General features: G+C 43.8%; 1 protein-coding gene across 1 annotated transcript; it reads left to right on the top strand.

Moving 5' to 3' along the window:
- The first annotated feature begins 29,755 nt into the window (after nucleotides 1-29,755).
- LOC122541477 (uncharacterized) lies at nucleotides 29,756-237,816 on the top strand. Its single transcript, XM_087979105.1, has 7 exons — nucleotides 29,756-29,817; nucleotides 52,689-52,991; nucleotides 95,071-95,169; nucleotides 116,495-116,758; nucleotides 130,277-130,358; nucleotides 206,850-206,955; nucleotides 237,409-237,816. Exons 2-7 carry the CDS (start codon nucleotides 52,700-52,702, stop codon nucleotides 237,475-237,477), a joined length of 912 nt encoding a protein of 303 aa, XP_087835231.1. The 5' UTR covers nucleotides 29,756-29,817; nucleotides 52,689-52,699; the 3' UTR covers nucleotides 237,478-237,816.
- Nucleotides 237,817-248,776: the final 10,960 nt, after the last annotated feature.

Here is a 248,776-nt window from a genome sequence, read left to right as displayed (position 1 = left end):
CTCTAGCAGAAGTGAGTTGACATACTAGCCTCGGAGATAGATCAGTACAGATGTAATTGTAGATATTTAAGGGGATATTTCAGAGTAATAAAAATATTTATATTCCAATTTATAAAAAAAAACCTAAGGGGTGGACTGTAAAAATAGATAGAAACTGTTCTATTAGTATCTAAACAGAAAAACTAAGTAAAATGAGTTTTGGTCCTCTGGAAAGTGAGAATGGGGAGTTTATTGTAGAAAATAAGGAAATAGCAGGTGAAAGGAGAATCTTTAGATCTGAATCTTACTATCTTTGGTTAAGTCCAACTTGCATTGACGTTTTTGGAGGGATTTCTCCTGAGAGTCTGAGCGAGTTTTCTGACTGTATTTTATCAAACTACATTAACTACCTATCCCGTCCCTTTGTGTTACTCATATTTGATTCTGGTCCATGCACTGTTCAAAGGACAACTCATACTCAGTGGATATTCACCAAAAGACTGGTATCTGTTGCACTGATAGCTCCTTCAAAAGGTTGCTGTGTACCCAAATGAGCACTGGCAATCCAAGGGTGCCCTGCTCTCTCAAGGACAGATTGTGAACATTTTGAAGGAGGGGAAAATAGTACTTCATTTCTCTCGCAGGGCTCTGGAGATCTGGCTGAGGGGAATTACAAAGGAGAGGAGTCCTCTTTTTGGAGAGCCAGCAGAGTTCTGAGTCTGAATTTGTGGGAGATGCAAAAAAACTCAATTATCTTTTTCACAGTGACACACTAAGTATCATCCTCTTCTCTCTGCCACCTCACACTTAGGATTTGGAGATGCTGTTATTGGATTGGGGTGTACAGAGTTAAAAATCACACAACACCGGGTTATACCCCAATAGATTTAATTGAAATGCTAGCTTTCGGAGCGCTGCTCCTTCATCAACCACCTGATGAAGGAACCGCGCTTTGAAAGTTAGTGTTTCCAATTAAATCTATTGGAGTATAACCTGGTGTTTTGTGACTTTTAACCTCACATTTACTCTATCTACTAGTGTACACACTTCCCACCAAGAGTTATGTCCTTCCATTCTCACTAACACAGGAAGGATTTCTCAATGACCATAGAGTCCAGAAGCAGAGGTCACACACTAAAGGTGTGGGGTAGGCCATTTGCAACTAATTGAAGAGGAATGTCTTCACCCAGAATATAGCGAGCCTATGGAAATCTCTGCCACAGAAAGCACTCGAGGCCAGAACATTGAATTTCAAGAAGGTATTGGATACAGTATTTAGAATTAAACAAAGCAAAGTTATGGGTGAAAAGTGGGTTTGGGAACTGAGTTGGATGATCAACCATAATCCCTTTGAATGTTGGAGCAGTCTTGAACAGCTAAGCAGCCTACACCTGCTCCTGCTTTTTATATTTCTATGACTCTTTTTCTGCAAAATCTTACCTCACTCAAGGCAGAGGGTAGTGGTGGAAGGGTGTTTTTCTGGTGAGGTCTGTGACTAGTGGTGTTCTGCATGGATCCATAGTGTGATTTCTGCTATTTGCGATATATATAAATGACATGGATAAAATATAGAATGGTGGATTAGTAAGTTTTCAGACAACACAAACATAATTGGAGTTGTGGATAGTGTAGAAAACTGTCAAAAGATACAGTGAGGTATAAATCAGTTGCAGATATGTGCAGAGAAATGGCAAATGGAGTTTAGAACATAGAACAGTACAACATACTACAGGCCCTTCGACCCTCGATGTTGTGCCGACCTTTTATCCTACTCTAAGCTCAAACTAACCTACGTACCCTACATTTTACTATCATCCATGTGCCTAACCAAGAGTCACTTAAATGTCCCTAATGCATCTGACTCTACTATCATTCCAGGCAATGTGTTCCATGCTCTCACTACTCTTTGTGTAAAGAACAAACCTTTGACATCTTCCCTAAACCTTCCTCCAATCACCTTAAAATTATGCCCTCTTTTGATAGCCATTTCTACCTCTAGCTATCAATTCTTGTATGCCTCTCATCATCTTGGACACGTCTTATCAAGTCACCTCTCATTCATCTGCCCTCCAACCAGGGCTTTATAGAGCTGCAGCATAACTTTATGGTTCTTAAATTCAATCCCTCTTCTAATGAAAGCCACCGTATGCCTTCTTAACAACCCTATCAACTTGGGTGGCAACTTTGAGGGATCAATGGACATGGACCCCAAGATTCCTCTGATCCTCTTCACTGGCTTTAACCCTGCAATTGCTTTTGCATGTTGAACTCCATCTGCCACTTTGCAGCCCAGCTCTGCATTTGGGTAATCTGGGTAAGTGTGAGGCGCTGCACTTCTGGAGACCAAATTTTAAGGAAAAGTATACAGTTAATAACAGAAACCTGAACAGCACTGATGTATAGAGGGATCTTGGGGTTCAAATCTACAGCTTCCTGAAAGTGGCCAACAAGTAGATAGAGTGGGAAAGAAGGCAAATGGCATGGAACACATTGCCTGGAATGATAATAGAGTCAGATGCATTAGGGACATTTAAGTGACTCTTATTGGTCAGGGAGTTGAGTACAAGAGTCAGGATGTCTTGTTGCAGCTTTATAAGACTTTGGTTAGGTCACACTTACAGATTTTGCATTCAATTCTGATTACCACATTACTGTGGAGGCTTTGGAGGGGGTATAGAAGAGGTTTACCAGGATGCTGTCTGGATTAGAGGATATGAACTATAAGGAAAGGCTAGAAAAGCCTACTCTATTTTCTCTGGAGCGTCAGAGACTGAGGCGGAAACATGACAGAAGTGTATACAATTATGAGATGCACAGATAGGATTTCTAGCCAGAAACCCTTTCTCCCAGAGTTGAAATGTCTAAAAGAAGGGGACATGCATTTAAGCTGAGTGGGGAAAATTCAAAGGAGATGTGAGGAGCATGTTTTTTGCACAGAGAGTAGTAGGAATCTGGAACCTGCTGCCAGGGGTGGTGATGGAAACAGATGTGATAGGGGTGTTTAAGGGACTCATAGATAAGCACATGAATATGCAAGGACTGAAGGGATATGGACCAAGGGCAGGCAGAAGGGACTATTTTAACTTGGCATCATGTTCATAGAATCACTGCAGTGTGGAAACAGGCCATTTGGCCCAATAAGTCCACATCAAGAGTATCCCACCCAGATCCTTTCCCAAAGAACAAAGAAAATTTACAGCCCAGGAACAGGCCCTTCGGCCCTCCAAGCCTGAGCATATCCAAATGTATTGTCTAAACCTGTTGGTCTTACCCTACCCTATTGCTCTACATTTCCCCTGATACATCTCTGAACACTATGGGCAATTTAGCATGGCCAATTCACCTAATCTGCACAGCTTTGAAGAAACAGGAGCTCCCGCAGGAAACCCACGCAGACACAGGGGAATGAGCAAACTCCACACAGACATTTTGAGGCTGGAATGAAACCCAGGTCCTTGACTCTGTGAAGCACCGTGCTGCCTTTGGCACAACATGGGTTGAAGGGTCCATTCATGTGCTGTTTAATTCTGTGTTCTATGTTCATTCTCACCCCTCCCCAAACTCCGACATCACTAACCTTACATAGCCTTGGAACCTCCCACTTATAATCTCGGAACACCTTACTACCTTTCAACCACTAAGATTAACAGGCATGCTACCCACTCTCATTTCACTTCATATCTTTATTTTCTCATTTCAGGAGAAGAAAGCCTATAGGAGGTGAGAGTGAGCTCATTCAGCTGGAGAGGTGCCAGACAGTAGATCTCTCATCTAAACATGGAGAGAATCCTTTCCTGTTCTGTAGGTGCAGCCAACATGCCTACCACCACCCCATAGAAATGTCCAGCTTTTCCCAGAAGTCACCTTCTGATCTCTGAGGATAACAGTACCAAAGTCTCAGTGTTGGCATTGGCAAGTTTCTCTATTGCAACCACTACCATCCTGGATACTGAAACCTCATTGGAAATAGTTCCTCCGTCTCTGTCACCTATGTTCCAATAAAGCCAACTTTGACAAGGGAGCCTCCAAAGCGCTCACCTTCTTCCTTGACTGAGGATTCCCGGCACTGTTGTTGACAGGGCCCTCAACCAGTCTGACCCATGTCCCATACTTCGGCCCTCACCCCCTCACTTCCCTCCCGTAATAGTTTCTTCTTGTCCTTACCACCATACCACAAGCATCCTCATCCAGAAAATCATCAGCCGCCATTTCAACCACCTCCCAGCAAGATGCCACCACTAGACACATATTCCCCTCCCTTATCCGCCTTCCGAAAGGACATTTCCCTCTGGCATATCCTGGTCAACTCTTTCTTCACTCCCATGTCCCGTTCTCTCCACTCCTCCCCGCCACAGTTCCATATCACCTTTGCCTGCAATTGGCAAAGATGTAACACTTGCCTATTTACCTCCTCCCTCCTCTGTTGCCAAGGGCCTAAACAAAACTTTCAGGTGAAGCAACATTTTACCTGCACTTCACACAATCTAGTCTTCTGCATTCGCTGCTCACAATGTGGTCATCTCTACATTGAGGAAACAAAGCATAGACTGGGTGACTGCTTCGCAGAACACTTAGATGCTGCCTGTAAAAGTGACTCCGAGCTTCCAGTTACTTGCCACTCCAACACACTACCCTGTTCCCTGCCCAATTTCTCTGTCTCAGGCTTGCTGCAGTGCTCCAGTGAAGCTCAGTGTAAATTGGAAGAACAACATCTCATTTCTGTTTGGGGACCTTGCAGCCTCTGTACTCAATACAGTATCAAATTCACTAACTTTGGGGCTTGAACTCTCCTGTGTCGTAGTCCCCACACCAAGACACCAGGTCTTGTGACCACATAGTCTGTTATTGTACACAACTCATTGTTAGCCACAAGCCAGATTGTTATCCACTCCTTTGTCTGTCCTACTATTCTTCTCTCTGTTGGGGCTGGATTTTCACATATTGTTTACTCCTTAGCCCCACCACCACCCTATTTTCTGCATTAAAACTGACATTTTCCTAGCTACCATCAGTTCTGAGGAAAGGTCACTGGAACCGAAACGCTAACCCTGGTTTAGATTACATTACAGTGTGGAAACAGGCCCTTCGGCCCAACAAGTCCACACCGACCCGCCGAAGCGAAACCCACCCATACCCCTACATTTACCCCTTACCTAACACTACGGGCAATTTAGTATGGCCAATTCACCTGACCCTGCACATCTTTGGACTGTGGGAGGAAACCGGAGCACCCGGAGGAAACCCATGCAGACACGGGGAGAACGTGCAAACTCCACACAGTCAGTCAGTCGCCTGAGGCGGGAATTGAACCCGGGTCTCTGGCGCTGTTAGGCAGCAGTGCTAACCACTGTGCCACCGTGCCGCCCAAGTGCTGCCATACCTGCTGAGCTTGTCCAGCAATTTCTGTTTTTGTTTCTGATTTACAACATCTGCTGTACTTCTGTATTTTTAGCTCTTCAGGAGTGTCAGGCTTAGAAAGTGTGGAAGCATAATATCGTGAGCACTCATTGCAACATCTCTAGAGATGGCCAGGGAAGAAATTTCCCAAGCTCCTAACACTTGGAGGATGGCTGGAACTCAGGTAGCAAAGGACCTTGGCAATGTTAATGTTGGCAATCAGGACTTCATCCACATGCACAGTGAGAAATAGGAGCAGACTGACACAGGGATACGATAGCCTTCATTGTCCAGAAGCTTCAAAGTGTAGTGAGTCACATCACTATCTGTCTGTACCCATGGATAGGTGGTAGCTATCAAGAAAAACCATGCCCAGAACTCTCACGAACTGCTGGAGAGGCACATAAGCCTCCATTCCATCAGCCCAGGCACTGGTCCCTCGACTAAAGTCAAGGAAAATAGGGAACATGGTGTGTATCCCAGGTGGAGGAGAAACTGCATACAGTCCCCTTAGAAGTCTTCACTCAGGACACTCCAAAGTGGCTAGGGCCTCTCTCCAACCCTGCCTGCCCCCTGTGGCCACAGAAAGTTGAAGCTGAGAAGGGTCAACTTGCCTCTGGCAAGAAAACTCTCGGCATGTCTGGTCCGTCCAGACATAAGTGTCCCTGTGACCATCCGTTTGCTCCCAAACCTTGCAGCAGGTACCTTCCACCACAGAACTAGGAAATGCACCGATGGGAAGTAGGAGCAAAAAAGGAGAAAATCTTCCGATTGTGGTGCATAGATGTTAAGCTGCAGAAAATTAGCTCAGTTTGAAATTGAAGAAATTCAGTTTCTCTTGCAGCAGTTACTGAGAGCTGTGACGTTTTCTAAATGAATCTGTCACTCTTACAACCATTGGAAGCTCCCAGAGAAAGACAATTGGACAGAGGACTTGGTTAGTTGAAGAAGGATCATCTCAACATCAAAATTGGGAAGCAAAAGCTCCTGAACTGACTTTCAAGTTTTTTCTACCTCTGCCAGAATCTATTTGTTTGTCTGTTTGCATGGAAGAGTTTATAAATGGATTAGAGTTTTAGGTAGTGGTGTTATGTGCCAGTGGTTTACGTCAGTTTACTTGGGAAACTGGTGGATGTGGTGTATTTGGATTTCCAGAAGACATTTGACAAGGTGTTGCATAAAAAATATGTTGCTGCATAAGATAAAGATACACAGCATTATAAGTAATGTATTAGCATGGATAGAGAATTGGTTAACTAACAGAAAGTAGAGAGTGGAAACGAATGGGCATTTTTCTGTTTGGAGATCAATGGTTAGTGGTGTGCGTCAGGAATCAGTGTTAGGATCATAATTGTTTACAATTTACAGAGATGATTTGGAATTGGGGAAGAAGTGTAGTGTGTTAAAGTTTGCAGATGATACTATGATGAGTGGTAGAGTAAAGTGTGCAGGGGACACTGAAAGTCTGCAGAGGGATATAGATAGGTTAAGCGAGTAGGTAAGGGTCTTGCAGATAGAGTACAATGTTGGTAAATGTGGGGTCATCCATTTTTGATGCGAGTAACAGCCAAATGGACAATTAATTAAACGGTGAAAAAAGCTGCTGTGCAGAGGGACCCAGGTGTCCTTGTGCATGATTCACAAAAAAAATGGTTTGCAGCAGGTAATTGAGAAACCAAATGGAATAATATCCTTCATTGCTAAAGGGATAGAGTTTAAAAACAGGTTATGCTGCAGCGGTATGAGGTGCTGGTGAGGCCAAGGGGGATGCAGAGGAAGTTCACTAGGTTGATTCTGGAATTGAGAGAGTTGATTTATGAGGAAATATTTAATAGACTGGGACTGTACTCATTGGAATTTAGAAGAATGGGCGGGAGGATCTTATAAAAACAAATAAAATTATGAATGGAAGGGATAAGATAGAAGCGGAGAGGTTGTTTCTATTTGTGGGTGAAATTAGAACTCGTTGGGGGGGTGGTGCATGGCCTCAAACTAAGAAGGAACAGATTTAGGACTGAGTTCACGAGGAACTTCTCCACTCAAAGACTTGTGAATCTGTGGAATTCCGTGCCCAATGCAATAAATGAGGCTTGCTCATTGAATATTTTTAAGGCAAAGATAGATTGATTTTTGAATAGTAAAGGAATTAAAAGTTACAGTGAGCGGACGACTAAGTGAGAAGCTGAGTCCATGAAAAGATCAGCCATTTTCTTATTGAATGGCAGAGCAAGCTTGAGGGGCTGGTAGCCCACTCCTGCTCCTATTTCTTATGTACCATCAAGATAGATCAGAAAGTCTATTGTGGAAAAGTTATAAGGACATTGCTGACAGATATAGATGAGTTGGGTGAGTTGCTAAAATTCTGCTGATGGGGTAATGTAGAAAATGGCAGAAAGAATGAAACAGCAGAGTATTACTTAAATGGAGAATGACTGCGGAACTCCAAGATACAAAGGAATTTGGGTTTTCTCATGCAACAGCCTCAGAGTGAAGGGATGACCTTTTAGAACTGAGATGAGGAAGAATTTCTTCAGCCAGAGGGTGGTTAATCTGTGAAACTAATTTTCACAGAGAGCTGTGGAAGCCAAGTCATTGAACGCATGAAGGACAGAGATAGATGGGTTCTTGATTGATATGGGGATCAGAGGTTATGGGGAGAAAGCAAAAGAATGGGGTTGAGAAACAAATCAGCCATGATCGAATGGCGGAGCAGACTCAATGGATCCAGTGGCCTGTTTTTGCTGCAATGTCTTATAGTCAATCACAAGAAGTTGTTACACATGTAGTCAACAAGGCCAAGAGAGGAATTGAACATAAAATCAAAGATATCATTCTTCAGTTATACAGGGGATTGGTGAGACCACATCTTAAATACTGTGTACAGTTTTAGTCTCCTTATGTAAGGAAAGATGTAGATGCATTGGAGGCAGTTCAGAGGATATTTACTCGACTGATACCTGGAATGAGTGAGTTGTCTTATGAGAATGGTTGGGCAGCTGAGCTTGTACCTGCTGGAGTTTAAAAGAGAGAAGGTTGACTTAATTGAATGGAATAAAATCCTGAAATAAGAAGTGAAAACGCTGGAGAAACTCAGCAAGTTGGGCAGCAATAGAATGTAAAAGTCTGGAAATGTTGCTGCAACTATGCAACGTATGAATGATACCACACCTGGAGTATTGCAAACAACTTTGGTCCTCTTACTTGAGGAGGGATGTAAATGCATTAGAAGCAGTTTAGGGGAGCTTTAAAGATGAGGAGTTTGTCTTTGAAATAACTGCACAAAGGCCAGTAACCCATCACCAATCTGAAGCCTGTCATACCAATCTGAAGCCTATCTAACCTACACTATTCCATGTACGTCCATATGCTTGTCCAATGACGACTTAAAAGTACTTAAAGTTGGCGAATCTACTAAGAGCAAATATCAAACAAGTCTTGAGGAGTGGCACTATACATCTATATTCTCCTTTGGACATACTGATCAAATTAGGCCAGTTTCACTTTTTGGAGCAAATTGGGCCGGTTTCTCTTTGTGGACAAAATTGGGCCAGTTTCTCTTTGCGGTCAGCGGCTTGGTTCACTAACATTACTCTGTTTCCCAGGACTGCCCTTGGTTGAGGATGGTCCAGGCTGCTCATCCCCATGATGTTGGCTATGAAGCTGGAGACTGATATTAGATCCTTCATCTTCAGAGTAAGGGGGAAGGTTTAGAATCAGGGAGTGTGCTTGCACTATCAAAAGATGTTTGGGGCTCAGTGGGTTTCCTCGGATAAAATCGTCACTCCTCATCCCTATCAGTGTCATCCTCACCCTCAAATAGTGTCGGTATGCCAGACATAAGCTCAGGATCCTGAGTCGAACTTAGATTCTTTTTTCACAGCACTGTTGCTTCAACCCTTTTTTTGCTTCCTCAGCCTTAGTGTCCTTACAATGTTTCTCCTGTTTCCTTTTTTTTGCCTCCCATATACCCATTCACACACAGCTATTAAAATCTCCCAACTTCTGGGAGTTCCATCTGCTGTACATACCTCTAGCTCCTATCACATGCACTATTCCTCCAACTGGCCAGTAAGGTATCTTTCCATTTACTATGTACTTTATCCTTCCATTCTTTAATTAATAATATGCACTTTTTCTCACAATTTTTCTTTCAAATTAGATTTACTGCCTGTTCACTAGAGGCCACATCCTGGCTTCCTAGTTTCCTCACTTGTACAGAAAATATAGAATCAAGACTTACATATAGAGTATAATAAAGTATTTAAATAATACATTTACAGTCATTAGTAACATTTCTAGCACTTCCATTTCAAATTTTCTAAATTTTAAAAAATGTTGATTAACTATTGTTCTGTCCCAAAATTTCAATGTACCCACTGCAACTGCTATTTTGGTTGCTGATCTGTTTCTTCATGCCCAATGTTGCAATTTCCCCAAGAGTGACCAATCTTTTGCAATTTTTGCTTTTAACTCTTTGAAATTTCCTTTTTTGCCCTGTCATTAATACATTAAGTTTAAACATCCAAGAGAATTCATGCGTCCATGATATAGTTGTGTAATTAAGAATTTAATTGAAATCGCCAGCAATTAGATTTTCATACTCTTAAGCAAGCTTATCATATAACATCAGAATAACTATAGCACAGAAGGTTATTCATCCTGTTGTTTCAGTGCCAGTCCTTCGCATGAGGAACTCAGCAAGTCTCACCCGAATATTGTTCACCATCAGCCCCACATCTTCATCGGTTTACTCAGATTTTAGAACATTTGACCAAAATTTAGTTCAAACAGGACTGCATTTCCAAAATTCCAATTTTCACGAAGTATATTTACAATGAGAAAATTGTTTCATCTAGAATTAAAGATTAGTTTACCTGTTAGAACAGTATTTGGAAGTTCATTCTTGCCAGAAAATGAAATTCCAAATGTGATAAATTCCAATTCTAAGAGATAATTTTTCCCAATCTTTACGACCCAAATTTTTAAATCAACATTTCCTGGCAGATTTTGTTTTGCATTAGTACTAATAGTCCCTCAAAAGGTCATTACATTAACCATGCATGACCCAGACTGATAAAAGGCACAGGGGGGGGGACTACATTTTCAAATCAACATGGATTTCCAGAACGTAGACTTAAATCAAAACTTTCCTGAATCAAAATAAGAGATACGAAACAAGAAGCACATGCAACCAATGAACAAAAATACATTCAAAACAAACCACAAAGAGTTAACACTTAGTTCAATGAGTGTGATTATAGAAAGCTGGACACTCTCTCGCACTTATGAACATTTTCTAACTTTCTTCCTATCTCAGTTTTAGCTTTTGGTTTATTCCTTGCTCATAAAGGTAACGAGACATTCACTTTCCATGACAATCAAATTAGGGAGTTTAGCTCCATAAATCTTGGCTGTGACACATAGCCGCTAACCAAAGACTTTCTCTCTAAGTGCGAATCAAAATACCTTTTAGCCGTTGCAGTTGTTCCCAGGTTTTCATTCACCCATTTTTCTTAGCTTTGGGCGGCTGACGGCGATTTTTGTTTTTAGAGGGATAATAGCCTTTCGCAACTTCTTTAAATTTATCTAAACACTGGAGCATGTAATTAGTATCCTAAGACGGGTCGCTGTGCCTTCCCTCAATGTTTGTCCTCGAGTTATCAATCTTCTTCAATTTAAATGAGCCTTCATAAGGCTAGTTGCCTTGGGACCCCTCTAGATCGGAGGTAAAGGAAATAACATATCCACTATCACCCGTCTCTTTCCAAATAATATTAGCCAATTACCCTGATGGAACCGGGGATCTCCTACATTAATTGGTGCCTTTCATATGTTTACGATGGGGCTTCTGCATCCTCTTTATGGGGACAAATAGATATAGGCTGTCCATTTCAGTGGGACATGATTTACTGGTCCCCGGGAAGGCCCTTCTTTCTTAATTTTCGAAGTCCTCATACCCCATTGTGACTTCTTCAGTTTTGTAGGATGGATCTACAAACTGTGGAAAAATGAACAACAAACAAACAAAGACAAACATTGGTGCCATTGTCACTTGCTCAAGTTCTGCTTAAATTTTTACTTTCGTACAGCAGCGGCTTTTTCTGTCCCGTCTTGCCTCAGCATCTTTCCCTAACTTGCGGTCAGCCTGTTTGCTTAGGTCAGGATCACGCAGAAAGCTGTACGATCCCAGAATCCTTCTTGTCTCAATGTCTCTCCGTAACTTGGGATCAGCCTGTTGAAGCAGGTCAGGATAATGTAAGGTTTGCTCAAGATCCCATAAACAAGGAATCCTGCTGGATCACACCATATTGTTGGAGAAAATTCTTATATGCAAGCCTTGAGTATTCACAAAGTTTATTTTATGATATTATCATGGAAAGATAGACAGTGACCATTCATCAAGAATAGACCGGGCTTTCTTTAAGGAGTTACAAATCGACTCGGCTAACAGTTAATTATACAAGACCACGACAAGACAAACAACACCCTATCTACAGAAATTAGAAGCAGATAAGCATGTGCCTCGGTTTAACAATGCTCTCGTACAGAAAGCAGGACGAATCTATGGACAAGCACAGGTGCAAGGTCATTTTACTAACAGCAGTTAGTAAACAAATCAGCAAAAACTCTGAGAAATAGCTTCATCAAAGGGCAGTCACAGACAAAATGGCTTCCAGAGTCACTATGCCATGTGACTTACTCAACTGCAGAGATCTGTTATTAGAGTTTAAAAATAAATACTGTTAAACCTTTTTTTAATTTTATAAAACAGTACAAAATACAAACAGTTAATAAAAAAGTAGCAGTTCACAAAAAACTATTTACAGGGGAAGGGGCAGCAAGGCCAAACCCCAAGCCTCACCGTGCAATCAGTTAACAGGGAAATGAGGGCAAACCTCAAATCCCATCTTCAGCCATCAAAAAGGAAACAGTAAAAAACACAGACAAGACAGTCCAATCAAATGAGAAACAGTGCACAAAACACAGTAAGCTACGCGCCCCTCCAACCTTCCAGTTACTCAAAGGCAGCCCAACCCTATGCCCCTTCCAGCTCTCGGTCCACCGTACACCCCTTCCAGCTCTTGGTCCACCCCAATGCACCATCTGGCTCTCGCCCACCCCGGCCTGTGGACTGCTTGACACACCTTCCAGCCACCTCTAGGACAACCTATCCAACTCTCTGCGTCGACAGTGCACTGGGCAACTTCGTGTTTATATTTTTTTATTTTATTAGCCAGTACAAATTACAAACAAGTAGTTAACATGAACAGCCATGTACAAGAAACAGCAACTTACACAGGAAAGGCAATGCCAAACCCCACCGTTCAACCAGTTTTCAAGGAAATTAGGACACAGAACATAGAAAAATACAGCGCAGTACAGGCCCTTTGGCCCTCGATGTTGCGCCGATCCAAGACCAACCTAACCTACACTAGCCCACTATCCTCCATATGCCCCTCCATATGCCTATCCAATGCCCGTTTAAATGCCCATAAAGAGGGAGAGTCCACCACTGCTCCTGGCAGGGCATTCCATGAACTCACGACTCGCTGAGTAAAGAATCTACCCCTAACATCTGTCCTATACCTACCACCCCTTAATTTAAAGCTATGCCCCCTCGTAATAGCTGACTCCATACGTGGAAAAAGGTACCCATGCTCAACCCTATCTAAACCCCTAATCATCTTGTACACCTCAATCAAGTCACCCCTAAACCTTCTTTTCTCCAGTGAAAACAGCTCCAAGTGCCTCAGCCTTTCCTCATACGATCTTCCTACCATACCAGGCAACATCCTGGTAAACCTCCTCTGCACCTGTTCCAGTGCCTCCACATCCTTCCAATAGTATGGCGACCAAAACTGCACACAATACTCCAGATGCGGCCGCACCAGAGTCTTATACAACTGCAACATGACATCAGGGCTCCGGAACTCAATTCCTCTACCAATAAAAGCCAGTACGCCATATGCCTTCTTCACCGCACTATTTACCTGGATGGCAACTTTCAGAGATGTGTGTACATGGTCACCGAGATCCCTCTGCTCATCCACACTACCAAGTATCCGACCATTAGCCCAGTACCCCGTCTTTTTGTTACTCTTACCAAAGTGAATCACCTCACACTTACCTACATTGAACTCCATTTGCCACTTTTCTGCCCAGCTCTGCAACTTATCTATATCCCGCTGTAACCTGACACATCCTTCCTCAATGTCAATTACTCCACCGATTTTCGTATCATCCGCAAACTTGCTCACCCAACCTTCTAGCCCCTCCTCCAGGTCATTTATAAAAATGACAAACAGCAATGGTCCCAAAACAGATCCTTGCGGAACACCGCTCGTAACTGCACTCCAAGATGAACCTTTACCATCAACTACTACCCTCTGTCTTCTTCCATCCAGCCAATTCCTAATCCAAACCTCCAACTCACCCTCAATGCCATACCTCTGTATTTTTTGCAGTAGCCTACCATGGGGAACCTTATCAAACGCCTTACTAAAATCCATATACACCACATCTACCGCTTTCCCCTCGTCGACCTCCTTAGTCACCTTCTCAAAGAATTCAATAAGGTTTGTGAGGCACGACCTGCCCTTCACAAAACCATGCTGACTATCTTTAATCACATTATTCCTATCCAGATGTTCATAAATCCTATCCCTTACAATTCTCTCTAAGACTTTGCCCACAACAGAAGTGAGACTCACCGGCCTATAGTTACTAGAGTTATCCCTACTCCCCTTTTTGAACAAGGGAACCACATTTGCTATCCTTCAGTCTACTGGCACTATTCCTGTAGACAACGAGGATATAAAAATCAAGGCCAATGGCTCTGCAATCTCCTCCCTTGCTTCCCAGAGAATCCTAGGATAAATGCCATCAGGCCCAGGGGACTTATCTATTTTCACTCTTTCCAGAATTTCCAACACCTCTTCCCTACATACCTCAAAGCCGTCCATTCTAATTAATTGTGACTCAATATTCACATCGGCAACAATGTCCTGTTCCTGAGTGAATACTGACGAAAAGTATTCATTCAGTGTCTCCCCAATCTCTTCCGCCTCCACACGCAACTTCCCACTACTATCCTTGACTGGACCTATTCCTACCCTAGTCATTCTTTTATTCCTAACATACCTATAGAAAGCTTTAGGGTTTTCCCTAATCCTACCAACTAAGGACTTTTCATGTCCCCTCCTTGCTGCTCTTAGCTCTCTCTTCAGATCCTTCCTGGCTACCTTATAACTCTCAATCGCTCCAATTGAACCTTCACACCTCATCTTTACATAGGCTGCCCTCTTCCATTTAACAAGGGATTCCAATTCCTTATTAAACCATGGCTCCCTCACATGACCCTTTCCTCCCTGCCTGACAGGTACATACTTATCAATGACACTCAATAGTTGCTTCTTGAACAAGCTCCACATATCAATTGTGCCCATGCCTTGAAGCCTACTTTTCCAAGCCACGCATTCTAGGTCGTGCCTCACCGCATCATAATTTCCCTGCCCCCAGCTATAACTCTTGCCCTGCACTGCACACTTATCCCTCTCCATCACTAGAGTAAAAGTCACCGAATTGTGGTCACTGTCCCCAAATCCCAAACCTCAAATCTCACTTTCATTCATCATAAAATTAACAGTAACAATTACATACAAGACAATCCAATCAAATAAGGTACAGTGCATAGAATACAAATCCCCCACCCAGCAAGCCACCCATCCCTCCCACCTTCCGTACACTCTAAGGCAACTTGTCCCTAAGCTCCTTCCGGCTGTCACTCCGCCCCGTACCCCTTCCAGCTCGGTCCTGATACACCTTCCAGCCACATCTAGGACAACCCGGAGAGTTTTCTCCCGCCCAGGGATGACAGCGATCAGGACGACCGACCCACCTTCCAGCTTCCCTAACCATCCTTTCGCGCCTTCCGGCCACCTCTCGGACAGCCCACCCCAGTACCTGCCCAGGATGACAGAACTGAGGATGGCCTACCAGCCTTCCAGCTCTCAGTCTGCCCCTACATACCATCTGGCTCCTAACCACCCTGACTCACCATCTGGCCTGTGGACTGCCCTGACACATCTTCCGGCCATCTCTGGGACACCCTGTCCGCTTCCCTGGGACGATGATGCACAGGGCAACCTAGTGTTTTTTTTAAATTTTATTGAACAGTACAAATTACAAACAAAGTTAACTCATGAACAGCCGTACACAAGTAACATCAATTTACTTGGGAAAGGGGCGGCAAAGCTAGATCCCAAGCCTCACCGTTATACCTGTTCACAGGGAAACAAAGACAAACCTTGAATCCCACCTTATAATATCAAAAAGGAAACAGTACAACCTTGTGTTTTTTCTTCACATCTCTATTTTATCTCGATTTTTGTTTTTTTCTTCAGTTTTACTTTTTTTCTTTTTCTCTTCTTTTTGCTTTTATTTGTTTTTTCTACCCCACACTACCACCTAACTGCAGTAGTGCTTATTTTTCCCCAGCACCCATGTCGTGCGCGTGTAGGTGTCAGACAGAGAGAAGAACAACAAGTATGCAAATCTTTATTGACATTCCACCACCAGGAAGAAAAGGAACACCCAAGTGGCCAGTGACAAGCAGTGCCCTTCTCGAGAGAGAGAGCAATGCTGCGTGATCAAACAGTGAAGGGGAGGGCAGGGATTAAATCAAAATAGAGTTGGAGGGGGAAATAAAACACTCCACTCCCTGGCAGCGGTAGTGAAGGGAAAAATAAAGAAGAAAAAAAGCAGGGGCCCAGACATCCCGTTCACTCTGAGAGCTAGAAAAAGAAAAAAAATGAATTAATATCTGACAGCGGTAGTGCTTATTTTTTCCCCAGCATCCATGTCATGTGTGTGCAGGTGTCGGACACAGTGAAAAACAAGTGTGTAAATCTTTATTTATATTCCACCACCAGGAAGAAAGGAAACACCCGAGGGGCCAGTGACAAGCAGTGCCCTTCTCGAGAGAGAGCAACGCTGTGTGATCAGACAGTGAAGGGGAGGGCAGGGAATAAATCAAAATAGAGTTGGAGGAGAAAATAACACACTCCACTCCCTGCGGTGCTCACCTCTCCCTGAAAACTTTGAGAGAACCTCATGTTTTATTGGTCAGCCAGGGCTAACCTGGCCCAGGTTAACAACCCAAATCAAGGGTCTCGTAGTCAATAAGTTCCACCTAGTTCCAATAACTACATCCCTTCCCTCCTAAATCCAGGGATTTAGACCTTGTCTTTCTCTTGTAGTTTTTCTGCAAAGTTTTGACCCCAGGTTCATTTCCTCTGACTTGGACTCTTACACATAGAACCTTGCAGTGCAGCACAGGCCCTTCGGCTCTCAATGTTGTGAAACCAATCTAAAGCCCATCTAATCTGCACTATTCCATTATCATCCATTTGTTTATCCAATGACCATTTAAATGCACTTAATGTTGACGAGTCCACTACTGTTGCTAGCAGAATATTCCACACCCTTACAATTCTCTTGAGTAAAAAGCCTACTTCTGACATCTGGTCTATATCTAACACCCCTCAGTTTAATGCTATGTCGCCTCACGCTAGCCATCGCCATCGAGGGAAAAGGCTCTCACTGTCCACTCTATCTAAACCTCTGATCATCTTGTATGTCTCTATTAAGACACCTCTTAACCTTCTTCTCTCTGACGAAAAGAGCCTCAAGACCCTCAACCTTTCCTCATAAGTCCTTCCCTGCATACCAGGCAAGATCCTGGTAAATCTCCTCTGCAGTGCTTCTTTCCAGTGCTTCCACATCCTTCCTATAATGCAGCAATCAGAGCTGTACCCAATACTCCAAGTGCATGTGCACCAGAATTTTATACAGCCGCAATATGATCTCATGGTTCTGAAACTCAATCCCTCTACCCATAAAAGCTAATACATCATATGCCTTCTTAACAGCCCTATTAACCTGGTAGGCAACTTGCAGAGATCTATGCACATGGACACTGAAATCTCTCTGCTCATCCACACTACCATTAGCCAGTACTCTATTCCTGTTACTCCTTTCAAAGTGATTCACCTCACACTTTTCTACTTTTAAGTCCATTTGACAATTCTCAGCCCAGTTCTGCAGCTTATCTCTGTCCCTCCGCAAATTTACTAATCCATCCTTCTGTGCCCTCATCCAGGTCATTTATAAAAAAATGACAAACAACAGTGGCCCCAAAACAGGTATATGCAGTACACCACTAGTATCTGAACTCCAGGATGAACATTTCCCATCAACCACCACCCTCTTTCTTCTTAGAGCTAGCCAATTTCTGATGCAAACTGCTAAATCACCCTCAGTTGGTTACTGGGCTGTAGCCTGTCTAATGGGTCCTGAGGTCTTAGGAGAGTTTCCTTCTCTCCTTCCGGCAATAATGATTTCGATCCATCTCGGACTCTGAGGTTTCCTCAAACTACATGGAGGGGGAGAACATACTGTTTCTGACTGTCTTCTGTCTGGTTTGAGGGGCCAGGTATGCTTTGCTCCTGCCCAGTTTGCAAAGTAACAGCTTTCAGGTATTTGTTCAGGACTATACCATCTGCCCAAACTTTGTAAGTCTCAGGACCTGATCTTGCATCAACCTTACATAGAACATTACAGCGCAGTACAGGCCTTTCGGCCCTCGATGTTGTGCCGCCCTGTCATACTAATCATACTAATCTTACCTTGTACATATACAGGACTATTCTCATGGTTCCTGCACCAAATCTCATCCCTGAACTAAATTGTCTCTCTTGCTTAGAGGAGGCATATGACCAGCCTTGCCTTTCCTGCTGTTGTTTAACCCTTCCCCAAGTTTGTAAATATCATATTTAACCTGGTGTGGGGTGTTCTCCCCATCAGCAACTCTGTTGGAGCTATCCCTGTTGTGTGTAGGGTGGTCCTATAATTGAACAGGAACGGCGATAGTTTGGTTTCAAATGACGCTGTAGACTGTTTCCTTAAGCCTGCCTTCAACACTTGAACCAGTCTTTCCGCTCAACCATTGGACAATGAATGGTATGGAGCTGTCCTGATGTACTGAATGCCATTTGGACTTCAGGAAATATTCAAATTCATGACCAATACTTGGGGGTCCATATATTGCAAGTGATGGTCGCAGTTGCTCAATTGTCATCCCTTAGTTTGCTGAACAATCTTTATGCGCATCCAACCATTTTGAATGGGTGTCCACAATGACTAGGAACATTGATCCCATGAAAGGACTGTCATAGTCGACATGCAACCGAATCCAGGGTTTACCCGGCCATTCCCACAGATGTGAAGACTTTGCTGATAGCAATTTGACTCTTTGTTGGCACTCTGGACATTGCCCCACCGTTGCAATTATGTTGGCATTGAACACTAGCCACTAAACATAGATTTTTGGTAGCATCTTCATTTTGGAAACCCTTGGACGACCCTAGTGGAGTTCAGCCATATTTGACGGTGACCTTTACTCGGGACAGCCACCCTTGCTGTGGACAATTATATCCTGTTCTTGGCGGTGATCTGGTTTCATTGGCTCCAAAAGAGTTTCAATCCTGGTTGCAATGGTCCTTCTGTTTCTCCATTACCACCAGCTGTTTTAGTTTCACTAGGACAAGATCTTTTTATATCCACAGTCAGATATTGTCAGCAGTGACTAGAAGGATGTCCAGGAAGTTTAAAACCAAAATGGACTGTTCCAGGGGAGGCACAACGGTGAAGTATCTGCCAATGGTATAGCGGCTCAAGGCATCCACGTTAGTGACTTAGCTTCCTGGATGGTGTTTTTTTTAGATTACTTACAGTGTGGAAACAGGCCCTTCGGCTCAACATGTCCACACCGACCCGCCGAAGCGCAACCCACCCATACCCCTACATTTACCCCTTCTTACCTAACACTACAGGCAATTTAGCATGGCCAATTCACCTGACCTGCACATCTTTTGGACTGTGGGAGGAAACCGGAGCACCCGGAGGAAACCCACGCAGACACGGGAAGAATGTACAAACTCCACACAGTCCGTCGCCTGAGTCGGGAATTGAACCCGAGTCTCTGGCGCTGTGAGGCAGCAGTGCTAACCACCGTGCCGCCCACCGTGTTCTAACTTTGAATTGTATGTGCTGAGAATTCTCCATGCTAAAGTCTACTGTAAGCCATTGTCACCGCCTTCCTTCAGTAGCACCAGCGTGGATTTGTGAACTGTTACTATGACAAATTCCCATCTGTAAAGGCATTGGTGGAACATCCTTATACCAAAGATGACAACCAAACCTTTCTTCTCTATCTGGGCACATTTACATTTGGCATCAGCCAAAGACCTGGAAGCTATCTGATGTTCCTCTCTGTTGAGCCACCAATGAGCCAACATGACACAATACGGTACGGAGCGGCATTGCATGTCAGTTTTACCTCTCGCTTCAGATCGTCGTGGACCAACACCTTCGATGACGATTGCTGCTTTTTCAATTCCCTAAAGGCTACTTCTTGGCCACATGACCATTCACGAGACTGGCCCGTTTCAATAGCAGCTGGATGAGTGCCGAGATGGAGGCCCTGTTATGTATGAATCTTCCGTAATAATTCATGAACCCGAGTAAAGACTGAAGATCCGGTATAGGTGTGGGAGCTGGGGTTCCTTTGATTACCCTCACTTTTATCTTTTAACAGGTATAACATGATCTTGTCTGCTCAGTAGCCCAAGTAGATCACATGGAGCAACTGAATCACATGTTCTGAATCTCAGGCATGTGCCCACCTGGGAGAAACATTTAAGCACTATGTCCAAATTCTCCGTGTGTACTTTATTAGTCTTCCCTGTTATTAGTATGTCATCCGTATAAATGGCAAACTGGGGTAGCCCTTGTAAAATGTTCTCCATGGTCCGTTTGTAAAGAGCACAGGTTGATGATATCCCAAATGGCAGTCTTGTATATTGGTATAAACCTTATGGGTCTTAATTATAGCGTACCTCTGGGAGTCCTCATCCAACTGCAATTGCAAGTAGGTGTGGTTCATGTCCAGCTTTGTAAAGGACAGTCCCCCCATACAAGTTTGCATACAAGTCCTCTGTGCAAGGAAATGGGTATTTATCAAGCTGTCAGAAGCCATCTACCATTTGCTTAAAATCCCCACAAAGGCAAACTGAGGTGTCAGACTACACAATTAGTATCGGGAGTGTGGTGATGGAAAAGCACAGAGCATCCAAAGAGTAGGAGAATTGACGTTTCGGGCAAAAGCCCTTCATCATTTTCCTGCTCCTCGGATACTGCCTGACCTGCTGTGCTTTTCCAGCATCACACTCTCGACTCTGATCTCCAACATCTGCAGTCCTCACTTTCTCCTTCGCAATTGGTATGACAGGTGATGCCCATTTTGCAACCTGCACTGGTTTGATTATTCTTTTGCACTGTGACCTCCTGAGTTCTACCTCTACTTTTGCCCGCAAGGCAAATGGCACTGAGTGGGCCTTGCAAAATCTCGGAATTGCTTTCTGGTCGACTTATAAGGTGGCTTTGGTCCCTTTGATAGTCCCAGGCCCTTCCTGAAAAATGTCTGGGTATTTAATTTGGACTTCACTGAGATAGTCATTTTTTAATCGAAAGACGTTGAGCCAAACTAGGTTAATCTATCTTAACCAATTCTGTCCCAATAGGCTTGGACCTGAACCTTTTACTACCGTCAGTGGTAACTGCACCAACTGCTTCTCATAGGAGACTAGAATGGAAGTCATACCCTTAATCTGCAATATTTCCCCAGTTCTCAGTCTGGTTAAGGACTTGTGCAAATTTAAGGGTTGGTGTCCCAAGCAAATCTTGTTAAAGATATATTCTGCAACCACAGATACAGCTGTGCCAGTATCAACATCCATGGGAATTGGGTGACCATTTAACCAAGCATTTATTTAATTAGTTCTGACTTGAATGTCACTAAGCAATTTAGTTGTTCCAACCCACATGTAGTGGTACATTTCATGATATGCACTCTCCTGGGTACCAGCCTATGAGTTCTCTTACTCAAGGCAGGCCTTGCAGGACTTCTTTGCTGTCTTGAGTCTGCATACTGGCAGCAACTACAATGGCTTGCTGGTTTGGATCCTGAAGAACCTTTTAACCACTCGGCCGAGAATCAGCTTTGTTGTAGGGCTCTGTTGTGGGCTGATCTAGGATCCCTTTGCTCAACAGGCTCTGTAATTGTCTGCACTCGAGTGGTGTTCCCTAAGTTCAGTCAGGCAGCTCATAGAGTCCTGGAGACATACAGCACAGAAACAGACACTTTGGTCCAATTCATCCATGCCTACCAGGTATCCTATATTAATCTAGTCCTAATTGCCCATTTGACCCATAACTCTCTAAACCCTTACAGTTCATATATCCATTCAGATGCCTTTTAAATGTTGTAATTGTACCAGCCTCCACTCCTTCCTCTGGCAGATCATTCTATACATGTGAAAAATATTGCCCTTTTGGTCCCTTTTATTTCTTTCTCTTCTCACAGTAAATCTATGCCCTCCAGTTTTGAACTCCCCCACACCGGGGAAAATACCTTGCCGATTTGCCTTATCCATAAACCTCAATAAGGTCACTCCTCAGCTTCCAATACTCCAGGGAAAATTGCACCAGCCTATTCAGCTTCTCCCTATAGCTCAAACTCTCCAACCCTTGTAAGTGTTTTCTGAAGCCTTTCAAGTTTTGCAACATCCTTCCTATAGGAGGGAGACCAAAATTGCATCAATATTCCAAAAGTGACCAAACAATGTCCTGTACAGCCACAGCATGGCCACTTCCATTGGGATGCCCTATATTCCCGTACTCCACTTAATACATTTCTAATGACAAAACCGGTTGTAGTGCCTGTTTGAAGTCCAGTTGGGCTTCAGCTAGTAGCTGGTTCTGCATGGTTACCTTATTTTTCTTATATATCAAAGAGTCTCTCAGCATCTCATTCAGAGTTAATTGAAAATCTCATGCTTCTGCCAGTCATCTCAACCTCTTATAAAAAAACCTGATATGGACTCCCCTGAATCTCTAACAACCAAATAAAACCTAAGCAGCTCAGAATTTGAGGAGGTTTGGGGTTGTAACATTCCTCAATGAACTCCAGCAAGTCTTGGAAAGTTTTAGTGTCTGTTGCCTCTGGAAAAGTTAAGCCCCTTATAATTGAAAATGCTGCGGGTCCGCAAGCTGTCCCCATTGCTTTTCATCTGCCCCAGTGTCATTTTCCCAGAAAATATATTGCATTCTTTCCACATACTGGGCCCAGTGATCAACAGCAGGATCAAATGAGTCAAGCCTTCCAAATAAAGGCATGATGCCAAGATTGCTGATGAAGCACTTCTGCCCGATTTTCGGGCTCCTTGAATGCTGCCTGACCTGCTGTGCGTTTCCAGCACTCTTGACTCTAATCTTCAGCATCTGCAGTCCTCACTTTCGCTATGATGCCAAGATGACTGTTGCAAGTATCTCATCACTAAGTTACTCTTTATTTGCTTGTGCACAGTACACTGGTTGTGGCCGGCCAGCCAGTTTGGAATCAGTCCATAAGACCATAAGACATAGACGTGGAAGTAAGGCCATTCGGCCCATCGAGTCCACTCCGCCATTAAATCATGGCTGATGGGCATTTCAACTCCACTTACCTGCATTCTCCCCGTAGCCCTTAATTCCTTGTGACATCAAGAATTTATCAATTTCTGGCTTGAAGACATTTAGCGTCCCAGCCTCCACTGCACTCCGCGGCAATGAATTCCACAGACCCACCACTCTCTGGCTGAAGAAATGTCTCTGCATTTCTGTTCTGAATTTACCCCCTTTAATTCTAAGGCTGTGCCCACGGGTCCTAGTCTCCTCGCCGAATGGAAACAATTTAGACAATAGGTGCAGGAGTAGGCCATTCAGCCCTTCGAGCCTGCACCGCCATTCAATATAATCATGGCTGATCGTTCCTAATCAGTATCCTGTTCCTGCCTTATCTCCATAACCCTTGATTCCACTATCTTTGAGAGCTCTATCCAACTCTTTCTTAAATGAATCCAGAGAGTGGGCCTCCACTGCCCTCTGGGGCAGAGCATTCCACACTGCCACCACTCTCTGGGTGAAGATGTTTCTCCTCATCTCTGTCCTAAATGGTCTACCCTGTATTTTTAAGCTGTGTCCTCTGGTTCAGCACTCACCCATCAGTGGAAACATGTTTCCTGCTGCCAGAGTGTCCAATCCTTTCATAATCTTATACGTCTCAATCAGATCCCCTCTCAGTCTTCGAAACTCAAGGGTATACAAGCCCAGTCGCTTCAGTCTTTCAGTGTAAGGTAATCCTGCCATTCCAGGAATTGACCTCGTGAATCTACGCTGCACTCCCTCAATAGCCAGAATGTCTTTTCTCAAATTTGGAGACCAGAACTGCACACAGTACTCCAGGTGTGGTCTCACCAGGACCCTGTACAGTTGCAGAAGCACCTCTTTGCTTCTATACTCAATTCCTCTTGTTATGAAGGCCAGCATGCTATTAGCCTTCTTCACTAGCTGCTGTACCTGCATGCTTGCCTTCATTGACTGGTGTACAAGAACACCCAGATCTCTCTGTACTGCCCCTTTACCTAAATTGATTCCATTGAGGTAGTAGTCTGCCTTCCTGTTCTTGCCACCAAAGTGGATAACCATAAATTTATCCACATTAAACTGCATCTGCCATGCATCTGCCCACTCATCTAACTTGTCCAGGTCACCCTGTAATCTCCTAACATCCTCATTACATTTCACCCTGCCACCCAGCTTTGTATCATCAGCAAATTTGCTAATGTTATTGCTGATACCATCTTCTATATCATTAACATATATTGTAAAAAGCTGCGGTCCCAGCACGGATCCCTGCGGTACCCCACTGGTCACTGCCTGCCATTCCGAAATGGAGCCGTTTATCACTACCCTTTGTTTCCTATTAGCCAACCAATTTTCAATCCAATCTAGTACTTTGCCCCCAATACCATGCGCCCTAATTTTACTCACCAACCTCCTGTGTGGGACTTTATCAAAAGCTTTCTGAAAGTCCAGGTACACTACATCAACTGGATTTCCCTCATCCAACTTCAGAGTTACATCCTCAAAAAATTGAAGAAGATTAGTCAAGCATGATTTCCCCTTCATAAATCCATACTGACTCTGTCCTATCCTGTTACTACTATCCAGATGTGCAGTAATTTCATCCTTTATAACAGAATCCAGCATCTTTCCCACCACTGAGGTCAGACTAACTGGTCTATAATTTCCTGCTTTCTCTCGCCCACCTTTCTTAAAAAGTGGTATAACATTAGCCACCCTCCAATCCTCAGGAACCGACCCCGAATCTATCGAACTCTGTAAAATAATCACCAACGCATCCACGATATCCCGAGCCACCTCCTTCAGTACCCTGGGATGCAGACCATCAGGCCCCGGAGACTTATCAACCTTCAGACCGAACAGTCTCTCCAACACCAAATCCTGGCAAATATAAATTCCATTAAGTTCAGGTCCTTCAGCCACTGTTACCTCAGGGAGATTGCTTGTGTCTTCCCCAGTGAACACTGATCTGAAGTAACCATTTAATTCCTCTGCCATTTCTTTGTTCCTAGTAATATATTCCCCTGTTTCTGTCTTCAAGGGCCCAATTTTTGTCCTAACCATTTTTTTGCCTTGCACATACCTAAAAAAGCTTTTACTATCCTCCTTAATATTCTTGGCCAGTTTACCTTCGTACCTCATTTTTCCTCTGCGTATTTCCTTCTTAGTAATCCTCTGTTGCTCTTTAAAAGCTTCCCAGTCCTCAGTTTTCCCACTTATCTTAGCAATGTTATACTTTTTCTCTTTTAACTTTATATGTTTCTTTACTTCCCTCGTCAGCCACGGCTGCCCATGCCTCCTCCTGGGAACTTTCTTCCTTTTAGGAATGAACTGATCCTGCAACTTCTGCATTATACACAGAAATATCCGCCATTGTTCCTCCACGGTCATCCCTGCTAAGGTATTGCACCATTGAACTTTGGCCAGCTCCTCCCTCATAGTTCCATAGTTCCCTTTATTCAACAGAAATACTGTCACTTCCGACTGTACCCTCTCCCTCTCAAATTGCAGATTGAAGCTTATTGTATTATGGTCACTACTTCCCAATTGCTCCTTCACTTCGAGGTCTCTGACCAATTCTTGTTCGTTACACAATACCATATCCAGAATTGCCTTCTCCCTGGTCGGCTCCAGCACCAGCTGCTCTAAGAATCCATCTCTGAGGCACTCCACAAAGTCTCTTTCTTTAGGCCCAATACCATCCTGATTCTCCCAGTCTACCTGCATGTTAAAATCCCCCATAACAACTGTAGTGACATCTTTGCGACAGGCCAATTTCAGCTCCTGATTTAACTTACATCCGACATCCAGACTACTGTTTGGGGGCCGCAGATGACTCCCAAGAGGGTCTTTTTACCCTTAGTATTTTGAAGCTCTACCCACACTGACTCTACATCCCCTGACTCTAGGTCCCCCGCGCAAGGGACTGAATATCGTCCCTTACCAATAAGGCCACCCCATCCCCTCTGCCCGTCAGTCTGTCCTTACGATAGCATGTGTATCCTTGAATATTCATTTCCCAGGCCCTGTCCACTTGAAGCCATGTCTCAGTCATCCCCACAATATCGTATCTGCCAATTTCCTAAAGAGCCTCAAGCTCATCCATCTTATGTCTAATGCTTCGTGCATTCATGTATAGTATTTTTAATTTGTTACTGCTCTCACCCTTCCCATCAACCCTTATTTCACTCAACCTTACAGCATGATGCCTTTCCGAGTTTTCTGCCTCATTGATACAGTTGTCTTTCTTGACTTCTCTTGTTCTAACTTTCCCTTCAATTTCCTTTTTAAACATCCAGCTTGTCCCCTCCCCCGCGCTACTTAGTTTAAACGTAGCAGTGTTGCAGTAGAAACCCTGCCTGCCAGAATGCTGGTCCCTAACCTATTAAGGTGCAAGCCGTCTCTCTTGTAGAATTTATGCTTACCACAAAATATACCCCCCAGTGATCCAAGAACTTAAATCCTTGCTTCCTGCACTAGTTCCCCAACCACACTTTCAAGTCCATTATCTCCCTGTTTCTGGCCACACTAGCCCGAGGAACTGGAAGCAAACTGGAGATAACTGGTGAGGCCATACTGGATTTGGTTCTGGGTAACGAACCAGGCCAGGTGTTAGAATTAGAGGTAGGTGAGCACTTCGGGGATAGTGACCATAATTCGGTGATTTTTACTCTCGTGATGGAGAGGGATAAGTGTGTACTACAGGGCAAGAGTTATAGCTGGGGTCAGGGAAATTATGATGCGGTGAGGCATGACTTAGGATGTGTGGCCTGGAAAAGTAGACTCCAAGGCAAGAGTGTAAATGATATGTGGAGCTTGTTCAAGGAGCAACTATTGAGTGTCCTTGATAATTATGTACCTGTCAGGCAGGGAGGAAAGGGTCGTGCGAGGGAGCCGTGGTTTAATAAGGAATTGGAATCCCTTGTTAAATGGAAGAGGGCGGCCTATCTCAAGATGAGACGTGAAGGTTCAATTGGGGCGATTGAGAGTTATAGGGTAGCCAGGAAGGACCTGAAGAGAGAGTTAAGAGCAGCAAGGAGGGGACATGAAAGGTCCTTAGTCGGTAGGATTAGGGAAAACCCTAAGGCTTTCTATAGGTATGTTAGGAATAAAAGAATGACTAGGGTAGGAATAGGTCCAGTCAAGGATAGTAGTGGGAAGTTGCGTGTGGAGGCGGAAGAGATTGGGGAGACACTGAATGAATACTTTTCTTCAGTATTTACTCAGGAACAGGGCATTGTCGTCGATGTGAATACTGAGTCACAAATAAGTAGAATGGATGGCTTTGAGGTATGTAGAGAAGAGGTGTTGGAAATCCTGGAAAAGGTGAAAATAGATAAGTCCCCTGGGCCTGATGGCATTTATCCTAGGATTCTCTGGGAAGCAAGGGAGGAGATTGCAGAGCCATTGGCCTTGATTTTTATGTCCTCTTTGTCTACAGGAGTAGTGCCAGAAGACTGGAGGATAGCAAATGTGGTTCCCTTGTTCAAAAAGGGGAGTAGGGATAACCCTAGTAACTATAGGCCGGTGAGTCTCACTTCTGTTGTGGGCAAAGTCTTAGAGAGAATTGTAAGGGATAGGATTTATGCACATCTGGATAGGAATAATGTGATCAAGGATAGTCAGCATGGTTTTGTGAAGGGCAGGTCGTGCCTCACAAACCTTATTGAATTCTTTGAAAAGGTGACGAAGGAGGTTGATGAGGGGAAAGCGGTAGATGTGGTATATATGGATTTTAGTAAGGCGTTTGATAAGGTTCCCCATGGTAGGCTACTGCAGAAAATACGGAGATATGGCATTGAGGGTGAGTTGGAGGTTTGGATTAGGAATTGGCTGGATGGAAGAAGACAGAGGGTAGTAGTTGATGGCAAAGTTTCTTCATGGAGTGCCGTCACTAGCGGTGTTCCGCAAGGATCTGTTTTGAGACCATTGCTGTTTGTCATTTTTATAAATGACCTGGAAGAGGGGTTAGAAGGTTGGGTGAGCAAGTTTGCGGATGATACGAAAGTCGGAGGAGTTGTTGACAGTGAGGAAGGATGTGGCAGGTTACAGCAGGATATAGAGAAGCTGCAGAGCTGGGCAGAAAGGTGGCAAATGGAATTCAATGTAGCTAAATGTGAGGTGATTCACTTTGGGAAGAATAACAAAAAGATGGGGTACTGGGCTAATGGTCGGATACTTGGTAGTGTGGATGAGCAGAGGGATCTTGGTGTCCATGTACACAGATCTCTGAAAGTTGCCACCCAGGTAAATAGTGCGGTGAGGAAGGCATATGGTGTACTGGCTTTTATTGGTAGAGGAATTGAGTTCCGGAGTCCTGAGGTCATGATGCAGTTGTATAAAACTCTGGTGCGGCCGCATCTGGAATATTGTGTGCAGTTTTGGTCGCCATACTATAGGAAGGATGTGGAGGCACTGGAACGGGTGCAGAGGAGGTTTACCAGGATGTTGCCTGGTATGGAAGGAAGATCGTATGAGGATAGACTGAGACACTTGGGGCTGTTTTCATTAGAGAAAAGAAGGTTTAGGGGTGACTTGATTGAGGTGTACAAGATGATTAGGGGGTTAGATAGGGTTGACAGTGTGAACCTTTTCCCGCGTATGGAGTCGGGTATTACAAGGGGGCATAGCTTTAAATTAAGGGGGGGTAGATATAGGACTGAAGTTAGGGGTAGGTTCTTCACTCAGCGAGTCGTAAGTTCATGGAATGCCCTGCCAGCAGCAGTGGTGGACTCTCCCTCTTTATGGGCATTTAAGCGGGCATTGGATAGGTATATGGAGGATAGTGGGTTAGTATAGGTTAGGTGGGCTTGGATCGGCGCAACATCGAGGGCCAAAGGGCCTGTACTGCGCTGTATTCTTCTATGTTCTATGTTCTAACCACCTTGGACGTCCTGCTTTTCAGCCTTCTTCCTAGTTCTCCAAAGTCTCGCTGTAGTATGTTCCTCCTATTCTTCCCGACATCATTTGTGCCGACATGTACCACCACGTCTGGCTCTTCACCCTCATCCTTGAGGATTTCCTGCACTCTGTCTTTCACTCTAGCACCAGGAAGGCAACACACCATCCTTAAATCCCGTCTGCTGCCACAAAAACCCCGGTCAGTTCCTGTCACGATGGAGTCCCCTATTACCACGGCTCTGTGCAATGTCCGACTCTTCCGCTCTGCCTCTGCGGCAACTTTTGATTGACAAACTTGGCTGCCTTGCGAACTGGCAGTGTCATCAGTCTCTGTTTCCAAAAGCTTCAACTTGTTCCTGACAGGTACTTCTCCCGGGGTCTCTTGTACCTGTCTCCTCTCCGCCTTCCTCATCGTCTGCTCTCTTCTACTCTCTTCTGTCATGATTGGTGTAATAACATCGCTGAAGGTCTTGTCCAGAAAGTTCTCGTTCTCTCGGATGAGCCTAAGGTCTTCGAGTTCTTTCGTCAGCGCTGCAATATGCTCGGTCAATTGCTGAATGTGCACACATTTTCCACACATATACGAGCCAGACACACCAGAGTCGTTGACCTCCCACATCAAGCACGTAGCGCACTGAACCAGCTGGGCAGTCATGTCTTCACCCTCTTCAACTGTGGTGTAATCACTTCACTCAACCTCCTTGTCAAAGATTCCTGAGCTGAAGCCTCACTCTTCGATCTAAACTTCCTTCGACCCTCTTTTTGTGGCACGTCTGTGGACTCTTAATTAAGGTTAGAGGAGGAGGGAGGGAGGGAGACCCTACTTTGTAGGACCAGGGGTTTAGAACACACCCACTCTAATAGCAATCACTTACCTTCCCAACCGGCTTTGCGCTCCGTCTGAACTTCCGCCCAGCTCCCGCCGCTCTCTGCTGCAAAAAGACCGTTGGCGTCGAGGTAAGTTCTTTATATAGTAATCACTTACCTTCCCGACCGGCTTTGCGCTCCGTCTGAACTTCCGCTCAGCTCCCGCCGCTCTCTGCTGCGAAATTTCTTAGCGTTCACCCTTTCCAAGCCATGTATTATCTTGTAAGTTTCTATTAGATCTCCCCTTAACCTTCTAAACTCCAATGAGTACAATCCCAGGATCCTCAGCCATTCCTCGTATGTTAGACCTACCATTCCAGGGATCACCTGTGTGAATCTCCGCTGGACACGCTCCAGTGCCAGTATGTCCCTCCTGAGGTGTGGGGCCCAAAACTGAACACAGTACTCCAAATGGGGCCTAACCAGAGCTTTGTAAAGTCTCAGTAGCACATTGCTGCTTTTATATTCCAACTCTCTTGAGATAAATGACAACATTGCATTTGCTTTCTTAATCACAGATTCAACCTGCATGTTTACCTTTAGAGAATCCTCAACTAGCACTCCCAGATCCCTTTGTACTTTGGCTTTATGAATTTTCTCACCGTTTAGAAAGTAGTCCATGCTTGTATTCTTTTTTCCAAAGTGCAAAACCTCACATTTGCTCACATTGAACTTCATCAGCCATTTTCTGGACCACTCTCCCAAACTGTCTAGATCGTTCTGCAGCCTTCCCACTTCCTCAGTACTACCTGCCTGTCCACCTAACTTCGTATCATCAGCAAACGTCGCTAGAACCCCCCCAGTCCCAGATCGTTAATATATAACGTGAACAGCTGCAGCCCCAACACTGAACCCTGCACCGGCTGCCATTCCGAAAAAGAACCTCTTATCCCAACTCTCTGCCTTCTGTCAGGCAGCCAATCCTCAATCCATGCCAGTCCCCTAAACTGAGGAGATTATAAATTTCCTGTTTATATTGATCAGTGTCAGAAGTCACATGACATCAGGTTATAGTCCAACAGGTTTATTTGAAATCACAAGCTTTTGGAGTGTTACTTCTTCATCAGGTGCAGTCGCTTCAGTTGGCGAAGAAGGAGTGCTCTAAAAGCTTGTGATTTCACATGAACCTGTTAATGTTATATGACTTCTGACCTTGTCCAGCCCAGTCCAACCTCAGCCCTCCACATATATTTCTTTATTTTTATTCTTTTTTTTGTTCTTTAATACATTTTTCTTTACCTCCACACTACTGACTAACTGCAGTAGTACTTATATTTTCCCCAGCACCCATGTTGTGTGTGTAGGTGTGAGACACAGTGAAAGACAACACTTATACAAATCTTTATTCAATTTCCAACACAAGGAGGAAAGGAAATGACAGAGTGGCCAGTGACAAGCAATGCTCTTCTCATCAAAGGGCAATGCTGCATGATCAAAAAAGTGAAGGAAAGGGTAGGGATTAAATTAAAATAGATTTGGAGGGGGAAATAAAGTACTCCATTCCCTGCGGTGCCCACCTCTCCCTGAACAGCTCGAGAGAGTTGTAGATACCATGTACTCCTTCTCCAGGGACACCTGGGCTCGGATGTAGCCATGGAAGAGGGACAGGCAATTGGCCACAATGACCCCCTCCATGGCCCGCTGTCTGAGCCTGTTTATGGCTAGTTTGGCCAGGCTCAGGAGCAGATCTACGAGGAGATCCTCTGACCTACCCTCCCCACTCCGCACGGGGTGCCTAAAGATCAGGAATGTGAGACTGAAGTGCAACCAGAAACAGAGAAGAAGGTTTTTAAGAAAATCAGAAAGGGCGTGCAAATGCCCACACTCAACATATACATGGTCCACAGAACAAGCAGTTGGGCTGGGAGTCAGTGAACCACCGCAATCTGCAGTTGCAGGAAACTGCTGCGTATAGCACTCATTACCCCAGATCCGTGAGCAAAAGGAGGAGGGGTCCTGAGTAGAGAGCCATCCATTGGAGATCCCCACCGCCCGGTGGCAAATGGGCATGCCAAGGCGGGCAGTGGATGAGGGAAAAAGAGGTTGATGGTGTGCAGCAGCAGCTTACCATGATACATCCCTGAAGGGGATTAAACTAAAGTACCGGAGGCGGCTCAGGTTGTGGAGCACAGTCTCCAGCGGGAAGTACGGGACCTTGGGGATAATGTGAAATTCTGTCTGGGCAGGGGTGAACATAGACAGGATTCCACTGCACATCTGAGTGTCCTCCAACTGGTGCACTATGTTGGGTCCGAGCATCGCTGCTTTAAGGTGTCACATAGCATTGGCCATGAACCGGGCATCTTATGCTGCCCTGCTCGTTATATCCTGCAGTAGCATCCAGCCCAGACCCCCGCCACCCAGCACGTCCCCGACTCTGGTCACCCTCGCCACCACGGCCCTCCCCTCTGACAGCCACTTGAACCCACGAGTATGGAGGTGCGGATTCCTGAGCAACGGCTCCCTGACGACAGCCGCTATTCCTTCCGGACAGTAGGCATGACGTGATTCAACTGTGCTTCAGACAGTGCTCAGGTCCTGGTAAAAGACAAGGCAGCATCCTGACAGCGACTTCCTAACCATTACGGTCGATGGACAGGAGCTGCGTGTCGTAGTTGAGGTTACGCACCTGGTGGAAAAAATTACATCACCAGCACCACCTAGGAGGAGGCTCGACGTAAAGGTATCGCTGCAAGGTCTGAAGGCAGAAAGTCATCACCTGGGTGTGGACACCAGCGCTTGACCACCCTTCTTAATAGGGAGACTCAGGATCTGCACAGTGACCCAATGTGTCTTTTTATCTCAGAAGAAATGAACCAATGTTCTCTGGATATCAGTGACAAAACCAGGAGGAGGGACAAAAGGTACCAGCCGGTACCACAACATGGTGGCCACCAGCTGATTTATGACCAGCAAACAACTCCTGTAAGACAGCACTCGGAGCAGTCCTGTCCCATGGCTGAGGTGAGCCGAGACCTTGGCCTCTGGCTCCTGCCAGTTTGCTGGCCAGGAATCCTCAGTGGGATAGAGGTAGACCTCCAGATAGAGCAGATGGTGGTACTCCAGATAAACCCCCATGACATCCCGTAACAAGTGGAGAATACAAAACGTTATTGTACTTCAAAGCCCAGTGTGGAAAGTATACACCAAGAATCAATTGTCAGTAAGTAAAGGTATTTATGTCTGGATTTTATGTAATTTATATTAATACTGCACTACATTCAAACAAACGTTCTATGGTGAAGAAAGGGAAGATTTACATTTGTACGGTTTTATTCACAACCTCAGGTCCTCCTAAATTGCTTTGCCTGCATCAGGTACTGTTGAAGAGTGGTTTCTGTTGTAATGTAGGCAATGTGTCGTTAATTTGGTCTTGGCTAATACCATAAGCAGCAATAAAACTAAGATGACTTAGTGCTGTTAGTTAAGGGATACATCTTAGACAGCATACCCGGAGGCTTACTCAATTCTTTTACAAATAGCACCATGAGATTCTTAATATTCACCCAAGAGAATAAATGAAAACTTTATTTTGCGGCCTCATTTGAAAACAACATCTCTAACAGTGAATCTCCCTCATTGTTGCATGCAAGTGCAAACCCTGGAGTGTACTTTGTGCCCAGAATCTTTTGACTCATAAGCAGTGTCAACTGAGCCATGGCTGACGCAAAACATCATGATACAGTTAGTCTTAGCCTTAGCTACGGGTTGAGAGACCTTGGCCCTGTTGATCCTGGCGGTTGGTGCTGCTGAGGACACCACCTGGCACCTGCGCATTCTCTCCAGATCAGTTGGCTCCGAGAAATTGAGGAGCACGTCATCGGCATAAGCCGAGATGACCATCCCTTTGACCACGCTGTGCAGAACCAGCCCCAACAACTTCCTCCACAAGTGGCACAGGAAAGGCTGCATGCACAGAGAATACAGTTGGCCAGACAGGGGGCAGCCTTGATATACTCCTCTCCCAAAGCGAAGACACTCTGTGGAGGTGTACAAAAGTCGGATCCGGGTGATGAACTGTGTCCCGAACCTGAATGCCCGCAGAGTCCCAAGCAGATACTCTTGATCAATCCTGTCAAAGAACAAAGAAAACTTACAGCCCAGGAACAGGCCCTCCGGCCCTCCAAGCCTGAGCTGATCCAAATGTACTGTCTAAACCTGTCGGTCAATTCCTAAGCATTTGTATCCCTTTGCTCCCCACCTACACATGCATCTGTCCAAACGCATCTTAAATGAATCTACTGTGCCTGCCTCTACCACCTCTGCTGGCAACGTATTCCAAATGCCCATCACCCTCTGTGTGAAGTACTTGCCGCGTGTATCCTCCTTAAACTTTTTACCTTTCACCTTGAAAGCATGACCTCTCACTATTGAATTCTTCACCCTGGGAAAAAGCTTGTGTCTATTTGTCGAATGCCTTCTCCGGTCGGGGGGACAGGAAGGTGCTCGACAGACCAGCCCATCAACAGAAATGGATCAGGTCCTGGACCAGATGGACGTTGTTGTGTATCCTCCGGCCTGGGACCGTGGTCTGGGTGAATCATGTAGGTCAGCATGGAAGCCAGACGAGAAGCCATCACCCTGGTGAAAATGTTGTAATCCATGCCAAGGAGGGAGACTGGATGCCAGTTCTTTAAAGAGCGAAGGTCCCCTTCTTTGGCAGCAGGACGATGACCGCCAGTCAGCTCCTCTAAAGTGATGGGATCGTCGCACTTTCTGGCTCTACAGATTTTCTTTTGTCGGACACAGTGAGAAACTTTTCATGCTGTACATTTCTGTGACTCAACATGTGTGTAAATCTTTATTTATATTCCACTTTTTTTGTGTGTGCAGGTGTCGGACACAGTGAAAAACAACAAGTGTGTAAATCTTTATTTATGTACCACCACCAGGAAAAAAGGAAACACCTGAGTGGCCAGTGACAAGCAGTGCCCTTCTCAAAGGGCAATGCTGCATTATCAAACGGTGAAGGGGAGGGAAGTGGTTAAATCAAAATAGAGTTGGAGTGGGAAATAACACACTCCACCTCCCTGTGGTGCCCTCCTTTCTCTGAAAATTCCGCTCTGCATAGCTTTTTTTCTTTTTTTCAAAAATGCAGAAACCAACAGCAGCAGAAACACTGACTGTGGCCCAGCCAATACAGAGTCAGTCCCCTAAACTGAGGAGATTCTAAATCTCCTGTTCATTATATTTTTTTCTTTTTTCTTTCCCCTCTATACTATCACCTGACAGTGGTAGTGCTTATTTTTCCCCAGTGGTAGTGCTCTTCCTCCAGCCGTCGTGTTGCTATGGTCTGGTGATGGAGGAGTCCAAGGACCTGCTTGTCCTTGGTGGAGTGGGAGGGGGAGTTGAAGTGTTGAGCCACGGGGTGGTTGGGTTGGTTGGTCTGGGTGTCCTAGAGGTGTTCTCTGAAACGTTCAGCAAGTAGGCGGCCTGTCTCTCCAATATAGAGGAGGCCACATCGGGTGCAGCGGATGCAGTAAATGATGTGTGTGGAGGTGCAGGTGAATTTGTGACGGTTATGGAAGGATCCCTTGGGGCCTTGGAGGGAAGTAAGGGGCTGGAGGAGGAGCGCCTCATCTTCTGCCTAGGAACCCTCCAACCACAAGGGATGAGCTCAGATTTCTCCACTTTCCTCATTTCCGCTCCCCCACCTTGTCTCAGTCCCAACCCTCAAACTCAGCACCACCTTCCTAGCCTACAATCTTCTCCACCCCCATCCCCACTCCGACCTATCTCCCTCACCTTAACCTCCTTCCACCTATCGCATTTCCAATGCCCCTCCCCCAAGTCCGTTCTCCCTACCTTTTATCATGGCCTGCTTGGCACACTCTCCTCATTCCTGAAGAAGGGCTCATGCCCGAAACGTCGATTCTCCTGCTCCTTAGATACTGCCTGACCAGATCAAGTTCCGAAACCATGAGGTTATGCTGCAGCTGTGCAAAACTCTGGTGCAGCTACACTTGGAGTATTGTGTACAGTTCTGGTCACTGCTTTATAAGAAATGCTGAGGGACTTGAGGCTGTTTTTGTTAGAGTGAAGAAGGTTGAGAGGTGACTTAATAGAGACGTATAAGATAATCAGAGGGTTAGATAGGGTGGACAGGGAGAGCCTTTTTCCAAGTATGGTGACGGTGAGTACGAGGGGGCATGACATTAAATTGAGGGGTGATAGATATAGGACAGATGTCAGAGGTAGTTTCTTTACTCAGAGAGCAATAAGGGTAGTAAGGAATGCTTTGCCTGCAATGGTAGTGGATTTGCCAACTTTAAGTACATTTAAGTCGTCATTGGACAAGCATATGGACATACATGGAATAGTGTAGGTTAGATGGACTTCAGATTGGTATGACAGGTCAGCGCAACATCGAGGGCCAAAGGGCCTGTACTGCGCTGTAATGTTCTATGTTCTATGTTCTAACTAGCTCAGAGCCAGTTCCCAGAGTGAGGAGACTCTCTGAATCCCCTGTTTATTTTTTCTTTTTTTTATTTCACTGTTTATATTTTTTCAAAGGGCAATATATATTTTTTTTAATTTTATTAAACAAATTACAAAACAGTTTACAAAAAACATTAACAGCTGTACACAAGAGACAGCAATTTTCAAAGGGCAATATATATATTTTTTAATTTTATTAAACAAATTACAAAACAGTTTACAAAAAACATTAACAGCTGTACACAAGAGACAGCAATTTTCAAAGGGCAATATATATTGGTCAGTAAGGGCTTTTCTGATTGGCCCAGGTTAACAACTCCAATTGAGGATCTCGTAGTCAACAAAATCCACCTGGTTCCAGTCACTGCACTCTTTTAAAGAGAGATTGAGCAGTTTCCCTCTGTATTCTCTGAAGTTTAGGAGAATGCAAAGAGATCGAATTGAGGTCGAAAAATGCTGAAGGGAGTTGACACAGTAGGAGTGAAGAAGGTGTTTCTTCTTAAAGAACAAAGAAAATTTACAGCTCAGGAACAGGCACTTTGGTCCTCCAAGCCTGAGCCAATCCAAATGTACTGTCTAAACCTGTCGGTCAATTCCTAAGCATTTGCTCCCCACCTACTCATGCATCTGTCCAGATGCATCTGAAATGAATCTACCGTGCCTGCCTCTACCATCTCTACTGGCAACAAGTTCCAAATACCCACCGCCTTCTGTGTGAAGTACTTGCCGTGTATATCCCCCTTAAACCTTCCACCTCTCACCTTGAAAGCATAACCTCTCGTTATTGAATCCTTCACCCTGGGAAAAAGCTTGTCTCTATCCATCCTGTCTATACCCTTCATGATTTTATAAACCTCAATCATTTCCCCCCTCAATCTCCTTTTTTCTAGTGAAAATAAATCTAACCTACTCAACCTCTCTTTATAGCTAGCATCTTCCATACCAGGCAACATCCTTGTAAATCTTATCTGCATCCTCTCCAAAGTGTCCACATCCTTTTGGTAATGTGGCAATCAGAACTGTACACAGTATTCTAAATGTGGCCGAACCAATGTCTTGTACAATTTTAACAGGACTTGCTAGGTCTTATAGGAGAAAGTGAGGACTGCAGATGCCAGAGATCAGAGCAGAAAATGTGTTGCTGGAAAAGCGCAGCAGGTCAGGCAGCATCAAAGGAGCAGCTCCTTTGATGCTGCCTGACCTGCTGCGCTTTCCTTGCTAGGTCTTATACTCAATACCTCGTCCAATGAAGGCAAGCATACTATATACCTTCTTGACCACTGTATCCACCTGTGCAGCAGCCTTCAGGGTACAATGGATCTGCATTCGCAGATCTCTCTGTCCATCAACCTTTCCTAAGGCTCTTCCATTCATTGTATAATTCTCTCGAGAATTAGACTTGCCTAAATGCATCACCTCACATTTATCTGGATTGAAAGCCATCTGCCACTTTTCTGCTCAACTCTCCAGTCTATCTTCTTGTCGGACAATTTAGAAGAAGAGATCATAGTTTTAGGATAAAGGGTATGATGTAAAACAGAGATGAAGAGAAATTACTTCTCTCAAAGCTTAATGAATTAGTGGAATTCACACTGAGTAAATTTAACAAAGAGATGGACAGATTTTCAATGAGTCACGGGTTGAAGAGTTACGGGAAGGGGGCAGGAAAGTGAAGTTGAGGCTGAGCTGAGAGTAGCCAAGATGGTATGGAATGACAGAGCAGGCTTGAGAGACTGAATTGCCTACTTCTGCTTCTGATTCTTATGTTGTTCTAAATACAGAACTAGTTGAACCAATCTCACCTCATATGAGCAGGTTCAATATTATAGTCATAAAGCCGTAGAGGCCAACAGCACAGAAAAGGCCCTTTGGTCCATCGAGTCTATGCTCCTCAAAGACTACTACCTAGCTATTCTCATCCCATTTTTCAGCACTTGGCCCATAGACCCATATTCCTTGGCATCGCAAGTGCTTCTTAAATTTGCTGAAGGTATCTGCCTCTGCTGTCCTTACAGGCAGTCAGTTCCAGATTCACATCACTTGCTATGATCGAGATAGGAAGAGTGAGCTATCTCTGTAGCCCCACTACTCCATGTTACTGGTGCATTTGGCCCATCATGTCTGTAATAGACCTCCAATGAGCACAATGACTTAGTGCCATTCTCCTGCCTTTTCCCTATACCTTTGCAGACTTTTCATTCAAATCGTCACCCCATACCATCTTGGTGATTCTGCCTTTATCAGACTTACAGGCAGTGTATTCTCAACCCGAGTCACTAATTGGGTGAAAACTTAATTCCCCACACCATAGTTTACTATGTTTGCACATGACTTTTATCACTATCTTTCGGAACATGCACTAATACTTGAGTCCCACGACCCTTAGATCGTCACAAATGTTCTCAATTTAATTGAAGTATTCAGAGCTCCTAATTTGTCTCAGATAAAAACAAAATGCCATGGATGCTAGAATCTGAAATAAAGACAGAAAGTGTGGTGAACTCTATTTCTCTGTCCACGAATGCTGCCAGACCTGTTGAATTTGTTCAGTACTTGTTTTTATGTTGAGAGTATGGTGCTGGAAAAGCACAGCAGGTCGGCAGCATCTGAGGAGCAGGAGAATTGACTTTTCAGGCATAAGCCCTTCATCAGGACCTATGCTTTTCAGCATCACACTCTCGACTCTGATCTCCAGCATCTGCAGTCCTTACTTTCTCCTTGTTGTTTTTATCCCAAATTTAACTTTCTGATGGACTCAGGCTAACAGAGAACACTGACTGGTTTCTGTACTTCACACATTACAAATCAATCATTCTAACCATAGCAAAACAGAAATAAAAATGATTAACATATAATATGTCTCGTTGAAACTCTAGTCCCTTTTGTAAATTTGCTACACATTCGTAGAAGACAAGATCGGACAGAGTCACAATGGAATTACGAAAGGGAAATTATGCTCGAGAAAAACTGCACAAATCTCTCAAGGATGTCATGAGTAGAATTGATAAGGGGACCCATTGCGTGTGGTTTACTTGGACTTCCCAAACGCATTATAAGAGATTAGCAGGTAAAATTAAAGTATGTAGGAGTAGAATATTGAGATGGATAGACAGGATAGATGGTTGGCAGACAGAAAACAAAATGTAAGAATAATGTGTTTTTCTGAATGGTGATGGATTAGGAAAGGGTGCAACCATACCTGGGTCTCCTCATACATCAGTCGCTGAAGGTGAGCATACAGGTGTAGCAGGCATTGAAGAGGACAGTGAAGAAGGTAAATGATATGTTGGCCTCCAAAGCAAAAGGATTTAAGAACAAGAGCATGGATACCCTGCTGCAAGTTTACAGGACCATGATGAGAACAGACCTGGAGTATTGTGTGCAGTTTTTGTCTCCTTATCTGAGGAAGAATGTTCTGGTTATGGAAGGATAGAACTTGACAGGGTAAATTCAGGCAGAATATTTCCAGTGACTGGGAAGTCCAGAACCAGGGTTCAAAGTTTAAGGATAGGCAGTAGGCCACTTAGGACTGAGATGAGGAGAAATGTCCTCATCCAGAGAGTGATGAGCCTGTAGAATTCTCTGCCACAGAAAATGATTGAAGGCAAAGCATTGAATGCTTTCAAAAAGGAGTTAGATATGGGCCTTAGAACTAAAGAGATTAAAGGGTATGGGGAGAAAGCAGGAACAAAATACAAATTTGGATGATCAGCCATAGCTATAATTGGCAGAGCTGACCTGAAGGCCCAAATTCTGTTCCTATTTTCTATGTTTCTGTGTTTCTGGACAGATAGGGGCATAGAGTACAAGACCAAGGAGATGATGTTGAAATTGTATAAGACACTTGTTAGCCCTCAGCTAGATTACTGTTTACAGGTCTGTGCATCATATTATAGGAAAGATAAAAATGCATTGGAGGAAGTGCAGAAGTGATTTACAAGAATGGTTCAAGGGATGAGAAACCTCAGTGATGAGGATAGATTGAAGAAGTTAGAACTGTTCTCCTTGGCAAGAAAAATGTGGAGAAGGATTTTCATGATGGGAAAAGCAGAAGATTAACATGAGGTAATGATAATCATTCCGTGCAGGCTTGATGAGTTGATTGGCCTCCTTATGTGCTGTAACATTCCTCTGATTGCTTGTCACAATTCATTGGGGTAACATGCTGAAAATCAAGCTCTGCTATTCCGAGTTAATGATTTTTAGAAGTACACCAAGGTTAACAGATTTGTCTTCTCAATCAAATTTGACAGAAATCATGGACTAACTTTCTCTGCTGAACTTAAACTATTGTTTATTAGAAGAAATTATACTTTACATATGAGTAAACATTATAACTGTAATTAAAACTTTAATCCCATTATAAACTCCCCCCTTGCACACACAGATACAGACAGAGGAAAAAAATCAGGGTTTATAAATGCAAGTAAAATTAGAAAACATTTCAGTAGTCCTGAGATGACTATTCTGATTCGTGCAAGTCATAATGTTGCTTCTCAGTGATAGAACATAGAACAATACAGCGCAGAACAGGCCCTTTGGCCCTCGATGTTGCGCCGATCCAAGCCCACCTAACCTATACTAACCCACTATCCTCCATATACCTATCCAATGCCCGCTTAAATGCCCATAAAGAGGGAGAGTCCACCACTGCTACTGGCAGGGCATTCCATGAACTTACAACTCGCTGAGTGAAGAACCTACCCCTAACTTCAGTCCTATATCTACCCCCCCTTAATTTAAAGCTATGCCCCCTTGTAATACCCGACTCCATACGCGGGAAAAGGTTCACACTGTCAACCCTATCTAACCTCCTAATCATCTTGTACACCTCAATCAAGTCACCCCTAAACCTTCTTTTCTCTAATGAAAACAGCCCTAAGTGTCTCAGTCTTTCCTCATACGATCTTCCTTCCATACCAGGCAACATCCTGATAAACCTCCTCTGCACCCGTTCCGGTGCCTCCACATCCTTCCTATAGTATGGCGACCAAAACTGCACACAATATTCCAGATGCGGCCGCACCAGAGTCTTATACAACTGCATCATGACCTCAGGACTCCGGAACTCAATTCCTCTACCAATAAAAGCCAGTACGCCATATGCCTTCCTCACCGCACTATTTACCTGGGTGGCAACTTTCAGAGATCTGTGTACATGGACACCAAGATCCCTCTGCTCATCTACACTACCAAGTATCCGACCATTAGCCCAGTACCCCATCTTTTTGTTATTCTTCCCAAAGTGAATCACCTCACACTTAGCTACATTGAATTCCATTTGCCACCTTTCTGCCCAGCTCTGCAGCTTCTCTATATCCTGCTGTAACCTGCCACATCCTTCCTCACTGTCAACAACTCCTCCGACTTTCGTATCATCCGCAAACTTGCTCACCCAACCTTCTAACCCCTCTTCCAGGTCATTTATAAAAATGACAAACAGCAATGGTCCCAAAACAGATCCTTGCGGAACACCGCTAGTGACGGCACTCCATGAAGAAACTTTGCCATCAACTACTACCCTCTGTCTTCTTCCTTCCAGCCAATTCCTAATCCAAACCTCCAACTCACCCTCAATGCCATATCTCCGTATTTTCTGCAGTAGCCTACCATGGGGAACCTTATCAAACGCCTTACTAAAATCCATATATACCACATCTACCGCTTTCCCCTCATCAACCTCCTTCGTCACCTTTTCAAAGAATTCAATAAGGTTTGTGAGGCACGACCTGCCCTTCACAAAACCTTGCTGACTATCCTTGATCACATTATTCCTATCCAGATGTGCATAAATCCTATCCCTTACAATTCTCTCTAAGACTTTGCCCACAACAGAAGTGAGACTCACCGGCCTATAGTTACTAGGGTTATCCCTACTCCCGTTTTTGAACAAGGGAACCACATTTGCTATCCTCCAGTCTTCTGGCACTACTCCTGTAGACAAAGAGGACATAAAAATCAAGGCCAATGGCTCTGCAATCTCCTCCCTTGCTTCCCAGAGAATCCTAGGATAAATGCCATCAGGCCCAGGGGACTTATCTATTTTCACCTTTTCCAGGATTTCCAACACCTCTTCTCTACATACCTCAAAGCCATCCATTCTACTTATTTGTGACTCAGTATTCGCATCGACGACAATGCCCTGTTCCTGAGTAAATACTGAAGAAAAGTATTCATTCAGTGTCTCCCCAATCTCTTCCGCCTCCACACGCAACTTCCCACTACGATCCTTGACTGGACCTATTCCTACCCTAGTCATTCTTTTATTCCTAACATACCTATAGAAAGCCTTAGGGTTTTCCCTAATCCTACCGACTAAGGACCTTTCATGTCCCCTCCTTGCTGCTCTTAGCTCTCTCTTCAGGTCCTTCCTGGCTACCCTATACCTCTCAATCGCCACAATTGAACCTTCACGTCTCATCTTGAGATAGGCCGCCCTCTTCCATTTAACAAGGGATTCCAATTCCTTATTAAACCACGGCTCCCTCGCACGACCCTTTCCTCCCTGCCTGACAGGTACATAATTATCAAGGACACTCAATAGTTGCTCCTTGAACAAGCTCCACATATCATTTACACTCTTGCCTTGGAGTCTACTTTTCCAAGCCACACATCCTAAGTCATGCCTCACCGCATCATAATTTCCCTGACCCCAGCTATAACTCTTGCCCTGTAGTACACACTTATCCCTCTCCATCACGAGAGTAAAAATCACCGAATTATGGTCACTATCCCCAAAGTGCTCACCTACCTCTAATTCTAACACCTGGCCTGGTTCGTTACCCAGAACCAAATCCAGTATGGCCTCACCTCTTGTTGGCCTGTCTACATATTGTGTCAGGAAACTCTCCTGCACACATTGAACAAACACTGACCCATCTAACGAACTTGAGCTATAGCTTTCCCAATCAATATCAGGAAAGTTAAAGTCCCCCGTAACAACCACCCTATTACTGTCACTCATCTCCTGAATCACCTTCCCTATCCTTTCTTCAATGATTCTAGGACTATTAGGAGGCCTGTAAAAGACTCCTAACAGGGTGACCTCACCTTTCCTATTCCTAACCTCAGCCCAAACTACCTCAGATGGCAAGTCCTCATCCATCGTCCTTTCCACCACTGTAATACTATCTTTGACAAGCAATGCCACACCTCCCCCTCTTTTACCCCCACCTCTGACCCTACTAAAACATTTAAATCCTGGAACCTGCAACAGCCAATCTTGTCCCTGTTCTAGCCATGTCTCCGTAATAGCCACAACATCGAAGTCCCAGGTACCAACCCACGCTGCAAGTTCACCTACCTTATTTCGTATACTTCTTGCATTTGGTGATCTTTCACCAAATGTTTCCACTGGTTCATAAAGAGCACAGAGTGACTGGTTCACCTGTAAAAATGATGTGGAGGTGCCGGTGTTGGACAAAATTAAAAATCACACTACACTAGATGGTAGTCCAACAAATTTATTTGGAAGTACAAGCTTTCAGAGCACTGTAGCTTCATCAGGTAGCTACAGATAGCGAGAACACCTAAGCTAGTGATAGTCCAAAGGCTTCTCTGTCCCTTGCTCATAGCCCCAAATTGTTCAGCCACCTGTTATGACATAGGGAAAGCAAGCCAAACCAAAACAGCTTCACTATCACTAGATTCCCAAAATATTCAAGCATTCAATGACCTTCCAAACTGCCCAATTGTTTCTCACCAAACATGTTGGACACCAAGTTTATAAGTTAAACAAAATGTCGCAGTTGTTATTAATAAAGTATCTTTAACAGAACTCAGAGACAGTAAGTTTCAAAAAGAGAAATTACTGGAAAAACTGAGCAGGCCTGGCAGTACCTGGGGAGAGAAAGCAAAATTAATGTTTTGGGTCCAGTGATCCTTCTTCAGAACTGATAGCTTGGAAAAAGTTGGCACATATGGGGTTCGGTAGAGGGGAGGCAAGGGAGTAAATGATAGATGGAGATGGAGTCCAGAGAGAGAGAAAAACAGTTGGTAAAAGGGGTGGGTAAAGGTCAGCTTGAGAGAATGTATAGTTGCTATTGGGTACTGAAAGTGGCTGATAATGTGCTGTTTCTGGCAGTAGCCTCTACCCATCTAAGAACCAATCAAATTGTTGGCAGGCAGAAGGCCTTTGTCATCAGTAATTGGTCAGTCATCCACAAAGTAATCCATTACTTGTTATATAGATATTTTTATTAGAAATTTAACATTTTTACAAGTTTACAAAAATAAACAAAACTCTCAGATATAAACATTGATATACAATTAGCTCAAATATACAATAACCAAAATTTGACTAAAAAAAACAAAACAACAAAAAAAAACGAAAAGAACAAAAAACACAAACAAACAAAACTCAACTATCTACTAATCTAACCTACAACTAACCAGAGTGTATATTTCAGTCTCTTACATGCTCGGGATGTGTTAACATCAGATATGATAAAACCCGTATTCGTGCGGGATTCCTCCCCCGAGGGGCCGCGGACCAGCCAGGTTTGTAATCTCAATTAAATAAAAGCCCTTGTTAGGATAGCCGAAATATCTGTATTTATGTAATTCAAAAAGGGCTGCCATATTTTATAAAATAATTCGGTCTTTCGGTGCACCATATTTGTAAGGAAGTCAAGGGGAATACATTCCATAATTAGTCTGTGCCAATTTGAAAGTCCAGGGGGGCCCTCCGCCACCCAGTTCATCAAAATATTTTTCCTTGCACAGAAAGAAAGAATAGAAAATAGTCTCTTCCCGTACGTGTCCAGGGAGGGAAAGTTCGAAAAGCCCAAGAGGAGAGATACGGGGTCCACTTTTATTTCCATTCCTAAAATTTCTGTCAGGGTGCTTGCTACTTTAGTCCAATATCTACCGATCTTATGACAGGTCCATAAGCAATGTACAAGAGTGCCCACCTCTATTTTGCATTTAGGACACATTGGAGATGCTCCTGCCTTAAATTTTGCCAATCGAACCGGTGCTATATGGGCCCTATGAAGTATCTTCAGCTGGATAGCCTGGGTTCTGTTACAAATAGTAATTCTTCTAGCATTTTCCCAGATATCATTCCACGTTTCTGTGGAGATTTCTAGTCCCAGATCCTGATCCCATGTTTTAAGCAGATTATCCATATCTCCCGATACTTCATCATGTAGCAAATGATAAATATTACTGACGGAAGATACCCCCACTGGTCGTAGGACACTACATTCTCTATCGGATTTATAAAGACTATCTAATAACGTAGTCTTCTTCTGTATAAAATCTCGAATTTGGAAGTATCGAAAGAGGTCTCCATTGGGTAATCTGAATTTCTGACGCAGCTGTCCAAAAGACATCAGGACCCCATCTTTAAATAAATCCCCGAGACATGAGATACCCCTGGATCTCCAGAGTTTAAAAGTGGCATCTGTTAACCCCGGTTGGAATCCCCATGCTCCCACTATCGGTGCATAGGGGGATGTTTTATGTGAATTACCCTCATTTTGCCGCATTATATTCCAAGCCTTGATTGTATTCAGTATTATAGGGTTTTTACAGTGATCTGTAATGATTTTCCTCTTGTCTGAGAATAAAAGGTTAATAAGTGGGTATTTTACTTGAGAAGCCTCGATGTCCAACCAGATTGATTGTGGATCAGACAAGACCCAATCAGCTATATAACTTAATAGGGAACTTAATTGATATTTCCTAAAATCTGGGAAGTCCAATCCACCCCTTGCCTGTGGAAGCTGTAGCTTCTTCAGCTTAATGAGGGGCCGCCTATGGTTCCAGATAAAGGAACTCAGCCAGCCGTATAATTTACATAAAGCTGTCCTCGGCAGCATCACCGGAAGCATTCTCATAGGATATAGGAGACGGGGCAGGATATTTATTTTGATTAATGCTATTCTACCCAACCAGGAAATTGGCAGGTCTCCCCATCGCTGGAGGTCCTGCCTTATCCTTTCCAATAAATACACAAAATTAGCCTTATACAACTGACCAAATACTGGGGTAATAAAAATGCCTAAATATAAGAAACCCTCCAGGGACCAGCGAAAGGGAAAAAGGGAACCGTCCGCTAAGCGGGGTATCACAGCAAGGCCACCCATTGGCATAGCCTCCGATTTTGAAAAGTTAATTTTATAGCCTGAGAATGCACTAAATGTATTAATAACTTGGATTAAGCGAGGTATGGACATCAAAGGGTTACTGAGGAATAGAAGAACATCATCTGCATAAAGGGTAATTTTATGTTTACCTGTACCAATCCTTGGGGCCACTATATTAGGATCAGCTCGTATAGCTTCTGCTAGTGGTTCAATTATTAGCGTGAATAACAATGGCGAGAGGGGACATCCCTGACGGCAGCCCCTACCCACACTGAAGCTATCCGAGCCTAATCCATTGGTAACCACAACTGCTTTGGGATCACTATACAATGTTGAGATCCATTTGGTAAACACCTGTCCAACACCAAACCTCTCCAATGTGTAAAACAAATATGACCATTCGACCCTATCAAATGCCTTTTCCGCGTCTAATGAAACCACTACTCCTGGTATCTTTCCCTGATGACAAGCTTGAATCATATTCAGAGCCCTTCTAACATTATTGGATGATCTACGGCCCTTAATAAACCCCGTCTGATCCTCCTTTATAATATGTGGCAGTATCCTTTCTAATCTCAGTGCTAACGTTTTAGAGAGGATTTTAAAATCTACATTTAGCAAGGATATTGGTCTGTATGATGTACAATCTTCTGGGTCCTTTCCTTTTTTAAGGATAAGAGAGATATTTGCCTCTTTCAGCGAAGGCGGGAGACAGCCCTGACTATATGCATAGTTATACATATCCATAAGTGGACCAACCAGTATTTCTGTAAATTCTTTATAGAATTCAGCTTGAAAGCCATCTGGGCCCGGCGTCTTACCATTTTGAAGGTGCCTAATTGCATCAACTATTTCTTGGGGTGTAAGAGGAGCATTTAGGACCGATACTTGTTCCGGAGTTAGGTCTGGAAAAGTCAAATTTTTAAAAAATGACTGCATCCTCTTCGTCCTATCTTCACAATCCTGTGATTTATATAACTCAGAATAGAATTTTCTAAAGGTCGCATTAATCTTTTTATGATCATGAGTCAAAATACCCGTACTTTCCTTGATAGACATTATAGTCTGAGGGGCCTTTTTTTTCTTTGCTAGAAATGCTAAGTATCTACCCGGTTTGTCGCCATATTCATATAACCTTTGCTTTGCAAATAATATTTCCCTCTTAGCCTTTTGAGTAAGTGTAGTATTTAGAGCTGTCCTAAGAGCTGTAATCCTTTGCAATTTAATAATAGAGGGTCTATCAGTGTATGCTGTTTCAGCCGCTTTTAAGCGGGCTTCAAGCAGACGCTGTTGTTCTCCCTTTAATTTCTTCTGGGTCGCTGAGTAGGAGATGATCAAGCCTCGCGTGTAAGCTTTGATGGTCTCCCACATCATTGACGGGTTGCTAGCTGTACCTGAATTAATTTCCAAAAAAGTTTTAAATTCTTGAGAGAAGTACTTTACAAATTTACTATCTTTCATTAAGAAGGGGTCCATACGCCAATACCGAGGGGATGTCCCACTGTTCCTCGCCTTAGTTTCCATATATACAGCAGCGTGGTCAGAAATTGCTATATTACCTATTTTACAGAATGATATGGAATTTAAAAAAATTGAGGGGGCAAAAAACATATCAATTCTGGTGTGACATTTATGTGGATTAGAGTAGAAAGAAAAATCTCTACCCTGTGGATGAAGACATCTCCATACATCTACTAATCCTAATTCTTTGTTCAGATCCATCAATTGTCTAGATCTGGGAGATACTCCTGCAGTACTCTTGGGAATCCTGTCTATTTCCGGATCCATAATACAATTAAAGTCTCCCCCTATAATTATATGACGGGCATCAAAAGCCATCAATTTTGAAAAGGCTTCCGTTATAAATTTAAAGGGGTGTGCCGGGGGGCAGTACAAATTTAAAATCCCATATTCCTCTCCATTTATGAGAGCTTTAATCAAGATATATCGTCCAGATTCGTCTTTTATCTGCTTTAGGATTTTGAAAGGGAAATTCTTCCGAACAAGAATAACAACTCCCCTGCTTTTTGAGCTAAAAGAAGAAAAAAAGGCCTGATCAAATCCGCCCTGTCGTAATTTCAAGTGTTCTTTATCTGACAGGTGTGTCTCCTGTAGGAGAGCTATATCAACTCTTTCCTTCTTAAGATTTGATAATATTTTCTTCCTTTTAAGTGGTGAAATACTCCCCTTGACATTCCAGGTGCACCACTTAACCGATTGATCAACCATAATCCTCTGGGCCAATCCGAGACCCCTCGGGAGGGGGAACCCTATCCAGAACATCCCGAGCATGGAACATGTAAAATTTACAAAAATAAACCCTCTTTAATACACCCACAACAATACAGTAAAAAACTATTTCTAAATAAAAAAGATATAAAACGTATCTAAGTGGAGACTTTCCCCCTTGTTCCCAGGGGGCATCACTTCCTCTCCAAAAATCCCTCATATCCTCTCCCAACCAATGCCCCACCCTTGACCCAGGCACTCCTCAATAAAATGAGGAAAATTCAAATATAATACAAAGCTAGAGTTAACAGTGAGCACCCCACCCCCACCCCTACCAACACCTGGGTATATTTGGTAATGTTAATACCATATATAAACATATAACTATAAAATTACCAGTTCAACAAATAATAATTAAATATGATAATACAAAATAACGAAGGGAAAAACAACCCCGCTCCTAAAGACAGAGGTAAAATCGAATAAGGTAACCACCTCCCCCCACCAACATTAACCAAATCCCCCAGCTTATATATACATATATATACATACACATACATATATATATATATATACATACATACACACACATATACATACACCCCTCATATATACATAAAATAATAACAGAAAACAACTCCAAGGGGGGGGGGGGGGGGAGAAAATCAAATCCCTCTCCCCACCCCCCATAATAATATTAAGCAATAAGGTAAGAAAAAAAAAGGGAGGGGATATAAACCAAAACGGGGGGGGGGGGAAGGCAGACCAACATCCATTATGTCCTACAGTTTATCTAAGAGAGTCCAGAAATTCCTTAGCCTTTTCTGGTGATCCAAAGTTATATACAGATCCTTCATGGTTAAAGCGTAACATCGCTGGGTAGCGTAAGGAGTACTGTACATTTAAGTCCCTTAAACGCTTCTTCGCCTCGTCGAATGCCTTCCTCTTTCGAAACAGAGCCGGGGAAAAGTCCTGAAATAGCATGATCTTGGATCCTTTGTAGATCATAGCTTGGGGGTCTTTTCCGAGATTTCTAGAGGCTTCAAGAGTATCTGCCTCTCCCTGTAGCTCTGCAGCCGGAACAGGACCGGGCGTGGGCGCTGGTTCGAGCCGGGCCCGCGTATTGCTACCCGGTAGGCCCATTCCACCCTTACCTGGCCTGATCCAGCTTGCAGATTTAAAAGTTGTGGCAGCCACTGCTCCAGGAATGCTGTAAGCTGGCCTTCCTCTTCCTGTTCGGGAAGGCCCAGCAAACGAATATTTTGTCGACGGCCTCGATTATCGAGGTCGTCAATATGATTTTCCAAGGTCCGGACTCGCTGCTCGAGAGTCCGGACCTGATCCACGGCCGATTGAGCGGTTGTCTCCGAGGTCGCGGCCTTTAGCTCCGCCCCTCCGACTCGGCGTTGAATTTCTTCAATTTCACGGTCGTGCTTCTGCAGCGCGGCCGAGAGCGATTCCCAACGATTCCTGGATTCGACGATAAAGGCATCAATCTTCGAGTCAAGCTTGGAAAGCATTTCTGCAAGGCTTGCTACTGTAGGTAAGTCCCCCGGGGCGGCTGTGGACGCCTCTGCTGCAGCTGGAGAGTGTGGGGGAGAGGTTCCTGCTTGCTGAGAGCTGCGGGCTCCCTTCCCTTTAGTCATTTTAACTTAGGATAAAGTTGCTTAAATGTAATGTTACACAACTAATTGAGTTACTAAACTATTAAAAATGATTTATAAATGATTTGGTGAGCTTGGTAGGGGGTAGGTGACCCACTGTGCCCAAGTCTTGGGAGGAGCACTATAGACTCAGTCTTACTGGGTCGCCGCCATCTTGGATCCCCATCCATTACTTGTTGCCAATCAAATCTCCATTTGTGCACAACCTTTTCTTCCAAACACTTCTGTAACACACAGCTGTACAAATAATGTTCACAATGTGTATCAAGTTACTTACTTTCCATCTGTGCAGCAACCTTTGGAGTCCTGGCTTTTTATCATTTCTTTTCTCATTACAGACCACAATTTTAAATAAGCAAGAGTAAAAAGACAGTCTTTATTCTACCCATGTGTGTTAATTTCTTCTCACCAGCTTCCTATGGGGGGACTTTGTCAATAACTTCTGAAAAATTAAGTATGCTAAGTCCATCAGTTAAAAATCACACAACATCAGGTTATAGTCCAACAAGTTTAATTGGAAGCACTAGCTTTCGGAGTGCTACTCCTTCATCAGCAACCACCTGATGAAGGAACAGTGCTTCGAAAGCTAGTGCTTCCAATTAAACCTGTTGGACTATAACCTGGTGTTGTGTGATTTTTAACTTTGTACACCCCAGTCCAACACCGACATCTCCAAATCATAAGTCCATCAGGTTCTCTGTCAATTTTGTTGGTAGCATCCAGAAAAGTTCATCAAACTCAATTTTCCATGCTGACTATGCCTAAAGAGATCATTATCATCCTACCATTTCCTTGTCACATTCTTTCGAATAAAATCTAGTATTTTCCCTACTGTCAACAGGTCTGTAATTCATGTTTTTCTGTCTTGTTCCCTTATTAAATACTAGGTGATATTTGATACCTTCCAATTCACAGGCATCATTCCAGAATCTGGAGAATTTTGGAAGATAATCACTAATGCATCAACTATCTCTATAGCAAACCCCTTCAACTCTCTTGAATGTAGACAATCAAATCCTAGAGAGTTATCAACTTTCAACCCCATTAATTTCTCCAGGACAATCTTCTCACCAATGCTAATTTCCTTTAACCCTTTACTGTCCCAAGTCACTTGGACCTCTGGTTCTAGGAAATTTCCAGGATCATCCTCAGTGAAATATACACAAAGAAATAATTTAGCTTGTCTGTTATTTCTTTATTCCCTAAGATAAATTCTGCTGGATCTTTCTATAATAAACCCTCATTTGTTTTAGCCTAGTATTTCCTTTTTACATGTGTAAGCTTTTACATTCCAATTTTATGTTTTTGTGAGATCATATTTATAGCACTTTCTCCCTTTCATTATCTGTTTTTTTGGTTTTCTTTTATTGTAGTCTATAAACGTCCTAATCCTTAGAAGTACTCATTTTTTTGGCAACTTTATTGAAGGTTTCTTTTAATGTTATAACTTCCAGAATTACCTTTGTTAGCCATGGTTGACTGATCTGTTTTGAGTTGTCGAACCTTGAAGGGATGCATAGTTGTTTAATTATTATAATCTCTCTTTTATATTGTGTCTCCATATTCTGATGACCAAAGTTAATCAGCTCACACTTCTGCACATTGAACCTTATTATTCAACTATCTGCTACCCCACCTACTTGTCCATCTCCTTTTGGAGTTCTACACTGTTCTACTCACTGTGTACAATGCTTCTCAGTTTTGTATCATTCAAAAAGTTTGAAATTGTCTCTTACACCCAAATGTCTAGAAAAGATCAGAAAAAACAAGGGTCTCACAATCAATTGGGGTGGCACAGTGGCTTAGTGGTTAGCACTGCTGCCTTGCAGCGCCAGGGATCTGGGTTTGATTCTAGTCTAAGGTGACTGTCTGTGTGGAGTTTGCACGTTCTTCCTGCGTCTGCGTGGGTTTCCTCTGGGTGCTCCGGTTTCCTCCCACAGTCCAAAGATGTGCAATTCAGGTGAATTGGCCTTGCTAAATTGCCCATAGTGATCGGTGCATTGGTAGGGGAATGGGTCTGGGTGGGTTACTCTTTGGACTTGTTGGGCTGAAGGACCTGTTTCCGCACTGTAGGGAATCTAATAATCTAATTCCTGAGACACTCCGTTACAATCCACAGGTTGTCAGTAGCCCTTTTTTTCCATGAACTGGAATTTTTTTCACAGATCTGTTGTGTGTTTCTGTGTTGATTGCTTTTTGAAAGTCCATGGACATCAGATCAATAGCAGTTTTTATAATTAACCCCTTCAAAACCATCCTGAATTAGTCAACATCACATTTACCCATTAAAAACTCCATGTTGGTTCTTCTAGAACAATCCTCATTTTCCATGTTACCAATCCATATTTGATTCTGTCACAAGTGTTTGTCTCATTTCAATGATGGTGGGGACAGAGTCAGGGTCAGGGTCCATGCTGTCCCAACAGCAGCTCTTGAGACCAGTTCAGTCTTTGCTGGTGTTTAGTATTGACTCTGGATTCAATCATATCATCTGCTGTTGTTTCTTCAATGATTCTATTTAATATGCTTTCTATTTCAGATCCAGCTGAGATGGTTGTTGTTGCAGGGGACTCTGTTCTATTTCCAACACCGGAAAATGGACGACCAAACTCACAGACAGCCTGGATTTTTGTTACCCGCAATCATATGGAGATAATAAGATATGAAGCAACACATATTACAATTTCTAAACCTGCACCTACATATGAAAAACGAATCTTGTACTATTCAGACATGCGGACCTTTGTGCTAACACAGGTACGGGAAGATGACAGTGGAATCTATGAATACATTGACCTTTCTACGAAAACCCGCATATTCACAGTGCATCTCCATGTGTACGGTAAGCACACTAAAAAGGTTTATTTGCTGAATAGAATGCGGAGGTTTTGTTCCTTTCATTTCTCCCATCAGAGTGTTATAGCATCACAGATGTCTACAGCTCAGAAGAAAAAGGTCCTTTAGCCTGTTGAGTCTGCACTGGTCAAAATCTGTGCCTCTCCAAATTACTTCCAATTATATCTCCACTACAGAATGACCACCTATAATTTACTGGTTTATCCCTTGCTCAGTCCTTGAATAATGAACACACATTAACTGTCTTCCACTCCTCTGACATCTCTCCTGCGGCCAGAGAGGAATTGAAAACTATTGCCAGTGCCCTTGCTATTTCCTCCCTTGCCTCACTCGACAACCCAGGATACATTTCATTTGGTCCTGGAGACTTATCTACTTTTAACCATTCCAGATGGTTGTTATGGGGGACTTTAACTTCCCCAATATTGACTGGGAATACTATAGTTTAAGTAGTTTAGATGGGTCAGTTTTTGTTCAATGCGTGCAGGAAGGTTTTCTGACACAGTATGTAGACAGACCAACAAGGTGTGATGCCATATTGGGTTTGGTATTTGGGAATGAAACCGGCCAGTTGTTAGATTTGGAGGTAGGTGAGCACTTTTTGATAGAGACCATAATTTGGTTATGTTTAAATAGCAATGTGCAGGGATAGAAATATACCGCAGGGTTAGAGGTATAATGGGGGGCGGGGGGAGAGAGGCAATTATGATACAATTAGGCAAGATTTAGGATGCATAGGATGGCGAAGGAAACTGCAGGGGATGGACATTCTTGAAATGTGGAGCTTATTCAAGGAACAGCTACTGTGGGTCCTAGATAAGTATATGCCTATCAGGCAGGGAGTAATGGTCGAGAGAGGGAGTCATGGTTTACTAAAGAAATTGAAGCTCTTGTTAGAAGGAAGAGGAAGGTTTATGTGAGGATGAGGCGTGAAGGCTCAGTTAGGGGTTTTGAGAGTTATAAATTAGCTGGAAAAGATCTAAAGAGAGGGCTAAGAAGAGGTAGGAGGGGTCATGAGAAGTTGTTGGTGGATAAGATTAAGGAAAACCCTAAGGCCTTCTATAAATATATCAGGAATAAACGAATGACTTGAGTAAGATTAGGGCTAATCAAGGATAGTAGTGGAAAGTTGTGTGTGGAATCTGAGGATATAGGAGAAGCACTTAATGAATACTTTTCATCAGTTACATCAGGACAATTAAACAACTCACTGGAGAAGGAGACTCTACAAATATCCCCATCCTCAATGATGAAAGAACCCAACACTTGAGTGCAAAAGATAGGGAAGACAGCAACTTCACAGCAACCGTCAGTCAGAAGTGCCAAGTGGATGATCCATCTTGACCTCCTCCAGTTTCCAGCCAATTTGATTCACTCCATGTGAAATCAAGAAATGCTTGGAGATGCTGGATATGCAAAGACTATGGGCCCTGGCAATTATACTGAAGATTTATGTTCCAGAACTTTCCACTCCCCAAGCCAAGCTCTTGCAGTCCAGCTATAACACTGGCATCTACTCAATAATGGGGAAGATGTTGGATGATATTGGAAGATCTGAAAATCGATAAGACGCCAGGGCCGGATGGGATTTATCCTTGGATTCTGTGAGAAGCCAGGGAGGAGATTGCAGAGCCTTTGGCTTTGATCTTTATGTCATCATTGTCGACAGGAGAATTGCCAGAAGACTGGAGGATCATAAATGTTGTTTCCTTATTTAAAAAGAGGAGTCGGGACAGTCCTGGTTGGCCTTACTTCAGTTGTGGGTAAGGTGTTGCAAACCGTTATAAGTGATAGGCTTTATAATGATTTGGAAAGGAATAATTTGATTAGGGATAGTCAACACGGTTTTGTGAAGGATAGGTTGTGCCTTACTAACCTTATTGAGTGCTTCAAAAAGGTGACGAAACAGGTGGATGAAGGTAATCCAGTTGAATTGGTGTGTATGGACTTCAGTAAGGCTACTCCACACAGTAGGCTATTACACAAAATAAGGAGTTTCGGGATTGAAGGTGATTTCGTGGTTTGGATCAGAAATTGGCTAGCTGAAAGAAGACAGAGGTTGGTGGTTGATGGGAAATGTTCATCCTGGTCAGTTAACCAGTGGTGTGTCACAAGGATCTGTTTTGGAGCCACTACTGTTTGTCATTTTTATAAATGATTTGGAAGTGGGCGTAGAAGGATGGTGTGGGAAATAATTTCAGTCCGAGACAATCTCTGAAGCAGCAGTTTAATTTATTCACACTCTTGCAAGGCGGGTGTCTACAGGGTAGGCACACCGATATGTATGTAACATTGCAAGTTATATAGTTCAGCTGAGTGTCTCGGTACTCCCTTTTTACCTTATTGGCTTAGCATGCAAAGTGTCGAATCCTATCACAAGCTCTAGCTTCACTCCTCCTGTTTACTTCTCCCACTACTCTAAGCCTAAGGTCCCTTACTCTTGTTTGTTTCTTGCCTTATTTGGCCTTGTACGTGACAAAGTGCAGGTGTTATCTTGGCTGTTTTACCACAAAGTTTGACCGTTTCACCACATCCCTCTGTGGTCTATTATTAGTGTGCATCCCCCTTCACTGCAAGCTGTGTACATGCTTGCTAAATCAACACTTCTTCCCCACACTGAGCCTTATGACCTCTGATTGTGGTTTTCTGCAGAAGCAAGAAACAGCTACTCGTAGCTGTTTGTGCAAGCATATCTAGCTTAACCTACACCCCCCTGATGATTCAGCCTTGTGATATTTGCAGAAACAACAACATTTGCAAGCGTCTCTCACAATCCCCCCTCGTTTTTTTAAATTGTTGTCTTCTGCATTTCCCTCATATGTCACCCCCAAATTTTGCAAGCATCATCCCTGAGACTTCGTCCATCTTGGTCTCACTCATCCCCTCATTGTTCAAAAGGTAGAGTTCCTCTGCCTGATTACCTTTTAGGGGCATCTGTTTTGCCAAGGCTGTCTCAATCAGCCGTTGGATTAGTCCCCGTACAAGGTATGATACAACAGCCAATTGCTACCAGCACCCCTGCTACCACTATTAGGGAGGTAAGGATGGAGACTACTACTCCCTTCCATTTCCCAAACCATGATTCCAGCCATCCCGTGAGTGATGCGTCTACTCCTGAATTCTCAGCCAGCTCTTCCGCTAAGGTGGTCAATCCTCGCAAGGCACGAGTGATTGACCGGTCAGGTGCTGTATTATTTGGAATAAAAGTACAGCAGTTCCCTCCTAACATCACGCATACACCCCCTTTTTCAGCTAAGATCATATCTAAGGCCATTCTGTTTTCCCAAGCCATTCTACTGGTTGCATCAAGCTGTTCTGCTATGCCTTTGACTGCATCCCTAGTGTAATTGATGAATCTTTGCTGATTATAGAAAATATAGTTTATCCAATCCACATTCTTGTTAACCGTTACCCACCAGAAGAGAACGGACTCAAAGCCTGCTGCAATCTGGTGGCGAGCCTTGGACTCATGCGGTATACCCCTCTAGGAACTCCTGTAGAGTCTAGATAAATCCTATCATCAAAGGAGGTGATGATAATGATCTTTTACTCCTTCCTCTTTTTGTTGCTCTCTTCTCCTTTTCAAATGCCAAGGTGAATGGGATTGCTAATTGTGGGATTGCTAATTGTACAATTGCACATATCCCTCTCCAATCTAGAGGTAGGGTGGGTCTCAATATTTTGCCTCCACAGTACCACCACAGATCTGCTGGACATTCTCAATTTCTGTACATAATTTCAGCTCCCCCAAGTCTCTGGACCGATTTGTACCTAGTAAGTAATCTAATCTAATCTAGTCTTCGTACACACGACGTGTGATTTCCGACTGCGGCTGAAAACATAGGGGGAGCTTTTAAGTCTTTCTTCTCCAAGGGAGGAAACATTAGGGATAGGGAGGGACAGTTCCTATCATTCCATGCAGTCTTATCCTGATACAGGGCTATCATACATTTCATGCCCTTCCTGTCGCGCTTCCATCCGAGCGGAAAGGGGATGACCTGGGCCACTGGTCTACCAGAGGCACATGCATAGCAATTGCTCTTATTCAGACTTTTTACAGTATACTTTACCCATTCAACCCAGGTATTTGCGTCCCCGTATCCAGTTTCTATTTTGATAGTCTGTTTCAAGTCCTTCACCTCTATAATTTTTACCACCTTAGGGTCATTGGGAGGGGTGAAAGGTTGTATCTTATTATCCAGTAGTTCTAACCGTTTTCCCTTTCCTACGCTAATTCGGACACAACAGCCCGAGAAATCCTTTCCGTTTGCTTTCATTTCTATCCCAAGTGTTTCATTTAATTGTATCTGATAGGTGCCCTGCCCCCAGAAACGCTTCGTACCATGTGGTTTTCTTTATCGTTAAGTATATTGGGTTACACATTTTATCGGACAATCAAGGGCTGGTAGGAAGGGGATCCGGTGTACTGTGACAAGTTCATTAATCCAAATACCATCCCCAAGGCCATCCCTGCAGGTTATAGGATGTATCTCTGAGCTGCTGTACTGTCTCTGATTATCTACATCCCCACAATTTACTAAGCTGCATGCATCGGCGTCTATTACTTGCGGATTATAAGACTCAGGGACCATTAATAACACATATGAAGACGATGTTTGACAAAATCCCAATACTAAGAGAGCTAGTATCATAACCCTAAGCATCCCCGACATTCTAAAAATCGTGCTAAAGCACCAAGAGACTTAATATACAATCTTACAGAAATAATCCCGCGCTCGCGTCGCTACTGTATAATCAGTTACTCAAAGTCTCTTTAGCCTGAGTTTCAGTGGTTGTTGCATTGATTCGGCTGTCCAGACTTCTTTCTCAACCACGGATTCCACTGGTCCCTTAATCCTGGTGTAGTGAGTCCAACCTTTCTCTGCCGTCCTTATCGCCGTTTTGGTAGTCAAAAGAGCCTGCTATGGCCCTTTCCAGTCCGATTGCAATTTAGTCTCTGTCCATGATTTAACTAGGACCCAATCTCCCAGTCTGATCGGATGAACAGCGAATTCAAGGGGCGGAGTCTGTGTCAATAAACTCTCTTTCCTGAGGAAAGACAAAGAGGAGGACAAGCCCAGTATATACTTTAACAACAAATCTTTAGTTTCTGGGACTGGCAGTGGCTCCACCCATTCGGATATATGATCAACTATTACCAACATACAGTCTTCCCACTCGGGGTAATTCGGTATAATCTACCTGGATGCTCTGGAATGGTCTTAGCCCAGGTTGTCTCCCTCCTGGGACTTGTTTTCTTAACACTTTCTTGTTTACTTTTGTACATATTATGCATCCCTCACATATCTGTTTGGCTATCGTATATAACCCTTTGCATCCGTATTTCCTTAAGGCTAAATCACACATTGCTTGCACTCCCCAATGACTCCCCTGATGTAAGACAGCCATAATTTCTTGCATCATCATTTTATTCAACATTTCCCTCCCATCGGGTAACATCCAGCACCCATTCACTGTCTTTGCAGCTCCTAAATCTTTTAGTTCCTTTTCCTCCTTTGCAGTAAACAACGGGGTACCCTGAAGATCTGGAATTGTAGGTACTAGGGAGTATATCACTGCCCCCTGTGGATTCAGGGCCGCTTCTTTAGCTACCTCATCGGCCAGTCTATTTCCCCTTACTTCCGGTTCATTCCCCTTCTGATGTCCGTTTATATGAACTACCGCTATTTCTCTCGGGAGTAACATGGATTCCAGCACTTGTTTCATCAATTCCTCATGTGCTAGACCTTTTCCTCTGCTCTTTATCAGTCCTCTTTCTTGCCAAATCTTTCCGAAGGTATGTACCACTCCAAACGCATATTTGGAGACTGTGTACACCGTTCCTTGTCTTCTAAGGCTCTGAGAGCTCTTTCTAGGCATACAGTTCACAAGTTTGGAATGACCAGCCGTTAGGCAGTCTTTCAGCCTCAATAACGCTTCCCTCTATCCCGTCTACTACAGCATTTCCATTGTGTCTTTTTACCTCAATCACCCGGGAGGACCCATCAATAAACAACTGAGCTCCCACATGCAACGGTACATCCCTTAAGTCCATCGCACTTTAGTCTGATATTCAATAATATCAAGGCAGTTGTGTTCTGAATCGCCAAGGACCAACCCCTCTCCCCGCCACAGAAATGCAGCTGGATTCAAGCAATTGTCTGTGACTAACACAAGGTCATTCTGCTCTATTAAGATCGTCTCATATTTCAAGATCCTAGAGTCTGTGAGCCATCATCCTGCTTTCTGATTTAGTATGGTCCGTACCTGATGTGGGGGGCTGACTATTAAGGCTCCCCCAAAAGTAAGTTTCCGACTCTCCTCGACCAATAAGGCTGTTGCTGCCACTGCCTGCACACACTCTGGCCAGTAATGTAGCTTTCCATTCTTTAATTAACAATGAATCAATGCAGTCATGTTTTAAATTAACCATGAATCAATATGACAGGTCACTGAGAATGTGTGAAGGAATCCTGCTAATTAATATTGATTCAGGCTAACACAATTGATTTATTATAAATATTAATTATTAATTATATATATTACATAATTCAAGGTGGAAACGCAACAGGTGACTAAAACATTTTAAAAACTGTAATTACACAGTTCTGTTTGTTTACCAGTCACTTGTGCCTTCTCATTCTGTTTCTGTAATTGTTTTGCTCGAGCACATTCATTTTTAAGAATCACAACGGATTTCATAGCACTATTTGCAGATAATTCAATCCCCAATTTGGTGGCAGTACTTGTCATGAGCGCAAAACTGATTCTTCATGCCTCTCATCACAAAATTGTCACCATAATCCAATTAACACTTTTGTTCCCGCTGCCTTGGGCTTAAAATTTAAGGATGACCTTGCTGCCCCCGTATCGACGAGAGCCATTCCCCCCCGATTGTTCTTTAGAGGCATTTGTGTGGCCAAAGCTGTTTCAATCAACCTTTGGATTAACCCTGGTGCGCAAGGTAGGATACGGCATCCTACTGCGATTAGTACTCCCACCACTACGATCAAGGAAGTAAGGACTGAAACCACCACACCCTTCCACTTTCCAAACCACAATTCTAGCCAATGATGTACTGACTCCTGAATTTTCAGCTAGTTCTTCAGCTAGTGTTGTTAGACCTTGCAGGGCTCGAGTAATAGACCCATCTGGGGCTGTGTTATTTGGAATAAAGGTACAACAGCTCCCTCCTAACATTACACACACTCCCCCTTTTTCTGCTAGGATCATATCTAGGGCCATTCTATTCTCCCAGGCCATTCTGCTGGTTGCATCAAGTTGTTCAGCTCTAGTGTAATTAATGAACCTTTGCTGATTATAGAAAATATAGTTTATCCAATCCACATTTTTGTTGACTGTTACCCACCAGAAGAGGGCTGATTCAAAGCCTGCCGTGATCTGGTTATGAGCCTTGAACTCATCAGGTACCCCTTTTGGGACTCTGAAGAGTTTAGATATACCTGATCATCAAACAAAGTACCCAATAGTGATCTCTTACGTTGTCCCCCTTCCTTTACTATCTCTTTCTTTTCAAATGCCAGGGTGAATGGAATTGCCAATTGTACAATTGCACACGTGCCCCTCCAATCTGGAGGTCGGATGGGTCTCAATATTTTCCCTCCGCAGTACCACCACAGATCCACTTGGGGAATCCTTAATGCTGAGTAGTTCCCTCCCTTTTCTGTCACATACTCAATCTCGGTACATGATTTCAGCTCCCCCAAATATCTGGACCGATCTGTTCCTCACCTGTTTACACACGATGTGTGATTTCCAACCACAGCAGAAACATGGGGTGCGTCTTTAAGCCTTCCTTCTTTAAAGGAGGGAACTTTAATAGAAGTGGCATACAATCTTTATTACTCCGTACATCATCCTGATACAGGGCTATCATGCATGTCATGCCCTCTCCTATCTCGCTTCCACCCGAGCAGAAAGGGCACTACTTGGGCCATTGGTCTCCCAGAGGCACATGCAGAACAATTGCTTTTATTCAAACTTTTCACAGTGTACTTTACCCATTCAACCCAGGCATTTGTATCCCCATATCCTGTTTCTACTTCAATGATCTGCTTTAAGTCCTTTACCTCGATAATTTTTATCACCTTAAGGTCAGAGTAAGGGACTCTACTATTCCTTTCTCCTACTCGGGTTCTGTCTTTCACCTGTATTTTAAACAACATCCCAGGAAATTCTTCCCGTCTGCTTTCATCTCTGTCCCAAATATTTGGTCTAACTGGACCTGATAGGTTTCTCCCCCTAAAACTGCTTCATACCATGAGGTTTTCTTTATTGTTAAATATATTGGGTTACACTTTTTATCGGGACGGCCAAGAGCTGGCCAGAAAGGGCCTTGGTGTACTGTAACGAGTGGATTAATCAAGAGATCACCTCTGAGGTCTTCCTGCCTCCGCCTTTCTTTATCCCAAAGATATCCCTTACACTTCTCTCTCCGGGACACTGTCATCCCGTTAGTCTTATTCCATGCCCCCCCTTTTGGGGGCTTTTTCATAGAACCTAAGACGTATCTCTGAGTTACTGTATTGCCTTTGATTTCTTACGTCTCCACAATCCACCAGGCTGTAGGTATCTGTATCTATGACTTTTGGATTTGTACTTTCTGGAACCGTTATCACTAAGTAAGACAACCACACCATGGTCTGACAGAATCCTAAGACTAGAAACGCTAATATAGTGTACCTAAACATTCTTCCCATTCTACAGTGGTATTGAACATAGAACATAGAACATCACAGTGCAGTACAGGCCTCTGGCCCTCGATGTTGCGCCGCCCTGTCATACTAATCTGAAGCCCATCCCACCTACACTATTCCATGTAAGTCCATTTGCCTGTCCAATAATGACTTAAATGCACTTAAACTTGGCAAAGCATTCCATACCCTGACTACTCTCTGAGTAAAGAAACTATCTCTGACATCCGTCTTATACCTGTCTCCCTTCACTTTAAAGTTGTGTCCCCTCATGTTTGCCGTTGGAAAAAGACTCTCCCTGTCCACCCTATCTTACCCTCTGATTATCTTATATGTCTCTATTAAGTCACCTCTCAACCTTCTTCTCTCTAACGAGAACAGCCTCAAGGCCCTCAGCCTTTCCTCGTAAGACATTCCTTCCATACTAGGCAACATCCTAGTAAATCTCCTCTGCACCTTTCCAAAGCTTCCACATCCTTCTTATAATGCAGTGACCAGAACTGTACACATTACTCCAAGTGTGGTCGTACCAGAGCTTTGTATAGCTGCAGCATAACCTCCTGGTTCCAGAACTCAATCCCTCTATTAATAAAGGCCAAAACACTGTATGCCTTCTTAACAACCCTGTGAATCTGGGTGGCATCTTTCAGGGATCTGTGTACAGGGACACCGAGATCTCTCTGCTCATCTGCACTCCCAAGAACCTTACCATTAGCCCAGTACTTTGCATTCCGATTACTCCGGCCAAAGTGTATCACCTCACACTTGTCCACATTAAACTCCATTTGCCACCTCTCAGCCCAGCTCTGCATCCTATCTGTGGCTCTCTGCAACCTACTACATCCTTTGTCACTATCCACAACTCCACCGACCTTAGTGTCATCCGCAAATTTACTAACCCATCCTTCTAAGCCCTCATCCAGGTCATTTATAAAAATGACGAACAGCAGTGGACCCAACACCAACCCTTGTGGTACACCGCTAGTAACTGGACACCAAGATGAACATGTTCCATCAACTACAACCCTCTGTTTTCTTTCAGCAAGCCAATTACTGATCCAAACTGCTGTGTCTCCTATAATCCCATTCATCCGCATTTTGTATAATTGCCTACTGTGGGGAACCTTATCGAACGCCTTGCTGAAATTCATATACACCACATCAACCGGTTTACTCTCATCTACCTGTTTGGTCACTTTGTCAAAAAAGTCAATAAGATTCGTTAGGCACGACCTACTCTTCATAAAGCCGTGCTGACTGTCCCTGATCAGATTATTCTTTTCTAGATGGTTATAAATCCTATCTCTTTTAACCTTTTCCAACACTTCACCAACAACTGAAGTGAGACTCACTGGTCTGTAATTATCAAGGTTGTCTCTACTACCCTTTTTGAACAAGGGAACCACATTTGCTATCCTCCAGTCCTCAGGCACTATTCCTTTAGACGATGATTTGAAGATCAATGCCAAAGGTTCGGCAGTCTCTTCCCTTGCTTCCCACAGGATCCTAGGATAGATCCCATCCGGCCCAGGGGACTTGTCTATTTTCACACTCTGCAGTATTTCTAATACCTCTTCCTTGTGAACCTCAATCTCTTCTAGTCTAGATGCAAGTATCTCTGTATCTTCCTCGCCAACATTTTCATTTTCTATAGTGAACACTGTCGGAAACTATTTATTTAGTGTTTCCCCTATCTCCTCTGACTCCACACACAACTTCCCACTATTATCCTTAATTGGCCCTAATTTAACTCTCGACATTCTTTTATTCCTGACATACCTATGGAAAGCCTTCGGGTTAACCCTGATCCTATCCGCCAACAACTTCGCATGTCTCCTCCTGGCTCTTCTGAGATCTCTTTTTAGGTCTTTCCTGACTTCCTTGTAGCCCTCAAGCGCCCTAACTGAGCTTTCACATTTTGTCCTAACATAAGCCTTCTTCTTCTTGTTGACCAGGGATTCCACTTCCTTAGTAAACCACGGCTCACGTGTTCTATATCTTCCTCCCTGCCTGACAGGTACATACTTATCTAGGACACACAGGAGCTTTTCCTTGAATAAGCTCCACATTTTTAATGTGCTCATCCCCTGCAGTTTCCTTCCCCATTCTACGCTTCCTAAATCTTTCCTAATTGCATCATAATTTCCCTTCCCCCAGCTGTAACTCTTGCTCAGTAGAGTACACCTATCCCTTTCCATCACTAAAGTAAACCTGACAGAATTGTGATCGCTGTCTCCAAAGTGCTCACCTACTTCCAAATCTAACACCTAGCCAGACTCGTTACCCAGTACCAAATCTAAAGTGGCTTCGCCCCTTGTAGGCCTGTCTACATACTGTGTCAAGAAGCCCTCCTGCACACACTGGACAAAAACCGACCCAGCTATAGTACTCGTACTGTAGTGATCCCAGTCAATATTTGGATAGTTGAAGTCCCCCATGACAACTACCCTGCCTCTCTCACTCCTATTGAGAATCATCTTTGCTATCTTTTCCTCTACATCTCTGGGACTGTTCGGAGGCCTATAGAAAATTCCCAGCATGGTGACTTCTCCTTTCCTGTTTCTAACCTCAGCCCATACTACCTCAGTTAACGAGTCCCCAAACATCCTTTCTACAACTGTAATATTGTCCCTGATCAACAATGCCACACTTCCCTCTCTTTTACCATCTTCTCTGTTTTTACTGAAACATCTAAATCCCAGGACCTGCAACAACCATTCCTGTCCCTGCTCTATCCATGTCTCCGTAATGGCCACAACATCGAAGACCCAGGTACCAACCCATGCTGCCAGTTCACCCACTTTATTTCAGATGCTCCTCTCATTGAAGTACACACACTTCAAACCAGGTTCTCGCTTGCCAGTGTCAGATACTTGATTTGGGAACTCCCTACTCTCATCCTCTTCTGTACCTGTCCTACAATTTTGGTTCCCATCCCCCTGCTGCATTAGTTTAAATCCACCTTAATAGCTTTAGTGAATTTCCCACCCAGGATATTGGTACCCCTCTGCTTTAAATGAAGACCATCCTGCTTGTAGAGGGACCACCTACCCCAGAAAGAGCTCCAATTATCCAAAAACCCGAAACCCTCCCTCCTGCACCATCCCTGTAGCCACGTGTTCAACTCCTTTCTCTCCCTATTCCTCACCTCACTAGCACTTGGCATGGGCAGCAAACCAGAGAAAACAACTGCTTGTCCTAGCTCTAAGCTTCCATCCTAGCTCCCTGAATTCCTGCCTCAAGTCCCCATCTCTCTTCTGACCAATGTTGTTGGTGCCAATGTAGACCACGACTTGGGGCTGCTCTCCGTGCCCCTGAAGGATCCCAAAAACACGATCAGAGACATTATGGACCCTGGCACCTGGGAGGCAACACACCAACCGTGAGTCTCTTCCGTCCCCACAGAACCTCCTATTTGTCCCCCTAACTATCGAGTCCCCAATGACTACTGCTCTGCTCCTCTTCCCCCTTCTCTTCTGAGCAGCAGGTGCTCCACTGCTTTCCCCTGGTAAGTCATCCCCCCCAACAGTATCCAAAACAGTATACTTATTGTTGAGGGGAATGGCCACAGGGGATCCCTGCACTGCCTGCCGGTTCCCTTTCTGTCCCCTAACTGTCACCCATCTGTCTTTTTTTTTATCTGGGGAGTGACTACCTCTCTGTCAGTCCGGTCAATATCCCCCTCTGCCTTCTGAATGATCCGAAGTTCATCCAACTCCAGCTCCAGTTCCCGAACGCGGTTTTTGAGGAGCTGGTGTTGGGTGCACTTCCCACAGATGTAGTCAGCAGGTGCACTTCCCACAGATGTAGTCAGCACCGAGAGGCTTAGCATACAATACTACAAAATCTATCCCGTGCTCGCGCCGCTACTGTATAATTAGTTATTTAAAGTCTTTTCAACTTTTTAAGTGGCTCTTTTGTCAATTCAGTTGTCCAGACTTCTGTCTCAACTGGAGATTCCACTGGCCCTTTGATCCAAGTGTAGTGACTCCAGCCGTTCTTATACTGTTTCAGTGGTTAGGAGTGCTTGGTACGGCCCCTCCCAGTCTGGATGCAATTTGGTCTCAGTCCATGATTGACTAGGACCCAATTCCCCTGGTTGAATTGGATGGACGGTGAATTCAAGGGGTAGAGTCTGTGCCAATAAACCCTGTTTCCTGAGGAAAGACAAAGTGGAGGACAAGCCCAGTATACATTTCTTTAAGAACAAATCTTTAGTCTCCAGGGTTGGCAGTTCCCCTTTCATTCCAAAATAGGGCAGGCCAAACAATATCTCATAAAGGAACAGCCCTATATCTTTCCTTGGGGCCGTTCGCACTCACAAAAGAGCTATAGGTAAACACTTAGTCCAAGGGAGTCTGGTTTCTACTACCAATTTAGATAACTGCTTCTTGAGTGTCTGGTTCATTCTCTCAACCTTTCCTGATGAAGGTGGGTGCCAAGGGGTGTGGAACACCCAGGAGATTCCTAACCCCTTCATTACTCCCTGGAGTACCCTGGAAGTAAAATGAGTTCCCTGATCTGAATCTATGCATTCCACCATCCTGTATCTGGAGATTATGTGTTTGAGTATTATCTTGGACACCCCACGTGCGGTGGCAGTGGCTAAAGGGTACGCCTCCACCCATCCAGATAGGTGATCAACCATTACCAGCATACACCTCAGTCTTCCCACTTGGGGTAATTTGGTATAATCCACCTGAATGCTCTGAAATGGTCTTAGCCCAGGGTCTCTCCCTCCTGGGACTGGTTTCCTTAACACCTTCTTGTTTTTTTTTTACATGTTATGCATCCCTTACATATCTGTTTGGCTCTTGTATATGTCTCTTTGCATCCATATTTCCTTAAGACTAAATCACACATTGCTTGCACTCCCCAAGCCATAATCTCTCATATCATCATTTTATTCAACATTTCCCTCCCATCGGGTAACATCCAGCACCCATTCACTGTCTTTGCAGCTCCTAAATCTTTTCGTTCCTTTTCCTCCTTTGCAGTAAACAACGGGGTACCCTGAAGATCTGGAATTGTAGGTACTAGGGAGTATATCACTGCCCCCTGTGGATTCAGGGCCGCTTCTTTAGCTACCTCACCGGCCAGTCTATTTCCCCTTACTTCCGGTTCATTCCCCTTCTGATGTCCGTTTATATGAACTACCGCTATTTCTCTCGGGAGTAACATGGATTCCAGCACTTGTTTTATCAATTCCTCACATGCTATTTTTTTCCTCTGCTTTTAGCACTCCTCTTTCTTGCCAAATTTTTCCAAAGGTATGTACCACTCCAAACACATAATTGGAGTCTGTATATATTGTTCCTTCTTTGTTTTTGAAGGTTATGAGAGCTCTTTCTAGGGCATAGAGTTCACAGGTTTGGGCTGACCAGCCGTTAGGCAGTCTTTCAGCCTTGATAACGCTTCACTCCATCCCATCTACTACAGCATATCCATTGTGCCTTTTTCCCTCAATCACCCCGGAGGACTCGTTGATAAACAACCGAGCTCCCACATGCAACGGTACATCCCTTAAGTCCATCTTTAGTCTGATATTCAATAATATCAAGGCAGTCATGTTCTGGATTGTCAAGGGCCACCCCCCCTCCCTGCCACAGAAATGCAGCTGGATTCAAGCAACTGTCTGTGACTAACACAAGGTCATCTATTAAGATTGTCTCATATTTCAAGATCCTAGAGTCTATGAGCCATCGTCCTGCTTTCTGATTTAGTATGGTCCTGATGTGGGGGGCTGACTATTAAGGCTCCCCCAAAAGTAGGATTCCGACTCTCCTCGACCAATAAGGCTGTTGCTGCCACTGCCTGCACATACTCCGGCCAGTAATGTAGCTTTCCATTCTTTAATTAACAATGAATTAATGCAGCTGAAAATGTGTTGCTGGAAAAGCGCAGCAGGTCCGGCAGCATCCAAGGAACAGGAGAATCGACGTTTCGGGCATAAGCCCTTCCTCAGGAAGAAGGGCTTATGCCCGAAACGTCGATTCTCCTGTTCCTTGGATGCTGCCGGACCTGCTGCGCTTTTTCAGCAACACATTTTCAGCTCTGATCTCCAGCATCTGCAGTCCTCACTTCTCCCCAATGAATTAATGCAGTCAAGTTTTAAATTAACCATGAATCAATATGACAGGTTACTGAGAATGCGTGAAGGAATCCTGCTAATTAATATTAATTCAGGCTAACACAATCGATTTATTATAAATATTAATTTTTAATTATATATATTATATAAACAAAATAATCATTATCTGTAATTCAGGGTTGAAACGCAACAAGTGACTAAAACATTTTTAAAACTGTAATTGCGCAGTTCTGTTTGTTCACCAGTCACTTGTGCCTTCTCATTCTGTTTCTGTAATTGTTTTGCTCGAGTACATTCATTTTTAAGAACCTCAACAGATTTCATAGCACCATTTGCAGTTAATTCAATCCCCAATTTCGTGACAGCATCTTGTCATGAGCGCAAAACTGATTCTTCATGCCTCTCATCACAAAACTGTCACCATAATCCAATTAACTCTTTTGTTCCCTTGGGCTTAAAATGTAAGGATGACTTTGCTGCCTCCGTATCGACTAGGAAAACTACGTCCTCTTTGTAAGGTCCCACCTTTAAATTTATCAAGGGTTCCTGGTGGGTCCCCGGGGCCAGGAACCCCTGACACCCCTATTCTTCATCAAGGTTCATAAACGGTACTGCCTTTGCTTCCTTTTTCAGATCTGGTCACTGTCTCTTAAAGTGACCTGTCTTTCCACAGTCATAGAGTCATAGAGATGTACAGCATGGAAACAGACACATCCCGCTTGTGGGGATTTCCACTTCAATCCTTGTTCCTGTCCACCAGACCCCTTAACATCTCCTTCCCGATCTCTTCTCCTCCCTTTATTTTCAACATGCTGCCCGCCACCGTTCCGGTTTCCTTCTCCTTTTAGTTTTGTCCTTTTCTTTATTACCTCATCAACCGTGGCTATCATTATTTTTGCCTTTTGTTTCTGCTTCTCATGTTACTTTGCCAGATCAATTACTGAGCTGATTTAACCAATTGAACAACTTTCGGGCCAGCTAATGGCCATTCTTCATTACCCAATGTTTTGTTTAGACCTTGAATTTTTTAAAAGAAATATTGCAATATTTCTTGCTCCCTATAACTTCAAATACCAATTCATCGATTTTTGCTTGCCTAACTTTAAAGCCTGTTCCTAACTATACATTTTGGAACCTTACTTGTAAATATATATTTATGTTTTGTAAATTCATTTATTCAGTATTTAATATTTGAAATGTAAAATGCATACAGTTCCCAACTTTGAAATCCACTATAATTACCCAGTTTTAGTCCCTTAATTTAAATCCAAAATTAGTTTTCTTAAGTAGTCCTGACCAGTCATTGCTCACGTACAATGCTATAGGTCATGAAATAACCGGATTTGTCTATTCAAGTTAAAAAAAAACTTCTAATGTATGAATAATGACCAAATCCAAGGTTACAGATATTAACCATAGGATTTTTTCTTTTGATTTATTACAATCTAATGTTGAATTGAAACTTCAACTGTCCTCCATAAATCGCTTTTATGTAAAGATAAAAGAGATTACTTAGAAACTGATAGTAAGGCAGTCATGACCTATAAAAAGAACAGGATTTAACATTTTATTTCATAATCACTGTAAAATTCTTAACCTTAGAAGAAATCATGTTAAGCTTACATAATAGAAATCAGATCCAAAACAGTCCCGGATCTCAAGCTCCAGGGAACAAAGCACAAACATTCAATCACCAACAAACAAATGTGCATTCAAACTGAATCACAAAGGGTTAAACTTTCTATTAGCTGTACAGCTCTTTTCTCTCTCTCTGTCTCTCCCACACACACACACACACACCGTATCTCACAGACACTTTCTGAGCTTCCCGCAACAACTCCTCTAGAGGCTTCTTGCTTCACCCCTCTATCTTTTGAATATTTTTCTGGATGTCTGGCCATGATTTAGTTACAAAGTATACCCTCAGTAGCCCTTCAGCTACTAGCCCTTCCGACACGAAGCATAATCTGATTCCTCCTGAATGTAAGGCTGTTTTCCGTTGACATATAAATTCAAATATTTACGAACACAGTCTTCGTCCAACCTGTACTTTGGCCAGAAGATGGCAGGACAAAGAATGGATTCCTTAGTCCATACAAAGCAACAATACTTAATCATCTTTTTCCTATCTTTTCCCCTTGTACAAGTATTAGTTTTCCAATTCCACAACATCCTGCTCAATGGACTTTCTGGAGGTATGTTGTCAGGGACCATGCCTCCATTTCCATTTCCTTTTCTTTCCCAGAGGCTTTTTCCTTACCCTCGGCACAGCGCATATTGAGTTTCTTCATTAGTCCCTTATTAACTGCTAGAACTCAATCCCAGCCACCAAGGCAGTAAGTACTTAAAAGTCAATTTTCCTACCTTGGTCCATGCATAGAATTGCCTGGCCCTTCTCCGCGTTCAGAGCCGGCTTTGCTCTCCCCACTGCACTGTTCAGATGTCTCCTTTCAAGGATTCCTACCAGTCGCCCAAGGGAGCGGACACGAAACCATTCCTCAACTGGGAACGGGACACGTCTTCTCAGTGTCAAGGGCCAGCCACTCCCTCCCAGCGATAGAAGATCTTCCAGACTAGCTCCCAATTGTGGGAATTAGAACCCACTTGCTTAAATAATTTCAGTCCAAGACAATCTCTGAAACAGCAGTTTAATTTATTAACGCTCTTGCAAGGCGGGTGTCTACAGGATAGACACACCGATCTGTATGTTACATTGCAAGTTATACAGTTCAGCTGAGTCTCTTGGTACTCTCCCCGCCCCCCCCCTGCCAAGTTCCGTCACCACGCCTAACCCCGCCCCCACAAATATCTCCGTCACCACGCCTAACCCCGCCCCTTCGCCGATCTCCGACTGCATGCCTAACCCCGCCCCCACGCCTATATCCGTCACCACGTCTAACCCCACCCCTTCGCCGATCGCCATCACCACGCCCAACCCCATCCCCACGCCGATCTCCGTCCCCGCCCCCAGGCCTAACCCCGCCCCCACACCCAGCTCCAGCCCCACACCAGGTCCTAGCTCCCAGCCCTGCCGTGTTTTCACCATCCCTCCAGACCTACCCCTCTCTGAGGATGAAAGATCAGTCCTCAGCAGAGGCCTCACCTTCATTCACCTACGCTCTCGGATTAATGAGTTCAACACACGGCGTGACATCGAACAATTCTTCCGCCGTCTTCGCCTCCGCGCCTACTTCTTCAACCAAGACTCTCGCCCACCCTCTGACGACCCCTTCTTACGCCTCCACCACACCCTATCCACCTGGACACCCCGTGCTGGCCTCCTACCTGCCCTCGACCTCTTCATAGCCAACTGCCGCCGCGATATTAACCGCCACCTGAACTCCCCCACCCCTCTCACCCACTCCAACCTCTCACCCTCGGAATGCGCAGCTCTCCACTCCCTCCGTTGCAACCCCAACCTCACTATCAAACCAGCAGACAAGGGAGGCGCGGTAGTAGTTTGGCGCACCGACCTTTACACCGCTGAGGCCAAACGCCAGCTCGCAGATACCTCCTCCTACTGCCCCCTTGACCATGACCCCACCCCCCACCACCAAACCATCATCTCCCAGACCGTCCATAATCTCATCACCTCGGGGGATCTCCCATCCACTGCCTCCAACCTCATAGTCCTACAACCCCGCACCGCCCGCTTCTACCTCCTGCCCAAAATCCACAAACCTGACTGCCCCAGCCGACCTATTGTCTCCGCCTGCTCCAGCCCAACCGAACTCATCTCGGCATACCTCGACACGGTCCTGTCCCCCTTAGTCCAAGAACTCCCCACCTACGTTCGGGACACCACCTATGCCCTCCACCTCCTCCATGATTTTTGCTTCCCCGGTCCCCAACGCCTTATCTTCACCCATGGACATCCAGTCCCTGTACACCTCCATCCCCCATCATGAAGGACTCAAAGCCCTCCGCTTCTTCCTTTCCCGCCGTACCAACCAGTACCCTTCCACTGACACCCTCCTTCGACTGACTGAACTGGTCCTCATCCTGAACAATTTCTCTTTCCAATCCTCCCACTTCCTCCAAACGAAAGGAGTAGCCATGGGCACCCGCATGGGCCCCAGCTATGCCTGCCTCTTCGTAGGATATGTGGAACAGACCATCTTCCGCAACTACACTGGCCCCAACCCCCACCTTTTCCTCCGCTACATCGATGACTGTATCGGCGCTGCCTCGTGCTCCCACGAGGAGGTTGAACAGTTCATACACTTCACCAACACCTTCCACCCCGACCTCAAATTCACCTGGGCAGTCTCAGATTCCTCCCTCCCCTTCCTCGACCTTTCTATTTCTATCTCAGGCGACCGAATCAACACGGACATCTACTACAAACCGACCGACTCCCACAGCTACCTAGACTACACCTCCTCCCACCCTGCCCCCTGTAAAAACGCCAACCCATTCTCCCAATTCCTTCGTCTCCGCCGCATCTGCTCCCAGGAGGACCAGTTCCAAAAACGTACAACCCAGATGGCCTCCTTCTTCAAGGACCGCAATTTCCCCCCTGACGTGGTCGACGATGCCCTCCACCGCATCTCTTCCACTTCCCGCTTCTCCACCCTTGAGCCCCGCCCCTCCAACCGCCACCAGGACAGAACCCCACCGGTCCTCGAAGAGCACAGCAATTCAGGCAGCATCCGAGGACAGGCAAAATCGACGTTTCGGGCAAAAGCCCTTCATCAGGAATAAAGGCAGAGAGCCTGAAGTGTGGAGAGATAAGCTAGAGGAGGGTGGGGGTGGGGAGAGAGTGGCATAGAGTACAATAGGTCAGTGGGGAAGGAGATGAAGGTGATAGGTCAGGGAGGAGAGGGTGGAGTGAATAGGTGGAAAAGGAGCTGGGCAGGTCGGACAAGTCCGGACAGGTCAGGGGATCGAGTTGCTGTCCTAACATCCAGCAACTCGATCCCCTGACCGATCCCCTGACCTGTCTGGACTTGTCCGACCTGCCCAGCTCCTTTTCCACCTATCCACTCCACCCTCTCCTCCCTGACCTATCACCTTCATCTCCTTCCCCACTGACCTATTGTACTCTATGCCACTCTCTCCCCACCCCCACCTTCCTCTAGCTTATCTCTCCACGCTTCAGGCTCTCTGCCTTTATTCCTGATGAAGGGCTTTTGCCCGAAACGTCGATTTTGCCTGTCCTCAGATGCTGCCTGAATTGCTGTGCTCTTCCAGCACCACTGATCCAGAAGAAGGTTTCCAGCATCTGCAGTCATTGTTTTTACCCCACTGGTCCTCACCTACCACCCCACCAATCTCCATGTACAGCGCATCATCCGCCATCATTTCCGCCACCTCCAAACGGACCCCACCACCAAGGATATATTTCCCTCCCCTCCCCTATCAGCATTCCGTAAAGACCACTCCCTCCGTGACTCCCTCGTCAGATCCACACCCCCCACCAACCCGACCTCCACTCCCGGCACCTTCCCCTGCAACCGCAGGAGGTGCAAGACTTGCGCCCACACCCCCCCCCCCGCTCACCTCACTCCAAGGCCCCAAAGGAAACTTCCATATCCGCCACAGATTCACCTATACCTCCACCCACATCATCTGTTGCATCCTCTGAACCCGATGTGGCCTCCTCTATATTGGGGAGACAGGCCGCCTACTTGCGGGGTTGAGGATGGGCTGGGGGCGGTGTTGGACGGGGCGGGTGCGGTGTTGAACAGCGTTGGGGGATGGGTGGGGGGCGGTGTTGGAGGATGGGTGGGGGGACGGTGTTGGATGGTGTTGGGGGTGGGCGGGGGCGGTGTTGGATGGAGTTGGGGTACGGGGGGGTGGTGTTGGACAGGGTTGAGTACAGGCAGGGTGCAGTGCTGGACGGGTTTGGGGGGTGGGGGGTGCGGGCGGAGGGCAGTGTTGGACGGGGTTGGGGTGTGGGCAGGGGCGCGGTGTTGGACTGGGTTGGGGCGAGAAGGGGGCGGTGTTGGATGGGCTGGGGTGCGGACGGGGGGGCGATGTTGGACAGTATTGGGGTGAGGGCAGTGTTGGACTGGGTTGGGGGGAGAATGGGGCGATGTTGGACGGGGTTGGAGTGCGAGCAGGGGGCAATGTTGGACGGGGTTGCGGTGCGGGTGGGGAGGTGCTGTTGGACAGGGTTGGGGTGCGGGCGGGAGCGCGATGTTGGATAGTGTTGCCATTTCTATCCCTCATTTTCACAGGAACATATCTCTGCTGAACTCTGATCAACCTCTTTCAAAGCCTCCCACATATCGAATGTGGATTTCCCTTCAAACAGCTGCTTCCAATCTACATTCCCCAGCTCCTGCCGAATTTTAGTATAGTTGGCCTTCTCCCAATTTAACACTCTTCCCTTAGGACCAATCTTGTCTTTCGAACATAGAACAATACAGTGCAGAACAGGCCCTTCGGCCCTCGATGTTGCGCCGACCTGTGAACTATTCTCAGCTTGTTCCCCAACATTATCCCAAAATCATCCATGTGTTTATCTAACAATTGTTTAAATCTCCCTAATGTGGATGAGTTGACTACGTTAGCAGGTAGGACATTCCATGCCCTTACCACTCTATGCGTAAAGAACCTGCCTCTGGTATCTGCCTTAAATCTATCACCCCTCAATTTGTAGTTATGCCCTCTCGTAGAAGCTGACGTCATCATCCTAGGAAAATATCTTTCACTGTTTACCCTATCTAATCCTCTGATCATCTTGTATGTCTCTATCAAATCCCCCCTTAGCATTCTTCTTTCCAATGAGAACAGACCCAAGTCTCTCGGCCTTTCCTCATAAGACCTTCACTCCAGACCAGCATTCTATGCATCCTAATTCTTGCCTAATCGCATTATAATTGCCCTTGCCCCATTGATAACTCTTGATGTGTGGCATGTACCTATCCATCGCTAAACTAAACGTAACTGAATTATGGTCACTCTCTCCAAAGTGCTCACCTACAACTAAATCAAACACCTGGCCTGGTTCATTACCAAGCACCAGATCCAGTCTGGCCTCCCCTCTTGTTGGCCCTTCGACATACTGTGTTAGGAAACCCTCTTGTACACATTGGACAAAAACTGATCCATCTGACGTACTAGAGCTATTACATTTCCAGTCAATGTTGGGGAAGTTAAAGTCCCCCATAATGACACCCTGTTCCTTTCATTCCTACTTAGAATAATTTTGCTAATCCTCTCTTCCACCTTCCTGGAACTCTGCGGAGGCCTATAAAAAACTCCAAGCCGTGTGACCTCTCCTCTCCTGTTTCTAACCTCAGCCCATACTACCTCAGTAGACGAGCCCTCATCAAAAATTCTCTCAGGCACAATCACTGATTCACCGCTCCCGGCAGGCCCCTGGTGCAAGCTCCCGCCCTTCGAGTTGCTACTGCCATTGAAAAACAGAGAAAAAACGTTATCCATGAGTATCCTAAAACTTATGGAATTGTGATCACTATTCCCAAAGTAATCTCCCATTGAAACTTCAATCACCGGGCCGGGCTCATTTCCTAGTGTTTTGTGCAGTCCTTGCATGGGATTTTGTACACTACATTAGTTTTGCTCATGCTGGGTATCGGGTCCTTCGTTCTGGTGAGTTGTTGTCTGAGGGTGGCTGTTGGTTTGTGTGCTGTTATAAGTCCTAGTGGTCGCAGTAGTCTGGCTGTCAGTTCTGAAATGCTCCTGATGTATGGTAGTGTGGCTGGTCCTTTGGGTTGCGGCATGTCCTCGTTCCATTGTCTTTCTCTTAGGCATCTGTTGGACAAACAGGAAGACAGCTAACGATCCGCATCCATGAACATCAACTAGCCACGAAAGCCCACGACCAGCTATCCTTAGTAGCCACACACGCAGACGACAAGCAAGATGAATTCGACTGGGACAACACTACCATTATAGGACAAGCCAAACAAAGAACAGCCAGGGAATTCCTAGAAGCATGGCACTCATCCACAAACTCCATCAACAAACACATCGACCTGGACCCAATATACCGGCCACTACAGCGGACAGCTGAAACTGACAACCGGAAGCGGCAGGGACAGGCCACTATAAATGCCGGAGGAAACACCAGAGAAGCGCTTCACAGGAGGCTCCCAAGCACTGAGGATGTCACCTAGACAGGCGACGAAATGTTTGCAACAAAAAATTTCCAGCTCGGCGAACAGAACCACAACAACGAGCACCCGAGCTACAAATCTTCACCCAAACTTTGAATAGTGTCAATGGCTGTTGCAGGCTGCAACAAGAAATTGACAGGATGCAGAGCTGGGCTGAGAAGTGACAGATGGAGTTCAACCTGGATAAATGCGAAGTGATTCATTTTGGAAGGTTGAATTTGAATGCTGAATACAAGGATAAAGACAGGATTCTTCGCAGTGTGGAGGAACAGCGGGATCTTGTGGTCCATGAACATAGATTCCTCAAAGTTGCCACCTAACTTGATAGTTGAAAAATGTGGTGCTGGAAAAACACAGCAGGCCAGGCAGCATCTGAGGAGCAGGAGAATCGACGTTTCAGGCATAAGCCCTTCTTTAGGAATTCCATTCCTGAAGAAGGGCTTATGCCTGAAACGTCGATTCTACTGCTCCTCGGATGCTGCCTGGCCTGCTGTGTTTTTCCAGCACCACATTTTTCAACTCTGGTCTCCAGCATCTGCAGTCCTCACTATCTCCTTTTTACCCAAGTTGATAGGATTGTTAAGAAGGCATATGGTGTGTTGGCTTTCATTTATAGGGGGATTGGGTTTTAAGAGCCACAAGGTTTTACTACAGCTCTCTAAAACCCTGGTTCGACCATCAGTTCGGGTCACCACATTATAGGAAGGATGTAGATGTTTTACAGAGGGTGCAGAGGAGATTTACCACGATCCTGCCTGATTGGAGGGCTTCTGGATTAGTGGTGCTGGAAGAGCACAGCAGTTCAGGCATCGTCCGAGGAGCAGTAAAATCGACGTTTCGGGCAAAAGCCCTTCATTGGGCTTTTGCCCGAAATGTCGCTTTTACTGCTTCTTGGATGCTGCCTGAACTGCTGTGCTCTTCCAGCACCACTAATCCAGAATCTGGTTTCCAGCATCTGCAGTCATTGTTTTTACCTGATTGGAGGGCTTGTCTTATGAAGAGAGGTTGAATGAGCTTGGGCTTTTCATGCTGGAGAGAAGAAGGAAGGGAGTGACTTGATAGATGTGTACAAGGTAATGAGAGGCATAGATAGTGTAGATAGCCAGATACCTTTCCTAAGGGCAGAAATGGCTGTCATGAGGTGTCATACTTTTAAGGTGATTGGAGGAGGCTTTGGAGAGATGTCATAGGTCAGTTCTTTACGCAAAGAAAGGTGGGTTCATAGAATGCAATGACAATAGTCATTTTCGAGTCAGAGACATTGTAGAGATTTATGTGTCTGCTGGACAAGCACATGGATAGCAGTAAATTGAGGGGTGTGCAGGTTAGATTGAGTTTAGATTAAGATAAATGCTCAGTGCAACATTGTGAGCTGAAGGGCCTGTGCTGTGCTGTTCTATCTTCTATCTATATTATAAGAAGGGGAGATGAGATGGGATGCAGATAGAGTGAAGTAGGGTGGAGAGGGGAGAGAAGGAGGGGGTGATAGAAGTGAAAGAGGGGCAGAACAGTTTGAAGCAGGGGAGATAGGGGTTAAGGAAGAGAAAATGAGGGAGAAGAAAGAGTAAGGTGGGTTAGTGGTATTAGCAGTGGACTATTAATCCAGAAACTCAGCTAAAGTTCTGGGATCCAGAGTTCTAATCCCACCATGGCAGATGGTGGAATTTGAATTAGGAACCTACTGTATAATTATGAAATTATTAACGATTGTCAGAAAAACCCATCTGGTTCACTAATGTCCTTGAGGGAAGGAAGTCTGCCACCCTCACCTGGTCTGGCCTAGATGTGACTCAAGACGCACTCTCAATTGTCCTCTGCAATGGTCTAGCAAGCCATTCAGTTTTGCTAATCACTATGAAGTCTCAAAGAAATGAAACTGGATAGATCACCTGGCATCAACCTGGGCACTGGAATAGACAATGGAAACAGCCCTGTTAACCCTGCAACATCCTTTTTACTAACATCTGGAGGTGGGTGAGGTCTAATGCCAGGTCTAGGACTAGTCAAGCAACAGCCTGACATAGTCATACTCACGGAATCATACCTTACTGACAGTGTCTCAGATATCACGATCACTATCCCTGGATACATCCTGTCCCACTGGCAGGACATATCCAGAAGAGGTGGCAGCATAGTGGTATACAGTCGAGAGGGAGTTGGTTTGGGAGTCCTTGACATTAACTCTGGATTACATGAAGTGGCTTCAGATTAAACATGGGCAAGGAAACCTCCTGCTGATTACCATGTACTGTCCTCCCTCAGCTGATGAATCAGTGCTCCTCCATTTGAACAACATTTAGAGGAAGCACTAAGGGTGGAAAGAGCACAAATTGTACTCTGGGTGGGGATTTCAATATCCACGACCAAGAGTGGCTCAACAACAATATTACTGATGGAGCTGGTTGGTTTGTAAAGGACGTAACTGCTAGACTAGGTCTGTGGCAGATGGTGAGGGAACCACCAAGAGGGAAGAACGTACTTGACCTCATCCTTACCAATCTGCCAGCTACAATACATCTGTCCATGACAGTATTGGTAAGAGAGACCACCGCATAGTCCTTGTGGAGATGAAGACCTACCTTCACATTGAGAATAACTTCCATCATGTTGTGTGGCACTATCACTGTGCTAAATGGGACAGACTTTGTACAGATCTCGCACCTCAAGAGTGGGCACCCTTGAGACACCAATCCCTGTGGCACCCCACTAGTTACTGCTTACCAGTTTGAAAAGATAGGTAAAAACAATGACTGCAGGTGCTGGAAACCAGAGTTTAGATTAGGGTGGTGCTGGAAAAGCACAGCAGGTCAGGCAGCATCTGAGGAGCAGTAAAATCGACGTTTCGGGAAAAAGCCCTTCATCAGGAATACCAATTTGAAAATAACCCATTAATTCCTACTCTTTGTTTTCTCTGTACCAACCAGTTTTCTATCCATCTCAATACACTTCCCCCATCCCATGTACTTTAATTTTGCACAATCATCTCTTTTCTGGAACTTTGTCAAACACTTTCTACAAGTCCAAATATACACACATTGACTGGCTCCCCCTTTTCAACTCTAGTAATTACATCTTTATAGATTTCCAACAGATTTATCAAGCATGATTTCCCATACATAAATCCATGCTGACTTTGTCTGATCCTACCACTGCTTTCTAAATGCTCCGCTATCAAGAACTTGATAATATATTTGAGAATTCTCCCCACTACTGATATTAGGCTTACTGGTGTATAATTCCTTAATTTCTCTCTACCTCTCTTTTTAACAACTAGAGTAACATTAACTACCCTCCAATCTGCAGGGATTCTTCCAGAGTTTGTAGAATCCTGGATGTTGACCACCAATGCATCCACTATTTCTGGAGTCACTTTGTTAAGTAATCTGGGATGTAGATTATCAGGCCCTGGGGATCTATCTGCCTTCAGTCCCTTAAATTTTCCCAGCACCATTTCTCCACTAATATCAATCTCCCTCAGTTCTTCTCACTAAATCTCACATTTCCCAACATTCCTGGTATCTGATTTGTGTCCTGTTTTGTGAAAACAGAGCCAAATTATATATTCAGTTGCTCAGTCATTTCTTTGTCCCCTATTATACTTTCTCCCATTTGTGTCTGTAGGCGACCTACAATTTGTCTTTACTAATCTCTTTCTCTTCACATACCTATAGAAACTCTTAGTGTCAGTCTTTATATTCCCTGCAAGCTTACTCTCGTACTGATTTTCTCCTCCTTAATCAATCCCTTAGTCATTCTTTGCTGAATTTTAAACTGCTCCCTATCCTCAGTCTTGTTGTTTATCTTACAAAATCTGTATGCATCATCCTTGGAGCAGGTACTATCTCTGATTTCCTTTTGTAATCCATGGATTGGCTATCTTAGCCAATTGGGTCACTTATCCCAAATGGGTCTTGCACAACTAGATTGACAATGTTTCCCTTCTCATTACACAGTACTCAGTCTAAGATGGCCTGTCCTCTAGTTTGTTCCTCCATAAATTGGTCAAGAACACCATCCCATATATACCTCAAGAATTCTTTCTCTATAGCATTGTGGGTAATTTGGTTGTGCACATTAAAATCACCCAAAATCACCGATATTCCCTTATCACACACATTTCTAATTTCCTGTTCAATGCCATTGCCAACATCACCACTGCAGTTTGGGGGTCTATATATGACACCCACTATTTTTTTTTATGCCTTGGTGTTTTTCAACTTAACCCATACAGACTCCACATTGTCAGAGCTAATATCCGTTCTCCATATTGTGAGAAAGCTTTTGAAGCGCTGCTCCTTCGTCAGATGAAGTGAAGGCAAACACACAGGCACAGAATTTATAGGGGGAGAGATCATTGCAAGATAATTCTGGATAACTAAAAGTGTCAAAAGATAGTGCAAATTGTGTGAGCAGTGTGCCAGCAGGGAGAATAACAAATCTTTGCAGGTGATCAGAAGTTACAAATGGTGTGAGTAATGTGTCAATAGCTGAAAAGCAAGTGAATGAATGACGTATGATCCAATTAATTAAGGCAGTGAGATAATTATTAAAAATAGGATGAGACAAAGCAAATGGCCGGAATAACATGATAGTTAGAAGAATTCTATGACAAGCGTTTAACCAAAGTAACAAGTAATCCAAAATTGTACAAACTAATAAAAGTAGAGAGATCATAACAAGTTCTGAGTTTGAGTCTGCAGGGAGTAGTTGGAGGGCATAGCCGCAGCACAGAGTGAATATAAAACTCACTAAGCTCGGGAGTCACAGCTCAGCCTTCAGGGTGCAGTCAGAGAATGGAGCAGCAGCACAGCGTGAGTATAAAACTCACTGAGCTTGGGAGTCACAGCCTAGCCTTCAGGGAGCGGTCAGAGGGCTGAGCAGCAACACAAAGAACAAAGAAAATTTACAGCCTAGGAACAGGCCCTTCAGCCCTCCAAGCCTGAGCCGATCCAAATGCACTGTCTAAACGTATAGCCCAATTCCTAAGCATCTGTATCCCTCTGCTCCCCACCTACTAATGCATCTGACCAGATGCACCTTAACTGAATCTACCATGTCTGCTACCTCTGCTGGCAACGCGTTCCAGGCACCTACCACCCTCTATGTGAAGTACTTGCTGTGCATATCCACCTTAAACATTTCACCTCTCACCTTGAACGCGTGACCTCTCATTATTAAATCCCTCACTCTAGGAAAAGCTTATCTCTTTCCCTGCTGTCTATACCCTTCATGATTTTGTAGACCTCAAACAGTTCCCCCTCAATCTCTTTTTTTCTAATGAAAACAATCCTAACCTATTCAACCTCTCTTCATAGCTAACACCTTCCATACCAGGCAACATCCTCGTAAACCTTCCCTGCACCTTCTCCAAGGTATTCAAATCCTTTTGGTAATGTGGCAACCAGAACTGTACATAGTATCCTAAATGCGGCCGAACTAATGTCTTGTACTATTTTAATATGACCTGCCAGCTCTTATACTCAGTACCCTATCCGATGAAGGCAAGCATACCATATGCCTTCTTGACCACTCTATCCACTGTGCAGCCATCTTCAGGATGCAATGAACCTGAACTCCCAGATCTCTCTACTCATCAACTTTTCCCAAGGCTTTTCTGTTCACAGTATAGTTCGTTCTAGAATCAGACTTCCCAAAATGCATCACCTCACATTTACCTGGATTGAACTCCATCTGCCACTTCTCTGCCCAACTGTCCAGTCTGTCTATATTCTCCTGTATTCTTTGACAGTCTCCTATGCTTTCTGCTACTCCACCAATCTTTGTGTCATTTGCAAACTTACTGATCAGACCAACAGTGCCCACTTCCAGATCATTTATGTATATCACATACAACACTGGCCCCAGTACTGATCCGTAGAACACCGCTGGTCACCTTTCTCCATTTCGAGAAACTCCCTTCAACTACTACTCTCTGTCTCCTGTTGCTCAACCAGTTCTTTATCCATCTAGCTAGAACACCCTGCACACCATGTGACTTCACTTTCTCCATTAGCTTACCATGGGAAACCTTATCAAACGCCTTACTAAAGTCCATGTATATGACATGTATAGGCCTTCCTTCATCTATCAACTTGAACTCTGTTAAGGTGGTAAGGCACGATCTCCCCCGCACAAAAAACATGTTGCCTATCACTGATAAGTCCATTCTTTTCTAAATATAAATAGATCCTATCCCTCAGTACCCTCTCCAGCAACTTTCCCACCACTTGACGTCAGGCTCACTGGTCTATCGTTACCTGGAATATCCCTACTACTCTTATTGTACAGGGGGACAACAGGGTGAATATAAATTAACTGAACTGTGGAATCGCAGCCTAGCCTTCAGGGAGCAGTCAGAGGGTGGAGCAGCAGCTGTTTGTGAATTATTCAGCACAAGGTACAAAATTAAGGAACAGGTCCTGGAGGATTATAATTTCTGGATTACTACCTGAACCATGTGAAAATTGGCTTAGAGATAAGAAAATAACGGAAGTAAACACATGGCTAAAGGAGTGTGTGGGAAAGAGGGGTTCCATTTCATGGGACATTGGCATCAGTTTAGGAACAGGAGGAATCTGTACCGTTGGTACGGTCTCCACTTGAACCGATCTGGAACGAGTGTTCTAGCAAAATGGATAAGTAGGGTGCTCGTTAGGACTTTAAACTAGTGAATTGGAGGGAAGGGTAGGAAAAGGGAAAACGGCAGGAAGTATAAAGGTAAATAGAAAAGAAAGCAACAGTTTAACGTGTGCAGGAGGGTTTAACTATGTCAAAGACTGTGAAAGAAGCTAAAAGGAGGAAAACTCAGGATGTTATTAATGGAGATATTAGAATTCAAAAAGAAGCATAAAGGCACTCCATCTGAATGCTTGTAACATTCAAAACAAGGAAGATAAGTTTACGGCACAAATAATTGCGAATAAGTATGATTTAGTAACCATTATGGAGACATGGTTGCAGAATGGTCACAACTGGGAATTAAATATCCAGGGTATTAGGCTATTTGGAAGGACAGACAGGAAGGTAAAGGAGGTGGTGTAGATATGATATTTAAGAATGACATCAGGTTGGTGGTGAGAAATGATATAAATTGTAGGAAAATAAGGTTGAATTCATTTGGGTGGAAATTAGAAACTCTAAGAACTAAACATCACTGATAAGCATAGTCTATAAGCCACCAAATAATAACTTCACATTGGGGTGGCCAATAAACAAAGAATTAACTAATGCCTGTGAAAATGGTACACCAATTATCATGGGAGATTTTGATCTACATGTCGATTGGTCAAACCAGGTCAGTCAAGGCAGCCTTTATGAGGTGCTCATTGAATGTATCCATGATCATTTTCTTGAACAGTGTGTGATGGAATTGATGAGGAAACAAGCTATCGTAGATCTAGTCCAGTGTAATGAGACAGGATAATTAATGATGTCATAGTTAGGGATCCTCTTGGAAGAAGGAATCATAGTATGGTGGAATTTAGAATACAGAAGAAAAGTGGGAAGATAAAATCCAATATCCAGTATCAACAGCTTTGACAAAGGGTCAGTTAGAGTCGAAACGTTAGCTTTTTTCTCTCCTTACAGATGCTGTCAGACCTGCTGAGATTTTCCAGCATTTTCTCTTTTGGTTTCAGATTCCAGCATCTGCAGTAATTTGCTTTTATCCAATATCATTGTCTTGTGCTTAAATGAAGGAAGCTCCAATAGGATGAGGGAGGAGTTGGTTAAAGTAGGCTGGAAGCAAAGACTTTATGGTGGGACAGTTGAGGAACAGCAGACGACTTTCAATACTTTTGTTCAAAGTGCTCAGCAAAAGTATATACCAGTGGAAAGGAAGGACTGTAGGAAAAGAGGTATTCAGCCATGGGTGTCTAAGGAAATAAGGGAGGCAATCATATTGAAAGATGAATCATACAAAGTGGCAATGACCAGTGGAAAACTAGAAGATTGGGAACACTTTATAAATCAACAAAAAGCCACAAAAAAAAAATTACCATTATGGAGACATGATTGTAGGATCATCAAAACTGGGAATTAAATATTCTGGGGTATCAGACTATTCAGAACGACAGAAAGGAAGGTAATGGAAGTGGTGTAGACCTGATATTTAAGGATGACATCAGGGCGGTGGTGACAGATGATTATAGGTTCTAGAGAAAATAAGTTTGAATCTGTTTGGGTGGAAATTAGAAATTCTAAGAACAAAAGGTCAAAAGAAAAGTAAGATAGATTATGAGAGTCAACTAGCTCAGAATATAAAGACAGAAAGCAAAAATTTCTTCAAATATATAAAACGAAAAATAGTGGCTGAGGTAAACATTGGTCCTTTAGAGGATGAGAAGGTGAATTTAATAATGTGAAATGAGGAAATAGCTGAGGCATTGAACAGGTATTTTGTGACAGTCTTCACAGCGGAGGACGTGACTAATATGCCAATAATTGTCAAGGAGACTAAAGTAGGCAAGGACCGAGAAATGATCATTATCGCGAAAGTAGTTTTGGGCAAACTAATGGAGCTAAAGGTAGATAAGTCTCTTGACCCTGATGGAATCCATCCCAGGGTACTAAAAGAGATGGTGGGAGAAGTAGTAAATGTGCTTGTGGTAATTTTCCAAAATTCGCTGGACTCTGGGGCAGTTCCAGCAGATTGGAAAACTGCAATGTGAGGCCACAGTAGACAGGTAGACAAAAGATAGGGAATTGTAGGCTGGTTAGTTTTAACTACTGTAGTGGGGAAAGTGCTTGAATCAATCATCAAGGCATAAATAGCAAGACACCTGGATAGAAATTGTCAGACGCAGCATAGGTTCATGAAGGGCAGGTCATATTTAACTAACTTACGAGAATTCTATGAAGACATTATGAGCGCGATGGACAATGGGGACCCAGTAGATGTGGTATATCTAGATTTCCAAAAGACATTCAACAGGGTGCTACACAAAGGCTGCTGCATAAGGTCAAAGTGCATGGCATTACGGGCAATGTATTAGCATGGATAGAACATTGGTTAACAGGAAGCAAAGAATGGAGATAAATGAGTGCTTTTCTGGTTGGCGATCAGCGACTTGTGGTGTGCCTCAGGGATCAGTGTTGGAACTGCAATTATTCACAATTTACATGGTTGATTTGCAATTGGGGACCGAGTGTAGTGTGTCAAAGTGTGCGGATGAGACTAAGATGAGTGGTAGAGCAAAGTGTGCAGAGGACTCTGAAATTTTGCAGAGGGGTATAGATAGTTTAAATGAGTGGGCAAAGGTCTAGCAGATAGAGTACAATGTTGATAAATGTGAAGTGATCCATTTTGGTAGAATAACAATACAGCAAAAAATTGCAGCATGCAGTTGTGTAGAAGGACCTGGGTGTCATAACATCCCTATAGTGTGGAAACAGGCGCTTCAACCCAACAAGTCCACACCGACCTTCCAAAGAGTATCCCACCCAAACCTATTCACATTACTCTACATATACCCTAACCTAAACATCCCTGAACACTGTGGGCAATTTAGCATGGCCAATTCACCTAACCTGCATATCTTTGGATTGTGGGAGGAAACTGGAGCACCTGGAAGAAACCCACACAGACACGAGGTGAATGTGCACACTCCACACAGATAGCTGAGGCTGGAGTTGAACCTGAGTCCCTGTCGCTGTGAGGCAGCAGTGGTAACCACTGAGTCACCATCCTTGTACATGAATCACAGAAGGTTGGTTTAGAGGTACAACAGGTAATTACGAAGGCAAATGGAATTTTGTTCTTTGCTGAAAGGATAGAGTTTTATAGGGTGCTGGTGAGGTCACACCTGGAGTACTGCATGCAGTTTTGGTCTCCTTACTTGGGAAAGGACATAATGGTACTGGAGGGGGTGCAGAGAAGGTTCACTTGGTTGATTCCGGAATTGTGAGTGTTGGCTTATGAGGAGAGACTGAGAAGACTGGGATTATATTCATTGGAATTTCAACGAATGATGGGGATCTTATCGAAACAAACAAAATTATAAGGGGATGATGAGATGGAAGCAGGGAGGATGTTTCCATTGGCAGGCACATCTAGAACAAGAGGGCATAGCCTCAAAATTAGAGGGAGCAGATTTAGGACTGAATTGAAAGGAACTTCTTAATTCAAAGGCTTATAAATCTGTGGAATTCTCTACCCAGTCAAATAGTTGAGGCTTCCTCATTGAGTATTTTTAAAGCTAAGATGGATAGGGGATCTAAGATGGTAGCGATCTGAGAAGATCACACTGCAGAGCTTCGCATCGCAGCAGGAGCAGGACGGTCCTTTAATCCGCCCAAACCAGGTCATCAGGATTTCTTGGGGCAACCTCGGAGCCGATTACTCTCCAGGACCTGGTGAAGCAGCTCTCGAAATCTCGCGAGATGCTGGGGAAACAGATTGAAGAGAAGCTGGCTCCAGTCTCTCTCATGCTGCAGAAGCATGAGCAGCAGCTGGGACACCTGGAGAAGAGAACAGATGAGGTGGAGCACAGGGTTACAGTGGTGGAAACTGATGCCAGTTCATTCAAGGATGAGATCCAAGCCCTGAAGACGCAGGTTTGTAATTTGCGTGACCAAGTGGATGATCTTGAAAACAGGGGCAGGAGAAAAAACATTTGGGTCATCAGTCTGCCTGAGGGTAAGGAAGGTGAGCGGCCTGCGGAATTTGTTGAAGATTGGCTTCCGAAATTCCTTGACTTGGAGACTGGCATGAGAGGATTGAAGATAGAGAGGGCTCACCGGGTCGCAGCGCGGAGGTCGGGTCTGGGTCAACGCCCTCGTCCTTTCCTGGTGCGGTTCCATCATTACCGGGATAAGGAGAGAGTCATGGAGGCTTCCAGACTCCAGGGGAAGGATCCAAAGGCCCTAATTTACGAGAGGTCTAAGATCATGTTTTTTCAGGATTTTCCAGCGGCGGTGATCCAGAAACGAAAATCGTATGATGGTGTCAAGAGAAGACTGAAGGAGCTTGGGATTCAGTACTCCCTGAGATATCCGGCAGTGCTTCAGATCACCTTAGATGGATCCAGGCATCTCCTTGACACATCGGAGAAGGCAAGAGACTTTGTGGACAAATTTAAACAATTGTAGTATTTATAAATATTATTGCTTGGGTATGCGTTTATCATTCTGTAAAAGAAATGGAGGAAATCCGGTTGGAGCTTTGTTTTTCCCCTTTTTTTTCCTCTATTGATAATAATGTGGTTCAAACTATGTCTGGCAGTGGTTAAGATGTACATTTTAAATTTCTAAGTTAGGACATACCAAAGGATGGATGGGGTATTTATTCCCTTTTTTTTATAAAAGAATGTTTTTTTATTCATATTGATATTCTATGGGGTGTTTATTCTTCTTAGCTTGTGCTTGCTATGCGGCTCTAGCTGGGAGAAGTGAAGGTGGTTGAGATGGTTAGATGCCTATTTATAGGCAGCTCGGGATGGGTAGTTGCCCCTTCCGGGCAGGGGGTGAGTTCCCCATCTCAGCACTATTGGCGCTTAAATGTTGGTTTGTTTTCTGTTTTTTGTTGTTTTTTATTTTAAATAATTTTGTATTTTTGTTAAATGTAGTGGTTTTAGTTTATGTAGTTTTTATATTTGGTGGACCATGCGGCACTAAGGCTCAGCAATTTGTGGTTCGGGTTCCTCCTCTCTGGAATTTAAATGTAATTGCAGAAGATTATGGCTAATGATTTGATTAAATGGTGTACCTGGAATATCAAGGGAAGTCACTCACCAATTCAGAGGAAGAAGGTACTCTTGAGTCTTTTACATTACATTAGATTACATTCACATTACATTTTTTACATTATATTACAGTGTGGAAACAGGCCCTTCGGCCCAACAAGTCCACATCGACCCACCGAAACGCAACCCACCCATACCCCTACATTTCCCTCTTACCTAGCACTAGGGCAATTTAGCATGGCCAATTCACCTGACCTGCACATCTTTGGACTGTGGGAGGAAACCGGAGCACCCAGAGGAAACCCACGCAGACAGGGGGAGAACGTGCAAACTCCACACAGTCAGTCGCCTGAGGCGGGAATTGAACCCGGGTCTTTGGCGCTGTGAGGCAGCAGTGCTAACCACTGTACCACCGTGCCGCCCACCATGTCTTAGAAAGGAAAAAAATGGATATTGCTTTGTTACAGGAGACACATTTGGATGACAAGGAGCATCTGAAATTACAGCAGAATGGCTTTGACCAAGTTTATTTTTCATCATTTAATGTCAGAAGTGGCTATATTGGTTAGGAAAAATCTTTCATTTAAATTGTTGGAATGTGTTAAAGACACATATGGGAGGTTTGTAATTCTTAAAGCCTTGATAAATGGGGAAGAATATGGTATTTTAAATGTTTATTGTCCCCCAGCTCATCCTCTTAAATTCTTGGTAGATGCTTTTTCTAAACTGATAAGTCTCAAGTCTCTGCACATCATTATAGGGGGAGATTTTAACTGCCTCATAGACCCTACAGTAGACAGGTTGCCTAAAGGTCCCTCGATACCCTCTGCACAAACTAAACGGTTATTGGGTTTGTGTGGTGAATTAGGGTTGGTGGACGTCTGGAGGTGTCTCCACCCTACAGGTAGGGATTTCACGTTTTCTCCAATCCGCATAGGTGTCACACGAGGATTGATTTTTTTTCTGACCCCTGCGGTAACCCTGGATCTGGTGGCATCCTGTACGATTGGTAATATTGCCATCTCTGATCATGCTCCAATGTACCTTTCTCAATGGATGAGGACTTGCCATCTGAGGTAGTTTGGGCTGAGGTTAGGAATACGAAAGGTGAGGTCACCCTGTTAGGAGTCTTTTACAGGCCTCCTAATAGTCCTAGAATCATTGAAGAAAGGATAGGGAAGGTGATTCAGGAGATGAGTGACAGTAATAGGGTGGTTGTTATGGGGGCCTTTAACTTTCCTGATATTGATTGGGAAAGCTATAGCTCAAGTTCGTTAGATGGGTCAGTGTTTGTTCAATGTGTGCAGGAGAGTTTCCTGACACAATATGTAGACAGGCCAACAAGAGGTGAGGCCATACTGGATTTGGTTCTGGGTAACGAACCAGGCCAGGTGTTAGAATTAGAGGTAGGTGAGCACTTTGGGGATAGTGACCATAATTCGGTGATTTTTACTCTCGTGATGGAGAGGGATAAGTGTGTACTACAGGGCAAGAGTTATAGCTGGGGTCAGGGAAATTATGATGCGGTGAGGCATGACTTAGGATGTGTGGCTTGGAAAAGTAGACTCCAAGGCAAGAGTGTAAATGATATGTGGAGCTTGTTCAAGGAGCAACTATTGAGTGTCCTTGATAATTATGTACCTGTCAGGCAGGGAGGAAAGGGTCGTGCGAGGGAGCCGTGGTTTAATAAGGAATTGGAATCCCTTGTTAAATGGAAGAGGGCGGCCTATCTCAAGATGAGACGTGAAGGTTCAATTGGGGCGATTGAGAGTTATAGGGTAGCCAGGAAGGACCTGAAGAGAGAGCTAAGAGCAGCAAGGAGGGGACATGAAAGGTCCTTAGTCGGTAGGATTAGGAAAAACCCTAAGGCTTTCTATAGGTATGTTAGGAATAAAAGAATGACTAGGGTAGGAATAGGTCCAGTCAAGGATAGTAGTGGGAAGTTGCGTGTGGAGGCGGAAGAGATTGGGGAGACACTGAATGAATACTTTTCTTCAGTATTTACTCAGGAACAGGGCATTGTCGTCGATGCGAATACTGAGTCACAAATAAGTAGAATGGATGGCTTTGAGGTATGTAGAGAAGAGGTGTTGGAAATCCTGGAAAAGGTGAAAATAGATAAGTCCCCTGGGCCTGATGGCATTTATCCTAGGATTCTCTGGGAAGCAAGGGAGGAGATTGCAGAGCCATTGGCCTTGATTTTTATGTCCTCTTTGTCTACAGGAGTAGTGCCAGAAGACTGGAGGATAGCAAATGTGGTTCCCTTGTTCAAAAAGGGGAGTAGGGATAACCCTAGTAACTATAGGCCGGTGAGTCTCACTTCTGTTGTGGGCAAAGTCTTAGAGAGAATTGTAAGGGATAGGATTTATGCACATCTGGATAGGAATAATGTGATCAAGGATAGTCAGCATGGTTTTGTGAAGGGCAGGTCGTGCCTCACAAACCTTATTGAATTCTTTGAAAAGGTGACGAAGGAGGTTGATGAGGGGAAAGCGGTAGATGTGGTATATATGGATTTTAGTAAGGCATTTGATAAGGTTCCCCATGGTAGGCTACTGCAGAAAATACGGAGATATGGCATTGAGGGTGAGTTGGAGGTTTGGATTAGGAATTGGCTGCATTTAAGAAGACAGAGGGTAGTAGTTGATGGCAAAGTTTCTTCATGGAGTGCCGTCACTAGCGGTGTTCCGCAAGGATCTGTTTTGGGACCATTGCTGTTTGTCATTTTTATAAATGACCTGGAAGAGGGGTTAGAAGGTTGGGTGAGCAAGTTTGCGGATGATACGAAAGTCGGAGGAGTTGTTGACAGTGAGGAAGGATGTGGCAGGTTACAGCAGGATATAGAGAAGCTGCAGAGCTGGGCAGAAAGGTGGCAAATGGAATTCAATGTAGCTAAGTGTGAGGTGATTCACTTTGGGAAGAATAACAAAAAGATGGGGTACTGGGCTAATGGTCGGATACTTGGTAGTGTGGATGAGCAGAGGGATCTTGGTGTCCATGTACACAGATCTCTGAAAGTTGCCACCCAGGTAAATAGTGTGGTGAGGAAGGCATATGGCGTACTGGCTTTTATTGGTAGAGGAATTGAGTTCCGGAGTCCTGAGGTCATGATGCAGTTGTATAAGACTCTGGTGCGGCCGCATCTGGAATATTGTGTGCAGTTTTAGTCGCCATACTATAGGAAGGATGTGGAGGCACTGGAACGGGTGCAGAGGAGGTTTACCAGGATGTTGCCTGGTATGGAAGGAAGATCGTATGAGGAAAGACTGAGACACTTGGGGCTGTTTTCATTAGAGAAAAGAAGGTTTAGGAGTGACTTGATTGAGGTGTACAAGATGATTAGGGGGTTAGATAGGGTTGACAGTGTGAACCTTTTCCCGCGTATGGAGTCGGGTATTACAAGGGGGCATAGCTTTAAAATAAGGGGGGGTAGATATAGGACTGAAGTTAGGGGTAGGTTCTTCACTCAGCGAGTCGTAAGTTCATGGAATGCCCTGCCAGTAGCAGTGGTGGACTCTCCCTCTTTATGGGCATTTAAGCGGGCATTGGATAGGTATATGGAGGATAGTGGGTTAGTATAGGTTAGGTGGGCTTGGATCGGCACAACATCGAGGGCCAAAGGGCCTGTACTGCGCTGTATTCTTCTATGTTCTATGTTCTATGTTCTAATTCTGTAAGGAATTTATAAGTATACTGTCAGGCCCGATGCTGAATATGTTTAATGATTCATACAATCATGATTGTCTCCCACCATCTCTGAGAGAGGCCAATATTTCACTTATCCTTAAAAAAGGGAAGAATCCGGAAGACTGTGCTTCATATGGGCCCATCTCGCTCTTAAATGTGGACTTTAAGATCCTCTCTAAGGCTCTCGCATTAAAGCTGGAGACTGTGTTACCCTCTATTATTAAAGAGGATCAGACGGGCTTCATAAAAGGTCGCAGATCCTCCACTAATGTTAGGAGGCTGCTTAACGTAATTCAAGCTTCCCAACAGCAGTCAATACAGGGATTGGTGATTTCTTTCGATGCAGAGAAGGCATTTGGTCAAGTTGAGAGGCTGTACCTTTTCTATACTCTAGACCGGTTTGGTCTGGGCGAAGTTTTCATAAGATGGGTAAAGGTTCTCGACAGTGTACCTCTCGCGGCGGTCATTACCAACGGGGTACGATCAAGCAATTTTGATATTTCTAGGCTGTCCCCTTTCACCATTACTTTTTACGTTGGTGATTGAACCGTTGGCAGAGGCCATTCGTGGGGATCTCAGTATATCAGCTCCAGAAGTAGGGTCAAAATTACATAAGATCTCGCTGTATGCAGACGATGTTCTGATTTTCATGACAAATCCAACAGTTTCAGTGCCTTGCCTGATATAATGTATTCACGCGTTTGGTGCTTTTTCAGGGTATAAGATCAATTTTACTAAATCAGAGGCTATGCTTATGAGTTGGCTCTTGAGAGTGACTATAGATTCCCATTTAGTGGTCACAGGGGGGTTTTGTGTATTTGGGCGTATTCATTACTCCAGTTCTGGATTGGCTGTTCAAAGTCAATTTTACTCAATTATTTGAAAAAATTATACAAGATCTCCAAAGATGGGAGGCACTTCCAGTCTCATGGTTGGGTCGGATAGCGTTTATTAAGATGAATATTCTCCCTCGTTTGCTATACCCTATACGGATGCTCCTCCTGATTTTCAATAAACAAACACTCAGGAGACTGAATGGTTAGTTCAGCTCCTTTATCTGGCACCGTAAACGGCCCCTCATTAAATTAGCCAAACTGCAGTTGCCTCTCACAGATTGGGGGGAGTAGACCTTCCGGACATTAAAAATGACCAATTAAGCTCGCTTTTGACCTACGTAAGTGATTGGGTTTGTGGGGACCCTCTTTGAATATGGCTAGATATTGAAGCCTCCCAGGCAAGGTGCCCCTTACCAGTTTGCTGTTTTTGGACAAAGTGAGGATAGTTAGGGAATATTACCATAACCCAATAGTCATCAATGCTGTTAAAGCATGGAGCACAATTCGGCAGAGGGAAAGTAATATTGGCAAAACATCTTTGTTTACACCTTTAGTAGATATGCCGGGTTTTCAACCGGGTATGATAGATTCAGGATTTAAACGTTGGGCAGCTAGGGGTATATTAGATTTTTTTTTAGATTACATTACAGTGTGGAAACAGGCCCTTTGGCCCAACAAGTCCACACCGACCCGCTGAAGCGAAACCCACCCATACCCCTACATTTACCCCTTACCTAACACTACGGGCAATTTAGCATGGCCAATTCACCTGACCCTGCACATCTTTTGGACTGTGGAAGGAAACCGGAGCACCGGAGGAAACCCACGCAGACACGGGGAGAACGTGCAAACTCCACACAGTCAGTCGCCTGAGGCGGGAATTGAACCCGGGTCTCTGGCGCTGTGAGGCAGCAGTGCTAACCACTGTGCCACTGTGCCGCCCATAATCTTGCATGGGTGATTTATTTGAGGGAGATGTAATGATGTCCTTCGATCCATTAGTACGGAAGTACGAGTTACCTAATAGAGACCTCTTTTGTTTTTTTCAAGTTAGGGATTTTATTCAAAAAAAGACCACACGTTTGGCTGATCTCTACAAATCTGACATAGAAAGAAGGGTACTAAGGGCTAAGAGTACACTGTCTGTCAATACTTTATATCACCAATTGGGGAGTGCCATCTCAGATGAGTTTGATCGACTCTGCAAGATGTGGGAAAGAGAGCTGGGTGTTGAAGTTTCTTCAGAGGCATGGGAGGATATTTGGGAGAATGCAAGGAAGATATCAATTTGCAATAGGACCCATGCTTTACAGTTGAAGATTCTCCACAGGGTCCACTTAGCCCCAGACCGTTTGTCAAAATTTAAACCAGGGGTATCTTCAGCATGTCCCGAGTACAAGGTCTGCACGGGCACTCTGACCCTATGTCTTTGGTCTTGTGACAGGCTTCAAACATATTGGAGTGCTGTGGTGGGTGCAATGGAGAGGATTTTAGGTGTAGGGGTAGAGAAGGACCCTATTTCTCTCCTTTTGGGCCTACCCATTGTATTTCCTGCAGACGCGCATAAGAAAAAAAGCTTTTCAATATTCTTACATTCTGTGCAAGGAAGAATATCTTGCTAGGGTGGATATCCGAAAAACCCCCAGGCTTGTCGGGTTGGTGGAAGATTGTTATAGAGCATATTCCCCTGGATTTTCTCACAAATATGATACACCACAAAACTGAGAATTTTTACAAGACATGGCAACCCTTTTTGAAGTACCTGGACACAGATTTATCTGCTACACGAACAAGGGCTTTTATATAGCCATAACGATTGTGTTTCATGAGTCCAATATCCAGGGAGGAGGAACTGTGAATGTATGAGTGTTTTGTTTGGCTGTGCTGAGTTATTATTATTTATTTGTTTGTTGTTAGGTATTTATTTAGTTAAATAGCTAGTTTAGGGTTTTTTTAAAATTTTATACTTCTCTATAAATATTCATACATTCGTATAGGAGGGTGGGTTGGGGAATATTTTTATTATTTGGGTTTAGTTTTGTACTATCTTTGTACTGTTTTGAATTGCATTGTTTTGTATTTGTTGTAATATTTAAAACTCAATTTTTTCTTAATAAAAATATATTATATAAAAAAAACTAAGATAGATAATTTTTTGAACAGTAAAGAAGTTCAGGGTTGTGGTGAGAGGTTGGGTAAGTGAAGCTGAGGCCATGAAAAGATCAGCCATGATCTTATTGAATCGCGGAGCTGGCTCGAATGGCTAGATGGCCGACTCCTGATCCTAGTTCTTATGTTCTAAGTTATCAAGGTGATGGTGTCCAAACAGAAGAGTAAGAAAGATTTTACAACTACAGACAGTATAAAGGGGTTACATGTAGCACTACATGAACCCAAGAACATGGTGGAGGCCATCTGCATGAGTACAGAACTTGGCTATCAGTTTCTGCTCAGTGATTCTGCATCTCGAAGGCCATCTTGGAGGATGCTTACCCGAAGATTGGAGGCTGAATGTCATTGACTGCTGAGTGTTCCCTGACTGGGAGACAACATTCCTGGCCTAGCAATTGTTGTGCCATGTCCATTCATCCGTTGTTGTAGTGTATGCATTGTCTTGCCAGTATATACGCCTCAAGGCATCCTCAGTGAATGAGGTAGACAACATTGGCCGAGTCACATGTGTACCTTCTGTATACTTGGTGGGTGGTATTCCCATGTGTGATGGTAGTATCCATGTCAATGATCTGGCACTACATGCAGAGGTTGGCCATTGGCAAGGTTGTATGGTGATGTGGTCGCTGTTTTCCTTAAGGCTGGGTAGTTTGTTTCAAACTATGTCTTTTTGAGGTTTGACGGTTGTTTGAAAGCAAGAAGTGAAGGCGTTGCGATGGCTCTGGTGAGATGTTTCTCATTATTGATGACATGTTGAAGACTGTAAAGAACCTGACATTGTTTCTCTGCTCTAGGGAAGTATTGGACGATGAAGGATACACGGTCCTGTCCCCATCTGACTTCTGAGGAGGTTGTTACGGTTTTTCACTGTGACACATTGGAACTGGCAATCAGTGAGTTTAAAATCATATCCTGTTCTTATGAGGGTGTCTTTTGGCATCTGTAAATGTTCGTCCCATTCCCTAGCATCTGAGCAGATCCTGTGTACATGCAGGGCTTCTCTGTAAGGGATCTTATTTTTATCATGTTTAGGTGGAAGCTAGAGAAGTGAATCATCATGAGGTTATATGCTTGCAGTGGAGTGAAGTAGTGAGGTGTCCATCCTTAATGGAAATGCAAGAATGTGTCCAAGAATGAAACTGATTTTGATGGTGGGATGAAATTTGTTGATATCGTCATGTAGTTGATTTAGTGATTCCTTGCCATGAGTCCGAAGGAAGAAAATGTCAATGTATCTGGTGTATAGCATTAGTTGGAGGTCCTTTACAGCCAAGAAGTTTAGTTCGAACTTGTGCTTGAACCTTTTGGCATATTGGGGTGCAAATGTGGTCTCCATGATTCTTCCATGTGTCCAGATGAACAGCTGGTTGTTGAAGGTGAAGACGTTGAGATTAAGGATGAGGCGGATGAGTTGTAGGTTGGTATCTGGAAATTGGCAGTTATTGGTATTGAGTGCTGAGCGTGTTGCAGCAATGCCATGGTCATGTGAGATGCTGGTGTGGAGTTTCTCAGGATAGTTTCCTACACCCAACCATCTTCAGCTGTTTCATCAATGACCATCCATCAAGCATCAGGTCAAAAGTGGGGATGTTCACCGATGATTGCACAATGTTCACTACCATTTACGACTCATCAGATAGTAAAACAGTCCATTTTCAAATGCAACAAGATTGGGAAATATCCAGGTTAGGCTGACAAATGGCAAGTAACATTTGTGCTACACAAATGCCACACTACGACCATCACCAATAAAACACAATCTAACTATTGACCCTTGACATTCAACAGTGTTGCCATCACTGAATTCCCCACAGTCAAAATCCTGGGGCTTATCATTGACAAGAAATTCAGCTGGACTCACCACATAAACACAGTGGCAACAAGAACAGGTCAGAGGCTAGGAATACTGTGGCGAGTAACTCACCTGACTCCTCAAAATCTGTCCACCATATACACAGTACAAGTCAGGAGTGTGATTGTATACAACCCACTTGTCTGGATGAGTGCAGCCCCAACAACAATCTAGAAGCTTGATATCTTTCAGGATAAAGGAGCCAGCTTAATTAGCACTACCTCCACAAGCATCCATTCCATCCACTACCGATGCTCAGTAGCAGCAGTGTGTACTATCTACAAGGTGCACTGCAGAAATTCACCAAAGATTCTCAGACAGCACTTTCTAAGCCACGACCACTTCCATCTAGAAGGACAGAGCTAGCAGATATTTGGGAACAACACCACATTCAAATTCCCCTCCAAGCCATTCACCATCCTGACTTGGAAATAGATCACCGTTCCACTGTCACTGGATCAAAATCCTGGGATTTCTTCCTTAATGGCATTGTGGGTGAACCATCAGCAGTTTAAGAAGGCAGCTCACCATCGTCTTCTCAAAGGCAACCAGGGCCAAGCAATAAATACTGGCCAACCAGCAACGTCCACAACTGATAAAATGAATAAATAAAAACAAAATGTGGAGAAGGAGGGGGAGACTGGTGTGAAGAAGGTGTAGATGGGGATGGTATAGATGGGAGTGATGGAAGTGAAAATGTGGAGAAGGAGGGGGACATGGGGGTGAAGGAGGGGTAGATGGGAGTGAAGGTAGGGAAAATGGGAGAGAAGGAGGAGCAAGATGGGGGAGATTAGATTAGATTAGATTACTTACAGTGTGGAAACAGGCCTTTCGGCCCATCAAGTCCACACCGACCCGCCGAAGCGTATACCACCCAGACCCATACTCCTACGTTTACCCCTTCACCTAACACTACGGGCAATTTAGCATGGCCAATTCACCTAACCTGCACATTTTTTGGATTGTGGGAGGAAACCGGAGCACCCGGAGGAAACCCACGCAGCCACGGGGAGAATGTGCAAACTCCACACAGAGAGTCGCCTGAGGCGGGAGTTGAACCCGGGTCTCTGGCGCTGTGAGGCAGCAGTGCTAACCACTGTGCCACCGTGCCGCCCACAAAGTGAAAGAGATAGGAGTGAAAGAGAGGGAGATAACTCCATGAAGGTTGGTATCCCATCAACAAGTCACCCTTTATTTACACATGCATAGTACATGACACTGACCCAGTTAGCACAGAGCCAGCTCTTAAACTGAGCAGAAACGCCAACACTCCTGTTTATATCTGTTTGTACCAGGTTAACGCCCCAATAAAGGAAAAGGTATACTGTGAGATCTACCTGGCTGACATTGTTCTAATTACTATATCCATTGCTCTCTAAGTCCTGGGACATAGGCCTGTTCTTTCTCCTGCAGATTTTCCTGGTATGTTCCTCCGATTCTGCCTCAATTACTGGTGGCGTGTAACAAACCGTTGCCTGTCTCTTGCACCCGGAGCGCCTTAGCTGAAATTCATCCTCTTCTTCAGGCAGTAACAGTGTCAAGGCTGCGACATCTGCTGTGTGCATCTCGTCCTCAGAGGTGTTTTTTATGCTAGGCAGAGGTTGCGATCTCACAGGTTCTGACACCCTTGCCTGATGTTCTGAGGGGCCGGGTACATTTGCAAGGTTGCAGTTTTCATGTGGCTCATTTGCTTGTATAGGACTGTCTCACCAAACTGAACTTTATACGTCACAGAATCAGACCTCACATCGACCATGCCTGTTACCCATGCAGGGCCATTACCGTGGTTTCAAAACCAAACTTTGTCCCATGAGGTAAACTGCCTATTTTGCTTCAAAGAGTCTTCTGTCTGGCATTGGTGATTCTAAATCTGTTTCATCCTATCCCTGCCAATAGAGCTGGGAAGATCAGATTTTACTAGTGCAGTGTTTTCTCCCCATTTGTAATTCTGCTGGAGCTATCTATGTAGTTACATGAGGGGTGGTCCTATAATCAAACAGGAACTGGGACAGTTTGGTATCAAATGTTGCTGTAGACTGTTTCGTTAAGCCCGCCTTCAAAGTTTGGACTACTCTTTCATTGGATGATGAATGGTATGGGGCTGTCTTTACATGCCAAATGTCGTTTGACTTCAGGAAATACTCAAATTCTTTGCTGGTAAATATTGGCCCATTCTCTGTGACCAACACCTGTGGGAGTCCATGTATTACAAAACATGCTTGCAACTTTTCTATTGTCAACCCTGTGTTTGATGAATTAACTGAATGCATGTCCAAACACTTTGAGTGGGTGTCCACAGTGATGAAAAATATAGAGCCCATGAAAGGACTGCCATGGTCGATATGGAACTGAGTTCAGGGTTTGCCTGTTTACCCTGTCCAGGGTTTACCCATGAATGTGGGAGAGCTGCTAGCAGTAATTTCTATTTTTGTTGGCACGCTGGGCACTGCCTCTCCAATGTAGCTGTCAGCATCCAATCCTGGCCACGAGGCATAACATCTCACCAAAATCTTCATTTTGGAAACTCCTGGATGACCCTGCTGGAGTTCATAGAATCCCTACAGTGTGGGAGCAGGCCATTCAGCCCATGGAATCCACACTGACCCTCCAAAGAGCATCCTACCCAGACTCACTCCCCTACTCTATCACTGTAACCTTGCATTTCCCATGGCTAGCCCACCTAATTTGCACATCCCTGGACACTGTAGTTAACTCCGAATGGCCAATCCACCTAACTTGCACAGCTTTTGGCCTTGGGGAGGAAACCAAAGCATCCAGAGGAAACCCACGCAGACACAGGTAGAATATACAAACTTTACATAGACAATTGCCCAAGGGTGGAATCAAACCTAGGTCCCTGGCTCTGTGAGGCAGCAGTACTAACCACTGAGTCACCATTCAGCCCGAATCTAATGATGATTTTTGTGACACTCACTCTTGCTCCTCAAAATAATATGCTGTCCTTTACCATGAGACCATAAGACATTGGAAGTAAGGCCATTCAGCCATTGAGTCCACTCTGCCATTTAATCATGGCTGACAGGCATTTCAACTCCACTTACCCGCACTCTCCCCTTGGCCCTTAATTCCTTGTGAGATCAAATATTTGCCAATCTCAGCCTTAAATGTCTTCAAGTCTGGCCTCCACTGCACTCCATGGAAATGAATTCCACAGGCCCATTACTCTCTGGTTGAAGAAATGTCTCCTCATTTCCATTCTAAATTGACCCATTCTAATTCTAAGGCTGTGCCCACTGGTCCTAGTCTCCCCGCCTAACGGAAACAACTTCCCAGGGTCCATCCTTTCTAAACCATGCATTATCTTGTAAGCTTCTATTAGATCTCCCCTCAGCCTTCTGAACTCTAATGAATATAATCCCAGGATCCTCAGCCATTCATCGCATGTTAGACCTACCATTCCAGGGATCATCCGTGTGAATCTCCGCTGGACACATCCAGTGCCAGTCTGTCCTTCCAGAGGTGTGGGGTCCAAAATTGGAAACACTATTCCAAATGGGGCCTAACTAGAGCTTTATAAAGTCTCAGAAGCACATCACTGCTTTTATATTCCAACTCTCTTGAGATAAATGACAACATTACATTTGATTCCTTAATCAAGGTCTCAACCTGCAAATTAACATTTAGAGAATCCTGGGCTAGCACTCCCAGATCTCTTTGTACTTTGGCTGTGTGAATTTCCTCACTAATATACTGGCAGGGAGATTTGCTAGAGTTGCTTGGGAGAATTTAAGTACTCCCCTACTAGTAAGGTAGGGGAGTGGGACCCAGGGAGATAGTAAGGAAAGAGATCAATCTGAGACTGGTACAGTTGAGAACAGAAGCGAGTCAGTCAGGGCAGACAGGGACAAAGCAGACTGATAAATTAAACTGCATTAATTTCAATGCAAGGGGCCTAACAGGGAAGGCAGATGAACTCAGGGCATGGTTAGGAACATGGGACTGGGATATCATAGCAATTACAGAAACGTGGCTCAGGGATGGACATGACTGGCAGCTTAATGTTCCAGGATACAAATGCTATAGTAAGGACAGAGAGGGAGGCAAGAGAGGAGGGGGAGTGGCGCTTTTGGTAAGGGATAGCATTACAGCTGTACTGTTGCAGGATATTCCCAGAAATACATCCAAGGAAGTTATTTGAGTAGAACTGAGAAATAAGAAAGGGATGATCACCTTATTGGTATTGTATTATAGACCCCGAATAGTCAGAGGGAAATGGAGAAATGAATTTGTAAGGAGATCTCAACTATCTGTAAGAATAATAGGGTGGTTATGCTAGGGGATTTTAACTTTCCGAACATAGACTGGGACTGCTGTAGTGTTAAGGGTTTAGGTGGAGAGGAATTTGTTAAGTATTTACAAGAAAATTTTCTGATTCATTATGTGGAAGTACCTACTAAAGAAGGTGCAAAGCTTGATCTACTCTTGGGAAATAAGGCAGGGCAGGTGACTGAGGTGTCAGTGGGGGAGCACTTTGGGGCCAGCGACCTTAATTCTATTAGATTTACAATAGTGATGGAAAAGGATAGATCAGATCTAAAAGTTGAAGTTCTAAATTGGAGAAAGGCCAATTTTGACAGTATTAGGCAAGAACTTCCGAAAGCATGTAAAGGGACGGCTGGAAAATGGGAAGCCTTCAGAAATGAGATAAGTGAGAGTCCAGAGAAAGTATATTCCTGTTGGGGTGAAAGGAAAGGCTGGTAGGTATAGGGAATGCCGGATAACTAAAGAAATTGAAGGTTTGGTTAAGAAAAAGAAAGAAGCATATGTCAGGTATAGACAGGATAGATCAAGTGAATCCTTAAAGAGTAGAAAGGCAGTAGGAGTTTACTTAAGAGGGAAATCAGGAGGCCAAAAAGGGGACAGAAGATGGTAGCTTTGACAAATAGAATTAAGGAGAATCCAAAGGGTTTTTACAAATATATTAAGGACAAAAGGGTAACTAGGGAGAGAATAGAACCCCTCAAAGATCAGCAAGGCTGCCTTTGTGTGGAGCTGCAGAAAATGGGGGAGATACTAAACGTGTATTTTGCATCAGTATTTACTGTGGAAATATACGTGAAAGATGTAGAGTGTAGGGAAATAGATGGTGACATCTTGAAAAATGTCCATATTACAGAGGAGGAGGTGCTAGATGTCTTGAAACACATGAAAGCGGATAAATCCCCAGGACCTGATCAGGTATACCATAGAACTCTGTGGGAAGCTTGGGAAGTGATTGCTGAGATATTTGTATCATCAATACTCACAGGTGAGGAGCTGAAAGACTGGAGGTTGGCTAACATGGTGCCACTGTTTAAGAAGGGTGGTAAGGACAAGCCAGGGAACTATAGAGCAGTGAGCCTGACATCAGTGGTGGGCAAGTTGTTGGAGTGAATTCTGAGGGACAGGATGTACATGTATTTGGAAAGGAAAGGACTGATTCGGGATAGTCAACATGGCTTTGTGCATGGGAAATCATGTCTCACAAACTTGATTGAGTTTTTTGAAGAAATAACCCGATGATTGATGAGGGCAGAGGGGTAGATGTGGTTTATATGGACTTCAGTAAGGCGTTCGACAAGGATCCCCATGGGAGACTAGTTAGCAAGGTTAGATCTCATGGAATACAGGGAGATCTAGCCATTTGGATACAGAACTGGCACAAAGGTAGAAGACAGAGGGTGGTGGTGGAGGGTTGTTTTTCAGGCTGGAGGCTTGTGACCAGTGGAGTGCCACAAGGATTGGGGCTGGGTCCACTACTTTTCGTCATTTATGTAAATGATTTGGATGTGAGTAAAAAAGGTACAGTTAGCAAGTTTGCAGATGACACCAAAATTGGAGGTGTAGTGGACCGCAAAGAAGGTTACCTGGATTACAACAGGATCTTGACCAGATAGGCCAATGGGCTGAGAAGTGGCAGATGGAGTTTAATTCAGATAATTGCGAGGTGCTGCATTTTGGGAAAGCAAATCTTAACAGGACTTATACACTTAATGGTAAGGACCGAGGAGTGTTGCTGAACAAAGAGACCTTGGAGTGCAGGTTCATAGCTCCTTGAAAGTGGAGTCGCAGGTAAATAGGATAGTGAAGAAGGTGTTTGGTATGCTTTTCTTTATTGGTCAGAGTTTTAAGTACAGTAATTGGGAGGTCATGTTGCAGTTATGCAGGACATTGGTTAGACCACTGTTGGAATATTGTGTGCAATTCTGGTGTCCTTCCTATCGGAAAGATGTTGTGAAACTTGAAAGGGTTCATAAAAGATTTACAAGGATGTTGCTAGGATTGAAGGAATTGAGCTATAGGGAGAGGCTGAACAGGCTGGGGCTGCTTTCCTTGGACCATCAGAGGCTGAGGGGTGATCTTATAGAGGTTTACAAAATTATGAGGGGCCTGGTTAGGATAAATAGACTAAATCTTTTTCCCTGGCCTGGGAGAGTCCAAAATTAGAGGGCATAGGTTTAGGGTGAGAGGGGAAAGATATAAAAGAGATCTAAGGGGCAACATTGTCACACAGGGAGTGGTACGTGTATGGAATGAGCTTCCAGAGGACGTGGTGGAGGCTGGTACAATTGCAACATTTAAAAAGCATCTGGATAGGTACATGAATAGGAAGGGTTTGGAGGGATATGGGCCAAGTGCTGGCAGGTGAGATTAGATTGGGTTGGGATATCTGGTCGACATGGATGGGTTGGTCCGAAGGGTTTGTTTCCGTGCTGTACATCTCTATGACTCTATGACTGTATAACAGAATCATCCAGTGGTGGCACCACTAGTGTTGAATCTGCCAGTGGGAGGCAGCTCAAGGCATCTTGACAATGTTCCAACTTGTTATTGTACAAGAGCCCACCATTGAAATCAACCTAGAGCTATGGGTGGCACGGCTCTGTCTTTCCCGTTTGAGTAGCCCTAGCAGGAGTTTGTGGTCCATTACTATTACAAAGTTATGTCTGTAAAGGTATTGGTGGAACTTTTTCATTCCAAAGATGACCGTTGAACCTTGATTCTCTATCTGCGTGTGTCTTCATTCAGCATCAACCAAAGCATAGCTTTAGGTATTCCTCTCCACTGGGCCATCTGTGAGCCAATGCTACCTCAGTATCATACGGGGAGGCATCACATGTTGGCACCACATCTCACTTGGGATTGTAGTGTGCTAACATCTTAGATGATGATAGCTGCTTCTTCATTTCCCTAAAGGCTACATCTTGGTCAAGAGACCATTTACATGGCTGAACCTTTTCCAATAGAAAATGTAAGGGTGCCAGAATGGAGGCCAGGTTACATATGGATTTTCTCTTGTCAACTCTATAGCCCAAGTAGGTCACTTGGGATGCCTGGAACACATTTTCTTTCCCCCCTAAGGCATACCCCTGTCTTGGAGAAACTTTAAAGCACTATTCCAAGTACTCTAAGTGCTGTTTATTGGTCGTCCCAGTTATTATCACAGCATCCAATAAATGGTGACCTACGGTAGACCTCATAAAATGTTCTCCATTGTCCCTTGGAAAATGGCATAGGCTGATGATAGTTGAAACTTTATTGCTGGAACAGCACAGCAGGTCAGGCAGCATCCAGGGAACAGGAGATTCGACGTTTCGGGCACAGGCCCTTCTTCAGGCTGATGATACCCTAAAAGGCAGTCTCCTATATTGATACAAACCCTTAAGGATATTAATTGTACCATGACACCGGGAATCTTCATCTAACCACAATTGCAAGTACGCATGGTTTATGAAGGACCACACCACCCCCCCCGCCAGCTTTGTGTAGACGATCGCTTTGTGAGGGGTTGAGTATTTATCCAGTTGCGAAAAGCAGTTCACCGTTTGTTTAAAATCCCCACAAAGGCGAAGTCGACAAGTGACATACTTGGGCTACGGAGTTGACAGGACTGGATTACACCTGTTGTGGAAAATAAAATGAGAGTGAACAAAGGTACTCTAGCTTCCGCGTCTGTGCCAGTGCATAGGTCTTGGGTTGGTGAATTATTAGCGAAAATTCATATGTAATCTGGCTTCCATCCTGGCACCCTTCCATTTTCGATTGAAAAAGGATCAGCCATGGTCAGACTTTAGGGCAGCACGGTGTCACAATGGTTAGCACTGCTGCCTCACAGCGCCAGAGACCTGGGTTCAATTCCCGCCTTAGGCAACTATCTGTGTGGAGTTTGCACATTCTCCCCGTGTCTGCATCGGTTTCCTCCGGGTGCTCCGGTTTCCTCCCACAGTCCAAAAATGTGCAGTTAGGTGAATTGGCCATGTTAAATTGCCCGTAGTGTTAGGTGTAGGGGAATGGGTCTGGTTGGGTTGCTCTTTGGAGGGTCGATGTGGACTTGTTGGGCCAAAGGGCCTGTTTCCACATTGTAAGTAATCTAATCTAATCTTCACAATTAATGTGACAGGTGCTGCCCATTCTGTAAATTGACCTGGTTTGATGCTTCCAGCTTCCTAATTTCTGCCTCTACTTTGCCTGCAAAACAAATGATATTGGGTGGGCCTTGCAGCATCATGGAATTGCTTTTTGCTCAACATGTAAGGTGGCCTTGGCCCCTTTGATAGTCTCTAGATCTCCCTGAAAAGGTTCTGGGTATTTAATTAGGACTTCACTCAGACAGCCAATTTCTAATCGTAAAATGTTGAGACAAACACTCAATCTTTCTCAACCAATTTGACCCCATTAAACTTGGGCCTGAGCCTTTACTACAACCAGTGATAACTGAACCAGCTGTTTATCATGAAAGATGGGAATCAAAGTTGTACCCTTAATCTGTAGGGATTCCCTGCTTTAGTTCCCATGAAGCTGAGGTCTTACACAAACTTAAGGGTTCGAATCCACGGTGAATTTTGAATTAGACTGGCTCTACAATCACTGATACAATGTACCTGATGCAGATATCGACCTCCATTAGAACTGGGTGACCATTTAACCAGATGTTTATTTTGATTGGTTCTGATTTGGATGTTGCTAAGCAGTTGAACTGTTCCAAACCAGATATAGGTGGATTTTCCAAGGTGTGCAATCTTCTGGATACTGGCCTATGAGTTGTCTTACTGAATTCATGCCTGGTGGGACTCTTGTTGTCAAGCATTGGGGAGGCGATGACCTCAATTAAAAATCGGAAATTAAGAGTTGACTAAGCCATTATCAATTGTCAGAAAAACTCATCTGGTTCACTAATGTCCTTTAGGGAAGGAAACTGCCATCCTTACCTGATCTAGTCTACATGTGACTCCAGAGCCACAGCAATGTGGTTGACTCTTAACTGTCCTCTGAAATGGCCTAGCAAACCACTCAGTTGTATCAATTGCGAGAAAGTCACAACAAAGAAATGAAACCAGATGAGCCACCTGGCTTTGAACTAGGAACCAGAAAAGGTGACGGCGAAAACACAAACAGCCCTGTGGACCATGCAAGGTCCTCTTTAGCAACATCTGGGGACTCATGCTGAAATTGGGAGAGCTGTCTGACATAGTCATTTTTATGGAATCATACCTTATAGATAACACCCCATACCACCACCATTACCATACGTGGATATGTCTTGTCTTACCGGTAGGACAGACCCAGCAGTGGTGGCAGCACAGTGGTATACAGTCAGGAGGGAGTTGCGAAGGGAGTCCTTGACATCGACTTTGGACCCTATGAAGTCTCATGGCTTCAGGTTAAACATGAAGGAAACCGATTACAACGTACCGTCCTCCTTTGGCTGATGAATCAGTATTCTTCCATGTTGAACAACACTTGGAGGAAGCACTGAGGGTGGCAAGGGTGCAAAATGTACTCTGAGTGGGGGATTTCAATGTCCACCACCATGGGTGGCTTGGCAGCAGCATTAGTGATTGAGCTGGTTGTGTCCTAAAGAATATAACTTCTAGACTGGGTCTGCAGCAGGTGGTGAAGGAACCAACAAGAGAGAAAAACATACTTGACCTCATCCTTACTAATCTGCCGTGTGCAGAAACATGTGTCCATGACAGTATAGGTAAAGCACTGTTCTTGTGAAGACAAAGTCCTGCTTTCGCATTGAGAATAACCTCTATCGTGTTGTGTGGCACTTGACAGATTTTGAACTGACCTAGCAGCACATGAGGTGCTATGGGCCATTAATAGCAGCAGAATTGTACTCCAGCACAACCTGCAACCTCATGACCTGGCATATACCCCACTCAACCATTACCATCAAGTCTGGGGATCAACCATGGTTCAATGGAGAGTGCAGGAGGGCATGCCAGGAGCAGCATCAGGCATACCTAAAAATGAGAGGTCAACCTGGTGAAGCGACCAAACAGGACTACTTCCTTGCCATATGGCATAAACAGCAAGTGATAGACAGAGCTAAGCGACCCCACAGCCAACAGATCAGATCTAAGTTCTGCAGTCCTTCCACATTCAGTCGTGAATCGTGGTGGACAATTGAACAACTCACTGGAGGAAGAGCCTCCACAAATATCCCCACCTCAACGATGGAGAAGCCCAGCACATCAGTGCAAAAGATAAGGCTGATGCATTTGCAACAATCTTCAGTCAGAGGTGTCAAGTGGATAATCCATCTTGGGCTCCTCCAGTGGTCCCAGCATCACAAATACCAGTTTCCAGTCAATTTGATTCACTCCATGTGATATCAAGAAACGGTTGGAGGCACAGGATACTGCAAAGGCAGCGAGCCCTGATAAAATTCCGGCAATAATACTGAAGATGTGTGCTCCAGAACTTGCTGCTCCCCTACCCAAGTTCCTCCAGTACAGTTACAACACTGGCATGGACCTGACAAAGTGGAAAATTGCCCAGGTATGTCCTGTGCACAAAACGCAGGACAAATCCAACCCGGCCAACCCGCTCAATCAATCTACTCTCCATCATCAGTAAGGTAATGGAAGGGGTCACCAACACGGCTATCTAACAGCACCTGTTCATCGATTACTTGCTCAGTGACGCCCAGTTTGGGATTCGCCAGGGTCACTCAGGTCCTGAATTCATTACAGCCTTGGTTCAAACATGAACAAAAGAGCTGAATTCTAGAGGTGAGGTGAGAGTGACAGCCCTTGACATAAGGCCGCATTTGACCAAGTGTGGCATCAAGGAGCCCGGGTAAAACTGGAATCAATGGGTATCAGGGGAAAATACTACACTGGTTAGACTCATACCTGGCACAAAGGAAGATGATTGTGGTTGTGGACGGTCAATCATCTCAGCTCCAGGACATCTCTGCAGAAGTTCCTCGGGATAATGTCCTTGGCCTAACAATCTTCAGCTGATTCATCAACGACCTTTCCTCTGTGATAAGGTCAGAAGTGGGGATGTTTGCCAATGACTGCACAGTGTTCAGCTCCAATCAGGACTTCTCAGATACTGAAGCTGTCTGTGTTTAAATGCAACAAGATTTGGACAATATCCAGGCTTGGGCCGACTAGTGGTAAGTAACATTCGTGCCACACAAATGCCAGACAATGTCCATCATGAATAAGAGACAGTCTAACCACTGCCTCTTGACATTCACTGTATCACCATCACTGAATCCCCCACTGTCAACATCGTTGAGATTGCCATTGACTAAAAATTCAACTGGACTCACCACATAAACATAGTGGTTACAATAGCAGGTCAGAGACTAGGGAAACTGTGGCGAGTAACTCACCTCCTGACACCCCAAAGTCTATTCATCATCTACAAGGCACAAGTCAGGAGTTTGAAGTCCAGTTGAACTTCAGCTAGTAGTCTCTTTTGTATGGTCATATCGTTAATCCCTGTACGAAACCATCTCTCAAAAATCAAATACCTCTACCAGTCATCATAACCTCGTCAAAAATCCTGAAATGGATTCCCTTGGTTCTGGAACTGTCAAGTAAAACCGATAGTGTGTCAGAATTAGAGGAGGCTTGGAGTCATAATATTCCTTAGCTAAATTTATCAACCTGTGAGAGGTTTTCATATCAGGTGCCTCTGGGAAAATTAGGCTCCTAATTAATAAAAAAGCTTTGAGTCCATATACTTTCAAGAGAATTAGTTGTTGCTTTTCATCTACTCCAATGTCATTTGCCCATTAAAAGTAAGGAATTATTTCTACATACTAGACCCGTCTTTAACGGCAGGATAAAATGAGTCAAGCTTCTCAAATAAAGACATGATGTCAGAAATGCTTACCCCAATTCAGAGACAACTGTTATGAGTGAATCTCTTCAGGGGCGTGTTTTTCTCTTGGCATTACTGAAATAATTCCATATGACACACTATCTTCCTCTTTTTTCACCGTCTACCCCTTTCTTAAACCAATCTTATCCCTCCTTCACTCTTATCTCCCCCCTTTTCACTCCCATCTGCCCCATCACCAAGGTCATATCCCATCACTAAGTCACTGTTTATTTACAGGTGCATAACATATGACACTGATCCAGCTAGCACATAGCCAGCTTTAGAGTGAGCAAAACCCCTGACAGTCCTGATTGTATCTCAGCCAGGGCTCCCTGATTGGATCAGATTAATAGCCTCAGTCAGGGAACTCACATTCTATGAAATCTACCTGGCTGACATTGTTCCAATCACTACAGAATGGTAGCATGAGATGTGAAGGAGGGCTAGGTATGGATGAAAGAGGGGCAAATGGGAGTGAAGGAGGGAAGAGGATAGTGAGGAAGGGTAGGAAAGTGAAAAAGAGGGAGATGGGGTGAAAGAGAGGGAGATGGGAGTGAAAAGGTAAGATGGAGTGAACAAGTGGGAAATGAGGGTGAAGGAGGGAATAGATATGGTGAGGGAGTAGGAGATACGAAAGAAGGAGGGTGTGATGGGGGTGAAGGAGAGGGAGAAGGGGTGAAGGAGGGGTAAATAGGTATGGCGGGTTAGATTGGTTTGAAAGAGGGACAGATGAGGTGAAGATGGAGAGATGACGGTGACAAAGAGGTAGATATGGTGAAAAAGGAGAGATGGGTGAAGGCAGAAGAGATGGGGATAAGGAGGCGTACATTAGGATGGAAGATGAGTAAAGTGGGAGTGAAGAAGGGGTAGATGAGGGTGAAGATGGGGATATGGGCTGAAAAAAGGTTGGATGGGGGTAAAGAAGAGGGAGATAGGGTGAAGGAGGGGTAGATATGGGTGAAGGAGGGAAGGGGAGATGGGGTGATGGAGTTAGATTGTGGTAACGGAGGTAAGTTGGAAGAGGATAAGGTGTAGATGAGAGTGGAGGTGGGGAGATGTGAGTAACAGAAGGGGAAGAGATGGGGATAAGGAGGTGTAGATGAGTAAAATGGAAGCGAAATGAGGGGATAGGATGAAGGAGGGGAAAATGGGAGTGAAAAGAGGGTAGATGGGTGTGAAAAAGAGGAGTTAGGAGGAAAAAGAGGGAGAGATGGGGATAAGGAAGAGTGGATTAGGGCGGAGAATGAATAAGGTGAGAGTGATAGAAGAGGGAAAACTGGGAGTGAAAGAAGGGAGAAGGAGAGGTAAATGGGAGTAATGGAGAGTGAGATGTATGTGGAGGATTGTTTGAGGGGGTGAAGGAGATGGAGACAGGTGGATGGTGTCAACGTGTGGGAGATGGAGATGAAGAAGGGCGGTTGTGATTGAAGGAGAGCGAAATGGGGATGAAGGAGGGGATAGATAGGGTGAAGGAGTGGGAGATATGGAATTATGAGGGAGTAATGGGAGAGAAGGAGGGGGAGATGGTGTGAAGAGGGGTAGATGGGAGTAAAGGAAGGGTAGATGTCAAACAGTCATAGAGTCATAGAGATGTACAGCACGGAAACAGACCCTTCGGTCCAACTCGCCCATGCCGACCAGATATCCCAATCCAATCTAGTCCCACCTGCCAGCACCTGGCCCATATACCTCCAAACCCTTCCTATTCATATATCTATCCAGATGCCTTTTAAATGTTGCAATTGTACTGGCCTCCAGCACTTCCTCTGGCAGCTCATTCCATACACACACACCACCCTCTAAGTGAAAAATTTGCCCCTTAGGCCTTTTTATATCTTTCCCTTCTCACCATAAACCTATGCCCTCTAGTTCTGGACTCCTCCACCCCAGGGAAAAGACTTTATCTATTTATCCTATCCATGTCCGTCATGATTTTATAAACCTCTATAAGGTCACCCCTCAGCCTCCGACGCTCCATGGAAAACAGCCCTAGTCTATACAGCCTCTCCCTATAGCTCAAATCCTCCAATCCTGGCAACATCCTTGTAAATCTTTTCTGAACCCTTTCAAGTTTCACAACATCTTTCCAATAGGAAGGAGACCAGAATTGCACGCAATACTCCAATAGTGGCCTAACCAATATCCTGTACAGCTGTAATGTGACTTCCCAACTCCTATACTCAATACTCTGACCAATAAAGGAAAGCATACCAAAAGCTTTCTTCACTATCCTATCTACTTGCATCTCCACTTTCAAGGAGCTATGAACCTGGTCTCTTTGTTCAGCACATTCCCTCGGATCATACCATTAAGTGTATAGGTGCTGCTAAGATTTGCTTTCCCAAAATGCAGCACCTCACATTTATCTAAATTAAAGTCCATCTGCCAGTTCTCAGCCCATTGGCCCATCTGATCAAGATCCCGTTGTAATCTGAGATAACCCTCTTCGCTGTCCACTATACCTTCAATTTTGGGGTCATCTGGAAACTTACTAACTGTACCTCTTATGCTCGCATCCAAATCATTTATATAAATGATGAAAAGTAGTAGACCCAACCCCGATCCTTGTGGCACTCCACTGGTCACAGGACTCCAGTCTGAAAAACAACCCTCCACCACCACCCTCGGTCTTCTACCTTTGAGCCAAATGGCAAGTTCTCCCTTAATCCATGAGTGAGTGAATGAGGGGTAGATGGGGGTGAAGGAGAGGTAAAAAGGTTTGGAGGGATAGATTGGATTGAAAGAAGGACAGATGGGTGTCAGGATGGGGAGGTGAGGATGAAGGAGGGATAGATGGAGTGAAAAACGAGAGATGAAAGTGAAGGAGGAAGAGATGGGGATAAGGAGATATAGATTCGGGTGGAAGATGAGTAAGGTGGGTGTGAAGAAGGGGAAGATGGAGAGAAGGAGGAAGGAGGGGTAGCAGGGGATATGAGCTGAATGTGGAGTGGATGGAGGTAAAGGATGAGGAAATAGGGGTGAATGCTGGAAAAATGGGGCACTGGACCTCTCAGAACCTCCTCTCTGTCAATACTATTTTTTTTTGATTTTGCACACTTCTCCCTGTTTTCCCACATTGTCCCTGTAACTTGTAAACAGCAGCACAAAGTATTCATGTGTAATTCTACTAACAATCCTCTGGCTTCACACACAAATTGCCACTGATGTCTTGAATGGTCCAAGTCTTTCTTTTTGTTTTTCTTTTATTATTAATGAACTTGTAAAATAACTTTGGATTTTCCTTTATTTAACATGCCTTTATCTTGTCCCTTTTTGCTCTCCTACTTTCCATTTTAAGCTCTCCCTTTCACATTCTATACTCCTCAAGGCTTCTGCTTTCAGACCTCAATATCTCCCTGAAGGCTTTCCTTTCTTTGTCCCATCCTATATGTCCCTTTATATCCAGGGTTCACAGCTTTTCCTCCATTGGAACATCTTAGCCATGTACTTTCCCTATTTCCTCTTGACTACTCTGACACAGATTTATCTAAAAGTATCTGCTCCAAGTCCACTCTGGCTAAATCATACCTGATCGTATTAAAATCAACCTTTCCCAGTGGAGAACTTTAATTTCGGGCCCATCCTTGGACTGTTCCACAACAATCTTGAATCTAACTGAGTTATGATCGTTGTCTGCAAAATGCACCTCTACTGGTACTTCAACCACTTGCCCAGTTTCATTATCTAAAATTAAATCCAACCCTGCCCCCTATCGTGTAAGGCCTTCAATGTACTGGCTTAAAGAGCTCTCCTGAATGCATTTTAAGAATTTCATTCCTGAGCCTTGCACATTATGACTATCCCAGTTAATTTTGGGGAAGTTGAAATCCCCCACTATCGCTACCCTATTACTTTTACACATCTCTGAAATTTTCTGACATATCTGCTCTTCATTTTCTCTCAGATTGTTAAGGGAGCCTATAGTACACTCCCAGCAATGTGATTGCTCCTTTGTGGTTTTTAAATTCTACCCATATGGCTTCATTTGAGGAACCTTCCAAGATGTAATCTCTCCTTACAGCTGTAACCTATTCCCTGATCAATATTGCAATAACTACTCTTCTTTTATCTTCTTCCCTGAATCGCCTGTATCCTGGAATATTGACTGCTGACCATGCTCTTCATTCAACCATGTCTCAGTGTTAGCAATAACTTCATACCCTCATGTTTTAATTTATGTCCTCAACCGGTTTGCCTTATTCATTTGACTCCAAGCATTAGAATAAATACCATCCAATGTTGCCTAATTCCCTCAAGCCTTAACTATCCTATAATTTCGAGCCTTCCTAATTTACTTACTGTCTCTTTCAGTTTTTTGCCAGGAATCCTCCCTTGCTGAACTTTCTCATAGGAACCTATCCTCTGCCAGGTTAGTTTAAATCTTCCCCAATAGCACTAGCCAAACCTCCCCATTATAGAGTCCTACAGCACAGAAACAGGCCCTTCAGCCCAAAACGATCCATGCTGACCAAATGTCTGTCCATGGTAACCCCATTTCCCTGCACTTGTCCCATATCCTTCAGATCCTTTCCTATCCATATATTTGTTCAAATGCCTTTTAAATGTTGTTAATGTACCCACCTCAAACACTTCCACTGGCAGCTCATTCCATATGTGTAACACTCTCTGTGTAAAAAGGTTGCCCCTCTATTTCCCTTTTATTCTTTCCCCTCTAACCTTAAACTGATGTCCTCCAGTCTTCAATTCCTCAACCCTGTCATCCTCAATTCTCCTACAGTCTAAAGAGAAAAGACCTAGCTTGTCCAACCTCTTCCTATAACTCAGACCATCGAGTCCAGGCAACACCCTCATAAATTGCTTCTGCACTCTTTCTCGTTTAATAACATCCTTCCTATTGCAAGGTGACCAGAACTGAACACAATACTCCAACTGCGGCTTCACCAATGTCCTGTATAACTGCAACATAACTTCTCAACTTCTATACTCAATGCCATGACTGATGACGGCCAGTGTGCCAAAAGCCTTCTTCACCGCCTTGTATACCTAAAACTTCACTTTCAGATAACTGTAAACCTGAACTCCAAGATCCCTCTGTTCCACTACACTCCTTAAGGCTCTACCATTCACCATGAAACTCCTACCTTGATTTGATTTTCCAAAATGCAAGACATATCTGTATTAAACTCCATTTGCCATTTTTTGGCCCACTTCCCAAGTTGATCAAGGTCCTGCTGCAATTTGTGATAATCTTCCTGTCTCTCCACAATACTGTCTAAATTGTGTCATCAGCAAACTTGCTAATCATGCCTTGTACATTCTTAGCTGGAAATGTGTTGCTGGAAAAGCGCAGCAGGTCAGGCAGCATCCAGGGAACAGGAGAATCGACGTTTCGGGCATAAGCCCTTCTTCAGGAATCTTGTACATTCTTATCCAAATCATTGATATAGATAACAAACAGTAATGGGCCCAGCACCAACCACTGAGGTTCTCCACTAGTCACAGGCCTCCAGACTGACAAGCATCCTTCCACTATTACCCTCTGCTTCATATCATCAAGCCAGTTGCGCATACAAATTTCCAGCTCGCCCTGGATACCATGCGATTTGACCTTCCAGAGCAGCCTACCATGTGGAATCTTATCAAAGGCCGTACTGAAATCTATTTGTACCAACCTGCTCTTGTCAACCTTCCTGGTCACTTCATCAAAGAACTCTAACAAATTTCTGAGGCATGACCTCCCACTCGTAAAGCCATGCTGACGCCTTCTAATCAAACCCTGTCTTTCCAAATGCATGGATATCTTATCCCTCAGAATCTTCTCAAGGAACTTAGCCAGCACAGATGTTAAGCATACTGGTCTATAGTTCCCAGGCTTTTCTTTTCAGCCTTTCTTAAATAATGGCACAGCATTCACTATCTTCTGGTCTTCCAGGATCTCAACCATGGCTAACGCTGATGCAAAATTATCAGCCAGGGCCCCCGCAATTTCTTCTCCAGCCTCTGGTCCCATTCCAGTTCTGGTGCAACCCATCCAACTTGTACATGTTCCATCCCCCTTGTAAATGATAACATTGTCCCAGAAATCTCAAGTACTCTCTCCTCACCATCTCTCCAGCCACACATTCATGTGGACTAACTTCTACTCACATATATGAAGCACTGGAAGTAATCCAGGGATTACTACTTTTGGGTCCTGTTTCTTAACCAATCTGCTTGCAGGACCTCATCCCTTTTTCTACCAATGTCATCAGCATCAATATGTGACATGATCGCCTGCAGTTTGCCCCCTCCCTTCAGAATGGCCTGCAGCCATTCAGTGACATCTCTGATCCTGGCATCAGGGAGTCAGTATACCACCTTGGAATTGTTTTTGAGGCCACAAAAATGTCCATTTGTTCCCATTGCTATTAAATCCCAACCACGGTAGTTCTGGTGTAATTTGCTGTACATAGCTCTAATGAAGAGATTCCTTCACCAATGCTGCATAAGCACCACCATCAGCAGCTTTCTCAACCCCTCACTGTCTCTCCATTCTCAGGTTTCTTATCCCATATCCAGTATTGGATGAGCAGACATTTCCTTGAACCAAACATTGGGAAGACTGAGGTCGTTGTCTTCAGCCCCATCATAAACTCCACTCCCTCACCACCCATTCTATTCTTCTCTCTTGCAACTGGTTGAGGCTAAGGGAAGTTGTTCATGATAATTTCATGCTTCATCCCCAGATGAGCTTTCAAGCACAAAGCTGTTCCATTACAAAGGTTACCTATTTCCACCTATGAAATTTTGTCTGACTTTAATGCAGTCTCAGGCCTCCTGATGGAACCATCGCCAGAAATTTTGATCCCTTCAAATGTGACTATGTGATGAGACTGGTGGGAGGAATGTGCTGATAATCCAGCCTCACTACTCCGCGAAGTATCTCAATGATGTTAATAATTTATTTTATCTTTGTAATGACTGATATATCTGTCTTTTGTACTTCTGCTCAGAGTAAAAGAACTGTCCGCCAGGCTTCCTACTGAACTCAAAAATAAGTCATTTATTATAATCAGGACTTATTCTTAAAACACATGGGAAATGGGTTATGACTAAGCTACTGATCAGAATTAAGTTTGCCTAATCTTAACGACATGTATGCATGGTCAGACAAGACAAGACCACAATAGGGCTGCAAATATATTATGGATTAGAATATGATTGATAGGATATTATGATGGCACAGTAGTTCAGGGGTTAGCAGTGCTGCCTCACAGTGTCAGGGACCTGGATTTGATTCCAGCCTTGGGTGACTCTCTGTGTGGAGTTTGCACATTCTTCCCATGCCTGTGTGAGTTTCCACCAGGTGCTCTGGTTTCCTCCAACAGTTCAAAGATATGCAGGCTAGGTGAGTTTGCCATAGTATTGCATCTTTGCAGGGACTGCAGAGAGATTTGGGTGGGATGCTCTTCTGAGGGTTAGTGCAGACTCAAAGGGCTAAATGGTTTGCTTCCATACTGTAGGTATTATATGATTCTTTGAAATGTGATTGAGATATATAAAATTGTGAGGGACATGGATAGACTGGACAGAAAGAACATTTCCTTTTGACAGAGGGATCAATGACCAGAAGGCATTGACTTAAAGTAAGGGACAGAGATTTAGAGGAGATTTGAAGAAAAGCTTCTTCACCTAGAGGGTGGTGAGAGCTCGAGGCAAAATCTCTCCTTAAGATGTATTTAGATGTGCATTTGTGATGCCATAATATAGAAGGCAAAAAATAGGATTAGAATAGTTAGGTGGCTGTTTTCAATTGTCTTTAATGCGATGGCCCAAACGGGCTTTCTCTGTCCTGAAGATCTCTATGATCTCCCCCCACTTGACCCACTCCCACTTCACCCTCTTCTGCCCCCCCCCCCACTTCTACCCCTCCTTCACCTCCACATACCCGTCCTTCATCCCTTTCTTCCTTTCCTTCACCCCTTCTCCCTCTCTTTCACCCTGCTCTCCCACTCTGTCACCCTGCGCTCCCCCCAGAATCTGTGCAATGTAATGATTTAAAAGGGCTTTGTGGCTTTCAGAAATAGTCCAAGCCTCATTCAGTTATTGCTCAGAGCTTTCCTCCCCAAAATCCTAACATCCAACCGCAGTGATGAGCATCTCCTACAATGGAACGCATGCTGTGTTCCTCTTTATTCTCCAGCATAGATACAGGATATGCATATGAAAGGTATGTACTTGAGGATGTGTTTCACTTCCTCCTTCATATTAAACTTTTCTGTTTCATCTCGTTCCAGATCAGCTTGGAAAGCCGCAAATAAGTAGTAATTCCACCCTGGAGAACAGTATTGTTGCATTGACCTGTTCAGTGTCAACGGCGATCCAATCTGTCACATGGCTCATCTCAGGATTTGCTGCTCAAAATAACCGATACACATTGATCAATAATAGCAGGACTTTGGTCATCAAAAATGCTCAAAAATCAGACTCTGGCACATATACGTGTTTTGTACGAAACCCGTTCAGTGAAGCCAGTGCCAGCTACGAGCTGACAATCGAGTGTGAGTGTGTCAAGTTTTCTCTCCCATGTGAAAAGGTGTCACTTTCTTGTATTGCACTGTTTTTAAATCAGGATCAGAAAATTGAATGGTTTCTCCAAAAATGTACGGAATTCCACATAAACCGTGTTTGGTCATAATAGATATGATATGGAGGTGCCCGTGTTGGACTGGGGTGGACAGAGTCAGAAATCACGTGGCACCAGGTTATTGTCCAACGGGTTTATTTGAAATCGCACAAGCTTTTCGAGTGCAGCCCCTTCATCAGGTGCAGCTGCATCTGATGAAACGACTACGCTCTGAAAGCTTGTGCAATTTCAGATAAACCTGTTGGACCTGGTGTCAGGTACTCAGCAGAGGCCTTGGTGTTGAGATTACTTTAGGTGGGAGTGGGTTAACAACAGCATTGATGTGGATTGTAATGCACTTTACCGATGGAGTTGAATCTAGGAAGTGGGGGACAGAATTCCCGCCACAGGGTCTTTTCCCTCTGTCTCCTTTCAGTATGTGAATTTGGAAATGCCAAGTCATTCCCCGGCTTCAAACTCCACTCATACCTACCATGCATTAAAATTCAGTTCCACTCTGATCTTTGCTGAAGATCACCCTCTAGAATTTTCATTGTTGTCCTGCTCTGCTCCAGCAGCATATAAGAGAATGAGTGAATCAGCCATCAAGGATTGTCAGCAGCTAATTGACCACCAAAGACTCCATATCATAGGAGTGAAAACTACTGTCTCTCTGTGTGTCCAGTGGTCGGCACTGATGTTTTACGTGGCTGACGCTGATGTGATCACTAGACCAGCACTGATATATTTGCCTGATGAGCATTAATGTAGACACCTAATGGGTGATTATGAATTTGCCTGATGAGGTGCTTTTGTCTTTACTTTATGGGCACAGTCACGGCCACCTGATGGACACTAATGCATTGAAAGGTCAGGCACAGACATGTTCAGTTGATCGGCACTGTTATGTTCACTTGACTGGCACTAATGTATTCCCCTGATGGGTACCGATATATTCACCAAATAGGCACTGATAATTTCACAGGACTAACAGTAATGTCTTCACCTGACAGGTACTAGTGCATTTACCTGACTGGCAGTAGTTTGTTTACCTGATGGGCACCAATGTATTCACCTGACAGGCATTCATATAGAGAACTGTTGAGAATTGCTTGTTCATATAACAGGCACTATTATGTGTTCCCCTGGTGTGCACAGTTCTGATGGGTTGTGATCTATTCATCTGTCGGGCACTGAGGTATTAACATTTTGGGCAATAATATGACTGATGACTGGAATTAATGTAGACGGATGATGAGCACTGATATACTCATATGATGGACACTGATGTGAACACCAAATGCACAGTAATGAGGTTACCTGATGGACAGTATTATATTCATCTGATTGACTTAATATGTTCACTTGGCAGGGGCAGAGGTGTTCAATGCGTTGGCACTGATGTGTTCACTTGATGGGCACTAATGTGTTGGTCGACTGGCACTGATCTGTTTGCTTAAGTGTCAACAATGGGCTCCACTGACTAATGCTGATATGTTCACCTTACTGGCACTATTGTTTCACCCGACTGACACCACTGTGTTCATTTGACATTGTGTGCAATTCTAGAATCCACATGACAGGAGGGATGTGATTTCACTAGAGAGGGGGCAGAAGAGATTGACGATGATGTTTTTCTGCTTTGAAGGGTTTCACTTATGAAGACAGATTGGATTAGACTGGGGTTATTTTTCTTAGAACAGAGGAAATTGAGACCTGGACATGATTGAGATGTGTAAAATTATCAGGGTCATAGGTAGTGTAGACAGGGGGAAAAAAAAATCCCCTTGTTGGAGGGATCAGTGAAGGTTTAGAGATGATGTGAAGAAAGGTTTTTTCACCCAGAGTATGGTCGGAACATGGAACTCACTGCCTGTGAAGATGGTAGAACTAAGAAGATAGACAGGAAGAAACCTGCTACTCAGTGAGTAAGGGACATAGATTAAAAGTAAGAGGCAGAGGTTTTAGAGGTGATATGAGGATCAACTTTTCACCCAGAGATAATCAGTACGCATGGTCTGTAAGGATGGGAGAAACAGAAACCATCATCATAATGAAGAAGTATTTAGATGTACAAGTGAAATCAAAGCAAACGAGGCTATGGGCCAAGGAAAATAGGGTTAGAATAGCGAGGCGGTAAATTTTGACCAGCACAGATGGAATGGGCCAAAGGGCCATTTTCTGTGCTATAGCATTTCGATGATTTAATGTATTTACCTGATGGGCACTAATGTGTTCACTAGACTGGCACTAATGCTTTTATGTTTGCCTGATGGGCACTAAAATGTTTAAATGATGGGCACAGATGTATCCACTGGACTGGCACCAATGCGTTCACTTAATTGACAGCAGTGCGTTCTCCTAGCTGGCACCAATGCATGTACTTGATGAGAATTAATGTACTTACCTGACTGATGCTGATGTGTTCAAAGGACAGACTGCAATGTGTTCTCTTGACTGGCACTGATGTGTTCAACTGATGGGCACTAAAGTATTTGCCTGATAAGCATTAATGTGGACACCTGATAATCACTGAAGCTTTCATTTGACAGGCACAAGCATATTCACTTGATTGGCACTGATCTGTTTATGGGATGGGCATTAATGCATTTACCTGCTTGGCACTGACATGCTCACTTTACTGGATCAATATGTTCACTTAATTGACATTGACATGTACACCTGACTGATACTAATGTGTTCATCTCACAGGCACTAATACGTTTACTTAACTGGTATTTTACTAATGGGCACTAATTGTGTTCATGAGCTTAATATGGATACCTAATAGGCACCTATGAATTTACCTGCTGGGCCCTTTTATATTTATCTGACAGGCAGTGATGTGTTCACCTGATGGACATTGATGTGTCTACCTGTCAGGCTTGATAAAATGTGGAGCTGGAATAAGTACTGAAGGTCAAATAGCATCAGAGGAGCAGGAGTGTTGACATTTCTGGCAAGACCCTTCAGGACACCTCGACTCTCCCGCTCCTCTGATGCTGCTTGACCTGTTATGTTTTTTCCAGCTTCACAATTTATTGACTCTGACTTTACAGCATCTGCAGCCTTTACTATTTCCAAACTACCTGACAGCACAAATTTGTTTACCTGAGATGATACCCAATGCACCATTATATGTTCAACTTACTGGTACTTACAGTTTAAAATGACGGGCACTAATGCGTTCACCTAATAGATTGTAAGAAACAAACCTCGAGCAGACTTGGGATCTAAGCTGACAAATGCTAGTATTTTAGATGAGCTCAAGTAAGTGTTTCCCTCTTGTTGGTTCCCTCACAATTTACTGCACACCCAGACTAGTAGATGTCTATTTTTGGACCCAACCAGCTCGATCATAATAATAAAACAAAGAACTTCAGGTGCTGAAAATCTGTAACAAAAACAGAAATTGCTGGCGAAACCCAATAGTTCATGGAGTGAGAGAGTCATAGAGATGTACAGCATGGAAACAGATGCTTCGATCCTAAATTCATCTAGATCCATTTGCCAGCATTTGGCTCATATCCCTCTAAACTCTTCCTATTCACATACCCACCCAGGTGCCTTTTAAGTGTTGTAATTGTATCACCCTCCACCACTTCCTCTGGCTGCTCATTCCATACATGGACCACCTTCTGCCCCTTAGGTCCCTTTTAAATCTTTCCCCTCTCACCTTAAACCTATGCCGTCCAGTTCTGGACTACCCCACCCCAGCAAAAAGACGTCTATTTATCCTATCCATGCCCCTCATGATTTTATAAACCTCTATAAGGTCACCCCTCAGCTTCTGATGCTCCAGGGAAAACAGCCCCAGCCTATTGAGCCTCTCCCTATAGCTCAAATCCTCCAACCCTGGCAACTTCCTTGGAGGGTCAATAAGATTGTTTCACCTTTTAGTTTCCAGTGCCTAGATTGATGTTGTGTAGTTGTCTCGTTTAATTTCTTTGTTGAGACTTCATGGTGATCAATACAACTAAGTGTCTTGTTAGGCCCTTTCAGATAGCAGTTGAGAGTCGACCACATTGCCATTATGGGATTATGAAGTCAAATCCCTGAGCCATTAACAGTGTACCAATAATGTCAGTCAGCCATTACTTCCCCCTCATCCTCAGTAACACCTTCACCCGACAGACTTGACTCACCTGAAGGGCTTGAATAAGTTCATATTTTTGGGACTGAAGTGTTTCTGTTATACATTAAATGTGTTCAACTGATGGGCTCCAATGTATTTGATTCATAGAGTCATGGAGATATACAGCATTGAAACAGACCCTTCGGTCCAACCTGTCCATGCCGACTAGATATCCCAACCCAATCTAGTCCCACCTGCCAGCACCTGGCCCATATCCCTCCAAACCCTTCCTATTCATATACCCATCCAAATGCCTCTTAAATGTTGCAATAGTACCAGCCTCCACCACATCCTCTGGCAGCTCATTCCATACACATACCACCCTCTGCGTGAAAAAGTTGCCCCTTAGGTTTCTTTTATGTCTTTCCCCTCTCACCCTAAACCTATGCCCTCTAGTTCTGTACTCCCCGATCCCAGGGAAAAGACTTTGTCTATTTATGCTATCCATGCCCCTCATAATTTTGTAAACATCTATAAGATCACCCCTCAGCCTCCGACGCTCCATGGAAAACAGCCCCAGCCTGTTCAGCCTCTCCCTATAGCTCAAATCCTCCAACCCTGGCAACATCCTTGTAAATCTTTTCTGAACCTTTTCAAGTTTCGCAACATCTTTCCAATAGGAAGGAGACCAGAATTGCATGCAATATTCCAACAATGGCCGAACCAATGTCCTGTACAGCCGCAACATGAGCTCCCAAATCCTTTACTCAATCTCTGACCAATAAAGGAGAGCATACCAAACGCCTTCTTCACTATCCTATCTACCAGCATCTCCACTTTCAAGGAGCTATGAACCTGCACACCAAGGTCTCTTTGTTCAGCAACATTCCCTAGGACCTTACTATTAAGTGTATAAGTCCTGCTAAGATTTGCTTTCCCGAAATGCAGCACCTTGCATTTATCTGAATTAAACTCCATCTGCCACTTCTCGGCCCATTGGCCCATCTGGTCCAGATCCTGTTGTAATCTGAGGTAACCCTCTTTGCTGTCCGCTACACCTCCAATTTTGGTGTCATCTGCAAACCCACTAACTGTACCTCTTATGCTCGCATCCAAATCATTTATGTAAAGGACAAAAAGTACGGGACCCAGCACTGATCCTTGTGGCACTCCACTGGTTACAGGCCTCCAGTCTGAAAAACAACCCTCCACCACCACCCTCTGTCTTCTACCTTTGAGCCAGTTCTATATGTAAATGGCTAGTTCTCCCTGTATTCCATGAGATCTAACCTTGCTAATCAGTCTCCCATGGGGAACCTTGTCGAACGCCTTACTGAAGTCTATATAATCACATCTACTGCTCTGCCCTCATCAATCTTCTTTATTACTTCTTCAAAAAACTCAATTAAGTTTGTGAGACAAGATTTCCCACGCACAAAGCCATGTTGACTATTCCTAATCAGTCCTTGCCTTTCCAAATACATGTACATCCTGTCCCTCAGGATTCCCTCCAACAGCTTGCCCACCCTGAGGTCAGGCTCACCGGTCTATAGTTCCCTGGCTTGTCTTTACCACCCTCCTTAAACAGTGTCACCACATTTACCAACCTCCAGTCTTCTGGCAACTCACCTGTGGCTATTGATGATACAAATATCTCAGCAAAAGGCCCAGCAATCACTTCTCTAGCTTCCCAAGAGTTCTCGGGTACACCTGATCAGGTCCTGGGGATTTATCCACCTTTAACCGTTTCAAGACATCCAGCACTTCCTCCTCTGTAATCTGAACATTTTGCAAGATGTCACCATCTATTTCCCGACAGTCTGTACTTCCATATCCTTTTCCACAGTAAATACTGATGCAAAATACTCATTTAGTATCTCCCCCATTTTCTGTGGCTCAACACAAAGACCGCCTTGCTGATCTTTGAGGGGCCCTATTCTCTCCCTAGTTACCCTTTTGATTCACTGACGTCAATATGATCATTTTATTGACACTAAACTGGTAAACTGATGGCACTATTGTGTTTGCATTGTTAGAATTGGTCCCTAGGTTAGACTTCCCTATTCTTGACAGGATACCCAAAACGAGTTATGCCCTTGGGTGAAACAGGATGACCTGTCTCCCCTTCACAATTCAGTCCCTCTCTTGGTTTGTTGAGCAAGGTTAGTTTTAAAAAGGATCCCTTTAAAATCCAAATGTGTTTGTGATTAAAAAAAAACAATTTAACCACGCTTCCTGGAGTTTAAGAAAGAATGATGTTATAAAGTACTGAATGGGAGGAAAAATAATAAAATGTGACATAAGTACACACAAAAAGAAATGAGAATTGCATTAAAAGATATACAAATTGGTCTTGGCTTTTCCAGATAGAATGTATGGTGAACGTTGGGACCATTCGTTGGGGGGTTGCGCTGACTTTAGCAGTTGATTGGAAATTGTTGGTTCCACAATTAGCTGAAAGAAGTTGGCCCAGTTTCATTTAACTGTAGCATTGATGACTTGGTTTGTTTGCAGCAATAAGAGAGGGACTTTGCTTGTCTTTTACCTGCACATGCACAATGTTGAGAAGAAGTGCCTAGTCATGCCACTTCAAGGCACATTGTAACACAGTGAAGCTTGAAACTGCAAACTATTAGCTAGCACACCAACCTCTGAGCACGCAAAGATCATGGGTTGCTGTTGGTTTTTAACTTGCTTGCTTGTTTATACCAAAAGGGTAAAACACAAACATACAAGTAATTTGGAACACAATTCAAAGGCGGTGGTTTTCTACTGAAAGATAGTCAGATCCTCACTATCTCTGTAGCAACAGGAGATCGTATTCCAATTTGTTTTGGATTGCACTTTTGATTTTAAAAAGTTGTTGTTTGATACTTCCTTGGTACTTTTAGTTGTGGCATTCCAACATTCCTTTCAAGACTAGTGTTAACCCATGATTTGGAGATGCCGGTGTTGGACTGAGGTGTACAAAGTTAAAAATCACACAACACCAGGTTATAGTCCAACAGGTTTAATTGGAAGCACACTAACTTTCGGAGCGTCGCTTCTTCATCAGATGGTAGTGGAGGGCTCAATCCTAACACACAGAATTTATAGCAAAAATTTACAGTGTGATGTAACTGAAATTATACATTGAAAAACTGATTGTTAAGTCATTCATCTGTTAGAATACCATGATAGTTTCACTTATTTCATGTGTAAATCACAAAACCTTTTTTAAAAAGTTGCATTCTCAGGATAGCTGTTAACAATGGTGATAACTAGACAATATATTGAAGGTCAAAACAATGACTGCAGATGTTGGAAACCAGATTCTGGATCAATGGTGCTGGAAGAGCACAGCAATTCAGGCAGCATCGAGGAGCTTCAGCAAAATCGACGTTTCGGGCAAAAGCCCTTCATCAGGAATAAAGGCAGAGAGCCTGAAGTGTGGAGAGATAAGCTAGGGGAGGGTGGGGTTGGGGAGAGAGTAGCATAGAGTACAATGGGTGAGTGGGGGAGGAGATGAAGGTGATAGGTCAGGGAGGAGAGGGTGGAGTGGATATGTGGAAAAGGAGCTAGGCAGGTCAGACAAGTCCGGACAAGTCAAGGGACTGGAAGTTTGAAACTAGGATGAGGTGGGGGAAGGGGAAATGAGGAAGCTGTTGAAGTCCACATTGATGCCCTGGGGTTGAAGTGTTCCGAGGCAGAAGATGAGGCGTTCTTCCTCCAGGCGTCTGGTGGTGAGGGAGCGGTGGTGAAGGAGGCCCAGGACCTCCATGTCCTCGGCAGAGTGGGAGGGGGAGTTGAAATGTTGGGCCACGGGGCGGTTTGGTTGATTGGTGCGGGTGTCTCGGAGATGTTCCCTAAAGCGCTCTGCTAGGAGGGGCCCAGTCTCCCCAATGTAGAGGAGCAACGGATACAATAAATGATATTAGTGGATGTGCAGGTAAAATTTTGATGGATATGGAAGGCTCATTTAGGGCCTTAGATAGAGGTGAGGGAGGAGGTGTGGGCACAGGTTTTACAGTTCCTGCGGTGGCAGGGGAAAGTGCCAGGATGTGAGGGTGGGTCGTAGGGGTGCGTGGACCTGACCAGGTAGTCACGGAGGGAACGGTCTTTGCGGAAGGCGGAAAGGGGTGGGGAGGGAAATATATCCCTGGTGGTGGGGTCTTTTTGGAGGAGGCGGAAATGTCGGCGGATGATTTGGTTGATGCGGAGGTTTGTAGGGTGGAAGGTGAGCACCAGGGGCATTCTGTCCTTGTTACGGTTGGAGGGGTGGGGTCTGAGGGCGGAGGTGCGGGATGTGGACGAGATGCGTTGGAGGGCACCTTTAACCACGTGGGAAGGGAAATTGCGGTCTCTAAAGAAGGAGGCCATCTGGTGTGTTCTGTGGTGGAACTAGTCCTCCTGGGAGCAGATACGGCGGAGGCGGAGGAATTGAGAATACGGGATGGCATTTTTGCAAGAGATAGGGTGGGAAGAGGTGTAATCCAGCTAGCTGTGGAAGTCGGTGGGTTTATAAAAAATGTCAGTGTCAAGTCGGTCTTCACTAATGGAGATGGAGAGGTCCAGGAAGGGGAGGGAGGTGTCAGAGATGGTCCAGGTAAATTTAAGGTCAGGGTGGAATGTGTTGGTGAAGTTGATGAATTGCTCAACCTCCTCGCGGGAGCACGAGGTGGCGCCAATGCAGTCATCAATGTAGCGGAGGAAGAGGTGGGGAGTGGTGCCTGTGTAATTATGGAAGATCAACTGTTCTACGTAGCCAACAAAGAGACAGGCATAGCTGGGGCCCATACTTGTGCCCATGGCTACCCCTTTGGTCTGGAGGAAGTGGGAGGATTCAAAGGAGAAATTGTTAAGGGTGAGGACCAGTTCGGCCAAACAAATGAGAGTGTCGGTGGAAGGGTACTGTTGGGGACATCTGGAGAGGAAAAAACGGAGGGCTTGGAGGCCCTGGTCATGGCGGATGGAGGTGTAGAGGGGATTGGATATCCATGGTGAAGATGAGGCATTGGGGGCCGGGGAAACGGAAGTCTTGGAGGAGATGGAGGGCGTGGGTGGTGTCTCGAACATATGTGGGGAGTTCCTGGACTAGGGGGGATAGGACAGTGTCGAGGTAGGTAGAGATAAGTTCAGTGGGGCAGGAGCATGCTGAGACAATGGGTCGGCCAGGGTGGTCAGGCTTGTGGATCTTGGGAAGGAGGTAGAACCAGGCAGTGCATGGTTCCCGGACTATGAGGTTGGAAGCTGTGGGTGGGAGATCTATATTGAAGGTGTTAGCCCCCTGTGTTCTCTGTCTATGCCATGATGTTTAGATTGATTATAATCTAAAAAGTGAGATAATGGAGTTTTACATGAATTCATGCAATGTTTGAGCTCAGAGTTCTACATGAATGCATGCAGTTTTTGAGCAAAGTATAATGTAACCCTGAAAGTACAAATTCACCCCACAAAATATATATGTGCATGTGGGTCTTTGTGTGTGTGTGTGTGCGTCTGGGTTGGGGGTTGTGAGTGTGAGAAAGTGTATGTGTGTGTGTGCGCGTCTGGGTTGGGGGTTGTGAGTGTGAGAAAGTGTGTGTGTGTAGTGAGTGCAGAGTGTCTTAAGTCTGTGAGGGGGTACATGTGTGTGTGTGGGTGTCTGTGTGCGCGTCTGTATATATGTGTGTCGGTGTGTATGTGTGTATAGGAGTGCCTGTGTGTGTGTGTGTGTGTAGGCGTATCTGTGTGTGTGTATGGTGCAATGGTGGTCACCTGTAATGTGACATGAACCCAAGGTCCTGGTTGAGACCCTCCCTCTGGGTACTGAACTTAGCTGTCAGCCTCTGCTCGGCCATTTTTCGCTGCTGCCTGTCCCGAAGTCTGCCTTGGAGGATGGTCACCCGAAGGTCCGAGGTCGAATGTCCTGGACCACTGAAGTGTTCCCCAACTGGGAGGGAACCCTCCTGTCTGTTGATTGTTGTGCGGTGCCCATTCATCTGTTGTCGTAGCCTTTGCTCAGTTTTCCCAATGTACCATGCCTCCGGGCATCCTTGCCTGCAATGTATAAGATAGACAACGTTGGCTGAGTCACATGAGTACCTGCCTTGTACAAGGTGGAAAGGTCCCCATGTGTAATAGTGGTATCTATGTCCACACTCTGACACGTCTTGCAGCGCCTATTGTGACAGGGTTGTATGGAGTTGTCCTGAGAGCCGGGCAGTTTGCTACGAACAATGATCTGTTTGAGGTTTGGCAGTTGTTTAAAGGCAAGTAATGGAGGTGTGGGGAAGGTCTTGGTGAGGTGCTCATCCTCATTGATAATGTGTTGCAGGTCACCAAGAACATGGCGTAGTTTTTCAGCTCCTGGGAAATACTGAACAACGGAGGGTACCCTGTCGGTTGCAGCACCTGTCTGTCTCCTGAGGAGGTCATTAAGGTTCCTTGCTGTGACACGTCGGAACTGGTGGTCGATGAGTTGGGCATCATACCCCGTTCTTGTGAGGGCATCCCTGAGTACTTCCAGGTGTCCGTCACGTTCCTCCTCATCTGAGCAGATCCGGTGTATGCGTAGGGCTTGTCCATAGGGAATGGCTGTTTTAATATGTTTTGGGTGGAAGCTGGAAAAGAGTAGCATTGTGAGGTTGTCTGTGGGTTTGCGGTAGAGTGTGGTGCTAAGGTGTCCATCCTTGATGGAAATGCATGTGTCCAAGAATGAGACAGATAGTCGAGAGTAGTCCATGGTGAGTTTGATGGTGGGATGAAATTTGTTGATGTCACTGTGTAGTTTTATCAGTGACTCCTCGCCATGGGTCCAGAGGAAGAAAATGTCATCAAGGCTAACACCTTCAACATATTATCTAGTTATCACCATTGTTAACAGCTAACCTGAGAATGCAACTTCTTAAAAAAAGGTTTTGTGATTTACACATGAAAGAAGTGAAACTATCGTGGTATTCTAACAGATGAAAGGCTTAACAGACAATCAATTTTTCAATGTATAATTTCAGTTACATCGTACTGTAAATTTTTGCTTTAAATTCTGTGTGTTAGGATTGAGCCCTCCACTACCACCTGATGAAGGAGCTCTGAAAGCTAGTGTGCTTCCAATTAAACCTGTTGGACTATAATCTGGTGTTGTGTGATTTTTAACAGTGTTAATCCACACAGAGATTTGCTAGACAGCTGAGTCCAAGGTTTTATTTTAGCAGTAAATCCTGTTTTAAAAACACATGTTGGCGATATGTTTAGCACAACATCGTGGACTGAAGGGACTGTAGTTATGCTGTACTGTTCTTTCTTCTATGTTCCTTCTCAATCAGTCACCCATGTGGGACTTTGTCAAAAACATTGCTAAAATCCATGTAAACTGCATGCATTAAACTTCCCTCATCCACACATTTGATCACATTTTCAAAAAATTCAAACAATTTTGTTTGGTATGATTTCCCTCTGAAAATGCCATACTGACTGTCCGTAAATAACCCACACTTTTCCAAATGGATATTAATTCTCTCCTTCAGAATGTTGTCCAATAGCTTTCCTACCACTAATATGAGGCTCACTCATCTGTAATTTCCTGGTTCAGTGCTACTATGCTTTTTGAAAAGTGGAACCACATTGGCCATCCTCTAGCCCTCTGGCACATACACCATGGCCAGAAGGATATTAAAAATTTGTGTCAGAGCCTCTGCAATTTCCTACCTTGCTTCTCTTGGATGCAATTCATCTGCGCCAAGGGATTTGTCTGTTTTTAAGCCTGAAAGAACGTCCTTGGATTGGGTTTTCCAAACTTAAAAAGAATTACTATTTATTATAGATAAATAGATAAACAATTATGAACCATTGACAAATAACTTCTAGATGTGAAATCTCTCACGCCCCGTATCCCCCCCCACCTTTATAAGCTCCCCTACAGCCACATACAGCCAGCAAAAAAAATGGATGTTACGGTTAGAGGGAACACCTCAGAAGGCAGTTCAGTAGTTAGAACATAGCACAATGCAGCGCAAAACAGGCCTTTCAGCCCTCGATGTTGCGCCGACCTGTGAACTAATCTAAGCCCATAACCCTACATTATGACATCATCGATCATATGCTTATCCAAGGACAGTTTAAATGCCCTTAATGTGGCTGAATTAATTACATTGGCAGGCAGGGCATTCCACATTCTTACCATTCCCTGAGTAAAGGACTGCCTCCGATATCTGTCTTAAATCCATCATCCCTCAATTTGCAGCCGTGCCCCTTCGTAAAAAAAGATATCATCATCGAAGGAAAAAGACTCTCACTGTCCACCCTGTCTAATCCTTTGATTATCTTGTATGTCTCTATTAAATCCTCTCTTATGCTTCTTCTCTCCACTGATAACAGACCCAAGTTCCGTAGTCTTTCCTTCATTCCAGACCAGGCAACATCCTGGTAAATCTCCTCTGGCACCATCAATCTGGGTGGCAACTTTCAGGGATCGATGTACATGGATGTGCATCGTTACATTTGTCTGCATTGAACTCCATTGCCACCTTTCAGCCCAATTCTTCAGTTTGTCCAAGTTTTCCTGCAACCTGCAACATTCTTCAACACTGTCCACCACTTCACTGACTTTAGTGTCATCTGCAAACTTCTCAAAAAGCCAGTTTCTAATCCAAACTGCTAAATCACCTTCAATCCCATGCCTCTGCATTTTCTCCAACAGTCTGCCACGTGGAACCTTATCAAAGGCTTTACTGAGATCCACGTACACCACTTCAACTGCCCTACCCTCATCCACATGCTTGATCACCTTCTCAAAAAATTCATTGAGGTTTGCGCTGTGATGATCTTTTCAGCTTATTAGGAGTTGCTGTTCCTCATTTTTTTTATCCAGAGACTTTTGCTTGTTTGTAGGAGGCAAAAGGTCGAGAGTGTGGTGCAGGAAAAGCACAGTAGGTCAGGTAGCATCCGAGGAGCAGGAGAATTGACGTTTCGGGCATAAGCTCTTCAACAGGAACGAGGCCTGGGGTGCTGGTTCACACTTATAAAGTTTGTAACTTACTGTTTTAAAAACTTCAAATCTTACAGCTTTGCTATTGAGGGGAAATAGCTTTAAGTAGATTATACTGCAAAGATAAGGGCAGTTACTGCTCTGTAGCAAGAGCTAATAACTTCTCTGTTCTTGATTCATCATCCTGCGACAAAGCTGCACACACTTCCAAGCCATGAGCATCAATTGCTATTTTAAAGGGTCTCGAAAAATTGGGTTGGCCAGTCAGTTTGTTTATTTGGCTTGCCTTCAGCATCTCAAAGTTTTCCTGAGATTCTGATAGAAATTACTTGTTTCATAAAAAAATTTGTTAAGGTCCAGCTATTGTCCTGAAATTACGCACAAATGTCTGGTGAAATCACATGTTCCTAAAAATCACATGATTTCTCATTTAGTTTTAGGAACATGGGATTCTGATGGAGACTTCACTTTCGCTGTCCTTGGCAATATTTGTCCTTGTCCTACAGCATGTCCTGAGTAAGTGAATCTTGATTTTCTGAATTTATTTTTGATTAAGCCTAATAATTACATGTCTCTGAGCTAAATGTCTTACTTACTAAACAGATACTAAATAGAACTACAGGTAAACAACTTTGAATTGTTGACATATAACTCTAACAGGCCATTTAGAACAGAGATGAGGAAGAATTCTTCACTCAAAGAATGATGAGTTTGTGAAACTTGCAGCCATTGTAAACTGTTGAGGCCAGAATCTTGAAGACTTTCAAGAAAGATGTCGACACAGGCCTAATGGGATAAAAGGGTATGGGGAGAAAGCAGGAACGGTGTGTTCTGAGTTGGATGATTAACCATAATCATATTGAAAGTCGGAGCAGGCAAGAAGGGCTGAATCACCTTGATCTGGATCTATATTCTGTGTTTCTCATTAGCTAGTGTAGTTGCTTGCCTGGCTCCTGTTGACCTTCAATTCCACTTACTGTGTTCTTACTGTGAAAGAACTGTTACAGAGTTTTTAGACTCCTCTAGGAAGATTATTTCATTAGTGGAAGGATTTTGTGAATGACGTCTGTTTTAAGTGCCTGCACATCATGACTTAATGGGGAAGTGTGACCAATAATCATGTCAATTCATCATGCATAATTGCATATAAACCAATGAAAACTCTAATCTCTTTCTTAAACATAACACACGTTTACAGCCACGGGCAAACAAAAAAAAATGGCATTATGGGTGGACAGTTAAAAAAGCAGGTCAATTACATCACTCCTCAGAATTTGATGGCATCTTCCATTTGATTTTCCAATTCCTTCAGTTCTTTAACCTTTTCCTTCAGGTTCTTTCACTTCACAGGAAGCACAGAGTGACTGGTTCTGACTTTGTGGTTATAAACAACAACTTACAGCAACAAGGGAGAGAAAATAAACTGGATTGCTTCAGATTTTTTGATAGTTTATTGTTATTGACTTAGGCAACAGAAACAACAAGGGCAAAAACAGGCCTATTGACCTTGCAAAGTCCTGCTTACTAACATCTGGGGTCTAATGCCACAACAGGGAGAGCTGCCTCACTGTTATCGTCACTCGTGATACTGTTGCGGACAGATGTATCTGCAGCTGGCAGATTGATAAGGATGAGGTCAAGTATGCTTTTCCCTCTTGTCAGTTCCCTGACAAGCAACAGCCTGACATAGTCATATTAAAGGTAAGTGAGACTGCAGATGCTAGAGAGTCAGAGTTGAAAAGTGTGGTGCTAGAAAAAGCACAGCTGATCAGGCAGCAACTGAGGAGCAGGAGAGTTCACTTATCAGGCATAAGCCTTTCATCAGAACATAGTCATATTGATAGAATCATTAGAGGCAAACAATGTCTCAGACACCACCATCACCATCCCTGATTATGACCTGCCTCACCAACAGGGCAGACCCAGCAGAGGTATACAACAGCACAGTGATTTACAATCAGGAGGAAGTTGCGTGGGAGTCCTCAACATTGACTCCACACCCCATGAATTCAAATGGCTTCAGATCAAGCATGGGTAAGGAAAACTTGGGCTGATTAAAATGTACCAACCTCCCTCGACTGATGAATCAGTATTCCTCCATGTTGCACAGCACTTAGAGGAAGCACTGAGGGTGGCAAGGGCGCAAGATGTGCATTGTGTGGGGGATTTCAATATCCACCACCAAGAGTGGCTTAGCAGCAGTACTACTTATCAAGCTGGGTGGGTCCTAAAGGACACAGCTGCTAGACTGGGTATGTGCCAGGTGATGAGGGAACTGACAAGAGGGAAAAGCATACTTGACCTTATTGCTATCAATCTGCTGGCTGCAGGTGCATCTGTCCACAATAGTATTATGAGTGATGATAACAGTGACCACTGCATAGTCCTTGTGGAGACTATGAGAATACCTTCCATCGAGAATATTCTCCATTATGTTGTGTGGCATTATCATTGTGCTCGATGGAACAGATTTTGAATAGGTCCAGCAAATGGAAACTGGGCATCCATGAGGCACTGTGGGCCATCAGCAGCAGCAGAATTGTACTCCAGCACAATCTGTAACCCATGGCCCGGCATATCCCCCACTCATCAATTAGCATCAAGCCAGGGGATCAACCCTGGTTCAATTAAGAGTGCAAGAGGGCATGCCAGGAGTAGCACCAGGCATACCTGAAAATGAGATGCCAACATGGTGAAGCTACCAAACAGGACTATTTGCATGCCAGCAGCGTAAGCAGCAAGTGATAGACAGGGCTAAGCAATCCCACAACCAACAGATCAGATCTAAGCTCTGCAGTTCTGCCACAAGTGATAGATAGAGCTAAATGATCTCACAATCAATGGATCAGATGTAAGTTCTTGAATAGTAATGGACAATTAAACAACTCACTGGAGAAGGAGGCTCTGCAGATATCCCAATCCTCAATGATGAAAGAGCCCAACACTTGAGTGCAAAAGATAGGGCTGACAGCAACTTCACAGCAACCGTCAGTCAGAAGTGCCAAGTGGATGATCCAACTTGACCTCCTCCAGTTTCCAGCCAATTTGATTCACTCCATGTGAAATCAAGAAATGCTTGGAGACGCTGGATATGCAAAGACTATGGGCCCTGGCAATTATACTGAAGATTTATGCCCCAGAACTTTCCACTCCCCAAGCCAAGCTCTTGCAGTCCAGCTATAACACTGGCATTTACTCAATAATGGGGAAGATATTGGACAATATTGGAAGATCTGAAAATCAAAAAGACGCCAGGGACAGATGGGATTTATCCTTGGATTCTGTGGGAAGCCAGGGAGGAGATTGCAGAGCCTTTGGCTTCGATCTTTATGTCATCATAGTCGACAGGAGAATTGCCAGAAGACTGGAGGATCACAAATGTTGTTTCCTTAATTAAGAAGGGGAGTCGGGACAGTCCTGGTTAGCCTTACTTCAGTTGTGGGTAAGGTGTTGTAAAACGTTATAAGAGATAGGATTTATAAGCATTTGGAAAGGAATGATTTTATTAGGGATAGTCAACACGGTTTTGTGAAGGATAGGTCGTGCCTTACTAACCTTATTGAGTTATAGAGTCATAGAGATGTTCATCATGGAAACAGACTTTTCGGTCCAACCCGTCCATGCCGACCAGATATCCCAACCCAATCTAGTCCCACCTGCCAGCACCCGGCCCATATCCCTCCAAACCCTTCCTATTCATATGAGGAGAAAGTGAGGTCTGCAGATGCTGGAGATCAGAGCTGAAAATGTGTTGCTGGAAAAGCGCAGCAGGTCAGGCAGCATCCAGGGAACAGGAGAGTCAACGTTTCAGGCATAAGCCCTTCTTCCTATTCATATACCCATTCCAAATGCCTCTTAAATGTTACAATTGTACCACCCTCCACCACTTCCTCTGGCAGCTCATTCCATACACGTATCACCCTCTGTGTCAAAAAGTTGCCCCGTAGGTCTCTTTTATATCTTTCCCCTCTCACCCTAAACCTATGCTCTCTAGTTCTGGACTCCCCGACCCCAGGGAAAACACTTTGTCTATTTATCCTATCCATGCCCCTCACAATTTTGTAAACCTATATAAGGTCACCCCCTCAGCCTCCGATGCTCCAGGGAAAACAGCCCCAGCCTGTTCAGCTTCTCCCTATAGCTCAAATCCTCCAACCCTGTTAACATCCTTGTATAACTTTTCTGAACCCTTTCAAGTTTCGCAACATCTTTCCGATAGGAAGGAGACCAGAATTGCATGCAATATTCCAACAGTGGCCTAACCAATGTCCTGTACAGCCACAACATGACCTCCCAACTCCTGTACTATGACCAAGAAAAGAAAGCATACCAAACTATCCTATCGACCTGCAACTCCACTTTCAAGGAGCAACGAACCTGCCTCCAAGGTCTCTTTGTTCAGCAACATTCCCTAGGACCTTACCATTAAGTATATAAGTCTTCTAAGATTTGCTTTCCCAAAATGCAGCACCTTGCATTTATCTGATTAAACTCCATCTGCCGCTTCTCAGCCCATTGGCCCATCTGGTCCAGATCCTGTTGTAATCTGAGGTAACCTTCTTCGCTGTCCACTACACCTCCAATTTTAGTGTCATCTGCAAACTTACTAACTGTACCTCTTATGCTCGCATCCCAATCATTTATGTAAATGACAAAAAGTGCAGGACCCAGCACTGATCCTTGTGGCACTCCACTGGTCACAGGCCTACAGTCTGAAAAACAACCCTCCACCACTACCCTCTGTCTTCTATCTTTGAGCCAGTTCTGTATCCAAATGGCTAGTTCTCCCTGTATTCCGTGACATCTAACTTGCTAATCAGTCTCTCATGAGGAACCTTGTCGAACGCCTTACTGAAGTCCATATAATCACATCTACTGTTCTGCCCTCATCAATCCTCTTTGTTACTTCCTCAAAAAACTCAATCAAGTTTGTGAGACATGATTTCCCACACACAAATCCATGTTGACTATCTCTAATTAGTCCTTGCCTTTCCAAATACATGTACATCCTGTCCCTCAGGATTCCCTCCAACAACTTGCCCAACAACTGACGCCAGGCTCACTGATTTATATTTCCCTGGCTTGTCCTTACAACTCTTCTTAAAGAGTGACACCATGTTAGCCAACCTCCAGTCTTCCGGCACCTCACCTGTGACTATCGATGATACAAATATCTCAGCAAGAGGCCCAGCAATCACTTCTTTAGCTTCCCACAGAGTTCTCGGGTACACCTGATCAGGTCCTGGGGATTTATCCCCCTTTATGCCTTTCAAGACATCCAGCACTTCCTCCTCTGTAATCTGGACATTTTGTAAGATGTCACCATCTATTTCCCTACAGTCTATATCTTCCATATCCTTTTCCACAATAAATACTGATGCAAAATACTCATTTAGTATCTCCCATTTTCTGCCGCTCCACACAGAGGCCGCCTTGCTGATCTTTTAGGGGCCCTATTCTCTCCCTAGTTACCCTGAGTTCTTCAAGAAGGTAACAAACAGGTGGCTGAAGGTAAAGCAGTTGATGTGTTGTATGTGAACTTCAGTAAGGTGATTGATAAGGTTCCACATGGGAGACTATTGCACAAAATATGGAGTTTCAGGATTGAAGATGATTTAGAGGTTTCGATCAAAAATTAGCAAGCTGAAAGAAGACAGAGGGTGGTGGTTGATGGGAAATGTTCATCCTGGGGTTCAGTTACCAGTGGTGTGGGGCAAGGATCTGTTTTGGGGCCACTGCTGTTTATCATTTTTATAAATGATCTGGATGAGGGCGTAGGAGAATGGGTTAGTAAATTTGTGGATGACACTAAGGTAAGCAGAGTTGTGGATAGTGCAGAACGATGTTGTGGGTTAAGTGGGACATGGATGAGATACATTAATGACTGCATTGGCGCCCCCTTGTGAATCCCGCGAGGAAGATGAGCAGTTCATCAACTTCACCAACACATTCCACCCCGACCTTAAATTCACCTGGACCATCTCTGACACCTCCCTCCTCTTCCTGGACCTCTCCATCTCCATCAATGACGACCGACTTGACACTGACATTTTTTACAAACCCACCGATTCCCACAGCTACCTGATTATACCTTTTCCCACACTACCTCCTGCAAAAATGCCATCCCATGTTCCCAATTTCTCCGCCGCCACTGTATCTGCTCCCAGGAGGACCAGTTCCACCACAGAACATACCAGATGACCTCCTTCTTTAAAGACTATAATTTCCCTTCCCACGTGGTTGAAGGTGCCCTCCAACGCATCTCATCCACATCCCGCACCTCCGCCCTCAGACCCCATCCCTCCAATTGTAACAAGGACAGAACCCCCTGGTCCTCACCTTACACCCTACCAACCTTTGCATAAACCGCATCATCTGCTGATATTTCTATCACCTCCAAACGGACCCCACCACCAGGGATATATTTCCCTCCCCACCACTTTCCGCAAAGACCATTCCTTCCGTGAATACCTGGTCAGGTCCATGCCCCCCCAACAACCCATCCTCCCCTCCTGGCACCTTCCCCTGCCACCACAGGAACTGCAAAACCTGCGCCCACACATTCCCCCCTCACCTCCATCCAAGACCCCAAAGGAGCCTTCCACATCTATCAGAGTTTCACCTGCACTTCAACACATGTCATTTATTGCTCCCAATGCAGTCTCCTCTGCATTGGAGAGACTGGACACCTTCTCCCACAGCGCTTCAGGGAACATCTCCGGGACACCCGCACCAATCAAACCCACCACCCCTTGGCCCAACATTTCAACTCCCCCTCCCACTCTGCCGAGGACATGCAGGTCCTGGGCCTCCTCCACTGTCATTCTCTCACCACCCGACACCTGGAGGAAGAACGCCTCATGTTCTGTCTCAGAATGTTTCAACCCCAGGGCATCAATATGGACTTCACCAGTTTCCTCATTTCCCCTCCCCCCACCTTACCCCATTTCCAAACTTCCAGCTCAACACCATCCTCATGACCTGGCCTACCTGCCAATCTTCCTTCCAACCTATCCGCTCCACCCTCCTCTCTGACCTATCACCTTCATCCCCACCCCCACCCACCCGTTGTACTCTTCGCTACCTTCTCCCAGCCCCACTCCCCTCCCATTTGTTTCTCCACCCTGGAGGCTCCCTGCCTTCATTCCTGATGAAGGGCTTTTGCCTGATGATTCCTGGCCTGCTGTGCTTTTCCAGCACCACTCTAATCTAGATTGAGAAATTAGATCATGCTTCAGCTGTACAAGACACTAGTAAGGCCGCACCTGGAGAATTGCATGCAATTCTGATCACCACATTTTTGGAAGGAAGCTTTGGAAAAGGTTCAGAGGAGATTTATGAGAATGTTACCTGGTATGGAAGGGAGATCTTATGAGGAAAGGCTGAGGGAACTGAGGCTGTTTTCATTGGAGAGAAGAACTTTGAGAGGTGTCTAAATCGAGACGTATAAGATAGTCAAAGGGTTAGATAGGATAGACAGTGAAAGCCTTTTCCTTGGATGGTGAAGGTTAACACGAGAGGACATAGTTTTAAATTGAGGGGTGATAGATTTAGGACAGATTTTATGGGTAGTTTCTTCACTCAGAGAGTAGTAGGGGGCGTGGAGAGGCCTGCCTGCAACAGTAATAGACTCACCAACGTTAAGGCCATCGAAATGGGCATTGGACATACATATGGATAATAATGGAACAGTGTAGGTTAGGTGGGCATCAGTTTATTTTCACAGGTCAGTGCAACATTGAAGGCCAAAGGGCCTGTACTGTGCTGTAACATTCGATGTTCTGTGTTCTATGTCCTGTGCACAAAAAGCAGGACATAATTAGGCAATTATTGCCCCATCAGTGTACTCTCAATCATCTGTAAAGTGATGGAAGATGAGCTACCTGCTCTCAGTAAATGGTTCAAGAAAGCAGCTGATCGTCACATTCTCAAGGGGCAATGAGGGATGGACAATAAGTGCTCAGTCCAGCCAGTGATGGCCACATAGAGTCATAGAAATGTACAGCATGGAAACAGACCCTTCAGTCGAACCCGCCCATGCCGACCAGATATCCCAACCCAATCTAGTCCCAACTGCCAGCACCCAGCCCATATCCCTCCAAACCCTTCCTATTCATATACCCATTCAATTGCCTCTTAAATGTTACAATTGTACCAGCCTCCACCACATCCTCTGGCAGCTCATTCCATACACACATCACCCTCTGTGTGAAAAAGTTGCCTCTTAGGTTTCTTTTATATTTTTCTCCTTTCACCCTAAACCTATGCACTCTAGTTCTGGACTCCCCGACACCAGGGAAAAGACTTTGTCTATTTATCCTATTCATGCTCCTCATAATTTTGTAAACCTCAATAAGATCCACCCTCAGCCTCTGATGCTCCAGGGAAAACAGCCCCAGCCTATTCAGCCTCTCTCTGTAGCTCAGATCCTCCAACCCTGGCAACGTCCTTGTAAATCTTTTCTGAACCCTTTCAAGTTTCGCAACATCTTCCGAGAGGAAGGAGACCAGAATTGCACGCAATGTTCCAACTGTGGCCTAACCAATGTCCTGTACAGCCACAACATGATGTCCCAACTCCTGTACGCAATACTCTGACCAATAAAGGAAAGCATACCAAACGCCTTCTTCACTATCCCATCTACCTGCAACTCCACTTTCAAGGAGCTATGAACCTGCACTCCAAGGTCTCTTTGTTCAGTAACACTCCCTAGGACCTTACCATTAAGTGTATAAATCCTACTAAGATTTGCTTTCCCAAAATGCAGCACCTTGCATTTATCTGAATTAAACTCCATCTGCCACTTCTCAGCCCATTGGCCCATCTGGTCCAGATCATGTTGTAATCCGAGGTAACCCTCTTCGCTGTCCACTACACCTCCAATTTTGGTGTCATCTGCAAACTTACTAACTGTACCCCTTATTCTCACATCTAAATTATTTATGTAAATGACAAAAAGTAGAGATCCCAGCATTGATCCTTGTGGCACTCCACTGGTCACAGGCCTCCAGTCTGAAAAACAACCCTCCACCACCACCCTTTGTCTTCTACCTTTCAGCCAGTTCTGTATCCAAATGGCTAGTTCTCCCTGTATTCCGTGAGGTCTGACCTTGCTAATCAGTCTCCCATGGGGAACCTTGTCGAACGCCTTACTGAAGTCCATATAGATCACATCTACTGCTCTGCCCTTATCAATCCTCTTTGTTATTTCTTCAAAAAACTCAATTAAGTTTGTGAGACATGGTTTCCCTTGCACAAAGCCATGTTGACTATTCCTAATTAGTCCTTGCCTTTCCAAATACATATACATCCTGTCCCTCAGGATTCCCTCCAACAACCTGCACACCATCGACGTCAGGCTCACAGGTCTCTCGTTCCCTGGCTTGTCTTTACCGCCCTTCTTAAACAGTGGCACCACGTTTGCCAACCTCCAGTCTTCCGGCACCTCACCTCTGACTATCGATGATACAAATATCTCAGCAAGAGGCCCAGCAATCACTTCTCTAGCTTCCCACAGAGTTCTCGGGTACACCTGATCAGGTCCTGGGGATTTATCCACCTTTAACCGTTTCAAGACATCCAGCACTTCCTCCTCTGTAATCTGGACATTTTGTAAGATGTCACCATCTATTTCCCTACAGTCTATATCTTCCAAATCCTTTTTCACAGTAAACACTGATGCAAAATATTCATTTAGTATCTCCCTCATTTTCTGTGGCTCCACACAAAGGCCACCTTGCTGATCTTTGAGGGGCCCTATTCTCTCCCTAGTTACCCTTTTGTCCTTAATATATTTGTAAAAACCCTTTGGATTCTCCTTAATTCTATTTGCCAAAGCTATCTCACGTCCCCTTTTTGCCCTCCTGATTTCTGTCTTAAGTATACTCCTACTTTCTTTATACTCTTCTAAGGATTCACTCGATCTATCCTGTCTATACCTGACATTTGCTTCCTTCTTTTTCTTAACCAAACCCTCAATTTCTTTAGTCATCCAGCATTCCCTATACCTACCAGCCTTCCCTTTCACCCTGACAGAAATATACTTTCTCTGGATTCTTGTTATCTCATTTCTGAAGGCTTCCCATTTTCCAGCCGTCCCTTTACCTGCGAACATCTGCCTCCAATCAGCTTTCAAAAGTTCTTGCCTAATACCGTCAAACTTGGCCTTTCTCCAGTTTAGAACTTTAACTTTTAGATCTGGTTTATCCTTTTCCATCACTATTTTAAAACGAATAGAATTAAGGTGCAAAAGTGTTCCCCAACTGACACCTCAGTCACCTGCCCTGCCTTATTTCCCAAGAGTAGGTCAAGTTTTGCACCTTCTCTAGTAGGTACACCCACAGACTGAATCAGAAAATTGTCTTGTACACACTTAACAAATTCCTCTCCATCTAAACCTTTAACACTATGACAGTCCCAGTCGATATTTGGAAAGTTAAAATCCCCTACCATAACTACCCTATTATTCTTACAGATAGCTGAGATCTCCTTACAAGTTTGTTTCTCAATTTCCCTCTGACTATTGGGGTATCTATAATACAATCCCAAAAATGTGATCATCCCTTTCTTATTTCCCAGTTCCACCCAAATAATTTCCCTGGATGTATTTATGGGAATATCCTCTCTCAGCACAGCTGTAATGCTATCCCTTATCAAAAATGCCACTCCCCCTCCTCTCTTGCCTCCCTTTCTATCCTTCCTGTAGCATTTGTATCCTGGAACATTAAGCTGCCAGTCCTGCCCATCTCTGAGCCATGTTTCTGTAATTGCTATGATATCCAGTCCCATGTTCCTAACCATGCCCTGAGTTCATCTGCCTTCCCTGTTAGGCCCCTTGCATTGAGATAAATGCAGTTGAATTTATTAGTCCTACCTTGTCCCTGCCTGCCCTGACTGTTTGACTCACTTCTGTTCTCACCTGTACCCGTCTCAGATCGATCTCTTTCCTCACTATCTCCCTGGGTCCCACCCCCCTACCTTACTAGTTTAAATCCTCTCAAGCAGTTCTAGCAAATTTCCCTGCCAGTATGTTAGTCCCTTTCCAATTTAGGTGCAATCCGTCCCATGAATGAAGAAGTAAAATTACAAGTTTGTAGAAAATGTCCTCACTGTTATTGCTGCACTGATGGTTTTGAAACAAACGTAACTCAAATCAGTGTGGTTAAGGGTATTCAGGGCATATGTTGAGAAACCTACGATAATTCTCCAACAATCTTACTGTATCTTTAAATCACAATTGAAGATAAAGTAGGTTAACAAAACATGTCCTTTATAATGTGCCTTAGTTTCTTATTTTGTCACATTATAAATAGTATTTTATGTGCATGTGTGAGAGAGACAGAAAGTGTGTCTGTATATGTGTGAGAGTGCTTCTGTATGTCAATGTTTGTATGTGTGTGTCTATGAGAGTGTATCTGTGTGAGAGTGTGACTATGTGTGCATGAGAGAGTTTGTGTATCACTGTCAGTGTGTGCATGTGTGTGAGAGTGTCTGTCAGTGTATATGTGTGTGCCTATTTGCGTATATCTGTGTGTGTGTGTGTGTGTGTGTGTGCATGTGCTGGGAAGAAAGATACACCAATGTCACCTTCCTTGACTAGGCCGCCATCACCAGCATGGAGGCACTGACCACCCTTGATCGGCTGTGATCAGCTGGGCATATTATCCACATAGCCAACATGCGACTTCCCAAACAAGTGGACAGAGGAAGTGCTTCAGTGAAATCCCCAAGGTGTCATTGGTGAAATGCAGCATTCAAACAGATACTTGTGAATCACTGACCCAAGACCATCCAAAATGGAGAAGGAGTATCTGGAAAGGCTTCAAGCAGATTGAGACTTGCCGTCGGAAAAAACAGAAACCAGGTGAAAACAGCAAAAGGAGTGCACGACCACACTAACACATCACTCAGCCCTTCCCATGACCACCACCTGCCCCAAGTGTGAGAGTCTGCAGTAGCCACATTGGTCTGTACAGCCACACTCTCATCCTGAGAGTGGAAGAGAGTCGTCCTTTTCTGTGAGGGACCGCCAGTGATGATCAGTGTGTTTATGTGTCTGTGTGACTATCTCTCTGTGCACAAATGTGAAAGTGTATGACAGAGAATGTCTCTGTGTGTGCATTTTAGTGTACTTGTGCCCATGTGTATGTGTCTGTGCATGTATGTGTGAGACTGCGTCAATCTGTATGTGTTTATTTTTCCGTGTGTCATTCTGTGCATATATGTGTGAATGTGTGCATTTATATGAGCGTGTGTCATCCTGTGTCTGTCTGACCCATTGTGTGTGTGTTTGTGTGTGTCTCTAAACGCATGCATATGTCTGAGTGTGAGAGCGTGTGACTGCATGAGCATGTGTAACTGTGTGATTGTGTATCTGTGTTGCTTTGTGTGTGCATGTCTTTGTGTGTGTTTATATGTGAGCATGTGATTACTTGTGTGTTGCAATCTGATAAATAAGTCAGAATGTTCAGGAGAGTGGTTAGGAAGCACTTTGACACACAAAGGGTGGCAGACATTTGCAACTTTCTTCCACAAATGATAGTGGATGCTGGATCAGTTGTTAATTTTAAATCTGAGGTAGATATGTTTTTGTTGAGCAAAGGTTAAGGTATGTGGGCCAAAGGTGGGTATATGGAGTTAGGCCACAGATCAGCCATGATCTCATTTAATGACAGAACATGCTTGATGGGTTGAACAGCATACTCCTATTCCTATGAAATAGATGCTAGACTCCTCCAGGTAAGTACAGAGTGAGTGAGGTCTAAATGAACAAGTGAAGTGCCATGGGATACATCATGAGCAGATGTACAGGAATGCAAAGCAACCTGGCAGAAGCGGGCAGATCATGGTTGACCCTGAACGCCAAAGTAAATTGTTGAAGGCTATTGTAGAGTCTGCACATCAGTGAATAGTTCTGATGATGTAGTAAGGTTGTTGGTTTGCTGACATCAATTTTCATGGGCAAAGGGTGTGCTAAATAGTGTTCATGGACCATACAGGAATGCTGTTATGAAGACATATTTGGATGCTGGTCGGGATAAGCATTCGGTGATCTCCAGTCAGGAGATACCGGCCCTGATTTGTACATTGGGACTTTTTGCCATCCAGTTTGTCAGGAAGGGAGAGGGAACTTGGAAGTGGCTTTTCAGTAAGACAGGTTGAGACAGTAATGACATGCGAATACAGGAAAATAAGTTGATTGCAAGACTCTGAATTCATCAATAATGGCTTGAGGGGAAATTTGGCAATATCTTTTTCGACACTGCAATTCATAAACAAAAACAGAAATTCCTGGAAAAGGTCAGGTCTGTCAGCATCAGTGGAGAGAATTCAGAGTTAACGTGTTGGGTCCAATAATGCTCCCTCAGAGCTGGACCCAAAATGCAAACTTGGATTTCTCTCCACTGATTTCTCTGAGTTTTTCCAGCAATTTCTGTTTCTGATTTCCAGCATCTGCAGTTCTTTTGGATTTTCTTTTTATTTTCATTGTCTCTGTATTTTGCCACATTCCCTACATTGCTCACTGCACATCAGAGTAAAGTAAATTCCATCCATACTGTCAGAATATGTAGCAAACTGTTCAGCATCCTTATGGATACATCACAAGACCCAGATTATTTGTATCCCAGAATGAAAAGTGCAGCAGCTGAGGAAATAGCAGAGGCTCTGACTATCATGTTCCAGCCAGTCCGGTTAGGTTCTTGGCTGGTAGACTGTGAATGCTGCACCATTGATTACAAAGGGACAAAAGGATAGATTGAGGACAGGGTAGTCCGCCTGATATAGTAGTTAGGAAATAATTGGAGAAAGTTCTGAAGATTCATCATTTGGAAAGGCATAGATTACTCAAAGAGTGTCAGTAATTATTCCTTGTAAGTTTGAGTTGGAATAATCTATTTGAATTTTTGTGCAGGTATTTGGTGAGGGCACTTTGTTTGATGTTGCCTTTATCAGTTTTAACAAGATTTTAGACAAGGTCAAATGTGCTAGTCTGAGCACAAAGCTATAAACCCATGCAATCCAGGAAGAAGTGAAAAATCAGATCAAAGTCTTGACTTTGTGGCAGAAAGCAAAAATAATGTCCCAACTGAGATAGGAGGAGTGCACTTTATAAAGATACTTAGACCTCTGACTGAAATCTGGCTTGATAGATCATATTTGGCTCTTTTTTTTAATTTTACTGAAACTGAACCATGCAATGCTGAAAAGCTTTAATAATAGTGAACATTAATTGCAGGATCACATGGGTTACTGTGCAGAAGGAGGCCATGTGACCATTGTTCTATATAGACTCTGCAAATGAATATAAATAGCTAGTGCCAATTACATAGTGGTTAAAACCCAACAAAAGACAGACAAAAAAAGGACAGAGATAAATTTTGAGGGTAAACTTGCAAGCAATATCAAGACAGACAGCAAGAACTTCTTTAAATAGATGAAAATGAAGAAAGAGTACAATCAATGGAATTCTCTTTACCAGAGAACTATCAAGGCTGGATCATTCAGTATATTCAAGACTGAGATCAATTTTTCGTCAGTAAGGGGATCAAGGGTTATGGGAAAGATTATCTGATCAGCCATGATCTCATTGAGTAGCAAAGCAAACTTGTTGGATTGGAAGCTTACTTCTACTTATAAATAGTCTTATAAGTAATCCCCTGCTTTTTCCCCATACCCTTGCACATTATTTCTATCCAAATAACCACCCGATATCCTCTTGAATGCCTCAAATGAACCTAACTCCACTACATTTCTAGGCAGAACATTCCATGCCCTAACTTCGTGCAGGTTGAGTGAAAATGTTTTTTTTCTCTCATGTCACATTTGCTCCTTTTGCAAATCACTTGAAATTTATGACGTTTTGTTCTTGTTACTTCTACACGAAGGAACATTTTCTCCCTATACACCCTATCCATCCCAGAAATGATTCTCAAAAACTCTACCGGATTTATCAACCTTCTTCTCTCCAAGGAGAACAGTCCCAACTTCTTCAATCTATCCTCATCACTGAAGTTTCACATCCCTGGAAGCATTCTTGTAAATTGTTTCTACACTCTCTCCAATGTATTCACATCTTTCCTGTAATGTGGAGCCCACAACTGGGACACAGTACTCCAGCAGAGGTCTATCAAGTATCTTGTACAAGTTCAACATCACCTCCTTGCTCTTGTACTCTATGCCCCAATTAATAAATCTGAGGACACTATGTGCTTTATTAACTGCTCTCTATTCTTGTCCTACCACCTTCAATGATCTGGGCACATATACCCACAGTTCCCTCTGCACTTGCACCACTTTTAGGCTTGTAGCCCCTCTCCTTCCCCCCCCCCCCCCCCCCCCCCATTTTATATTGTCTTGCAATGTTCAACCTTCCAAAATGCATCACTTCCCAAGTTTTCCTATTAAATCTCACCTGCTACCTATTTGCCCACTCTGCCAACTCCTCAATGTCCTTTTGCATTTTCCTCCTCACAGTTTATTATTCTTCCACATTTCAAAATTTTCCACTGAAGACCAATAACTTGATTGAATGATTGATTGATTTATTGTCACATGTACTGAAGTCGAGTAAAAAGCTTTGTTTATGAGCGGTACAGGCAGATCATAGTAAGCAAGGAATACAGATCAGAGGTTGTAAAAAGACTTAGCAGAGGCATGCAGGTTATATTGTATAGGGCGTACGCTAGGTGAGATCAATGTTAGCAAGATCAGCAATATTTGAGGCTAGAGAGACCATTCATCAGTCTTATTTTCAGCTGGGAAAAATCTGTTCCTAAACGGCTGGTGCATGTGTTCAGGTCTCTATTTCTTCTGCTTGATGGAAGAGGTTGTAGGAGATCATTACCAGGGTGCGATATGTCTTTGATGATGTTGGCAGCCTTTTGTCGGTAGCGAGGCATATAACTGGATTCCATGAACGGAAGGATGGCTTCTGTGATGATTTGGGCTGTGCACACTATCTTCTGTAGTTTATTACAATCCTGGGCAGAGCAATTGCTATACCAGGTCATTATGCACTTGAAGACTATGTTTTCAATTGTGCATCTATAGAAGTTGTTGAGGGTCCATATAGACATGCCAAATTTCCTGAGCCTCTTGAGGATGAAGAGGCTTTGTTGTGCCTTCTTGACTGTCGCATCTACGTGGGAAATTGAGGGCAGGTTGTCGGTTTTCGTCACTCCGAGGAACTTGACCCTGTTCACCCTCTCAACCTCAGTTCCATTGATGTAGACAGGGCATTTTCTCCTCCTTTCTTTCTGAAGTCAATGATCAGTTTTTTAGTTTTGCCGACATTAAGAGAGAGGTTGTTTTCATGCCACCAGATCACCAAGCCCTCTGTATCTCCCATCTGAATTGTGACTCATTATTAGAGTATCAGAGTCATAGAGATGTATAGCATGGAAACAGACCCTTTGGTCCAACCCGTCCATGCCAACCAGATATCCCAACCCAATCTTCTTCTCACAGCAGAGAGCGGCGCGAGCTGGGCGGAAGTGAGGTTGGAGCGCAGAGCTGGTCGGGAAGGTAAGTGACTGATATATAAAGAACTTACCTCGACGCCAACGGTCTTCTCACAGCAGAGAGCGGCGCGAGCTGGGCGGAAGTAAAGTTGGAGCGCAGAGCTGGTCGGGAAGGTAAGTGACTGATATATAAAGAACTTACCTCGATGCCAACGGTCTTCTCACAGCAGAGAGCAGCGCGAGCTGGGCGGAAGTGAGGTTGGAGCGCAGAGCTGGTCGGGAAGGTAAGTGACTGATATTTGAGTGGGTGTGTTCTACACCCCAAGCCCTACATAGTAGGGCCTCCCTCCCATCCTCCTCCTCTAACCTAATTTTAAAGTCCACGGGTAAGCTACTCAGTGTTCTTGTTTTCGGAGACGAGGTGTAGAGCAATGGCAGCGCAGGCAGTGGAATGTTCCTCCTGCAGGATGTTCGAGGTAGGGGTGACCACCGATACTCCTGCCGACTTCATCTGCAGGAAATGCAGTCAGATCCTGCTCCTCACAGAACGAGTAAGGGAACTGGAACTGGAGTTGGATGAACTGAGGATTATTCGAGAGGCTGAGAGGGTGATAGATAGAAGCTACAGGGACATAGCTACGCTAGAGAACAGAGGTAGCTGGGTAACAGTTAGAGGTGGGAAGGGGAGGAAGCAGGCAGTGCAGGGATTCCCTGTGGTCATTCCCCTAAACAATAAGTATACCGCTTTGGATACTGTTGGGGTAGCAGGGGTAAGCTGCAGTGACCGGGTCTGTGGCGCGAGGTCGGAAGGGAAAGGGGGAGAGGAGGAGAGTGCTAGTTATAGGAGACTGTCTAGTTAGAGGGACGGAAAGGCGATTCTGTGGACATGGGCGAGACTCTCGGATGGTTTGTTGCCTCCCGGGTGCCAGGGTCCGAGACGTCTCGGACCGTGTCTTCAGAATCCTTAAGGGACAGGGTGTGCAGCCAGAAGTCGTGGTGCACGTTGGCACCAACGACATAGGTAGGAAGAGGGGTGGGGAGATCATTCAAGAGCTCAGGGAGTTAGGCTGGAAGCTAAAAGCTAGGACAGACAGAGTTGTCATCTCTGGGTTGTTGCCGGTGCCACGTGACAGTGAGGCAAGGAATAGGGAGAGAGTGCAGTTGAACACGTGGCTGCAAGGATGGTGTAGGAGGGAGGGCTTCAGGTATTTGGACAATTGGACTGCATTCTGGGGAAGGTGGGACCTGTACAAGCAGGACGGGTTGCACCTGAACCAGAAGGGCACCCAATATCCTGGGGGGTAGGTTTGCTAGCACTCTTCGGGGGGGGGGTTTAAACTAATTTGGCAGGGGGATGGGACCCGGACTTGTAGTCCAGCAAGTAGGCTAGCTGTTTGTCAGGATGTCCAAGAATGTAGGGAGGCTGTGAAGAAGGTAGCACAGACAGGGAGTACTTGCGGACACAGAGATGGGTTGAAGTGCGTATACTTCAACGCAAGGAGTATCAGAAATAAGGTGGGTGAAGTTAAGGCGTGGATCGGTACCTTGGACTACGATGTTGTGGCCATCACGGAAACGTGGATAGAAGAGGGACAGGAATGGTTGTTGGAGGTTCCTGGTTACAGATGTTTCAGTAAGATTAGGGAGGGTGGTAAAAAAGGAGGGGGGGGGTGGTGGCGTTGCTAATTAGAAATGGTATAACGGTTGCAGAAAGGCAGTTCGAGGGGGATCTGCCTTTGGAGGTAGAATGGGCTGAAGTCAGAAATAGGAAAGGTGCAGTCACCTTGTTGGGTGTTTACTATAGGCCCCCCAATAGCAGCAGAGATGTGGAGAAACAGATTGGGAAACTGATTTTGGAAAGGTGCAGAAGCCACAGGGTAGTTGTCATGGGCGATTTCAACTTCCCAAATATTGATTGGAAGCTCTTTAGATCAAGTAGATTGGATGGGGCGGTGTTTGCGCAGTGTGTCCAGGAAGCTTTTCTAACTCAGTATGTAGATTGTCCGACCAGAGGGGAGGCCATATTGGATTTGGTACTTGGTAATGAACCAGGACAAGTGATGGGCTTGTTAGTAGGTGAACATTTTGGTGATGGTGACCACAATTCTGTGACTTTCACCTTGGTTATGGAGAGAGATAGGTGCGTGCAACAGGGTAGGTTTTACAATTGGGGGAAGGGTAATTACGATGCTGTAAGACAGGATCTGAGGAGCATAAGTTGGGAGCATAGGCTGTCAGGGAAGGATGTCGTGGAAATGTGGAACTTTTTCAAGGAACAGATACGATGTGTCCTTGATGTGTATGTTCCTGTCAGGCAGGAAAGAAATGGTCGTGTGAGGGAACCTTGGTTGACGAGGGAGGTTGAATGTCTTGTAAAGAGGAAGAAGGAGGCTTACATAAGGTTGAGGAAACAGGGTTCAGACAGAGCAGTGGAGGGATACAGGATAGCCAGAAGGGACCTGAAGAAAGGGATTAGGAGAGCTAAGAGAGGGCATGAAAAATCTTTGGCGGATAGGATCAAGGATAACCCAAAGGCATTTTATGCGTATGTGAGAAACGTGAAAATGACGAGAACGAGGGTAGGTCCGATCAAGGACAGTAGTGGGAGACTGTGTATTGAGTCGGAAGAGATAGGAGAGGTCTTGAATGAGTACTTTTCTTCAGTATTTACGAACGAGAGGGACCGTATTGTTGAAGAGGAGAGTGTGAAACGGACTGGTAAGCTAGAGGAGATACTTGTTAGGAAGGAAGATGTGTTGGACATTTTGAACAACTTGAGGATAGACAAGTTCCCCGGGCCTGACGGGATATATCCTAGGATTATGTGGGAAGCAAGAGAGGAAATTGCAGTACCGTTGGCAATGATCTTTTCGTCTTCACTGTCAACGGGGGTGGTACCAGGGGACTGGAGAGTGGCGAATGTTGTGCCCCTGATCAAAAAAGGGAATAGGGATAACCCCGGGAATTACAGGCCAGTTAGTCTAACTTCGGTTGTAGGCAAAGTAATGGAAAGGGTACTGAGGGATAGGATTTATGAGTATCTGGAAAGACACGGCTTGATTAGGGACAGCCAGCACAGATTTGTGAAGGGTAGGTCTTGCCTTACAAGTCTTATTGAATTCTTTGAGGAGGTGACCAAGCATGTGGATAAGGGTAGAGCAGTGGATGTAGTATACATGGATTTTAGTAAGGCATTTGATAAGGTTCCCCATGGTAGGCTTATGTGGAAAGTCAGGAGGCATGCGATAGAGGGAAATTTGGCCAATTGGATAGAAAACTGGCTAACCGGTCGAAGTCAGAGAGTGGTGGTAGATGGCAAATATTCAGCCTGGAGCCCAGTTACAAATGGAGTTCCGCAGGGATCAGTTCTGGGTCCTCTGCTGTTTGTAATTTTTATTAATGACTTGGATGAGGGAGTCGAAGGGTGGTTCAGTAAATTTGCAGATGATACGAAGATTGGTGGAGTTGTGGATAGTGAGGAGGGCTGTTGTCGGCTGCAAAGAGACTTAGATATGATGCAGAGCTGGGCTGAGGAGTGGCAGATGGAGTTCAACCCTGCCAAGTGTGAGATTGTCCATTTTGGAAAGACAAATAAGAATGCGGAATACAGGGTTAACGGTAGGGTTCTTAGTGAGGTGGAGGAACAGAGGGATCTTGGGGTCTATGTTCATAGATCTTTGAAAGTTGCCACTCAGGTGGATAGAGCTTGTAAGAAGGCCTATGGTGTATTAGCGTTCATTAGCAGAGGGATTGAATTCAAGAGTCGTGAAGTGATGTTGCAACTGTACAGGACTTTGGTTAGGCCACATTTGGAGTACTGTGTGCAGTTCTGGTCGCCTCACTTTAGGAAAGATGTGGAAGCTTTGGAGAGGGTGCAGAGAAGATTTACCAGGATGTTGCCTGGAATGGAGAATAGGTCGTACGAGGATAGGTTGAGAGTGCTAGGCCTTTTCTCCTTGGAACGGCGAAGGATGATGGGTGACTTGATAGAGGTTTATAAGATGATCAGAGGAATAGATAGAGTAGACAATCAGAAACTTTTTCCCCGGGTGCAACAGAATGTTACAAGGGGACATAAATTTAAGGTGAAGGGTGGAAGGTATAGGGGAGATGTCAGGGGTGGGTTCTTTACCCAGAGAGTGGCGGGGGCATGGAATGCGCTGCCTGTGGGAGTGGTAAAGTCAGAATCTTTGGTGACCTTTAAGCGGCAATTGGATAGGTACATGCATGGGTGCTTAAGCTAGGACAAATGTTCGGCACAACATCGTGGGCTGAAGGGCCTGTTCTGTGCTGTATTGTTCTATGTTCTATGTTCTAGTCCCACCTGCCAGCACCCGGCCCATATCCCTCCAAACCCTTCCTATTCATATACCCATCCAAATGCCTCTTAAATTGTACCAGCCTCCACCACGTCTTCTGGCAGCTCATTCCATACACGTACCTTCCTCTGTGTGAAAAGGTTGCCCCTTAGGTCTCTTTTATATCTTTCCCCTCTCACCCTAAACCTATGCCGTCTAGTTCTGGGCTCCCCGACCTCAGGGAAAAGACTTTTTACCCTATCCATGCCCCTCATAATTTTGTAAACCTCTATAAGATCACCCCACAGTCTCCGACACTCTAAGGAAAACAGCCCAGCCTATTCAGCCTCTCCCCATAGCTCAAATCCTCCAACCCAGGCAACATCCTTGTAAGATATTCATCCTACTACAGTGATATCATCAGTGAACTTGTAGATTGCGTTCGTTCGGAATTTGGCAACACAGTCATGGGTGTACAGGGAGTACGGTAAGGGAGCAGAGGACACATCCTCCGTGGGCTCCAGTGTTATTGTGGAGGAGATACAGTTACTATCTTCACCAATTGCAGTGAGTGGGTCAGAAGATAAGGATCCAGTTGCAGAAGGTAGAGCGGGGACCAATTTCATGGAGTTTTGAGATCAGTCTGGCAGGGATAATGATAGAAGTGGAGCAGTAGTCAAAAAGCAGGAATCTGATGTAGGTGTCCTTGTCCAGATGTTCCAGGGTTGAATCCAGAGCTAGGGACCTCACATTCACTGTAGACCTGTTACGTCAGTAGGCAAATTGTAGGAGATTGGAGTTGAAGTGGGCCATGACCAGCCTTTTGAAGCACTTCATGATTATTACGGTCAGAGCCACTGGGCAGTAATCATTAAGGCACATTGTTTTCTTTGGTACCATGATGATGGTGGTCTTCTTGAAGCAGGTGGGAACTTCGGCTTTTATGAGGGAGAGGTTGAAGATGTCGGTGAATATCTCAGCCATTTGGTTCACACAGGATATGAGTGCTCAACTGGGGGCACCATCTTGGCCCAACACTTTATTTTGGTTGACTCGCAGGAAGACCAATCTGATGTCAGCAGCAGTGACGGAGGGAGCCACTGCACCACTGCCATTCTGCTCGAACCGAGCTTGGAAAGCATTTGGATCATGAATATGTATCAGAAAAAGCAAGGATCCCAAAACCAACCTCTGGGGAACTCCACTACAAACCTTACTCCAGCCTGAAAAATATCTATTGACCGTTAATCTCTGTTTGCCACCACTCAGTCAATTTTCTATCCACATTACTCCTGCTGTTTTATTACATGGTCTATTATTGACCAGTGAGCCTGATGTCAGTGGTAAGGAAGCTGTTGGAGAACATACTGAGGGATAGAATTGATTTACATTTGGAAGAAATGGACTTATCAGTGATAGGCAGCATGGTTTTTGCAGGGAAAGTCATGTCTTGCCAACTTTTTAGAATTTTTTGAAGAAGTGACAAAGTTGAGGGAAGAACTGTAGATGTCATATACATGGATTTTAGTAAGGCACTTGATAAGGTTCTCCATGGTAGACTGATGAACAAAGTGAAGTCACATGGGGTCCAGGGTCTATGAGCTAGATGGATAGAGAACTGGTTGGGCAGCAGGAGACTGAGAGTAATAATGGAAGGGAGTTTCTCAAAATGGAGAACTGTGACCAGTGGTGTTTCACAGGGGTCAGTGCTGGGACCACTGTTGTTTGTGACATACATAAATGATCTGGAGGAAAGTATAGTTTGCAGATGACACTAAGATTAGTGGAGTAACAGATAGTGAAAGAGACTGTCAGAAAATGCAGCAGAATGTAAATAGATTGGAGAGTTGGGCAGAGAAATGGCAGATGGAGTTCAATCCAGGAAAATGTGAGGTGATGCATTTTGGAAGATCCAATTCTAGAGCAAACTATACAGTAAATGGAAAAGCCCTGGTGAGAATTGATAAAGAACAAAGAAAGTTTACAGCCCAGGAACAGGCCCTTCGGCCCTCCAAGCCTGTGCCAATCCAAATGTACTGTCTAAAACTGTCGGTCAGTTCCTCAGCATCTGTATCCCTCTGCTCCCCACCTCCTCATGCATCTGTCCAGATGCATCTGAAATGAATCTACCGTGCCTGCCTCTACCACCTCTGCTGGCAACACGTTCCAAATGCCAACCACCCTCTGTGTGAAGTACTTAACGCGTGTATCCCCCTTAAACTTTTCACCTCTCACTTTGAAAGCATGACCTCTCGTTATTGAATTCTTCACCCTGGGAAAAAGCTTGTCTCTATCCACCCGGTCTATACCCTTCATGATTTTGTAAACTTCAATCAGGTCCCCCCTCAATCTCCTTTTTTCTAATGAAAATAAACCTAACCTACTCAACCTCTCTTTATAGCTAGCACCTTCCATACCAGGTAACATCCTCATAAACCTTCTCTGCACCCTCTCCAAAGCGTCCACATTCTTTTGATAATGTGGCGACCAGAACTGTACACAGTATTCTAAATGCAGCCAAACCAATGTCTTGTACAATTTTAACATGACTTGCCAGCTCTTATACTCGATACCCCGTCCAATGAAGGCAAGCATACTGTATGCTTTCTTGACCACTCTATCCACCTGTGCAGCAACCTTCAGGGTAGAATGGACCTGCACTCCCAGATCTCTCTGCCCATCAACTTTTCCCAAGGCTCTTCCATTCATTGTATAATTTGCCCTAAAATTAGACATGCCTGAATGCATCACCTCACATTTGTCTGGATTGAAAGCCATCTGCTACTTTTCCACCCATCTCTCCAGTTTATGTATATCCTCCTGTATTCCCTGACAGTCCCTTATGATTTCTGCCACTCCACCAATCTTTGTGTCATCTGCAAACTTGCTGATCATACCAACAGTGCCCTCTTCTAGATTATTTATGTATATTACAAACAACAGTGGCCCCAACACTGATCCCTGTGGAACACCACTGGTCACCTTTCTCCATTTCGAAAAACTCCCTTCAACTACTACTCTCTGTCTCCTGTTGCTCAACCAGTTCTTTATCCACCTAGCTAGAATACCCTGCACACCATGTGACTTCACTTTCTCCATTAGTCTACAATGGGGAACCTTATCAAACACCTTACTAAAGTCCATGTATATGACATCAACAACCCTTCCTTCATCTAACAACTTGGTCACTTCCTCGAAGAACTCTATCAAGTTGGTAAGGCACAATCTCCCCCTCACAAAACCATGTTGCCCATCATCGATAAGTTCATTCCTTTCCAAATATAAATAGATCCTATCCCTCAGTACCCTCTCCAGCAACTTCCCCACCACTTGACGTCAGGCTCACTGGTCTGTCGTTACCCAGAATATCCCTACTACCTTTCTTGTACAGGGGGACAACATGAGCAATCTTCCAGTCCTCCGGTACCTCACCTGTATTTAAGGATGCCACAAAGGATGTACAGAGATCTGGATGTTCAGGTCCATTGTACCCTGAAGGTGGCAATGCAGGTCGATAGAATGGTCAAGAAGGCATACGACATGCTTTCCTTCATCAGATGGGTTTTTGAGTACAAGAGTCGGCAGGTCATGTTACATTTGGTTCGGCCACATTTGGAATACTGCGCACAGTTCTGGTCACCACATTACCAAAAGGATATGGAGAGGGTGCAGAGGAAGTTCACCAGAATGTTGCCTGGTATGAAGGGTGCTAGCTATGAAGAGAGGTTGAGAAGATTATGATTATTTTCATTGGAAAGGCAGAAGTTGAGGGGGTCCTTACTAAGGTCTACAAAATTATGAGAGGTATGGACAGGTGGATAGCAAGAAGCTTTTTCCCCAGAATGGGGGACTCAATTATTAGGGGTCATGAGTTCAAGGTGAGAGGGGAAATGTTTGAGGGGAATGTATGTGGAATATTCTTTATGCAGAGAGTGGTGGGGGCCTGGAACGCATTGCTACTGGAGGTGGTATAGGCGAGATAAACAATGTCATTTAAGATGTGTCCAGACAGATTCATGAATGGGCAGGGAGCAGAGGGATTAGAGTCAAACTTCGAGTGGTGCTGGAAATGCACAGCAGATCAGTCAGTATCTGAGGAGCAGGAAAATCAACATTTCGGGCAAGAGCAATTCATCAGGAAACCTGGTCTGCTGTGCATTTCCAGCACCACTCTAATCTTGACTCTAATCTCCAGCATCTGCAGTCCTCACTTTCGCCAGGGAGCAAAGGGATACAGATCCTTGGAAAATAGGTGACAGGTTTAGATAGAGGATTTGGATCGGTGCAGGCTTTGTGGGCTGAAGGGCCTATTCCTATGCTGTAATTTTCTTTGTTCTTTGTTCTCTCTGTTCTACAACTTTTCTCATGTCTGCTGTGTGACATATCATACACCTTCTGAAAGGCCATGTACACTACATCAGCAGCATTGCTCTTACTGATCCTTTCCATTATCTTCTCAAAACAAATACAATTTAGCCAAGCATGAGTTCCCCTCCAGAAATCCATACTGACTGTTCCAAATCAACCCACCTTTTTCCATGTGTCACCCTGAATAATCAAGAAGTTTCCCCACCACTGAAATTAAACTGACTCTTCTGTAATTGCTTGGAGTACCTTTACAATCTGTCATAAAAGAGGATAAATGCCGATCTCCATCCCCGCCCCCACGCCCAACCCCGCTCCCACTCCCAGCTCCCGCCCCACACCAGGTCCTAGCTCCCAGCCCTGCCGTGTTTTCACTATCCCTCCAGAACTACCCCTATCTGAGGATGAAAGATCAGTCCTCTGCAGAGGCCTCACCTTCATTCCCCTACGCTCTCGGATCAACGAGTTCAACACACGGCGTGACATCGAACAATTCTTCTGCCGCCTTCGCCTCCGTGCCTACTTCTTCAACCAAGACTCTCGCCCACCGTCTGACGACCCCTTCTCCCGCCTCCAACACACCCCATCCACCTGGACACTCCGTGCTGGCCTCTTACCTGTCCTCGATCTCTTCATAGCCAACTGCTGCCGCGACATTAACCGCCTCAACTTCTCCACCCCTCTCACCCACTCCAACCTCTCACCCTCGGAACGTGCAGCCCTCCACTCCCTCCGTTCCAACCCCAACCTCACTATCAAACCAGCAGACAAGGGAGGCGCGGTAGTAGTTTGGCGCACCGACCTTTACACCGTTGAGGCTAAACGCCAGCTCGCGGACACCTCCTCCTACTGCCCCCTTGACCATGACCCCACCTCCCACCACCAAACCATCATCTCCCAGACCATCCAGAACCTCATCACCTCAGGGGATCTCCCATCCACCGCCTCCAACCTCATAGTCCCACAACCCCGCACCGCCCATTTCTACCTCCTGCCCAAAATCCACAAACCTGACTGCCCCGGCCGACCCATTGTCTCAGCCTGCTCCTGCCCCACTGAATTCATCTCTGCATACCTCGACACGGTCCTGTCCCCCTTAGTCCAAGAACTCCCCACCTACGTTCGGGACACCACCCATGCCCTCCATCTCCTCCATGATTTTCGCTTCCCCGGTCCCCAACGCCTTATCTTCACCATGGACATCCAGTCCCTGTACATCTCCATCCCCCATCACGAAGGACTTAAAGCCTTCCGTTTCTTCCTTTCCCGCCGTACCAACCAGTACCCTTCCACAGACACCCTCCTTCGACTGACTGAAGTGGCCCTCACCCTGAACAACTTCTCTTTCCAATCCTCCCACTTCCTCCAAACCAAAGGAGTAGCCATGGGCACCCGCATGGGCCCCAGCTATGCCTGCCTCTTCGTAGGATATGTGGAACAGTCCATCTTCCGCAGCTACACTGGCACCACCCCCCACCTTTTCCTCCGCTACATCGATGACTGTATCGGCGCTGCCTCGTGCTCCCACGAGGAGGTTGAACAGTTCATCCACTTTACCAACACCTTCCACCCCGACCTCAAATTCACCTGGACCGTCTCAGACTCCTCCCTCCCCTCCCTAGACCTTTCCATTTCTATCTCGGGTGACCGAATCGACACGGACATTTACTATAAACCGACTGATTCCCACAGCTACCTAGACTACACCTCCTCCCACCCTGCCCCCTGTAAAAACACCATCCCATATTCCCAATTCCTTTGTCTCCGCCGCATCTGCTCCCAGGAGGACCAGTTCCAAAACCGTACAACCCAGATGGCCTCCTTCTTCAAGGACCGCAATTTCCCGCCAGACGTAGTCGACGATGCCCTCCACCGCATCTCTTCCACTTCCCACTTCTCCGCCCTTGAGTCCCACCCCTCCAACCGCCACCAGAACAGAACCCCACTGGTCCTCACCTACCACCCCACCAACCTCCATGTACAACGTATCATCCGCCGCCATTTCCGCCACCTCCAAGCGGACCCCACCACCAGTGATATATTTCCCTCCCCTCCCCTATCAGTGTTCCGAAAAGACCACTCCCTCCGTGACTCCCTCGTCAGGTCCACACCCCCCACCAACCCAACCTCCACTCACGGCACCTTCCCCTGCAACCGCAAGAAATGCAAAACTTGCGCCCACACCTCCCCCCTTACTTCCCTCCAAGGCCCCAAGGGACACTTCCATATCCGCCACAAATTCACCTGCACCTCCACACACATCATCTATTGCATCCGCTGCACCCGATGTGGCCTCCTATATATTGGGGAGACAGGCCGCCTACTTGCGGAACGTTTCAGAGAACACCTCTGGGACACCCGGACCAACCAACCCAACCACCCTGTAGCCCAACACTTTAACTCCCCCTCCCACTCCACCAAGGACATGCAGGTCCTTGGACTCCTCCATCACCAGACCATGGCAACACGACGGTTGGAGGAAGAGCGCCTCATCTTCTGCCTGGGAACCCTCCAACCACAAGGGATGAACTCGGATTTCTCCAGTTTCCTCATTTCCCCTCCCCCCACCTTGTCTCAGTCAAATCCCTCGAACTTAGCACCGCCTTCCTAACCTGCAATCATCTTCCTGACCTCTCCGCCCCCACCCCACTCCGGCCTATCACCCTCATCTTGACCTCCCTCCACCCATTTCCAAAGCCCACCCCCCCACCCCCAAGTCCCTCCTCCCTACCTTTTATCTTAGCCTGCTGGACACACTTTCCTCATTCCTGAAGAAGGGCTTATACCCGAAACGTCGATTCTCCTGTTCCTTGGATGCTGCCTGACCTGCTGCGCTTTTCCAGCAACACATTTTTAGCTCTGATCTCCAGCATCTGCAGCCCTCACTTTCTCTCGAAAAATTGGAATAAACCAAGATACTTAAATTTGACACAATTTGAAAGATTTCCAAACACAGTGTACAAATACAAGCTTATAGAGTTATACAACATTGAAACAGATGCTTCGGTCCAACCGAACATAATGAACATAATGCCAAACTAACTAATTCCATCTGCGTGCTGCTGGCCCATACTCTCCAACTCTTGCCTATTCATGTACTTATCTAAGTGTCTTTTAAATGTTGTAACTGTGCCCACATACACTAGTTCCTTAGGAATTTCATTCCACACGCGAACCACCCTCTGAGTAAAAACTTTGCTCTCCATGTCTTTATAGAACATAGAACATAGAAGAATACAGCGCAGTACAGGCCCTTCGGCCCTCGATGTTGCGCCGATCCAAGCCCACCTAACCTACGCTAGCCCACTATCCTCCATATGCCTATCCAATGCCCGCTTAAATGCCCATAATGAGGGAGAGTCCACCACTGCTACTGGCAGGGCATTCCATGAACTCACGACTTGCTGAGTAAAGAACCTACCCCTAACATCTGTCCTATACCTACCCCCCCCTTAATTTAAAGCTATGCCCCCTTGTAATAGCTGACTCCATACGTGGAAAAAGATTCTCACTGTCGACCCTATCTAAACCCCTAATCATCTTATACACCTCTATCAAGTCCCCCCTAAACCTTCTTTTCTCCAATGAAAACAACCCCAAGTGCCTCAGCCTTTCCTCATACGATCTTTCTACCATACCAGGCAACATCCTGGTAAACCTCCTCTGCACCCGTTCCAGTGCCTCCACATCCTTCCTATAGTATGGCGACCAAAACTGCACACAATACTCCAGATGCGGCCGCACCAGAGTCTTATACAACTGCAACTTTGTTCACTCTCTTTCCTCAAAAATGTGCCCTCCAGTCTTGAAATCCCACGTCCTAGGGAAAAGGAACCTACTATTAACCCTAACGTTTAAAAGCCTCGAGAAATTCATTTAAGATGCGTCTAGACAGATGCATGAATAGGTGGGGAGCAGAGGGTACAGATGCTTAGGAATTGGGCGACAAGTGTAGACAGTAGATTTGGATTGGCTCAGGCTTGGAGGGCCAATAGTCCTGTTCCTGAGCTGTAAATTTTCTTTGTTCTTTGTTCTATAAGGTCACCTCTCAACCTACTACATTCCAGTAAAGTCCCAGTCTATCCAGCCTTTCTTTATAATTCAAAATGTGCAGCAACATCCTCGTAAATCTCTTCTGAACCTATCTCATTTAATTAATATCCTCCCTATTATAACAGGATGATCAGAACCAGACACAGTACTTCTGAAGAGGTCTCACCAATATTTTTCCGAATACCATCTATTTATAAAGTTCCAACCCCGTCACATTGATAAGTTTAGCTTAACTGTTGTTTTCAACTCCCAGTCTTGAGAATTTGCTAACGTCTTCCTTGATTAATTAAACAAATGACCTTATATATCCTCAGCTTCAGATAAACCCTTTCACTTTCTAATCAAACACTTCTGGTGTGGAGCTTTCAAACTAAAATCCTTACATTCAGGCAACGTTTTTCCTAACTTTTCACAACTATCTCCTTTCTCTAGGAGAAACTGTTTAATGCATCGAACTTGAACAAGGAGTTGTGTAAATGGTAACCAAAAGCTTTCTGAGCTATGGGGTCTTCCCATTATCACCCCAGGTATTCCCTCTGTCATGCTGGCTTATAAAAATTACAAGCCCAGGAATATTGATAAGTTAATGATTAATACCGCCTCCACCATCCATAGACATAGGTCAAACTCAAATGCCACAAGCTTAAAATCCAAAATAAATGATGCCAAAATACATACAAATCACAGAGGTTTTACCACAATTGTATCTCTCTAGTCTAACTTTTCCTTGTGTCAGAACATTAGTGTACTTGTTTTACTTAGTATAGCCAAATTAGAATTAGAATTCCTACAGTGTGGAAACAGATCCTTGGGCCCAACAACCCTCTGAAGACTATCCCATCCAAACCCATTCCTCTACATTTACCCCTAACTAATGCACCTAACCTACACATCCCTAAACACTTTGGGCAATTTTTTTAGCATGGCCAATTCACCAAACCTGCACTACATTGGATTGTGGGAGGAAACCCACACAGACATGGGGAGAATGTGTAAACACCACACAGACAGTTTCCAGAGGCTGGAATTGAACCTGGATCCCTGGTGCTGTGAGGCAGTAGTGCTAACCACTGAGCTACCATGCTGCAAACCTATGCCTTCACAATATAAGACCCTGCAGACATTACATCTTACTGCAAAATTGGCGTTAATGATTAAGTAAATTAAGGAAGGGAAGTATACTTTTGCTTCTTCTAAACTTTATTAGCTTTAGGAATTGATTCTTTCTCTGCGGCAGGAGAAGAAGATGCAATAGCATCTGCTAAGTGACAAAAGTTTATTCTATTCCTTTAGTGGAGCAAATGATAGTAAGGTTAAATAAACATGAACAAAAAGTTGTTCCATGCATAAATGATTTAAAAATTTGAATAGTTCTTCAAAATAGATTAAGTATAGTAGGGCAGTTGATCTGTCAGAGCTGCAGCATATGTGAATTCCTGGATGCCTATCTGCTCCAGAGTAAACATGTGTGAGACATGTATTTGAACTTTGAGCAGCTTCAACTCAAAATATATCAGCTAGAACTAAAATAGAGATGCTGTGACACACCAGGGTGGAGGAAGGTTACCTGGATCCTTTTTGTCAGGTTTAGGTTTGTGTCATCTGGTTTGCTCAGTGTTCAGAGACGATAAAACCTCACTGTGAGTCAGGCAGGTAAGGAAAACCAGAGGGATGGAACACAGGAGTTGTAGCTATTACAATTATCCAACAGGTTTGATGATCTTTCAGCTTGCCTAGATGAGAGTGAGGGCTGCAGGATGGATGAGCAAACATACCATGATATCATGGTACAGGAAGCCATTGAAAAGGAGGAGGGAGAAGGAATGGATTTGGAACATAACTCAGTTGTTGGGGGGATTGACATTGTCTCTGCAGCAAAGAGCATGCCTTCAGACAGCTATGTTGTCTCACCAGGGTTGGTGAGAATCTTGCAGTGAGAGGCGGATGATTCAATTATTGTCATCCATGTAGGTACCAAAGACATAAGCCGGAAAAGAACAAAGTTTAGACATAGAACCCCTACAGTGTGGAAACAGGCCATTAGACCCAGCAAGTCCACACCTACCCTCCAAAACGTATCCCACCCAGACCCATTCCACTACCCTATTACTTTACCTTACCCCTGACTAATGCACCTAACCTACTCATCCCGAAACACTATGGGCAATTTAGCATGGCCAATTCACCCAAAATGCACATCGTTGGACTATGGGAAAAACTAGAGGAAACCCCATGCAAATACAGGGAGAATGTGCAAACTCCACACAGTCACTCATGCCTGGAATTGAACCAGGCCCCTGGCATTGTGAGGTAGCAGTGCTAACCACTGATCCAATGTGCTATGTTGGCAGTATAACTAGGGAAATCAAGAGAATTTTAAACTAAATATTGGAAGCAAGAGATCAAATTTAGAAAGATATTGAATCAAAGAGTAGTGATTTTCCTCGGTCCTCGGATGCTGCCTGAACTGCTGTGCTTTTCCAGCACCACTCTACTCCAGAATCTGGTTTCCAACATCTGCAGTCATTGTTTTTACCTAATCAAAAAGTAGTGTCAAGGGCAAGAGAAAGATATTAATTCAGCAAATGATAAACAGCTGTTACAAGAATGAATAGAGTTCAAATCTAAGAATAAACCAACAATAAGACTAAAGTTTACAAAAAGAGCAAAAGGATGGAATTAAAGGTTCTATATCTGAGTGCACATAGTATTTGAACAATGCATGAAGGGCTCTGGCCCAAAACGTCGATTCTTCTGCTCCTCAGATGCGGCCTGACCTGCTGTGTTTTTCCAGCAACACACACTCGACTCATTTGAACAATGCAGATGAACTGAGAGATCAAATAGAAAGAAATCAGTGTGACTTGATAGATAATACCGAAGTATCGCTTTAGGATGATATGGATTTGGATTTAAATCTTGAAGTGTACAGGGCAGTTAAGAATGACAGAAGTGTTAGAAAGGAATGAAGTGAAAACCAAGGTGAAGAAATGGTTTGAGTAGAGATGGAAAATGATACAGGCATGAGGTAACTTGTGGGAATAGCGGATATGCCCACTAACAGTAGCTACATTGTTGGGTGGAGCACAAAGGAAGAAATAATGAAGCAATCGGAAATGCAACTTCTGCAATTGCATGGAAGGGTCCCATGGGGGAGGGTTAAACATGAGTGATGGTGGAGTGCACCAGGGTCTCAAGGAGAAAATGGTCCTTGCAGAATGCTGACAGTATAAGGAAAGGGAGCATATGTTTGGTGGTGGCATACTGCTGGAGGTGGTGGAAATGGTGGAGGATGATCCTTCGAAGTGGAGAATAATACTTTGGCCAATGAGGACCCTAACTCTAACCCTAACCTTTTTAATGACCGAAGAGGGAGTTGAAGAAGTTAAGGCAAAACTGTGAGAAACGAGTCGGACCTTGCTGAGAACCCTTTCAACTACAATTGTGGAGAATAATCAGTTGAAGAAAAGGGTGGATTTGTTAGAGGCAGCCCTGTGGAAGGCAGTATCATCAGAAAGGCATGACAGACACAGAGAAACTGGGAGACTGGAATGGAGTCCAGGCAGTAAACAAGCTGTGTGAAAATGAAGTCATGGTAACTGTGGGAGTCAGTGCGTATGTTGTAAGTATTGTTGGAAAACCTATACCCAGAAATGGAAACAGTGAAGTCAAGTGAGAGAATTGGAAGAGTCAGAGACGAGGTGAAGGTCAGAAAGGTCAGGATGAAATTTAAAAGTAAAACTGATGAACTTTTCCATTCCTGGATGAGAACAGGAAACAGTACTAATGATATCATTGATTTATTGGAGAAGGATTTGAGGTAGGATTAGAACAAGGAATATTCTACATAGCTCACAATGAGACAGACATAGCTGTGAAACATGTGTAGAAAGTGAGAAGGGCTAAAGGAAGAATGAGCTCAGCCAGACAAAGGAGGATGGAAGTTGGTGGGAATTGTTCAGGCCTCTTTTCAAAGATGACATGCCCAGTGTTGATCTGGGATGGACAAAGTCAGAAGTCACACAACAGGTTTATTTGAAATCACAAGCTTTCTGCGCACTGTTTTTTTGTCAGGTGAAGGACTCCCGACTGTTTTCAAGGAAGAAGTGGAAAGCCTTCAGACCATCCTGATCAGAGATGGTTGCATGTCCATGGTGGAGACGAGGCAGCTAGGTGCAGGAAACTCAAAATTGTAAAACTGATGTAAATCTTAAGAAGAATTGTAACTGTATGTAGAACCTAGACAATGGGAGAAAAATACAGATAGGAAGAAATAAGTTCAGTGGGGCAAAAACAGATTGAAATGGTTGGTTTGTCAGGGCAATCTTGTTTTATGGATTTTGTGAAGGAGGTGGCAGCAGGTTGTGTGAGTTTGGCATGCCAGATGACAACACTGTCACTCTCATCAGCAAGTATGGGAACATGATTGGGTTGAAACCGATGGAATGAAGTGCAGCAATTTCAGAAAAAGAAATAAAAAGCATTACACTATCCAATACAAAGCAACCCACTTGATTAATGCCACAAACACAAACACAAACATCCACTGCCTCCACCACTGACAGTCAGTGTGCAACATCTACAAGATGCACTGCAGAGATTCATCAAAGATCTTTCAGCAATACCTTCCAAACCCATGACCACTTTGATCGAGACAGACAAGGGCAGCAGACACATGGGAACACCACTCCCTGTAAGTTCCCCTCCAAGCCACTCACCATCCTGACTTGGAAATATATCGCCACTCTTTCAGTGTTGCTGTGTCAAAATCCTGGAATTCCCTCCCTGAGGGCAATTTAGGTCTATGCACAGCATGTGGACTGCAACAGTTCAAGAAGCCAACAGACCTTCTCAAGAGGCATCTAGAAATAAGCAGTAAATGCTGGTCCCAGCTAGCAATGCTTATCACTGTCCATGACTTACTTTTAAAATTGTTTCTGTTAAGGCATTGAAATGAGTCAAAAATATAAAATTGAACTGGGCATATGGACAGCTTTGAGATGATGTGAGACAGTGCTGATGGAGAAAGAAGTCAAGAATGTGCATGTGGCACACATGACACTGAGTGTTGATCGTAGGATGCAATGTGATCAGCTGCCTAAAGAGCATTGTATGCATCATAGATCTCTGTAATCATGGGTGAATTTCAATCATGAAGAGTCGAACTTCAGTTGTAATCCATGCTGGGTAAGGCAGAGCATGAGACAGTCATTGAGGAAGAGGATTGTGCTGTGAAAGTGAGTTTTAGGAACATTTTCTCAAACAGCAGAACTGAGATCAAAAGCAATGAAGGTGAACAATCTGAAAGGTTCGAATGGAAATCTTATTGGAGAGAAGGACAGCACTTCTTCAAGTTGGACAAACCTGAAAGAGAAGTGGCAATGAAATGAAACACTTAAAAAAAAATCTGAGCTTCCTCACCAGCACGGCGGCACAGTGGTTAGCACTACTGCCTCACAGCGCTAGAGACCCGGGTTCAATTCCCGCCTCAGGCGACTGACTGTGTGGAGTTTGCACGTTCTCCCCGTGTCTGCGTGGGTTTCCTCCGGGTGCTCAGGTTTCCTCCCACAGTCCAAAGATGTGCAGGTCAGGTGAATTGGCCATGCTAAATTGCCCGTAGTGTTAGGTATAGGGGTAAATGTGGGTGTATGGGTGGGTTGTGCTTCGGCGGGGCGGTGTGGACTTGTTGGGCTGAAAGGCCTGTTTCTACACTGTAATGTAATCTAATCTAAATAATCTAAATCTCTTCCACTCACCCCTCCACCTACTTTGTCAACAGATTAAAAGCAGAAGTTTCAGCTCCCTTCAGTTCAGAAGAGTCATACCAGACTCAAAACATTAGCTCTGTTTTGTTCTTCGCAGATGCTGCTGAGTTTCTCCAGCAATTTCTGGTGTTATTTCAGATCTCCAGTTTCTGTTGTGCTTTGTTATTATTTGATTATTTAGTTCACTGTCACTTCTCTTCCATATATTCAACCTTGAAGAAGTCCTGCTATGCTAAATATTTGTACGTTTGAATGTGACCACTTTTCATTCTTCTAAATTTCAGACAATAATAGTCCAGAGTATTTCATCTTTCCTCAAAGGATAAACTTTTCACCCAAGGCATTAGCCTCATAAAATATTTGTTGCTCTCCCACAAATGCAAGTGTATTTCTCCTCGAGACTAGGTACCATAGAAATTAGAAGTGGAAGTAGGTCCTTCAGTCCATCAAGACTTCTGTGCCATTTAATATGATTATAGCTTATCCTTTATCTTAATACCATACTCTTGTTCTCTCCCATGCATCTTGACATATTTAGCCTCTAGAAATCTATCTCTTCCACCAATAGATTCAGTGATGTGACTTCCATAGTATTCTGTGGCAGTGAATTTCACAGATTCACACCCTCCGAATGTAGAAAATTTTCTTATCTTACATCCTGAATCAGTGACCCCTGGTTCTATAACCTGTGGCCAGAGAAAGTATCATCTTTGCATACAATCAGTCCTGCCAGTTAGAATTATCTATGTTTAAATTAAATCTCCTGTCATTCCTCTAAGTTCTCTCTCTTTGTTTCTGGCAAGTACTGTATATAGTTTCTTAGATAGAGAGACCGTAAACTGCACAAAGTCTTCCGTGTGCTGGATCACTAAAAATCTTGTATAACTGCAATTAGACTCCTAAACTCGAGATGGATACTGCTCCAAATAATGATGTGTTGCCAGTTGTCATGGTTCTAGCTGTTTTTGTTGGATAGGTCAGAACCCACACTGAAATCTGACTTGTTAGATCATCAGATAAACCCAAACTATTAACATATAGCACAGTTGTGAAGCTATCAGGAAAATATAATTCCATTCATCCGAAAACACTCATGTTGGACACTCTGGAGGCAGGAAGCATGTTTCCGCTGATGGGCAAGTCCTGAACCAGAGGACACAGTTTAATAATAAGGGGTAGGCCACTTAGAACAGAGTTGAGGAGAAACTTCTTCACCCAGAGAGTGGTGGGTGTATGGAATGCTCTGCCCCAGAAGGCTGTGGAGGCCAAGTCTCTAGATACTTTCAAGAAAGAGTTGGATAGGGCTCTTAAGGATAGTGGAATCAAGGGTTATGGGGATAAGGCAGGAACAGGATACTGATTGAGGATGATCAGTCACGATCATAATGAATGATGGTGCTGGCACAAAGGGCAGAATGGCCTACTCCTGCACCTATTGTCTATTGTCTACAATTCACAAAACAATCCCCAAACGAATACCATTTGCAGAGTCACACCAGAAAATAATCTATTTCTCTAATATCTAGATACATTTAATTTAACTATGACTTCAGTTCCCCATCTAGAAAATGTGATTGCCTTTCCCTGGAGTTTCCATGCACCTGAGTTTATGCATATTCAGCTTAGAATAGCCTCTTCAGGGTTTTATTTAAACACTTCTGATCTGGGAATTTACTCAACTTCTTGTTTTAAAGTAATCTATTTGTATTATCTTCTTCATTTCGCAGGAGCATTGCTTTATCCATTCCCGTACTTCTGCAGAGCTACCTCAAACTGAAACTTTAAAAAAACCATTATTTTCAAGTTATGGATGTTTGCCCTAAGCTTAAACAAAAATCTAGAAGTTTCTAACAGGAATTCTGTGGCACAACTGTTCACCTTGCTCTGTTGTTAACTCTCCTAATGTAAACAAAAAGCCATTCTCTCAGAAACCACCATGGTGACAGAAATACTTAAAATTTAATCATCAACTCCTTTCAAACTTGCAGAAAAAATCCCAATGTCACTGATTCAAAATTCAAACATCCAAACTTTAAAATAAATGATATAAAAATACATTATTCATGCACCCTATATCAATCTAGACCTGATTCTGTCAGAACAAATGTTTATCTGGTTTCAGTAATGATGGGAATAGGGTCAGGATCCATACTGTCCCAATAGCAACTCCTGAGACCAGTCCAGCCTGTGCTGGTGCTTCTTCAATGATTCTGCGCACAGTCATTTTATCTGCAGTGGTTTCATCAATGACTCTACAGACCATGCTTTCTCTCTGTTTCAGATCAATACATCATATATGCTGCTGCAGGAAGAAATTCCCATGACCAGAAAAATCCCGAAATGTATAAAACAACAGTTTGGAGTTTGTATAACCACATAAGTTCAGACATATTGTTTGTCAGATGATTGATCTCTATGCTGAAGCCAGAACAATCAACAGGACCTAACTGAGTGGGACACAGGAAGATCCAGATACTGTCACCAACACCTAACTGAGTGGGAGAGAGGAGGATCTCAATACAGTTTCCCAACATCTAGCTGAATGGGAGAGAGGAAGACCCAGATACATTCACCAGCATCAAACTGAGTGTGAGAGAGGATGACCCAGATACATTCACCAGCATCAAACTGAGTGTGAGAGAGGAGGACTCAGATACAGACACCAGAACATAACTGAGAGGGCGAGAGGAGGACTCAGATGCAGTCTCCCAACACCTAACTGAGTGAGTGAGAGGAGGACTCAGACAGTCTGATTGGGAGAGAGAATGAGCAGACACCACTTAAAATAGTATGAGGAGAAGGGAAAACAGTCTAAGACTAACATCACAGCAAACCCTTGAATTGATTTGTTATTGAGTGGCTGCTGTTGAAGACTTTGTTTCCATACCAAGAATTTGGAAAGGCATAGATATCTAAAATAGGACGGGAAAGGAAAGAATTTACAACTGTAGAGGAGGGAGCTGATTGGTAGGTAAGAAAAAAGACTCTCAACTAATTTCTAGTTTGTAAAGTTTCAATAAGTAAAGCAAATTAAACATGTAAGTTTAGATATTACAGGGAGGTCAAGCAAGTGTAATGCAAATGTGAGGACTGCAGATGCTGGAAATCAGAGTCGAAGAGTGTGGTGCTGGAAAAGCACAACCAGTTAGGCAGCATCGGAGAAGCAGGAGAGTCGACATTTCGGCAAAAGCTCTTCATCAGGAATGCCATTCCTGTCAATGTTTTGAGCAAATGCTTATGCTCGAAACGTCGACTCTTCAGCTCCATGGATGCTGCCTGAACGGCTGTGCTTTTCCAGCACTGCACTCTTTGATTCTAATGCAAATTTGAGACAGATAAGAAGCCATGGGCACATCTTGTGACTTAGGCAATCCCACATACAGGAAATGTCACTGGCTGCACAAGAGTCCATATAAACAACATCCATTGACTTAGGTCTGTCCACCATCTTTGTGACCTCTTAAAAAAATGCGATGAGGTCTGTCAGGCATAATCAACTGTTCATTCATCCATATAAGGTTCATAACACTCATAAGATTCATGAGATATACGAGAGGAATTAGTCATTCAATTATGACTGATATGCTACACACCGCCATTTCCCTATCTTCTCCCCATAACACTTCAATCCATTACCAATTAAAAATCTGTCTAACTCCTCCTTAAATTTACCCACTGTCCCAGCATCCACCTCACTTTAGGGTAGTGAATTCTACAGATTCACAACCCTTTGGGAGAAGTAGTTTCTCCTCAACTTTATATTAAATTTGCTTCTCCTTTTCCTAGAATGACCTCTCATCCTAGAATGTCCCACAAGAGGAAGCATCCACTCCACGTCTATTTTATCCACACCTTTTATCATCTTGAATACTTCAATTTGATCTCCCCTTATTCTTCTAAATTCCAGAGAGTATAGGCCTAAACTGTTCAATCTCTCTTCATATGACAAACCCCTCGTCTCTGGGATCAATCTAGTGAATATCCTCTGAACTGCCACCAATGCCACAATTCCACAACAACTTCATCAAATAAGGCGACCAAAACTATGCACAATGTTCCAGATGCTGTCTCACCAATGCCTTGTGTCGTTGCAACAATATTTCCTTACTTTTATATTCTATTCCTTTAGCTATAAAAGCCAACATTCTATTTGCTTTCTTTATAGTCTGCTGTACCTACATGGAGAAAGTGAGGACTACAGATGCTGGAGATCAGAGCTGAAAATGTGTTGCTGGAAAAGCGCAGCAGGTCAGGCAGCATCCAAGGAACAGGAGAATTGACGTTTCGGGCATAAGCCCTTCTTCAGGATTCCTGAAGAAGGGCTTATGCCCGAAACGTCGATTCTCCTGTTCCTTGGATGCTGCCTGACCTGCTGCGCTTTTCCAGCAACACATTTTCAGCTGCTGTACCTACATGACTAGTTTTCTGTGACTTATGAACGAGGACACCCAGATCCTTTTGTACCAGAGCACCCCGAAGTCTCTCCACATTTAGATAATAGGTCGCTTTCCCATTTTTCCAAACAAAATGCATGACCTCACACTTATCCACATTAAACTCCAACTGCCACATTTTGGCCCAGTATCCTAACCTATTTTTATCCATTTGTACAGTTCTTATTTCTTCATGGCAATTTACTCTTTTTATTAATTTTTTAGAACCCCTTTGTTTATGTTTGAGTCTTCCAACCTGCCATGGCCTTTGCAATATGGCACACTTTAGTTTTTGACTTTATATTGTCCTTAATCTCCTAGTTTAGTCATGGATTTTTTAACCCCTTTTTTACCATCTTTCTTCCTCACGGGGATATATTTCAGTTGTGAGAAATTGGGTAGCTCCTTAAACAATTGTAACTGCTCATCCACTGTTTTATCTTATAGCCTGTTTGCCCATTCTACTCAGGCCAAATCTGTCTTCATGCCTATATAAATTCCTTTGTTTAATTCCAGAACACTAATGTGGGACTACACTTTCTCAGCCCCAAACTGAATTTTGAATTCTGTCATACTATGGCCACTACTCCCGAGAAGATCCTTAACTGTGATGCTCCGGGCATGTAGATACAAAGTTTTTAAATTTGTTCTTATGGTAAATTTCCTTACACTTTTATAATTCCTTGGTGCATAAAGACATTCACCTTTTCTGTCCCTCACTTTTATTGTCTGCTAACTATCTGCCACATTGCTAACCTGCACTCTTACCTCCTATAATTTGGGTTTTCTAATTTTCCCTACAACTGGACCCTCCATCTCCACTATTTACTTTGAAGCCCTGTCTACAGCCCAGTTATATAACTTGCTAAGACTCTGGCCCAGCATGATTCAGATGAAGACGATCCCATTGGAACAGTTCCCATCTTCCCCAGTACTCTTGCCAATGTCCCATAAATTCAAACCCATTTCTCCCAAACCAATCTTTAAGCCAAATGGTAAATGTTTAATCTTATTGACTCTGCCAGTTAGTGCATGGCTCAGGTAGTAATCCAAAAATTATTACCTTTTTGGATCTGCATAGTACTAAAGAACTGGGGATGCTGGAAATCATAAACAAAAGTAGAAATTGCTGGAAAAGCTTAACAGGTCTGGCAGCATCTGTAGAGAGAAATCAGAGTTAAAGTTTCAGGTCCAGTGACCCTTCCTCAGAATTGATGGTAGCTCGGAATGTTGGTTTTTACACTGAAGATAGGTTGGGGGAAGGGGGTAAGGAGCAAACAATAGGTGGAGATAGAACCCAAAGAGAGAAGGGCAGTTGGACAAAGGAGTGGATAACGATCAGGCTGGGAGGATGGATAGCTATTAGTGGGGAACATTAGTAGCTAACAATGGGTTGTCTGTAACAGCAGACTATGTGATAACTGGGCGTAGTGTGTGGGGGTTGGTGTAAGGACATGGGAGAATCTCAAGAGCCCTAAAGTTGTTGAACTTGATATTGAGTCCAGAAGGGTATAGAATTCCCAACCGTAAAATGAGGTTAAAAATCACACAACACCAGGTTGTAGTCCAACAGAAGCACACTAGCTTTCAGAGCGCACAACCACCTGATGAAGGGGCAGCATTCCGAAAGCTAGTGCTTCCAATTAAACCTGTTGGACTATAACCTGGTGTTGTGTGATTTTTAACTTTGTACACCCCAGTCCAACACCGGCATCTCTAAATCATGAAATGAGGTGCTATTCTTCCAGCTTGCACTGAGCTTTGCTAAAGCACTGTAGCAAGCCTGAGACAGAGATGTTAGCTAGGAAATGAGTTGCATGCTGAAGTGGTAGGCATTTGGAAGCTCAATGTCTTTTTTCATGCTGAACATGGGTGTTCTACAAAGCTGTCACCCAGTCTATGCTTTGTTTCCCTTTTGGATAGGAAAGTATATCGTGAGCAGTGAATGGAGTAGACCAGATTGATTGGAGTGTGGGTAAAGTGCTGCTTTACCTGGAAGGTGTTGTTTGGGCACTGAAGAGGGAGAAAGTAAACAAGCAGGTGTTTCACCTTCTGCAGTTGTAGGGAAAGGTGCCATGGACTGTGGGGGTCTTGGGCATGAAAGAAGAGTGACCAGGGTTTCTCAGAGGGAATAGTCCCTACAGATAGCTGACAAGAAAGGGAGGTTAATTTGTGTTTGCTTGTAGAATCCAGTTAGATGTTGCAGAAATGGCGGCTAATGATCCTCTGGATGTGAATGCTGGTGGGGTAATAGGTGAGGACCATGGGAACCTTATTGCTGTTGTGGGGGGACAGGAGATGGTGTGAGGGCCGAAATGTGGGAAATGGGTCCGACCCGCTGTAGGCCTTCTTAACTATGGTGATGGGGAATCCTCGTTTGAGGACGTTGGACTTTCTGGATCCAACCTTGCTTGCTTCCTTGTTGCATCCAAGATATATTGCTGTAGGAAACTATCCTGGACGCACTCAAGAAATTCACAACATTCCTGGCAGCTACTTGTCTGTTTCTCCAAGTCTATATTAAGATTAAATTCCCCCAAATTTACTACTCTTCTTTTGCTACATAGCTCAAAGTCAAAAGTGTGGTGCTTGAAAATCACAGCCAGTCAGGCAGCATCCAAGGAGCAGGAGAATCGACTTTTCGAGCATAAGCTCTTAATTGGGAAATTCGTACATTCCTGATGAAGAGCTTATGCTTGAAATATTGGCTCAACTACTCCTTGGATGCTGCCTGATTGGCTGTGCTTTATCAGCAACACACTTTTCAACTCTGATCTCCAGCATCTACAGTCCTCACCTTCTCCTTTTGCTGCATAGCTGTCTAATTCCAGCATTTATACAATCTTGCCCTCTTGAGCTGGTGGTCTATATATTGCTTTTACATGGTTTTAGTTCCCTTACAGTTCCTCAGTTCCACCCATAAGGTCTCCACTGAATGCTTTCCCCTAATTACATTCTCCCTCCCACAGAAGTGATTCTTTTTCTGGTCAGTCATAACACTCCACCTCCTCTGATATTTTTTCTATCCCTCCTGTACACCTTAGAACTTGGTATTGTTTTGCTCCCATCCTGACCAATCTACAGCCATACCTCTGCAATGGCTACTAAATGACAGTTTACAATTTGAATCTATGCCCACAGCTCATTTAATTCATTCGTTACACTCTATGTGTTTGTAGAAGAACTCTAATATTCTGGGATGCATCACATCAGGTCCAAGACTTGTTAGTCTTCAGTTCCATCAGTTTCTTTTATCTTTGATAGTGATTGTATTTATTTTCTCTCCTATAACCCCTGGCTGTTTAACAGTTTTGGATGCTATTAGTGCCTTCTACAGGGTATATGATGTAAGGTGCTTCTTCAATTCCTGTGCTGTTTCGTTGATCTCCATTACTATAATGAATTTTGCAATCTGTCTCAGTGTTACTTGCAGTTTATTATTAATTCATTTTACGTGGACATCACTGGCTGGTCAGCGTTTGTTGTCCATCCCCAGTTACCCTTGAGAAAGTAGTGATGAGTTCCCTTCTTGAACTTCTGCAGTCCACATGCTTTGGGTTGACCCACAATGTCCTGAGGGAGGTAATTCCAGGACTTTTCACCCAGTAACAGTGAAGGAATGGTGATGTATTTCCAAGTCAGGATGGGAGGAAACTTGCAGGTGGTAGTGTTCCCATGTATGTTCTGCTCTTGTACTTTTAGATGGAAATGGTCATGGGTTTGGAAGGTGCTGTTGAAAGAACATTGGTGAATTTCTGCAGTGCATCTTGTAGACAATACACCGTGCTGCTTCTCAGTGTCAGTGGTGAAGGGAGTCGATGTTTGTGGATGTGGTGCCAATCAAGCGGGCTGCTTTATCCTGGATGATGAATGTTGTTGAAGCTGCGTTCATCCAGACAAATGGGGAGTGAGCGACCTGAGTTTGGTAACTGTTGCATGAGGTTGTGTAATCAGTTCCTGGATTATTATCTGTAGTTGATAATGTTGATTTAGTTGCTAAGGCTCACAATAGCAGGAGAACCTGACCCCTAAGAATCTTCCTCTTTCAATATGCAGGAAATTAGGAATGCATCCAGTCTCCATGGTGTTATGTATGCAGGAAGCGTGTTTAGTTGCAGCTCCTAATTCGCTACATGGAGTGCCTGGAGCTGCAGTTGCACTCACTATGGAGCATCTGTGAGGCTGACAATGTTGTGGATAAAGTTAAAAATCACACAACACCAGGTTATAGTCCAACAGGTTTATTTGGAAGCACTAGCTTTCAGAGCTCTATTATTTGGAAGCACTAGCTCCGAAAGCTAGTGCTTCCAGATGAACCTGTTGGACTATAACCTGGTGTTGTGTGATTTTTAACTTGGTACACCCCAGTACAACACCGGTCTCCCCTGTCAATGTTGTGGATAGCACATTTAGTGAGGTGGTCATGCCACTAGTAAGGGCTATGCAAACAGAGGTGAGTTGAATGACCACCAGGAAGATGAGTAAGTGTGAACAGGCAGAGCTGGAGACCCCTGTGGCCATCCTTCTTAAACAGATGTAGTATTTTGGATACTATTTGGTGGGGTGGGGGTATGGGGTGTAGTGGATGGCCTGTCAGGGGAAAGCAGCAGCAGCCAGTTGAGTGGCACTGTTGTACAGCAGAAAAGGTTCAAGTGCAGGCAAGCAGAAGTTATAAGGGACTCTGTAGACAGGGGCACAGATGGGCATAAGCGAGATTCCAGTTGGAGTGAAGCTTGCCTGGCACCAGTGTCAAGGATGTCTTTGAGTAAGCATAGAATATTCTGAAGTGGGGCAGTGATCAGCCAGAGATTGTTGTCCAAATTGGTACAAACGCCATAGGCACAAAGAGAAATGGGTCCTGCATAGAGAGTTAGGTCAGAAGTTAAAACCATGACTTCTAGGATTGTACCTCCGAATTACTTCCTGTGCCATGTGCCAGCAACGCTAGGAATAGGAAGATAGTGCAGTTATATACATGGCTAAAGAGCGGGTGTAGGAGGGAGGGCTTCAGGTATGTGAATCATTGGAATCTCTTCTGGGGCAGCTAGGACCTGTGCAAGAAGGATGGGTTGCATATAAACTGGTGGGCACCAATATCGTGGCACGTAGATTTGTTAGTACCACTCGGGGGGTTTAAACCAGAGCAGTAGGTCAGCAAGTTAAATGGCCAAGGAGGAGTCTGAGACTAAGGCCAGTGTTATGGACCAGGCCAGACTCCCTCATGGTATTACAAGAAGGTAGCCTAGACCCTAACATTTTCTTATTTTAAAGGCAGAATATGAAGTGGGTGTTCCAACTGACACAACTGGTCAAACCACTCAACTTTAAGCAAAACAGATTTATTTAAACAATGCAGTTGAAACATAAACAAAAGAAAGCAAAATTTAGAATAACTGACCCGACATAGTAACTTAACGAATTATCTGTTCTTGCATATAAACATAGTACCATATTGAAAGTGGATTAGAGATGGACCTGAGGATGGGCAGAGGTTGGTACATATTGATACCAAAGTCTATAGTGGGAGGATGCTTGCCCATGGAGTGCACCCTAAAATGTTGGAGATGACTGGCCAAAGAGGAGACCCAGAAGGACAAGCAGTGAACTAATGGGTGTTCTGAGTTTAATGGGGATTAGTGAGTTTTGAGAAGATGTGTAGCACAGGTTGAGGTTCTGGATTTAGGTTTGCTCGCTGAGCTAGAAGGCTTATTTCAAGATGTTTCATCACCCTGCTAGGTAACATCTTCAGTGGGCCTCCGGGCAAAGCATTGCTGATGATTCCTGCATTCTATTTATATGTTTGGGTTTCTTTGGATTGTCATTTCCTGTGATGTCATTTCCTGTTTTTTTTCTCAGGGGTTGGTAGATGGGGTCTAACTCGATGTGTTTATTGATAGAGTTCGGGTTGGAATTCTCGTTCATGTCTGTTTGGCTTGTACTAGGATGGATGTGTTGTCACAGTCGAAGTGGTCTCCTTTCTTATCTGTACATAAGGATACTAGTGAGAGAGGGTTGTGTCATTTTGTGGCTAGTTGGTGTTCATGTATCCTGGTGGCTAGTTTTCTGCCTGTTTGTCCAATGTAGTGTTTGTTACAGTCCTTGCACAGTATTTTGTAAATGACATTAGTTTTGCTTGTTGTCTGTATAGGATCTTTCAAGATCATTAGCTGCTGTTTTAGTGTGTTGGTGGGTTTGTGGGATACCATGATGGCAAGGGGTCTGAGTAGTCTGGCAGTCATTTCTAAGATGTTTTTGATGTAGAGGAGAGTGGCTAGGGTTTCTGGACATGTTTTGTCTGCTTGTTTGAGTTCGTTGCTGAGACCCTCTGTCACTCGTATCCTTACATACAGATAAGGAAGGACCACTTTGACTGTGACAACACATCCATCCTAGTACAAGCCAAACAGAGACATGCACATGAAATCCTAGAAGCATGGCATTCCAACTGGAACCCTATCAATAAACACATTGTGTCCGACCCCATCTACCACCCCCTGAGAAAAAGAACATGAAATGACATCACCACAGGAAATGACATCACCAACCCAAAGAAACCCAAACATATAAATAGAAAGTAGGAATCATCAGCAGTGCTTTGCCCGGAGGCCCACTGAAGATGTCACCTAGTAGGGTGACGAAATGTCGAGAAATGAACCTTCCAGTTCAGCGAGCAAACCTATATTTTATGGAAATTCTCATAGTGTGGTTTTTGTCTGCATACCAATCAGGAGAGATTTAGTAAAAGGAGCATGCAGATCTGGCTCTTGTGCCTCACTAGCAAGATTCCCACCTTACCATTCAAACCTTGGGGGCAAATCAGATGATCTTTTCATACATTTGAGAATCTAATTTTTTCACCATCACTATATTTACTCAAATGACTTTCAATTGCATCTTAAGGTTCTGCCTTTTGTCTCCAGAAGCGAAACTTTTACATTGGCCATTTTATCTGCTATAGTTTACATTGACTGTTGAAAGATGTTGTGAAACTTGAAAGGGTTCAGAAAAGATTTACAAGGATGTTGCCAAGGTTGGAGGATTTGTGCTATAGGGAGAGGCTGAACTGGCTGAGGCTGTGTTCCCTGGAGCTCCGGAGGCTGAGGGGTGACCTTACAGATGTTTACAAAATTATGAGGGGCATGGATAGGATAAATAGGCAAAGTCTTTTCCCTGAGGTGGGGGAGTCCAGAACTAGAAGGCATAGATTTAGGGTGAGAGAGGAAAGATATAAAAAAGACCTAAGGGGCAATGTTTTCACACAGAGGGTGTTATGTGTATGGAATGAGCTGCCAGAGGAAGTGGTGGAGGCTGGTACAATTGCAACATTTAAGAGGCAATTGGATGGGTATATGAATAGAAAGGCAAGGTTTGTGAAGGTTTGTAGCTCTGATTGAGGTTTAGGGTGTAGGTTTGCTAGCTGAGCTGTAGGTTTGATATCCACTCGTTTCATTACCTGGCTAGGTAACATCATCAGTTGCGACCTCCAAGTGAAGAGAAGCTGTTGTCTCCTGCTTTCTATTTACATATTTGTCCTGGATGGGGTTTGTGGTGATGTCATTTCCTGTTCATTTTCTGAGGGGTTGATAGATGGTATCTAGATCTATGTTGAAAATGTGTTGCTGGAAAAGCGCAGCAGGTCAGGCAGCATCCAGGGAACAGGAGAATCGACGTTTCGGGCATAAGCCCTTCTTCAGGTGACACAGAAAACCGACAAACACTGACCAAATACTTAACTACACCAGCAACCATCCCAACACACACAAACGAAGCTGTTTCAGAACACTATTCCAACGAGCCACCTCACACTGCAGCACAGACGAACTTCGGAAAACAGAGGAGAACCACCTATACAACGTATTCAAGAAGAACGGATACTCAAAAAATACAGTCCGCAGATTCCTCAAGAACAAACCATGACAAGCAGACCAAAGACAGCCAGAAACCCTAACCAGCTTACCATACATCAAAGAAGTTTCAGAAATGACAGCCAGACTACTAAGACCTCTCGGAATCCTTGTAGCACACAAACCCACCAACACTCTCAAACAAAAACTAACAAAGTTAAAAGACCCAGTCCATCCCATGGACAAAACCAACATCGTCTACAAAATTCCATGCAAGGACTGTCAGAAACACTATGTAGGACAAACAGGAAGAAAGTTAGCCACCAGGATACATGAACACCAGTTCGCCACAAAAAGACACGACCCTCTCTCCCTCGTAGCCCTACAAACGGAGGAAAAAAAACACCATTTCGACTGGGACAACGCATCTATCCTGGGACAGGCTAAGCAAAGACATGCCAGAGAATTCCTAGAGGCCTGGCACTCCAACCACAACGCCATAAACGAACAGATCTAGATACCATTTATCAACCCCTCAGAAAACGAACAGGAAATGACATCCCCACAAACCCCAGGAACCCCACCCAGGACAAACATATAAATAGAAAGCAGGAGACAACAGCTTCGCTTCACTTGGAGGTTGCCACTGATGATGTTACCTAGCCAGGTAATGAAAGGTCTGGATATCAAACCTACAGCTCAGTGAGCAAACCTACACCCTAAATGAATAGGAAGGGTTTAGAGGGATATGGGCCGGGTGCTGGCATGTGGGACTAGATTGAGTTGGGATATCTGGTCGGCATGGACGGGGTGGATCGAAGGTTCTGTTTACAAACTGTACACCTCTATGACTCTTGACTCTTTGGCCATTCACATGCTTTGGTCAGTTTTTCACTGAAGGTTGAAACATTGGCTGGAAATATAGTCTCTGAGCATTGCTTTATCAGTGGTTTTTGAGAAGATTTGTAGCTCAGATTGAGGTTCTAGATGTAAGATTGCTTGCTAAGCTAGAAGGTTCATTTTCAGATGTTTCATCACCATACTAGGTACCATCATCAGTGAGCCTCTGGTGAAGTACTAATGTCATGTCCCACTTTCTATTTATGTGTTTAGGTCTCGTTGGATTGATGATGTCATCACCAGCACAGGAAATGACACTACCAACACAGGAAATGACATCACCAACCCAAGAAAGCCTAAACACACATAACACCAGCGCTTCACTGGAGGCTCACTGATGATATTACCTAGTATGATGTTGAAACGTCAGGAAACGAACCTTCCAGCTCAGCAAGCAAACCTACATCCATTGTTTTATCAATTTACTTTTAAACAATTTAAATGGTTCGCATGATTCATTAGAAACATCCCTTATGATATACCTCTTACATCCCCCTTACGTAACAGGGGAAATTCCTCTGTTTCAGTGAGTAGAATATTCCTGACAATAATCTCTAATCAGACTTTAAAGTTTAATGCCATCTTTCGAATGCAGCCTGAGATTCTGGATCTTGGTTATATATATAAAAATGTCTTTATTCCCAAACTAGTCATAATTTTTTGCTTGTTTGTGACAAACAGATTGAGAGAATACAGGAGATATAGACCAATAAGCCTAACATTAGTAGTGGGGAAAAATCTTGAATCCATTATTAAAAACGTCACAGCAGAGCATTTAGACATCAGGTGCCGGATCAGACAGAGTCAACATGGATTTATGAAGGGGAAATCATGCTTGAATAATTTGTTGGAATTCTATGAAGATGTAACTAATAGAGTTGACAAGAGAGAGCCAGTTGATATGGTATATTTGGACTTCCAGAAAGCTTTTGACAATGTCCTGCATAAGAGATTATTGAGTAAGATTAAAGCACATGGGATTTGAGAATGTATATTGAGATGGATAGAAAACTGATTAGAGACAAAAAACTGCAGATGCTAGAATCCAAGGTAGACAAGCAGGAGGCTGGTAGAACACAGCAAGCCAGGCAGCATTAGGAGGTGGAGAAGTCAACATTTTACATGTAAGTTGGCAGAGAGGAAAGAAAGAGTAGGAAGTAATGGGTCCTTTTCAAATTGTCACTCGGCAGTAACTAGTAAGGTCCCACAGGGATCAGTGCTGGGACCCCACCTATTCATAATATATATTAATGATTTGGATGAGGAAACAAAATCTAATATCTCACAGTTTGCAGATGGGAGGGTGAACTGTGAAAAGAATACAGAGATGCATCAGCATGATCTGGATAGGTGTGATGAGTGTGTAAATGAATGGCAAATGCAGTATAATTTAGATAAGTGTGAGGTTATTCACTTTGGAACCAAAAACAAGAAGGAAAATTACTACCTGAATGGCTGCAAATTGTGAGAGGAGAATGTACAGCGGGACCTTGGTGTCCTTGTATACCAATCACTGAAGGTAAAGCATGCAGGTGCAGCAGTTGGTAAAGAAGACAAATGGTACATTGGTCTTCATTGCAAGAGGTTTCAAGTACAGGAGCAGGGATGTGATGTGCAGTTATACAGGACCTTGATGAGGCCACACCGAGAATATTGTGTGCAGTTTTGGTCTCCTTTTCTGAGGCAGGATGCTCTCGCTCTTGAGGGAGTACAACCAAGGTTTACCAAGCTGATTCAGGGGATGGCGGGACTGGCGTAACAGGAGAGATTAACTAGGTTGGGATAGTTTTCACTGGAGTTCAGAAGAATGAGGGGAGGTTCTTATAGAGACTTACAAAATTCAAACTGGATTAGATAGGGTAAATGCAGGGAGGATGTTCCCGAGGGTGGGTGTGTCAGTCTAAGGATTCAGGATAAACCATTTAGGATGGAGATGAGGAGACATATTTTTCATCAAAAGAGTGGTGAATATGTGGAATTCATTACCACAGGACATTGCTGATGCCAAAACATTGAAAGCATTCAAGCGGCAGCTAGAATTAGCACTTGGGATGAATAGGATCAAAGGTTATGAGGAGAAAACAGGTACAGGCTATTGAGTTGGGCGATCAGCCATGGTCGTGATAAATGGCAGAGCGACTCGAAGGACTGAGTAGCCTCCTTTTGCTCCTATCTTCTATGTTTCTATGAGGCCTGATCTGATTCTATCTCTTTGGTAATCCATACATTGTAAAAGAAATTAAACAAACCTTTTCACTATCACATTGCTATAATTTTTCCTAAATGTCTTGCTTCAGAAAATTTTGAGGAAACATCAATAACTATTAAATGATACTGATTCCCATTCCCACATGTTAGGTTGGGGTCCTATACATTCTATTGACACCTTGCTAAAAGGTCCTTCAAAAGCTGTTATTGAATTGGAAAGTGCAAGTGTATTTGATGATTCTGGAAATGTGATATATGTCTGGCAAAAGTTGTCCACCTGTTTTTGTTATCTTGGCCAATAATAAATGTTTTAATATTTTAGCCTGCGTTTAACTTAACCCTTAAGTGACTGTCATTGACAATAGTCACATGAGTAGGCCATTCAGCCTGCCAAGACCACTCCACCACTTAATATGATGATGGCTGATCCAACATGTTAATGCTTCTTACCCATAGTATCCCCATAACCTCCACATCGTTGGTGAATGTTATCGTACAACTGGACAACTCGGCAGTAGGACTCAGAAAATCAGGTTAATGATCGTTTATTTCATGCACATGTAGGGAGAGTTAGTTTTATCATCGTACGATTGCAACATTAAAAGGCATCTGGATGGGTATATGAATAGAAAGGGTTTGGAGCGAGATGGGCCAGGTGCTGGCAGGTGGGACGAGATTAGGTTGGTCGACACAGACGAGTTGAAATAAAGGGTCTGTTTCCGTGCTGTCCATATCTATGACTCTAAGTGTAAAACTATCTCTGGTGGGTGGCAAACACCTCCAAGTTTTATACAAAACATTCCCACATATATTACAATATCTAAGATGCAACGCAGTCACAGAGTGATCTCCATTGTATGTGGAGAGACTGGGTGACCACTTTATAGTGCACCTGCGTTCTGTTTCTGTAATAATGACTCTGGGCTTCTGGTTCTCTGGACAATATCTCTGTCTCGTGCTTGCTGCAGTGAGGCTCTATGCAATCTGGAAGGAAATGCAAAAAATGCAATCTCATTTTCCACTTGGGAACCTTCAGGACTCAATAACAAATTTGTGAGCCTGAATTCCCCCTTCCGTGTCTTTTACCCACGCCATACCTCATGACACGGATTGCTTTTAGCATTTTCACCCAAATATAGGTCCTGTCACCGATCTCGATTCTTTTTTTCCCTGGTGTACCACCTCCATCCCATTGTCTGCCATCCCGATGTGGTTCTTGGTCAATCTGGGCACCGATGCCCGCGCGCACACACACACACAAAACCACCCCCACCTCCCCCACATAATCAGCATGAAACCACATTTCCCTAGCTGCTATCAGATTTCTGAAGAAGGGTCACTGGACCCAAAATTTACATTGCTTTCTCTCCACAGATACTGCCAAACCTGCTGAGCTTCCCCAGCAATGACTGATTTTGTTTATGTTATATTATCTAATATTTTTCCACAGTTCTCCGGGACATTATCTGTATTTCAGCCAAAGCTAGCTTTGTTTTGCTGACAGTCCTGCCCCTAGCCTGCCTTTGCACATTTGTGATTTCCTATGTTTTTGAATTTTTTTGTGAAGGTCACTTAAGTAGTGGTCAGGGGAATGTCTATGGATGTTGTTTATATACTCTTTCAGGATGCCTCCAATAAAGTTCCACATCACAGACTGTTAACTAAGATGGAAGCCCACAGAATTAAGGGCTAATTACTGACAAGGCTGGGAAATTGATTGAGTGGCAGGCAATTGAACATAGATGGAATGAATAGATACTCATATTATCAGGGTGTAACCTTGGAGTCTGATGAGGATATGTGTTAGGGTATTAATTATTTCTATTTTTTATTAATAGCTTGGATAATGGCATAGAAAGTCACATATTAAAAATTTGTTGATGACATAGGATTAGGCAGAATTGTAGACAGTGCGGGCGATCGCATAAAATTGCAAAGGAATATTAATAGACTAAGTGAGTGGACAAAACTATGACAGATGGAATTCAATATAAAGATATGTGAGCTTATCCATTCTGAACCAAAGAAAGAATTGATCTCAGTAGTTTCTAAATGGTACGAAGTTAAATACAGTGAATGTCCAAACAGTCTTGGAATTCAGGTGCATAGATCTGTAAAATGCCATGAGCATGCAGAAAACAATAAAATAATCCAATAGAATGCTGGCCTTTCTATCTAGAGAACTGGAATATAAGGATGCAGAAGTTATGCTGCAGTTATACAAACCCTGGTTAGACGCCACTTGGAGTACTGTGACTAGATCTGAATACCACACCTGAGGAAAGAAATATTGGCCTTGGAGAAAGTACAATGTAGGTTTACAAGAATGATATTTAGACTTAAGCACTGGAAAAATGTGATACAATTGGAAATGACTGTAGCTAATGCAGCATTGGAATGGAAAAGTGCCCATGGATGCCATTATTAGTGTATGAAATAAAACAAAGGTAGAATTTTATGATTGCTTATCAAAACTGCAGGAGATGATGTGTTGAGAATGGAGTGTAAAGATTACAAGACAATCAGTCCCAATAAAATGAAAGTTCTCATTAATAATGTTGTATTTGTTATAAAGGTGAATGCATTCATGCTTTCTGTGCAAAAGATTCATGACTAAATGGCAATTACTGAGAACCGGTGTAGTGAGAATTATACCTTTTGAGTTCATGGTGTACAAATGTACAGACATTTTGGTATCAAATATGTTGATTTTATACATCAAGTTGTGACCAGAATCTGAATTTGTTTATAAGACTGTCTTTGCAGGAGCTGTGAAACTTTCTGCTTGCAGCAGTGCCTCGATTGTTACAGCAATCAAGCAATTTTATTCCAACAGTGACCTTAACTGACAGAAGGTGGTGTTTCCTTTATGCTGGGAAAGAAAAACAGAGTAGCATCTATGTTACTGTGTGAAAGCAAACGTTTGTTGGAACCGCATTGTGTTACTGTCAGAAAAGATCCGGAAATAGATGACACTTAGAAGCAGGTCTCAGTTACTCAAGATATTCAAATGATTCTTAGAACAGTGTTTCCAATGTTTATCAGGTCAACTATGAAGAAAGGACAGTTTAAAGAATTAGCCACAAAATGTTGATGTGATATAGTGGCATTTCAACCTCTGGATGATATGGAAGAAACTTTGCAGTGAATGCACTGACGAAAACTACAGTGTACTCAACCAAGTACTACACAGAGCAAGTGAATACATGCAACAAGAAATATTCACTGAAAATGATTTAGACACGCTGGTGTTGGATTGGGATGTACAAAGTTAAAAATCACACAACACCAGGTTATAGTCCAACAGGTTTATTTGGAAGCATTGGCTTGGTGGTTTCGGAGAATAAGATTGTAAGACAGAATTTAGAGCAAACGTTTACAGTGTGATGTAACTGAAATTACATATTGAAAAAGACCTGGATTATTAAGTCTCTCATCTTTTAGAATGACTATGTTGGTTTCAGTTCTTTCATATGTAAATTGCAAAACTTTTTTTAAACGTTACGTTCCCAAGTGAACTTTAACAGTTGGTTCTGGATCAGTGGTGCTGGAAGAGCACAGCAGTTCAGGCAGCATCCGAGGAGCTTCGAAATCAACGTTTTGGGGAAAAGCCCTTCATCAGGAATAAAGGCAGTGAGCCTGAAGCGTGGAGAGATAAGCTAGGGGAGGGTGGGGTGGGGAGAGAGTAGCATAGAGTACAATGGGTGAGTGGGGGAAGAGATGAAGGGGATAGGTCAGGGAGGAGAGGGTGGAGTGGATAGGTGGAAAAGGAGCTAGGCAGGTCGGACAAGTCATGGGGACAGTGCTGAGCTGGAAGTTTGAAACTAGGATGAGATGGGGGAAAGGGAAATGAGGAAGCTGTTGAAGTCCACATTGATGCCCTGGAGTTGAAGTGTTCCGAGGCGGAAGATGAGGCATTCTTCCTCCAGGCGTCTGGTGTTGAGGGAGCGGCGGTGAAGGAGGCCCAGGACCTCCATGTCCTCAGCAGAGTGGAAGGGGGAGTTGAAATGTTGGGCCACAGGGCAGTGTGGTTGATTGGTGTGGGTGTCTCGGAGATGTTCCCTAAAGCGCTCTGCTAGGAGGCGCCCAATCTCCCCAATGTAGGGGAGACCGCATCGGGAGCAGTGGATACAATAAATGATATTAGTGGATGTGCAAGTAAAACTTTGATGGATGTGGAAGGCTCCTTTAGGGCCTTGGATAGAGGTGAGGGGGGAGGTGTGGGCACAGGTTTTACAGTTCCTGCGGTGGCAGGGGAAAGTGCCAGGATGTGAGGGTGGGTCGTAGGGGTGCGTGGACCTGACCAGGTAGTCACGGAGGGAACGGTCTTTGCAGAAGGCAGAAAGGGATGGGGAGGGAAATATATCCCTGGTGGTGGGGTATTTTTGGAGGTGGCGGAAATGTCGGCAGGTGATTTGGTTTATGCGAAGGTTTGTAGGGTGGAAGGTGAGCACCAGGGGCGTTCTGTCCTTGTTACGGTTGGAGGGGTGGGGTCTGAGGACGGAGGTGCGGGATGTGGACGAGATGCGTTGGAGGGCATCTTTAACCACGTGGGAAGGGAAATTGCGGTCTCTAAAGAAGGAGGCCATCTGGTGTGTTCTATGGTGGAATGGTCCTCCTGGGAGCAGATACGGCGGAGCCGGAGGAATTGGGAATATGGGATGGCATTTTTGCAAGAGATAGGGTGGGAGTCGGTGGGTTTGTAAAAAATGTCAATGTCAAATCGGTCGTCACTAATGGAGATGGAGAGGTCCAGGAAGGGGAGGGAGGTGTCAGAGATGGTCCAGGTAAATTTAAGGTCAGGGTGGAATGTGTTGGTGAAGTTGATGAATTGCTCAACCTCCTTGCGGGAGCACGAGGTGGCGCCAATGCAGTCATCAATGTAGCGGAGGAAGAGGTGGGGAGTGGTGCCGGTGTAATTACGGAAGATCAACTGTTCTACGTAGCCAAAGAGATAGCATAGCTGGGGCCCATACGTGTGCCCATGGCTACCCCTTTGGCCTGGAGGAAGTGGGAGGATTCAAAGGAGAAATTGTTAAGGGTGAGGACCAGTTCAGCCAAACGAATGAGAGTGTCGGTGGACGGGTACTGTTGGGGACATCTGGAGAGGAAAAAACGGAGGGCTTGGAGGCCCTGGTCATGGCGGATGGAGGTGTAGAGGGATTGGATATCCATGGTGAAGATGAGGCGTTGGGGGCAGGGGAAACAGAAGTCCTGGAGGAGGTGGAGGGTGTGGGTGGTGTCTCGAACATATGTGGGGGGTTTCTGGACTAGGGGGGATAGGACAGTGTCGAGGTAGGTAGAGATGAGTTCAGTGGGGCAGGAGCATGCTGAGACAATGGGTCGGCCAGGGTGGTCAGCCTTGTGGATCTTGGGAAGGAGGTAGAACCGGGCAGTGTGGGGTTCCCAAACTATACAGTTGGTGTCATGTCGGCTCAGATAAGGTTTTGAAGGTGTTCACTTCCTGTGAGGCTGTCTGCGCCACAATGGTCAGACTGATTCTAATCCAAAAAAATGGATTTACAGAATCTTCCATGGATTCATGCAGTTTTTGAGCAAAATAAAATGTAATTCTGCAAGTACAAGTTCACCCCACAAACTTATATGTATATGTGTGCGTTGGAGGTGGGGGGGTACTTATGAGTGTCTGTGAGAGAGCGTGTGTGTGTATGAGTGTGAGTGTGAGTGTGAAGGGGTATAAGTCTGTGAGAGGGTATGTGTGGGAGTGGTGTGGGAGTGATGTGTGAGCTTATGAAAGGGGGTCTGCATGAGTGTGTGTGCCTGTAGGAGTGTGTGTGTGTGTTCGTTCATCTGTCTGTCTGTGTATATAGTGCAATGGGGGTCACCTGTAGTGTGACATGAACCCAAGGTCCTGGTTGAGACCATCCCCAAGGGTACTGAGCTTGGCTATCAGCCTCTGCTCGGCCACGTTTTGCTGTTGCCTGTCCCAAAACCCGCCTTAGAGGACGGTCACCTGAAGGAGTGTTCCCTCCCAGTCAGAGGACACTTCAGCTGGTCTGGATATTCGACGTCAGACCTTGGGTGACTGTCCTCCAAGACGGACTTCAAGACAGGCAACAATGAAAAGTGGCCGAGCAGAGGCTGATAGCCAAGCTCGGTACCCTCCGAGATGGCCTCAACTGGGACCTTGGGTTCGTGTCACACTACAGGTGAACACCATTGCTCGAAACATACATGCATACAGACACTCCTACACACACACTCCTACAGACACTCACACAGACCCTGTCTCATGTGTTCACGCACACAATCCCACACACATCCTCTCAGATTTATACCCCTTTACACTCACACATAAACAAACACTCTCTCACAGACACTCATAACCACACCCCCCCCCCCCACAACCAACCCCCAATACAGACACACCTCATACACACATCCACATATAAGTTTGTGGGGTGAATTTGTACTTGCAGAATTACATTTCACTTTGCTCAAAGTCTGCATGAATCCATGGAAGATTCTGTAAATTCGTTTTTTTAGATACAAATCAGTCTGACCAGTCTTCACGCAGGGCAGCTCACACCTTCAATACATTATCTGGGCCGACATGACACCAATTGTCAAAACTCACTTGAGAATGTTACTTTTTAAAAAGGTTCTAGGACTTACATATGAAAGAACTGAAACCAACATGATCATTCTAAAAGATGAGAGACTTAACAAACAATCCTGGTCTTTTTCAATATGTAATTTCAGAGGCTTCACACTGTAAACGTTTGCTATAAATTCTATATCTTACAATCTTATTCTTCACAACCACCTGATGAAGGAGCAGCGCTCCAAAAGCTAGTAGTTCCAAATAGACCTGTTGGACTATAACCTGGTGTTTGTGATTTTTAACTTTGACTGAAAAGCACAGAGCTACAAATTTGTATTTCATTGAAAGCTCTTAGTCAACTGGCAGCACTGTACAAATTCTTATAGACAAGCTGTTTCATAGCAATTGAAGCTACACAGCATGTGAATGATGAGTTCAGTAAACTGATATAATGTATTTATTACTGTGATGGAGTTCAGAACGTTCTGGCTACTCTCAACAGTAAAGTGGACACTGCTGCAATCCTTCAACTTGCCATGCAGATTCCCAGAAGTTATTGGAGTGGTATGCATTTGATCAAGCTTAATTTCTAAGACAAACAATTATGAATTTAGCAAAAATGGCTTTGTGTGATTGCTATTAAAATATCCTATCTTATACCAAATCAAGAAGAAAATGTGGCCACACAGATATGTGATCAATACTCCAAGTTCAAATTTTTATTGTGATTTGGAGGACTGCTCTCTAAAAAAAACACAGCCCGTCATGCAAGCCAACCTTCCAGTCACTGACTCCATCTACTCTTCCTGCTGCCTCGGAAAGGCAGCAACATCATCAAAAACTCAACATACCCCAGTTAGTAGGCAGAAGATACAAAAGTTTAAACACCCATAACAACAGGTTCAGGATCACTTCTTCCTTGCTGTTATTAGATGTCTGAATGGACCCCTCAAATTTCAAAGCTAATGTTGATCTTGCTTTTTGTGCACCTTGTGTGCATCCAAAATGTTGTATTCCTTGCTTTGTTCTATCATCATATGATCTTTGTGTGGTATGATCTGCCTGTACTGCAAAACAAAACTTTTCACTTTACATAGGTACATGTGACCACAATAAATCAAATCAAAACAAAAATAAGCAACATCCGGTTTCAAGCAATGTCCAATCTTCTAGACATTTGTGCAACATTTCAGGCAGCGAGTGGTGACTATGTGGATTTAGCCTCATGAATTCAAATAAGTCTAAATCTAGGAATAGATTAGAAATTGATCATTTGGACAACTTGATGCAAATTATGGTGCACATTTCATTTGGACAAAATATCAATCTGGATGCAGTATGCAATAATTGGGCTCCCAGTCCTCAAGCTTGCTATTTTTTCTTGCAACTTGTAGCTCCTCTTTGGATATTACCCTCAATATTACCTAAAAGGGCAAAATGAATTCATTTGTTCCTTAAATATTAGCCATTGTCTATTCACTGGGATGACTTTTTTATGACATTACTCATTCCACTGTAGGCCATTCACCCCTAATACTTTTGTAGTTTCCTTTGTTTAGATTTGCAATATCAGTTTATGGTTAGATTCTGAGTATTTTCTATCCTAATGAAGATAAACTAATTAGTTCTTCAACATATGTTTAAAAATGTTCTAAGCATTCCAGCAGTTCCAAGGTGCACAGTATTTCTTAATTGGTAAGAGATTGTAAATGCAGATATGCAGAGGGACCTGGATGCACTTGTTAATATATCACTCAAGGCTGACATGCTGGAGCAGCAAGCTGTTAGGAAGGCAAATAGAATGTTAGCCTTTATCACAAGAGGATTGGAGATCAGGAGTAGTAAGGTCTTGCTTATATTGTGTAGGAGCTTGTTTGTACCACATATGGAATACAATTTATAGTTTTAGTCTCCTTATCTCAGGAAAGTCACAGACGGAGTGAAACTAAGGTTCACTAGATTTGTTCATGGGGTGTTGGGACTTTCCTATGAAGAGCGATTGAACAAAGTCTGACTGTACTCTCATGAGGTTTAGAGAATGAGAGATGATTTCATTGAAATTTGCAAAATATTAAAGTGGAAAATCCAAAGAACTGCAGATCCTGGAAATCATTTGGATAAATGCAGGGTATTGCATTTTGGTAAAACAAGCAAGGGAAGGACTTGTTGAGTTTGTACAGGATGTTGGTGAGGCCACTTTTGGAGTATTGTGTACAGTTCTGGTTGCCCTGCTATAGGAATAATACAGGTACAGAATCCTTTACCTGAAACCCAAAAAGCTCCGGAATCCGAAAGTTTTGTTGTGGAGTCTGGAGCGTGCAAACAGGTGACCCAACTCCACACCCACTTGAACCACGTTACTCAGATGTGATGTGGCAGTATGTCTCAGCGCTTGTACTATTCACACATGCTTCTGCTGAAAGGTAATTTTTTTAAATTTCACTGTGAAAATGGCATTCATTCCAAAATCTGAGAAATTCTGAATTCCGAGAAACAACTGGCCCAAAGATTTCGGATAAAAGGTTGTGTAGCTGTATTATTAAATTGGAGAGTGTTCAGAAAATATTTACCAGGATATTGCCAGGACCCGAGGGTTTGAGCTTTAAGGACAAGCTGGCACCTTTTTCCACTGGAGTTTAGAAAGTTGCTGGGTGACCTTATGGAGGTTTATAAAATCATGAGGGGCATTGACAAGTTGAATAGCAAAAGTCTTTTCCTTAGAGTGGGGAGTTCAAAATTAGATGGCATATTTTTAAGGTGAAGAGGAGAAAGATTTAAAAGGGACCTAAGGGGCAACTTTTTCACATCGAGGGTGATTCGCATGTGGGATGAACTTGCAGAGGAAGTGATAGATGCAGGTACAGTTACAACATTTAAAAGACATTTGGATTAGTACATGAATAAGAAAGATTTGGAGGTATATGGGCCAAATGCAAACAAGTGGGACTAGGTTCATTTGGGAAACTTGGTTGACATGGACTAGTTGGACTGAAGGGTCTGTTTCCATGATGTATGACTCCGTGAATCTAAAACTTAACAGGTCTGGCAGCACCTGTGAAGAGAAAGTAGAGTTAATGTTTTGGATCTAGTGACATTCTTCAATTCTGAATATTGTTCTATCCATGCCACTCATAATTTTGTAAATTTCTATCATATCGCTCCTCAGCTTCCAATGTTCAAGTGAAAACAATCCAAGGTTTGTCCAATTTCTTCTAATAGATAATTAGGAGAAATCTAATAGTAATTCTCCACCAAGCAACATCCTGCAAATCTTTTCTGTATCCTCTTCAAAACCTGCACATCTCCTTGGTAGTGTGGTAACCAAACCTGTATATCTTCCAAATGTGGTCGAACTAAAGTTCTGTAATGCTGCAACAGAACTTGCCAACTTTTATATTTGCTGCCCCAACCATTGAAGGCAAGCATGCCATATGCTTTCTTCAACACCTTGTCCACTTCTAAGTGTTCATTTTTAACACAGACAAGCACTAATATATTCACCTAATAAATACTAAGATGCTCATGTGATAGGCACTTATATATTCACCTGCTATCATTTATGTTTTCAACTTTCAGGCACTTGAATGTTCACCTGATGGGCACCTGATGTTCATCTGACAGGCACTGATGTGTTTACCTGACAGGGATTAATGTGTTCACTTGACAGGCAGTATTATATTAGAGTAATGGGCACTAACACATTCACTTGATAGGCAAGAGTATATTTACCTGATAGGCACTGATGTGTTTAACTGAAGGACACAGATGTGTTTACCTGGCAGACACTAATATCTTTACCTAATGAGCACTGGCGTATTCAACTGATGAGCACTAATCTGTTCACTTGATAGGCATGAAATATTCACCTGGCAAGCACCAACCTGCTAACCATTGATGTGTTTACTTGAGAGGCATATGTGTGACATAAGTTAGGTGGTGGCCTAATGCTATTGCCACTAACCTGTTAATCCAGAGACTGCAGTAATGTTCAGGGACTTGGGTTCAAATCCTGCCACAGTGAAATTTGAATTTACTACTAACCTGGTGATAAATGTTTAATGATGACCATATCAGGAAAAATCCATTGGCTCACAAATGTCCTTTAGGTAAAGGAATATGTTATCCTTACCCTGTTAAATTGACAGGCAATAGTGTATTCACCCGACAAGCACTAATGTGTTTACCTGAGGGTCAGTAATGTTGGCATTTTATGCATAACTATATTTACCTGACAACACTAACATGTTCAGCTGTAAGGGACTAATGTGTTCATTTGACCGCACAACTGTATTCATCTGATGGGCAGGAATGTGCTTACCTCACGAGAATTCATGCGTTCACCTGATCAGTACTATTATCTTAATGGGAAATGCATTAAAGCATTCACTTGACAGATGCTGTTATATTCACCTGACAGGCACCAATGTGTTCATTTGATGGGTAGCAAAGTGTCTGCTTGAAAGGCACTAATGTGTTCAGCTGAAATACACTGATATGTTTACCTGACTGGCAATAATGTTGACCTGATGAGTAATAATGTAGACATCTGATGGGCTACAGTATGTTAATGGGGAAATGTCTTAACGTATTCACTTGACAGGCATTAGTATGTTCAACTGACAGGCACTAACATGTTTACCTGATGGGGATTAATGTGTTCATTTGACAGGCAATAATAAAAAATTCACCCACCAGGCACTAATATATTTACCTAATGGCGTCTTATTCACTTGATGTGTACTAATGTATTTTTGTGATAGTCACTGGTAAATTAATGTTATAGACAATAATGTATTCAATTGACAGGCAATAGTGTATTCATCTGACAGGCACCAATGTGTCACCTGACGGGCACTAATCTGTTCAACTCATGGATACTATGTTCGGTTGCCAGGCAAACAGTTTTTACTTGACAAGGCACTACTGTGCTCACTTTCAGGCACTGATGTTCACCTGACAGGCACAAATGTGAGGCAATGTTACCTTTATCTGACCAGCAATAATTCATTTACCTGACAGACAGTATTATATTAACATAGCGGGCACTAATATATTTCACTTACGGTCACTCATGTATCCACCTGATGGGCATTAATGTGTTCACCTGACAGGCACTAATGTGTTCAGATGATGGATTCTAATGCTAGTGAGCATTAATGTCTTCACTTGGCAGGCACTAATTTGTTCACCTTACAGGCACTAATGTGTTTGGATGATAAGTATTAATGTGTTCACTGATAGTGTTTACTTGACAGGCACTAATGTGTCTACCTGACAGGCAGTAATATATTCACCTGACCGGCAGTAATGTCTTTACCTAATGGCACTAAAGCGTTCGTCTGACAGACACTGAGGTGTTCACCTGGTGAGCATTAATGTATTTTCCTAACTGGCCCTAGTATATTCACCTGATGGACACAAATGTGTTTACCTGATGGGCATTAGCATGTTTATTCTTCAAGCACTTTGATTGGTACTAATATGTTCACTTAACAGGCATTCATGTGTTTACATGACGAGCACTAATATGTTTACCTGACAAGCACCTGACAGGTACTAATGTGTGCATTTGATGAGCACTAACGTGCTTACCTGACAGGTACTAATGTATTTGCCTGATGTGCTCTCATGTGTTCACCTGACATGCACTAATATATCCACTTGCCAGGCACAAGTAAATTAAGGTGATGGCTACTGATATATTCATTTGACAGACACTAAGTTGTTTATCTGATGAGCATTAATGTATTTTCCTGACTGACCATAGTATATTCACCTGATGGACACAACTATGTTTACATAACGGGCAATAATATGTTCAACTGCTGGGTACTAATGTATTTACTTCACAGGCAGTAATGTGTTCACCTGATAGGCACTGATGTGTTCACTACACCCCAGGGCATTTCTGTGTTTACCTGACAGCACAAACGAGTTCACCTGTAAGGGACAAATGCATTCATTTGCTACGGCACTACTATATTCACCTGATGGGCACTAATGTGTTTACCCCGGGGGCACTAAATGTTTACTTGACAGACATTAATGTGTTTACCTGACGGCCACTAATATATTCACCTTCTGGGCACTGGTATATTCAACTGATGGGCACGAGTAAATTAGCGTGATGGGCACTAATGTGTTCACCTGACAGGTAGTAATGTGTTCACTTGACGGGCACGAAAATGTTCACTTGATGAGCACTCATGTGTTTACCTGCTGACCATTGATATGTTTACTTGAGAGGCATATGTGTGACATTGGTAAGGCGATGGTAATTTCATTACCCTGTTAATCAAGAGACTGCAATAATGTTCAGGGACTGAAGTTCAAATCCTGCCACAGTGGAATTTGAATTCACTAGTTACGAGGTGATAAAAGTTTAATGATGACCATGTCAGAAAAAAACCCATGTGGCTCACCAATGTCCTTTATCTGCATGTCAGACCTACAGCAATATTACTGACACTGAACTGCTCTCTGGACAATTAGGGATGGACAACAATTAGCGATGCGACATCCCATGAATAAATGCATTTTTAAAGAAACTAGCAGGCACTAATGCGTTACCTGATGGACACTGATGTTTTCACCTGACAGGCAATAATATATTCACCTGCCAGGCACTAATACGTTTACCTAACAGGGCCTAATTCACCTGATGTGTACTAATGTGTTCACATAATTGGCACTGGTAAATTAATGGTATGGACACTAATATGTTAAGTTGACAGGCAATAGTGTCGTCATTTGACAGCACTAATCTGTTCAATTGACAGACACTAATATGTTCACCTGATGGGCACTAATGTGTCAACCTGACAGGCAGTAATGTGTTCACCTGACCGGCAGTAATGTCTTTACCTAACGGCACTAAAGCATTCATCTGACAGATACTGAGGTGTTCACCTGGTGAGCATTAATGTATTTTCCTGATGGGCACTAGTATATTCACCTGATGGACACAAATGTGTTTACCTGATGGGCAGTAGTGTGTGCACTTGATGGTTAATGATGTCTATTCCTGATTGACAGTAATGTGTTCACTTGACAAGCACTAATATGTTTACCTGATGGGCATTAGCATGTTTATTTGTCAGGCACTTTGATTGGTAATAATATGTTCACTCAACAGGCGTTCATGCATTTACATGACGAGCACTAATATGTTTACCTGACAGGTACTAATGTGTGCACTTGATGAGCACTAATGTGCTGACCTGACAGGCACTAATGTATTCTCCCGATGTACTCTCATATGTTCCCCTGACGTGCACTAATGTATCCACCTGTTGGGCACTAGTAAATCAATGTGATGGGTACTGATATATTCATTTGACGGACACTAAGGTTGTGGGCATTAATATGTTTTTCTGCCAGGCCCTCGTATATTCACCTGACGGACACAAATATGTTCACCTGACGGGCAGTAATGTGTTCAACTGCTGGGTACTAATGTGTTTACTTCACAGGCAGTAATGTGTTCACCTGAAAGGCACTGACGTGTTATTTCTGTGTTTACCTGTCAGCACAAATGAGTTCACCTGTAAGGGACAAATGCATTCACTTGAAGGCACTACTGTATTCACCTGATGGGCACTAATGTGTTTACTTGACAGACATTAATATGTTTACCTGACGGCACTAATGTGTTCACCTACCAGGCACTAGTATATTCAACTGACGGGAACTAACAAATCAACATGATGGGTGCTAATGCATTCACTTGGCAGGCACTACTGTATTCACATGTCAGGCACTAATGTGTTCATTTGATGGACACTGATGTACTTTCTTGAAAGGCACTAATGTGTTTGCCTGTTGGGAACTAACATATTCACCTGATGGGTACCACTGTGTTCACCTGACAGTTCGTAATGGGTTCACCTGAGGTACACTTGTATATTTACCTGACAGGCACTAATGTCATCATTTAACAAGCACTAATGTTTTATCTGATGGGCACTGTTGTGTTCACCTGACAGGCACTAATTCATTCACCTGATGGACCACTAGTAAATTAACTTGATGAGCAGTAAGGTGTTCATTTGGCAGGCATTAGTTTATTCACATGGTGGGCACTGCTGTGTTAATGTGACAGACATAACTGCTGTGTTTTCCTGTTTGGACACTAATGTGTTGACTTAACAGGCATTGATGTGTTGACTTGACAATGTGTTTACCTGACGGACAGTAATGTGTTCACCTGATAGGCACTGATGTGTTCACTACACCCCAGGGCATTTCTGTGTTTACCTGACAGCACAAACGAGTTCACCTGTAAGGGACAAATGCATTAACTTGCTACTGCACTACTGTATTCACCTGATGGGCACTAATGTGTTTACCCCGGGGGCACTAAATGTTTACTTGACAGACATTAATGTGTTTACCTGATGGCCACTAATATGTTCACCTTCTGGGCACTGGTATATTCAACTGATGGGCACGAGTAAATTAGCGTGATGGGCACTAATGTGTTCACCTGACAGGTAGTAATGTGTTCACTTGACGAGCACTCATGTGTTTACCTGCTGACCATTGATATGTTTACTTGAGAGGCATATGTGTGACATTGGTAAGGCGATGGTAATTTCATTACCTTGTTAATCCAGAGACTGCAATAATGTTCAGGGACTGAAGTTCAAATCCTGCCACAGTGGAATTTGAATTCACTAGTTACGAGGTGATAAAAGTTTACTGATGACCATGTCAGAAAATAACCCATGTGGCTCACCAATGTCCTTCAGGTATAGGAATATGCCATTCTTATCTGCATGTCAGACCTACAGCAATATTACTGACACTGAACTGCTCTCTGGACAATTAGGGATAGACAACAATTAGCAATGCGACATCCCATGAATGAATGCATTTTTAAAAAAACTAGCAGGCACTAATGCGTTACCTGATGGACACTGATGTTTTCACCTGACAGGCAATAATATATTCACCTGCCAGGCACTAATATGTTTACCTAACAGGGCCTAATTCACCTGATGTGTACTAATGTATTCACATAATTGGCACTGGTAAATTAATGGTATGGACACTAATATGTTAAGTTGACAGGCAATAGTGTAGTCATTTGACAGCACTAATCTGTTCAATTGACAGACACTAATGTGTTCACCTGATGGGGACTAATGTTTTCACCTGACAGGCAATAATATATTCATCCTCCCGGCACTAATATGTGTACATAACAGGGCCTAATTCACCTGATGGGTACTAATGTGTTTGCATAATCGGCACTGGTAAATTAATGTTAAGGATATTAATATGTTAAGTTGACAGGCAATAGTGTAGTCATTTGACCAGCATTAATGTTTTCAACTGACAGACACTAATGTATTCACCTGATGGGCACTAATGTGTTTACTTGACAAGCACTAATGTGTTTACCTGATGGGCAGTAATGAATACACTTTACGCAATAGTGCGTTTACCGGACAGCCCTAACATGTTCAGCTGTAAGGGACTAAGGGTGTTTACCTGACAGACACTAATGTGTTCACCTGATGGGGACTAATGTTTTCTCCTGACAGGCAATAATGTATTCATCTGCCGGGCATTAATATGTTTACCTAACAGGGCCTAATTCATCTGATGGGTGCTCATGTGTTCACATGATAGGCATTGGTAAATTAATGTTACAGGTACTAATGTGCTCAATTGACAGGCAATAGTGTAGGAGGAGAAAGTGAGGTCTGCAGATGCTGGAGATCAAAGTTGAAACTTTATTGCTGGAACAGCACAGCAGGTCAGGCAGCATCCAGGGAACAGGAGATTCGACGTTTCGGGCACAGGCCCTTCTTCAGGCCCTTCTTCAGGCAATAGTGTATTCATCTGACAAACACTAATGTGCTCACCTGACTGATACTAATGTGTTCACCTGACAGGCACTAATGTGTTTACCTGACAAGTACTAATATGTTCAGCTGATGGGCAGTAATGTTTGCATTTTACACATTACTGTATTTACCTGACAGCACTAACATGTTCAGGTGTAAGGGACTAATGTGTTCACTTGACGGCACTACTGTATTCTTCTGATGGGCACTAATGTATTTACCTCATGGGCCACTCATGTGTTCACCTGATCAGTACTATTATCCTAATGGGAAGTGCATTAAAGCATTCACTTGATAGGTACTGTTATATTCACCTGACAGGTACTAATGTGTTCATTTGATGGATAGTAAAGTGTTCACTTCAAAGGCATTAATGTGTTCAACTGAAGGGCATTGATATGTTTGCCTGACTGGCACTAGTGTTTACCTGATGGGCAATAATGTCCTTACCTGATGGGCACTAATATTTTTACCTAATAGCATCTTATTCACCTGATGGGTGCCAATGTGTTTTCATGATAGTCACTGGTAAATTAATGTTACAGGCAATAATGTATTCAATTTACAGGCAATAGTGTATTAATTTGATATATACTAATGGGTTCACCTGACAGACAATAATGTATTCACTAATATATTTACCTAACGGTATAATTCACCTGATGGCTTATAAAGTGTTCACATGAGAAGCACTGGTAAATTAATGTTACAGGCACTAATGTGTTCAATTCACAGGCAATGGTGTATTCCTCTGACTAGCAGTAATGTGTTCAGTTGATGGGCAGTAATATTTGCATTTTACACATTACTGTATTTACCTGACTGCGCTGACATGTTCAGGTGTAAGGGACTGATGTGTTCACTTAATCGCACTATTGTATTCATCTGATGGACACTAATGTGTTTACCTCACAGGCACTCGTGTTCACCTAATCAGTACTACTATCTTAACGGGAAATGCATCAAAGCATTCACTTGACAGGTACTGTTGTATTCTCCTGACGAGCATTAATGTGTTCATTTGATGGATAGTAAAGTGTTCACTTGAAAGGCACTAATGTATTCAGCTGAAGAGCATTGATATATTTACCTGACTGACACTAAAGTGTTTACCTGATGGGTAATAATATGGACACCTGATGGGCTGCAGTATATTGAAGGGAAATTCATCAATGCATTCACTTGACAGCATTTGTATGTTCAACTGACAGGCACTGACATGTTTACTTGATGGGCACTAATGTAAACTAATATAGTTACCTAATGGAGGCTTATTCACTTGATGGGTACTAATGTGTTCACATGATAGGCACTGGTAAATTAATGTTACAGGCACTAATGAGTTCAATTGACAGACAATAGTGTATTCATCCGACAGGCACTAATGTGTTACCTAATGGGCACTAATCTGTTCAACTCATGGACACTATGTTCGGTTGACAGGCACTAATGTTTTTACTTGACATGCACTACTGTGTTCACCTGACAGGCACTGATGGTCACCTAATGGGCACTAATGTGAGGCAGTGATATTTTTACCTGACCAGTAGGTAATATATTAATGTGCGGGCACTCATGTTCACCTGATGGGTTCTAATGTGTTTACCTGATGGGCACTAATGTGTTCAGATGATGGGATCTAATGTGTTTACCTGGTGAGCATTAATGTCTTCACCTGGCAGGCACTAATGTGTTCACCTGACAGGCATTAATGTGCTTTGGATGATAAGTATTAATGTGTTCACCTGACAGCACTGATATGTTCACTTGACGGGCAATAATATGTTCACTTGACAAGCAATAGTGTGTCTACCTGATGGGCACTAATGTGTCAACCTGACAGGCAGTAATGTGTCAACCTGACCGGCAGTAATGTCTTTACCTAACGGCACTAAAGCATTCATCTGACAGATACTGAGGTGTTCACCTGGTGAGCATTAATGTATTTTCCTGACGGGCACTAGTATAATCACCTGATGGACACAAATGTGTTTATCTGATGGGCAGTAGTGTGTGCACTTGATGGGTAAAGATGTCTATTCCTGATTGACAGTAATGTGTTCACTTGACAAGCACTAATATGTTTACCTGATGGGCATTAGCATGTTTATTTGTCAGGCACTTTGATTGGTAATAATATGTTCACTCAACAGGCGTTCATGCATTTACATGACGAGTACTAATATGTTTACCTGACAGGTACTAATGTGTGCACTTGATGAGCACTAATGTGCTGACCTGACAGGCACTAATGTATTCTCCCGATGTACTCTCATATGTTCCCCTGACGTGCACTAATGTATCCACCTGTTGGGCACTAGTAAATCAATGTGATGGGTACTGATATATTCATTTGACGGACACTAAGGTTGTGGGCATTAATATGTTTTCCTGCCAGGCCCTCGTATATTCACCTGACGGACACAAATATGTTCACCTGACGGGCAGTAATGTGTTCAACTGCTGGGTACTAATGTGTTTACTTCACAGGCAGTAATGTGTTCACCTGAAAGGCACTGACGTGTTATTTCTGTGTTTACCTGTCAGCACAAATGAGTTCACCTGTAAGGGACAAATGCATTCACTTGAAGGCACTACTGTATTCACTTGATGGGCACTAATGTGTTTACTTGACAGACATTAATATGTTTAACTGACGGCACTAATGTGTTCACCTACCAGGCACTAGTATATTCAACTGACGGGAACTGGGCGGCACGGTGGCACAGTGGTTAGCACTGCTGCCTCACAGCGCCAGAGACCCGGGTTCAATTCCCGCCTCAGGCGACTGACTGTGTGGAGTTTGCACATTCTCCCCGTGTCTGCGTGGGTTTCCTCTGGGTCCTCCGGTTTCCTCCCACAGTCCAAAGATGTGCAGGTCAGGTGAATTGGCCATGCTAAATTGCCAGTAGTGTTAGGTAAGGGGTAGATGTAGGGGTATGGGTGAGTTGTGCTTCGGCGGGTTGGTGTGGACTTGTTGGGCCGAAGGGCCTATTTCCACACTGCAAGTAATCTAATCTAATCTAACAAATCAACGTGATGGGTGCTAATGCATTCACTTGGCAGGCACTACTGTATTCACATGTCAGGCACTAATGTGTTCATTTGATGGACACTGATGTACTTTCTTGAAAGGCACTAATGTGTTTGCCTGTTGGGAACTAACATATTCACCTGATGGGTACTACTGTGTTCACCTGACAGTTCGTAATGGGTTCACCTGAGGTACACTTGTATATTTACCTGACAGGCACTAATGTCATCATTTAACAAGCACTAATGTTTTATCTGATGGGCACTGTTGTGTTCACCTGACAGGCACTAATTCATTCACCTGATGGACCACTAGTAAATTAACTTGATGAGCAGTAAGGTGTTCATTTGGCAGGCATTAGTTTATTCACAAGGTGGGCACTGCTGTGTTAATGTGACAGACATAACTGCTGTGTTTTCCTGTTTGGACACTAATGTGTTGACTTGACAGGCATTAATGTGTTGACTTGACAATGTGTTTACCTGACGGGCAGTAATGTGTTCACCTGATGGACACAAATCTGTTTTCCTTATGGGCACTAATATGTTCACTTGGCAAGTGCTAACGCATTTCCCTCTCAGGCACTCGTGTTCAATTGACCAGCACTCATGTGTTCTTCCGACAGGACCTAATATATTCACCTGACAGGCACTGTAGTGTTCACTTGACAGACACTGATAGTTCACCTGGCAGGAACTAATGTGTTCGCCTGATGGGCATTATTATAATCATCTGATGGGCACTGATCTGTTTATCTAACAGGTACTACTTTGTTCAGTTCAGAACAATGTTCACTCTGTCTTAAAGGTACAGTACACGCCCTTCAACTTCATAACACCAACTGATCCATCTAACAAGTTTTTTCTAATATACATAAAATTATTCACTTATTATGAAACAAAGTGTATTCAATGTCAATACAATCTGGTTAACGCACATTGGTTGAAACATGAAAAATATTACATTTACCCTTACAAATAACACAAGACATACGCATACAAGCAAACTGTTATGTACAAACCAAATTAAATGGATTTGCCTCTGCAGAGATTCTCTTTGAGAGATAAAAACATACTTTTGGCCAAAAATGGTTAATTGAGGTGTGGAATGTGCAGGCCGTTGCTGATTAGCTGTTTTGTGAGACATAGTCAGGTCACTTGATACATGCAGCTATCTCATGACTCTTATCAGATGCAATTTGCTCCAGAAACATAATCTCAAGGAGGTCTCCAGGTGCTGCTCATGAGGACAATAACATTTCAAACTGAATGCATATCTACGAAACAATGAGGCAAAGTCATATGATTTCCCAAAACTCTTTAAACAAATGTTTCAACATGTCCTTTCATTGTCTCCTTTTAAAAATATACAGCACCACCAAAGAACCAATCAGTTTCCTCACAATCCCTTAAAGCTCAAGTCTTAAACAAAAGTTAAACATGAAGCTTTCACTACATTAGTGACTCCAACTCAGGAGCACCTCTGGCCTTATATGTTCCTTGTTTTGGCTGCCAGCAGATACACAACTGCCTACTCCCAGTATTCTAAGGTAACTAACATTTCCACAAGAAAATTTACAGATAAAACCAAAACAAAAGATTGCATAAAATCCAAAAAAACTGTGGATTCTGTAATCAGAAACAAAAACAGAAATTGCTGGAAAAGTTCAGCAGGCCTGGCAGCATCTGTGGAGGCAAACTAGTTAGTGTATTGGGTCGAGTGACCCTTCCTCAGAACTGCCAAAACAAAAGACTGTCACCCTGCAATCTATTTACAAGGTAATGTGCCATATCTGGAATGCCTCAGATTCAGATTCAAACCAGCCATCCATTCACAAAGTATGTTATAAGACATTCCCTTTTCAATCTTTCTTTGATGTTTGGAATTAGGTAAATGATTCACAAATCGAACGAAGCCTGAGGAACCTTCCTCAAGTTTATTTTTTGCAAGTTCCAGATAAATAGATCTACCTGTCATTTTGTCTTGCCCTAAACCTTCAGCTCCAACAATGTATGGAAGGATGTTTGTTCTGTGAATACCTTGGAAATTCCAGAGTTTCAATGAACTTTAATTACCCCAAACCTAAAAGATATCTTACATGAAATATTAAATTGACCATTTTAACAACATAGTGAAGGAACGGTGACATATTTCCAAGTTGGGGTGTGGGGTGGGTGGGGAGTGCATGTGACTGGGAGAGACATGTACAGGTGATAATATTCAATTGAGTCTGTGGCCCTTGTTCTTCCACAATGTAGAGATTGCAGATTTGGAAGATGTTGTCATAGGAGCCAATTTGAGTTAGTGCAGTGTATTTGGGGATGGTGTCCACTGCTGATATTCTGTGTAAGTGGTGAATTGAGCCAATGTTAATGACAACAAAGAACAAAGAAAATTTACAGGCCAGGAACAGGCCCTTCGGCCCTCCAACCCTGAGCCGATCCAAATGTACTGTATAAACCTGTCGGTCAGTTCCTAAGCATCTATATCCCTCTGCTCCCCACCTACTCATGCATCTGTCCAGATGCAAAATAAATGAATCTACCGTGCCTGCCTCTACCACCTCTGCTGGTAATGCGTTCCAAATGCCCACCTTCCCCTGTATGAAGTACTTAGCGCGTGTTTCCCCCTTAAACTTTCCACCTCTCACCTTGAAAGCGTGACCTCTCGTTATTGAATCCTTCACCCTGAGAAAAAGCTTGTCTCTATCCACCCTGTCTCTACCCTTCATGATTTTGTAAACCTCAATCAGGTCCCCCCTCAATCTCCTTTTTTCTAGTGAAAATAAACCTAACCTACTCAACCTCTCTTCATAGCTAGCACCTTTCATACCAGGCAACATCCTCAAACCTTCTCTGCACCCTCTCCAAAGCGTCCACATCCTTCTGATAATGTGGCGACCAGAACTGTTCACAGGATTCTAAATGCGGCCAAACCAATGTCTTGTACAATTTTAACATGACTTGCCAGCTCTTATACTCAATACCCTGTCCGATGAAGGCAAGCATACTATATGCCTTCTTGACCACTCTATCCACCTGTGCAGCAACCTTCAGGGTACAATGGACCCGCACTCCCAGATCTCTCCACCCGTCAGCTTTTCCCAAGGCTCTTCCATTCTTGTATAATTCGCTCTAGAATTAGACTTGCCTAAATTCATCACCTCACATTTGTCTGGATTGAAAGCCATCTGCCACTTTTCTGCCCATCTCTCCAGTTTATGTATATCCTCCTGTATTCTCTGACAGTCCCTTATGCTTTCTGCCACTCCACCAATCTTTGTGTCAACTGCAAACTTGCTGATCATACCAACAGTGCCCTCTTCTAGATCATTTATGTATATTACAAACAACAGTGGCCCCAACACTGATCCCTGTGGAACACCACTGGTCACCTTTCTCCATCTCAAGAAACTCCCTTCAACTACTACTCTCTGTCTCCTGTTGCTCAACCAGTTCTTTATCCACCTAGCTAGAACACCCTGCACACCATGTGACTTCACTTTCTCCATTAGTCTACAATGGGAAACCTTACCAAACACCTTACTAAAGTCCATGTATATGACATCAACAATCCTTCCTTCATCTAACAACTTGGTCACTTCCTCGAAGAACTCTGTCAAGTTGGTAAGGCACAATCTCCCCCTCACAAAACCATGTTGCCCATCACCAATAAGCTCATTCCTTTCCAAATATAAACAGATCCTATCTCTCAGTACCCTCTCCAGCAACTTCCCCACCACTGATATCAGACTCACTGGTCTGTAGTTACCCACAATATCCCTTTTACCCTTCTTGTACAGGAGGTTAACATGAGCAACCTTCTAGTTGATAGTGCTGAATGGGTGTTCTAGATGGTTTCAAACATCTTGCGTTTTGTTGGAGCTGTACTCCTCCAGGCAAGTGGAGAGTATTCCATAATGCTCCTGATTTACTTTGTAGGTGGTAGACAAGTTTTGGGGAGTCAGTAAGTGAGTCCTAGTTTGACCTGCTTTTATGGTCCCCGTATTTATTGGGCTAATCCAGTTGAGTTTCCAGTCAGTGGTAACCCCCAGGATGCTGATTGAAGGGGTGGGTGTGAGGGTGGATTTGGATAGCAAGAAATAATGGTTACATTGTCCCTTAATGGAGATGATCATTGCCTGGCATTTGTATTTCCCAAATGTTACTTGCCGCTTGTCAGCCCAAGCCTGAATATTGTCCAGACCTTGCTGCATCTGAACATGGACAGCTCAGTATCTGAGGAGTTACGAATGGTGCCGAACAGTGTGCAATCTTTGGTGAACATCACCTGACCTTACGATGACAGAAATGTCATTAATGAAACAGGAAGATGGTTGGGTCTATTTAGCTCCAATGTGTTTGCCTGACGTGGATAATGCCTTCTCCTAGCCGCGTTTCATTTTCTTACTTCACTTGTTCTTTCATCCACTCTTGATAGCATAGGTATCAGTTAGCTTAGAATAATGGCTATGGCAGATGACTTTCCAGGCTACGCTGAAGACGGAAATAATGCTTCTCCACGTAAACATGATTAACCACTATCTACCCTCTGCATTTCATGTTACTGAAGGCATTAATTGCTGGCTGCACTTCAGAGTGACTGGCACAGGGTGGGGGGTGGGGGGAATACTTTCTAGTAAATTTTACAACTATTCTTCAGTTTTCATCTGTCACCTTCAACAGTGAGGATTGTATAGTGATTTTGAAGGCATTGAACGGTGCGAGGGGACGTGGCATAGTGTGATAGGGGATTGCAGCCAAATAAGTCAGACCTGTGCAATAAATGTATTCTCTCTCCAATCTTTGATCACCTTTCCCACAAATCTACATTTGGACCATCAGCCACAATGCTCATCAGGCTCCTTCTTTTGACAAATATTGCTTTTTACTTTCTTCCTACTAGTATGGAAAATTTTACCCTCCACCATATTTTACTATGTTCTCATCCAATCATGGAAACAATCCACATCCCTTTCCAGCCTGTCTGCATGTGTCTCACAGTTTACTTTCACACCCTGCTTTATAGGAGCAGCGAACCTGGAAATACCACTCTTAGTCACCCCGTTGATACCAACTGATAACCCAGGTACATTGTCCCATCCTGAAAATAACTTCTTTATCCTCACACATTGTTTATGCTTTCTCAACCAGCATTCATTCTTTTCAAATCTATTACCCCAAATCCAATAAGCCACCGTCTTTTGTAACCCCAATTGTGTGGCACAATTTCAAAAGGCTTTTGAAATACTACTACATTACTGGCTGCCCTTTATATCCACAAAAAAACTTTAAATTTTTTTTTAGATTTCCTACAGTGTGGAAGCAGGCCCTTTGGCCCAACAAGTCCACATCGACCCTCCGAAGAGTAACCCACCCAGACCCATTTGCCTCTGACTAATGCACCTAACACTATGGGCAATTTTGCATGGCCAATTCACCTCACCTGCACATCTTTGGACTGTGGGAGGAAACCGACCCAGACACAGGGAGAATGTGCAAACTCCATACAGTTGCCCGAGGCTGGAATCAAACCTGGGACCCTGGTGCTGTGAGGCAGCAGTGCTAACCACTGAGCCACTGTGCTGCCCCATGTGAATGTGAAATTCCTCTTATCAGATCATGTTGACTGTCCAATTTTATCGCCAAAGCATGGCCTTGGCTTCTTCCAGACTCGACTATTCCAATGCTCCCCTAAATGGTTTCTCACCTCCAAAGCTCCATAAACTTAAGCTCCTCTAATACACTTCTTCCTATATCCTAACTTGCCCCAAATCGCATTCATTATTGCCCCTGCACTCACTGGTTGACATTGGTTCGCAGTCCACAAGTCACTTGATTCTAAAATTCTCATCCTTGGTTTTAAACTATCCATTACATCACTGCTCCTGATCATTTCACTTTCTACAACCCTTAGAGATAGAGGCATACAATTGTACAGCACAGAAACAGAAGTTGTAATTGTACCAGCCTCCAACACTTCCTCTGGCAGCTCATTCCAAAAACACATGACCCTCTGTGTGAAAAAGATGCCGTTTAAGTCCCTTTTAAATCTTTCTCACTTAAACCTATGCTGTCTAGATATGGACTCCCCTATCCTGGGGAAAAGACCTTGGCTATTCATCCTATCCATGCCCCTCGTGATTTTATAAACCTCTATAAGGTAACCCCTCAGCCTCCGATGCTCCCAGCCTATTCAGCCTCTCCCTATAACTCAAGCCTCCAACACTGGCAATATCCTTGAAAATCTTTTCTGAACACTTTCAAGTTCTACAACATCTTTTCTATAGCAGGAAAAGCAGAAATGAATGCAATATTCAAAAAGTGGCCAAACCAACATCCTGTACATCCTAACTCCTATACTCAATGCACTGACCAATAAAGGCAAGTGTACCACCTGCCTTCTTCACTACCATGTCTACCTGTGACTCCACGTTCAAGGAACTATGAATCTGCACCCAATGTCCCTGTTTAGTAACACTCTCCATGACTCTGCCATTAAGTGTGTAAGTCCTGCCCTGATTTGCCTTAGCAAAATGCAACATCCCACATTTATGTAAATTAAACTCCATTCACCACTCCTTGGTCCAACAGCCCATCTTATCAAGGTCCCATTGTACTCTAAGATAACCTTCTTCACTGAGCAGTATACCATGTATTTTGGTGTCATCTGCAAACTAATCCTAACTCTAATCTTCCTATATTCACATCCAAATCATTTATATAAATGAGAAAAAGCAGTGAACCCAGCACTGATCCTTGCAAGACACCACTGTTCACAGGTCTCCAGTCCAAAAAAAAATCCACCTTGCTCTCATCATCAGCTTTTGTGCATTGCTGATCTGAATAATTGCATCATAGACAGCTGTGTCTTCAGTTACCTGGGCCCCATGATGTAAAATTTCCCCCATACGCTGCTTCACCTCTCAGCATCATTTTCCTCCTTTCAGACACTCCTTAAAACCAAACATTTAGACTAACCTGCAGCCCTTCAAGTGGTTTAGTGTTGCAGTTTGTGTTTTAATATTCCTGGGAAGTACCTGAATCATTTTACTCAGTTAATGGTATGAAAGTACTGTATAAAAACAAGTTGATTTTGAATAAATGTAGTGCCTTAAGTGTAATACATAAGCTGTATTTCTGTAGCCTGGAGTTATTTTGCATAATATTAATGTTTAAAGAGTGATAAGAATAATGAACTAACTGAATTATTTTATTTTATTTCTTAGCTCCTGTTCAGAAAACTCTCTCTCGACCTGGCATAATCATTACTATTGTCTTTGGGATAGTCTGTGTGTTTCCATTAACACTGGTGATTGGCTATGTTTTAGTGAGGTTAGTAAATATTAATTTCAGTGACCCATTTGTGACAATCAATCTTGTAAAATCTTTGCTCCGAGACAGGGTGGCATTGTTGAGATGTATTATTCGAATACGGACCATTATATCACACATTCCTAGCTGACATTGTAAGCAGCTTTTTACCACTCAGCTTTACTCCACAAGCTTTTGTGAAGACTGCTGCATCAACAATGGGAAAAGTTTATGCCACTCATTAAATTACTTTGTGAGAAATTAGTCTTCGGACTAGACTCACTCATAGAATCCTATCTGGTGGAATCAGCTCAACAGCTTTACAGCCTGTAGTTCCAAACAAAGTAGAAGTAGTTATTTAGTGAGTCGATGACTGGGATTGTATTCAAACTGTCAAGCAGTCTTTCTTCACCTGTGTTTTTCAGACTAATAAAAGTTCAATAGGAATGGTATGTAAAGTTACATTGCAATACTCAGACCTGGAACACACAGCTGACATTCCTCTGTATCCTGACATTTTGTCAAGGTAACACTGGAGTTATATTGCTGGACATCTATCTATCAAATCAGAAAGAAATCTTTTTTTTGATTTGCATTTCATAGTTGAAAACAAACTCCCATCTGTCCTCTCAGTTTCTTAACCAACTCCATTACTGGGTAAAACAGTCCTTAACTATGTATTCCAGAGGCATCAGCTCTTTTTGAATATCTCTAGCTTCCTGCTTAGAGAGCGAGGGTGATGACAGAAGTCTGTTTGGGTGATTGGAGGCCAGTGTGCAGTAGCAGGCCACAGGGATCAGTGCTGCGTCCCTTATTGTTTGTGATATATATATATATATATATATTACATAGATGAGAATATGGGGCGATGACAAGTATGTTTGTGGATGACCTGATGATTGGCTGGGTGGTTAACAGTGTGGATGAAGGTATTAGGTTAATGGGGGTTATAGGCAGATTGTTCAGATGGGCAGGATAAGAGAGTACTCAGTGAATGGCAGGAAATGAGGAAGCTCAGAGGAGCAGAGGAATCTTGGGATGCTTGTCCACAAATCCCTAGAGATGGCAGGACAGGACATTGAGAAGGCATATGGAACACTTGTCTTTATTGGTCAAGGCATAGATTATAAGAGCAGGTGGTGATGTTGGAGCTTTTGGAAATGCAGGGGATGCAATAAGGAGGAAAAAGTCCATGCAGTACAGAAGGATTCCAGCAGGCATCCTGATTTTAGATTGCTAGAGTCTACAGTTCTTTGTTTTATTTAGATGAGAAAGAGATCACAGCTGGACAAGGCATCTGGAAAATATGGATTAGTGGAGAGCCTTTTCAGACAACATTTAGAAGTAGTATTCCCTACAATATTTGTGGCTACAGTAGAGTGGAAGTTAGGGTGATAAAGGAGGCTAAATGAAGAGTTACAGAATTGGAAGGAATTAGGAGTACATTTCAAAATTGAAGATAGAGGATAACCTGCTTTATCACATGGGTGGATCTGTATGGAAAAGAATTTTCCAGTTAGGATCCATAAGGCAAAGATCAGATTAGTAACTGAAGGCTTCAAGGAATGTTTGAGGCAAAGAGTGATTAAGGTAGACTGTCTTACAGCAGATATGGCCATTTAAGAAACATCTTGAGTCATTTTAACAACCTTTCTTTGGAAATGTGGCTCTATAGATATCAATGCAGTGTTTCTTCAGGACAATCTGCTCATGAGGGAAGTACTCTTACAGCTCCCAGAGGAAACTCTGCAAGTTGCATGAAGGCATTTATAGGATTAGAACTCTTTTTAGGTGATGATCGAGAGTAGACTGATGGGGTGGCATTGACTGGGTTGGATTTATCCTGCTTTTTGTGTACAAAACATACCTGGGCAAATTTTCTCCTTTGTCAGGTAGATGTCAGTGTTGTATCTGTACTGGAAGAGCTTGGCTTGGACAGCAGCAGGTTCTGAACCACAGCCTTCAGTACTATTGCCATAATGTTGTCGGGACTCATAGCCTTTGCAGTATCCAGTGCTTCCAACCATATCTTGCTATCATTTAGAGTGAAACTAATTGGCCTGTAATACTAGGGACTACTAAATAAGGCCAAGATGGATCATCCATCGGCTCTTCTGGCCAAGGCTTGCTCCAAGTGCTTCTCTATTACCTTTGGCACTGATGTGCAAGTATCCCCACCCCGGTCCCACAACACGCTCCCCAACACTCCCCCCCCCCCACCTCCCCCAACCCCACCTCCCCCCACCAATTGAGAATGGCACATTTTGGTAGTACTGCAGAGCTTAGATCATATCTATAGGCTGTGAGATTGCTTAGCTCTGCTTATCACTTGCTGCTTATGCCTCACCAGGGTTGATCCCCTGGCTTAATGATAGTACTGAGTGGAGGAATTTGACAAGCCATGAGGCTGAAAGTTGTGCTGAAGTGCAATTCTGCTGTTGTGGGCGGTGTGGTGGCTCAGTGGTTAGTGGCTCAGGCATCTGTCTATGTGGAGTTTGCATGTTCTCCCTGTGTTTGTGAGGGTTTCTCTGGGTGCTCCGGTTTCCTTCCACAATCCAAAGATGTACAGGTTAGGTGAATTGGCCATACTAAATTGCCCGTAGTGTTAGGTGCATTAGTCAGGGTAAATGTAGGGGAATAGGTCTGGATGCCCAGATCTTGAAATGCATATGCAGCTAGCAGATTGGTGAGGATGAGGGCAAGTATGTTTTTCCCTCGTGTTAGTTCCCTCACCATCTGCAACAAACTCAGTTTTGCAGTTATGATCTTTAGGACCTGATCAATAGTACTACCAAACTACTTTTGGTGGAAGAAAGGAGTGTATCTTGCTACGCTCAGTGCTTCCTCCAAGTGTTGTTCATCATACAGGAACACCAATGCATCAGCCAAGGGAGGACAGTACATGGTAATTAGCAGGAGGTGTTTTTGCCATGCTTAACCTGAAACCATGAAACTTCATGGAGTTCGGAATCAATATTGAGGACTTCCAGGGCAGCTCCCTCCCAACTACATGCCACTGATCCTGGTGGAATGGGCTATATCCAGGAATGGTGACGTTGGTATGTGGAACATTGTCTGTAAGATATGATACTGAAAATGTGTTGCTGGAAAAGCCCTTCTTCCTGAAGAAGGGCTCATGCCAGAAACATCGATTCTCCTGCTCTTTGGATGCTGCCTGACCTGCTGCGCTTTTCCAGCAACACATTTTCAGCTCTGATCTCCAGCATCTGCAGTCCTCACTTTCTCCTGTAAGATATGATACCAAGTGTATAAGTTTCAGGAATAAAAGAATGACTAGGGTAAGAATAGGTCCAGTCAAGGATAGTAGTGGGAAGTTGCGTGTGGAAGCTGAAGAGATTGGGGAGACACTGAATGAATACTTTTCGTCAGTATTCAATCAGGAACAGGACATTGTTGTCAATGTGAGTACTGAGTCACAATTAAGTAGAATGGATGGCTTTGAGGTATGTAGAGAAGAGGTGTTGGAAATTCTGGAAAGGGTGAAAATAGATAAGTCCCCTGGGCCTGATGGCATTTATCCTAGGATTCTCTGGGAAGCAAGGGAGGAGATTGCAGAGCCATTGGCCTTGATTTTTATGTCCTCGTCTACAGGAGTAGTGCCAGAAGATTGGAGGATAGCAAATGTGGTTCCCTTGTTCAAGAAGGGGAGTAGGGATAACCCTAGTAACTATAGGCCGGTGAGTCTCACTTCTGTTGTGGGCAAAATCTTAGAGAGAATTGTAAGGGATAGGATTTATGAACATCTGGGAAGGAATAATGTGATCAAGGATAGTCAGCATGGTTTTGTGAAGGGCAGGTCGTGCCTCACAAACCTTATTGAATTCTTTGAGAAGGTGACTAAGGAGGTGGACGAGGGAAAAGCGGTAGATGTGGTGTATATGGATTTTAGTAAGGCGTTTGATAAGGTTCCCCATGGTAGACTACTGCAAAAAATACGGAGGTATGGCATTGAGGGTGAGTTGGAGGTTTGGATTAGGAGTTGGCTGGCTGGAAGAAGACAGAGGATAGTAGTTGATGGCAAAGGTTCATCTTGGAGTGCAGTTACTAGCGGTGTTCCGCAAGGATCTGTTTTGGGACCATTGCTGTTTGTCATTTTTATAAATGACCTGGAGGAGGGGGAAGAAGGTTGGGTGAGCAAGTTTGCGGATGATACGAAAGTCGGAGGAGTTGTAGACAGTGAGGAAGGATGTGGCAGGTTACAGCGGGATATAGATAAGCTGCAGAACTGGGCAGAAAGGTGGCAAATGGAGTTCAATGTAGGTAAGTGTGAGGTGATTCACTTTGGTAAGTGTAACAAAAAGATGGGGTACTGGGATAATGGTCGGATACTTGGTAGTGTGGATGAGCAGAGGGATCTTGGTGTCCATGTACACAGATCTTTGAAAGTTGCCACCCAGGTAAATAGTGCGGTGAAGAAGGCATATGGCGTACTGGCTTTTATTGGTAGAGGAATTGAGTTCCGGAGTACTGAGGTCATGTTGCAGTTGTATAAGACTCTGGTGCGGCCGCATCTGGAGTATTGTGTGCAGTTATGGTCACCATACTATAGGAAGGATGTGGAGGCACTGGAATGGGTGCAGAGGAGGTTTACCAGGATGTTGCCTGGTATGGTAGAAAGATCGTATGAGGAAAGGCTGAGGCACTTGGGGTTGTTTTCATTGGAGAAAAGAAGGTTTAGGGGGGACTTGATAGAGGTGTATAAGATGATTAGGGGTTTAGATAGGGTCGACAGTGAGAATCTTTTTCCACGTATGGAGTCAGCTATTACAAGGGGGCATAGCTTTAAATTAAGGGGGGGTAGGTATAGGACAGATGTTAGGGGTAGGTTCTTTACTCAGCGAGTCATGAGTTCATGGAATGCCCTGCCAGTAGCAGTGGTGGACTCTCCCTCATTATGGGCATTTAAGCGGGCATTGGATAGGCATATGGAGGATAGTGGGCTAGTGTAGGTTAGGTGGGCTTGGATCAGGGCAACATCGAGGGCCGAAGGGCCTGTACTGCGCTGTATCCTTCTATGTTCTATGTTCTACGACTATTTCAAGCTGTTGCTTGACTAGTCTGTGAGACATCTCTCCGCGTTTTGGCTGTAGCCCCCAGATGTTAGTGAGGAAGACTTGTCAGAGTCAACAGGGCTGTATCTGTCTTTTCTAGTACCTATGCCAACTTGCGAGACATGATTTCCCATGCATAAGGCCACGTTGACGATCCCTAATCAGTCCTTGCCTTTGCAAATCCTGTCCCTCAGGATTTCCTCCAACAACTTGCCCACCATCAATGTCAAGCTCACTGGTCTATAGTTCCCTGGCTTGTCCTTACCACCTTTCTTAAACAGTGGCACCACTTTAGCCAACCTCCAGTCTTCCAGCACCTCATCTGTGACTATCGATGATACAAATATCTCAGTAAGAAGCCCAACAATCACTTCCCTAGCTTCCCACAGAGTCTGAGTGTACACCTGATTAGGTCCTGGGGATTTATTCACTTTTGTGTGTTTCAGGACATCCAGCACTACCTCCTCAGTAATATGGACATTTTTCAAGATGTTTTTCCCTACATTCTATACCTTCCATGTCCTTTTCCACAGTAAACACTGATGCAAAATACTCTTTTAGTATCCCCCCATTTCCTGCGGCTCCACACAAAGGCTGCCTTGCTGATCTTTGAGGGGCCCTATTCACTCCCTAGTTACCCTTTTGTCCTTAATGTATTTGTAAAAACCCTTTGAATTCTCCTTAACTCTATTTGCCAAAGCTATCTCATGTCTCCTTTTTGCCCTCCTGATTTCTCTCTTAAGTATACTCCTACTGCCTTTATACTCTTCTAAGGATTCACTCAATCTATCCTGACTATACCTGACACATGCTTCCTTCTTTTTCTTATCCAAAACCTCAATTTCTTTAGTCATCCAGCATTCCCTATACCTACCAGCCTTTCCTTTCACCGCAACAGGAATATACTTTCTCTGGACTCTTGTTATCTCACTTCAGGAGGCTTCCCATTTTCCAGACATCTCTTTACCTGTGAACATCTATGCCCAATCAGCTTTTGAAAGTTCCAGCCTACTACCATCAAAATTTGCTTCTACCTTAATCTGAAGTTCTCTCGTACTCAATTTCCTAACCCTGGGAAAAAGACATAGTGCATTCACCCTGCCCATGTTTCTCATGATCTTATACAGTTCTACAAGGCTCCCCCCCTCAGTCTCTTACGCTCTAAATGACAGCACAGTTGCACAATGGTTAGCACTGCTGCCTTACAGCGCCAGGGTCCTAGGTTTGATTTCAGCCTCGGGCGACTGTCTGTGTGGAGTTTGCACATTCTCCTCGTGTCTGTGTGGGTTTCCTCCCACAGTCCAGAGATGTGCAGATCAGGTGAATTGGCCATGTTAAATTGCCCATGGTGATAGGTGCATTAGTCAGAAGAAAATAGGTCTGGGTGGGTTACTCTTCGGAGGGTCGGTGTAGACTTGTTGGGCTGAAGGGCCTGTTTCCACGCTGTAGGAAATCTAATCAAAAGGAAAAAGTCCTGGCTTGTATAACCTCTCCCTGTACCTCAGGCCATTGTGTCCAGGCAACATCCTTGTAAATTTCTTCTGCACCCTTTTCCATTTAATAACATGCTTCCTATCACAAGGTGACCAGAACTGAACACTACTCCAAATGCAGTCTCACCAACGTCCTGTAAAACGTCATCATAACTTCCCAACTTCAGTACTCAGTGCCCTGACTGATGAAGGCCAGTGTGCCAAAAATCTTCTTCACTGCCCTATCTACCTTTGACTCCACATTCAAAGAACTGTGAACCTGAATCCCAAAATCACTCTGTTCCATTAAACTACTTAAGGCCCTACCATTTACCATGAAACTCATCCCTTGATTTGACTTTGCAAAATACAAGACCTCACACTTATCTATATTAAACTCCATTTGCCATTTCTGGACCCAATTCCCCACCTGATCAAGGTCCTGCTACAATTTCTGATAACCTTCCTCACTGCCTGTTTTAGTGTCATCAGCAAACTTATTAATCATGCCTTGTACATTCTCATCCAAATCATTGATACAGATAACAAGTAGTAATGGGTCCAGCACTGACCCCTGAGGCACCCCACTAGTCACAGGCCTCCAGTCCGACAAATATCTTTCCACTATTACCCTCTGCTTCCTACCATCAAATCATTTGTGTATCCAGTTTGCCAGCTCACCCTGATTCCATGTAATCTAACCTTAAACAGCAGCCTATCATGATGAACTTTATCAAAGGCCTGACTGAAATCAATATAGCCTATGTCTACCAACCTGTTCTCATCTACCTTCCTGGTCACTTCCTCAAAGAACTCTAACAAATTTGAGAGGCATGATTGGCCACTCACAAAGCCATGTTGACTACTCCTGATCAAACCCTGTCTTTCCAAATGCATGCATATCTTATTTGTCAGAATCTTCTTAAGTAACTTACTCACCAAAGATTTTAAGCTTACTGGTCTCTAGTTGCCAGGCTTTTCTTTGCAGCCCTTCTTGAATAATGGCACAACATTCTGTACCCTCCAGTCTTTCGGGACCACCCCCGTGGCTAATAATGATTCAAAAATATCACCCATGGCCCCCACAATTTCTTCTCTAGCCTCTTGCAGGCTTCCTGGGCAAATCTGGTGAGGACCAGGAGATTTATCCACCTTCCTATGTTCTACCACATCCAATACCTACTCTACTGTGATATGGACTGCCCCCAAGATATCACCACTAACTCCCCCAAGTTCCCAAGTCTTCATGTCTTTCTCCATGGTAAACACTGTGGAAAAATATTAATTGAGAATCTCCCATCGTCTGCGGTTCTACACATATATGCCCACTTTGGTCCTTGAGGGACCCTATTCTGTCTCTAGTTATTCTTTTTCCTTTAATATACATAAAGAACCTCTTTTGATTCACCCTAATCTTCCCAGTCAAAGCTATCTCATGCTTCATTTTCATCCTCCTGATTTCCTTCTTCAGTAAACTCCTGTATTCCCTATATACCTCCAGGGATTCCCTTAATCCCAGCTGCCTGTATCTGAGCCATGTTTCCTTTTTTTCTAGTCAAAGCCTCAATATCTCATGTCATCCAGGGTTCCCTATTCTTGCCAACCTTGTCCTTCATCCTCATAGAAACATTTAGACCTTGAACTCTAGCTATCTTACATTTAAAGGACTCCCACTTCCTGGCGGTCCCTTTGCCTGCAAAAACAAAACTGCTCCAATCAACCCCTGCAAGCTCCTGTCTAATTCCATCAAAACTCACCTTACCCTAATTTAGAAGTTGAACCTGTGGACCAATTTTGTCCCTCTCCATAACTATTTTAAAATTAATAGAACCATGGTCACTGGTCCAAAAGTGCTCCCCCTCTGTACCTCCGTCACCTGTACTGCCCTATTTCCCAAGAATAGGTCGGGTTTTGCCCCTTCCTGAGTAGGAGCCTCTATATGCTACTTGAGGAAACTTTCCTGAACGCACTTAACAAATTCCGCTCCATCTAAGCCCTTAACCCTCTAACAGTCCCAGTCAATATTAGGAAAATTAAATCCCCTACTGTACTATGACAACCCTATTGTTCCTACAAGTCTCCCCAATCTCCCTGCATATTTGTTCCTCTAATTCCCATTGACTATTTGGGGGCCTATAGGACAACCCCAATAATGTCACCATCTCTTGCAGTTTTCTTTTTAATATTACTGACTAGCTTACTCTCATACCTCCTCTTATTCGTCCTTAGTACTTTTTCTGTTATATTATGTTGTTTTTAAAGACTTCACACTAATTTTCACCACATATACATTCATGACAAATGTGTCCACTCATAAGGGAACTAGACAGAATTTTATCAAATAAAGAAATGTGAATCAGGAAATCTGAAAGAAAAACAGAGATTGCTGGAGAAACTCAGCAGGTCTAGGATCTGTGGAGACAGAAAAACAGAGTTGATATTTCAGGTTCGGTGACCCTTCTTCAATACACTTTTAAAGCTTTTTCAAAAAGGAAAAATGTGAGATCAGTAAAAAAGACATCAATCCACTCTGTGTAAAATGAATTTTGCACATTGGGTGAACATGTTATACAATCCCAAAAGTATGGAAGCAGGCCATTTGGCCCATTGAGTCCACACTGACCTCTGAAGTACATCCCACCCAGATCGACCCCCTCCCCTATCCCTGTAACCTGCATTTCCCATGGCTAACCCACCTAGTCTGCACATTCCTGGACACTATCAGCAATTTAGCACAGCCACTCCGCCAAACCTGCACATCTTTGGGAGGAAACTGGAGCACTCAGAAAATGTGCAAACTCCAAACAGTCATGCAAGAATAGAATCAAACTCAGGTCCCTGGTGTTTTGAAGCAGCAGTGCTAACCACTGAGCCACCCAGGATGGTCCATATCAACTCCTATCTTCTATGATAGGTCGGACATGCCTGACAAACTTCATTGAATTTTTTTGACAATGTTATTCAGATAGTGGACAGGGGAATGTCTATGGATGTTGTTTACATGGACGACTAGAAGGCTTTGATATAATCATACACAAGAGATAGTCAGCTAACGTAGAAGCTCACAGAATTGACAGCAAATTACTGACAAGGTGGGAGATTGTTTGAGTGGCAGACAGTAGAAAGGGTGATCAAGAAAGTAGATAAGGGCAGTTCAGTAGATGCTACCAACATGGACTTAATCAAGGTCTTTGTCAAGGTACTTCATGGTGAGTTAAATCTCACAGGATCCAGGGAGAGTTAGCAAATTGATACAAAATTGGCTTGAAGGTAAAAGACCGAGGCATTGGTTGAGAATTGTATTTCAAATTGGAGTCCTATGACCAGCAGTGTGCCACAGGGATAGATGCTGGGTCCACTGTTATCCATCATTCATACAAATAGAGACATAAAGTCATAGAGATGTACAGCATGGAAACAGATTCTTCGGTCCAACTTGTCCATGCTGACCAGGTATCCTAAATTAATCTAGTCCCATTTGCTAGCACTTCGCCCATATCGCTAAAACCCTTCTGATTCATATGCCCATCCTGATGCCTTTTAAATGATACATTTGTACCAACTTCCACCACTTCCTCTGACAGCTCATTCTTTACGAGCACCACCCTCTGCATGAAACAGTTGCCCCATAGGTCCCTTTTATGACTTTACCCTGTCACCCTAAACCTTTGCCCACTAGTTTAGACTTTGTCTATTTATCCTATCCATGCCCCTCATGATTTTAACCTCATTATAAACCTCTATAAAGTCACCCCTCAACCTCCAATACTCCAGGGAAAACAGCCCCAATCTTTTCAGTCCCTCCCTATAGCTCAAATCTTCCACCTCTGGCAACATCCTTGTAAATCTTTTCTGAATCCTTTCAACTTTCATAACATCCTTTCAATAAGAAGGAAACTAGAATTGCATGCAATATTCCAAAAAATGGCTGAACCGACATTCAGTACAGCCGCAACATGACCTCCCAACTCCTATACTCAATCGTCTGACCAATAAAGGAAAGCATACCAACTGCCTTCTTCACTATCCTATCTACCCGTGGCTGTACTTTCAAGAAGCTACTTGAACCTGCACTCCAAGGTCTCTTTGTTCAGCAACACTCCCCAGAACCTTACCATTAAGTGTATAAGTCCTGCTCTGATTGGCTTTTCCAAAATGTAACACTTCGCATTTATCTAAATTACACTCCATCTGCCACTCCCAGCCCATTGGCCCATCTGATCAAGATCCCGTTATACTCTGAGGTAACCTTCGCTGTCCACTGCATGTCCAATTTTGGTGTTACCTGCAAACTTACTAATTATATCTCCTATGTTCACATCAAAATAATTTATATAAATGACAAAAAGTAGTGGATCCAGCACCGATTCTTGTCGCACTCCACTGGTCACAGGTCTCCAGTCTGAAAAGCAAACCTCCACCACCACCCTCTCACTTCTACCTTTAAGCCAGTTCTGTATCCAAATGGCTAGTTCTCTCTGTATTCCATGAGATCTCACCTTGCTAGTCAGTCTCCCTTGGGAACCTTGTTGAATACCTTTGTGAAGTTCATATAGCTCACATCCACTGCTCTGCTCTCATCAATCCTCTTTGTTACTTCAAAAAACTCAATCAATTTTGTGAGACATGATTTCCCATGCACAAAGCCATGCTGACTATCCCAAATGAGTCCTTGCCTTTCCAAATACATATAACTCTTGTCCTTCAGGATTACCTGCTGGCCACAGAACCGTCTGTCTGTGCCTCTGACCAGCGGGTCCTCTATCACAGTTGATCTCTTAGAACCTGACGTACTTCTCATATATTACAGCCTGTCTTGAAACCAGAAACCTGGCTGTTTGTGCTACATTCCCCTGAGAGTCCATCAGCCCCGACATTTTCTAAAACAACATACTTGTTTAAAATGGGGATAGCCACAGAAGAAGGGCTTATGCCCGAAACGTCGATTCTCCTGTTCCCTGGATGCTGCCTGACCTGCTGCGCTTTTCCAGCAACACATTTTCAGCTCTGATCTCCAGCATCTGCAGACCTCCCTTTCTCCTCATAGCCACAGAAGACTCCTGCACTACCTGCCTACCTCTCCTACCTTTCCTGGAGTTAACCCATCTATGTAACTATATCTGCAGCTTTTCTCCCTTCCTGTAATTGCCATCCATCACACCTCCATGCTCTTGTAAATTCCTCATTGCCCCAAATGTCGCTCCATCTGATCCATTTGATCTGATACGATTCACAAGCAAAGTCATTTTCTGTGCAGACATAATCCTCAGTAACATGTAAACTTTCCCTAAACTGCCACATCTAACAAGAAGAGCATATCACTCTACCAAAAGCCATCTTTGCTCCTTCTCAATCTACAGATCCAGAAAATAGCACCATCTTATTGCTCTAAAAAAAAAGACACTGCTTGGCTAACTTAATACTAATGGCTTATATTTTTAATCTTTAATCATATCTCAATAAAACATATAATCAAGAAAGAACCCTCTCTACTCACCACTGTAGATTTACAGCAAGGCTACACTTAAAAGCTAATCACTTACCTGTGTCTGTGCTGTGAGCTCTTCCACACAGGTTCCTCCAAGATCAACTGTGAATTTCACTGTTTGTTAGGTTTTCCTAGATCCACTCCGATGTCTAGAGATACATGAATTCAAACAGCAAAGGTAGTAACTGCACAGAACCACTGCTGTGTCAGTTACCAATGTGGGTTTCTTTCTCTCTCTCTCCTTCACTGACCATGTGCTGCCTATTATCTGTCCTTCTCCCTTTTAAAAGTGCTGTTGTTTTGACTTTTTTTCTCCAAAACTCCAAAACAATGCAATAACATATAAAACATTAATTGTTGCTCCCGGAATTCAAGGGAATCACCTCCAACACCTAAAATACCTCAAAAAAAGGAGTAGCTCTTCCAGCCACAGTTTTTCCTGTCCTCCATCTTGGATTACCCAGAATCCTTGATTTGCATAGGAATTTAGGAGATATACTGAGTAATTTAGAAAATAAATTATTAAACTAGAAAGAGTGCAGAAAAGATTTACTAGGATGTTATCTGGACTGGAAGGTCTGAGTTATAAGGAGAGGCTGCATGGGCTAGGACTTTCTTCCCTGGAACATAGGAGACCGAGGGTGACCTCATAGACATTTATAAATCTTGACAGATGTAGATAAGGTAAATAGCCAACTGATTTTCCCTGTGGTCGGGGAGTCTAAAACTAGGCAGCATAGGTTTAAGGTGAGAGGGGGGAGATGCAAAAGAGCGCATACTTTATTATTCTATGACTCACATGCCTCTGCATTGAACTTTGTCTGCCCCCTGTCCGTCACTCCACTAATTTGATTATATCCTTTTGGAATTCTACACTGCTCCCCATCACAATTTACACTTCTCTCAAGTTCTGTGCCATTTGAAAAGTTTGAACTTGTCTCCTGGCTACCAAGACCTACGTCACTAATATACATCAGGAAAAGCAAAGGTCCCAATCCTGACTCTTAGGGAACTCCAATCTGTTCAGTCCACTACAATCTTCCTTCAAATTTGTCAGCATCTGTTCATCATTTCATTCATCACTTCCTGTCACTCAGCCGATCCCATATTCTTGTTGCTACGGTCCCTTTTCATCCAATAGCCATTGTTTTTATCACCTCTCTGCTGTGAGACATTGCATTATTTGGAAGGGCATGTATATCATATCAACAGCATTGATCTGATCCACCCTCACTGCCATTTTCTGCTTTTTACCTGTTCAGGGAATATATCAGGATATATCAGGAATGTGCCTGACGTACCTTCTCCGCGAATGGAGCCTATTGTTCTGCTGTTTTCTAGTTAATCTTTCAATTGGAATTTCTTCGACACTCATTAATTCTTGCCACATTGGAGGTGGCTTTGTCAATTCATAATTCTAACTCTGCACTGGTCTTTGCTCTTTTCTGCAGTCTAACTAAATCTTGTGATTTTAATTCATTCATGGGATGAGGATGTTGGTAGCTAATTGCCCATCCCTGATTGCCCAGGGGCAATTAACCATATAGTTGTGAGTCTCAAGTTATATTTGGTCAGACTAGGGAAGGAAAGCAGATTTCCTTCCCTGAAGGACATTAGTGAATCAAATTGGTTTTTCCACTAATGGTCATCATTAGACTCTCATTTCCCATATTGTCAGCAGTAATATCCAAAACCGTACACTTATTATTGAGGGGAATGGCCACAGGGGCTCCCTGAACTGTTTACCTATTCCCTTTCCCTGTACTGATGGTCACCCAGCTACCTTTGTCCTATAACTTCGGTGTGACTACCTCCATAAAACACCTCTCTAACACCCTCTCAAGGGTGCAAGAAGTATCAGAAGTAAGGGTGACAAACTCAGAGCATAGGTCAGGAACGGTTGTTGGATGTTCCAGGGTTAGATGTTTCAAAAGGAATGAGGAGAGGTAAAAGAAGTGGAGGATTGGCATTGCTAATCAGGGATAGTATCACAACTGCAGAAAGTGAGGTTGTTGAGGAAGGTTTGGCTACAGAATCAGTATGGGTGGAAGTCAGAAACAGGAAAGGAGAAGTCACTTTCTTGGGAGTATTCAGCAGGCCCCCAATAACAACAGAGACATGGAAGAGCAGATCGGGAGACAATTTTGAAAATGTGTAGAAAAAACAGGGTTGTTGTCATGGGTGACTTTATCTTCCCTAATATTGAGTGAAACTTACTTAGTTCAAATAGTTTGAATGGAGCAGTTTTTGCCAGGTGTATCCAGGAAGGGTTCCTGACTCAATATATAGATAGGCTGACTAGAGGGGAGGCCATATTGGAATTGGTGCTTGGCTACGAACCATGCCAGGTGTCAGATTCTCAGTGGGAAAGCATTTCGATCACAATTCCATGACCTTTACTATGCTCATGGAGAGGCATATGAGCAGATGGTATGGGAAGGTATTTAGTTGTGGGTGGGGGAATTACAATGCTATCAGGCAGGAACTAGTGTGCCTTGATTGGGAATAGGTGTTTTCAGGGAAATGCACAACAGGAATATGGAGGTTGTTTAGGAAGCACCTGCTGATAGTGCTGGACAGGGTTGTCCACTGAAGAAGGAAGGGATGGGTAGGGTGAAAGAACCTTGGGTGAAAAAGGACGTGGAACATCTAGTCAAGAGGAAGAAGGAGGCTTACTTAAGGATGAGGAGCCAAGGATCAGACAGGGCTCTAGAGGGTTACAAGGTAGCCAGGAAGGAACTGAAGAATGGACTTAGGAGAGCTAAAAGGGGGCATAGAAAAACCTGATCAGGTAAGATTAAAGAAAACCCTAAGGCATTCTACATTCGTGCGAAGAACAAGACATCCAGAGTGAGGGTAGGGCCGATCAGGGATAGTGGAGGGAACCTGCGCCTGGAGTTGAAGGAAGTAGGGGAAGTCCTTAATGAATACTTTGCTTCAGAATTCAATACTGAGAGGGACCTTGATGTTTCTGAGGACAGCATGAAACAGACTGATATGTTAGAACAGGTTGATGTTCAGAAGGAGGATGTGCTGAAGATTTTGAAAAACATAAGGATAGGTAAATCCCCTGGGCCAGAGGTATTCCCTAGGTTACTACAGGAAGTGAGGGAAGAGATTGCTGCGCCTTTGGTGATGAACTTTGCGCCCTCACTGTCCACCGGAGTAGTGCCAGATGATTGGTAGGGTGGCAAATGTTATTCCCTTGTTCAAGAAAGGGAATAGAGACAATCCTGGGAATTACAGACCAGTCAGTTTTCATTCTGTGGTGTGCAAAGTATTGGAGAAGATTCTGAGAAACAGGATTTATGATTACTTAGAAAACCACAGCTTGATTAGAAATAGTCAACATGGCTATGTCAGGGGCAGGCCACACCTCACAAACCTTCTTGAATTATTTGAGGATGCTTATGATTTTTGAGAAGATTTATTGTTCAGGTTGAGGTTCAGGTTGCAAGTTTGCATGCTGAGCTGGTAGATTTGTTCTCAGACGTTTCATCACCATGCTAGGTAACATCATCAGTAAGCTTCTGGTGAAGCGCTGGTGTTCTATCTCACATTTTATTTATGTGTCTTGATCTGTTAATGTGGTTGATATCCTTTCTAGTTCTTTTTCTCAGAGGTTGGTAAATGGGATCCAAATCGATGTGTTTATTGAATCTGGTTTGAATGCCCGGCCTCTAGGAATTTCCATGCATGTCTCTGTTTCATAGTCTCACTTCCCACCACACCGACGTACAGACGAGCAAAGGAACTTCACTGTAAATTGAAATACCTAGTGAAAGACCTTGCCCTTGTCTGGTGTTTGTCTGAAATACCTTGAAGAAGTACCTTACCCTTGGGGCAAGGGCAATTATAATGTGATTAGGCAAAACTTAGGATGCATAGAATGAGGAAGCAAAATGCAGGGAATGGGTACAATCGAAATGTGGAGCTGGTTTAAGGAACAGATATTGCGTGTCCTTGATAGGTTTGCCCCTATCAGGCAGGGAGGAAGTGATAAGGTAAGGGAACCATGATATACTACAGAAATTGCATCTCTTGTTAAACAGGAGAAGAAGGCTTATGTGACGATGAGACAAGATGGTTCAGATGAGGTGATGGAATGTTACAGATTAGCGAGAATGGATTTAAAGAGAGAGTTAAAAAGAGCAAAGAGAGGACATGAGCAGTCTTTAACAGTAGAATAAAGGGGAACCCTAAAGCTTTCTACAGGTATGTGAGGAATAAAAGGATGACTACAGTAGGAACAGGGCCAGTCAAAGACAGAAATAGGAAATTGTGTGTGGACCCTGTAGAGATCGGAGGGGTGCTAAACAAACATTTTTCATCAGTTTTCACTCAGGAAAAGGAGAATATTGTAGTGGAGAAGAACAAGATACGAGATATTAGACTAGAAAGGATCGAGGTTAGTTACGAACAGGTGCTATCGATTCTAGAAGGAGTGAAAATAGACAGGTCTGCTGGGCCAGAAGGGATTTATCCAAAAATTCTCTGGGAAGCTAGGGAGGAGATGGTGAAGCCTTTGGCTTTGATATTTGAGTCGTCATTGTCTACAGGTTTAGTACCAGAGGACTGGAGGGTTGCAAATGTTGTGCCCTTGTTCAAGAAGGGTAGTAGAGATAACCCAGGTAATTATAGACCAGTGAGCTTTACGTCTGTTGTAGGAAAAGTTTTGGAAAGGATTATAAGAGATAGGATTTATAATCATCTAGCAAGCAACAATTTGATTTCAGACAGTCAACATGGTTTCGTCAAGAACAGTCGTGTCACACAAACCTCATTGAGTTTTTTGAGAAGGTGGCCAAGCATGTAGATGAGAGTCGGACAGTTGACGTGGTGTACAGGGGCTTCAGTAAAGCCTTTGATAAGGTTCCAGATGGTAGGCTGTTGGAGAAAATGCAGAGGCATGGAATTGAGGGTGATTTTCCAGTTTGGATTAGAAACTGGCTTTCTGAAAGAAGGCAGCGAGTGGCAGTTGATGGAAAATATTCAGCCTAGAGTCTAGTTACTAGTGGTGTGCCACAAGTTTTGTGACCACTGCTGTTTGTCATTTTTATAAATGACTTAGACGCAGGCATAGGTGAATGGGTTAATAGGTTTGCAGATAACACTAAAATCAGCGAGTAGTGGACAGTGTGGAAGAATTTTGCAGCTTGCAGGGGGACTTGGATAAACTGCAGAATTGGGCTGAGAGGTGGCAAATGGAGTTCAATGCAGCTAAATGTGAGGTGATTCACTTTGGGAAGAATAACAGGAAGACAGAATACTGGGTCAGTGGAAAGATTTTTGGTAGTGTGGATGTGCAGAGGGCTCTTGGTGTCCATGTACATAGATCCTTGAAAGTTGCCGTCCAGGTTTATAGTGCTGTTAAGAAGGCATACAGTGTGTTAGGTTTTATTGGAAGAGGGATTGAGTTCCGGAACCACAATATCATGCTGCAACTATACAAAATGCTGGTGCGGCTGCACTTGAAATATTGTGTACAGTTCTGGTCGCCCCATTACAGAAAGGATGTGGAAGCACGGGAAAAGGTGCAGAGGGGATTTACCAGGATGTTGCCTCATCTGGAAGGTAGCTCTTATGAGGAAAGGCTGAGAGACTTGCGTCTGTACCCATTGGAAAGAAGAAAGCGAAGAAGGGATTTGATTGAGACATGCAACATGATGTAGGTTTGCTCGCTGAGCTGTAGGTTTGATATCCTGACGTTTCATTACCTGGCTAGGTAACATCATCAGTGGCGACCTCCAAGTGAAGAGAAGCTGTTGTCTCCTGCTTTCTATTTATATGTCCAAACAGGAAATGACATCCCCAGGAACCCCATCCAAGACAAACGTATAAATAGAAAGCAGGAGACAACAGCTTCGCTTCACTTGAAGGTCGCCACTGATGATGTTACCTAGCCAGGTAATGAAACATCTGGATATCAAACCTACAGCTCAGCGAGCAAACCTACACCATAAACCTCAACCTGAGCTACAAACCTTCACAAACCTTGCACATACAAGATGATCAGAGGATTAGATAGAGTAAACAGTGAAAGTCTTTTTCCTCATATGATGATGATGTCAGCTTGTACGAGGGGACTTAGGTATAAATTGAGGGGTGATAGATTTAAGACAGATGTCAGAGGCAGGTTCTTTACTCAGAGAATGGTAAGGGCATGAAATGCCCTGCCTGCCAATGTAGTTAACTCAGCCACATTAGGGAGATTTAAACAATCCTTGGATAAGCACATGGATGATGATGAGATAGTCTATGGGGATGACCTTAGATTAAAATACTTCACATGTAGGTGCAACATTGAGGGCTGAAGGGCCTGTTCTGCGTTGCATTGTTCTATGTTCTATGTTCTAAGACTCATTCCACTCCATCCACTCCACCAAAGAATTCCTGAACAAGATCAAAGGCACCAAGGTAGAAGACGATGAAGTCATGGTCTCCTTCGACGTAACGGCCCCAGTCTCATCAATTAACATCATTCTGGCCAAAGAAACACCGACCTCACTACTAGACAAACCAAGGACACAAACACCACACAGCACCAACTCCATGAGTAAGAACAATGTCCTCAAGCTGGTAGACCTGTGCCTCACCATCCAGTTCACCTTCAATAACAAGATCAACAATAAATCAACAGGACACTCATGAGATCACTAATATCAGGATTCTTAGTAAAAGCAGTTATGCAGAGACTAGAATGAACAGCCCTCCCCACAATCCAACCAAAGCTTTGGGTCTGTTATGTGGATGACACTTTTGTCATCACGAAATGGAACAAATTAGAAGAAACCTGTAATATTATTAACGATGTCCTTGCTGGCATAACTTTCACCAAAGAGGAAGAGAACAACAACAGACTCCCCTTCCTAGATGTCACAGTGGAACAAATAGTCAATGGAGAACTGCAGACCAGCGTCTACAGGAAAGCAACATCCACATACCGGATATACTCAACTACAGGAGCAATCATCCCAACACCCATAAATAGAGTTACATTAGGACATTATTTCAACACACTGCAGCAACCAGGAACTATGAGCAGTAGAAGAAAAATACCTGTACAGCGTATCCAAGAACAATGGGTACCTGATAAACGCAGTCAGCTGATTCGTAAACAATAAAGCTGAAAATGTGTTGCTGGAAAAGCGCAGCAGGTCAGGCAGCATCCAGGGAACAGGAGAATCGACGTTTCGGGCATAACCCCTTCTTCAGGAATGGGGAAAGTTTGTCCAGCAGGCTAAGATAAAGGGTAGGGAGGAGGGACTTGGGGGAGGGGCGTCGGAAATGTGATAGGTGGAAAGAGGTCAAGGTGAGGGTGATAGGTCAGACTGGGGTGGGGGCGGAGATGTCGGGAAGAAGATCTCAGGTTAGGAAGGCGGTGCTGAATTTGATGGATTTGACTGAGACAGGGTGGGGGGAGGGGAAATGAGGAAACTGGTGAAATCCTCGTAAACAATAAACCCAAACAAGAAGACACAACATGCCCAGAAACTCTAGCCATGCTACCATACATCAAAGACATCTCAAAGATGATGACCAGACTGCTCCCATTCATTGGTATCATGGTGGACCACAAACGTATTAACACACTGACATAGCTACTGATGAACCTAAAGGACCCTGTACCAACAATGAGCAAAACAAAACTCATTTACAAAATACCCTGCAAGGACTGCAACAAACTACATCAGACAAACTGGAAGGAAACTAGCCACCAGGATACACGAGCATCAACTAGCCATCAAAAGACATGACCAGCTACTAATAGTGTCCTTACACACAGATGAAGAAGGACACCACTTCGAATGGGCCAACACATCCATTTTAGGACAGGCTAAACAGAGATATGCATGGGAATTCCTTGAGGCCTAGCATTCAAACAGAACTCTATCAATAAATACATTGATTTGGACCCCATTTACCAACCTTTTAGAAAAAGAATCGGAAATGATATCACCCGCCTTAACAGACCAAGATACATAAATAAAAAGTGGAACAGAACATCAGCGCTTCAACGGAGGCTAACTGATGATGTTACTTAACATGGTAATGAAATATCTGAAAACAAATCTACCAGCTCAGCGAGCAAACTTACAACCATTTTTGAGGATGTGACAAAACACGTTGATGAAGGTAGAACAGTGGATATGGTGCACGTAGATTTTAGTAAGGCATTTGATAAGATTCCCCATGGTCGGCTCATTGAGGAAGTAAGGAGGCATGGGATACAGGGAAACCTGTCAGTCTGGATACGGAATTGGCTGACCCATAGAAGACATAGGGTAGTGGTAGATGGAAAGTATTCAGCCTGGAGCTTGGTGACCAGTGGTTTTCCACAGGGATGTGTTTTGGGTCCTCTGTTTTTTGTGATTTTCATAAATGACTTGGATGAGGAAGCGGAAGAGTGGGTTAGTAAGTTTGTTGATGATGAAAAGTTTGATGGAGTTGTGAATGCTGTAGAGGGCTGTTGTAGCTTGCAATGGGACTGGGCTGAACAGGATGCAGAACTGGGCTGATAAGTCACAGATGGAGTTCAACCTGGATAGTTGTGAAATCATTCACTTTGGATGGTCGAATTTGAATGCAGAATGCAGGGTTAAAAGCAGGATTCTTGGCAGTTTGGAAGAATGGAGGGATCTTGGGGTCCATGTCCATTGATCCCTCAAAGCTGCCATCCAGGTTGATAGGGTTGTTAAGAAAGCATATGGTGTGTTGGCTTTCATTAGTAGGGGGATTGAGCTTAAGAGCTCAAAAGTTATGCTGCAGCTCTTAAAGCCCTAGTTAGAACACATTTGGAATATTGTGTCTAGATCTGGACACCTCATTATACGAAAAATGTCAAAGCTTTAGAGAGGGTGCAGAGGAGATTTACCAGTATGCTGCCTGGACTGGAGGGCATGTCTTAAGAAGAAAAGTTGACAGAGCTAGGACTTTTCTCATTGGAGTGAAAAAGGATGAGAGGTGACTTGATAGAAAGGTACAAGATGTTGAGAGGCATAGATAGAGTAGATAGCCAGAGACTTTTTCCCAGGCTGGAAATGGCTATTACGAAGGGGCATAATTTTAAGGTAATTGGAGGAAGGTTTAGGGGAGATGTCAGGGGTAGGTTCTTTACACAGAGAGTAGTGGGTGCATGGAATGCACTGGAGAGTCAGAGTCAAAAAGTGTGGCACTAGAAAAGCACAGCAGGTTAGGCAGCATCTGAGGAGCAGGAGAGTTGACGTTTAAGGTATAAGCCCATCATCTCTGGATTAATCGGCTAGTAATAATACTACTAGGCCATGGCCTACTCTCATAGTAAACATTCTTCTTACTAACACTTGGTCCACCGCATCTCCCTGCTTCCAAGCCCCAGGTCTGGCAGTGTTTCCTTTCTTGGTGTACGTGACACAAAGTGCTGTCAAATATTCACTTGAACACTCTCTTGGAACTCTTTCCCCTCTTTCCCCTTTAATGTCACTACTATCCTGGTCTATCTTCAGATTAGTAAAGCCCTCATTAGAACTACCCATGTCTGTAATTTTCTTGCAAATTGTTGCTTTTTGATATGCCCAATAGTTGGTGACCTATAGTCTACACCAATCAATGGAACTGCATTGTACTGGTTCCTTAACTTTTGCTGAATCCACTCTGTTTTTGACCCCTCTAGGACATCATCTTTCTCTAGCTCTGTAACATTCTCTTAATCAATATCACCATATTTTTTCTTCTTTTTCCTGTCTTTTCTAAACATCTTGTATCCAGGATTACTTAATTCCTCATACTGCACTTCTTTGAGCATGGTCCCTTGTTACAGCCACATGATCATTTTTCCACGTGGCAACCTCCCAATAAGGTATTGGCCATGCTGTATGCTCTCACGTACATGCACAGTACTCTGATTTAGACTTGATTGCTTTCTTCCTCCTCCCTTACTCTGATCCACCTGTTAAATTACTGCTCCATGTTCCAGTGGCATCTATTCCCTCTCAGCATTGTGTGCTGTGCACATTGCCATTCCTCTCTTAAATTATCACACAGTTGCCACATTCCTGCCAAGTTAGTTTAAGCCATGCCTGGTAACACACCCAGAGCACTCTACAAGAACTCAGTGCCATCTGCATTGAGTACAGCCTTTCTGGTCTGTATGGTTGCATCTTTACCATAGAAGCTATGGTCCTCTCTCCTGTGCCATCTATTCAGCCCTCACTTACTCATCTGCTTTAACTTCCTGTTTCTGTGCTCAGCTATGTATGGCACTTCAAGTAATCTGGTGATTATAATTTGCTTCCTAATTTCCCACCTAGCTTCCTAGGAACATAGGACACAGGAAAATAGGAACAGGAGTAGACCATTCAGCCCATCAAACTGCTCTGTCATTTAATACTATCATGGCCGATCAAACGCTTCCATGCGTTTTACACACACCATCCCCATAAGCCTTTACATCATTGAAAACCAGAAATTTATCAACCTCTAAACATACTCAAAGGCTCAGTTTCCACAGCCAACTTGAATTTTCAAAGATTCACAAATCTCTGACTAAGATCATTTCTCCTCATCTTAGATTTAAGTGGCATCTCTCTTATTTTCAAATTGTGCCCTCTGGGTCTGGACTCCCCAACCAGCAGAAACATTTTTCTTGAATCTACCCTAGTATTCCTTTGAAGTATTTTATACGTTTTAATGAGATCGCCTTTCAGTCATAGAAATTAGAGAATATGGACCCAGTTTACCTAATCCCTCTTCAGAGGAAAGTCTCACCGTACTGGTAAACAACTCTTTCACTGCACTCCCTCTATAGAAATAATATCTTTCCTGTGATAAGGAGAGGAAAACTGTATACTGCACTCCAGGTTCAGTCTAACCAAGCTCCTGTACAATTGAAGCAATACTTCACTACTGTACTCAGATCCTCTTGTATTAAAAGCTAATGCAGCATTACCATTCCTAATAGCTTGCTGCTCCTGCATTTCAGCCTTCGGTGCCTTAATGACTAGGTTACCCAAGTCTCTTTGGAGACAGGAACAAATGAAGGCCATTCAGCCCTTCATAGAGACTCATGGAGTCATATAGGTACATGGTTGTTGCAAGCAGTGAAAAAAGCAAATGGTATGTTTGACTTCATAGTGAGAAGGTTTGACTCCAGGAGCTAGGATGTCTAGTTGTAATTGTCCAGGATTTTAGTGAGACCATACCTGCAGTTTTGGTTTCCTTTTTTGGGTAAGGATGTTCTGGCTATGGAAGGAGTCCAGCGAAGGTTTCCCAGACTGATTCTTGGAATAGCAGTCCTGAGGCATGAACAGAGACTGGGTCAATTAGGACTATATTCCCTGGAGGTTAGAAGAATAAAGGAAGATCTCACAGAAATCTATCAACTTCTAACAGACGTTGGCAGGATAGAGGCATGTTCCCAATAATTGGAGAGTCCAGAACCAGGAATCATAGTTTAAGGATAATGGGTAGGCCTTTTAGAAAAGAGATAATGAGGAAATTCTTTACCCTGAAAATGGTGAACCTGTGGAATTCTTTGCTGGAGGAAACTATTGAGGCCACACATTGAAGACTTTCAAGAAATAGACATAGTTCTTAGAGCTAAAGAGATCAAAGGATATGGGAAGAAATTAGGATCACTTATCTTATTGAATGGCAGAACAGGCTTGAAGAGTCGAATAGCCTCCATCTGTTCCTAATCTCTATGTTTCTATGTGACACTCCTATGATTCTCCAATTCCTTCAACACATAGAGCAAAATGGAACACAATGTACCAGGTGAGGTCTAATCAAGGCTAATTATACTGCAGCAAGACCTCTCTACTCATGGACTGAAATCTCCTTGTGATGGAAGCCAGCATACCATTTACTTCCCTCACTGCTTGCTGCACCTTTATGCTAGCTTTTTGTAGCTCATGGACAAGATCACCAGATCCCTTTGGAAATCAACACCTCCCAACCTCTTCCCATTTAAGGAAGATTTCGCCTTTCCATTTTGTTTAGCAATTTGAATAACTTTCACAATGTGTTCCATCTGCTATATTTACCCAGCCATTTTAAGGTTGCTTTCACCTTCCTCACAAGTCACATTCCCAGTTAGTTTTGTACCATCAGTAAGTTTAGAATATTACATTTGATCCCCATATGCTGATAATTTATATAGATTGTGAACAGCTGTAGCAATCCCAACACTGACTGTACCCTTGTGGTATCCGACTAGTGAAAGCATGCCCTCCTGAGAATGATCCATTTATTCCTGATGTATTCCACGAACTATGCCAGTATATTACACTCAATCCCAAGAGCTCTAATTTTGTTTCTTAACTTTGTCTGTAAGGCCTTATTGATAAATTTGTGAAAATCTAAGTACACCACATTCACTGCTTCACCTTCATCTAAACTAGAACTAAGGTCCTCAAAAAAACGCCAGTAGATTTGCCAAACATGTTTTGCCTTTCATAAATCCATGAGTACAACAATAAAGGTGCTATGGTGATGACATCAGCCACACGATGAGCAACTGAAACCCAGAGTCATAGCGTCATAGACTCATAGAGACGTACAGCACGGAAACATACCCTTCGATCCAACTCATCCATGCTGACCAGATACCCTAACCTAATGTAGTCCCGTTTTCCAGCACTTGGCCCATATTCCTCTAAACCCTTCCTATTCATTTAATCATCCAGATGCCTTTTAAATGTTGTAATTGTAACAGCCTCCACCACTTCCTCTGCTCTTTCCATGCGTGCACCACAGTCAGTGTGAAAAAGTAGCCCCTTAGATCCCTTTTATATCTTTCCCCTCTCACCCTAAACCTATGCCCTCTAGTTCTGGACTCCCTCACCCCAGGAAAAAGACCTTTTCCAATTACCCTATCCATGCCCCTCAGAGCTCCAGAAGCTTTAACTAACAATGTATCCAGGACATGGCAATGACCTGGACTTCTATTAGAATACAAGGTGGATGCTGATTCTTTATTTATTACTTAAACTTGCAACTGGGGATAAACCTTCCTACAATGAGTAAACGTTCCTAATACTGATAAATCCTATGCATACTGAGAACACCTTCATATTAGTAATAAGCCCAAATTAAAACAAAAAGTTATAAATAATTCTCAACAGCTATTCACTCATTATCACTGTTTCCTATTTTATCAACCTGATCTGTGACTTAATTCAGTAAATAGGAAATACTCACCAGCCAATCACTTGCTTCAATTGAATGCCACAGCACCATTTTTGTACCAAATTCCTGTTCTGAATTCAGACTCAAACTTTCCGATCTCCCTGAAGTCTCTCTGCTTCTTATGGAAATTCCCATAAGGAAGATTTCGCCTTTCCATTTTGTTTAGCAATTTGAATAACTTTCACAATGTGTTCCATCTGCTATATTTACCCAGCCATTTTAAGGTTGCTTTCACCTTCCTCACAAGTCACATTCCCAGTTAGTTTTGTACCATCAGTAAGTTTAGAATATTACATTTGATCCCCATATGCTGATAATTTATATAGATTGTGAACAGCTGTAGCAATCCCAACACTGACTGTACCCTTGTGGTATCCGACTAGTGAAAGCATGCCCTCCTGAGAATGATCCATTTATTCCTGATGTATTCCACGAACTATGCCAGTATATTACACTCAATCCCAGGTTGGCGAACAGGTCAATGTCAACTTTTATATTGTTCCAATGTATGCTGCTGGCTGGGAGTAAGAAATGGAGAGACTCCTGGTCAGCTGTGTGATGTAAAGAAATTGTGAGCCTCCTCTGTCACAATTTGTCACACCATGGGGAAGGCTTCATTGCCATCATAGAACTTTTTTGCTAAATAAAGAACAGGGATAATTTTTTTTACTGGTTGGCAATCCGTGACTAGTGATGTGCCTCAGTGATCAGTGTTGGGACCACAATTGTTTAAAATGTACATAAATGGTTGGGAGTTGAGGACCAAGTGTAATGTGTCAAACTTTGCAGATGATACTAAAATGAGTGGTCAAGTGAAATGTGCAGAGGACACTGAAAGTCTGCAGAGGGATATGGATAGATTAATTGAGTGAGCAAGGGTCTAGCAGATGAGTACAATGTTGTAAATGTGAAGTCATCCATTTTGGTAGGAAAAACAGCAACATAGACTATTATTTAAATGGTGAAAAATTGCAGTATTGTGCTGTGTGGAGGGACTTAGGTGTGCTTTTACATAAATCATAAAAAGTTGGCATGCAGCAGATAATTAAGAAGGCAAATGGAATATTGTCCTTCATTGCTACAGGAATGAATTTAAAAGCAGGGAGGTTATGCTGTATAGGATGCTGGTGAAGCCACACCTGTAGTACTGTGTACAGTTGTGGTCTCCTTGATTAGATTCCTTACAGTGTGGAAACAGGCCTTTTGGCCCAACCAGTCCACGCCGACCATCCGAAGAGCAACCCACCCAGATCCACTTCCCTCTGACTAGTACACCTAACACTATGGGCAATTTAGCATGGCCAGTTCACCTGACCTGCACATCTTTGGATTGTGGGAGGAAATTGGAGCACCTGGAGGAAACCCATGCTGACACGGAGAATGTGCAAACTTCACACAGACAGTCCCCAAGGCTGGAATTGAACCTGGGACTCTGGTGCTATGAGGCAGCAATGCTAGCCCTTATTTGCAAAAGGATGTACTGGCACTGAAGGGGGTGCAGAGGAAACTCACGAGGTTTATTCCAGAATTGAGAGGATTGTCTTTTGAGGAAATATTGAGTGGCCTCAGAACTGAACTGAAGAGGAACATCTTCTGCAAAAGGGTTGTGAATCTGTGGAATTCCATGCCCAATGAAGCAGCTGAGGCTACCTCAGTGGGCGGCACGGTGGCACAGTGGTTAGCACTGCTGCCTCACAGCGCCAGAGACCCGGGTTCAATTCCCGCCTCAGGCGACTGACTGTGTGGAGTTTGCACATTCTTCCCGTGTCTGCGTGGGTTTCCTCCGGGTGCTCCGATTTCCTCCCACAGTCCAAAGATGTGCAGGTCAGGTGAATTGGCCATGCTAAATTGCCCGTAGTGTTAGGTAAGCGGTAAATGTAGGGGTATGGGTGGATTGCGCTTCGGCGGGGCTGTGTGGACTTGTTGGACCGAAGGGCCTGTTTCCACACTGTAAGTAATCTAATCTAATCTAATCTAATCTAATGTTTTTAAGGCAAAGAAAGATAGATATTTGAACAGTAAATATATTAAGGTTTATAATGAGCAGGCAGGAGCTGAGTTCACGTAAAGATTGACCATGATTTTATTGAATGGCGGAGCAGGCTCAAGGGGCCAAATGGCTTAACTCTGCTCCTATTTCTGATGTACTTACCACAACATGCTTTAGCAATGTGAATCTGGGAAACTGACGTGAATAATTGAAAGCTCTCCAGTTTGTGATTGAACTTCAAAGTATTTCTGAAATGTCTTGAGATAAACTGGCAACTCCTGACAGATACCGATCCTTGTGGCACTCCACTGGTCACAGGCCTCAAGTCTGAAAAACAACCCTCCACCACCACCCTCTGTCTTCTACCTTTGAGCCAGTTCTGTATCCAAATGGGTAGTTCTCCCTGTATTCCATGAGATTTAACCTTGCTAATCAGTCTCCCATGGGAAACCTTGTCAAACGCCTTACTGAAGTCCATATAGGTCACATCTACTGCTCTGCCCTCATCAATCCTCTTTGTTACCTCTTCAAAAAACTCAATCAAGTTTGTGAGACATGATTTCCCATGCACAAAGCCATGTTGACTATCCCTAATCAGTCCTTGCCTTTCCAAATACATGTACATCCTGTCCCTCAGGATTCCCTCCAACAACTTGCCCACCACCAAGGTCATGCTCAGCGGTCTATCGTTCCCTGGCTTGTCTTTACCGCCCTTCTTAAACAGTTTGCCAACCTCCAGTCTTCCGGCACCTCACCAGTGACTATCGATGATATAAATATCTCAGCAAGAGGCTCAGCAATCACTTCTCTAGCTTCCCACAGAGTTCTCGGGTACACCTGATCAGGTCCTGGGGATTTATCCATATTCTTCACAATAAAATGATGATATACAATGAAGGTGGCCATTCAGCCCATCGAGTCTGCTCTGCCATTCAATGAGATCATGGTGGATAGGATCATCCTCAACTCCACTTTTCTGCCTTTTCCCATAACCTTTGATTCCCTTCCTGATTAAAAATCTGTCTCTCTCAGCCTTGAATATCCTAACCCAGCTTTGAAAGTCCTCTGTGGTAAACAGTTCGACAAATTCACTCCCCATGAAGTGAAGAAATTCCTTCTCATCTCTGTTTCCAAATGGCAACCCGTTATTCTGAGATGATGCCCTCTAGTCTGAGACTCTCCCACAAGGGGAAACAACTTCTGCACATCTGCCCTGTCAAGTCCCCCAAGAATCCTGTATGCTTCAATGAGATCACCTTTCATTCTTCTTAATTCCAATGAGTACAGCCCCAACCTACTCAACCTCTCCTTGTAAGACAGTTCCTCAGTCCACAGGATCAGTCTTGCAAACCTTTCCTATAGTAGTCCAATGACAGGTTATCTCTCCTTAGAGAAAGGGCTCAAAACTGTTCACAGAATTCCATCTGTGGTCGGGCTAGTGCTTTGTACAGTTTTAACAAAACAATCCCTAGATTTAATCTCCACATCACCATCTCAGCAACACATTAGAACTCTTTGAACTGCAATTATCAAGGTATGTTTCAATTGCACTCTCTTCAGTGTTAACGAACATTTTCATTTATCAACATTCAAAATTCTGTTCCAAAAATTAAGAAAAAGTGTTTACGCCTATGTGTCTCTGTGTACCTGTATATATGTTCATTTACATGTATATGTACATGCATGTATGTGTGTATGTTTATGTGTGAGTATCTATATGAGTGCATGTGTCTATGTGCATGTTTGTGTGTGTGTTTATGCCTGTGTGTCTATGTGTGTCGGTCTGTGTCAGCATTTGTATCAGTAGTCATGATTTGGAGTTGCTGGTGTTGGACTGGGGTGTACAAAGTTAAAAATCACAACATCTGGTTACATTCCAGTTGGTTTATTTGGAAGCACGAGCTTTCGCTGCTCCTTCTTTCGGTTGTTGTGGAGTGTAAGATCGTAGGACACAGAATTTAGAGCAAATGTTTACAGTGTGATGTGTCTGAAATTATATATTGAAAAAGACCTGGGTTGTTTGTTAAGATTAGATTACTTACAGTGTGGAAACAGGCCCTTCGGCCCAACAAGTCCACACTGCCCCGCGGAAACGCAACCCACCATACCCCTACATTTACCCCTTACCTAACACTATGGGCAATTTAGCATGGCCAATTCACCTGACCTGCACATCTTTGGACTGTGGGAGGAAACCGGAGCACCCGGAGGAAACCCACGCAGACACGGGGAGAACGTGCAAACTCCACACAGTCAGTCGCCTGAGGCAGGAATTGAACCCGGGTCTCTGGCGCTGTGAGGCAGCAGTGCTAACCGCTGAGAGGCAGCAGTGCTAACCACTGTGCCACCGTGCCGCCCATCTCTCACCTTTAGAATGGGCATGTTGATTTCAGTTCTTTCATACGTAAATCCCAGAACTTTCTTAAAGTTACATTCTCAAGTGAACTTTAACAATAGGTGCCATGTTGGCCCAGATAATGCATTGAAGGTGTGAGGGGCCCTGTGTGAGGCTGTCTGTGCCCCAGTGTTCAGACTGATTCTAATCTAAAAAAGGGATTTACAGAATCTTCCATGGATTCACAGAATCTTATATAGATTAATGCAGTTTTTGAGCAAAATAAAATGTAATTCTGCAAGTACCAATTCACCCCACAAACTTATGTCTGTGTGCATGTAGGTGTATTTGTGTGGAGGGTATGAGTGTCTGGGAGAGAGTGTGTGTATGTGTGTAAGTGTGAGTGTAAAGGAGTATAAGACTGTGAGATGTTGCGTGTGTGCGGGAATTGTGTGTGGGCATATGAGAGAGAACTTGTGTATGAGAGAGGGTCTGCGTGAGTGCATGGGTCTGTAGGTGTGTGGTGTGTTGTGTGTGTGGTGTGTTTTGTGTGTGTGTGTTGTGTGGTGTGTGTGCTGTGTGTATGTGGTCTGTGTGTGTGGTGCATGTGGTGTGTGTGTGGTGTGTGGGTGTGTGTGTCAGTCTGCCTGTGTTGTATATCCCTGTGTGTATGTACGTGTGTCAGCATGTGTATCAGTAAGTGTGTGCTTGTGTGTGTCAGTGCCAGTATATATGTGTGTGTCTGCCTGTGTGTGGGTGTGTGTAGGTGTGTGTATCAGTCTGTTTGTGCATGTCTGTGTGGGTGGGTGTGTGTCTGTTTGTGTGGAAGTTTTAGGAATTAACACTAGCACTCTCAGCCAACCCCACTGGTGCTCTTGTATCATAATCCCAGCCAGCCAAGTGTCTTCATTTATTGGTAATATCTTCTGTCTTTGTTCTTGTTCCTTTAGGTATCGCTGTCATATACCCCCTGCAATCTCACGCAGTCAACATTAACATTGGTGGAGGATGCAAATTAAACTATCCAGGGTGAGGAGTTAAACCAACAAGGCAGTTGCTGTCTGTCCCCAAGTCGTACGATCATGCAAACTGCTGATTCTGGTCTAACTGTATTGCTGAGAACGCAGCTCACTGCCCCGTATCAGCTGCCAGAGGAAATGATAGGGTGGACAAACTGCTAAAATGAGGATTGTCAGGCTGCTGTGGCACAGCAGCTGAGAGTTTGACATATGAGGAGGAACTGAGAAATCCTGTGAAACTAGGGAGTTTCTCTCCTTATTGTGAAGACACAGGTGTCAATATGATTAGAAGAAGTTTGTTGTTCCAGTTTTGTCAATAAAACCATGTCTGTATCTGTATCAAAACATCTGCCAGCAGTGAGCCCATCAATAAGGTTTTGAATCTAATTTAGACAAGCATGTCTGGTTCCAACGTCATTAGGCATGCATATGGGATACTTGAACACCCGGACACCCTCAATACACGAGCAATAGGCTCATTGCACACACACACACACACACACTGCCAGTGGAAATGTCCTCCTTTTTACAAGGCCCACACTGTATTGTCACCAGGGCTAACACCACCTCTCTTGCTTTGGTAATCTTTAATCTTGTGGACCAGAGATGGAGAGAGACTGCAGAAGAGTCTGGGTGTCCGAGCACATGAATCACATAAAGTTAGTACACCAATGAGTGATTAGGAAAGCAAATGCAATGATCCTTATGGCTAGTAGGAAGGTCTTGCTGCAACTGTACAGAGAATTTGTGTGAAAGCATCCAGAATATACAACTCAGGCCTCCTTACTCAAGGGGCATATAATTGAATTGGAAGGGTGTGATGGACTCTCAGGGGAATAAGCACAAAGTGCTACATTTCTGATGTCAAGACTTGCTCAAATGTAGTGAGGGGTCCGTCATTTCCAAGTGATCGATTGTGATGGGGACTGTCTAGTCAGAGGCACACATAGAGGTTTTTGTGGTCAGCAAGTGAAAAATCAGAATGATGTGTTGCCTCCCTGGTGCCAGGATCAAGGGTATTTCAGAGGGGTGCAGAATATTCTCAAAGGGGAGAGTGATCAGCAGGAGGTCATTGTACACATTGGAACTAACGACATAGGAAGGGAAAAGGATGAGATTTTGAAGTGAGAAGACAGAAACTTAGGCAGGTATTTAAAAAGGACGTCCTCAAGGGTAGTAATATCTGGATTATTCCCAGTGCTTTGAGCTAGTGAGGGTAGGAATGGGAGGGTAGAGCAGATGAATGCATGGCTGAGGAGCTGGTGTATGGGAGAAGGGTTCACATTTTTGGATCATTGGAATCTCTTCTGGGGTAGAAGTGACCTGTACAAGAAGGACGGATTGCACCTGAATTGGAAGGGGACTAATAACTGGCAGGGAGATTTCCTAGAGCTGCTTGGGAGGATGTAAACTAATAAGGTGGTGGGGGTGGAACCCAGGGAAATACTGAGGAAAGAGATCAGCCTGAGACTAGTACAGTTAGGAACGGGAACAAGTCAAACAGTTAGGGTAAGCAGGAACAAAACAGAGAACTAGGTAAGACTGGTAAATTAAACTGCATTTACTTCAATGTATTGGGCCAAACAGGAAATGAACTCATCGCATGGGTAGGAGCATGGGACTGGGATACCACAGCAATTACAGAGACATGCCTCAGCGGTGGACAGGACTGGCAGCTTCATGTTACAGGATACAAATGTTGTGGAAGGTTAGAAAAGGGGGCAAGAGAGGAGGGGGAGTTCTGTTTTTGATAAGGGATAGCATTACTGCTGAACTTAGGGAGGATATTCCTGGGAATATATCCAGGGAAGTTATTTGGGTGAAACTGAGAAATAAGAAAGGGATGATCTCGTTATTGGGATTGTGTCAGACACCCCCTTATAGTCAGCAGGAAATTGAGAAACAAATTTGTAAGGAGATTTCAGTTTTCTTAAGAATAATAGGATGTTTATGGTGCGGGATTTAACTTGCCAAACAGACTGGGACTGCCATAGTGTTAAGGGTTTAGATAGAAAGGAATTTGTTAAGTGTGTACAAGAAAATTTTCTGATTCAGTATGTGGATGTACCTACAAGAGAAGGTGCAAAACTTGTCCTACTCTTGGGAAATAAAGCAGGGCAGGTGACTGAGCTGTCAGCGGGAGAATACTTTGGGGCCTGCGACCATAATTCTATTAGTTTTAAAATAGTGATGGAAAAGGATAGACCGGATCTAAAAGTTGAAATTCTAAATCAGAGGAAGGCTAATTTTGACGGTATTAGGCAAGAACTTTAAAAAGCTGATTGGGGCCAGATGTTTGCAGTAAAGGGATGGGTGGAAAATGGGAAGTCTTCAGAAATGAGATAACGAGAGTCCAGAGAAAGTATATTCCTGCTGGGGTGTAAGGAAAGGCTGGTAGGTATAGGGAATACTGGATGACTAAAGAAATTGAGGTTTTAGTTAAGAACAATAAGGAAGCATATGTTAGGTATAGACAGGAGAGATCGAGTGAATCCCTAGAAGAATATCAAGGCAGTAGGAGTATACTGAAGAGGGAAATCAAGAAGGCAAAAAGGGGACATGAGATAGCCTTGGCAAATAGAGTTAAAGATAATCCAAAGAGTTTTTATAAATACTTTAAAGACAAAAGGGTAACGAGGGAGAGAATAGGGTCCTTCAAAGATCAGCAAGGCAGTTAATACGTGGAGCCATCGGAGATAGAGAGATACTAAACAATTATATTGCATCAGTATTTACTGTGGAGAAGGACATGGAAGATATAGAATGTGGGGAATTGGATGATGACATCTTGAAAAATGTTCATATTACTGAGGAGGATGTGCTGGATGTCTTGAAACGCATAAAAGTGGATAAAATCCCCAGGACCTGATCAAGGGTACCCTAGAACTTTGTGTGATGTGATTGCTGGGCGCCATGCTGAGACATTTGTATCACTGACAGTCACAGATGAGATGCCGGAAGACTGGAGGTTGGCTAACGTGGTGCCACGATTTAAGAAGCTGAAAAATGTGTTGCTGGAAAGGCGCAGCAGGTCAGGCAGCATCCAAGGAGCAGGAGAATAGATGTTTTGGGTATAAGCCCTTCTTCAGAAAAGAAGAAGGGCTTATGCCTGAAATGTCGATTCTCCTGCTCCTTGGATGCTGCCTGACCTGCTGCGCTTTTCAGCTCTGATCTCCAGCATCTGCAGTCCTCACTTTCTCCACTATTTAAGAAAGGTGGTAAGGAAAAGCCAGGGAATTATAGACCAGTGAGTCTGACATGGGTGGTTGGTAAGTTGTTGGAGGAAATCCTGAGGGACAGGATTTACCTGTATTTGGAAAGGCAAGGACTCACTAGTGACTCACTAGTGATAGTCAGCATGGCTTTTTGCATGGGAAATCATGTCTCATTAACTTGATTGAGTTTTTTGAAGAAGTTACAAAGAGGATTGATGAGGGCAGAGTAATAGATATGGTCTATGTGGACTTCAGTAAGCCTTCAACAAGGTTCCTCATGGTAGACTGGTTAGCAAGGTTAGATCTCACGGAATACAGGGAGAACTAACCATTTGGATACAGAACTGGCTTTAAGGTAGAAGACAGAGGGTGGTGGTGGTGGGTTGCTTTTCAGACTGGAGCCTGTGACCAGTGGTGTGTCACAAGGATCAGTGCTGGGTCCACTACTTTTTGTCATTTATGTAAATGATTTGGATGTGAACATAGGAGATATAGTTGGTGAGTTTGTAGATGACAGCAAAATTGGAGGTGTTGTGGACAGCAAAGAAGGTTATCTCAGAGTACAATGAGATCTCGATCAGTTGGGCTGAGGAGTGGCAGATGTTGTTTTATTTAGATAAATGTGAGGCGCTGCATTTTGGAAAAGCAAATCAGAGCAAGACTTATACACTTAGTGCTCAGGTTCTGATGAGTGTAGCTGAACAAAGAGACCTTTGAGTGTAGGTTCATAGCTCCTTGAAAGTGGAGTCGCAAGTAGATAAGATAGTGAAGAAGGCATTTGGTATGCTTTCCTTTATTGGTCAGACCACTGAGTATAAGAGTTGGGAGGTCATGTTCCAGCTGTACAGGACATGGGTAAGCCACTTTTGGAAAATTGCATACAATTCTGGTCTCCTACCCATCAGAAGGATGTTGTGAAAGTTGAAAGGGTTCACAAAAAGATTTACAATGATGTTGCCAAGGTTGGAGCATTTAAGCTATAGGGAGAGGATGAATGGGATGGGGCTGTTTTCCCTGCAGCGTCGGAGGCTGAGGGGTGACCTTATAGAGGTTTATAAAATCATGAGGGGCATGGATAGGAGAAGTAGAAAAGGTCTTTTCGCTGGAGTGGGAGAGTCCAGAACTAAAAGGCATATGTTTAGGGTGAGAGGGACCTAAGGGACAACTTTTTCACGCAGAGGGTGGTGCGTGTATGGAATGAGCTGCCAGAGGAAGTGGTGGGGTCTGGTACAATGACAGCATTTAAAAGTCATCTGGATGGGTATATGAATAGATAGAGACGTGGATCAAGTGCTGGTAAATGGGACTGGGTTAGGTTGGGATATCTGGTCAGCATGAATGAGTTGGACCAAAGGGTCTGTTTTCGTGCTGTGCATCACTGTGACTCTATGACTCTAATTGGAGCAGTGTGGAGGTCATTCGATCCATCACTGGGTCTCCACATTAACAGTACAATGATTGGCCCTTCCCTTCATCACAAAGACAGCCTCTCACCTAACTAGCCACTCAGTTCCACCAATTCACAGCATCCTCTCAAAAATAGAATGAAAGCAGAATGGCACATAGCGTCATCCAAAACACCAGAAATGCCTGCGGCAAACCGAGCAGTTAACCTTGTACAATCAGATGGTGGTGTATCCTGGGAATCCTGAGCATTAACTCTAGATCCCATGAAGTTTCATGTCTTCAGGTTAAACATGGGCAAGGAAAGCTCCTGCTGATTATTATCCTCCTTCAGCTGATGAACCAGTAGTCCTCCATGGTAAACAACACATGGAGGAAGCACTGAGGGTGACAAGTCACAAAATGTACTCTGGGTGAGGGATTTCAATATCAACCACCAAGAGTGGCTCAGCAGTAGCACTACTGTTTGAACTGGTCAGGTCCTAAAGGACACAGCTGGTAGATTGGGCCTGCAGTAGGTGATGAAGGAACCAACAAGAGGGAAAACATACTTGACTTCATGCTCAACAATCTGCTGGCTGCAGATGCATCAGTCCATGACACTACCATCCTTGCAGAGATTTCCACAAGAGAACATTGGGTTCAAAGATGCAAAGCTGAGAATCGCCTGGAGAAGCCCCAAATGTGACAGGATGCTCCACTGCAGCCTGTAGACAATGAACAATGTCAAGGGCTTTTCCAACATTTTATCAAAAGCACACATGCATGACAATGCTGTCCAGGAAGCGCACTGCAATGTTATAGATGACAGACCCCAGCTGGAGGGAGCACATGGTCAACTTAACAAACCACACGGACTTTGTCTGAAAATCTGAATCCTTCATTACCATCCAAGTGACATTTTCCAAAGGAAAATGGAGGGACATCATATGATTCCAACTATTCCAGGCAAGGAACAAAGTGTATCTTAGAGGCAGTTCGGTGAGATCATGACATGAGAGAATCCGATAAAAAGGTCTTCATCTAATTTTCAGCAGCAGGAGCAGATGTTGTTTAAAAAATGGGTTCAATCTGGTGTTTTTCTTTGGTTTACAGAGAGTTATAGAGTCCTTCAGCATGGAGACAGGCCCTTCAGCACACAAACTGGTCTGTGCCAACCAAAATGTCCATCCATGCTGACCCCATTTCTCTGCATTTGGCCCATATCCTTCTAATCCACTTCTACTCATGCATGTGCCCAAATTCCTTTTAAATGTTATCAATGTACCCGCCTCAAACACTTCCACTGGCATTCCATATCCATACCTTCTGTGCAGAAAGGTTGCCCCTCAGGTTCCCTTTTATTCTGTCCCGTCTTGCCTTAAACTGACACCTTTGAATCCTCAGTTCCCCAACTCTGGGAAAAAGATTATCCATGCCTCTCACGACCTTATACACTTCCATAAGATCACCCCTCGGTCTCCTTTTTCTGAGTCAAAGCCTCAATATCTCATGTCATCCAGGGTTCCCTATTCCTGACAACCTTGCCCTTCTCCCTCACAGGAACATATAGACCTTGAACTCTAGCTATCACGCTTTTAAAGGTCTTTAACTTGCCGAGGCTCCTTTTGCCTGCAAAAAAAATACTCCAATCAACCCCTGCAAGCTCCTGTGTAATTCCTTCAAAATCCGCCTTGCCCTAATTTAGAACTTGAACCTATGAGCCAGTTTTGTCCCTCTCCGTAACTATTTTAAAATTAATAAAACTATGGTCACTGGTCCCAAAGTGCTCCGCCACTGTCACCTCCATCACCTGTCCTGCCCTATTTCCTAAGAGTAGGTTGGGCTTTGCCCCTTCCCGAGTAGGACCCTCTACATACTGCTTGAGGAAACTTTTGCTCATGTTGTCCCCCTGTACAAGAAGGGTAGTAGGGATATTCTGGGTAACGACAGACCAGTGAGCCTGACGTCAGTGGTGGGGAAGTTGCTGGAGAGGGTACTGAGAGAGAGGATCTATTTATATTTAGAAAAGAATGAGCTTAGCAGTGATAGGCAACATGGTTTTGTGTGGGGGAGGTCATGCCTTACCAACTTAATAGAGTTCTTCGAGGAAGTGACCAAGTTGTTAGATGAAGGAAGTGCTGTTGATGTCATATACATGGATTTTAGTAAGGCATTTGATAAGGTTCCCCATTGTAGACTAATGGAGAAAGTGAAGTCACATGGTGTGCAGGGTATTCTAGCTAGGTGGATAAAGAACTGGTTGAGCAACAGGAGACAGAGTAGTAGTTGAAGGGACTTTCTCAAAATGGAGAAAGGTGACCAGTGGTGTTCCACAGGGGTCAGTGCTGGGGCCACAGTTGTTTGTAATATACATAAATGATCTAGAAGAGGGCACTGTTGGTAAGATCAGCAAGTTTGCAGATGACACAAAGACTGGTGGAGTAGCAGAAAGCATAAGGGACTGTCAGAGAATACAGGAGGTTATAGATAGACTGGAGAGTTGGCGGAAAAGTGGCAGATGGCTTTCAATCCAGACAAATGTGTGGTGATGTATTTAGGCAAGTCTAATTCCAGAGTGAATTATACAATGAATGGAAGAGCCTTGGGAAAAGTTAATGGGCAGAGAGATCTGGGAGTGCAGGTCCATTGTACCCTGAAGGTTCCAGCACAGGTGGATAGAGTGGTCAAGAAGGCATATAGTATGCTTGCCTTCATCGGACGGGGTATTGAGTATAAGAGCTGGCAAGTCATGTTAAAATTGTACAAGACATTGGTTCAGCTACATTTAGAATACTGTGTACAGTTCTGGTTGCCACATTATCAAAAGGATGTGGATGCTTTGGAGAGGGTGCAGAGAAGGTTTATGAGGATGTTGCCTGGTTTGGAAGGTGCTAGCTTTGAAGAGAGGTTGAGTTCACTAGAAAAAAGGAGATTGAGGGGGGACCTGATTGAAATTTACAAAATCATGAAGGGTATAGACAGGGTGGATAGAGACAAGCTTATTCCCAGGGTGAAGGATTCAACTAGAGGTCGTGCTTTCAAGGTGAGAGGTGGCAAGTTTAAGAGGGATACACGCGGTAAGTACTTCACACAGAGGGTAGTAGGCATTTGGAACACGTTGCCAGCAGAGGTGGTCGAGGCAGACATGGTAATTTCATTTAAAAAGCATCTGGACAGATGCATGAGTAGGTGGGGAGCAGAGGGATATAGATGCTTAGGAATTGACCGACAGGTTTAGACAGTACATTTGGATCAGCTCAGGCTTGGAGGGCTGAAGGGCCTGTTCCTGGTCTGTAAATTTTCTTTGTTCTTTGTTCTGAACATACACAACAAATTCCATCTCAGCCCTTAACATTCTGGCAATCCCAGTCTATGTTAGGAAAATTAAAATCTCCTACTATGACAACCCTATTGCTCCTGCAAGAATCCCCAGTCTCCTTGCATCTTTGTTCCTCTAATTTCCATTGAGTATTTGGGGGCCTATAGTTCAATCCCAATAACGTCATCCCTTCTTATTTCTTAGCTCCACTCACAAAGCCTCACTGGATGATCCCTGAGTTAGTCCATATCTGACTACTGCTGTGATACTCCCTTTCATCAAAATTGCAACTCCCTTTCTCTTTCCTCCGCCTCTGTTCTGCCTAAAGCACCTATGCCCTGACACATTAAGCTGCCAGTCCTGTCCCTCCCTTCTTTGAGAGTGTGGTGCTGGAAAAGCACAGCAGGTCAGGCAGCATCCAAAGAGCAGGAGAATCGATGGTTCAGGCATAAGCCCTTCATCAGGAATGAGGTTTGTGGGACAGGGGCTGAGAGATAAATGGGAGGAGTGTGGGGCTGGGGGAAAGGTAGCTGGCAATGTGATAGGTAGATGAAAGTGGAGGAGAAGGTGATAGGTCGGAGAGAAGGGTGGAGTGGATAGATGGGAAAGATCAGGAGAATGGTGCCAAATTGGAGGCTTGGGACCAGGATAATGTGGGGGGAGGGGAAATGAGTGTTCCAGCCTAACCTGTCTCTTTAACGTGCTATTTTTGATCACTGGATGTCTGTCCAGCCCCACTGCTGAGGATCCCACCTCCAATACCCCCACCATCCCCCGCAATGCCCCCCCAACCCCTCCCCCCACCCCACGGCAATCTAGTTTAAACCCTTCCTTGTAACACAAGCAAATCTGCCCACCAGAATATTGGTCTCCCTCCAGTTCAGGTGCAACCCTTCCCTGTTGACAGGTCACCTCTGCCAAACAAAAGATCCCAATAATCGGAGAATCCAAATCCTTGTTCAATATGGATTATACCATGAAATAATAAAAGATAGGAGCAGATTTAGGCCATTCAGCCCATTGGGTATGTGCTACCATTTAATGAAATCATAGCTGGTGTGATCATTGAGAGCTCCACTTTCCCCATAACACTTTGGTGCCAAACAACAACTGGGGAAACTCAGGAGATCTGGCAGCATCTGTGGGGAGAGAAAACAGACTTAATGTTTCCAGTCCAGTCTGACTCTTCTGAAGAAGAAGCACTGGACTGAAAACATTAACATTAACAGACAATTCCAGACCTCTTGAGTTTCTCCAGCAATTCCTGTTTTTGCTTTGGATTTCCAACAGCCGTACTTGGAACTGATTGACCCTCATATTGAAATTCTGTTTGTCTTGGCCTTCAATGTACTTAATGACACAGTCTCGATAACCTTCACCAGAGATTCATTCCCCTTGGAGAGACGCAATTCCTCCTCATCTCTATTTAAATGAGAGACCCCTTATTCTGAGATGATGCCCCTCTAATCCTCGACTCTCCCACATGAAAAACAACCACTCCACACCTCCTCTGTCAAGTCCACCTTAACAGAACAGTCCCAACTTCTTCAATCTATTCTCATAAGACATTAGAACATTACAGCGCAGTACAGGCCTTTTGGCCCTCGATGTTGCACCAACCTGTGAAACCAGTCTGAAGCCCATCTAACCTACACTATTCCATTTTCGTCCATATGCCTATCCATTGACTGTTTGAATGCCCATAAAGTTGGTGAGTCTACTACAGTTGCAGGCAGTGCATTCCACGCCCCCACTATGCTCTGAGTAAAGAAACCTGTGCTCCTGTGATATCTGTCCTATATCTATCGCCCCTCAATTTAAAGCTATGCCCCTGTTATGACACAGGGTAAACCCTCCTGCTTAATTTAAACCAGCAACACAGCAGCAGTTTATCCCGTGCGGTAATCTGTGAAAATTCGCGAGGCCAAGAACCATTTAAAGTTAACAGTAAGAGTGATGGAAACACAGACACAGAGAGAGAGATACAGAGACAGACAGAGAGTGTGTGAGAGAGAGAGAGACAGAGAGGGTGAGATAGACGAGAGAGAGGATGTTAAGATGCATCCTTTGGTGAAAGACCCAGGACTGTTTCAGGTAAAACAAGAAGTCTGTTCCCTTTCTCTCTGACCGTCTATACCTGGTGCCCTGACATTCCACTCTGTACTCTGTGTTCAATCCCACATCATGGTAACCCCTGGCAATGTATACCTCAGTAAAAATACCAGCTTGGATCAGTGATGAAAGAAGTAGGTGGTACCTTAGTGCCAAAGGAAGCTCTGTTCTCAACATGGAGTGATGTTACGGATCGGAATTATCTTGCAATTCCATTTTTTGGGAGCAACAAGGTGAGAGGGAAACAGGAGCAGGGGCTGCCGGGAAGCACGTTTCTGCTTTAAAAACTTACTTCATGAAGAGGTGGAGCGCACGCTGTGCAGGAGTGATACGGGACTGCTGAGGGAATGAAGTAATATATTTGGGCAGTTGCGTTACCCGAAACACTACTCCCACCCATCCTCCTCTTCTAACCAAACAAAAGGTTCTGTGTGCCAGACTGGTAAAATAACTAGTTCTTTTTTAATTATTTATTTTTCAATAGTCTACTTGGGATTTTAGAATAGTGGGAATGGAGATTAGGGCAGTTGAATGTTCCTCCTGCAAAATGTGAGGTAAGGGACACCACTTGTGTCCTTGCTGACTGTATCTGCGGGAAGTGCAACCAACTCCAGCTCCTTGAAAACCGCATTAGGGAAATGGAACTGGAGCTGGATGTACTTCAGATCATTCAGTAAGCAGAGGTGGTTATTGAGAGAGTTACATGGAGGTAGTCACACCTCACATACAAGAAGAAAGCAGATGGTTACAGTCAGGGGATGGAAATGGAACCAGCAGACAGTGCAGGGATCCCCTGTGGCCATTCCCCTCAATAACAAGTTTACTGTTTTGGATACTCTTCGGGGGGGGGGGGGGGGGGGGGGGTGGGGGGGGGAAGGACTTACCAGGAGTAAGCCACGGGGTACAGGTCTCTGGCATAGAGTCTGCCCAATTACTCGGGAAGGGGAGAGAAGCAGAGCATTAATCACTGGGGACTCCATATTTAGGGGAACAGACAGAAGGTTCTGTGGGAATGAGAGAGACTCACAGTTAATGTGTTGCCTCCCAAGTCTCAAGGTTCATAATGTCTCGGATCGTGCTTTTGGGATCCTTAAGGAGGAGGGGGAGCAGCCCCAAGTTGTGGTCCACATAGGCACTAATGAAATAGGTAGGGAGAGGGATAGAGATTTAAGGCAGAAGTTCAGAGAGCTAGGGTGGAAGCTTGGAGCCAGAACTAACAGAATTGTTATCTCTGGTTTATTGCCCATGCCATGTGCGACCAAGGCAA

This window comes from Chiloscyllium plagiosum, unplaced genomic scaffold (assembly GCF_037043375.1).
Source record: "Chiloscyllium plagiosum isolate Xiang-an unplaced genomic scaffold, Cpla_swu_hap1 HiC_scaffold_35, whole genome shotgun sequence".
Lineage (NCBI taxonomy): Eukaryota > Metazoa > Chordata > Chondrichthyes > Orectolobiformes > Hemiscylliidae > Chiloscyllium > Chiloscyllium plagiosum.
The sequence above is the reverse complement of the archived record's forward strand: the minus strand, read 5'-3'. Positions and strand labels throughout refer to the sequence as shown.

Excerpts from the sequence above, each read along its gene's own strand:
- LOC122541477 (XM_087979105.1), top strand. The coding sequence starts at position 52,700 with ATGGTTGTTGTTGCAGGGGACTCTGTTCTATTTCCAACACCGGAAAAT. Across the intron at positions 52,992-95,070 it reads AGTGCATCTCCATGTGTACG|GGAAGTATTGGACGATGAAG; the intron begins GTAAGCACACTA and ends TCTCTGCTCTAG. Across the intron at positions 116,759-130,276 it reads CTACGAGCTGACAATCGAGT|TTTTAGGAACATGGGATTCT; the intron begins GTGAGTGTGTCA and ends TTTCTCATTTAG.